Source organism: Pholcus phalangioides, unplaced genomic scaffold (assembly GCF_987345545.1).
Source record: "Pholcus phalangioides strain wild (caught in Gottingen) unplaced genomic scaffold, Ppha-v1.0 ptg000014l_1, whole genome shotgun sequence".
Lineage (NCBI taxonomy): Eukaryota > Metazoa > Arthropoda > Arachnida > Araneae > Pholcidae > Pholcus > Pholcus phalangioides.
In genome coordinates this window covers 21,993,551-22,219,350 of record NW_028301607.1, presented here as the reverse complement: position 1 = coordinate 22,219,350, position 225,800 = coordinate 21,993,551, and the positions used below count along the sequence as shown (strand labels likewise).

General features: G+C 35.4%; 8 protein-coding genes across 17 annotated transcripts in view; 2 read left to right on the top strand and 6 right to left on the bottom strand.

Moving 5' to 3' along the window:
• Nucleotides 1-5,007: 5,007 nt before the first annotated feature.
• LOC149078279 (BLOC-2 complex member HPS3) lies at nucleotides 5,008-33,419 on the bottom strand. 2 transcript variants are annotated; one of them, XM_089241915.1, is made up of 22 exons: nucleotides 33,308-33,419; nucleotides 32,237-32,500; nucleotides 28,929-29,807; nucleotides 26,558-26,886; nucleotides 26,157-26,287; nucleotides 23,809-23,881; nucleotides 22,873-23,042; nucleotides 22,544-22,646; nucleotides 20,783-20,878; nucleotides 19,205-19,301; nucleotides 18,965-19,010; nucleotides 14,301-14,409; nucleotides 13,196-13,270; nucleotides 12,950-13,048; nucleotides 12,040-12,109; nucleotides 11,641-11,678; nucleotides 7,633-7,704; nucleotides 7,146-7,206; nucleotides 6,267-6,376; nucleotides 5,862-6,059; nucleotides 5,622-5,712; nucleotides 5,008-5,268 (listed from the first exon to the last, which is right to left on the bottom strand). In XM_089241915.1, the coding sequence occupies exons 2-22, from the start codon at nucleotides 32,445-32,447 to the stop codon at nucleotides 5,093-5,095; spliced, it is 3,234 nt and encodes a 1,077-aa protein (XP_089098041.1). In that variant the 5' UTR covers nucleotides 32,448-32,500; nucleotides 33,308-33,419; the 3' UTR covers nucleotides 5,008-5,092. The 2 variants fall into 2 exon arrangements, with proteins under 2 accessions (XP_089098041.1, XP_089098042.1); XM_089241916.1 differs by having other exon boundaries at nucleotides 33,174-33,391.
• Nucleotides 33,420-38,378: 4,959 nt separating this feature from the next.
• LOC149078278 (tumor protein p63-regulated gene 1-like protein) lies at nucleotides 38,379-53,402 on the bottom strand. 2 transcript variants are annotated; one of them, XM_089241913.1, is made up of 6 exons: nucleotides 53,121-53,386; nucleotides 50,238-50,350; nucleotides 48,680-48,771; nucleotides 48,227-48,403; nucleotides 44,726-44,854; nucleotides 38,379-43,090 (listed from the first exon to the last, which is right to left on the bottom strand). In XM_089241913.1, the coding sequence occupies exons 1-6, from the start codon at nucleotides 53,311-53,313 to the stop codon at nucleotides 42,715-42,717; spliced, it is 1,080 nt and encodes a 359-aa protein (XP_089098039.1). In that variant the 5' UTR covers nucleotides 53,314-53,386; the 3' UTR covers nucleotides 38,379-42,714. The 2 variants fall into 2 exon arrangements, with proteins under 2 accessions (XP_089098039.1, XP_089098040.1); XM_089241914.1 differs by lacking the exon at nucleotides 44,726-44,854 and having other exon boundaries at nucleotides 53,121-53,402.
• Nucleotides 53,403-55,134: 1,732 nt separating this feature from the next.
• On the bottom strand, nucleotides 55,135-94,801 carry Ack-like (activated Cdc42 kinase-like). Of its 3 annotated transcripts, none has more exons than XM_089241912.1 (17): nucleotides 94,554-94,801; nucleotides 75,961-76,203; nucleotides 75,081-75,278; nucleotides 69,575-69,724; nucleotides 69,262-69,453; nucleotides 68,997-69,094; nucleotides 68,599-68,725; nucleotides 67,541-67,690; nucleotides 67,316-67,437; nucleotides 66,997-67,167; nucleotides 66,701-66,840; nucleotides 65,885-66,010; nucleotides 65,512-65,696; nucleotides 62,983-64,292; nucleotides 59,097-59,249; nucleotides 57,548-57,617; nucleotides 55,135-57,087 (listed from the first exon to the last, which is right to left on the bottom strand). In XM_089241912.1, exons 2-17 carry the CDS (start codon nucleotides 76,189-76,191, stop codon nucleotides 56,869-56,871), a joined length of 3,642 nt encoding a protein of 1,213 aa, XP_089098038.1. In that variant the 5' UTR covers nucleotides 76,192-76,203; nucleotides 94,554-94,801; the 3' UTR covers nucleotides 55,135-56,868. The 3 variants fall into 3 exon arrangements, with proteins under 3 accessions (XP_089098038.1, XP_089098037.1, XP_089098036.1); XM_089241911.1 differs by lacking the exon at nucleotides 94,554-94,801 and adding an exon at nucleotides 80,224-80,330; XM_089241910.1 differs by lacking the exon at nucleotides 94,554-94,801 and adding an exon at nucleotides 76,856-77,075.
• A 2,004-nt stretch (nucleotides 94,802-96,805) lies between these two features.
• LOC149078276 (cytidine deaminase-like) lies at nucleotides 96,806-104,579 on the bottom strand. 2 transcript variants are annotated; one of them, XM_089241908.1, is made up of 4 exons: nucleotides 104,392-104,579; nucleotides 100,385-100,496; nucleotides 99,529-99,586; nucleotides 96,806-97,045 (listed from the first exon to the last, which is right to left on the bottom strand). In XM_089241908.1, exons 1-4 carry the CDS (start codon nucleotides 104,513-104,515, stop codon nucleotides 96,932-96,934), a joined length of 408 nt encoding a protein of 135 aa, XP_089098034.1. In that variant the 5' UTR covers nucleotides 104,516-104,579; the 3' UTR covers nucleotides 96,806-96,931. The 2 variants fall into 2 exon arrangements, with proteins under 2 accessions (XP_089098034.1, XP_089098035.1); XM_089241909.1 differs by lacking the exon at nucleotides 104,392-104,579 and adding an exon at nucleotides 100,634-101,320.
• Nucleotides 104,580-106,315: 1,736 nt separating this feature from the next.
• Nucleotides 106,316-164,702, bottom strand: mTor (serine/threonine-protein kinase Tor). The gene is made up of 58 exons (XM_089241907.1): nucleotides 164,582-164,702; nucleotides 156,485-156,710; nucleotides 154,273-154,508; nucleotides 154,024-154,125; nucleotides 152,250-152,348; nucleotides 151,895-152,029; nucleotides 151,364-151,654; nucleotides 150,733-150,845; nucleotides 150,320-150,499; nucleotides 149,906-150,031; nucleotides 149,636-149,802; nucleotides 149,056-149,139; nucleotides 147,574-147,692; nucleotides 146,412-146,505; nucleotides 145,685-145,890; nucleotides 144,217-144,339; nucleotides 143,988-144,071; nucleotides 143,726-143,818; nucleotides 143,430-143,564; nucleotides 142,943-143,075; nucleotides 141,905-142,149; nucleotides 140,038-140,124; nucleotides 139,309-139,476; nucleotides 135,174-135,286; nucleotides 134,726-134,840; nucleotides 134,030-134,170; nucleotides 133,250-133,399; nucleotides 132,955-133,097; nucleotides 132,581-132,743; nucleotides 130,407-130,540; nucleotides 129,836-129,914; nucleotides 127,528-127,667; nucleotides 127,294-127,394; nucleotides 127,051-127,166; nucleotides 126,863-126,940; nucleotides 126,467-126,574; nucleotides 126,024-126,149; nucleotides 125,667-125,798; nucleotides 124,659-124,765; nucleotides 124,206-124,323; nucleotides 123,473-123,628; nucleotides 120,451-120,548; nucleotides 119,992-120,088; nucleotides 119,110-119,331; nucleotides 118,292-118,474; nucleotides 116,650-116,784; nucleotides 115,845-116,019; nucleotides 115,071-115,206; nucleotides 114,621-114,768; nucleotides 114,399-114,521; nucleotides 111,579-111,661; nucleotides 111,119-111,266; nucleotides 110,808-110,943; nucleotides 107,965-108,030; nucleotides 107,587-107,658; nucleotides 107,407-107,484; nucleotides 106,733-106,838; nucleotides 106,316-106,575 (listed from the first exon to the last, which is right to left on the bottom strand). The coding sequence occupies exons 2-58, from the start codon at nucleotides 156,708-156,710 to the stop codon at nucleotides 106,560-106,562; spliced, it is 7,488 nt and encodes a 2,495-aa protein (XP_089098033.1). The 5' UTR covers nucleotides 164,582-164,702; the 3' UTR covers nucleotides 106,316-106,559.
• Nucleotides 164,703-172,371: 7,669 nt separating this feature from the next.
• Nucleotides 172,372-195,601, bottom strand: Nurf-38 (Inorganic pyrophosphatase Nurf-38). Of its 3 annotated transcripts, none has more exons than XM_089241905.1 (11): nucleotides 195,378-195,601; nucleotides 193,790-193,905; nucleotides 192,458-192,577; nucleotides 192,051-192,137; nucleotides 190,752-190,815; nucleotides 190,592-190,654; nucleotides 190,022-190,062; nucleotides 187,976-188,062; nucleotides 179,889-180,038; nucleotides 176,626-176,711; nucleotides 172,372-172,594 (listed from the first exon to the last, which is right to left on the bottom strand). In XM_089241905.1, exons 1-11 carry the CDS (start codon nucleotides 195,544-195,546, stop codon nucleotides 172,453-172,455), a joined length of 1,125 nt encoding a protein of 374 aa, XP_089098031.1. In that variant the 5' UTR covers nucleotides 195,547-195,601; the 3' UTR covers nucleotides 172,372-172,452. The 3 variants fall into 3 exon arrangements, with proteins under 3 accessions (XP_089098031.1, XP_089098030.1, XP_089098032.1); XM_089241904.1 differs by having other exon boundaries at nucleotides 179,889-179,942; nucleotides 195,378-195,560; XM_089241906.1 differs by lacking the exon at nucleotides 179,889-180,038 and having other exon boundaries at nucleotides 195,378-195,578.
• Nucleotides 195,602-199,372: 3,771 nt separating this feature from the next.
• On the top strand, nucleotides 199,373-211,044 carry LOC149078273 (uncharacterized). 3 transcript variants are annotated; one of them, XM_089241903.1, is made up of 6 exons: nucleotides 199,373-199,580; nucleotides 203,516-203,677; nucleotides 205,645-205,865; nucleotides 206,098-206,297; nucleotides 208,667-208,779; nucleotides 210,821-211,044. In XM_089241903.1, the coding sequence occupies exons 1-6, from the start codon at nucleotides 199,461-199,463 to the stop codon at nucleotides 210,896-210,898; spliced, it is 894 nt and encodes a 297-aa protein (XP_089098029.1). In that variant the 5' UTR covers nucleotides 199,373-199,460; the 3' UTR covers nucleotides 210,899-211,044. The 3 variants fall into 3 exon arrangements, with proteins under 3 accessions (XP_089098029.1, XP_089098028.1, XP_089098027.1); XM_089241902.1 differs by lacking the exon at nucleotides 203,516-203,677; XM_089241901.1 differs by lacking the exon at nucleotides 208,667-208,779.
• A 4,616-nt stretch (nucleotides 211,045-215,660) lies between these two features.
• Nucleotides 215,661-225,800, top strand: part of LOC149078272 (TELO2-interacting protein 2-like) — a 14,089-nt gene continuing 3,949 nt past the window's right edge. Inside the window, exons 1-6 of the mRNA XM_089241900.1 lie at nucleotides 215,661-215,910; nucleotides 217,094-217,241; nucleotides 219,346-219,552; nucleotides 222,038-222,228; nucleotides 224,156-224,278; nucleotides 225,065-225,232. Of these exons, the coding sequence (XP_089098026.1) occupies nucleotides 215,848-215,910; nucleotides 217,094-217,241; nucleotides 219,346-219,552; nucleotides 222,038-222,228; nucleotides 224,156-224,278; nucleotides 225,065-225,232 (900 nt within the window). The 5' untranslated portion in view covers nucleotides 215,661-215,847. The remainder of the gene's footprint in view (nucleotides 215,911-217,093; nucleotides 217,242-219,345; nucleotides 219,553-222,037; nucleotides 222,229-224,155; nucleotides 224,279-225,064; nucleotides 225,233-225,800) is intronic.

Here is a 225,800-nt window from a genome sequence, read left to right as displayed (position 1 = left end):
GGAACGTTATTTTGATTGTCTGTACTCAATGTATGTGTATTGTATTCTAAAGCATGATTGTTGTAGCCTTAACTATAACTTAAAAATCAGTCTTAGGACTTAGAGAGACTTATTTGTGATGTTCATCCCTCTTACTGTGTGGCTGAATGGATCTAAATGAGTTTACTAAATTTAGCAGCTTTATCAACATTGGACAATGTGTACTGTTCGTGCCATGATAACAAATAATAACAAAAAAAAACCTATATTTCCCCCTCTCTTTTCCCATTGAGTTGAGAGAGGGCCTAAATTAACGATGGTTATAATAATAAATAAAGATGGTTTTAATCTCTGTAAACATTGGTTTCCCATTTTGATGTGTTGTTGTTATCGTCCCTTTTTCATGACCGTTATTATATCAGTGTGCCATAGAAAATTTGTTGGTTTGTTTTCACTGCACCTTCGTACGTAGTCCCCTCCTCGAGTATTCTTATGGTGAGGACCAGGGAACCAATGTTCACAGACATGAGTGCATTGTAAAAGTTATGTAAATGAGAGAACGAAAGAAAAGAAAAACATTTTTTTTTCTTATTCACTGCATTTTTTTTTCTCAATGTGTGTCATTTATGCGTTTATGTATACACCAGTATACTTTGATACATTCCATTGTTTTCCAGTGGTTTACTGTTGTTGGGGTTCATAGTCATCTGTTAATCGGTGCTGGGAAGCGCGTGATTTAAAGTAAGGATACTAAAAGAAAGAAAGTGATATTTTGCCAGCAGGAATGCCCATGCACAAATGTGCACAAGCGGTATGAAAGATGCTTTTGACTGTTAATATAGTATTGTGTAACAATGAGAGAGCAACAATGTTATACACAGCAAACTACTGTTGTAGTCTTTCCAGAGATATTATAACTAACATGTGAAATTTTTTTTTATGTTGTGTTCATGTAAATTGCAATAAAATCTGTTTTACCCCAAAAATGAGTTCATTTCAATGTGTCGCACATCACTTTGACTGTTTTCCCATCTTTTGACCTTTTTCGAATCTTCTTGCTCCGTTTCCATAATAAACCAGATTACTCAGAATAGTGAAATTTCATGATTTTTCCTAAAAATACTGGAACATTATGCTGTCCAACTATCATCAGGTTGAAAAAAAAATTGGGGTAGGCTGTGTTGTAGACACAACCGCAAGTGTTGACGTGAATACGTTCTTTGTACCTCAAATCACATGGTATATTATGACATAATGAAATTAGTATCATCAGATTTGTCTTTGGAATAGGTAGCAGACGTTGTCTATTTGCATTGCAAACTTCTCAAGATATAGAGTAAAACAATTTTGTTACAAATTCAGGCTGCGTTCTTGGGACCCCGACTGGAAGAAATATTTAAACCAGAGTGGCATCATTAGAGATTTGACACAAAACTGCCTATCAGCTAATACCATTGGCTTCTGATTGCGTTGTGAACCTCTCGAGATAGCGCTTAAAATAATTTCATTACGAAAGCGGGACATGAACCTGATGCCCAGATCGGAAGAGGTATTAAAATCAGAGTCATATCATTGGATTTAAATTAATGAGATCTACCCACAAACATCAAAAACAGTGATGTATTCTGAATAGGCTACTTCCTGAGACATGAGCGTTTAAAGAATATCATCCTGTAACTTTTTGCAAATCCTTCCAGTATCATCAGATGATTAAAAAAATGTATTCATATCAAAAAATTGGCTGTGATATTTTTAGCTTTTACCTAGAAGGACTATGACCAATTAATTTTGCTGGGTAACGTTATAGACACTTTCATTGCACGCACAGCAAATATTTTGTCTAATCGTGACGTAAAATTTCCTCTAATATCGATGTTCTCTCTTCTTCAAATTAAAAGCATCCACACTGACCGACAAATGGATGAAATGAAAATACTAATTTAGCTACAAAAATGTAGTAAAATTCACTGGATCTCATATAAAAGCTAGCAGAAATGAAACCACTTGTTGACTGTTTCACTTCACTGATACTTGGTGAAAACTGAAGCAGAATGAAATGCTACCTTGGTATGTATGGAAAGAAATTTCACAAGAACCTTTTCATATGAAACATGTTGGGGCGCAGTAGCCCAGGTTGATAAGATACTTGCCTAAAGTACCAAAGGATGTTTAGAGGTGTCATGATTTTGGTCGTGTTTCATTCTTGTCAGAAAACTTTCCTGACAGGGGTATAACAGAAACTGCAACATGATCACAGAAAAAATTGCTACCGCAGGGTGTCCCCCATCAAGGGATTAGTGCACCAGCCTCTCGATGAATATAAAAACAAGCTTGTCGTTCGGAATCAGCAATAAATTGTAGTCCCGGTCTAAAATTAGCCCTCATGTGCAGAAAATAATAGTGGTGCGACAAAAATGATCAAATGATACATGTTTGATAACACATGAAGTGGGTGGAATAGAATTTTTTCCAGGGCCAGAAAAGGGAAAATGTTCTTCTAACAAGTTCAGTGCATTGGAATGTATGTCCCCAAAGTGAGGAAAGAAGTCCTGAAACAGTTGAGTTATAAAACAAAGCAAAGTAGATCAGATGGTTCAAAAGCAATTCATGCAAGTACCACTAATTTGCCAGGGTGCATTTCCCCCAGCATTCCACTTATCATTAATAAATGCTTGGTCAATTTGTAGGGAATAAAACCGGGAAGGTTATTTCCTTCTTGTTGCACAATTGGCTTTTAAACAGCTTAGAGAACCTTATTTGTTCAGAAACCAGAAAATCTAAAAACTTATTAAGAAGACACCAACAAATGAGGAAAATACACGAAAAACACAAAACATCCTAATGCATTTCAACACCAATGGGTGTCGTCTTCAGGGGAAAAATATTTAATCATGTTGACCAAGTTTACCACTTGGGGCTAATACCAAATCTTAACGCTTGGTTGCTCAGCAGAAAAAGCATGTCTATTCACTTCAAAAGTCTTTGCTGACCACAACGTTTGAAGTGAACAGACATACTTTTTCCACTGAGCAACCAAACGTTAAGATTTGGTATTAGACCCAAGTGGTAAACTCGGTCAACATGATTAAATATTTTTCCCCTGAAGACGACACCCATTGGTGTTGAAATGCATTAGGATGTTTTGTGTTTTTCATGTATTAGCCTTATTTGTTGGTGTCTTCTTAATATTCTTAGGCAAAGTTGATAAACTCCTCCAAATCTAAAAACAACAACAAACACCACTGTATTAGGAAAAAGACAACTATATCAGATCAATAACGAAATAACTGATAAATTTTTACAAAGTAAGAAATCTATGAGCGGAAAAAATTCATTCAAATGTAACAAAGGTTTTGAAAAATGTAAAAAGTGTGATGTGTAAATGATTATGTAAAATGTTCAGAATATCAATATTTTTCATTAACTATGCTTCAAGAAATTTTTTGGAATTCAAAGTGAAATTGAATTATGTAATTTTATTCAAAAGAATCGCATATATATATATATAAAATTCCTGGTTTTTTTACTTTCCTATACTCATATGTAATATAATAAAACGTAAGAAAATCAATAATTTATAGTGAGAATCAACCTCCGGTCTCATTTTGACCAATATTGGTCCTTCTAGTATTAAAGCTTGGAAACAAATTTGATATAATGTGTAAAATTTAAATTTTTTTTTTTCAACCTTCGACTAATTTTCAAATTTTGCAAATACAGAAACTTGTCTAAGATGAACATTGTATGAGGTGGAAACCTGTCTGAGCAAAAAAAATAGTGTTATTGATGATTAGTGCTTTGATGTGCACCTTTATAAAAAAAGAAATTTGTCTAAAGGGAAATACTGTTATACTTATGTCAAGTCCTATGGCATTCTGTTTCATTCAGGTTCCACTATATAAGGGTTCAAATTGGACGTCTAGCATCTTCACAAAGTTTCTGGTCACTTGTTCAAACACTGACCACTGCTATAAGTGACCAACCAGTTGCTGGCCACTTCACCGACACTAGATTTCTTAATAGACTATAACATATGCATGAAACTGTTGCTGACTCTTACCAATGTACTTGAACACTATTTTTAAATAATGACGAGACTTGCGGGAAATGTCAACTATGGTCTGACAATGACAGAAACTTTTTGACTTCACAGTGGTTCTCTTTCTTTTTAGCCCTCTGTCAGTAATGACGATATATCTTGCTAAAAACCTGATGCATTTATGAAACACATCTCTTTCTTCCTTGAAATATAGGCAATGATGAGCTCAGACGTTTGGTAAAGCGAATTTGTGAAAAGATGTGACATTTTACAATACATCATTAGCAATTACATTTTTAAATGATTCCCACTATGCAATTCTGCCAGTCTGTGAAATGCATTGCGCTACAGGGAATGATTTATGTTTAAAACTCATTTACAAGTGAATATTTTATGAATTTTTACTGTCACTTTTAAACCAAACAGTAACTATTCTACACTTGGTGAAGGAGAAAAATTCTTGAGTTTTTCATGCTCGTTAATCAGGATTAGAAACCTTATTGAGAGTCATTGCGTTCAAAGCTTAGACTATGCGCAAGGGCCTGATTAACACATGTGGAAGTCTGAATGAACAAATGCCAGGGCTCTGCCGCTAGGCTTATCCTATTGCCGAGACCTTTTCCAGCCCAGCTTTGTGACAAAGTATGGAATAGCACTTGGAAGTCTAGGTGCCAAATGATCAGAAAGCAGCTAAAAATGATTTTTCCTAGTGACTTCGAAAATCATGGAAATGAAAAATGTAAAATATTTGACAAAACTTGGGGGGGGAAAGAAACTCGAAAACCCATTGGCAGATTACGATTTTGAATTATAGTTCTTTTTTAAGGAGTTTAGATCAGGAAAATGGCACAGACCCTGAAACCCTGTTTTATATGAAAGGCTCATGCTGGCAATACTTTTTCTGTCTCTTTCCCAATAATAGATATTTTATAGCAATAATTCTTTTCCACGCAATATTGTAAAAGTCATTGAGTAAAAAACTGGTTGGGTTATGCTAGAAACACTCACAGTTTAATACATGCTTTTTACACACAGTTGTGCCTGAAATTTACATTATTTTAAATATAAGATAAACTACATCATAGCTTTAATTTCATTTCCAAGAGCAACAATTTTGTTCTTCAATTGTTGAGACTGGTGCCTTTCACAGCATCGTTTCACATACCGGGCATATGTTTTGCTCTCTCCTGGTGGCAAAATCGATATGAAACTAGAAACACTCAGGCATTCTGCCATATTCATCAGAATACCTTCAAAAAAGGAAACAAGGGTAGACCTAATCAATTCCATTTGCAAAAGTAGAAAAGTACCATAAGCTATATTAAAACTAGAGCTTACAATTTTGAATAAGATAATAATCAGGATAATTTACAGTGCCCAGTAAAAATTATCTGCTTTCACAATAATTATAGCGATAAAAATAACTAAGCAAGCCTTTAAAAAAATGTAGAAGTTCAAGGGCTGCGATTAAATTAATCCGAAACTTTAGTGAATATAAACTTAATTCTTGTTTTATGGGATTCAGCAGAAATCGTTAATGAAATACCAACTAACCATTAATCTAGAATTAATATTGATTATTGTAATCGAGGTTCTCTCTTACCATCAAAGATTTCTGAATACATCTCGTGAATTGTGTCACCTTCTGAGACTTGCTGTAGCTTCCTCTGCACTGCTAGGAATGATTTTCGCCACTATGAGGAAAGATATAATCAAATATACATATTTGCATGCATATATATAAAAAATATATGGTTTAATAACAACCAAGTTATCATGTTCGATGGAAGAAGTGAACAAAATAATTTTTATCAATTTTAGTTGATGATATAGAGAAAAAAACCTTCTCTCCATCGTTGCCAAAAGTTTCTTTAGCATACAGCAGGAAGGCTTTTGGACAACCCTCTAGAAGTTTATTCACAGCTTTGTCTTGTGATAAGCAGAGTACTTTCAAGCTGAGGTATTCTGAAACAGTGGATGATATAGACCTCAAGACAGTCTGCTTCAAATCTTCAGATGCTTCTTTCTGACTTAGGATACTCTGTTGAAGAACAAAGAAAGAACAAAATTTTAATTAATGTGAGTCTCAAGTCAAAAACATTCAAACCATGGTAGCTAAAAACTTATATAATTTTCAGACCAAAAATGTTTTAAAAAAGGGTAGATAAGTATTTATATTATGTTAATGTTGAAATGCTTTCGATATAAATATTTTATGTATATATTTGGGGGAAAAATAATCTCTCACCTGAAGTTTCACTAAACATTCATTGCAGCTCCAACACAAACAATTACTATGCGTTGAATCTCTCTCGCTCTTGTTATTTACAAGTGTACATTGAGATGATGGAGACTGACCTGGAAAAACAAAATTCATCGATTCTGGTTAATTACATGGATGTCGTTGAAAGCTTTTGTTTTCAATGTTTTGTTTGTATGATGCTTGCTTTTTTTACGTCAAACAGGGAAAAGATGCATGTACAAACTTGGTTCCCGCCAGAGCCATATTTTAGAAATCCCCCTCCCCCATTGTAAAGGAAAATTTCTGGCTACAGGACCGCACATGTACCTAATTTTCTGAATGGTCTCTACAATATTTACAAGTGTCTGAAGTGAGCATGTTATGTTGGAAGTGCTGCCATCGACCTACCTAATTAGAAGTGTAAATGACAGGCATGTGAAATTTTGTGATTACAAAGATATTTGTGTTTGTGGGTTTTTCTGCAGAGAATTTATTGCATGCAAGCTTTGTACATTTCAAGATCAGGCTATTCATCATACAGATCAATATGTTACTTTGAAAGAGATACCTTTTACCAGGGACACACAACCTCTCCAGTCTGTGGACCACATATGTGATATGGCTACCACTTGTGGGACACAAACTGATATAATTATCATGTTGGTGGGATCGAAACTATCTAAACTTCTCATGGGCTGGATGGAGCTCTTTTGTGGGGCGCCTTCGGCATGTGGATCAGAGGTTGTGCTTCCCTGTATATATACACCATTTACAAACTTAAGCAGAACAAACATACATGAATTGTTAAAATTTAGTAACAAAAAACCAGAAAACTTGAAACTAACATGTCTAGAAAAAAATCTAATTAAATCACAATAGCATTACCGTTGAACGGTGGCATTTCATTGAGCCAAACAGATCTTCCTCCATATGCAAATGCTCTGACCTAAAAATAAATTATTAACATAATATTGTTATGATAAACCTGTATGAGAATGTGAAGAATCAAACAATCGAGAGTGTGAATAATACAAAGCTCACAATATACATGTAGGACTTGATCTCAAATTTCTGTTTATTAATTTAAAATTAAATTATTAGATTAAATTAATGGGGGCTTCTAATTCTAAAAAATATCACATTCATTTTTTAATAAACAAGCTTTAAAATAGGCACATTACAAACCAATCAATGCTAGCAGTGCATGGCAACAAGGCCATATACTGGCCATATTTTTGTTTGATTTGTACAGATGAATCAGCTCTTCACATTTTAATGTTTTTGAGCATTTTACAATGAAAAAAAACAATAAATTCTCATTATCTTTATACACAATGCATTTTAAAATTGGAAACAAGTCTAAATCACTCACAGCACTGACATTAGCACCACCACATTTTGAGGACTCTTGAAGTGAACACAGAAGAATTTTCCCCAACAACATCTAAAACACATTTGCAATAATTTAAAAAAAAAAACTATGTAATCAAATAAATATCGTAATTTGGAATATCATGATAATAAAAAATTTAAAACTGTCTATAGCTAAAATTGTGTATGCTTTAACACTAGAACGACAGATGCTGACAGTTCGACAGCAATGCTACTTTGGCATGCAATTACATCCAAACAGTTTAACTCGGAATATTGAAACTTCCCAACTTTCCTCAACTTTAAGGCATTTAAACTTCTATACTCTGTTCGTTGTAACTTGGGTCCTGATGTAAATAAAAGCATGTGTGCGATGCCCAAAATGATTGGTTGAAGAACATTTCACCTTTTCTTACTGTGCAACACCGCCAAAAATATAGTCCTTTGTCGTTTGCTCCTCATACCATAAAATACCTCATAATTTTTATTTTTTTTTAATATTTATTCCATATTATTTCAAAGTTATCTGGAAGACACGGGAAGCGAAGCGTTTTTGCTGCTATGTCTTCAGGGTGGGTGTTGACAGGATACGCCTTTCTCACTCAAACATTACCATCCCCTTTTTAAATGGAAGTTTCATTTTATCATTATTACTCCTATTCGCAAACAGATTTGATATACACTTGTATATGCTTCTTCAAGAGTTTCTTGCAAAAAAAAGAGCTTTCTTCTTTATCTTTTGATGACATAAATGAAATATGCGTGTCTATTTTGTTTGGCAGAGCCATTTGAAAATGCATTTCTTTGCAGCTGCTCTGGACTACTATAAACAAAAAAAGTTTCTGTCAACATGATTTTTTTTCTCACCCACACACTTTGACGTACACTGAACGGGGGGGGGGGGGGTCACTTATCGCTCATGGTGAATATACACATTTCAAAATAATTCTCACTTCTGCTTGAGCAGCTTGTTGGCAGGAAGTAATATTGGTTTCGTCGAAGGCGGCGAGCCGAAGAAGTCTGAGGATTATCACGTAGACGTGAAGGTAACGTTTTGAAACTCTGGTTCGAAAGAGTAATGCTCATTTTTGATTCAGTTAGCCTCATTATGACAGACACTATATATCCGGTGAGAAAGCCTGGCCTGGGGGCCCATTAAAGATCCCAGTCCCTGCTGCTGGATGTTGGGGTCATGGCTCGCACAGATAAAAAACCGAAATTGTCTTGACAAAAAACAGGATATCAACAACAGGTTGAAGTAAAGAAACGAAATAATGTGGATGACTCTCTCATCAAATTGGAACTTCTACAGCCCGTGGATTATCATGAAATATTTAATTATGCAGACCCGCAAGAAAAATAAAAAGCGGCAACACAACGGTAAGTTGCTCATAATTTGTTTCACGTTATAATTGGTAGTATATCCGGCCCAGGAAAATCATACCGCGTAAATTAGCTCAGAAATAAAATTGTAAAATTCTGAAGAAAAAAAGTAATAAAATGAGGAGTTTGCCATGATAATGATAGAATACCTTATCGAATTATTATTTTTTTTTTGGGAGATATATACCTCTTTGTATTTTAATTAATGTTATCAACAGTTTTTATTTCAACAAAATTTGGAGAACAGTGAAAAAAAAAAAATTTCCAGGAAAATTCTTCATAACGAATTTACAATCTCGCGTTTCAGGAAAAAACACACGTGTTCGGAACACGTAATGAAGGGGCGGGTAAAATTACAACCAATAGAGATAAAGGATGCGGAGTGATATCAAAAATTGGTACAGCGGTTTATTTACATCAGGACCCAAGTTAGAGCGAACAGAGTATAGAATATAAACTTTCTATGTTTCTTAGCTTAGGGATAAAACAAAGTTCTACCTATAATGGCAGTAGTGGTTGACCACTACAAAGATTGCCCCCTCATATGATCACAAAAATATTCTAAAATGGACTTTTTTTTTCTTATGTGATCACAAATGTGGCGAGAATAAATATTTTATCGTGTTTGCAGACTTTTTGGTATACATTTTGTACCATCCAAGCTGCACCTATGTTGCTATACATTATTCAATCAATATGGCATCTCTATGAAATTTGCTGCTTTTATTGCATTAATATGAGTGTCAGGAGCTTTGCATTCTTCTAGGGATGTAAAAAAGGCATTCACACAATGTAGAGTATATTCATTTTTTATGGTTTTATTATTCATCGACTAACTTTCTACTATGCTAACCCATATAATCAGGGCTACAACTGGGGAGAGCAGGTTGGTGTGATGCCCCGGGCACCAGACTAAAGAGGCACAAATTTCATCCTTTAATCTCTCCTTCAGCATTACAAGGGTGGCGTCAAACTGTGTGATTAACCTAGCTAACCAAGCATCTAGTTGCAGTCCTGCATATAATGCGCTTCTGAGCTACTACCCTCTTTTGTTTGGAGATCATAGGTTTTTTCAACAACATCAAACCTGATAGACATGCCATATAATGCATGTTGCTAGTTATTCAGTACAGTGTGTAATCTGGGAGAAATTTGCTGAAATACTTGTCTGCTGCTGATTTTAAAATCACATCAGATTCCACATTTCAGGTAAGTAGAGAAAATTTATGTTTTGAGTATCAGTCACAGATGAGTTCAAACCACAGACAATGCAAATAATTATGACCCTATTGTGCATGTTGTAGATGTTTTCAACCAAATAAATTGCTTGCGCACTATTCGCTTGGCATTGAAAAAAACTGTCTAATGTATATGTATATTTTACAATGTTTATGATTTGACAGCTATTTACGATTTTTTTATCTTGTAAATCCAATCTCTTTGCAAATTTCTCACTTGTATGATACTTCAAACCTTGTTATAGAACTGCCAAGTAAAAATAAAATCATTAACAACGAGAGCTCAAAGAATCACAATGAAAACTCATTTTTCGGTAACAAAACAAAAGACTAGCCTTTGCCATAACAAGCTGTCCAAAATTAAAAAGAAAATTGGTACATGAACAAGGATTTATTGCAGAAATAAAGTTAAGAGAATGGATAGATGCTGCTTTAAGAAGTTTAGTAAATAAAAATAACTTATGTGAAATTTTTCTTCTAGTGGTCAAAATGACCGCTTCCATCATTCTAGGTAGTTTGAAATTCCCCTCGTTCTTGTGTTAAGTATAATTGAAAATATAAAATTATTCTACTCCATTACAACATACAGTCAGACATATTGTAAGCGGATAATGCTTCTTTTAGCTCTGTCCCATTCCCATACATTAATAAAACAAAAATCAGTAAGTGTATTAGTGTTTTAGTAGACAAAATCACTTCTAAACGTTTATTTTCAGTCAGACTGTAAAAAACACTCCCTATATGGACATTAAATTTCTCTATCATTTTCACTTGTCTGTTTGTGCAAAACACACATGAAGGGTGTTTTCAGTAGAAATTCCCATGCCCAGATTTAATGGAATTTATTTGCATAATTTATTATTTTTGTTAACCTTTAATGAAAAATTGTTTCTGAGGCTGAATAAGTGGATATTTGCTAATCTGATATTGTGGGAACATTATTTGATTATTTTTATCACATCATAATCATTTTGTGCATGGTTTAATTAGACCTGAGCCTACAGTTTATAGCCAGTTGCGAATGGGTGCGTGTCTCTTAAGGTGTATCCTCACTATTAATGCTCAGGCTTGTCCTTGAGTGATTTGCTGAGCTCAAGCATAGCATCAATGGGAAGTCACATAACAAGATTAATAACAAGTCATTCGTTTGTAAGGATCTACCTGGTGTTGATACATAAAACGAGGCTTGAGCCATGCCTCTTAAATTGTGTGTGGCAGAAAGCTGTGACATTGCTATCACAATTTTGGTTTGTACATTAGTGAAGAGTAAACACAAAGGACAGACATGTCTTTTGACGAACACAAGATCCAAGCACAGATAATTTGGACTCATCTTTAGACTGTGCACGTCATTTGTACAGTTATAAAAAGAAGTCTAAAAGACTTACTTCACAGTTCTGGTTGGTATAAAACAGCTTCCTGTTACCTAAAAAATAATTAATCAACTTTGAATATTAATATAGTTATCAGCCTAAGCTCTTGATTGAATATTAATATCGTCGAATATTAACTAATATTATAATTACGAATATATTAATTATATAACAAATATTAATATCATTATCAGACTAAGCTCTGGATTACATCATTTTCACTTTCACTAATTGGTAAAAAGTACAATCAGAGGCATATTTATGGGAGAGGGGGCTGAGTGAGCTATAGTCCGGGGCAACAGTTGTGAGGGGTTGAAGGACAAGTTACTTGCAGTCTAAAGTTTATGCAATATAAAAAAAAACATACAACATAACAGATTAATTATAATCCTAAATAAAAGATGAAAAACTTACAGATCCATAATCGCTCTAGAAACTCCTTCAAGACCGGGACCTTCTCAGGACATGCATTAGGATCGTCTTTCTAAAAAGAAAAGAAATAACTTTACATCAGAGGTCAGCAGCTGTCAGTTGATCATGTTCAACTTGCAGATTGCTAGCCCTATTTCAGTTAATATTGGGGGGGGACTATTTTTCTTTGGAAATCCTTTCAATTTATAAACGCATAGATTATACAGGCATACATCATTGAACTTGAAAAGGTTGTAATTTCATAAAAAACAAATTCAATTTTCAGGTTGGTATCGGAATAATATATGTCACAAAATTGCATTAGTCAAGTTACATTTATTTCTCAGCTTACCTGCCACTGTGCTCTCTTTTTAAGAATATAATTTTGAAGGCTTGTATCACTTGCACTGATGTTATGTCATATGTTACCTATGTTAATATCTGTGGTGTTTAGTCAGAACATGATATCTCCAAAAAATGACTTTTCGATCTAAAAGTAAATCTTGCTAATTATAACTAATTAGAAGTGAGATAAACGCACAAAATACATGTGTAAACAATATGCTAATGTACGATATTTTCATTTGCATTTGTGTGTATGCTTTATTTTGGATTTTTAAATGATAATGAAAATGCTTATATCTCAAAACTGTGATTTTGGAGTGATCATGTTCTGACCAAACACCACAGAATTTTTTATTTTAAAAACAAAATCTTCAAGAAATTGAATATGAAAATTGTATTATAGCATTCAAATATCAATTGAATGGTGTAGTGATGCAAAGATGCGCAATAGGCCAAGAACTATCATTACTCAGAGGAAAATTATTTTCCATACGAAAATAAAATACACTTTCTTGTTTCTTCCCCAATATTAAAAAATATTTTTATGAAATCATAAATAAAATAATACCTGCAACACATCTATCACTTCCAAAATCTTAAGTTTCCTGTTATCAACCATGTGATACATAAACTCGATGAAAGCATCAAGAAAGACCCTCTTGACAAACTAGATAAATAAATGTTAATGAACAAAATATCACCTTAGTGAATAACAGTGAAAATGATTTTTAAATAAACTTTTGACTGAGAAAGAAATTGTCATACAATTTCTAAGGAGCGTGTCTCACAAAAAATAAATAAATTCAGCGCTCACCTTTCCAAGAGAAGTCAAGCATCCATGCTCCAGTACTAAAACAGGTACAGCATCAAGAACTGACACTAATTCACTCTAAAAACAAGGAAAAAAATTCTAAACACCTGTACAGAATTTCAAGCATCATTATATGTTAATAGGCATAAGAGAGAGAATTATGTAAGGATAGAAAGATTGACACATGAATTATGTTTCTTATTATGTATATTATCTCGCCCAAAAGGTAATTTATTTCTATCATTATACGTGTATTCATTTTTGTGACACCATAGTCATTTTATGCACATACTAACAAATTAGACTAGAACTCATGGTTCTGAAGCTGAATAAGTATTTTCCATGTAAGTATGATATTCAAATTGAAGCCTGTCCAATCAGAAGTTGTCAAACACCTCCGAACAACTCAAAACATTTTATTTCTACTGTCTTATGAAAATTCCACATGAAAAAAAAACCCTTTGTGAAAAGAAGAAATGAAGCAGTAAAGAAATAAGAAAAGCATGAAGAATGCCCACACAAATGACACATTATTTTTATACAAGTGTGTGCCAGAATGGCATAATTAATCATTGCTACAGTGTGTGTGTGGTTCTTATTCATAAAATACTATGATTTCCGATAAATCAAAATCCCTAAAGCCGGCTTGCTCTACAACAAACACTTAGCTGACTGAAAATGTTCTGCAGTGAAAATTTCCATAATAGTGTTTTATACACAAAAAAAAAGTTTTTTTCCATTTTTTCTTAACATTTTTCCTGAGATTATTCTAGAGCAGAACTGATTGTTCTGCAATACATGTCACAGTGTTTGGTACATTGTGCTTTGGGGGGGGGGGGGAATTGAAGCACTATGGTCCTTAAAATGTCATATACCTTTCCAAGCTGTTCTGTTGACAGATTGTGTTACTATAGATTGCTTGCTCTTTCGTAAGGAATTTATAAATTTGGACTCTAATCATTCTGGGATAACCTGTACCTTGGTGTGCGTGTGTTTTTATACTTGCATTGTGATTCATAACAATTTTTTTTATTAAAAACAAGCACACCAAATTTTCAATAAATATCTTGCACAAGTTTGAAAAGAAAGAAATTTCTCCAAGTTTTACTTTTGGTAAGGACAGCAGCATGGTTTGAGCAGCTTCATTGTTCCCTTTCCTCAAGAGCAAGCTAACAATTGCAATAGTATCAGCAGCTATACCTGCAGATGTTGCCATGCTGCAATAGAAAATTTTGAAAAATATATGAATTTCATAGCATATGTATAAGAATCACACAGAAAGAATCAAAGAAAAGGTTTTTTACTTGAAATAACTAGCGAACAAAAAGAGCAGCAGTTATGCAACTTAGATAGGAGCATATGTATATACTTAGATGAGATAGCCATAAGTATGGGCAGTATGTACATTTATATTTTATCATAACTCTTGGTTTTTTATTGCTCTTATTGGGTTGCTGCATTTTTGATATAGTTTAGATATGTATTTGACATCCATATTTTTTATGGGCATCTTTTTTTTTAGCCACCTCCTTGGGCATTTTGCCTGTTGTGGTATTTGTATAGTAGAGTGTCATTTGAAAAATTCTTTCTGCAGAGAGCAGGTGATCTTCAACAAGATAATTATAACATGGGAATTCAAGCATTCACCATCTTCACTTAAAATTATGGAAGACAGATGACAGCACCAGCAAGAACACAAGCAAGCACAACTCTGACAACATAAATGTTAGGGCCATGCATTATATACACATACACAACACGTCCCTGCAAGTAATCATTAGAAATTCTGCAGGGCCGCCCTTACCAGACGTGGAGCCCGGTGCAAGAATAATAGTGGAGCCAGAGGAGTCTTAATTTCAGAGGCCCTTAGCCCGATTTTATATATTCTGTGAGAAAGGGGGGATTGCCACATTCAAAAAAATAAAATAACATAACATTATAACAAAATGTCCAGGAGTGCTGAAAAACTTCCATAAAAAAATATAGACACAATTGACTTTTAATTAACAAAACAATTTAATGAGAATTTCTTCAGAAAAAAAATTTTAATTGATGAAAGAAATAATTTAAAAACCAATTAAAAAATTGGGACTTGATAAAAAAAATTGTCTGAGCACTAATGGAAATTCAGAATCGATAAATCAAAAATGAGAAAAATCCCAGCACATACACACACATCCATGAAAATTCAGAACAAATGAAGGAAAAGGAAATAATTCTGAACCTGATGAAAATTTAGAATTAATGAAAGAAATAATTGCTGATTTTCATAACTGATGAAAATTCAGAACTGAAGAAAATTCCAAATAAACAGAATAAATGAAAGGAACACTTCTAGAATTGATGAAACTTCTGAATACACTCATGTCCATAAATTAAGGATAATGCCAGCTCCGGCAAATAAAGGTTCAGAAACAAAACAAACGTTACTTATTCATAAAGCCCATTTATTAAACAAAAGATAAAGAACAAAAACGATGGTGTATGTATGATACCATTCATAAAAACTACGATTTTTGCTCCCTGGAGCAATTGTAAAAAAATATCTCCTTTAAAAAAACTTACGATTACATGGTTGGTATGATGGTTAATACATTGCATCCCATGCCATGAAATACAGTCCGTACAACGCCTAGGCATGCTGAGTATCAAATTATCTATCTGATCTTGGGGAAGATCACTCCACTCAGCAAGCAATGCTCTCCGAAGTTCCGGTACACATGTAGGAGGTGGTTGACGGGCTGCAACTCGTCAAGCATGTCCCACACATGCTCTATCGGATTCAAGTCAGGTGAGAATGCTGGCCATTCCATACGGGTTATATCCTCAGATTCAAGGCATTCGTTTACGATGTTTGCTCGGTGAGGACGGGCGTTGTCATCCATAAACACAAATTCTGCGCCCATGGCACCCCTAAACAAACGTACATGTTGTTTCAGAATGATGTCCCTATAAATTTAGGCTTTCATGGTTCCGGTTTGAACATGCAGATCTGTTCTGGAACCCAGTATAATTCCACCCCAAACGAGCAATGCTGCACCACCGTAATGGTGTCGTTCAATGATGTTGTCTTGGTGGTAACGGGTACCTGGCGTTCCCCATATGAAGGTCCGACGTGAATCAGACTGCAAGCTAAACCTGGACTCGTCGGAAAACATCACACAAGCCCACTGTGACGATGTCCACATTGCATGTTCTCTACTCCAGGCTAATCACTGCCGACAGTGAGTTGCCGTGAGCGGAACACATCTGACTGCATATAGACATATATCTCCCAAACGTCTGTACACGGTTTGCCTTGAAACTGTGGTACCCGTGGCTGCAGATAGCTGACGAGACAGGTCGGATGTTGTGCTCCGTCTGCTTCTTTTGGCAGTTACTGCCAAATACCGGTCTTCATTCAGCGTTGTAACTCGGGGCCGACCTGTACTGTAGCACCTACTGACATTTCCGTTATCTTGGAATCGTTGCCAAAACCTAGAGATGGCACTTTGAACAATTCCAAGTTCCTCGGATACTTCCATCTGAGTACGCCCACATTCCAGGCGGCCGATAATTCTACCACGTAAAAAATCATCCACATGCATCCTCTGTGTCATAACTATTCGCTTATGGCACTGAGCGCCTCACAGAACTCTTGTGAACAATTTCACTTCTTTGCCACCATTCCTTATATACCCCCCCCCCTCTTACACTCTCGTCATTGTGGCGTACTATCGACATTATCTGGTGGCTTCCTGAAATTTGCATATCATTCTTGCAGATGTGTGTGATAATTCTACAGGTGAAATTTTCACTTTAGATTTCGATTTCCGTGTGATTCTGAATTATCCAGAGAAATAATTCCAGACCTGAATTTTCATCATTTTGATTTGATTGATTTTCAATTATTTTCATCATTTTTGTCCTGAATTTCTTTCATTTATTGCTAATAAATGAAATAAATACTTCCAAAATTGATGAAATTGCAGAATTCCATAACTCTGCAATATAATTGATTGCAATTCACAATTCCAAAATTTATGAAAGAAATTATCATTACCGTAAGTGTAGGCCTAACCCCCAAAAACGTGGGGCCCAGCATGACCGCACCTGTCGCACACCCCCTTAAGGGCGGCTCTGGGAATGTGTACAAGGTGCATGTTACAGTTAAGAAATAATAGTAGTTTACAGTGGAATGACTACTACTACTAAGCCAGACATTGCACCTCGTCCATATTCCTGCTATGGAACTTCTAACGAATTGGTACAAGTTGGAATGTATGCGTATGTATATTGAACCTTCCACGAAGTTTCTTTCTGTGTGATGCTTGTTATGCATAGTGCTGCCATCTGCAATCAATTTTTTAAACTATAAGTTTTTCCTCAACTGATAGTGCGTGAAAAACTCATAGTGGAGTGACTATGTGTAACTGTGCAGTCATGTGGTCATCATTACAGACTGACATCTCAAGGACCCAGGTTTGTACTATACTGGCAGCACATTGGTGGTCAGCTGAAGTTGGTTTTCTGTAGTCCCCAATGTTCAGGTGCAAATGCGAGCTGATCTTTCAAATATATAAAAAGTCTTGTGACAGAGAGCAACAGGTTTACAACGGTATAAATATTCAATAACTGCGTCATAGTTTGAAAAATAGATGGCAGCACTGAAATTCAAGGAAAACACTACATATGTAGCGAGGCTGTTGGTGCACATGTACACTTCCTGCCCAACTCATTCGGTATTAAATTCCCATCATGATAGACCAGAGCTGTGCTCAGTTTGAAAGAAAGAATGACCACGTCCAATCAGATTCAATAAACAACAATGTGTGAGATAAGAGTGGGGGTGTGGGGGGGATATAACAACAAAAATTTATATAGTCTTCAATCTAAATATTTTTGATTAGGAAAATTTGAGTCTCTCTATTATAGAAAAAGAAATGTACTCCATAACATGATAATGAAAATTCACTAACATATCAGTAATTGAAATTCTCAATTTTCGCAACTTTTTAAGCTATTTTTTAAAAGCACTTAAAAAGTAGTTTTGGAACAACTTTCATTATCTCCCTGTAGAAATCTTTTACGATTTCATCAGGGGAAAAAACGTTCATGAAGGAATTCCAAAACATAAAAAGTGGCGAAAAGAAGAGCTGATGGTCAAATCCTGTGAAGTCAAATCTTCGGATTGTGGTTTTCAGTGATGAAGCATAAGAAAACAAAAGTAAGGACTGTTAAAAAAAAATTCAGTATGTTGAGGGTTTTTACTTGTAAAATAGGGGGTTTCACCTTCATTTTCATCCGAATTTCCAAAATAAATTCACTGAATTGAAGTTTGTTACATCAGGGTTTGGCTGTATAACCATTTTATAGCATGTGAGAGTGAAACAAACAAATTTCAGGAAAAATGGAAATAAAATGAATGCTGCTGCATCGAATGCAAATATGCATATTTTCCGAGATTTTTCATAAATACCAAATTTTTTTGGTACATATAAATATATAATGTATGTAACTAATAATGTATGAAGTGCTTTTTTGCTTGCAAAGAATGGTTTTTTTCCTCCCTTCATTTTTTAAGGAAAAAAATCATTTATTCATCAATTAAAAAATTTCATCTCCATTTTGTATGAAAGTAGTATTGAGCATGGAATGATTAAGCAAAATACATAAATAAAATATTTTCCACTGTTTTCTTCAAAAGCCAATCGGTTAAAAAAGATTCTGATCAGAAAAATGAAATAAAGAAACTAAATTAAAGAGATAGGAAAATATTTTGTTTATACTCACTGACGTTTACTTGTGATCCTTCGTTTCAGTAATAGCATAGCTTTTTCTGAAATATAAAACAATAGTTCATGTTCTCATAAAATACAATTCATTAATCAATTCGATAAGAAACAAGTATTCTCCTCCAATGTACAATTTCACATCTCAATAAGCAAGTGACACAAGCATAAATTGTAATAGTAATTGTAAGTATTACAATTTACAGTAAGCGTAAATTGTAAAGCAAAGTAATAACTCTACCTATTTTGTAACCTTGTAATCCTGAGCACATGATAATCCTCCACAAGTTTTCTGGTGAACACTCCATGAAGACATCCAGAATTATTTCTGCAACAGACTAATTATAACAACATTTTACAAATATCAACAAAGCAGATCTGGAAACATTTATAACAATTTCAAAATTAAACTAGAACTGTGTCTAAGAGTAAACCAAAAACATAGCTGCTGAAAATGTCATAAAACCAAAGGGCCACTGAGTCAATAGAATTACAGATTCATTTTCAGAAGAAAGTACTTCAATAATAGTTTTACTTGCTTTTAAAAACGAGCGCTGAATCTCATTCTTTCTCACAATTTCAGTTTTACATACATATTCAATCCAAAAAAGTTGGAGAATGCATTTTTCTTATTTATGCAGTGAAAATATATTTTTCAATTTTGAATAGAATAGTTCTATGAGAACTATCTCATAAATCTCCCAAATAGTTACATATGCCATAGTTCCAAGAGAACAGTGTACTTTGCTATAAAATTATCGTTATCGCTGACCTTTGCCCAAAAGTATTTCATATGCATACAATTATAAACAATCAAATTTGGTTTTGACACCCTTAGTTATGTCATAGCCTTCATTATAATGTTAATAAATACAGTGGTACCTTGGCTAAAGAAGACAATTTGTTACAGAATCACATTCCTTAGCCGAAATACAATTTTAACGAAATTAATTTCCCATAAGTTTCTGTAGAAAACAATTTAATTCATTCCAGATAGACCAAAATTTAAAGTTGTTTTTGTGAAACAACAAGGAGCATAAAAAAATAGATAAAACCAGACTGAAGGCTAAAATGAACCGCTTCAAAATTGGATAAATGGGAATTTACAGGAAGATGAGATTCTGAGATATTTTTATTTTGCACTATGTACACAGCCAACATCAGCTCTATTCAGCCTGCCAAAGCTGGTGTTGACACAACCCAGTGGAGTTTGTAGGCATCCCCATCCATTTGTGTTTTAGTCAATCATTTATGTGTTTGATACATGCAGATGGAAAAGATAAGCTCTTAGATTACCCAGAATGTTCAGAGTCTTACACTGAAAGAACACATGCTCTAAAAATATATATAGGCTCATTTCTTTTTCAATGAATTTTGTATTAGCTAAAAATCTTCCATTTTACATCAAATAATTCAAAGTATTTCAGAAAGAGAAATTGGAGGTACACCTGAAAAAGAATTCAGAGGTGGACATGAGATATCAAGCTCGAGTGACGAAAATTCTGATGATGATTTATGCTAAAATTAGCTCACAATGTATCACCACAAACATTCGTTAACCGGATCCAAATTAGTGGCGGCAGAAAAATCATGAAAAAAAATCTTTGTCAGCCGAAAAATTCGTCAGCTGAGGCATTCCTTACCCGTGGTATCACTGTAATGTCAATGAACCTTTCTTATAGTTTCAATGAAAATATACCATAATTGCCTATACCGAACAACAATGTTTAAGAAACTTTTGTAACACAAATTGTTTTTCATTTTGTTTGTATATGTATATAATATTCAGAAGAAACAGAGAAAATTGAAAGAAACTTACCTTCGTAACAACCCGCTCTTCAACAGACGATTCATCCAACAAGACCGAACTCAAATAAAGCATTAAAGCTCTGCTCACACCACTCCCATGTTTCATCTATGACACACATAAGATCTTTGAACTTAGAAGTAGAAATCAGTGACACACAAATTTTATGTTTATTTTCTACAACACACTAGAATAAATGATGGTTAAAAGAAAACTTGAATCTCCGCAAGAACTTCAATATTACCAGTCAAAGCTGATCACATTTATTCTGATATTTAACATTTATATTCCTTTTACATTAACTTGATAGAATAATCAGGATAAAAACTCAAGGGGAATTAGGATAGTTGCTCGGTACAGCGCTCTTGAGGAGACTGCAAATTTAGGCCAAACATAAAACACTGTTATAAAACCATTTACGTTTACAATGGAGGAGGTGGAAAAATTATGTTTAAAATGTATGTTATATAAAACAACTTCCTGTGCATATTTTTTACACTCAATCAAATACCTAGCACTAGTGTCTAATGGCAGAGGGCTTCAACCTTTTTCTAGTCGTAAGAACTGCCTGTACTCCTCATCAAAAAAAGAGCACCCGTTATAGCAAATTTGATATACAAATGCATAAAATCGGGGTAATTTTAATCCTTGAATATAATTTGTACAAGGTGTTCAATTGGGAGGATGATTAAGTGCTCGCGAGCACAAAATTATACATGAGCATAGAGTACTATAGATGCTTCAGGGAGCACTGTGGTGTTTGCAAGCAACAGGTTGAAGATGCCTGGTCTAAGGAAACATTTTCTGGATGTTATGCCTAGGTGAACTCTGAAAGAAAAATTCACCTGGTCTCTGCCAATACTTAAACCCAGGCTCTCTTACAAACTGGGCAAGCATGCTACCATCTACACCAGTGTTTCCCAAAGTGGGCAATATCGCCCCCTGGTGGGCGATGAAATGGTCCGGGGGGGGGGGCGATAGAACCTACTTATTCAACATAGGATTCTATGGGTTTACTTAAGTAGGGGGGCGATGAGAGGAAAAAATTTATGAAGAAGGGGGCGATGGAACAAAAAGTTTGGAGACCATGATCTACACTATTAGCTGAAGTGAAGAGAGGCTACTAATGCCTCTAGAATAAGGAAGGCAGGGTTGTGTCTCCAGTGGTGTAGATGGTAGCATGCTTGCCCAGTTTTGCAAGAGGGCCTGGGTTTGAGTTCCAGCGGAGATCAGATGACTTTTCCAAGTTCACCTCGGCATAACATCCAGAAAATACCTGTTTCCTTAATATCTTGGGCAGAGAAAAAAGCTGTCTTTCTCTCGCTAGTGTCTAAGTCAGGACCATAATTAAGAGGCAGTGTCATTGTCAGGGAAAGAAGCAATTGTAAATTTTCCATCCCCCCCCCCTAACTTATGAAAGTTAATAATTTTATAATGGTATTTTTGTTTTTTGTAATATATACTGCCTGCTTTTTCAAGACTGCTTTCTGATCAACTGCCCCAGTTCCCTCCCTAGTTTGGATCTTGTCCCTGTCCATCTAAGCCACTCCCTATTTTCATATATAAAAAACAAAGAATCTTATTCGCTGGCAAATACATTAATTTCACATTCACATGAAAACAGGGCAACTCAGCAACACACAGTAGAGCGTCGATAGCTTGACACCTCAAAGGTATCTATGTGTATGTGAGAATAATAAATGTCATGTTATCTGAGTAGTCGAGTTACCGCGCTTCTACTGTAGCAAAGAAATATTTTTAAAAAATCTATACCTGGTTCTGAAAGCCATGTAAACGCTCAACAACTTCTACAAAAGGCAATGCAGATAAATGATAATATGGGCCAGCAAGACGCTTATCTCCAACATTAGATGAGCTAAAAATATTTTAAGTATTTTTAAATCTCATCATAACTCATTCCAAAACATTGTGAAATTTGGGTAAGTATTTAATTTGCCAAGCATGCAGAAATTCAATATCATACATGCACACACACACACACACACAAATCTTCACACACACACACACACACACACACACACACACACACACATACAAGTTAAATATGACTTAATGCCAAATGAGATAAACTTCAAGTTTACCATGCAAAGTAATCTCCCAATAAAATGCAAGACTTTCTGAACAGAGCATCAATATCAGGATCTGGGTTAGGATTAAGCAATAAATTAGTACGCAAAATCATGTGGCCTTCACTTAGAACAAACTGGTAGGTAGAAGGGCTCGAAGACTTATACATGCTACATATTTCGATCTGGAAAGAAAAATGAATTATATGTAGTTAATTATTCTTCTATCACATCAAAATGAAACATATTTACAATCTATGCTCAATTTCACAAACCTCCAATTCAGAAACCAACACATTTTTATGAACTTTGGCCGCAATCAATATGGCATTTCCTTGAGAACGTTTCTGCCATTCAAGCACTTTCAATTGTAGGAACTGCTTAAGTCTGTAGAGTTCATAAAAATGAGCATCAACAGTAGCTACTTGTAACTTATATTGGTAAAACTCAGGAGTTCAATTTATTCCTGAACATTGCAGATAGCTTGAAAAACATACTTCAAAGTAAACTTCTCCATTTAAAATATTGGAGATTTCTATTTGTTCTGCATCCCTACAGCATTATCACTTAGTACAGTAAGACAACTGTGTTGTCTACTTTTACTTGTTCGAACTACCCAAGTTTTCGCATGTTAAATGATATTTTTCTTATATATTTTAAGGTTGTGAGTCAAACATTTGCATGCAAGTGAAGACCAGAGTCACAGACATGAAGAAAACATTGAGGGGGATGAAAATCCCCATTTGTCCCGTATATACAGATAGCAGTAAGTCCATATGCAAGAGGCGTACTAGTGCATGTTCAATTGTATATTCATTAATTTAGGGAGGGGCTGAAATGGTCTCAGACCCCAGGTTCCGGCGCCTATAGTCAAGACACTAATAACTTGAGGTATGAACGCACAGTAGAGAATACTATTAGAAGTCAAATTAAAATGGACTACATACTAACCAAATCAGTAAAAACCTGCTGCGGAGATGGTTTCTTCAAAACATATACAGTACTGTTTTTGGATTCTGGAGCCCTGAAAATTCACATTATAATTAGGAAAAAATAATAATTTGCATAATAATTAAAATTAAAATATACTATACAGAAGCGTCTTTAAAAATAAACAAAAAATTCTTAACACGGAATCAACGTCTGAACTAACTGTCAACACAGACTAAATTGACAAGTAATTCAGAAAAAAAAATAAAATAGCAAAAATAATCTTTTGACACATTTCATACATTGAACAATGTTGAAATGGTAATAACCATTTTCATTTCTCTCAAGTTTCTCCTAGTAAAAATAAAAAAGGTATCAGAGAAGGGGATGATTACAAATTTTTAAACATTTTGCAACCAAATTAAACTGAAATGATCAAAAAGGGCAGAGTAGAATGGTGAAAACTAGAATAACAAACATATCTGGGTCATTATCATGAAATAAGACAAAAAAAATATTAAAAAAAGTCAACCAAAAAAATCCAAACAAAATTCTTAGGGGCACTTCTTTACCTGATAATAATTGAAATACAGTCAGCAATGAAGTTTGTTAAAAATTCATGATGAAAAAATTAATTTAAATTTAACCCCGTTAAGAGATAGGCAAATCTGACGAGCCTATTTCAACACTTAACTTGATATTTACACTCGACACTCGCAACATGCTCCATATATTTTGGTATTTTATTTTCAATTTGGACAAGCACTGATACCCCTTAATAATTATTGTTGTCAATTGAATTTTTTTTTTTTTTCACTCTTTTTCAACAATTTTATTGGGGACAACAGATTTCTAATTTGTCTCTGTTTTGCTACAGCCCGAGTTGCATTCTCAAAACAAAGTCTTTCGATGAAACATTATCGCAGCTTGATGTTGCCCCCAAGAAATTTCGATTTTTTTTACTTCCTTCCCCTCCCCAACTTATGATCAAACCGTTCTTCTGGTTACCTAATGCTAAGAGAAAAACATATTCACATGTTTTGCAACCCTGATCAAAAACTAAGCATGTTAAAAACATGTACTTGTGAGAAATATTAGATATCTCTGGACTGAAACACATGGTAAAAAGTGAAAATAATTTTCAATTATATATTTCTCACAAAAAAAATAGCCAGGTGAAAAAATTCTCACCTCTTTTTTTCTGAATAAACCTAGTTTGTGAATTAATTTATAATTGTAATTGATTTAAAAGGAAGTTCAAGAGCTACATTCTTCTTAACATTGTTGCCATAAAATTTGATAGGTGGCAACTGGTGCTGTAGGACTTGAACCAATGTTTTCCAAATGTGACAAATGGAAAAAAAAAGCTGGAGAAAATTTTCATTTGGCTATAAATTACTGATAAAACATATTTAAAATTATGAAAAGAGGAAATATGAAACTAGCCCCTAAAAATATATATATTATTGATAAAAAGAATATATTTTCTTGTCTTAGGATAGAAAATTATAATTTTAAAATTTAAAAAAATGGGCTTGGGAAAGCCAGGAGAAGGACATTTCATTAACAAATGAAAATTTGTTCAAGCAAATTTTAAAAACTATTGAAGAAAAAATTAAAAACAGACTGGCAAATTTTTAGAAACTGGAATATAAATAGAAAATGATGAAAAAAAAATTTCAGTGTCAAATATTTTAATGTAAAGTGCTGGGGACACAATTTAGGCCAATTTCGTGAGAGCCACCCATCTGTCAATCTGAAACTTCTAGGATGAAATGCCTATTGCGATTCCCATGTTTCATAGTATTTGGTGGTCATCTTGATTACCTAATCAAGGCTGTCATCTTGCCTGCATAATTGAGGACTTCATAATTCTTTCGCAGAACTATAAAGTAGCCTACTATGTAGTTTCGTAGAACTATGATTTTATTAATCATGCAGTTATGCACAACTATGGCCAGTCACTTAGCTTCATACAACTATGAAATGTCAAATCATGCAGCAAAATTAGATTAACTAAGATGACAAACACATATTATATACCATAGACATTGCAACGGCCGTTTCATCCTAGAAGTTTAAACTTGACAGAAATGTCATTCTAGCTTCAACATTGGATTAGTACTCATGAGCACTGATATGTGTTAGGTACTTTGTTACTCTGATTATTTGTATTAAAGCATATTTAATTTCATTTTTTAGTGTAATAGACAAAAATTGAGTATAATGAAAGAAAATAACTGTAGCTCCTCAGCCATGAAAATATTCAACTTAGACGCAACATTGAAACCAAGCAATATTCCAGCAGAAAAATTAACCTACAGAATCCTTCAAATGAAAAAAAATAAAAAGTGGACTACATGACTTACTCTGCATTCATATCAGCATCTTCAAAGGAAGATATCAATACTAGATAATTTTCTGATGTCAGAATCTGGCTAACACCAAGGAATGGACGTAAACCAAGCAGGCAGATGGGAGACATCTTTTCTGGAGAGATCTAAATAGATTTTTTCCATATGCATTAATTCAATTTAGCAATAAACATTAAAAAACAAGAAATGGCGATATACCCAGAAAGACAAAAATAAAATGAAAAATACATTCAATATGTTTTTAGTGTGTCCTCTAAAGGTTACATTTATTAGTTAACCATGCAAAATTTCTTTTGTTTCCTTATGTAAACTGATTAATTAATGTTCATTCCAATAATAATCTATCATACAAGATACAGAAGACTGACTAACTCATTCAATAACAATGGCATTACATTTTTATTGCCTTCCAGTTTCTCGAACCGATGGATTGCACTATGAGGTAGATGAGATGTGTATGTTTCTAGTCCCGCTTCAGTCAGTGCGTGAAGGAATGAAGTATCTACTACAGCATTTTTCAAGTTTGCAGTGTAGTGATAGGTTGAAATGAGCTGTACTTCTCGAGTGACGTCATACATGAAACCTTCTTTCTGAGTAGAGAAGAAGCAGCCAAGAGCCTTCAATCGGGAAGAATACTGGGAAACCAGAGGTGACCAGGGTTGTGAGAACAGGCTATTCTCTGATGCTATGGCTGCGTGCAATGGATCAAGTTTCGCTGTGCTATCTACAAAAAGAAAATAGAAAAGTTAACTTGAATATATAGTTACCAGCAGGAACATAGTACCAAGTTAATTTTGCAAATAAAATCAGTCATCTTAAAGTCAAAGCCTTTATACAGTACAGTAGGACCCTAATTATCTGAGTTAAAGTGGACTGAACTTACATTGGTTAACCAAATCAACAAATAATACAGACCACACAAAACTTTGACATTAAGCAAAATAAATAAAACCATAAATGGAGGAGACTCTGTTTGGGTGAAAATTAATTTAAATACTACTACACACACACAACTTAACTGTACATTGCAACCCGTACACATTCCTTTGCAGAATTTTTAAACGAATCGGTGATGCCAGAATGTGTGATCTCAGTGTATGCCTTAATGCCATGGTCCCACAAGGGTGGGGATGACAACAGACCTTCAGGCCTGGGACGATTCTCATCATTTTTTTGTTTTTTCATGATATAAATTCATCATAAAGGGGCCCATGAAAGTCTGGTCTGGGGAGGCGCAAAAGATATCGGCCTAGGGTCTGTGTTCCAGGATGTGGGGGCCATGCTTAATGCATTTATGTTGTCAGCACTGTGCTTGTTTCATGTTCTTGCTGGTGTTTGATATACATCGTTCTTCTTTTGAAGTGAAGATGATAAATGCTTGAGTTTCATGTTATGTAAGTATCATATGTTTTAAACCACCCTGCTCTCAGCAGAAAGACGTTTTCAAATGAGAGACCGGCTTGCATTTGCACCTTGAGAGTCCAGCATGATTCCAAAATGACTGCACAATAGCCAATTTTAAATACTGTATAGTGCAGTAAAATAATTACATAAATATAATATATATTATATTTATGTAATTATTTTACATAGGTTACATAAAATATACTGTAACATATTTACAGTTTACAACGTTTTGAAAATTCCACACATTATTTTGAAAAATAGTCTCTCTTTGACCCTAGAATACTTACTCTATGTCTCAGAGACATAGAGAGATGTTATCCTCTACATCTCTATGACATAGAGGTATAGGCAGTTAACATGAAGTTTTAATCAGCTTCTTTTTAGTTAGTATTCTAGGTTTAAATGCCTTCTATATTAGTGGTTTTTTATTCTTTAGGGTGCTCATGGAGCAACCATGGTGCTCATATGCAACAGGTTTAAGATGAACATTTAATCAAAAGTCTTCTAAACATATTTTTCCCATCAATCCCCAAATCGAAAAAAATAAATTCCTATCAGCCAACCCACAAAATCTTATCTAAGCAATCCTGTTGTATCTGTATAGCTAGCATCCCCCGATCCGTTCCATCAACATCTTCATTCCCTCTCAAAGGGTGATACCAAACATTTTTGAAAACACTGTTTCAATCTTCATAGCTTGTGTTACATGCAGCAGCATTCTGCAAATGAGTTTGTCATGATACTAAGCCTTTAGCACATCATTTAACTGACCGTGATTTTTAAAATTAATTTACAAAAAGTACCTTGAGGTTCAGATAATTTGGTTCCTACTGGATATCTAAGACAGTGGATGCTTTTGTAGTGATTAATTTTAGGGATTTTTCAGATTTTAATAAAATTATGGCATGTACATGTATGTGTGTGTAAAACCTCTAAAATATGGAATGTCTGTACTGAATACAGATGTCTGAGAACCCTGATAGTTTGCAACTAACAAATCAAAACCATTGACCAAATTGTTGCTACGATTTGGGTCATTTTTATCACACAGGAATTATTTTAACAATTTTTGTCTACCACAAGGCAATAGGTAGTTTTCATAAACACTACTCGTTTCTTACACAGTAAAACCCCTCTTTTTTGTAGACACTGATGGGACAAAAAAATTTGTCCATAAAAAGAGGGGGTGGTTTCATCTGCAGGGCGATTGTTATGAGGGGTTAATTTCTATTAAAAAATTTTGATCATATAAATATTGTAGTAAAATACAAAAGTATTTCAGTTCTAAAAAAATCATATGCTGTATATCTTGCACATTATTTCAAATTTTCACACACATTAATTAAAACTTCTGATCACCTGAGCTGAATAATGGCGTAAGCTGCAAGCATTTGAGTTTGCCTTGATCCTCTGTAAGTTCAAATTGACGAAATAGAAACGTCACACAGTCTATATTTGTTGACGCTAGTGAAGGCCACAGCTCAAAAAACCTGGAGTTGAGTTTAACTTTTATTTTGTGGCCTAAAGTTGTCAGCACAGGTCCTATAATTTCACAATTCTGAGTAGAAAACTCAGATTTCTGGTTGAACTTCTCAATGAATGGGAAAGTTACAGTGACCGGGAATGAAGACTGATGCAATTTCTTCTTAAGAGTATTCTCCCATTCGGTATCAGTAGCACTGTCAGTTGTACAAGATTCAAACTTCCACTCAATGAAGTGTTCATCCAAGTTCTTATCTTGATTCACAATCGTATCAACTGCATGACTGTCAGACTTCTCATGAGTAAGTAAAGTCTGGTTATTTTCTCTTTCTATCGTGACTTTGAAGACTTGAACTTGCTTGTCGGACAAGCAAGCAAAATACCCTTCGCAAATGTCAAGTTCTTTCACAGTTATATTGAGTTCCATATCAATAAAAAGACTGAAATCGTGTTGCTTTGGTTTCGCATTGTCAGATCTCAAACAGTATGAGTATACCAGAACTTTTTTACCTACACTAATACCTATAACCGCTGTGGTCTTACAACATGCGATACACAGAGCTTCTTCATTTAATGGGAGCTCCACCGCTTCCGGCTGATTTATGGAAGCTGTTAACATTGGTATGGATGATCCCGCAACGTGAATCTTCACAGACTGGGACCTTGTTTCCATCCACCAGTTGAAGTACACCCTCACACAAGTGGCTAGCTTTGGATGCTTGGCCGGTCTTTTCTCCAACGTAACTATGAAATTTCCTAGAAATACAGAATTCAAAAGTAAAAAAAAAAGTTGTGGGAATTAAGTACTAAATGAAAGCAGAATACTTCAAAATACAGAAATTTTGAAGTATTTTAGAAGAATTTGTATGGACCTCGCATGACCTATACATTTTTCATACTTTGTCCTAACAAATTTCATACTTCATCTCTCAATGCACACAACCTAGTCGAATTCATGAGTGCCCCCCCCCCCCCCATGTGATATGGTCAGCTCATTTCTCTATCACATACATGCTGATAAACTTTTAAAGCAGGCATCTTCAACCTATCAGACTTTGTGCGTCAAAACAAAATTTCACGAAGCCTGTGGGCCAACAAATCATACTGTGGTATTTAGATTCAATGGACCAAGGGCTCTGATTCAATATGGGGACCCTACATTATTGGAAACTTATATTTATTATTTATCCTTAAATTATTTTTTCATCAAAAATTATATATATACAGTCGATGCACGTTATACGACACCCCCCCCCCATCCTCCCGTCAAAAATAGACGTTATATTGGAAGATATTCATATCATAAGAAATAACATATAGGTAGGTTATTCGTAATATGAAAACATTTGGGAGTTATCCTATATCCTAACGGCCATTGTGATGGAATGGTTGCTGTAACGTGAGGTTGTTATAACAAGAGTCGACTGTATAAGGAATAACCTATATGTTTTTTCCTAACCATATAATGATCTTCATATATTACATCCATTTTTGACAAGACGATGGGAGTCATTATAACATGCATCAACTGTGTATATATATATATATATATTTCATTAATTCTGGGAAATTATTTTTTCATATAATATGAATTTTCATTGGTCTTGGAATATATTTTGATTTTAAAATATTAATTTCCATCAATTCTGGAAATATTTTTCATTAATCATGAATTCTCATGAATTTCAAAATAACTGTTCAAACCAATTCTGTAATTAATTATTTCTATAGAGATTTATATATGAAATAATTTCTCATTAATTGTGAAATCATTTCCCTCATTAGTTTTAAAATTTTTTCTTGAAGTAATTTTGAAATTACTTCTTTGACCATTTCTGTTGAGGTTGTTTTCCAGCATTTCTATAAATTCTGTAACTATTGTGAGCGTTTTTGTCAGCAAGCCACTGCAAAAAGCTTCGAGGTCCAAAATTTGGCCTGCGGAACATGCTTTTTAGACCCCTGTTCTAGAATTTCCAGGCCATTCAGTGTCGGGTTAAAAGTCTTAGCATGAGCATTCAAATTTTTCAGGTCTATGCAGTTTTTTTCCCTTCTTTTAATTTTTTTGGCGTAGTCTTTGATTTTGCATGAAAAAAATTCTGGGGATTTTGACGGCTATTGGTGAATGCATGTGAAAAAAAAAAGACACAAAAACATTCATACCAATATAGAAATGTGTGTTTCAAAGTGGAGAAAAAAAATTCCCCCCAGAAAAAAGAAAAATAATTTCGGAAACCTGAAAAAGAGGGCAAAAAGGAAAATTTTCCGAAACATAGGAGAATGCTTGAAATGACATCAAAAAGGAGATAGTGTCCTCCTAAAGGAGGATGGTTGGTAACCCTATCTATGAAGAGACTTTTTAACAGGGATATCGACTGATTAGGGCTTTCTTTCTTTCAAGCCGAGCACAAATCTGGTCTCTCGCCATGGGCAATTTACTACTGAGTTGTGTCAGAAGTGTACCTAACAGTCTGAGTATGTATATAGTGTAGTGTCTGATTTTTCAATGCTATATTTCAGAAGTGAAGTCAGTGAAATGTAATTATTGTTGTTGCTCTCTGTGGTGAGACTTTTTAATGGGGAGATTAGCTCGCATTCACACCTTGAAGTAGGGACAAGCCACAGCAACCCAACTTCATCTGACCACCACTGTGGTGGTTTTCACACCCAGAATTTTTTCTGTTTGGAGTTTCGAAAAATTATCGTTGTGCCGGTTTTATTGATCGGAACAGTGGCGCCATGTATTGAAAAAAATTAAAATAACTGATGCCACTAAGGGTGCATGTACATGCATCCTCCTTTCTCAGTTTCTGAATCTGGTAACCCTATCCATGGGCCTGGAATAGTACAATTATTTGATCATTACACTTTACTCACAATTTTAAAAATATATAGCAGCACTAAAAAATTCACACGACACTAAATACCCATTCAGACTGTTAGGTACACATGCACACTTCTGGCACTACTAATTTGGTAGAAAATTGCCCATAGCGATACACCAGAGTTATGCTAGGTTTAAAAGAAAGAAGCCCTAACATATTTATGTTGTTAGACTTATGCATGGTTTGTGTTCTGGTGGTGCTGATAATTTTTCTGTATAACTTGATAAGATGCAAACTACGGTAAAAAAATAAGTGAGATCAAGATAAGGCACAAAATGATAACAGAAATAATTTCATGCTCACCAACATCACAGTATATCATTTGCTCTACTTTGTCGACGGAAGAAAATGAATTCAATATGCTTCCTCTGGAGTCGAGACTGTGTATATTGATCACATTCTGACATGTTGCCATCATTATTTTACCCTGAGCACAGCAGAAAGTATAAGGCTCTTGCTTCGACACAAAAACATCTTGAGACACAAAATGATGACAAGGCACAACATGAACCATCTTGCCCGGAATTAAACGAAGAACTTTTTTTTACAGCATGCTATGCTCCACACCTACAAATGCATAAAAAAATTAATGAATCGCACTTTCAATGAACAGCTTTGTTTGGTTTAGTTTGCCTCAGAATTTTAACAGTCGCTGTTTGTGTATTGTGTTGCAAATGATATGAGTGAATTCTGCATAGAGCTCTTCATGGCTTTTTACGATTGTCATTATCTTTGTCTTTATCCAGAAACCATATGATTATGATGTGGATCCTCTTCTATCACAATCACGAAAAGCCAAGGAGAGCCACTTTGCGGATTTTACGCTTTCTATTTTACAGTGTACAAACAACCATCATTAGAATTTTGAGTCAAACTTAATAATTTAACTAATATTATTGCTCATAAAACGGTTATTTCATTATTATTATTATTATTAGAACATATTGATTTTTTTTTCATGCAGTACATTAATCGGTCACACATTTCAATCAAAGAATTATAACAGTTGTGTTTCTGATTTGGTAGGTGGCAGTAGGGACTACAGTTGATGGATGTTCCAGATTCTGCCACGAAGCTGGGCTGGAAGAGGTCTGGCGTTTATTCATTCACTGGTCTAAGAACATTGGAAGAATAAGGGGAGGGTTTTGTTTTTTTAATAAATATGCAAAACAAACAAATGTCATTTCAAATGCCTTGAGTGAATAAAAATATATAGATATTTAGTTTTAAACAGCTCAACCTTTACACAAGAATCATTGTAAGGACCTCTAGTGATGAAAGTATCAAATGATATAAAGAGGAAAAAATTCGACTTTGAAAAAACAACCACTGTTTGAATGGAATTATAAATAATAGTGGCGAGATTCACTTTACATCAATTTGAAACCCAAGGAAATTGATCTGATCACTGCCCCGTGTAGTTGGTGGTACTCTTTATTTATTTATTTTTTTTACTATGAAAACGAAACATAGGAAGATTCGAGAGATGGAGGAGGAAGACGCAACAACTGATTCGACCGGATGACCCGAGTAGAATAACCATATTCGAAAACAGAGAAAGAAGGACGTTTGCCGGTGCGCACAATTCACTTTTTCCTCGAAAGATGAAGCCACTATAAAATCTCCTCGATGTATAAAAAACCCTCTGCCACAATAATTTTTCCAACTGAAATAGAACCTCTAAAAAAACGAAAACAAAAAGAACAAATACCGATCCGTCTCCCCCCCCTCGCTTTTTTGATTAATTATTAACAGAGTCTGGTTATTTTTATTATCTTACCTGGAGCAAGCCGAAAGGTTTTCTTTCTCCACCCTCAAAATTTTTTATTTTTATTTTGGAAGTGTTGCTTCATCAGCATCAGTTTGAAGGACAAGCACAGGATGATCCCCATAGAAATCAATGTTAAAATTGTCTATTATGCCGTAGAAATGCGGAAAATTAGTGAGGTTTTCAACCACATCAATAATTTAAATAATTTAATAAAATAATTTTAATAATTTTATCAATAACTTTAAAAATTGAATTTAATTCTCGATTATATTGAGTTCGCTTACAGATTAGTACAGAAAATTAAATATGAATTAGCCGGACCTACTTTGGAGTTGGATATCCATGCAATAACATTGATTTCAACTTTTTATTCATATCTTCTCAAGCACGAAAATGAAAATTAATGTCTCCGTATTGTCTTAAAATATATCATCATCTGCATCAATCCATATAGTTTAGGATGTTTTGAAACTAATTATGGGCCATTTTGTGCATCCTATTTTCTTCATTTGTAAATGAAACACCCCTTTCTCTCCAGTTCATGGCATTGTTGTTGTTGTTTTTTTTTTTTTTTTTTGCTTTGTTGCTGTGGTGGTCGAGTGGTCATAGTGACTGACTCGCATCCCGAGGACCCGGGTTCGAACCTCACCGATCCACAGTGGTGGTCAACTGAAGTTGGTTTTCTGTGGTTCCCAACTTCGAGGTGCAAATGCGAGCCGATCTCCCCGTTAAATTCCTCGCCACAGAGAGTCTTGCGATTCGCAAACGCAAGGTGTAGCAGGGGTTCTTGACCTTTTTTCAGCCGCGACCGAAAATCAACAATACCATCAAGTTCGAGACCCATGGACCTAAACTACAAAATGCTCTTTAATTTTTCTTATTATTTGGCTGACCATATTTCATTGAGAAAAAACACGAGACATCACCGATTCCCACCCGAAAAAACCGCCAAACATAGGAAAAATTACAAATGGGTGGAAAATAAAGAGTTACCTCAAATCACGGCGGGGAGAAAATTTAACTCTTTCTATCAATTTGAATTCCTCGTACAAAAAAAGCTGGACATAACACATATCTGAGATGAATATTCAGATCTATGGGGGTAATCATCATAGCATAATTTATACGCTATGAAAATAGTCTTCATTCTTGATTTCGGTAAAGAATATAAAACAAAAATCAAGTAAGCTTAATTGCGAAATGTGCCAGATTTATTTGACAATTGAGAAGGCATACATTTTAATACATTCAAATACGGGTCATATAATCACCCTACTAGTTTTAATCGTTTTAACATTGTTCACAGCGCAGAAACTCTATTCCTAGGAAAACTAGTAAAAGTTTACAGTTACACTGTAAAAGTTTTGAAAAAGTTTAATGAAACTTGATAATGCAATAGATGCTCTTATAGGGTGACCCGGGACAGTCCTGGTATTTTCGGTTTTTTTGGCTGTCCCGGTTTTTCCGCATTTTACACGAAGCCTACTTGAATATTTATTCTTTATTGAAGTCAAAAATTGAAATTATTTTTCAACTCATAAATTATGTTATGATAATTACAACTATAAATGAGAATATTAATCTCCCACATTTGTCTTGGTGAACGTTTTTATTTCGTGGAATTCATTTTAATTCACTGCAATTTGCAGTAATGCTTCATTTTCCGTAATTGTGATTTTTTAGTAACTTCAGAATATTTGACAACTTTGTTCGGTTTTGGCGTCATTTTTGGCGATAATTGCCGAAGTCCTATATTTGGAATCCTAATTTCCCGCATTTCTCTCGAGGAAATATGATCAGCCTATTATTGGTTGTATTTTCAAGTTTTATAAAATAACTTTTATCAAACTTCTGTAGTGTAATCTCGGTCTTAGATTAGTTAATTCTGAAATATAAAATTTCATTTAATGCTGTTTTTTTACCTCTATTTGATATCGAGTAATATATACTTTTAGGGACGGGGCATCAGAACCATTCAAGTGCTTAGGGCCTTCAAACTTGAGAATTAACGAAAGAAAAAATTCTAAAATTAATGAGAGATAATTGCAAAATTGAGATAATTGCAAAATCAATGAAAGATAATTTCCAGTATTGAAAGACAAATCGCCGCCTGACAGTCGAGTGAGAGGAAGCTAGCCTCTCACTGTGCAGGTCTGGGTTCGAATCCCGGTTCAAGCATGGATGTCTACTAACTATTGGCGTATGCAAAGGGAGGAGAGATTTGGGGTTCCAACCAAAGCCTCCTAGAAGTAGTATCTAGGAGGCTTTGTTCCAACCCCCTCGAGCCGAGATTATAGTGTCATTTTGCAGGAAAAAATGTAAACCCCACTTTGAGAAAATTCTGCATACGCTTATTGCTACTAAAGGCCCGTATACACTAGCGCGCGGATCATGCAATGAAAGCATTCGCAATTGGTTGTTCGGTAATTTGTACGGTGTTGCGAACGATTCTTGAGCTGTTTTCACCGGACCCACCTAGAATCGGTTTTTTCAACGAACACAAAGGAAGTTTGTGTACCCACGAGCGGATTAGAACCGCTGCAGGGGGTCGTGCGTTGCAAGCATAGACTTAAGATATAAATAGTATTATTACTCTGTGGTTGCAAGATCTGCGCGCTAGTTTATACGCGCCTTAACACTAACAAATTCCCTGGACGGATCATGCTAATCCCTTGGGAATACATAACAGTACTTGGGATCATATGTATTATTAACGAAAGATAATTCCAGAAATAAGGGGGGAAAAAAATAAGAGATAATTCCAATATTAAAGAAAAAATTCTAGAATTAATTGGGAAGATAATTCCAGCATTAAGGAAAGAAATGATTCCAGTATTAATGAAATAACTAATTTAATCTTTTTTTATTTTTAGATGAGCTCTCTATCCTTTTTTTAAATCTTTAAAATGCAATAATTAGAGACTGAACAGTACGTTTGTATGGGGGAAATTGCCAGGCAGGAACTGTTTTCCATCCAACCGAGTCACGTGATTTCATTGCATTCGATGCTCCCTCCAGCTGAATGAGCATAGGTCGTTTTTCTTGAATGGTCGCTATAACGAACGTCGACTGTACCATATAGAGAGAATAGAACAACTGGGGCCTTAAATCAGTTTCTCAACCGCTGGGCCCCGACGAGCCATATGATTTCACATGCATGTAATATCTTTTTTTATCTCCTCCAGGTATAGCAAACCAACCCCTCGGCATGGCCCCCACAAGGGCAGGGCTGACAAGGCTCTAGCCGTGGGGCCCGGGACAATTTTCATTTTTTGCTTTTCCAGCTATAAATTAACTATAGAAGGGCCCGTGAAAAGTCTACTGAGGGGACAGCAAAAGATTCCAACCTAGGGGCCATGCCCCTCGGTTCCTTGAATTTGTTGTACTGGATGTGATTTGAAACCAGCTAGTCTTTATAATGAAGTTTTCTACTGAACTCTTTCTTTCTTGAGCTATGCATTCATAACCCTTACAGCAGCTATATGACGAGATATCTAGCCCAACTTGCCCTTTATTTCGGCAATTCAAGTTTTACCTGGTGTTCTCAAAATAGTCTTATTTCGAAAAATGCTGAGCCCACACTTGTAAATACCTTCCCTCCTCCAACCTATCAGATCAACTGCCAGTGGGCGGAGTCAGCTTTTAAGTTTGAAAACAGAAGATTGGGGAAAAAATTATTCTACTTAAAAAAGCAGGTGGCATTTTGCAGAAAGTTGTGATTTCCACTCTGTGGCAGTTTCAATGCAGATCAGGGAAATTTAAAAAACTGTTTAAAGGGGGGGGGGGAAGTAAAACCTTCATTTTTAATATGAAAAAATATTTAACTTTTTATACAACTTTTTTTATAAAATGACTTGAAAATTCAAGGGATTCAATTATTTTCAATTTATTACCAATTCCATTTAAAGCACACTGACTGCTAAAACTGAACCAAACCTTGATGTATTGATGATGTAATGAAACTTTGGAAAGGTGATTTCTGCTCAAGGTCAACTTTATTTTACTCAAAAAAAAAAGAAAAAGATATCAAAATAATATATAGAAATTATGAAATCTCCCTTCTCCATCAACTACCAACATCTCCTCGAACAAAAGTAACTCCACTCATATTTGTGAAAACAAACCATATCTTTAATTACCAACGGAGAGAACAAGAAAACCACATTCTCTCTCTCTCTCGAGCACACACATCATATTTTTCCATGAAAAATCCTCCGGCCTTTGTCACCAGAGATGCACCCCCCCCCCTACATCTCTTCTTTTCTTCCGTTCCTCCGGGCCCCCCAACAAGAATTCACTCCCCCGCAGTCTCTTTTCTCTCGATCAGTTCTTTCCTGTAAGACCCCTAGGCATGACAGAAATATTTAGTTCAGCATTTCTGCCTTAAAAATTTCTACTGGGGGTGAGGAAATTTCATCAGTGTTAAATCTATGTTCATCCAGATCCATTTCTGATCATCACATGCCAATCTGCTTCAACCATTTGTTTGGTGCTGACTTGCTTATATACATTTCATTTTTCAACCCTAAAACAACCAACTCTGATCTAAATGGTTTGAATTTCTAATGTCTGAATGAACATAATGTCTCTCAGACTTATTTTACATAATTGGTACAATAAGGTGTTCATAAAATAAGAAAATAAGCTCAAAATAAAAAAAAAGTTTTTCAAACAAAAAGAAAAGAATGTTTTATTCAGACAAAACAATTTCAAAATCATGATTTCATGCACTCATTCAATACTTGAAAATTCCACTTTCAATCCTCTGACTAGAATCCAAAAACAGCTCAAATCAATGCAAGATTTTAATTCAAACATCATATATGTTAGTGCACTAATCAACTTTTCCATTGAATACATAGTTTGAAAACAACCAAATCATAATTATTACAGCAATCACAAAAGAAAAAAAAAAACTCAACTATTTTGCCATACGTGAAAACTGAAAAGCTAAATAAAAAAACAAATGACTAATAAATACACATTATAATTTGGTTTATGTGTTGGTCCATAACACAGGGGGGAAAAAACAAAAAAAACAATTTTTTCAGAAAATATAAGTCATGTAAAATGATCAAATAAAGCTTGATAAGTCATGTTTGGGCCGATAAGCTATAACCTTCAGGATAAAATTCAAATTTAGTGATACAAAAGTTTTGAAAGTTGTGTCCAAACTTGTTACACGGTCAAATCCCATTTTAACGAATACTGTTATAGTGAAAAAAAATCTTGTTTTAACAAACACTTTCATAATCCTCCCCCAGATAAACTTACATAGGAACAATGCAAAAACTTAGAATTTCTTTGTAACAAAATTTTGTCATAACGAAGTGATTTCTCCAGTTTCTTGGAGTTTGTTATAATCGGGGAATCAACTGTATATTTAAATACTTTCCATAAAAACCAGTTAGAATCTGGTAAACTTAAGGATAAATGGAATAAACATGGGCAATTCAAAGGTTTGGCAGTTTATCAGCAAGTTGTTACTTTGTAGTTTACAAAACATCAACAGTTGATATTTCTAAACTTCACAACAAAAAACAGTGAACCTATTTAGAGATACTCGTTTGGCAAGGGAAGTTATACCAGTACAAACAAGTAGGAAAATTAAAAACATTATCATTTCTTGACTCCACATTCACATGAATGAAAAAAAGAACTTTCTCCACTCTACATATATCATTGTCAATGTTTTAACATCAAGAAATATAAAGGAGACTACAATGGTCCATTACTGATATTTAATGACTGGGATCCCCACCTTCACCACCCATTCATTTGAGACATTGCAATCTTACATAAAATTTCAATTTTATAGGAATTAGAGCCTTTGACTAGTATATGAAGACTAGTACCGGGAATAAAATGGAGATGTATGCTAATGTTTTCTAAACATGGCATATTAATTTGACTTCAGGTTTCCTTGAAAAATGTCAAGATCAAGTGCAGCATTTGCAACTGCTGTTCATTGCTTAAAAACATTCACAATTCTCTCAAAAACTATAATATAGAGTAATCTTCTTGTTTTTCCTTACGGTAATGCCAGTGAGCAGAGAAAAGAAAGAAGAAAACTATTTCATGATTAATAATTGAACATTCAAATAACCCAAACACATATTAAAAATTATTCTGTATGTTGTGTTTGCTTATAAACCTCTGAAAGGTCTCTAAAAACCATTGTGAATTAATTACATTAATTTCACACTTATATGCAGGTACACATACACAAGGGTATATTAATCCATACATGTACAAACATATTTAATTGAAAAAGAAAAAAAAACCAATAATCTTTACAGTTATTTACATAATAGCTCAAAATGAGACAAAATTAAATCTGATATTTTTCAAGTAAAACAAAGTGTAAATACAGTCAAACCCTGCTATAACAAACTTCAAAGGGACCAAATAATTATGTGTACCCTCAATTCAATGGACCTGGATTCTATGGTGTTTGGATTTAACAAATAAAATTCTGTGGCTATTATTTTCATTGTTTTGACTTCCTCAAATAAAATCCTAAATAGATATATCCATAAAACTTATTATATAATTGTTATTTTTACCAAACCATTAACAGCTCTAACATAGCTACTATCCAGATGTATAACAAAGTTCACATAAAAAGAAATTTTTCAAAAAGTTGCAATGATTATATTAGAACACAAAATGTATTAAGGTGACGTAAAAGGAGTCAAGGTGCTGGGAAATCTGTGCAGATCAAAATAGTCTACCATCTTTAATTTTATTGATGCATGGGAAAAGGAAAACAAAACAATGACTATTCCTAATAGAAAAATTGACTTGGCAATGGACAAAATTGATACAATATTACAAAATCTGAAGAGAAATTCTTCAACTTTAATTCCAAAGGTTTCAAGACAATCATGAAGATAACAATGGGGATTTCGGTGAAAATGGTGTTGAATAATTGTTACAGACCAGTGTCACGCAAAAGTTGAAAAAAAAACCATTTTATATTAATAAATTTTTATTCATCTGAAAATGCTGTGTGTGTGTGTGTAAATCCTCTATTTAATTTTTAAGTAATTGTGTTCAAATGAAATTACTGATTTAACACCACCCCCTCAGTCTTATTAGTTTAATAAATAATAAAGCAAGGATTTATAGTGTTTTCTAAAGTTGATCAACAAAAATACATATATATATAGGTTTTAAGACACCTGAATAGTGATATATGGCAAATATTCTGTATTTCTCCAATATTCTGCGCAGCTGTAAGCTTGAGCAATTGACCTAATCCATTTTGAATGGGAATACATAGTTTTCACATTTATTTGCCATTTTGTACAGAAGTTTAAAAAAACTTGCTTTATTTTTCTACGTTTTTGTTTGATTTCTTATCAGGTTCTGTCATTACTCAATTTCAATTTGTTAATCATAACATGTGCAGTTTTGTACGCACATGTACTGTTTACAACAGCATCAACTTTAATTTGGATTGGCTTAGACGTTTGACTGTAATGCAGGTTTGTTTGGAATAGGTTTATGATTTTTGACAGATTTTTTTTTTCTTTTGCAGCCATATTGCTATTTTTGCTGTGCATGCACGAATATTAACAGAATTTATACAGAAGCAATTTCAGGAAAAATTGTTGAAGCTTAGCATGGCTGTATTACCGTTGGTTACTTTTGTAAAAAATATTAAAATAAAGTATATATACACACACAGTAGTCATGATAGAAAGAAAAACGTGCATGGGGTGATTGATGGACATCTTGTACAGTGTCCCAAAAAAGAAAAACTGCTAGCAGGAATTTAAATAATCTGCATTCTAGTATGAAAAATGCACAAGACACCTTATAAAAACCCCCACATGAGGCACTGAAGCATATAATATGAGTGCCTTAATTGATGTAAGAAACTCAATTCAGTATTTGAGTCAAAAAACGTCTGTGAGACTGTGTCAAAATGATGTTTTTCCCAGAACATATATTGTTACATTATCCAGGTTTATTTTCAGAACAATAAATTGTTTAAAGAAGTTAGAAGACTGGTCTTGTGAGAAGTTTGATGAACCAGAGCGAACAAGCCAACTCAATAATCAACTAAAGAGTTGAGAAGTTTTCATAATGATCACATAATGTTCTGAAAGGTAGACAAAAGACAAAAAGCTGTTGTTACCCCCTAGGAATTCAGGGAAGAGAGTTTGAACATTTATTGTAGTTTATAATCAAATAAATAAGTTTTTCGAATTTGATTGCAAATTTTCAAAAATCCACCAGTTTTTTTGGACACCCTGTATTTACATGACTCAAGGATGTGCGCAAGAGGAAGAGAGCCTTGGGTGCATTGTGTGTCCATGAATGGGGGAAGAGTAAACACCAATAAACATTGCGATATCCAATTTTCATGCTTTTTGAAGTTTGCTAAAACCATTTAAAATAGCATTATTGTATGCATGAGGAAACCTGACTGATAATGAAAACCTTGTTATATACATATGTATGGAGATTTGCAACAACAAGGTTTGATTGAATTTACTGCATTTTACAATACTTGCAAAATTAATTCCATACGAGCCTTCATTAAAAATACTAATTCACAAACAGGTCTGGCACGATGCATCAATTAAATATGTTTTTGAAGATGCAATGCAGACAAATGCTCCATTCTGCTCTCTCTGCATTTGATATATTTTACTAAACATCAACAGAGATGAGAAATCATGAATGCTCAATCACAATACTTTCATGTCCATATATATATATAATTAGCATAAACTGGCGATAAAATATAGATATGTTGCAACATTAATATAATACTTAGAAAAGGTTAGAAATACAAAGACAGATGAAAATGCCATGGCAATACTATGCTAAACACATTTACAAAACCTTGACATGGGGGTAAAGACCCACAAAAATGATAAATATATTTTCATTTATATATTATGCACCAAAAATACGATAAATCAATTGCTTTTTCATCATCCAATTTCAACCGTATTGGTAAGTTATAAGTAAAGATAGAGAATGGAAAACGCTTTCAAAAACTCACTTTGCCACGTGATTTGAAAAATCCAAGTTCGTTAGCATTATGGAGCGCTGCAACCAAACCTGCATAGCTCTCAATGATTATAGGTTGGTACAATATGTTGCAAGGACCGGGAATGATGGAGTCTTCGGTAGGAGACGAAGGCGTTGCTGCTGCTGGTCTTTCTACGCTATCCATGACTTCTATCAATTTCTTAGAGAAATCCTCGATGTCATAGTTGTTGCTGGAACCAGTCTCTGTTTTAAGCAGTGGGTGAGATGTATATGTGACCCATGGGATGTCTCTACTCCATGGATTCCACCTTTTCAAAACTGGTATGGGATGCACTTGGCTCCATGAGCATTGCACGCCAAGTTGATTTCTGGTGCTATGGGTGTAGGGAATAACAATTTTGCAGTATAATATTAGCAAAGCAAAAAAATCAACTTTATAGTGCTAGATTAAGAAATTCTTATGCCATAAAAACTACACTACTTTAGATTGAAATATTTTTTATCAAAATCATTCAAATTAAATTTCAGCTAAATGAGCTCACAGGGTTTAAAAAATAGTTTGATCTCAAGAAATCATTTGTTTTGAGACCAAAATTCCTTATATTAGTGGTTTCTAAACTGTGCTCAGTGGAAAGATAAGAAAAGGAGGGAACTTTATTGTACATTCAAGGCTCAATAAACAATGAAAATAGCTAATTTAAAATTTTTATTTAAATCCTTTTGTACATTTCGACACACAACAGGTGTCATCTTCAGAGAAAAAAAGAAAACGTTTGCAAAAAACAGCTATAAAATCTCAATGATCTGGGGTTCTCATCACAACTAGCCTGACACTGTTCCACGGTTTGCTCACAGGATCATGTCTGTCTGGGTCACCAATTGTTGTAGAAGGAATGTGGCGGTTGAAGACAAACACTTTCTTCTACAATTCAAAGATATAATTAACATTTATTATACAATTAAATTTACAGAATCTACAAGAACGACCATGTGACTGTCTCATTTGAGCAGCACAACCCAAGTTCAGTCGCACCATCACACAGGTGTGCTCTTTTTCCTTTACGCAGACAACGCCATCCAGTGGTGGGCGCTGCCGCCACAATTGATAGCACATCCAACCAAATAAGATGCTAAGATCTTTTTCCTCAGAAGATGGCACCCATTGTGTGTTGAAAAAAATGTAAAGATTTAAAGTTAAAAAACTATATTTGCAATTTTTGTTGTTTAATTGAGCTTTGAACATTATTCAAGCATTTATATTTGAACGTATAACGTTCTGTGACACTCCAGTGGCTGTACTTGAAAAGAACCAATCTTGTGTACATGTTTCATTCAAGAGATTGGTTCAATTACTTTGTGCAATGTTTAATGCATTTCTTCTGCTGACATTATACCAAGGAAAGCATAAACTTGATGATTTCACACTACGGATGCAGATCAATTGAATTTTGCCCTTGTGTGCATCATACAAGCTTTCATAGTCATTCAGAATGAATGATAAGATACATGATAGAATGAGAAGACTTACCTGACTGAAAATAAGTTGCTTAAAGTAAGTAGGTGCCTTTTGGCAATAATTGATTAGTAAATAGATTTGATTTGGATGACACGATATTAGAAAAATTTAGACAAGGAATTAAGAAACTATTTGCAATGACAAGGTTGAAAAATATAAAAATGAAAATGTTTATATGTTATAACTACCATTGAAATTAAAGCATTCATAAATTTATGCAGAAAAACTGGGATGAAAATTGTGTGGCCAGTCAGGAGCATGCAGCAAACTAATAAAAACTGAGCACACAAAGTAAAAGAAATAAAAGTGAGGTGGCATCACAAAGCTAAATGATCATAAGATAATTTCCAAAAGTGATACAAGCATTTCCTATAGTCTAAGATAAACACATGCTTGTATAATATGAAGAATCCAAATGCAAAACAGAAATGGGGAATAGGGTGGAAAAAGAAACTAAAAAGTTGAACACACACACACGTATAAGAAATCTGACCTCAATCTGCCACTAACAACAGTAAGTTTCTGAGGCCGGTTGTTGTTAGCTGATGGTCGGGTATTTTTTCCTTGGATAATTTTTTGCACAATTCTCTGCTTAACAAAATCCACGGCTCCATTTATTTTCCTATACATGTACAAAAAGCAGCCTTTTTGAAAAGCATTACATGCAAAGTAATGCAATCGCTCGATATACGTCAGGGTTTCCCACTGCCAATCCATCACCGAACTAAATAGTGAGTGTCTGCCAAACAGTGCATCAATTTTGTTAATGTTTTCCTCCTTTTTGACTAGTTTTTTTTTCATTTTTTGTGGGATTCACAAAACTGCTATGTATAATATAAAAAATATAGTGGGAACCCTGATGTACATCATACAAATTAGTGTTATCTAAGTCATGCAAAACAACATTCCTCCACACACAATTTGTTTCCACACATGGTACTATAATTTACAAATGTTTCAGCTTGCGAGTAATCAAAAAAAAAAAAATCATTTGCTTTGAACAAGTCAAACACGACAGAAATGAGTTAATTTGCTAACTCAATTTTAATGCGAGTAACAATATTGTGGATGCATGAAATGAATTAATTGGGGTATCTCCATTATATTTCATTAGTTTTATATGAAATTTGCTTCAAGATGTCTTTCACCAACAGATAAATTTTGTAAATCGACATACCATTACATATGATTCAAGTCAAAAAATAAGATTAAAATTTTTAGAATATTGAGGAAAGAGACTTTCTGGATATTATGCCAAGGCAAACTTTGGCAAGCAAATTTATTTGTGTCCCATCAAGAATGAAACCTAGGCCTTGCAAGCCAGGAAAGTATGCTAATCAATACACTATTTGTAGATGCACCAACAAGGAGAAAACATTGGGACTCCTCCTAACCAAATCATGGCCTGCCACTCTGCGTCAATGAAGAGATTTTAGCAGGTGGTGGAAGAAGATCTGGTCCATTGCTGAAGGCTGTGCATGTATGTGTTGTAAACTTAACGTGAAGTCTGTTTATGTGTAATGCTTGTTGTGTAGTGCTGCCATCTCCCTTCAATTTCTCTTACTATAAGGGAAGTGTAATGATTGAATGATTGTATCATTGTACACTGGACTCTAATTTACCTGGGTCCCGAGTTATTTGAAAAATCTGAGTCCCTTTTGAGTGAAAGTGGGTCTCTCTCAAAAAACATTTATCTTGAAAAAAGTTATGCCCCCCCCCGCCCCCCTACATAATTCACTGGTATCTCTATGAATTTTCTTCCAGTATAACCCAGGTTTTTGATCACCTGCTTATATTTCTTTGTTGAGACTGAGTGGTGGGTCATGTTCCGGGTAAGAGAAGAAGGTATCTGTGAATCAAGTATAAAATTCATTTCTAAAAACATGTTCTATCCAAAGGTTCATTTACTTTCATCGTCTACTAGTAGGAAAAACTTGCAAAAAGAAGCTCATAAGCACTGAGAATTTAATGTATGGAATTTTTATGACAGTTTTTGTGAAAAACATTATAAGCAGGATCAACTTTAATTAACAGTTAAAGACACACATTTATATATTTACTATTAATCAATGTATAAATTCCCTTCTGATTGATTTTACATTTTTTTAAAAATATCTTAGCATTTTCAATATCTTCTGATCAAATTTAAAGCAAATTAGATTCTCTCTCAGACACTTATCTTCTGATTCCCTATTCATACTTTGGCTTTCCTGGTAAAATGATTTTATTTTCCTTCCCTGATGGTCCACCATTCTGATCTGTCGCCATTTAACTGTCACATATTTTACATGGCCTTGGCATCAGCTACTCTGCATCTACATCCTCCAGTTTGAAGGGAAGCGAAAGAAAACATGAGAGAGAATGAAGAGGACATCTGCAAAATGCGCAGCGCACGACGCATTTGACTCCTCCAGAAGCAGTGGACCAATCATGCCCGACGTAAAGCGCTGTTGTGAGGCGTATTGCGCTCTGTGGGAAAACAGTCATGCTGCTTTTCTTATCAGTGAGTGGACGGCGCGTCGTGCTGGGTGAATTAAGTTGCGCGCAGAACAGGAAACTGGCTCCTAGGAAAACCCGACTTTATTCTTCAACAGCCCGCTTGTATATCAATACAGTACAGTGAACAAAGCAGTAAAACCAGTTTTTCAAGGATGCGCGATCATGATACACGTTAAAAGAAGAAAAAAAAGAAAAGGAAAAAGTTGGGGAGGTTTTTCTTTCTACTTTTTTCTTAGAACTAGGAAAGAACGCATCTGGATGACGCGTCAAATACTTGGAGTTTCTAGGGCATTATACGCGTCAATGGCATATCTGATTGTAGGCCTGTTGCTTTCTGTGGTGAGACTTTTCAACAGAGATCAGCTCGAAATTCACACCTTGAAGTTGGGAACCATAGAAAACCCAACTTCAGCCAACCACCAGCACTGTGGCAACAGTGGGATTCGAACCAGAGTCCTCGCAATACAAGTTTATCACTATGACCACAGCACAATAGTGGAGTCCTGTATATACGGGGTGACCTGGAATTTCAGTTAGGAAATTCAGGATTTTGGATTCGAATTCAGGATTTCAGTTATATTCATTAATTATAATTAATGAATATACAATGAAACATGCCCTCTCAATAATTATTGGGGGAGTCCATACAATATTTATTGAAGGGGCTCAAATACCTGAGTCCCCAGGTTCTAGTGCCAGCAGAGACACAACTTTCCTTTCCCCATAACAAATATACTAGTGTGATGTACTGCATAGAGACAGCCTTCCCTTGACTTCAATGGCTGTCCCAGGTAGCAATAGTTCAAAAAGAAAGATTTTTTTAGCAAATACATCTGGGAAAAAACTTTCTAGATACCATGCCGAGGCAAACATTTGTACAAGGTTTTCATTATTAGAATACTTTAAAGAAATCTCTTGCAGAACACTGAGATAATAAAATTTGGAATAAAAATAACAAACGAGCTTGAGATTTTGTCAATCCTCAGTAATAATTCACAACAGTCATATACAATGAATCTTTCTGATAATTATTCTTATTGAGATGTTAAGTGTATTATTCTAAATACACTGAATGGGTAAAACAATTATAATATCTAAAAAAACATCTGTTTAACAGCTTCTCTGATGTGGACAAGTTAATTCACTCTAATCAAGTTGGAGAAAAGACATTCAAGCTGATTTCTGCAATTATCATAGGATTTAGTCAGGAAACAAATTTTTGTTCTCCTGCCAGTTATCATTGTTCTTATTTTCATAGAGAGAGAGAGAGAGAGAGAGAGAGAGAGAAAGACCACGTTTTCTAAGTAAATTATGCAAAAGTGATAAAGAAAGGCTGGCAAATATTCAAACAGGAATGTTGAGTGGTAACAACAGGCCAAACACCCTCACCCAATGCTAAGATACAAATATTTTTGGCGTTTGTATTGGCATATATTAAATTTCAATTATAACACAGACACATAAATCTAAATACAGAAAAGAAATTGATACATACGGCATTAATGATTTATCAGGATACTTCAGTTCGCCAATGACTATCTGCTTGAATTGGGAAAGAGGCAAGCGCTTATAGTCGAGTAAACGAAGGGTAATGAAATCATACTTCAATGAAATCAGGCTATTTTCAGTAAGGAATATCATACGTTCTTTTTCAGTATCCCAATGATCTATCCTGCTCAAAGGAAGCAAAAAAAAAAAAAATTATAAGAAAGGTTAAGTACCTTAGTAAAATATATGTCTGAGTTTAAGTGAAAAACCAAGTAAAACATAGAACATATGCAGTTGAAGCTCATTACTGCAGAAACAAAGGGTCATTATTTTGTATTAACTAAATTTCATGCTACACTATACATTAAAAAACATTCTCTAATTGTTCTAAACCAACTTTGGAAGAAAATTCAATTGAACAAAAAAAAAACTAATAAATAAATAAAAATAAAAAACTTACTCAGTAAGGAGCCAGATACCCCGCAAATTACCATCAAGATTTTCTAGCATCACTGGTTGACATTGTTCTGCTGCTTTCTGAAGTGCACCTTCCTGCGCATTATGAAATTAACTATTCAGAAAAGTTACAAAAGTATTTGACAAAGAATCTGGGGAAAAATTTTCACACCCTGGACGTTTTTAGATATTCCCCGAACTCTAATAACTTAATTTAAAGTAATGAAAATTTCAGCAGCTTCCTCCTTATAACACACATATTCCAATATTGTGCAACTTTTATTAGAACCACTGTTAAAAATTTAATTGGCATTAAACCCGAGATAAAGTCATCAGGTGGTAGTGCAATGCTTTCAGTAATATCATGTTTTTAATCTCTGTGTATTAACATGCATGATATAAAAAGGGATTATGACAGGATTTTGATTGTTAAACTGGTTGTACCTGCAAACAAATTAAGTGGCTGTCCAGGTGCACATCTAAAGGCCTATTCACACACATCGGTCGCAGCCCATCTTTGCTCAAAGAGATCAGTTTCACCTTAGTAAAATATATACAGTCTAACCCTGTTGTAGCGCCAACCCAGCTTACTGCCCCCCCCCCCTAACTTTCAGTGAATAAATCTTCCATATAGGGATTATAATGTGAAAAACCTGGTTTTAGCACCAACTCCACATCATTTTGCCTTTTTTTTTCCAACGGAAATGAGGATTAATCTTTTTCATTACACAGTAATTATCGGTCAACATAACAACAGTTTAGAGCAAAAGACTTAAAAAATAAAAAACGGTGTGGTTGAAGGGAGGGGGGACATGAATACCTGAACCTGTATAGGGACCTTACAGCCAAACAACCAACCTATTCAAAGAAAGCCAGCACAAACTATGTCATTCATGGAAATGAAAATAATCTTATGGGACTCCTTACAAAGTATTCTCAGAACCCCAAGAGTCTGTGTACCACAGGTCCAAAAACACTGCAATAAAGTATTCCTTCACACCCAAGAAGGATAACAAAATTCTACACATTCAACAATCATGGAAATAATATATTCTTTTATTCAAGTTATAAATTAAAATAAATGATAGTCCTCAAACGATGAGAAAGGACATGTCACCGGATATCCTACACATTACCATTCTATATTTACAATAGTTTAGGAAAAGCAGTCTAGGAAACAAGGGCGCTCACTTAAGTTTAATGCAGGGTTTGACAAATCAAGAAAAAAATCTAGGTGTCAACCAAATATTTTTGGACAAAAGAGTATTTCTTTTGCCTGGGCTAGTAATCACACAGAGAAAATTTTAGGCGCCAATATCAATCTTTTAGTTGCCATGGCAACCTGGCATCTCAGATTTGTCAAGCCCTTGTTTATTTTGATTTAAAGAGAACTATAAAAATTTTAAATCACATTCAGCTTCTTTGAAAAATTGAATAAACATTTTTGTACAGGTGATGTACTGATGCAAAACATATAAAACATTCAAAAACTCAATGAAAACTTATGAATTAAATAATAAAAACAAATATTTATTTTTCCCAAAGCATATTTTGATACTGACTCTGACAGCAAAGAACTCTTGAACTTCACTTCGGTGTGGCATTCTCAAAGAAGCAGATCGTTGTCTATTAGCACCATCAGAATTTGCACCCTCTGCAACATTGGCATTGACATCTTCATGCAAAAATAAAACAGATTGTGTTACACACAAAAGAGAAACAACAAATTCAAGTCAATAATAATAATGTGATGCAATCAGTGGCGTATTTACAGGGGGCTATAGCTCAGTATGTCAAGTTGAAAGGGGCAGCAAATTTGAGAAATTGGTGGCCAAGAAAATTAGTAGAATGGGAGAAAGGCGACAAACTTTGTTTAACCCTAAATAAATCTGCTTCTGCCGAGACAGTAAGGGACTAGGTCAGTGAGTGACCAAAAGAGTGGGCAAGTGAATGAACAAAAGTGTGATCGAGACAGTTTGAAAGCATATGAATGTCCAAAAAATAGCATAGAGCATGTGTAAAACTATAAATGATCAAAAGGGTGACATAGAGTGACTATTTTCAAAGTTAAAATTTTCCAAAGAGCTGCACAGTTGTGTGATCCAGGTCAATTACTACCAAAGGTTTTGTCCATATTTGTGACAGTAATTTCTGAACAGCTGAGTAGATAGCATACTATAAAGATCAATACAAGTTGAAGAAAAATTTAGGAGCCAAGCATGACTTTGTTCACAAGAAAAATGATCCTAAATAATGTTTTCTCAACTTTTCCGAGAATATCTTTTTTATGTTAAAAGATGGACTGTCATGAAATCAGAAAACTTTTCATCATTCTACTGTAAATTGTAAAACTCCAATTTACCACCAGTAATGTTTCTGTAGTGGAAAGAACGTTACTTTTCACAATTTTTTTTCTTGCCTCCACACTTCTTCCCCCTTAAGTCACCTCATAGTGTATTATCTGTAGGGCTCGGATTTCTATGTCTTTTTGCATATTTTTTTATTTTTTACATATTTCACTATTTTTACATATAGAGCATATTTTCAAAATTTTAAGGCACATTTTGCATATTTCATGGTTTTTTTTTTAATAAAAAGTAAATTTCTTCCTCACTATTCCCATCCTGCTTCAGACTAGTTTTTGCGGTTCCTGCCTCTGACAAGAGCTCTTAGGGCTAGGATTTTTATGAACTAAAAATGGAACGTCGTTGCTGATTGGTAAAAAATCATGAAATTTGAGTTTTTCAACCAATTAGCAATGACATTGAATTTTTGGAGCATAAAAATACTAGCCCTTCCATGACACTGGCGTGTGGCTGTAAAGAGACTAATCATCTGAATCAGTGAGGTAACTTGTGCGAAAAATTGATAAATGGGAGGAATTTTTAACGTTTGTGGGAAATTTTGAGTTTTTACCAAATAAGAAAATTATTTATTTATGTCCGACATAAAGCGCTGACATAAAGCATCTTGTGTCCTGTAGGAAAAGTTATGCTTTTTCTATTGGTGAGTGAAAGGCATGCAATGCTGGGCGATTCACATTGTATGCAGTGCAGAAAACCTACTCCTAGAAAACAAAGCTTAATCAATATATTGGGAATTTAATGTCAGGTATTGTCTACACTGAGTAGAGCCACACATAAATTTAACAAACCTTTTGATACTACACACTTTGTAGTAAATTATCCATGGCAATAAACTGGAGTTGTGCTAGATTTGAATAAAATATTTTGTATTAATTAATAATCTTGGTATAAAAAATAAAGCCCGGACTATATTTTACATAATAAACCGATCGGGGCATAAAAGTGATAACAACAAATGATAACAAATAGAACAATACCTGTCAACAGGAGAAGAAAATAATCCAGGCAATGGGGGGGGGGAGACAAAATAGAATGGCAGCTGTTTCAAATAGAAGCCCTTGAAACATAAGGAGCCTGTTTGGCGGAACTAGTGCCACATGGAAACAGCAATTCTAGAAAAATGTAGAAAATATTTGGCAACCCAGTACCATTATGTCGGCCTTGGCAACTTATTGTCAGAAAAAAGTTTGATAAGGGAAGTGACCAACAACCCAAAGCTGTTCCCGCAACATCATTTCTGACGAGTTTAGTTTTATTTGACTTTTATGTTTTGACAAACATATAAAGTCTCATTAATTGTTTTTCATACATTACGACCCCACTTTGTTCAAACTGAGCACAACTCTGGGTTTATCCCCATGGGGAAATTTACTACTGAATGCATTGGGTTTGAAGTGTGCATGTTTACATAGTGCAGTCTGAGTGCTGCATGTAGAATTTTTAGTGCTGCCACCTAGGCCTATACTATAAACACGACTTGAGAAAAACCCCATCGTAGGGAACTTGTTGCAAAATGTAGGCGGTGAGGCCTGGGTGGGTCCATGCCCTAAAGAAGGACCTGGTTTTATGGGTGGTTTTGTTGGATTCTCTTTCTCACTGTAAGTGTTAGTCACTAATATAAAATCTTTATTTCTTCACACCTTAATTTTTCTTCTCAGCTCTTCAAACCACCTGTCATGGCCCCTTTCTCCGTTTTCTTCCGTGGCCCCCCTTGAAGTATCCTAGTACCCCCGGTTGAGAACCACTGCTATAAATCACCGGTTCTAAGTCATTTTTGACTCGCGGAGCTCTTTTTAGAGTATAATTTTCATGGCGGAGCTCCGCAGGACTCGTTTTATTATTTACTTATAAAGTTTACCGATTCATTTTATTTTCCTCGAGAGGCCGCGGAGCACCAAGGGAAACGCTGCTTTAAATGATGAGTGAAATATTGAAAAGTTGCAGCTCCATTCGGTGATTTTTCTCCCATTTCCCACGCTTCTCCTAAAACAGCGTGGAAATCCAATGCATTGCGGAACCAAATACAAAACCCTCAAGTATTTGTATGTCATAGAATTCTTTCATAGAAGAAATACGAACCATTGGCGGCGGTGACGATGTTCGGGCTGGGTTCGAAAGAAGGCGAAGTCTCTTGGGACAGCGATAACGTAGCGCCCCTGAATTCGGCCTCGCTGCAGTCTTCCAGACGATCGAAATCGCTGCTCGCGGTGCTACTCGCTGCTTGATTGTCGTTGTTACTCAATCTTATGTCTCGCATATTATTTTCGGCCATTATCAAAACCAGACGACTGCGATTGCTCCCACAAAAACACCACGGATTGTAAACAAATGAAACTATTTCTTGCTCTTCTTACCGGACCTCGGTAATTACGTTGGTCTTCCTGCCTGGTTTCCCGAAATTTTTCAATGAATCCTTTGCGGTAGACTGACCATATTTTCTAGAGAGAAATACGGGACATCGATAATTATTGCCAAAAATGACGCCAAAAGTAAACAAAGTTGCCAAATATTGCCGAAATTACGGGAAAATCACAATGTCGGGAAATGAAGCATTCTGCAAATTGCAGTGGATTAAAATGAATTCCGTGAAATCATTTTAATCCCCTTGGTATAACGTTCACCATGACAAATGCGAGAGATTAATACTTATATATAGCTGTAATTATAATATTGTATGGTCACCCTACTTTGTGGTGTACTCGCAGGGTAGGCCACCATTTTAACTTTCTCGGGGGGGGGCAAAGAACATATACTCATGCATGTATATATATATATACAGTATATATTTCATCTTGTTTCTCTCCCCCCCCCCAAAAGACGGACCTGGTGCAGGGGCGGCTCGAGAAAATCTCCACCCATGTGGAACCTATTTTTGGTACTCCCCAGGCCCGTAGCCAGAAATTTCGTTCTGGGGGTGACAGGTGGGTCTGGTAACAACTTTATAATTGGGCTTCGGGCACACGGAGATAAGAGTAAAAATTAAATTTTTTCATTTTAAGAACTATACAACCCTTCGCACCATAAAAGGTATATACATATATATCTGACTTCTACGCATCAATTGGACACTTTTTCTAATTGGAAGTACGCCTCTGGAATCAACGGTTCGCCAGTAAAATACCATACACCAGGGGCGTAGCCAGAAATTTCGTTCGGGGGGGGGGGGACCAAAGTGACAGAACAATGGTTTTGGCCATCTTTTTCCCTTTTTTCGGTCATTTTCTTACATTTCGGGGGGGGGGGACCAGACCCCCAAGTCCCCCCCCCCCTCGCTACGCCCTTGCCATACACTGTTACCTATACACCCAGTATCAGGCCCGTAGCCAGAAATTTCGTTCGGGAGACCAGTAACAAAACAATAGATGTGGCCATCTTTTCCCCTTTTTACGGTCACTCACATTTCGGGGGGGGGGAAAGAAACCAGACAACCAAGTTCCCCCCCCCCCCCTTCGGCCTTGCCCAGTGTATATATATTTTTTTATTTACTAGTTTAGGATCCAGTCAGTAATTATCTTCCTGCGGACTAAAAAGGTCGTGTTTCTGCTGCTCCAGAAGAACCTCCCAAACTTATTTGGCAACTGACCTTTAATCGAAACCGCGAAAGAAAATGCCCTCCTTCACTTCAAACAATAGCGGGTGGGGTAATTAACTCCTCTCCACTTTTTTTCTCATGGAGTTTGTGATCTTCTCCGAAATGGTAGATAAAGATAATTTGCGTAGGAGTAAATTAGGGTCCCAAATGGCCCCCCCCCCACTTCCAACTAAATTCATTCAATAGTTTTATTGCATTGTGTATAGTAATTTAAAATGGTTTTTGTTTAACATGATTTTCACCATTCATGCCTTTATTTATCTGAAGTAGGGACAGGTCTACATTAGCTCAGATAATTAAGACAAGGCCATAAGTAGGAATTTTACCATCCCCACAACTTCAAAATTCGATAGCTTTGTAATAGTGTTCTTTGTTCTCACGTAAAACTGCCACCCCCTGAATTTTTTCGCCAGGTACAGTTGTCCCCATTCTGCCTCCCTTTAGTTATGGCTCTGATTAAGAGTCCTACTACAGTAATAAAAAGCAAAATATAAACGCAGCTGAAGTTTTGCCACTTTATTGAATTTTAAAACATAAAACCAAATTTTTTAAAACATCAAATAACCAAAGCAAAAAGCACATCTAAAATCATATTTCATAGCATCTGATTAGAAAGAAAAAGTCTATGATGCATAAATATAAATAATTTCATTAAAAAAAACCAAGCTATGAGAGAAAATGCTTGAAATATTAAGATATAAATATAATAAACAAGAAAAAAATTCTTGTGTGAAATAGGGAATTGCTCTACAAAGAAAAGTTTCCAAATAAATACTTAAAAAAAAAATCACATTCGCTGCTTTCATAATTACATTCTGTCGTGCTAAAGCATTCAGCTTACTCGATAATCCAATTCCAAAAACTATTTGAAAATTGTAAAAAAATATTATATCTGATCTAAATTATCTGGAGTACATTGAAGCTCTGATATCCCTCCACTGTCATTGTCTATATTTGCATTTCAAAAATATATATTTCTAGGAGGCAATTAAGGCGTAAGATTTCTATTTGATTGAAGAATATGATGTATCCACAATTTTTTTGTTGCGTACGAAGGCACTTTGAATTAAGTTCTGAAGCTTAGCATAAATAAGTTATCAAAATTGCATAGCAGCATATAATTTTGAGCAGTTTTTTTCAATATATGCCACAAACATTTCTCAATCACGAAAAAAATATCGCAATAATAGTGTGTCTATATATATGTAATATAGAAAATTGAAAAAATAAAACTATGTGCACATAATGCTTCTCTAAAAAGATTGGGGGGATGCACAGACAAATTTCTCTCTTTTCCTGAAGAGTAACATTATTTCTCAATTGATAAAGCAATATATACAACTATGTAACAATTCTCGAAAATTATCTTCAAAGATCACATTCAACATACCAAAGTATCAAATAAATGGAAGTATTTCAGCAGCCGGATTTTTTATATCCAATGAAGTATTTAATATCGATGCATTTTAAATGTCGATGAATACTCATTTCATTATCAGTAATAACGAAACTGAAAAAAAAAGTTGTGTACGATTAATTTTCAATACATTTCAATTTTCTATAAGTTTTTCTCCTTAGCAAATAAAGAAAATTGACTAGTAGGAAAATTTAATTGTTTCTGATTTACTCATTCCATAGTTTATGATACATAGACTGTGTTTATTTTATTCTAGAGTCATATGATACCTTTTATTAAATAAATAATGGGAGAATTCATTAACTACCGACAAAGATTATTTCAGCGGGAGATTAATGAAAAATTACTAGCATGCTGAGCAAGATGATAATGTCATTTCAATATTACATAGCATGTTATCGTTATGTGTGAGCTATTTACAAACGCAAAAGCGATCGACAATATATACATGATTGATGAAATATTTCAAGAAAATAATTTACTTGCACCAAGATTAACAAAAAAAAAACATTTTCCCTTCAAAATCAGTCTTTGAGTGAATCATATATTACTGTGATCATATATGCTTGGATTTCTAATTAATCTTTACAAGATTGAGTAATAAAAAATTATAATGAATGATGATTGATCACAAAAAAAACATTAAATGAAAAGCCAATGGGGTATGAACAAATGTTTTAAATGCAAAACAGAAAATAATTCTGTTCCGAAGATAAATGCAGTTCACTGGTATGAAACTAATAAGCAGTTTCAGATAATAAGACTAAGCACACAAAATGGAGGGTGTATAATTCTTTTTTACAAGTGGGAAAAATTTTTCACACTTCAGTGGTGTCTTCCATAACATTATGAACAGCGACTAAATAATTGGCAGCTTGTTGTACATTCCAATTACATTTCTCTAGCGCTTGTTTGCTATTCTCAGCCGATAATGATTGTAATGTCGTCATTAACTGCAATTTCTGGCACTTGATAGCTTTGTGAACATCCCAATCAGTCTCATTGAGAGCAACAAGACATTGTTCAGGAGTGATATTCTGAAAAAAAAAAATCAGTACATAATTTATTGCATTTGCTCAGACATTGCATACAAACAGCTATTAACATGATTAAACTAGTGCTTGGCAAATCAAAAAAAAAAAAAAAAAGTGGGGCATCAGCCAAAATTTTTAAACGCCAAGAATTGGAAAAAAAAAGAAAGAGGTCCAAAATAATCACATTTTAGACTTTTCTGGGACATGGTGACTCCTTTCTAAGAAAAGAAACATGCTGATATAAATTCAGAAAATTTTGTGTTGCCTGCAGACTACTGTATAGTGATCACACAAATTTTTAGGAAAAAGAAAAACCAATGCTAATTTTCAGTTGCCATGGAGACCTGATGCCTCTGATTTGTCAAGCCTTGGATTAAAAAGTAATTCAATAAAATGTTACAGAAACAAAATCACATGGAATAAGGAATGGAAAATTTTTAGATACCAAATTCTGATAACATACTTCATTCGCCAAAACTTTTTGCATTATTCGCACTTCATCAGAATCAATACCTCTAGCACGACCTTGAGTCCTATACCAATAATTGAATACACATATAATAAATACATTGGAAATCATTATGTATTTATATAAAAAAAAATTATGGGTATAATAAACTAGAATTTATTAAGAGGCAATCCAGAACCTTTGATGTTTTATTTTAAGTCAAGGATTTAGATCCAAGTCGAGTGGTTAGGGAACTAGCTTCTCACTGTGCAGGTCTGGGTTCGAATCACGGTTCGGGCTTGGATGTCTACTAACACTAACAAATTCCCTGGACGGATCATGCTGATCCCTTTGGGAATATGTGAAGATCACATTATTAAAAACAATAATATAAGAAAAATAATAAGAATGTAATAAAAAAAATTATTTTTTTACCTTGCCATCAGAGGCGTTTATGGGAGAGGGGGGGGGGGTGAAAAGGAACCTGTACCCTCAAAAATCAAAAAATATCTTAAAAATTCAAACACAAGCTAGTTTTTAGATCCTCTCTTCTGCATACAAAAAAATTTCAACCTGAGCAAATGGAAAATCAGTGAGGCTGCATTTAATTTCATATTTAACAATTTTTGAAGATTATACCCATACTATAGTTATTTGAACAATTTCTATTCCATCATCTACAAATACACAATTTTTTTAAATCTGTAATTCTCTTCCTCCTATCCAAATCACAGCCCACTGCTTTGTTTCAATGAAGAGATTTTATCAGGTGATCGAAGGTGGTCATGCTGGAAAATGTGTGAGTATGTGTTGTGAACCTAACGTGAAGTTTGTTTCTGTGCAATGCTTATTATAGTGCTACCATCAATTTTTCAAACTATGAGTGAAGTGTTTGTTGTCTGTAATTCTGAGAACAATTCTGAGTAATGTGAAAAGAACCATATTTTAATGGCTACTTAACTGCGCATGCACCTTGTAAGCATTCCCCTGAGAAACCTCTAAAGAAATAGAGCATGTTGGAATATGATGAGTAAATGCTGTGTACCTAATGTGAAGTTTGTTTCTAAGGAATGCCCTTTATGTGTTCAAGAAATGATATCATATGTCTTCCAAATTTGGATCCTGTTTAGATATACTTGGCTTTCATAGTCCTCAGATCAAGTTTTTAGGTTTCAAACAGCAGAAAGTTTGGGGAAAACTTTAACCCTAGGTGTGAGGAAGAATCTTGGATAAGTCATAAAATTATTTTTAACAATAATAGACAATTTCTAAAAATTAGTTGTGATAACACAGTGCAAATCATAGTCATCACAGAAGGTTCACTACACATACACACATTCCTTAAGATAGATTGAGCAATTGTGTCAAGTCAGAAAGGATTTTCCTCAGCATAAGCAATGCAAGTTCTAAAACTACTCGTTTATAAAGCGTAATTATAAAGGAACTGTCGAAGAGAAAAATTTATGCACAAAATAGTTTTGGTAAATCTGAAATTCTCTATAAAAAAAACCCACCATATCTTGTACTCAGAAGGAGAAGTTTTAAAAATTGGAAAATCATTTACCTGTGTGCATTAGGTTTATCAAGAGCGAATTCGAGCAAATCCTCACAGCTCACATGATCACCTCCTTTGTACATAAACTGAGATTCCTCTTCATTGTCATTTTGCAAATTGTCCAGTTCAGCTTGAATCTGTTGCTCCAATGAGTCATCAGTACTGAAAAAAAAGTATATACACATTATTCATTTTTAATATGAAAAACATTTGTGTTATTTCCAAAGTCCAGCCATCCTATGCATAAGAAAGTTTATGGAGCGGAGTGACCAGTTCCTGACCACTTTACAAAGAGCTTAGATTTCTGATATAGGCTACAACATATACATTATAAACTGATGGAGTGCTTCCATTTCCAAATGTGTCACAATCAAATAACAGAAAATAGAATACAAGGGGATGAGAGAACACCACCCAACCCCAGCAATTGAACAATCTACCCCATTTTTTAAAAGCTTCTAATCCTCGTCACAGTTTTGCAAGCAATGAGTATACCTCGACTTGATTACAATCAGGAGATGCCCAACATATAGCAACTTATGTGTTTAAGGTATTTAAACTAAAAAAATTTCAATGAATTTCAGGAAAAAAATATATTAAATTACTTAAAATTTTTTTTTTTGTTTTATATAATTTTTATTGTATAAGTAAGAAAGTTTCTGCTAATTTTTTAAGAGACCTGTACTATGCATTGTTTTATTCACTTATAAATTATGGTACAATTATAAGGGGTGGTGCTATTTTATTGAATTTATTTTCAATCAAAAAAAAAAAAAAAAGTTCAAAATTTTGAGTATGCGGTCAGTCTCATCCTTCTACAATTTTTAGAAATCTTAATCTACTTCCTTCGTGTCATAATGCTCTTTTTTTTCATTACTCTTTTCTTAAACCGTAATAAAGGCTTATGAAATTTAAAAGATAATGTATTAGAATGAAGATCTCAATATGATAAACGGTATTCCTACTTTCAGGAAAGAAGTTTTTCATAAACATCTTTATTATTTAGCTCCGAAATTATATAATTCATTACCACTAGAAATACAGAATTTACCCACACAAGTTATTAATTTCAATAGACAATGTAGACTCTTATTTTGCTCTTTAGAAGGAGTAATAATATTTTATCTAAAATATAGCTTTGCCACTTTAATTATATATATATATATAAAATAATTTTCCTTCTTATTTTATTTATTTATTTATTTTTAATTCAAAACCTTACTCTTGTTTGTGTTGTGTGTAAGTACCGTATATACTCGTGTATAAGCCGACTCGTATATAAGCTGACCCCCACACTTCAGGGCCACCAAAACAGCAATAAATTGAAAACCCGTGTATAAACCGACCCCGAAAAAATCCGTGCGTTTTAGAGAAAAAAATGATTATGTTTTCACGTTTTACATGAAAAATGAATAGCTTGCGGAAATTTACAATAGAAAATATGATTCAAACTTTTTAATCTGTTTCTTTTAAGTCTCTAAGCTCATGGTAATCCATCAAATCATCATAGGGGTGCAGCATCTTTGTTTTCATCTTCATCTGGGTTGTCATTGCTATTTTCACTTCAAAAAAGATATCATCTTCAGTTCCGTCCATCGCATTGCTGATGCAACACTTTTTGAACGATTGGATGATAATTTCGGCGGAAACAGAATTCTACGCTTCATGTACCCATTGGCACACTTGGCCAATGTCAGGTTTCTTCAAGGCACCACTTTTTGTAGTTTCTTTAACATCGGAACTCATCCATTCGACCAGACCAGAATCAGAGTTTTTCTCCCATGCCCAGCTCAAAAAAGGCTGATTGTGGGACTACGAACAGGCCCAAGAGGGGCCTATGAAGGAGAGAAAAAAGTGTTTGTCAGTAAATGTGTGCATGTAAGTGAAAAAAAGAGAAAATTTTGTCAAAGCCGAGAAAGTAGGTCTAAATTTTTGGTCAGGAGAGGAAAATGCCACCAATAGCGCTTCTATCCATTCGATCCACAAATTCCTCAATTAGTCTTTGAGAGGCTTGTTGATGCTCACATCTAAAGGCTGTACAATCAGCGTTAGCCACCACTAGCCAATGATACTTTCGATTTCTTTGCCTCAGCTTTGACATTATCAGTTCTGCGGGGTTTGAACATATCCCATACCAATAATGTCGGTTTCTCAAACACTGCTACAAAAATGACTACTGATTGCGGGGGTCGATATTTTCTCATCAAAAACTGACCCGAGTATAAGCCGACCCCCCCACTTGGGGAACAAATTTTTCCACAAAAAAAACTCGGTTAATACACGAGTATATACAGTAAGTTTCATTTTTCCCTCACATATTATTTTTTCTATTTATTGTTTTGTTTATTTTAAATTTTTCTCCGCCTACATTAATTTTATATTTTTGTGTTGTGTGTGTGTTTTTATTTGTTTACTTTCATCATTGTGTTCTTCATTTTATATTTATAATTTTGTCTTTTTCATGTTGCATATGTCTTTTTTTTGTTTATGTTCATGTCTTATTTTTTTATATATTCTATTCATTAATTTCCACTTAAGTTTTTAATCATCCATACAGGCATCATTGCTTCTGGATGGTAAATATGTTTTACAAAAATTAATTTCTAAATCTTTATGCATGTGTGAAAATGAGATTTGATGATAATTAATAGCAGAACTTGATAAATCTCAGGCTCTAGGTTGCCATGGCAACTAGAAAATTGATATTGGCACCTAAAATGTTCTGAATGCGATTGCTGAATTGGACAAATTTTTCTGATCCCAGAAAAGTTTAAAAACAAAAAAAAACAACATTACTAGGACTGATTTTTCTTGAGCAAAAACCATGCTTGGCGCCTAAGAAATTTGGGTAACATATAAATATTTTTTTGATTCATCAAGCCCTGACTAATAAAGTGACTATATTTCTTCTATGTGAAACTTTTCCATCAATATATATGATGAAAAATTCCAGATTTATAGAAACATTAAAGTAATCTTTCTTAAAAAAATGAACAGTTTTACCAAAATGACATGTTCAAATGACATTTTTAAAGAAAGCTCCGTGTGTGCCCGACGTAAAATATGGTCACTTTAATTGTCACTCATTATTGAGAAATATGTGACATTAATTTAATTTTAGTTTGTCTAGCCTTTTTGAATTCACGAAATTAAAATTAAACATAACTTTTTAAATAACACTGACCCTTAAAACATGTGCCAGTGCATCATTAGTCAAAAGTGTTGAACTATATAAGAATACTTAACATTCACAACAAGCCATTATCCCAACTAGGTGGCTGTATAAAAAAAATGTTTCCATATCTTTCTAAGTTTTAAAACTTCTCAAAGCTTTTTGCCTTTTTCCATAGGTGTCTTGAGATCGATTGACTGATAATCTATCACCTTAGATAGCAAGCGATCCCAATCGCTGACCACCTTGTTTGAGGAAAATCTCCCAATGGCAATCAACATCAGTGCAATCTTTCATTAGTTGTAACTAATGTTCCCTTGTTTGTATGAAAATATTTTATGGGCCTTCCTGTCAATTCAAAATTTTGAGTGTTTCTATTATGTCCCTGAGATTCCACTTTTCTTCTAAGGAAAACATGCCACCAATTTCTTTAGTCTTTACTCTAACATGCACATCTCAATGAAATCATCATACAGTTTTATATACCATCGATCAAGTGAATATGACGTTGTAGATAGGGCATACAAAACTGCACTGCACATTCCAAGTAAATAACTAAAACCTTAAAAGACAATTTTTGGTGTCGTGGGAAAACTGTTTATAAAATGATACCCAAACATCCAATATGTGATGAAATATATAATGAATACAAAGAAAATATTTTAAAATATGAAAAAGATTGGAGAGCTTTCGCTGCCGATTTCAACAGAGTAAAACACTTACTTGTAAGTTCTTGCAGGTTTTGGTGGAGGTTGAGGTAGAGAGCTTCTTAAAACTTTAGAGCTACATAATGGACTAGATGTTACAGATGAATTGGGTGTTGTAGAGGTACTTGCTTCGACTGACAGAGAAGTAAGGGCAGAGCCTCCTTCACTGGCTCGCCTTTCTATTGGAAGTACAGAAGGTGGTGAAATGGTCTGTGAAGGCACATCTGGACACGAGGCTTGCTTCATAAGGCTATGCGAAGATGCATCTGATGCCGAAGAGCTACTACTAGATATTGAACCAGGAATGAGCAGTGGATATTTTCTCTGATGATGCTTAAGGTGTGGAAGAGGTTTTGTTCGATCCCTTGGTGGCAAAGGAAGTGGATTAGACTGATTGTCTGAACAGTTTTCACTGCAGCTCACACTTGTGTTTGTACTAGATGTATCACTCAATTCATCAGTTCTTGAATCAGATCCTGAATGGGGCAAACTTTCCTTTAATGAGGATTTTGCACTGGTATTACTTGGAACACTAGAAGCTGAATAAGATGATGCAGAATTCAATGAATCCGAGGCGGCCATGGCAGCAATTCTCGCAACAGTTGCCGTTCGAGGTGTTGCAGCTCTCCCACTTCCTGGAATGCCATGTCTATTTCCCCGAAATTTAGGTTTCACGGGTAATCCATTCCTGAGCATTCGAAGAGGGCTTGAATCAGAGGCTTCCCATTCTGGATCAGGGACATCCATTTGCTGCTGCGCCGGAAGTGGTTGGCTGGCTTTTCGAACAGCATTTCGTGCTGTAACAGCCGTTGATACAGGCATAAGAGTAATGGGTAGAGATGTACTCTGAGTGAGCACTTCCCCTTTTTGTACTAGGGTATTGTAAGCTTCTTTTGCTTCTTCTGTTATAATGTCTTGAATGTCTGGTATTGCCTCAGCTTCTTCAGAGAAATTTCTTCTGTCATTTTTTGGACTAGTTTTAAACTTGAAAGAGAACTTTTGTTTTAAAGGAGAATTTGGAGTTTTTGGACTCTCTGTGGGTGTTTCATTATCAGATTTGGAATCTAACTCCAACATACTTTTGCTGGCTAATTCCTTTGCCATCGCAATAGCAGAATCCAAAGTTTGCTGGTCTGCTGCAGAAATAGGTTTGACGATTGCATGTTTTTTCTTGAAGCTATCTTTGGTTGACTTTGAGCTTTCTTTCGACTCAATTTTTGTAGCGATTTCATTTGCTCTGTGATCAACAACATCTACTGCATCTGGTTTAGGTGAACTCAAAGCCATTAAAACTTCATCCACTAATGATGGTCCAAAATCCAAGCACTGAAATCAGTTGTATTCAAAATTATGAAAATGAATTTTAACATGCTCATATCAAAAATTGATAAATAATCATTGATTGCATTAAAAGGTACAGTGTAACTTGTCTAAGACACACTACATGAACCTGTCTTAGAAGGATTCTGGTCGATGAAGACAGAATTAAAGGATAGTTTCATCAATGATTAATGCTTTAATATACATTTCTATAAAACAGAAAGCTGTCGAAAATTGAATAGCATTTCAGTCTCTTGACGTCCTATTTTATATAGGTATATAGTTTCACTGTATATAGAAAATGAAATTCTGAAAGAACTTGGCTTATATATCATTTTTTGCAAGCATCCCAAGCATGCTTAATACTTTTCTTATAACACATTGACATTTGTAAGCTAAAATACTCAAACAAATAAAAAAAAGTCTCCTTCAAAGTCTGACTGATATTAAGTTAATGATAAGAGGAGAACAAAAACACTATTTAAGATATCAAAATTAAGATACTGTTGCCAGTGTGATATTCCAAGTCGATAAGGCACTTGTCTACAGTACTAAAAGATGTCCAGAGGTATCATGACTTTGCAAGCAAGTCTTTGTTCTACATACTGAAGCATAACAGACAGCACGAAAAGATAACCGTGTGGAGCACATTTCTACTGCAGGAAGCACCTCCCTCCCAGTGGGGTCAGGTTACAAGTTTTTCAACAAGAAGCAAGAAAAAAAAACCCCTGAATGATGCGGTTTCAAATTGTCTATAAACTGTTGGTCCTGGTCTAATTAGCCCTTGTCTGCAGCAAATGGTCATGGTGTGGCAAAAATGATCACACTGTTACAAGAAAACTTTTCTAAAATCATAAAAAAATCATTTAAAAAGGTTGTAATCATTTTATAAATGAATTCATTTTAGGCTGGAAATTATTTTTCCCACTTCTTACCTCGAATGAACATGCAGCAACTCTGAATTGCTTAAAGAGTCTGAATTTGTTTCTTGTAGATAACACAACAAAAATAATTAATTTAGAGCTCTTTTCAGTGGTCAGTAAAGTTTGCTTACTCTATTGAAATTTTTTTTTTCATAGACATACTTCTACAGGATCAAAAACAAATATTTTACATCCAAAAAGACTGCTAGTTAATATTGTAATTTTTTTAACTCATACATAAAGATAAAGTGAGTCTTGAACATGAAAAGTTCAGTTAAGAAGCTTCAAGATAACAAAACTACCTCAAACTTTGTCCCGTCAAGTAAATTGAAGTCATCATCATCCTCGTTCTCATTGATCTCATGGTATTCATGATCAGGGTTTCCATTTCTTCGGGTTGGATCAGTTTTGTGACCCTTATATGGTTTATCAGATAAAAATGAAGTTCTCTCACCCTCCTTGTCATAAAATACATCAGGCCAGTTATCTAAAAAAAAGTATACAACACATATAAAAGACTGCATTTAACAATTGCAAAATACTTTCAACTCCAAAAGCATCAATTCTACTTTGTGACTACTACTCTAAAAATTACCAATTCTGTTCAGGACGACAGTATAGTGGACATATAAAATCAAAGTACTGTAGTGTGCATAATCAATATAATTGTCTTACCTGCTGCTAGCTCTGCATTGCTGTTGGCAGAGCTGTTAATGCTTATCAACAATGGAGTCTTGTCAGACGAATCTGATCCACTGGTTAGAGTTGGGCTTACGTTTTCTTTATCATCTTGTGGCTTATCTATAAAATACACAAATAGAATATGAAATACTTGAAGAGCTTATAACACTACAATATTTTGAAGTTTTTTTCATGAGCAAAATTCATTTAAATGACATTACATAATATATACAAAAAATACTGGCTTGGATGATTATGAGTGAGTATTACTTTCATACACTGAGTGAGTATTACTTTACATATTAGATGATGTAGTAAAAAAACAATGTTTAGAAAAGAGAAATAATCAGAGAAAATAAATTATCCAACATATTTTAGCACTCCTGGATGCCATTAGCAATCTTAAACCTGTACAACAATGAAACATCTTTTCTCATATTATGCCCACAGTTAGGGGTTGTTCCGATCATCTCTAATCAGATTAACAAATTATTCGCAAGAAATTACGGTACTTAAATTTGAAGGTTTCCAGTGAGTCCTCACTGAATTCTTTCCATCATTTTGTGTACATTCAAATCAAAAAGTTAATAGCATTTTTGTTTCATACATGTTAATTACCCAGAGCAATCTCATTGCAATACTATAGAGACTTTTTCCATTTGCAAAATAAAAGAACTTTTCCATGTGTGGATTGTATAGGCAGGAAAGTATGAAAACAATTATTTTTTTTAACGCTTTTATGAATAATGTAATTATGGAAAAAAAATTATATAGTTAATGAATTCGAAATGGAAAATACCAAATACTTACAAGGTGCTACAACTTGCTTAGGCAACTGCAAATATTTGTCTCCTAAGCATGATATGTCACCAAAGAATGCTCCATCCAATCCCACATGGCCAGTGTGTTTGAAATCACCTTGCGGTCTTGATATCATGTCCGTTCGAAGCCTTGATGTTGCAAAATATGAGGAACATATCAAAAAATGTTCATAAAGCCAACCATAACAATCATCAATGATACTTATAACAACTTAAAAATAAAAAAATTAATCACACTGGAAGAATCTAATGTGAACTGTTAATAGAAAGCATTGACCCTTTTACCTCCTTTTGCTTCCATAAAATCCTTTCACATCTATTCTAGAAAAGCTGGGAGCACGAGTGGTAGTAGGTAAATTATGCCCTAAATATGAAACAGTTTGCGCTGGGTTGAACAAGCCTGTTTTACCATTGCCAAGAACTCCTTTCCATAGATTTGGAACATCAGTGCATGGTCTGGAATGGAAAATAATAATAAATGTTTAATATTTAAAAAACAATTTAACTAAAGCACCACAGAAATTTTAAACTTTAAGCTATCCACAGCTTTAAATAAAAATGAATTTTGTTGATTGGTATAAAATTTTATAGTATGTGTTTTTACTTTTTATCTAAAACTGCAATGACATCACTATTGCGATATCTCAACCAATCTTTTTTAGGCGGCTTTGAATTGCAAGGTGATTCAATAAAATCTTGAATGGCCTGAACTTGTATAGGCTTGTACTGAAATATAATACAAGCATTAAGAAAAACAAAGAGTAAAATGCAATGGCTATATGAATTCTACGCTGTTATACTCTCTCTCTGAAGCATACTGTATACATACTTCTGGCAAGAGCTCTAATATGTCAGAAAACTTTGGCCTTTTATTCGCATCATGCTGCCAGCATTTCAACATTAGCATGTAGTATTCTCTTGGACAACATTCTGGCTGTTCTAGTCTTTGAAAATTAGGTTCATCTATTGCTTCCAAAATCTGGATAAAAAAATTAAAAGTGTTTTTCTCTTAGTTTTATATTTAACTAAGTTTTGATTGGTTCAAGTCAACATTTTAGCTGAGTATTGGCTGTTTTTGTAACAGTATATTTGACTTTTATTTAATCTCAAAGGTAACTAGTCGATTCCTGTTTTAACAAATAATGTTACAACGAAAAAAATCTCATTTTAACGAAAACTTTTATAATACCCCAGACAAGTTTACACAGAAAGAATGTAAAAATCTGGAATTAATTTATAACGAAATTTCGTAATAACGAAGTGATTTCTCCGGTCTCTTGGAGTTCGTTATAGCAGAATTCGACTGTACTAAATTCTAAAGCTATTACAATCGAGTCTATTCATATGAAAACCACAATGATATTCTGTTATGGGATATGGAACATAATGAGTATTGTTCTTTGACTAGTAATAATAAAAAATGCCCACACATAAAGTCAGCAACTTACACTGTAAATAAATCTGCACATTAGTTTTTGTCAAATATTTCAAAATATGACAATAGGCAACATTCCTTTAGATATTGAAAATTTAACATTAAAAATCATGCTTTGTTTTCTATAAAAAACAAGAATGGTAAATGGAACATAAATTAATGTATACATATTTCATTATTTCATTCCATGAATTATTCAGTATAAATGTAGTAAAGAAAGAATCCCATTTATTTTCAAATTCCCGTTTCATCTGCACAGATCCATTTAGTACAAAATGATGTGAATATGATCACAAACTGGCAGACATATATATTAATGCAAAATAAGAAGCAGCATATTTTAAAAGTGATGTTCCTGAGTATAATTTTACATGGATGTTCATAAGCAAGAAAGACAGAATAAATAAGAAAGGTAGTGATGTGTAACATATCTCACTAATGACTGAACATACCTGTTGTCCAGTGAGAGCAGCCCATGGTTGAAAGCCATAACTAAACATTTCCCATAAAGTTACACCGTAGGCCCATACATCACTCGCTGAAGTAAAACGCATAAAATTTATGCTTTCAGGAGCACACCTACAGAGAAAAAATGTAAAGGAAATGAATTTGCAATTCAAAAACAAAATAATATATATTTTCTTTCTTTTTTTTTAAACGTAATTGCAACTTAGTCAAACCAACAATATGCTTGTAACTTACTCATAGTAAGTCAGTTACTGTCAGTGGCTGAGGTGTTTGAGCATTTTACAAAACAAGGCAGAGCATTCCTACGTCTAAAACATTTCTAACACCCTGTACACTGTTTGTCACCATTATGAAATAGGAACATCTTTCATATGAAACTTACCAAGCAATAGGTAGCTTCAGATTGACATTGAAATTTGTTTGATAATAGTCCTTGCCAACCCCCAAAGCTCTGGACAATCCAAAATCACTAATTTTAACCTGCAATGAATTCAGTTTGAAATAACAGAAAAATGTAGTTGATGTATAATAGTTTCATATAACTATCCACATTATGAATAGTAATTCCCATTTTTACATTTCATAAAATTTGTGATCATTTAACTATCAGAAATGTAAATTATGCACATTATAATTTTTTTCTTTACCTTGTTCTTTCCAAATACCAATATGTTCCTCGCTGCCAAGTCTCTGTGTATCAGTTTTTTACTCTCCAAATACTGCATTCCATCACAAATTTGATATGCAAAATCACACAGCGATATCACGGGAAAACTTTGCCTTAAAGCAGGTTCCTTCAGACATTCCAGAAGGGAACGCAATGGAGCCAGTTCTGTCACCTGCCAATCAAAAAAAAAAATCACACAAATTCAAAAAATTCATAGAATAAATTTGTGATAACTTATAAACAACACTTAAATTAGAATGCATACTTTCAAAAAGAAAAAAAAAAATAGTCACCAGCATTAAGGCATTAGTTTCAAGCACTACACCATATAGATGGACAATATTTTCATGATCAACAGAATGCATTATGGCAGCTTCCTTGAGAAATTCCATGTGGTTTTTCTGCATCATTTCTTCCCTCAGACATTTGATAGCAACCTGAATCTGAAGTGATGAATGAAAAATATGAACAATTAAAAAATAAAACCACATAACTTTTTTTAAAGTTCAATTTGATTCTCAGTCTCCTTCATTTGTGATGTCTTTTCTGCATCTCTGTTGTTCATCTTGTATGTGTGCATAGAATATTAAACTCTCATTTAAAAAAATGATATTATATTAAAAAGCTTGAGGAAGGTGGGAAGTTGGTTGACCTTGAAAAGGAATATGCCCCTGCGCACCCTAGTTTTAAACTCTAATGGAATAATACAGTTACCATGTATAATTGTTTTTCTTTGTTACAAAAAAAAAATGTACAGATTCATTATGCATACTCATTTCATTAAATTCATGAGACAACATTTATAAGACTTACATACATTACAATTCATATCTGAAGTTGAGTTAATTTTTGGCTTAATATGGTGTTTTGTTAATAAAAATCTGGTGTACAGCAATGAATGACCTTCCAGTAATCAGACGTGTTTGATAATCTGGTGTACCCCTGGTCTGATATGTGCTAGATTACCGAGTGTTTACTGTAATCAGGGTTGTGTTGGTCTTGTTCAGGGGTGGTTAAAGCTGGTTTAAACCGGCCTGGTCAATATAAGTTTCAGCCAGTTTCGACTACTTCAAGTGGTCAAAAAACTGAAACTTCAAAATTTTTCTCATTAATTTTTAAAAAGTAGTTACATGACACTGCCTTAATAACTCAAATTAATGACTGAAAAAATGAAGCATGAATATTTAAATTAAGATTATTTATATCTGTGAGGGTTGACATTTTTATCAGGGCATTGGCTAAAAGTGGTTTTAGCCATTTAGATGTATTCAAATATGGTCTTGAAACTGATTTAGTTTAATCATTTTTGTCACACCACGATCATTTTCTGCACATGAAGGCTAATTAGACCGGAACCTACAATTTATTGCCGATTCCGAACGGCAGGCTTTTTTTATACTTATAGAGAGATTGGTGCGCTAATCCCTTGATGGGGGACTCCCTGCGGTATTCTGATTTAGTAATAATTTTTAATGTTTCTCCTATTAGTTTTATTTCATTAAAATAATCAATAAATAATAAGATAATTAAGTGAATTTAAATAGGTCAGTAGTTGTAGAACCTGCTGCCAGAGCTGCAACTAGAAATAAAAATTTTCTCTTTCACCATGGGCCAGAGTCAATTTTGGCACCCCTCCCACTTCCTGTAATTTTGAATGAAAAAACAGTAAACTGCCCTTTCTGATCCAGTGTCCGAGGCTCCAGATCCCCCACTCTCTACTAGTTGTGGCTTTGCCTGCTGTGAGAAGAGAGTGGCATTATACTATGGCAGTTCTACGAGAAACTACTCATTCAAATATTAATTGAAAAATTGGTTGCTGTTTCTTTCGACCATTTGAAGTCTGTAGTAGTAAACCGGTCAAAAATGATATCAACCAGGATGGTTGAAACAGGTTTTCTGCATGGTTAAAACCACACTTGGTCAAAGTGAATGCTACTCTGTTTTTTATAAAACATTGATTCTTGTTAAAAGTAAAAAATGATCTTAATTTTAAATTTAATATGAAAAAAATACCAATTAAAACCAATACTATATCAGTTCAAGACCATTTCAATGTAGTTCAATAGTTTTAACCAGTTTTGATCATTTTTAGCAGGTTAAAACCATTTTTAGCCAGTGGCCGGGTCAAAATCAATTTTTAACAGCTAAAATTACAACCCTGGCTGTAATTGAAGAGAAAAAATTCATCCAGATGGTGATCTCTATTCAACAAAAGCAAGTTTGAGAAAGAAAAAAAAAATTAACACACATTATTTGTATGTACAATTAGACTAGCACTGATGTCATATTTTCAGTGTCAGGTGTGAATGCACTTCATACTGTAGCATACAACACAAATCACAAGCAATAGTCTAAGTACTAGTTCACTTGTGTTGCTATGCAATTTAGAAAACGAAACAAAAAAACTGACAATGAAAAGGTAATACATTTTGCAAATAAACAAACAAATAATGCAGTAAGAAAATTCCTTATCTTTTTCAGATGACATTTAAGAAAATGATGACTTCAAATAATTTTTAAAGCATTAAAACAAAAACAATCAAACAATAAATCTGAAAATCATTGTGTAAATAATACACTCATTAAAAAATCACATTCAAAAACTTCTATAGTGAATATAGAACAATGCTGTGCAATGCAAAGCAAGCCATAATTGATACTCAATACCCTTGCATTTCACAAGAATTCATCATATGAAGGGAAGATAGAGTTGAAGATTCTAAAGCAGTTGATGCAAAAAAAAAGCGTGAGAATCTTGCATAATAGAACTGAAACTTGCAAATGAAATTAGGAATGAAGGTGGCCTGATAAACAATGACACAAATCATTTTTGTAGTACCTCAAATAAGATCTATCAAGACTTAAAATTTTGAAAAGTTTTGAATGTCACGTGAGTATGTGAACGGCTTACAAATCCCACAAAATAATTTTCTACAGCGATTATAGTGTAGAACCCCTTCAGGGTGAGACACCTTCCACTATTTTGGATTCTGAAGCAGTGAAATGATGCAAACAGATTTTCTACTCAGTGCATGGATTGCGAATCCACTGCCATCGACATGCTACTGATGAAAGGTAGACACTACACCACTACAGTATCCCATGTGCTTACAACGATTCATTATTATCAGAGACTTGTGTTGTAGATGCTGATTTTTCCCGAAACAGATTCACTCCACCATGGTTGAGGAAGTTTCACTTAAAAAAAAAGCAGTAAGATGCAAAATTTACCAACCACTAACACAACTAAGTGAAATCAACTTAGTGATCAGTTCAGAGAGTGTGAAAATGTGTGTATAATATAATTTTATTGCTCAATTTCCTATGGCAAATCCCTGATGATACCTTTAACATAAGACTACACTGACAAAATGCCAAATACAAGAGTCATAACTTTTTGCATTTGTTATTTCTAACTTATCAATATTCAATCTATCTATACACAGGGTGTCCATAATTAAAAGACCTTATTTTAAAGTAGCTACAGGCAAAACCAGTCATCAGAAAATTGTGAAATTTTGTGGAGGACTTCATAAAGTAACATTTCTTTCAGGGGGGATAATTAGTTGCACATGTCATCACCGAAGGCGTTTTATTAAGAAATTACACATTTAGACAAACGTTTACAATTTTAACAATTGTTAAACTTTTAAAATTGTTACTGCAACAAAACATGTTCCACATGATGGCCATCATTTTCAGATGCCATGTGAAATCGAAATATGGCATGTTCCACAGCTGACCGAAGTGTGTGTGGGGAAATGTTCAGCATGAAATGCTGCCTTTAAGGTCAGGTAAAGTTTTTGGATCGTCATGACTTACCAGACATTTCAAATGCCCCCAAAGTCAAAAATCGCATGGATTAATGTCCAGGGAAGTCATGGATTAGGGAAGTGCTGGCTGATGACACGCTCTTCTGTAAAATGTGTTTTAAAAACATTCTCAACACACACTGTGATGTGTGGAGGAGCTCCGTCGTGCATAAAGATTGTTTCTGCAAAGCAGTGCTGCGCTTGCAGAGCCGGAACAATTTCGTTCTGTAACAGCAATGCATATCGCTTCCCGGTGATCGAACATGCCACTCTCTGGACCTGTAAAACATAACTCCTCACAGAAGTAGGGACCGAGAATAAATGATGCAGTAAATCCACACCCTACCGTCACTTTTAGCGAATGCAACAGAATCTCTAAGATAGTATGGATTTTCTGGTTCCCAAATTCGGCAGTTGTGAGTATTGACTGCACCATCAAAGTAAAAATGAGCTTCGTCTGTCCAGATGATATTCCAAGGCCATTCTGAATCAACCTCAACACGAGCTAGAAACTGCAGTGAGAACAGGAATCGAGCGTCATAATTATGTGGAAGCAACCGCTGCACAAGTGAAAGTTTGTATGGATAACATCAGGACATTCTGCATGATCTTATGGACAGTTGAACATAGCCTATCCAATGCCTGTGCTAAACGCCTGACACTAGTGCTAAACGCCTGACACTAGTGCTAAACGCCTGACACTAGTGCTACCACGAGAATTTGAAGCTCTGTCCTCTTCCAGCTGAAGCGGAACCTCCTGTACTGTGTCTATAAAAATGGGGTTTCTTCCTCTTCCAGGACGAACAGCCAACGATCCTGTGGTTTCAAATTTCGTTATCATACTCTGACGGTTTTTAACATTCATTGGACCTTTTTGAATCCTCTTCCAAGTCTGATATTTCTGTAGAGCAGTTACAGCGGAATTGCTGTTTTGGTAAAGCAATTTGACCAAGAAAGTAAACTTACGTCTTGTAAACTTATCGTCATTGTGAGCAGTAAACACATTGAGAAACAAGATCTCTGCAAATGTTTCCAGGTTTTATAACAGCTGCTGCGTGACATCACATAAATTTCACATTTTTACTACAGGTATTCAAAGTGAAATGCCATCTGGTGGCGACATGTGCAACTCATGTTTTTCACCAAAATAAATTCCCATCACTTCATGAAGTCCTCCACAAAATTTCACACTTTCTGATGACTGGTTCTGCCTGTAGGCTGCTTTAAAATAGGGTCTTTTGATTATGGATGCCCTGTATATAAAATAACATGCCCTGACTGACTGATTCATCATCACAGAGTCGAAACTGCTGAAGCTATAAACATGAAATTTGATCAATGGTTTTATTTCATGGCGTAAAGACTCACTGAGAAGGGAGTTTTTGAAATTCAACCCCTAAGGGGGTTATAAGAATATTCAAAGGTTACATAGAGAGCCGAAACTGCTTAAGTAAAAAATATGAAATTTGGTCAGTATTTTCATATTTAATGTAGAGACTTGCTTCAAAATTCAACTCCTAAGCAGGTTCAAAAGTTACATTGTGCAATCTCTTCGCTGAAGCTATGAATATGAAATTTAGTCAGTTGTTTTAATTTATGACTCACTAAGAAGAGACTTTTAAAATTTCAACCTCTAAGGGCAGCAACCTCTGTAATAAGGCAGTCAAAAGGTTATATGGAGCAATCATGGCAACATGCTAAAATCGCTGAAGCTATAAATATGAAATTTGGTTAATATTATATTTAATAATGTAGACACCCACTATAAGACACGATTTCTGAAAATTTAACTCCCAAGGGATCAGGATAGTTCCGAATGTTGTATGGGGAATCATTGCTGAAATCATAATTTTCAGATTATGCAAATCCACACGAAGAAGCTGCGGGTAACAGCTTGTCGTACATATAATAAACATTCAATTTAAATCAAGAAATTTTCATACCCATGTTAGAAAATAAAATTACAGAGAATATCACTCATACTCACTCGTTCACCTTCTTCATTTGTCCATACACCTTGCTGAACCACTCCGAATTCTCCAACACCCAACTGCTTGTTGATCACAATGTTTTCAAATGGAATTATGTGTTTGCTAGGCACTTTGACATTTCCCCTGTCCACAGTGTGCTCAGAAACATAGATGGAACTTCTGTCACTATCCTTCTTCAGTTTTGGCTTTATAATCTAATAAAAATATCATCATGAATGATAGCAATCATTCACAAATATGTGTATAATGTATAATTGATTACATGAATTCAAAGAAATTCACGAGTTTCATAAAATTCTCAAAAACTAAAATTATATTTTTTATTGGGTTTTTACCATAATTTGGAAAACATTTGTGGCTCATATATTATTTCATGATGAAAAATATGAACAGAAGGTTTTAATAAAACTATAAAGATAAATTGTGAACAAAATTCAACATCAAAATAAACTCAAGCATGTTTTAATTATTTCGGCCTTTCAGACTGCTCTTTGCAAAAAAATTCAGCATTCAAATCAAATACTTTTTTTTCATATTAGCAAGATTTGCTCCAAACTTTTCATCAAGCACAATTAAGTATTAGATGCCAATAAAATTGTATAACTTGTCGTTATTTGAAGTTTTTGTGTATTCAACTTCTTTGTATTTTTCTAAGCTAGATAACTCTCAATAATCATCAATCAATAAATTGAAAAAAGTATTTCTCTACTGAAAGATTTGATAGGGTATTTGGAAAATATTTAACTGCTTTCAGATCCTCAATTATTTCAAATGTGATGAATCAGTTAATTTTCTAAATGATAGTTGCTTGTATTATTGTAAGTAATAGTATCATAAACATCCTTGAGCAGGCACTGATAGGAAGCAAGCACTTACATTTTTTATTTTCTTCAGGTACGTTTGTGGGCAATATTTTTGGAAATGCTTCCACAGCCTTCTTTGTTCAGGTTTTGTCATTCCCAATTGACTAAGATCATCTTGCTCAACATATTTGAGCTGAGCAACGTTACTAATCTTTAAATCATTCTTTAAAGGATTCAAATAGTGAGCCAACTCTGCTTCCATCAAAAAGTCACACAGAGTTGGACCCTGAGTGACTGCTGCCATCTCTGAAGGTGCCTAAAATGTTTAAAAAAATATTCAACCATTAAACATAATCTGATAACTTGATCTTGAGCCTGAGAAATCAACTTCATATGCACAAGGTTTTCTACTGATGGAAAAACAACAAAAAATTGTAAACAATTTAAGAAATTAAATCTTAGTAAAACTAAGATTGTGCAATTTAACATATTATATGAATCCATCCATTTAAAAAAATGCTGAGGTTACTTAGTATACACAGAGAAGCCTTTCTGATTGGAACCACTCTAATTTTCTCAGAAACAGATCCTTCAGGAAAGTGGTCCCCTAAATAGAGGTGAACTAAGAAAATATGAAAAATCTTAAACCCGGAAAAATGGTCCTGTTGAGAAGTGGCCCATCAGAGATGCTCAGGGTGATTCGGAGTGCTGGACCAGGAAGGGCACGCGGAATCAGCAGTTCACAATTGCAGGAAGGAGGAACAACAATTGATACTTGTCCCTGGAGAGTTTTTTTTTTGGTGGCCTTGGAGAAGTTTAACTGCACATTTATATCAGTGTGAATAGCTCTGAAACTAAAGCACCCAGAAGGAAATGCAAAAATCTGGCCGTGGAAGAAAAGCACAGGCAGGAACACCAAAGGATTTCAGAGATGCTGTGGAACCATGATAATTTTGAATCATATTTACCAGACGCAATTGGGACCATAGGAGGGAGAAAGAGGAGGCAGCAGAAGTTAAACGGGAATTCAAAGCAATCAAAGCAGCAGCACCACCACCGCCACTCATCCTCCTGCTATTATTACTACTACTACTACTATTGATGCAATGCTGTTGCTCCATCCTCATCAAATAGTTTGAAGAGAGGGAAGAAAAATGTAAAGGGACTGCAATCTCCGTTGAAAGAAATTTGATACAGATTTGAGCCTCCCACAATCAGTTCTCAACAGCGCTGTGTGTAGACGAAGGGCGATGACAGCCCGCCATAATGACGTCATTTCCGCATATATCCCGCCACCCCCAACTTCAACTTACATTTTTTACATGGCGCGGCAGCGACGAAAGAAAGAGTGGCTCTGACGTTCATGGGCTTCTGCTTTTTTTCATAGTAGAAGCCTTTCTTTTCATCTCCGCACAACAAACAATTTACCATAATTACAATATATCCTATGTAGATTATGTTTACAATAAAAAATTTTTACGCCCAGCAAGCTACTCAAGCATGATGATTCCGTCCGGAGCTAGAAGTGAAGAAATATACCAGTCATGTATATACCTATTGCTTTTCTTTCTGTATATTTTCCTGAATGGAGTGCGAAACTCTCAACTGCACTGAAACCAAAACTAGCTGAACATTCTAATTGTTTTTATAACCCAATGAGAATAATAAAAATGCGAATTTCCGCACCAGTTTAGCATATAAGTAAACTATCATAACGTCAAATCAGAATAAACTTGACAGTACAAGGGAAAAGAACTAAAAATACTTCAATAGATTAGCACTCAAAATTTTTTGGCAATGGGGGAAAAACTCTCGGGTCCTTGGAATCGTACCTCACCAAACATTCCTCAGAAAATAAACAATAGGGAGAGACAATAACAATAAGCATACACAGGAGATTTGATATCCAATATCAGAATAAATAAAATCACCAAGGTCTCCGCGCTTGCTTAGGAAAAAAAAGCCAGCAATTTTCTACGAGCTACTCCGCCTGGTCAATAATGGAATTAAAAAACAAAACAGTCAATATATCCCCCACAATTTACACACAACAATGACAATAACGTGACATTGCCGTAATTCCTACCTCACAATGCGCGCTCTCAGAAAAAGGAAAAAAAACGAAAGCAGCGTTTTCTTGGGTTTTAAGTAGTGGCAGGAATTTAAAAGAATGTAATGTTTGATCAACCAAGGCTACAGCAACCACTCTGGAGTGTGTGTATGTGTGTGTGGGGGTTTACTTGCACCCATACTAACAATATGGATGGTGTTGAATCGATGGTCTGTCAGTTTTGTAAATAAGAATGCGGCGGTTTTATGCAACGCAATATCAATGGACTACCATCGCATAAAAGTTCAATACCAGGTGAAAACGATGTTTTGTGTGTGTATTATTTTTATATACCGTAAAACCTCCCTTTTGCGGACACCGTCGGGACAGAAAATTTTTTCCGTAAAAAAGAGGTGGCTGTTAATCAGAGGTTTGAAATATATACGTTCATTGTACAAGGGAAATTATTAATTTATATTAATTCATTATTTAATTGGGAGGTGGCCGTTAAGAAGGGTTTCACTGTAATGTGAAGAAAAAAAGTAAATAAACTATTCTCAGCGTTGTTATGTTGGTGAATTAGTTAGGAAGTCAGCATCAAGGACAAAATAATTTGTATAAGATAAGGCTATCGCGAATGTTATCTGAAGAACCTTTGATTAGACTTCATGCTATCGCTGGAAAAGATTTTACGGAACGATAACGGAACGTGGAAGAAAAATGCTAATACAATGACGAATTCAAACTCAAGAAGGATATACCTTCCATCTCTCTTCTAACATGTTTTAACCCTTTATCTGTCACATTATGAAAAGTAAAGTAGGAAGAAAATTATAACAAAAATAATATTTTAATAATAAAGTAGTTATCATATAAATTTTTTGGTAGGTCTTATTAAAGACAAAAAAAATACAGTTCCTCAAACAACTGATTAGTTACATAACGAATTATCAAACCTTGTACTTTAAAACACTGCGTTGGATACAGGGTTAAGTAACTGTTTTAACGAAACCAACAATTTAGAATATAATGTAAACAGTAAACTATTTATAGCTCACTCAGATGTCAGTATTAAAAATAACCCCATATTGCATTACAATGAAAAAAACAACTCAATAAGCATTCTATGTGTGTGCGTAAAATATAAATAACTTTTAAACTTTCTCCTGTGTGTGTGAAAACTTTTCATACATACAAAAGTGCAATTTTTACAAAATAATTTTGTGGTCTATGGCGAACAAAAAAAAGGCAAGAATCCTCACAATATCATAAACCCGTGTTACCAGTCTTTAAATTGACGATTGACCAGAAAATATTAATTTAACGGCAACTAGAAAAAATCAGAGCGAAACGAATAAACGCTCGAATAACATCATTTTTTTCGCGCGCACACACATCTGAAGTAAAAAGTACAAATACACTACATAAGGCGGAGGGAGGGGTTCACTCACCTTCGCTCAAAACAGAATCTTAACATATAGAAACTACCGGCGATCAGTTTCTTATAGATTGGACATCGAAGTGCTCTTTATTCTAGAGGGTGGGGGAAAAAGTCGAGGAAAAACATTCATCAGACTAAATGCAGTAGCTAGCGACTCAAGAAAAAATGTAATGTGCCCCCCCCCCCTTTTTAAATTGGACGACTAAGTACTACGATAAGATACCACGAGGTCAGAATAAAAAAAAGAGGTCAAAGGAGATAGCATAAACGAATGGTGCGCAACAAAAAGAGTGTTAAAAAATTCACTGCATCTTGAAGGATAAAAACAATCTCTCTTCACAAATCAACCAACCACTTCATGAATTTTTGAGGACAGCAGGGCTGATGAAAGTTTCTGCGTAATTTTGATTGTATTTCCTAGAGACCTTCGAATTCCTTCAATAATGAATTTTTTATAGTGCAACATAGCCTATGTGTAAAAAAATCAACATTGAAATCCTTACACAGAAAGAAAAAAGAAAATATGCACAATCAATTCTGTTTGTATCAGGACATGACAAATCCGAGGAGCCATGGCGACAAGAAAGACAGCATTGGCACCTAAAATCTTCTACATGCGATTGCTAAATTGGGAGTCAAAGGATGACACAAAATTTTCTGATTTCATTGCATCGTCTTTTAACATGAGAAAGAATTATTAAGTCCCGGAAAAAAAGTTTGAAAAAAAACAAGCATTATTTAGAACTATTGTTTTTGAGAAAAAAACCATGCTTGGAGCCTAAATATTTTTTAGATTTGTCAAGCCCTGGCTCGTATTCTGTACCATCGACCTTTATCGAACTTACCGTTTGCGGAGACAAATTTTCCATATCCTTGTCATTTTCATGAATGCAACTCCCACATGCCAACATGATACCAACATTTAGTGGGGAGCTGACACCTCTATTGTGATTATATTCCCCGTAATTTTTTAAGTAAAATCACTCAATTAAGTACGCCAACGAAATTAATAGGACGGAATTTCTTAAAATATCACATCAATTATCCTATCAAAATGATATCCGACGTCGCTAGACGTTAAATGAAATGGGAAACCAGCCTCAGTAAATATGCGTATGAAATATTCGGCCTTTTTTGACACTTCTTCATGTGGCCTTCTCCCCCAACTCACTCTAGTAGCTTTTATATTTTGTTCTTTTCTTTGTCTTTTTTCCAGGCTATCCTCAGCATTATTTACTGCTGGAAAGAATTCTAAGTGTAATAATCAATGCAAGTGGCCGCTGCGACTTGCCACTACTTATACTTTACAGAGCACCAAACGCATTTAGGCAAACCCCTCTCCCCCTCTTGTCAACAACGGCAAAGAAAGTCGTTCAATCGTGACGAAACGTTTTAACTGCGTCGTCATCGTCATCACGAAACTTCAAGGACAATGATCTTGTTGAGTCTCTCTCTTCTCTCACACCAACATGTAATACATACACAATTTTTCTCTTGGAATCCGCCCTCCAACGGTAATAAAACAGCCTCTCTGTGTGCATGCATAAAATACACAAGAAAACCCTACAGAAAAACCAGCCACAGAGAAATGTAGAAACATCCATCAAAAAACAGCACTAAAAATAGCAATGTTTTGACAACCATATTGGTCAGGAACTTTCAAGAAGTTTTCTCAGTAAGGAAAAACTTCTCTCTTCTCACAATAGGAAGAGAGTCATTTTAAAGCAACTGTATATACTGGGGAACAAAATCGCTAACTTCAGATAACATGAAATCCATGGATAGATATCATAATTCTGTAAAAAGAAAATACCAAGATTACGGAAAAAATTGATAATGAAATAGATTAAAGAAATCGATTAGATTTACATATAATAAAGACTGGCCTTATAGCATCGACTTCACACTAAATTGTTCCGTACCGCTTTTTGACATCTCCTCGAGGAAAACGAAACCGAGGGGGGAGGGGGGGAAACACCTCATGCGAGAACCAAACGATTCAAGAATCATTATTCCATTTACTAATCTCAAAATGTCATGCAAAAATAAGAAATTACTCGGATAATCCTATCAAATGGTACAATGACTATAAATTGACTGACTTGCGTTGAAAAGACAATGCCCGCATTTTACAATTCTTATTTTTATCTCCCTCACTATTTCATTTAGAAGAGAGTGAGGGAAAACCGAAAGGAATACACTTGATACTTGAAACTACTGTTTACATTGTCGCAGAAATCCGTTATGCGTTCTAATAGGCTCTTTCGGCCCTGCCATTTATATGCCACTGGTTACGGTAGCGAATTCATGATTCAGCAATTTTAAAGTTGCTAGTTTTTTCAAAAAAAATCTTGACAAAATTGAAATTGTTACCAAAACCAGGGGATAGTGAAATAATTATGCAAGATATATAAAATTGATTTTGTGTGTGTTCTCTATCACACATATTTTGAATAATGATACCAACTCTAGTTCCAAGCAAATTGAACACGGGTAATGCACAGTAAATTTAGGCAGGTAAATTTAGATACATAAACCATAAAATTATATTTTATATGTCCTAGACTCTTTTTATGTTGAAAAATTCTAAATTGCAAATTATAACTGATATTTTGATTTAATTATTGAAATAAATTAATGTTAAAAAATAAAACATTGTAATATGAAAAAAATGTGTTCAAAACTTTATCCAAAAACATTCAAGCTGAAAAAAATAATCCTTAACGACCGAAACTCCACCCTTTGTCAAATTTGTGACAGTCACACCAGATCATCTTCCGCACCGAGACCTACAGTTTAGAGCAGATTCCGAATGGCTGGACGTAAACGACGACCATGCGCATCTGGGATTTGAACCCCCATACCTACACCCATCCAGGAAAAATGTTTTCAGGATTCACGCTTTTTGTATTGTTCAACTCAAAATCTTGGGAACATCTGCACATTTGAAAATGGCGTTTGGCTTCAGGGGCGGCTCGAGCTTATCTGCTGCGAAGTCTCTTGTGCTGCCCTATAAAGGTGACCCTGGCGGGAGGCTGACAGTGCTCTAGTCTAGGGGACCTCGAGATAAACATGATTTTTTTCCGGAGAAAGCTACATCATTGTTTACCGAGAAAATAGATCGTGACCATACGTCCCGCTTAAGACAAAAAACAAATCCCGATTTCTTGGCATGGGCTTCTATTACTCTTCGAATTTTTTTGGTCCAGAATTATTTTATTGTTCTCAATGATGCCAGATCACAGTCGCCCTTAGGGGTGTGCGACAGGTGCGGTCGCACCGAGCCCCGCGGTTTGGGGGTCCGCACTTCCGATAATAGAAGTGAAAAAATATACATAAAATCAAATACATTTTTTTCAGTAAACAAGGTGCCTAAGCTTCAACAGATTTGATTCTGGAGTTTTCATCAATGTTGGAATTATTTCTCTAAATTCTGAATTTCCACCAATTCTGCGATTTTTTTTTCTCTCATTAACTCTGAATTTTCATCATTTCTGGTTTTTTTTTTCTTTTCCCCATTTCGGGTGAATTCTGAATTTTTATTGGTGAATAGATATTTCTTAACATTCCTGTATATTCTGTGAAAATGCATGAATCTAGGCGCCGATATTCCTCTTCACAAAATATATAAAATCGGAGCTAAGGAGCCCCAAAATTATTTTCGCATCGGGCCTCACGTTTGATAAGGGCTGCCCTGTGCGAGATTACTTAATCTTCAAAACAGTAGGCCTACTTATTGAGGAGACGTCATCACTTAAACATACCTTGTAAAGATGATATACTAGGTGACTTTTATTCAGAAATTTATTTCAAAGGTGTTTCTGGTGCTCCAGGACCGGACAAGTAAGAAGCCGAATTTTTCTTTGCCTTCATTTTAACTGGTTTGGAAAAAAATGTTAGGTGAGATTGAATTAAAATGCACATTCCCCTCCCCAATGGCTTCTCACATCCCGTCAGTACTCCCAGCCAGATTTTTCATATGACCCCTTCTACAGTTAATTTATAGTGTGAAAAAGGTTAGTTTCGGGACCCCGGGCTTGGAGCCCTGGCAGCCCTACCCTTGTAGAGGCCTGCCCTTCCCCTCACAACTTATCCTAATAATTCCTAACAAAAAAACCCTTTTTTTCTCAATTTTTATATTGCCATTTCATCTCAGATCTGGCGTCCTTCCAGAGCGAACAGAAATCATTTTCTTTGTCAATGAAACTTTTTCACCCATTCATATCGGATTTATCACCTCTCTTTAGCACCACTCTGTCCGACCACAATGGGTCACATGGCCCAAGAGCCGCCCCTGCACTCTATCACAAGGGCCGTCCTTTCTGGAGACACGCCAGATCCGAGATGAAAGGGCGATATAAAAATTGAGAAAAAAAGGTTTTCGTTAGGAATTATTGGGATCAGTTGCGAGGGAAGGGCCCTTACAAGGGTGGGGCTAACAGCCCGGGGTCCCGAAACTATCATTTTTTACACTGTAAATTAACTGTAGAAGGGGTCCTATGAAAAATCTGGCTTGGGGGCAATGACGGGATGTGGGAGGCCATGGGGAGGAGACAGGCAGGAAGCACAAAAATAAGTCCCACACGAGTAGAGATTGTCTGGATTTGCTCCTTATGTATCCTTTACATTCTTGTTTCTGGTATCTCCTCAAGTTTTCTGAATATCACCATCGTTGAAATTATGGATCAAAAGCGTCATGTCATGTGAATTTTTACTGTGTGAAATATTTTAAAAATTTTCAGTTTAACTGAAGTCTAGGCTGCCGCCCCTTACAACCTGTGGCCCGGGTGCTACGCACTCCTCGTTTAAGCCGCACCTGTTGGGCTTCATCATGTACATTTGCACAAAACAACCTAGTAAGCCTACTATCCATACTTGTCTTGAAGCTCGCCTTTATTCTAGAGCAGCGGTTCTCAACCTTTTTTGACTCGCGGAGCCCCGTAGTCCAATTTTTTAATTCAAAGTTAATGATTTTTTTTATTTTTACTATTTAAAAATATAATTAATTTTTTTTTTTTTAATTTTACTGTTTTTTTTATTTTCCTCGAGCGGTCGCGGAGCCACTGGAGAATGCACAACGAGCCCCAAAGGCTCCACGGAGCACCGGTTGAGAACCGCTGTTCTAGAGTGATGAATGTTCTTTGAGGCACCCCCCCCCCCACTTCATCCAAAACGATCCAGTTTGATCCAGCTGGAATGATCTAGTTTCATCAGCCTTAAACACTTGAAGTGCAAAACCCTTTCCTTATCTCAAAGTCTTGGGAAATTCACAAGCTGCCTGTTGGTGGACAGAGACTTGATCTCCAGTAATATTTACATTACTTAAGAGAAGTCTATGTACGAATACCTGAAACTATGAAACCACCCTCTGCTAGCATGAAACACCTACTATTACTACACCGTACATGCACCTCATAAACATTCCTCTAGGGAATTCCTAACGAATTGGTGCATGTCAGAAAGTGTTGTGTGTAGTGTATAAATGAGTAATATGTGTGTCCCGAATAAATTTATGGTGTCAGATTTTTCTGAAATTGGCGATGCCCAACAGCATCTAGCCTTACAGAAACAGACGCTTCGCCAGTCTTGTCCTTTATAGTACAGTGTTTTTACCTTTTCTGTCATCTCAGAATCAACATTTTCGCTCCCAAGGGTGTAACTACAACAACAGCTGTTCAAGTTCCAATTTTTTTTTTTTGATATATCGCACCAGGGTTCCCAGCAAAATCTGCTTGATCATTTTCTGAGCAGAACTCCTGAAGAAAGAAACATTATTCAAAATCGTAACCTTCTAAATTTCGGTTTTTCGAGTTTTTTTCCTAACAGAAATTTTTCTAATTTTATCAAATATTTTACATTTTCCTGCCCGTTTTTCATTTCCCTGACTTTCAGGTCGCTAGTAGTAACCCAGTACACTGCAGATTCATTTATTGATGCCGTGATGACGAGCAACCGCGGCGATCGACTTTATTTCATTAAGTATAGTCAATGTTTAGAATTTTTGTTTTGACAAGTTTCCCACACGGCCACCGCCGCAGTCCATTCATTATACCGAAACCTAAAATTTCCAGCCGATTCCAAACGGCTATTCTTCCACGTCTTTCACCGGAATTTAAACCCTGACCTGTAAAAACCGAAGGTCGATGCACTAACCACTCGGCAATCTGACGGCGAAATTACATTCTTACACATGAAATTTGCTTCCACTCAATCCGATGTTGGATTACAATTTCCCGCGGGTTTTATTTCATATTATTTATCTTTGGGCCACGCCATCAGTAACGAGAGTTAAATCAAAGCAAGTGTCGGGGTACAACGTATTTCCCACGAAAAATAATTGTAAACGTCTGGAGATAGATTTCACATTTTCCCTTTTTTAATACTAATGAGCTGCATTCCATTCCACACCAGATTCGTAAATAAATAATAACTTCGACAGCATTTTCTTTTTTCCCTGCATCGGCGACGACGAAAAAAAACCGCAGACAAAGATGATGTGCTACAGAAATGCATCCTAACATAGCACACCGCATAAGCGTGAGGTTATCTTAATTGAGTTGCATTTCGTTTACGTAGCGACATGTACGCAAACAGCAGAAACGTCTGTCTCGGAAGGTCTAGGATTTTCCAAGAAATTAATAGTTTCGGATTTCAAATTGTCTTTTTTCCTTTCGTAATAAAATAATGGACAGTATGACACACACGCAGATACAAACAGTTGAACCCATCTACTGCGGAAGAAACCGTACCAATTGTAACGAATATATGCTTGGCAACCGGGATACGGTTCAAATTTCTTAATTATGTTTGGAAATAAAAACAAAAAATTTAATTATAAAAAACGATTAGAATATTTCAGACTTAATTAACGTGCAAATTTCTTAATTTTAGTTCTCGGTCCGCAATAGCAACGTTTGAAAAATGCGAATGTTTTATTTATCTATTTTTTCAGGGAAAAAAGTATGAGAAAAGCATTTCGCTGTATAAATACGCATTTTTACACGAAACCAACCGGTGGTACCAGTTTCTCTAGTCGTCAATTTATGAGTTCGAGGCTTATTTCGACGAACTTTCAAATCCCCCCCCCCTCTTTTTTTGCTTTTTTAATCCAACCACCCAAAATGTTTGGGAGAGAAAACCATTAGATACAATGATCTCAATAGAAACGTTTGAACAGTTTAAAAACTTTCAGGATGGTAAAAAATCGTAGTGTTACTTGAATAACACGTTCATTTCCCTGGCACCCTCAAACAATTTGGTAAATTCAATAGCATCTCACATTCTACGAAGTTTGCATAGGTGATACATAGATCAAACAATCCCTCCATGAAAGGGATGCGTCCTTAAGCCACAAGTTTTCAAAGTTCGTTAATTTCTACTGAAGGACTGGGTAGGTTCGTATCACCTCAAAACTAATATGGGCGGCGATTAAAAATTGATTATTTGATCATTTTTATCGCATCACGGTCATTTTCTGTACACGTGAGATAACTAGACCGGACCCACAATCTATTTACGATTCCGAACAGCAGCGTTCGAGATTTTGCCGCCTTCTTATGCTCATGAAGAGGTTGGTGTGCTGACCCCTGGATGTCGAACTCCCGGAGGTAGCAATCATCATCTGCGATCGTGCTATCGTCGTTTCTGTTGTATTCCCCACCCCGTGTCAGGAAATTTTCCTGTCAAGGACGAATCGGGTAGCGAACTCACGACACCTCTAAATATCCTTTAGTACTTTAGGCGAGTATCTTATCGAGCTGGGCTACCACGCCCTAAAAAATTGATAAAAACAATAAAAAAATTATACGAAATAAAATGGCATGTGTGTGCGAACGTGCTTTCAAATTTAATTTTACTCATATCCTAACACCAAAACCAATTTCTAATTCATAGGTTAATCATGAAATTATTGATTTGAATAAAGAATCATATAAGAATGGACAATGGAGAGAACAATTTGTTATTAAAGCGTGAGTATATGATATCCCCCGCAAATAAGTAATTCTTTCAAAAAACCCATTTTGGAACAAAAAACTGTGCATAGAGATAATGTGCACACAAGCTACTATTATTAATTTATTTTCATTGAATAGGGCAGAACGATAAAGAATTTTTATCACTATTCTTTCATTCAGCAACGGAAATGTCTGAAACTTAGGTACTTTGTTTTTTTAGAAGCACATATACTTACGTATGTATTATTAACCATTTTCGAGGTTTTGTAAATTTCCCTTTCCCTGTTCATGGTTCATTTGCGGCTCTCCAGAATAGTATAGTAAATATTGTGCATAAAATACTACGTCAAGGCATAAATAAAGACACGCACGTCAATATTTCCATCTCAACGCTACGCCCCTGGCAAAAGGTTGGCGACCACCCTAGGAGCCGTAACACGTACTTTGGGAACACTGTCCTATACGCAGGTATATTCCTATACCACCACAAAGGGAAGCAGGGAGAAAGTATATTTCAAACACTGTTTCTCTGCTTCTGGTATAAAAATTTTAACAAAAGCTGATTCCATCCACTTGCAACTGATCTGACAGGCTGGCGGAGTGGAAAACATTTTACGGAGAAGATGAATAAACAAGGCTCTTTGGTTTATCATTGTCAAAATAAGAGGGATTTTCAAGGAGGCGAAATATCGCGTAATGGCCAAAATACAAAGCATCAAGTTAGGCGAGATATCTTGTGAATATCATTGAGGAGAAGGTTAATTGAATGAAATTTTGTTTCGAGAAGATTTTTGTTAAACAAAAATATTTTGTAATGTTTTAAACCAAGAATCTTCAACCTGGTGCTCACTGAAGCATTTAAGAGTGATCCGTGCATGTACTCAATTTTGTTCTTACTAGCGGTCTTGAATACTACTTGGAAGTAGTATTCAAGACCGCTAGCATGAATGAATGAACACCAGGGTCTCTGCCACCGGACTTATCCCGTTGCCGAGACCGCTAGCAAGAATAATACTGCTTCCAAGCATTAAGCCAGTCTTAGTCTGAACATCTATCAATCTTGGCTCACGACATTTTCTGTGACTGACATGCAATGCTGGATGCATTAGACTGGAATTCAAAGTTTAAGGACCATTCTCATCCAAACCGGACTGTTAGCACGATAGGGCTCTCTCTGAGCTTTGCCCCATGTAAGCTAAATGAATGCGGGAAAAAAAATCAATATCAGAGCTTTTGCATGAAAATAAACGTTAAATAATATTGCCCGTGAAAGATTGTTTTTGAGTGTTTCATGTTATAATATAATATATACAGTGAAAGTACGATGGCGTGAGAAAAAAAGCATTCTGAATTTTTTTTTGAACTTGAATAATTTTTTTAAATTTTAGACTAAGATTTCTTGTGGAATTTGCAAGAAAATCTGTTTTAAAAAGTTGTATGTGGGAGAGGGGCAGCAACATCTGGATAAGCAATCCTCTGATGCTGGACAAAAATTATGCTTGCAAAGAGGACTGAAATTTCTGAGGAAAAATGAAGAGGACTCGCAATTTTATATTTAACAAAAAATCAAATACATCAGATTTTTTCGCAAAAATGCGTGCAGGACGTACGAAACGAGTAGATATCCATCCATCAATCAATCATTAACCTTTTCAGCATTTGCGAAAGCTTTTCTCCCCATTTTGGAGCCATTGAAGTATTACGTCAGCAAATTTTCAGTCATTTTTGACCCCTTGTCAGCAAAATTTCGTCAGTTCTGCCCCACTTCCTATCGGATATTGGTGAGATCAGAAACGTACCGGCAGGGGGGGGGGGAGCATAGGGGCACTCGTGCCACCGCCCCCCCCAGATGATCAAAAATTTATTTTTTTAACGCAAAAATTATTTTAAAAAATTAAAATTTCGAAATAAAATACCTATATTTGTTATTATAATCAATTTCTGTTAATTTCAATGCTATTTGAAGGCTAAGAACTCAAAATTTCTTTTTAAGAAATTCATTGCGACCAACCCTCCAAGCCATAAATGGTATGGTAAACCCTTGGCCCGAGGACCAAATGTGGCCTTGGAGGGTTATCTGATGTGTCTCCCAAACCTAATTTTGTAAAAATGAACTAAGCAGCACATTTATAAATTGCTTGTGATCCGTGGCACATTTCCAGATCACTTGGATCCGCGAAACATTTAAAGGTCACTAAAGTGACTCTGTAGAAGACTTATCAATAGGGAGAGTGTTAGTTCAAGTGCCCACACACTAGCGAAAGGTTTTTCGTTTTTGGTGCACCGAGTAAGATGCCATTCAAGAATATTTCATATTTTAATAAAGGTTGGTTGATGAGGTACGCATCATTCAAACCATCCTCTTTCCCCCCTTCCCCGCCAGCAAAAGTCAGCAAATCGGAAGCCTCCTCCCATCGATGCTGACGTAATACTTGAATGACCCCAATTAGCCTTTTTGCTAAAGGGATTTTTTATCTAGCTTAAACCCTGCCGCACATGTACCTTGTACATATTATTCTGCAGAGCTTAGCATGATGCACTGCAAAATATTCAAAATCACTCAAAGATTTTTATCGAACTTTCGAAAAGTGCTTTTAAAACATTTTCACAGCAAAGTTTATAATAGGAGTCTTAAAAAAGCTCCCTAATGAGCTTTTTATCAAGTTTCAACATCCCAAGCTTGCGTGAACATAAAATATTCATTTACACTTCTCAATAAGAGGTGTGTAACTGCTCTTCATCTAGCCTATGCGGTGCAATGAGAAACTAAAATGGAGGAATAACCACATAGTAGTAAATAGATAATCGTTTCAGTACTCGAGGGTACTGTTTTAAGACACATTTTAATTACCTGTTAAGCCAAACATCTAGCAACTGCGGGAAAAAATATCACCAGTGTGCTTCTTATTGCACTTCATTCAGGATACAAATCTTTTCTTTTATCAACCTAAATCAGAGCTTGACAAAGAGAAAAAATTTAGGAGCCAGGCACATCTTTTTTGTCATCCAAAATGTTTTCCCTACTTTTCCCAGGGCTTATTGACCATCTTTCTATGTTGGCAAACAAACCAACATAATTTTTGAAATCTTTATGCGGTCCTCGGCTCCCAATTTAGTAATTCCACACATAAAATAATAGTGCCTATTATTTACAATGCCAATTTTTCAATAGTCATGGCAAGCCGGTGACTGGGATTTGCCAAGTCCTGCCCAAGTGTGTTAATACCCAGATATAAAGATAAAAGACAGAGGTACAAATTTACATGGTAACACTAAAGGTTGGGTCTTTTGAGCAAAAAAAAAACCCCTAGGATCAGACCCGTCATTTGGGGCCGTTGCCCAGCTGGTTTTTGAAAATACACTAAAAATTGTGTATATATATATACATACATACATTGAGTACATGTGCTTTGCCCTCCCTCCCCCCCCCCCCGGAAAAAGTTGAAATGACGGCCCTGCCTAGGATAAATAATTGCTAAATGGTTCACTCAGGAAGTCTATGTGTACTTCTTAATTTTATGGCAAAAACATTCAAAAGTCGTCAGCAACTGTTCCTAAAAAAACTGCATGCATACACAGCTGTTTTTTTTTTGCACCATGAAGATGTTTCTGTACACACCAAATCCGAAATCATACTATAAATATACTATAAATTGTACAGCATATATTGCCATTCCACACAGATCAAACAGGTCTGTGAATATAACAAAAATTAGAAGGAATGTTGATAAGCACAATAATTTCCACTAGAGAACTTCTCTCACCTGAAATGACGAATGAAAAGGGACTAAACTATTTTCAGATGAGAAGTAATGAGATGTGAGTATACTGAGTTGTTACTAGATATCTTAGAAGAGCCACAAAAAAAAGCTAAAACAAAGAGAATCTGAAGCTATCAATATTTGAAAATGAAGCTATCAACATTGGTTGGAAAAATGTCACTGGTTTTATTCATAGAAATTGGTTTGAATCTAAGAAAGTTGACTAAAAAATTGGTATTGGCGCTTAAAATTCTGTTTCTCTGATTTCTAAATTGGAGTCTATGAATGACACGAAATTTTCTGATTTTATGACAGTGTCTTCTAACATAGGAAGGGGGATATAAAAAGTATAGAGTCGAAAAAACATTATTTGGGACTGTTTTCCTTCAGAACAAAATCATGGTTGACTCCTAAGAAATTTTGCCGGGTCTTGTCGCCTTGAAGGGAAACAAAAAATATTTTCTTTCTTTGTCATCAGACTTTGAAAAAAGCTGATTACGCCCACTACTTTACAGCACACTAACTCATATATCGCCATGCCGCCATGCAGCAATTCCCAACCACTGGAGTTGGGTAGGAAGTGAAAGTGCCACATACCAGTGGTCACCCCTAGGCTTGATAGATAAAGAACTTGTTTCAGATGCTCCTTATCTGGATTCGAACCCATTGACCTTGACGGCAACCTTCATAGTGGAAGACGAGCATCTTACCACTGCACCACTTGGATGCTTGACTACGCACACTGGCAATTGATTGACAGAGTGGAGGAAAATTTTTTGACTGTGAAAGCAACTTCAACACAGTAGCTGGGCTCAGCATTGCCAAAATGAGAGAGTTAAGGAGGCGAGCTATCTTGTCATTGCTGCTGAAAGGATAAAACATATCCCCTGAAACAGGAGCCAGGTCAAAGAAATAATAAAAAGTGTGCAATGACCACATCATTCAATTCAGACTCAAAAAGAAGCTAATTGTCTTGCGTCCCTCCCAGGCAGGGGCGATTGGCTAAGGGAAAAATATACCTGTCAAATACAGGATGATACTATGAATAATCTACATAACTAAACGGCCCCAACTGTCATGTAACTATGCCCCCACCTCCGCCTGCACTCTCTCTTCCAAGGAATTTTTTTTCCTCAGCTAAAGGACATCTTTATGTTAAGGGGTCTCCAAAAATGTACAGTTCTCCAAAAATTTACACGTCCAATGTAACTTAAAATAAAACATGCCTAGATCAGTATTTTAAATGCCAGTATTTCAAATGTGGTTGAGAAAATACATGCCCAGCCCTGGTACGCAGCACTTGACACACAGGGAAAAAGATTTACGTGCCAGCCAAATTTGTTTAGGAGCCAACACATATTTTTTTCTCCTTTTCCAGGACTTCCAGGATCCCTTTTCTATGTCGATACACATGCTAACCAAAATGCAAATACTTTATCTCATACAAACTCCGGTCATATTGCCATACACAAATTTACTACTGATCGAGTTGGGTCTGAGATAAAGGCACCATCTACAGTTTCATTGAAAATAAGCCTTAGCACGATATTCCAATATAAGCCCAAACCATAAAATAAGTCCAAGTTAAAATCGTCAGCCTGGCATTTTTACCCATTGAGATCATGGGTAAAAATGCATTCCTCGTACATTTCTACAAATTCTATGTTCTATAATTCCTACTATAATTGTTACGACCTATAGGCCTATTCAATGAATGCATTGAATTTAAATTTAAATAATTGTATTAATTAAATTTTATATTACTTTGTTACCATTTGTTTATTAAATTTATACTTAAAGTAAACGACAATATTAATCAAATAACTCTGTAAATACTCAAATGGACACCTTAGACGAGAGGCAAACACCTCCACAATAAGGATTCACACAGGAATGACTGAATTTCGAGATTTGTAATATTGTAGATACTGTACATTAAACAAGCAGGGTTGCCTTAACGCATGGAGCCTACCCAGGGATCACATTAGAGACAACTTTATTGACAATGCACTAAGAGCAGACCCGATAGACAAGAAATGGTTATTTTAAGAGAGCTCTCTTGCTGGACATAGAGATAAAAGCCAATAGTTCTCGGTAAATGTAGTAGTAAGAAATTTAAGCTAAAATTCATAGATGTTAGCAGGTAATCAATGTATAACTCATTTTCGTTAATCAGAAAAATAGGACATAACTCAAAAATAAGTTCTAAGGCATCTTTCAAAGCAAAAATTGATATAGGCCTAAGATGGATCTTATTTTCGGAGAAGCAGGATATCTGTGGTCGCCTCAGATTCGGTGAGGAAAGAACTTGTTATCCTTTTCAGAATCGAACCCACAAAGATGACTGCCATGGGTAAGATAGGCACTAGAGCATCATAGCCCCTCCCCCCAGGTGTTCCAGACTGAAAATACCTGCCTACCAATTTACATGAATTGCTTGATGACTCCTATTTTATCCAGATCTCATCATAAGGATCCCTCTGCACTTGAGGCCCCCTGCCTTTGCCTGGGTGGGCTTATGCATTAAGGCGGCACTGGACACCAATTTAACCCTTCAAGTGGCAATTAGAAATCACTAAACTCCACTTGAAAATGCCATATATTTTTAATGAAGTAGGCTTTCTTTGGATTTTCAGCAGGTGCAAACTAAGGGGCTTTCTATAAAGGTGAGATATCTTGTCACTGCTGCTTAAAGGGTTAATAATCACACCAAGGGCGTAGCGAGGGAGGGGGGTTGGTTCCCCCCCCCCCCAAAATGTGAGAAAATGACTAAAAAAAGGGAAAAAGATGGCCAAATCTATTGTTCTATCATTTTGGTTCCCCCGAGCGAAATTTCTGGTTACGCCCCTGAATCACACACAGAAAAGTTTAGGCACCAATAGTTTTTCCTAGCCCAGGCATTGCTACCTGGCACCCAAATAAAATTAATAGGCAGGTACTTCCAGCTAGTCCCAGACCATCACTTTGCCCTGAGGTGATGTGCACACTCAGGTGTACCTCATAGTGCTTAAGCCCTTGCTCAGGTGCCACCCTCCCCCCTTATGCTAAGCCAATAGGATCACATATTGTACCTACATAGCTTCTTCCCCCAAAGGAAATATAGCCTATGTTAGAAAAATCCAATTTCAACTAGCACAGCAATGGGAAAAAAATTGCGCACATTTATTGTATTTTACATAGGCTCTGCCAATTTCTATGTGTACAATCGTTAATTCAAAGCACCATTTCATTTCCCGAATAAGTTTGCGTCACGGTCTTGTCAAAACTGTTGAGAGAGTTTTGTTTAAACAAAAGCCTACCCCAAAGACATCAACATGCCAACAACACTGTACAGATTTCTGACGCACGAAAGAAGGTAAACAACCGGAGGAGAATCGATCATCGCCAAAAAAAACAATTGTATTCGACATTTATAAGGCCGATGATTGAATTTCAGAGAAAAAACAAAACAAAGCTTACGTGTAACTGCTCTTCAAACGACTCTCTTTCTCATCGCAGACATCCCAAGGAGATGAATACAAATACAAAACTCTATCAGCTAAATTTCGGGCCCAGGAAAGAGGGAGGACGTGCACCATCGAGATAATGATGATACTGATGATGATGTCTGACACAACAGTATAATAACCCAGTTTTTTTTGTTGAGCCGAACGACATACTCTGGTCACCCACTGGGAATCCACTCAATTCTGTATCTGGGTTCGAGGATGGAGAATCGTCTGCTCTTTCTTTCATTGGAGCGTTTGTTTACATTTGTCTTTTCTTTTTTTGTTGGATTCGCCATTAGGTCAGCGAAGTGGAGATTTATTCATCCGTTTCTGCGGGCTTCATTTTATTCGTCTGCTTTCTGCGATGTTGATATTTCTTTCAAGACATTCCGATAAATGGGGCTCGAGTCCGATAAATTCACGCGCGTAAATTCGTTGATTTACAACTACTCCCGTGATTTACACCATCATTGAGACATGAATAAAATCGTTCTCTTGGATAGCCCTTTTCATATGTATCTTCTGAATTCAGCCTTTTCTTTTTCTTCATTTTTATTTCCTCTTTCAGAGGAAATAAAAATGATAGGGTTTATATATATATATAAATGTTTGCGTGAAAAGGAAATAAATGACGATTTTTTTGTTTTTTTTGTGTCAAGATTAGTCAATAGGTGAAAAAAGAGACAAATAATAAAATTTTATTTATTCTATGTAGCGATATCTCCCTTTTTCTTTACTCAGGGGTAAAAATAACATTTGATGAATTCAACCGCTGCATATGGAAAAGAGAAAAAGAACCGAGTTCATGCTTTCTCAAAGGAGGAACCAGCATGGGGTTCAGGCCAAACAGGAGGCCTCCCAATCATTAGAGTTTTTGTTAATGCTCAGTGGTATGAAATTTTTTTTGCCATAGCAAGTGACAGACCAGCAACATTGAAATCTCATAGATGAACAAAGAGAGAATTTGAGATTTCAACATTGAAATCTCAAATAATCATAGATGAAAAAAAAAATCATTCGATGACAGCTTCTCATTTCCAATTTGCCAGAAAGATGGCAGCACTTGAACACATGCGACATGCAGGGTACTTACATACATGCAATTCAATTCCCATAAATACAAAATACACTATTTCAGCCATCTTCAGAGGTAAATTAGCTCTATGCATGGGTGTCAAAAGTGGAGTTGACTAATCTAATGTACATGTGTGTATATATGAACTGACATCATCATGCCCCACCCCCAGACTTTCAAGTCTATGCAGTGATGTCTTAATGCATGTCTTAATGATGTCTTAAAACCCAAAGGGGGCCTCACAAAAATGAGACATAGTTGACATTTTTAAGGAGTATGCATATAAATTTGCCTGGTAGGGCCTCAGAAAATCATTTGGTCATTCGTGATAATAATTCGGCCCTGGCTCTATGGCAATTGTCCAGTTTTATGTGTAATTAATCAAACCTGTCTTCGTTACCATCTTATTACAATTATTAATTAAACCTGAATGACATTGTCCCATTTCATGATTGGAATAAGTCTACAAAGACTTATCCAGCTCAAACATTTTAATAGTCAGGATCCAGTTTAGACGATATAATCTTAATATCGTGAGTATACAGAAGTAAATGAATCAGTAAAAAAACAGCACTAGTTCCCCCCCACCAAACTCTCAATTTGCTGATAATTAAGTTTTTAACTTTCAAAATTTTTCTGGCTACAACCTGTTTTGACTTTCTTAACTTTACCAAAATGAATGGAGACTGGTATAGTACTGCTCTTACACTAAATGTTTAGATCTGCATTTTCAAACCAATTCATAAAAAATAAGTGCAAATTTGGACCTGCACACTGTTCTCACCAATTCAAGTAGTTGCCGCTAAAGAAGAGATAACAAACATGAAAACAATTATTTCCCATATTGGTGATTTCTCCCTCCAGGAGATAGTGTATCAGACTAGAGGGAGTCACATCATAGGATATGGCCTATATGGGTGTCTTTAAAAGGGGGAGAGGCATAGGGAAACTTTTTCATGACAAGAGGGATTGTAAGACCAATGAACTAGAAAAAAAAAGGTTTTTTTTTTAAACAACTACAACCCATTGGTATCTTTTTTAAACAATTTAAGGGGGAAAAAAACTATCATACTGAATAAAACTGAACTGATAACACTCTTACATTTATAAAATCTGCAGCCATTTTTGATAGTAAAGGTATTCGCTCGTCCAAACAAAAGGATTTTTATTCCATCACAAAAAGTATTACAAAAAAGCAACAAGTTTTTCAACATATCTAACAACAATCAAAAGATGAATGTGCGTATAAAAATATAATTCTTTTTTCATCTCAATTACTTATAGTTTAAACATTCTGGTGTGAATGTCTTTGGAAGCAATTCTTTCAGTGATGATTTCTCATAGGTGTAATCTGGCTTTACTGAATAAACTTCTGAATCGACTCCAAACTGAAAAAAAAATACATAAAACCTATCACTAAAATTATATTATTAATTTGATTAGATAAAGCACTACAGACATAACACTCTAACATCTAATTCTTGCCTGAAACAAATGGGAATAACAGAAGCACTCGATAATATGCCCATATAACTACATTAGTATTATGCATTAATTTAATATTAGGTTATTGTGAATTGGAGCATATGCCAGCTTGGACTCATGTCACTTCCCGTCATCAATAAAGCACAGCCAGCTGTGGGATCCATCCCAAGCTGCATAGGTTTGGTAGAACGGGAATAACACCTGAAATATGTGTTTTTCAAAAAGAAATCCTTTGCAATCCAGCAAAATGAATTTGCTAGGACCAACAATTTAGCGACCAGTTGTTAAATTATTTAAATCTTCCTGATAATTACTGCCAATATTTTGTAGCATATCACTAGGTGACTTTATTCTGGGTGTAGTTACTAGTAGTAGTAATATTATTCTAATAATCAAATATCCCACTACAAGAGAGGAGAATACCAATAACCCCTCAATTCAAAAAATATGCGGTTTGTCATGTGATGAAACATTTCACTGCCAAAGAAAGCATGTCATACATAAAAGGAAAAATTTGAGATTTTTCAGGGTGACCATGTGACCCGTTTTTCCCAGGACATTCTCATATTTTTCTGTAATACAGTCAAATCCGGTTTTAACAAATACTGTTATAGAGAAAATCTTGTTTTAACAAACACTTTCCTAATCCCCCCAAATAAGTTTACATAGAAACAATGCAAAAAACTGGGATTCCTTTATAAAGTAAATTTTGCTATAACAAAGTGATTTCTCCCCCTCCGGTTACAGCCCTGTTTTATTCTTCACTGAAATAAAGTGGATTATTATGACTGACTATTCATTCATCATATATAAATATCCATTTTGTCATGTTAAATTTTGTTTTTCTCGTGGAATTCACTTTTATCCATTGGTTTCCAGTAGCACTTCATTACCCACCATTGGGAATTGTTTGAGTTTTTAGCAATAATTGGAAACTTTGCTCAGTTTTATTATCATATTTGGTAATATAAATCGACAAATTCCACATATTTTTCATGAGAAAACATGGTTACTTGGTTATGGAGATCAAAAAAACTGAGTGGTTTTCTCTAGATAGTTTTAATTTCTGTGAAGCAAAGAATTTCAAGACTTTTTAGGGAATTCCCAATAAAGAATCAGAATAATCTGTTTTCAGAATGGAAGATTTTGATAAGGCTAAAAAATTGGAAGCATCTCTTTTTTTTAACAGGTTCACTGGTTGGAGTTTTTGAGCCACTAGCCTTGGCACTGTTTGGCCCACAGTAAAGAGAAAAAAATATTCTTTTGTGGACAATGACCAATTGTTCTTTTGTCAATCATTATATCTCCCACCACACTGTTTGTTGAATACCTTTTCTTCAAAGTGGCCCACCACAGTTTGAATTTCTTATAAAATAGCCTGATCGGAAGCATTGGCACCTATGCTCTCTGCTTATTCAGTTCACTTTTTTCTCCAGCCACACTCATATGAAGGTTAATTAGCCAGATATTTAAACCAAGTATTGAATTTTTTGACTTCTAAACATTTCATACTTCAAAGAAATGTCTAAGTATCTGGGAAATGTTTCCCTGCATGCTTGTTTTTGTCCCCTTTTTTTAGATTTTTAAAGAACAAATAAAGTGACGCAGAAAATTTGAGATGGTAAAGATGCATGTAGTCAGGGCGATCTTAAGAATGCCATGGGCCCCCGGGCTAATTGATTTTGCTGAGGCCCTACCAAACAAATTCTCGAAAATTTCAACCAGATCTCATCTCAGGCCGCTCTTCGCTTGAGGCCCCCGGGCCACCCCATGCCTTAAGACGGTACTGCATGTAGTTCCCCCAAATAAATCATTAGTATGTCATTTGATTACTGTCAGTGACAAAAAGAAGTCTCAGGCATAAACTACCTTGGTACTGGGAAATTATTAAAAGCTTGTTCATTGCAGTTGTGCTATCTGTTTGCAGAGATAAGCAAATCCTAATCACATTTGCATGATCACGTATATAAGCAGATGCTGCCATCTATCTTTCAAGTTAACAACCTACGGAGAAAGAGGTGTCCCATTATTTAAATCTTTCGATACTAGCAACTGCAGCTGAGCTGTACTCCAACTTTCAGGTTGCTAAATTATTTTGGTGACCTTCCCTTCCAAATGTCTGCAATGAAATGCGTTACAGTTACATAAGGATTAAGGTGGTTATGATCACAGGCCATTTTATAAGAAATTCAAACTGGTAGGCCACTTTGAAGAAAAGGCATCCAACAGTATGGTGGGGGGGGGGGGAAAGGGGTCATAATAATTGACAAAAAACAGGTCATTGCCCACAAGTGAATGCTTTTTCTATTTACTGGTGGGCCAAAAACTCCCACAGGTTAACTTGTTAAAAAAAGGCCTGTATGATTGATGGATACAAAATACTCACTTCAGCTATGACTTGCCTGCAAGCACCACATGGCCACAAAAACTCATTTTCAACAGCGCTATATGCAAAAACATGAGAAAAAATAAATTGAACATAAGAATGATCACATCTACAAACAGAAACCAAATATATTAAAAAGCTGAATAACAATAATCATTGAATTTAGATTTAATTTCTATTCTGCCTCTGGGAATAAGACAAGTAAAGCTGGGTCTTCCTAGGAGCAGGTTTTCTACGCTGAGTGCAACATGAACTGCTCAGTGTAACATGCCGTTCATTCACCAATAGGGAAACCGGTATGAGTTTTTCTACAGAGCAAATGTATTGTATGCCTCACGTTGCACCAATCTTCTCTTCACTTTGGTTTTGTTTTCTCTATCCCCTTTTATATATCCTTTATATCTCCCCCTTTATATTATGCAAAATGGCAAAACATATATGTGAATATGAAGACGATAGAACAGATGATGTGCTAAGCTAGGAAAACACAAATGCATAATGTGATAAAATTACACATTTCTGAAGACACGAAATGGTCCTATACGATTTATGCAGCGTGAAAAAAGCTGCTCCTAGGAAAACTCTGCTTAAGTCTATGCTAAAAATCTGGTATAGATGAGCCATGGCCTTCCGTTTTTTTTTCTTTCACGATTTGAAGTATAACCTGTTTTGTCCTATCCTTTATAAATACTAACAGAATTTACAACATTTTGGGAACTTGTGCATTTTCAGAGAATTGCTCAAAACATCTTACCAGGTTACGAGTAGTGAAACTCCAATATTTTTCAATTCGTTAAAAATTTAATCAACAAAAATTGAAATGTTTTTTTTTCATAACAAAAAAATATTTTGATACCATGAAACAGCAATCGCTTTGAACTTTTTATAGCCTTCTGAAACTGCTTTGAATATCGCTGTCCGCTCTGCACATGCACCAAGGCCGTATGACGCATTCTCTATATTGCAACCTGAAAAAGAAGAGAAATTATTTTCATGAAGATTTTCTGTTTTCACCAACTATAGTGAAAAAATCTGATATACCAATACCCTCTACATAGATAATCATCTATATAATGATATTATTCTCTGGTCCTGATGTACTTACCATGGTACTGATATATTCCATCCATAGTGATAACTCCTTTAACTATCCCTCCTAACGATAAACTTCCCCGGTCCCTTGAATGTCGTTATAATATAACGACATATAGACAATGACCTCTATATTATAGAGGTAGGTCATTCTCACGAAATTGGACAAAAGTGGTTAAAAAAGTTCTTGGGGACACTTCTACACCTGCTAATAAATGAAATATGGTCAGCAATGAAGTTTGTTAAAAATTCACGATGAAAAGAATTAATTTAGATTTAACCATGTTAAGAGATAGCAAAATCCAACAAGGAATTTGACATGTTTCAGCACTTAATTTGATATTAATGCCGGACAATCGCAACATGCTTGCTCTCTCTATTTTGGTAGATCAGTTTCAACTTGGACAGTCATTGATACTCTGGACAAATTTTTTGTCAATTGTATTTTTTTTTATTTCTTTCTTGCTTTTTTTCCCCATCGACTTTATAGGGAGCAACAGATTTCTCATTTGCCCTTTTTTTTGCTAGAGCATAAGACGCAACAAAGTCTTTAGATGGAACATTGCTGCAGCTTGATGTCGCGCAAAAGAAATTTGGATTTTTTTACTTCCACAACACTTATATAAATACAAATACAAATACAACGCCACAACAGGCAAATTGCCCAACGAGGTGGCTGACTTAAGAACATCATGGATCCCCGAGCCCCTACCTACTACTGCTACACCACACATGCACCCCCCCCCCCAGCGAAACCCCCCAACGAATCGGTAGATGCGGGAATGTGCGTGTACGTGTAGTGCAGCCCAGCCTGACGTAAAGTTTGTTTCTGTGTAATGCTTGTTATGTGTAGAGCTGTCATCTGCCCCCAGTTTTACTAACTATGAGTGAAGTGTTATGGTTGAATGATTTACCGTTGTAGGACTGTTGCTCTCTGTGGCGAGACTTTTTAACGGGGAGATCGGCTCGCATTTGCGCCTTGAAGTTGGGAACTACAGAAAACCAACTTCAGCCAACCACCACTGTGGGGTTCGAACCCGGATTCTCGCGCCGCATCACGAGTCCGGCACTATAACCACTCGACCACCACAGCGGCAAACCTTCATGATCAAACCTTCCTTCTGGTTAGCTAATGCCAGGAGAGAGAGACATTTTTACATGTTTTGCAACTGACTAAGCATGTTGAAAACATATGTTTTACAGAAATAATAGATGTCACTGAACTGAAACATTTGGTAAAGTGAAAATAATTTTCAATTATATATTTTGCCTCAAAAAATATCCAGGAGAAGAACATTCAATAAAAATGCTCACCTCTTTTTTTCCTGAATAAACCTAGTTTGTGAATTAATTTATAATTGTAATTGATTTAAAAGGAGGTTCAAGAGTGACGGCTGCATTCTTGTTAACCTTGTCACCACAAAACTTGATAGGTGGCAACTGCTGTTGTAGGACTTGAGCCAGTTTTCCGAATGTCCCGAATGAAAAAAAGAAGATAGGGAAAATTTTCATTTTGCTATAAACTAGAGATGTAAAATTCTCTAGAGAGAATATATAATATCTTTATTATTTATTTCTTTTTCAAAAGTAATCTCTGGAAGGACTACTTTTTACAAATTACTGGGAATATTCTTATCGAAAATAATAAGAATCATCAGAGAATATTCTTCAGTTAGGCTATTTATAATAGTAGTCCTTCCAGATATTATTCTCAAGAATATTTGCAATAGCATGCATTATAATAAATAATGTCTATCAACAACTAGAGAATAATTGTTATTATTTTACGATAAGAATATTCTCTGGTAATTATAATTTAATATTAGTAGTCCTTTGAGAGAATAATTCTCACAAATATTCTGTCCCCCCCATGTCTCTTCCCATCAAGAAGACAGGTAATATTGAAGTTTGTAGGCTACAATATTAAAGTTTAAAAGCAATAAAATGAAACCAACATGGCTGAACTGCATAACTTGCAAAGAAATTGCAACTTGAAAAAAAAAAAAGGAATGGTGTTCTGATAAGTAGGGGGGAGAGCAATAGTGTGTTCGCTTACAAAAATGCATGTTGAAAAATTCCAACATCAAAATTTCCCTTCAGAATAAATTTAGATGCCTTTGCATTCTTTTGAGTGCCCCTTCAACATGAGAAAATGGGGCACTAAAATGAATGCTTGTCCTGGCTAACCCTAATGATGTGCAGTTCTTTTTTTTTTTCTTACCTGTACCCAGCTCTGACATCACTGGTTGCAGCCCTGATATCCCCTGGAGGACAGAGCAAGGGTCACGGTTGGTCTGGAGGTTGGGGGCCCTGAGTGTAAACATTAGACTTCATTCACTAGGTATCATTGAAGCAAACAGAAATTATCTTATTTGATTGCTTTAATCCCACTATGGTCATTTTCTATGCTAAAGGGCCAAGGGGACTGGGACCTACAGTTTAGGAGCTGATTTTGAATATATTTTTTGTGCAAAGTAGGCGGAAATAGACTTGGAAGTCTGGAGGGGGGGGGGGGGGACACGATGATGTCAATCCATATATGCATATATACATTAGATCAGTAGACCTCACTGCTGGGGGACAATGCCGCCCCCCCCCGTATCTCCACCCATGTTTGCACAAGACTTTCATTGAGAGGTTGGTGAGTCAACGTTTTGGTGTGAAATTTACCTATGGTAGTTGTGTCAAAAACATTTCTATTGTATCTTCGTGTATTGGGAAAATTCCAAAAATACTCTTCTTTTTTTTTTGTACAGTAAATGTCCCGAGGATCTGGGTTCAAACCCCATCGTCGCCATAGTGGTCGTTGGCTGAAGTTGGTTTCTTGTGGTTCCCAACTTCAAGGCGCAAATGCGAGTCGATCTCCCCATTAAAAAGTCTTGCCACAGAGAGCAACAGGCCTACAATGATATTATTCAATTATTACACTTCACTCGTAGTTAGAAAAAATGGTGGCAGATGGCAGCACCACACATAACAAGCATTACACAGAAACAAACTTCACGCCAGGTTTCACCACACGTACACGCACATTCCAACATGTACCAATTCCCTAGAGGAGGATATGGACGAGGTGCATGTCTGGTTTAGTAGTAGTACAGTAAATGTGTGACTTATTAACCTGGGTCGTCACGTCCATGCTACAGTAAAACTCCTCTTTTTTGGACACCCCGGGACAAAAAAATTTGTCCATAAACAAGTGGGGTGGTTGTTATTCAGGGGTTTGAAATGCATACTTTTATTACAAAAGGGAAATTATTATTTTGAGATAGAGAGATACATAAAAGAGAGGGGGTGACCATTAAGAAGTGTTCTACTGTAGTTATATAGACCTATGTATAATAGATGCTTCATTTTTATAAACAAAACAAATGAAGATATAATATTATTGGTATGGAGAGGGAAATATGATAATAAGATTAAATTGCGGAAAGCCAGAATAACTGCAAAGAAAATTAGAGCGATAAAGAATGAGGAGAAAGAAATGGAGCAATGACAAAAATAATGGCACCCAGATCATACTTTTGCCAAATTAACAAAAGTAAATTTTTTCAACAATGACATTTTCATAATTCCGTGTCATCTCGGCCAAAAAAAGATAATTGCTAAGAATGAAAACATTTTCTCCACACTCGGTAATTGAAAAAAAAAAAGGATGAGAAAAAAGAATTGCTCGATATGCACTCAAGTTTCACTTTCAGACGATTTGCAAAAATGCCGTCTGTCCATATTCAGGTAATGAAAAAAAAAAACGGGGAAAAAGAAAAATACCTGCGAAAATCGTGCCGTCTTCGCACAGAACAGCGGCTCCCACAGGAAAATTGCTGTATGGACAATATGATTTCTTTAGCATGTCTTTGCTTTTTTTAAACAGCTCCATAATTTGCGCGTCCATCCTTATCAAAACACCATTCCAATTAAAAGATCAAAGAACGTGTTTTTCAGCTGCTTTTCTTCGATGACGTCACAGTGACGCCATCGTCAGACTTTTGACGTCGTCCCTTCCCCTTGCGCTATTATGACCATATTTCATAAAGAAAAATACAGGACACTTTTCATGTATTCCAGTAGCATGACCATATGACTTGCAGGAAATTCCAGTATTTTAGCAGTTCTGACTAACGGGGTCCGGATTTTCCCACTAAATGAGTCTAAATATAACTAAATAATTACCCTGAGTATAATAGATTCGTTTCGCATATTAGTTTTATTAGACAATTTTTATTCTGGAGAAAAAGCACTGGAATTTTCAGTAGTGTTTTTAACAACCGGCAACTTCACTCGCTCTTTGGGCGACAATTTTCCTTATTTTCCTCCGGAAAAAAATTGTCAACCCTCCCTATCAGTGCCGTCTTAAGGCATGGGCCTACCCGGGCCTCAAGAGAAAAGGGGCCTCACAAAAATGAAATCTGGTTGAAATTTTCAAGAATTTGCCTTGTAGGGCCTCAGAAAAATCACTTGACCCGGGGGCCCATGATGCTCTTAAGGCGGCCCTGCTCCCTATTTGTATATAAAACACAGGTATCCTTCGCCAAAATGCGATTTTGAAAAGTTGATTTTTGAAATCCCAACCTGTAAAATTTGGCCTGGAGTTCGATGATAATCTTGAAAATGGGCTAGTAACAAAGATATAACGTAGTTAAAGTGACATCTGTTCGATTTTATGACAGGTGAGACAGCTATGCGACAAACGTTCACAAATCCTATTCACCACATTTCACTAACCAACTTCTTTTGATAAAGTTGACAATGCTAGCAGAATTTTTATCAAAGATCCTAAGGAAACTAGAACTATCGTAATTGCCAGGGATATTCAGCATTCTCTTGCTACCGAAGTTTTCATAAAGAGAAGAATGGTGCTTGTCAGCTGAATGTGTGTGTGAATCTATACTTTTCATGGAAACAATTATTAGCCCATCCCACCAGGCTCTAGAAAGAAAACATCCACACAAGAATCATTTGGAAGTATTAAAGACAGAAGTAAAAACATCAATAAATTCACTCACCAATTCACAAGATTTATTTAAAACTTTGAATAATCAAGTCATTCAGAAGAAAAATTATTTTTCTGCTCGAAAGTGGGTTTATTTTCTTCATCCTTTTTGCAGAAACCCCTTTCCTCCCTATCTTACACATATTATAAATTCAACTCACTTTACGGGATTCCGTCTCACACGATTATTTTGCGGCACCAATTAATCGTGTAAAGTGAGGGATGCCTGTAAAAGGCACCTGGAACTCCTGCTACTATTATTCAAAAGATCTTCAACAGTTTCCAAACTTGTTGATAGATCGCAACACATTTAGTTGTCGGCTTTTGTTTTTATATAATATCATCCTCCTCATGCTGGAAACATGAATGTGCAAAAATGTCACTTTTTTTTATCAGATGATTGGATCCCTTTATATAGCTATAGCTAAGTTTTACCAAAAACTCCAATGCACATCCCTATTGAAACATATTACAAAACATTTTAGGTTCATTTACATTCTCCCCCCCCCCCCCTTAAAAATTTGCACATTCATGCTTCTGGCGCGAGTGGAGGAGGGATATATTCACAAGGTGACAATGTCATCTGTTTTTTTTTCCAAGAAAATGTAGAAAATGCACCCCCAAGAATAGAAAAATCAAAAATAACTAGGACTTGAAAAAACTTTCTTTTTGTTTCAAAAATTTAAAATGAAAAACGCAGTATAACCATATAAAGACTGCATTTACTTAAATTGGTTGGTTTTATACATTCAATGCAAATTGCACCACATTTAATTACAATATATTACATAATGAACATTCAAATATACATATAATACAAAAGGAAAACAGGAAACTTTACAAGCAAGGAGTATTTGAACTCCTGTCAAAAATTTAGATGGTTCATGAAGTTCAAAAGCACACTTTTCGCCACTCGAGCACCATTTTTATTGACATTATTGCGCAATCACCAGAATGGGCACCTACAAAATTGAAAGTGAAAAAAAAAAATTAGACACTTAAGGTCAAGTATTGTTAATCAGTATATGATCTTGCAAAATAGGCAAACACACTTATAAATGAAAAACGATCAAATTGAAAAATTAAAAAAACCTGTTAAAAAGTTAACTAGTGACTCACCAGCCAATGTAACTCTGACAGAGGTTTTCATGTGAAGTGGCTTGTTCAATGAGCAAGTCCACTTGTTGTGCTACCTCCAAAGTTTTTTCTGGATCAAAATCTTTTCCTGAAATAAAAAAAATGAATTGAATATAGCGTGAGAATTTTAGAGAAGGCATTGCCTGTGTGTGAAGAAAGATCAATACCCCAAAAAGTCTATTCTTGAGAATCCAGGGGAACAGCTTCTTTCTTCACATATACACTAAAAATCTTAGCTCAAAGGTAGAGAGTGAAACTTTACAAGAGTGAAGCCACCAAAAATTCTCCATATCATGAGATAAAAATTGAGCAACATCTCTATAATTTGTGAGTAGTTGCAAACTAATTTGTTTTGGGTGACAAATTTTTTTCATCTATCAAAATAGTTCTATCTTCTGTTTGGCCAGTTACCTCACCAGATAACCCCATTTTAGCAAAAGTGGCAGACACCGGGAGGTTCCATTGTGTGTGTTCCACTAATGCACAAGATGCATCATATATTTAGGTATTTTAAAAATAGACACTGAAAAAATATATATTGGCAGGTTTTAGAATTATAAATGTGATTCAATAATCAAGAAAGTAACAAATATTGAAGCAAAATAAATTTTTCACAACAACGCAAATAAAATAGAATCACTAATAAATAATAGTACCTGTGAGTTTGTCCCTTACTCTGGTAATTACCATTAGCGCTTTTTCATTGAGAGCTTCAGGTTGGTTCAAAGCTGAATCTGAAAGGCAAAGAAAAAAAATACAATTTAGGAAACTGAAAATGAACACAAAAATAAATTGAATACAGTAATTCTGTCCCAGAAATATTGCTCAGAACTTACCAGTGGCAGGAGTGACTGTGCTACCAATTTTAGATTCGGCATGAGACTTGACATCTACTGACTCCAAAATATCTGCATAGAAAAAAAAAAACACTTAATGATATCAATCACATATTTATAGCACTCCAAAACTAGCTCTTGAATTTTTATCTCCAATATACTTCGGCCACCTCAAGTCCAAATTTTGCATGTCCTCAATGTGAAACCTCATGATTGATAGAATTGATTGATAGATTGATAGAAATTAACAATAATAACAGCACTAAGACAATGTGTTATCATCTAATTTCATTACACATTTAGAATGATCTCTTGAGTTGCTTCAACTATATTAGTAGAAAAGCAATCAAATCAAGAAAAATAAAAACACAGACATACCAGGCTGCTCACTTATAGATGCATTTGACTCACTGCGACTTTTGGAGTTTTTATTTTTTGGCTGAGCTAGAAAAATAAAAGAAATGGTAAAAAAAGTTTAATTTCCAAGTTAGAAATCCCAATTTTCAAATTATATGAAAAAACCAAATTTTATGAAAATTTTTCAGCTTAGAAATGCAAAAGAAAAATGTATTATTTCATAACTACAAAATAAAATTTAAATATAAAGTATTATTAAAAAAACAAGGATTTCAGATAATAAAATTATGTTTGGTGACTGAACAAACGTGAAGATGGAAAAAAAATTTCGTATCAACTAGAAGGCTTATGGGACAAAAAGATTTCCCCAATTTTCCAGTGTATCTTTTTTTAATTTACAAACAAATTCTAATCAAAATTATTTATAAATTATTATTTTACAAAAATATACATTTTCACAGGGCCAGATCAATTTATATGAAGGTCCTAAGCATTTTGGTGCTCCTACCATTTGTCGCTTAGCCTTGGGGGTCTCATGACAATTTGATCTGTTTACAATTTTCGAGAGTAACTGTGTAAAGTGGTAAGCAGGTATTTTTAGGAAGGGGGATAAGTTTAGAAAAATAATTTTGCCCAGGGCCTATGATGCTATGGATCAGTAGTCTCAAGTGCCAGCAGGGAGGCATCATGAAAATTTGATCTGGTTATAATTTTGGAGAGAGGGAGTGAGTGCACAAGTTGGTAGGCAGGTATTTATAGCTAGGTTGGGGGGGGGGGGAGAGGGAAAATTTGTTTTAGCCTGGGGGCCTATGATGCTGTTGAAATGACTCTGGGCTCACTTTATGGAAATTGAGCGAAATCTCAATCCAAAAATTGAGCATTAATGTGAGCTCTTGTTTGCAATTAACTTAGTTTCTTTACTTTTGTGGCCCATCAGTGGCGCAACTAAAAAGGAAAATTTACTTTTTTTGCTTGGGGGAGGGGGGGAGCGGTCGGCATCTACTTTGGCACCCCTTCCTTGTAATTTTTAATGGAAAAATCGGTGCCCTCAGCGGGTCCGGAGCCAGCAGCACCACATCCTTTTACAGTTCCACACTCCCTCGGTTGTCAACTTTTTGATAAAGATCTTCAACTATATACAATAAAGTGCTCTTAAAATTTTAGTATGTTCTACTAGATGGTTGATGCTGGGGGAAAATATGTATTTTAAAAAATACAATTTCATCATTCTTTGTGGTGCCCCTTTTCTCTTGATGCCCCAAACATGTACTTATTTTGCTTAATGGTTAGTCCGGCTCCGAGTGTTCACCACACATAAAACTGCTTATATTGTTTTTAACACATACAGTAGAATAAGGTTAATTTAAATTTTTGGATGATTTCAAGTTTTCTGAACTTCTTTTGAGTTTTCTAATTTAATGTTGAAATTACCAATTTTTTTTTTCAAATGTTTGGATAATTATTTCAAAGTTTGCTGGAAGAAAGAATCAAGTTTTAGTGCAAGTGAATATGGGTGGTACGAGCAACTTTTTAAGCAATGCTAGACTTTGCTGCAACCAAGTTGTTCTACAATAAAAAAAACAAGTGAGAAAATTGTTTTTTCCGGTCTCAGGTTGTATTTACCTACATGAGCGGCTTGACCTACACTATTGTTTTGCGATTGGTCAGTTGATTCTATGGCTGGCAGCGTATTGAAAACAGTTGTTATGCTGGTAGAACCTGATTGGCCGAGAGATGTGGAGTTATCTGATTGACTGTTGTCGTCATTCTGTTGCTGGATCTTGAAGGGGAAGGTTCTTATTCTTCTGATTCTGGTTCTGTCCAGGATCTGCTCAATTTCAAAGTTTCTTCTCTTCTATTATGGCTGTTTTTGTCCTTGTATATTTCAATAGCCTCTCTGTCGATTCGTGGAAAGAAGTGGTCAACATTAGCTATTACCTGTGTTTTGCTGAACTGTACACTGTGGTTGTTGTTAAGCGTATGCTCTGCCACCGCTGACTTTCCTGTTTGGCCCATTCTGCAGCATCATTTGTGCTCTTTTATTTTCGTGGCCACAGATCTTTTTGTGGTTCCAATATATACCTGACCACAGGTGCACGGCATTCGTTCATCTCTCAAAGATCATTTTTAAGTGTTACAGTACTCCTTTAACACATTTGCTATTTAAATTAAATTATTTTGGTATATTTAAAAAGCATAACTTGTAAAAAGGTCTTTATACATTGTGTCTCAATATAATACGGGAAAAACTCTAGCGATCCAAAAATATCAAATTAAGAGAAATTTTTCTTAGGCACATTACCAGCATGAACATAAAATTCTCATGCTTGATAAATTTGGTTGAGCAGAATACATTCATGCACTCAGTAAAAAAAGTGGAAATATCACGTGTATATATATTGTTAAAGTTCCATTTTAAGTTCCTGGCACATTTAATCTTAAAAAAAAAAAAATCACAACAATAATCTAGCTGATTTCCTTGACTTAAAAATAAACATTGCTAAAAATATGGTCTTAACTGGTATCCACCTCAACAGAAAAGACTTTAATTTCAAATTCAATTTTCTAACCAATCACAATTCAAATATAAGCAAAAAAATTTTCAAAAATATTGTAATTTTTTATTTGAAATTTTCATTGTTCATATATTTTGCTTTCTCTTTCCAGTTTACATAATTTGTTTTTAGTTTTTCATATGTAAAAAATGGAACTTTAACAATGTTTTTTCACTACACTGCATATTACAGCTGCCTATGGCGCTGGTATTGGTGAGTTTCGACAAAAATTAAATTTTCATAATGTACATTTATATATATGTATATATATATATATATATAATTAAATTAGATGAATAAAATACCAACCATCCATCAGACGCCAATTCAAGAGGGGATCATAGACAAATGCCTCCAAAACTGCCATGAGACTGTCTTTGTTTTCTCTAAGGACTTTCATAACTTTCTGACAAGTCATCTTATATGTTCCTTCAATACCGGTCACCTGGAAGTAAATTGGAAAATGGAAGATGTGTATAACTGTGAACTGTAAAATTTTTAAATTTCCAAGAGTTTTTATTGTGAAATTGTCAATTATCCCTTTAACCACTCACTACATCAAAATTACAGAGGATTTTGTTTATTAACACAAATTCTAAAAAACAAAAAAAATTTCTTACCTCCATGGCATTAATAAGCATCCTAGTCAAGCGGAAAGGGATTTTTTCTGGGAACTTTTCCCTGGTCATGGCAACTTCGAAGCAGTCTCCAAAATCAATATGAAGGATTTTTCCGCTAAGTCTGTCTAACATAAGATTTGACGGATGCCTGTTGGAAAACAGAAAATGAAGTTTAAAAAAAAAATCACCTGGTACTGTTTTTTACTTTTCAGTGAAAAACTACCAGAAGATTTATCATTTAGAGGTAAAAACTGATAATAAACAGTCAAATGCAGAGCCGCAACTAGAAGAAAAATTCTTCCACCTCCTCCTGATATTGCTTAACAAACAAATAAAACAAATAAATAAAGGCAAAGGGTGAATTTAGCACTGCCCCTGGTCTTGCACTACACTCTGCAGTAATATTAACAATTAATTTATTATTTACAAAATGTTTATTTTAATATCTATCACACGTTACCTGTCTCCTAGACCAAGGACATATCCAACCATAGACATAACAGCTAAGGATCTAGTGTAATTTGTTCTGCGATCAAACCACACCTATAAGTATAAAAATATATATCTTGTCTCATTGATTGAAAATGTGAAATACGTTATTGAAATGAAAACATCGGATAAAAAAGAATGAGCTTGCATGCATTTCAGTTATCAGAACCTATTATTTGCCGTGTACCTATGACTTATCAGATCTGAAATGCATAGGAAAATTTATATTTTATGAGATTTTTTAAATCATAGCTTTTGCTGTCAGAGCAAAAATCAATTTATAATTTAAAAAATTACCAAAAGCTTCATGAGGTTTGAAATGAAATAAAAACATAAAAAATAAAAAAAAACCATTAGATGCAGAAAAAATTCCATAGGAAAAACGTTTGTCACGAAAAATTATTTGTGGCATTTTTTATTACATAATAAACCGAATAAATTTTTTCCCAACCCCATAAAATACTATATGTAATGATTATATATATATATATATATAATTGATTTTCTGCCTGTCTGGGTGTATGTTCTCTTTAGAGATCAACAATTTTAGACAACCGTCGCCAAATTTTGCATAAATACGAAACAGGTACCAGATTGAACAATAGGCTACTTTAAAAGTTCTTCAGAGCTGGGCAAAAAACTGTCAGGCAAACAATGGTTCCTAGGCCTCAACACTCCCTTTCAGAATGTTTACTTTGGTTAGCATGGTTCTCTAGCAATGCATTTCAGACATGTATATGCCTTTACAATGGTTTGTCACTTCTTTAATACTGTTAGTATTATGTATGATAGTTTATGCCTTTATAATGGTTTGAAACTTTTTCAATCGTCCCAGTAATTAAAGAAAACCTGAGCAGTGCCAGGTATTATAGCTAGTCTTGTATATGGGCCATTCTCACTAAATTGGACAAAAAAGTCAACCAAAAAAAGAAAGAAAAATTCTTGGGGACACTTCTTTAACTCAAGGATGACGTCACTCTCCGCTACCATACAAAGGTTTTAAAAACTGGCTGTTGCGAAGATATATTTTGGAAAGAGAGAAAATTCAGCGGCCCCTGCGGGGAATCGAACCCACGTCCTTTCACTTTCCGGGTGAACGCCCTAGACCACTAAACTACAGAGGCACAGAATCTCTCGATCTTTCCTTGGAGCTCTTGTACACTGAAAGGGACCGTACATGGACGGCCGGACCAGACTCAGGCCAAGCTCACAACTGCTGACGCTGCCACCAGATGGCGACTTACACAAGGATGATGTCACTCTCTGCTACCATACGATGGTTTTAACAACTGGCTGTTGTGAAGATATATTTAATATATCTTCGCAACAGCGAGTTTTTAAAACCTTCGCACTTCTTTAACTGCTAATAAATGAAATATAGTCAGAAATGAAGTTTGTTAAAAATTCATGATGAAAAAAAATTAATTTAAATTTAACCATGTTAAAAGAGATAAGCAAATCTGACAAAGAATTTTGCCTGTTTCAGCACTTAATTCGATATATTAATGCTGTACATGTCCCTCTATTGTCTCGCAACATGTTCCCTCTACTATGGTAGCTCATTTTCAACTTGGACAATTACTGCTACTCTGAACAATTTTTTTGTCAATTACATTTTTTATTTCTTTCTCGCTCCTTTTTTTGTCAATTTTATAGGGGGCAACAGATTTCTCATTTGTCCCTGTTTTACTACAGCATAAGATGCAACAAAGTCTTTAGATGAAACATTACTGAAGCAACCCAGAAATTCAGATTTTTTACTTCCCTTTATTTTTGATCAAACCTTCCTTCTGGTTACCTAATGCCAGGAAAGAAACATTTTTACATGTGTTGCAACACTGATCAAAAACTGAGCATGTTGAAAACATGTCCTTTTCAGAAATAATAGATGTCTCTGAACTGAAACATGTGGTAAAGTGAAAATAATTGTTAATTATATATCTCACAGAAAATAGCCAGAAGGAGGACTCTTTAGAAAAACACTAGCCTCTTTTTTCCCAAATAAACCTGGTTTGTGAATAAATTTATAATTCTGATTTAAAAGGAAGTTCAAGTGATAGCTACATTCTTCATAACCTTCTAAATACAAATTTGATAGGTGGCAACTAGTGTTGTAGGATTTGAGCTAATGTTTTTTAAATGTCACAAATGGCAAAAAAAGTTGGGAAAAATTTTCATTTGGCCATAAACTATTGATAAAAATATTTAAAATTATGAAAAAGATAAAATATGAAAGTATATTGGTCCTAAAAATATATATTATCAGAAAAAAGAATATATTTTTAAGATAGGCAGTTATCATTTTGAAATTTTAAAAATGCGTAGGAACAGCCAGGAGAACATTTCCTTAACAAATGACAATTTGTTCAAGGAAATCAAAAATATCTATTGATGAAAAAATTAAAAACAGAGTGGGGACTTTTCAGAAACTGGAATATAAATAGAAAGTGACGAAAGGAAAAGCTCTGTGTCAAATATATTTAATGTAAACTGCAGGGGACACAATTTAGGCCAATTTTGTGAGAATCACTCATATAACAATGTTGTTTTTGGTCTTCATAGTGTTGACTGAAATCTAAAGTGAATTCTACACACAACAATAACTCCTGTATAAAGATAAGTTTTCCCGTCTTGAAATTGTTATATCAACTTACCGCCTGTATATGTTTTAGAAATAATATTTTATTAATTTTATACTGAAGCTGAGCAATTTGCCATATTTTAGGACAATTTTTCATACTTAAACATGTTTGTCCAAAAAAAAAAAAAAAAAAATTTAAAAATTGCTCACTTCTGAACTTGGACTCTTTAGCCACAATAGTTTTGCTAAATCATCCCCGTTTGTGTTTTTCAGAGCATGCTCAAAGACCTCGACTTTTTGTATCAAAGTCAGATGATCATAATCAGGTGCCATCTGTAAAACAAAATAATGCAAATATGGATGAGTAAAAAAAAATCCAATAGTCATAAAAATATCATATAACATATACGATCTACATGAAGAACATCATACCCTCAACATTATGCGATGCTCTATGTTTAAGAGAATCTTTTTCTTCTCTCTGTAATCCCTGATCAATGCATGCAAGGTATCACAATGGGGAACCCAACCAATGAGCCCACTGTTAGTAGACAATGGTATCACAGAGTAGCGCTGAATTCTGAAAATTAGACACAGTAAAAAATTTATCACAGCACATGATGAAAATTATTTGAAACAAGTAAATTTTAAATATACTAAGGAAAAGTTTAAAAAGATTAAACAAACTTTGTAGTTGCACAAATATATTACAATTGCAGAACCCTACTAATCCATACTAATTTAGATTGGGACTTATTTTGAGATTAGCAAAAAATTAGATTAACTAGCCATCTGGCATGGCTAAACCATGATTATATTTTAAAATAAATATTTACACAATCATATAAATAGAGCAACCTTAAAAAAAATATTTGTTTTTACGTTATGTTTCTACGAGATGTCTCAGGATCATTTATAAGTAAAGTATTGACTAATCCAAACAGCTGCATGACTCTTTCATCTTGCCGTAAATCTTCGTGGCCTTTTAGCAGAAACATGAAATCTTTTCCATTACTACCTGAAAAATTCAATTTTGAATAAACATTTAATAGAGCATACAAAGGTTTTAACAACTGGCTGTTGCAAAAATAAATTTTTTGGAAAGAAAGAAAATTCAATTGCCTTTGCGGGGAATCGAACCCACATCCTTTCACTTTACGGGCAAATGCCCTGGATCACTAAACTACGAAGGCAACAAATTTCTTATCTCTGGCCAAGCTCACAATTGCTGACCAGCCGTGCCTGGTCAGCAGTTGTGAGCTAGGCCCATGTCAGGTCCAGCCATCCATGTTTAGTCCCTTTTAGTGCACATGATTTCCAAGGAAAGATTGAGAAATTCATTGCCTTTGTAGTCTAGTGGTCTAGGGTGTTCACCCGGAAAATGAAAGGATGTAGGTTCAATTCCCCCTGAAAGGCAGTTGAATTTTCTCTCTTTCTAAAAAAATAATCTTTGCAACAGCCAGTTGTTAAAAAACTTTGTATGGATAGCAGAGAATGATGTCATCCTTTCATTTAATAAATCATCAAAATTTAAAAGAATAATATCATTCAATCTAAATTTTTTGGAATGAAAATACCATCACAAAGCAGGATAGTGTTAAGCATTACAAATTGCAACAGAGAGAAATTAAAAAAAAAAAACAAAAGAAATCTCACCTCTAATGGTAAGTTTTCTGGGACGCTGTTTGCTTGTTATGACTTGAAGGGAGCTTTCTACTTTTGATATGTATATTATTTCTTGATTTGGATTATAGGTTCCAGGAACAGCAAGTTCTAAATCGTGACACATTAAAAGCTTCGGAGAAACATACTGCAGTTCAAGTGATGTCAACTACAGAATTTAAAAAAAAAAAAAATTAACAAAAAATCCCTACTATTTAATGATTTGAAAGAAAAACAATTTCCATAATCAGGTTCGGAACTTTTTCACAGCAATGTTTCATTCAGCATCAACAATACAGTAACCCTGTTTTTTGCTTGGGCTGGGCGTACTAATTATTATACAGTATTATATGATATTTCTTGTTATATATTACATTAAAAAAATTTATAAAACAAAAAAAAAAGACTATTATATAGTGGAAACTGTATTAAAAATATTTAGATTTTACTATTAATAAGTTAACACATAAGACTTTTTTATAGCTTAATTATGGCCTTGATCATATTCTATTCTCATGTTTTTACAAAAGAACTAGCCCCCCCCCCCACTAAAAAAAAAAAAAACTATCATAACAATTACTTCTGAATTTTCATAGCAAAAAACTGAAACAAATTCTATAGTCTGAAATCACATGCTGAATAATATATATATAGATATATATTTGCAAAAGTCTTTTTTAAGAAGTAAAATGAGGAATAGTATAATGAATACCATGAAAACTGCAGTGAAATATAGTTTTTCTACAGTGAAAAATATTTCATAGTTTTTTACACATATTAATACAGAAAAAAAACTAACTTGTGGTAACTGTTTGGCAACTCTTCTGAAAACTTGATAATATACATCCCAGGCCTGAGTCAGATCTTTAACATTATTTGATCTCTGATATTTTCTACACCATTCTAGAGCTTCAGAAAGTTCCCGTCCATATGCCTGTTGAAAGTATTTATTTATAAGCTAAGTTTCATACATCAAATTTTTAGGAAAAAAATGAACCAAAACGCAATACGATTTCTACATGTTATTGAGTTTTCAGGACTCTCACTCAAAAAATTAGAAAAAGTAGGAAAAGGCAGGACTAAAAAGTAAGATGGGAGGGCGCTTCCCCCCCCCCCCAAGACAACATAATCATAGCATAACAAACAAAAAATCCTAATTTTTTTTTTTTAAAGCATTATTTCAGTATCCTATAAGATTGACTTAAGTCAAAGCCAAATGACAGAAATGACTTGGGTACAAAAACAATTTTTGGCCAAAACAGAGCACTAGTAACCCCAGATAATTCTTTTCTGTGTTCTCACAATATAAATTATATTTTTTTAGAGTCTTCCACAGTCGAATCTGTCAACTCTCTTCAGCACACAGCAAATTATGAAGGCATGTAAGATTTTTAAGAATGACACTCCTTTGAGACCACTTTCAAAAAAGCAGTGAAAAATATGTAAATTACAAGCAATGATGTAAATAAGTCAAGGTGAACCAGATGGTTGGTTTTACTGCATTGTCTATCGCTTTTAAAAAGGATTTGTTTAAATTTTAGTGGTCCATGCCAGTGTAATCATTTTTGATAAATGAAGCACTTTTATTTCTAGCTCTTTACTTGAGCATTGTAAATATTGTTTGTGCCTCTGCATGCCCTAAAAATACAGAGGAAAATTGAATGCTATTAGGTATCATCAGTCACAAAACCTAGAATAGGTCTATGTATCCAACTGCTTTGTAATGCAAACTGTTGTTTCACCTATACACAAAATGTGCACCATCATTTTGAATGATGACTGCTAGTTACTGTCCAAGACCATGAAAAGTAAATACAAAATTATTTTTTCCATCCAGACAGCAGTTTTTAATGACTACTCTACTTGTTGAACCCTCAAACTAAACAAATGAAAAATTAATAAACAAAATGGTCTGCATACACCCTCTAAATAACTTTGAAAATGATAAAATTTCTGCTTTGGCAGAATCAATAATTGCAATCTACAACATTTGTACTATTTGGTAATATATCGATGATTCCCTGCTCAATTAAAACTAATTACACAAAGTTTGTAGATATGATTTGGTGAAAAAATAAGGCAAAAACTAGAAAGTAGGACAAAACCGAGAAAGTAGGGCAAAAGTAGGAGTGGAAGCCCTGAGTTTTTAATCAGTTTACAAAGCTGATTTTTTTTTTGTTACTAAATAAATTTATTATAACAGAAAAGTTCTAATATAACTTTTATGCTAAATAATGATAATGAATTTTTTTTATACAGGTAAAAAAAAAAGATAAAAAATTCCCAAATTCCTCTTTACGGCTTGATATTCTCTTTCTCTGTACTTGGCTACTTCACATCTCCTGATAAACTTAATTTTTTCAGCAAAAGCACTATACAAACACTAACTATACTAACAAATTCCAACAAATTTTAGAATGGAAAACCTTAAAAAAACTCACTTGAACGAAGGAGGATTCCTTCATAGTTTGCGGCCCTCTTTCCATCATTGCGTGTAGTGGCTCCAAAGCATTAAACATACCTTTCACATTTCGTTCCCCAAAGTATAGACGAGAAGCTTCTTCTAAGCCTTCGTGCCACAATTCATGCCACAAAATGGCAACACGTATCAACTCTTCACTAACCTGGAAAAAAAAATTTAATTTAATTTTTTTTTTCATAGAAGCATAAGCATGACCTGAATATACTGTTCCTATTCAAAAAAAAAAAAAAAATTCTAAACATATATATTGCACATGCAGTAGAACATTTTATAATGGCCACTTTTTAATCCCATGGCATAGAGCTTTGATGTGTTTCATTACATTTTTACAGACACTTCCCGTTAGAGGATGTAATTTTCTGTATTTCCAATAGTGTCTATAATAAAGAGGTTCCACTGCATGTTTGTTTAAAAATTATATGTTTACATACTTTTTATATTATTCAGGGCTGGACAAATCTCAGGCGCCAAATTGCAATGGCAATTAAAAAACTGGTATTGGTGGCAAAACTGGTTTATCGCCTAAAATTTTCTTTGTGTAGCTACTAAATCGTAGGCTGAGAGCAAGCAGCCCAAAATGTTTGGAATTTATAGCAGCATATCTGCCAACATGAAAGAGGGTGACTATGCCCTGAAAAGTCAAAAGAAGCATTTTTCCTAGACACCTTTTCGTTAAGTAAACATTTTTTTGGCACCAAGATTTTTTTGCAATTTGTCCAGCCCTGATATTATAATAAAAATACTTTCTCTTTCATACAAAAAAATATATATATTCACCATTTTTGCTTGCTCAACCAACTTTCGACTGTGTTCGTTCATACTTTCCAGAATTTTATTAGCAGCATTGTGCCTGGAAGGAGTTGTTGATTTTGATGCCACTGTGAGAGGATAAATAAGAGCCTGAGGATGATGTTTCCCAATGTCAATGAGTAAGTGGTGAATAGCTTCTCCAACAAGTTGACGATTTGTGTCTATTCTGGCTATGAGTTGAGGAATCACCTGAAGGTGAAATAAATAGGAATTCATGTTAAATTCTGTTTCAGAAAATTATTATTTTAACATTAACCAACAAAAGTCCGTTTTTTTAGAAATTTTTAAATGTTGGAGCTGTAATAGATGCCGTGTGACTCAACACGGTTAATTCCAGAGTTTAATTTTAGCAGCTGCACAGCATTTTCTAACCAATGTTGGTGTCTTCTGCAGTTTTTTAACCTCTAAGTGGTGCACTGACAAGATACCTTGCCTTCTTGAAAGTATCTTAGTATTGATAAGTTCAAATATTTTATATATAAAGAATTTCTCAATGGAACTTTTTTTATATCCCTTAGTTTGCACCTGCCAAAAGTTGCAGGGAAGCCTACTCAATTGAAAGGGTATAGCATTTTGGGGGGGGGGGGGGAGGTTTAGTAATTTTTCTATGCCGCTTAAAGGGTTAACTTTGATGCAAAAATGTGAAAGTCTTTTCACTTATGAAAAATAAGCTGAAATTTCTTCAGAAATTATGATATTAAACATAACAAGGATTCATTTAAAAATTAGTGAAGTTTGTCTGTTAGATATTTTCAATAAATAAACTCTCCAATAAACATGAAAGTAAGTATTGGTTAATAGAAATAGATGTTTATCATCAGTTGACAATAGTAATTAAGTCATCCGAACCTGTAGCCAGGTTTCTACAGATACAGTCTGTAATCCTTCGACAATGGCCTCATTTACTTCTTGAAAATGCCCATAGTCAAACCATAAAGTCAACAATCTATAGAAAGAAATCATGATAATCTAAATAGTGGTAATGCCAAAATTAGCAGTGACTGTATAGACTTCAAGTTACTATAATTGATATATGATTTCATGGCCATTAATTGATAGAGAGTTTCTTAGATCAAAGGGCTGTTGTTAGCATGTGGTCAAAAAAAAAGTTCGCTTCTCTTCACAACATTTCTCTAAGGCTAGTGGTTGGCATCAGCAGACGGTGTCATTAGATGTTAAGGTGACAGAAGTTTCATTAACTAATGCAGAAATGCAACTTAGGCACTTCACTTGTACAGATGACAGCCCTTTGTTCCCAAGAAATTCTTTTTTTTTTCAAGTAACATAATTTTGAAAAACAAAACTTGCCTTAGAGTATCTTGCAGTGAGCTACCGTGTGAAAGAGCAATAGACTGAAAGAAACCCTTTACTGCTGGAGCAGCATAAATCTTAACGTAATCATTAGGCTGAAATAATAAAAATGAAAAAAATTAGTATATATATGTTTATTTATGACCCCCCCCCCCCTACCTTGGGAAATTCATAACGAAAAACGTTTAACACTAATTGTGCATATCATTAACTACACCATAAACACAAATGTTTTTTAAAATAGCCTGTTTCCATTGACCTAATTACCACAAAAAGGTTCTTGGAAATTGCAATAATTTTATATCACAGAAGTTATAAAATACTACAAAAATAAAAACCACATAACACATAAAAATCATGACAATTACCATATTCCGCCACATTAGCTAGCATGCCAGGAAACAGTGAGGGTCCATCACATACTTCCACCGGGAATACCCTTATTTTCATGCAAGCCGGAAAAAATTTTGAAAAATTCTTAAATATCATTATCCTGAAAATCCATTAAATTGACTGGATACGTACTGTGATCCTTAATAAGGATTTCACTTTTCTCGGCATGCCGCAAATGGACCAGACCTTAACACTCAAAAAGCTGGTGCTCCTTGAGTTTTGTGCCATGCCAGCTGATGCAGGGAAATATGGTAATTATCAAGGTTGTTAATAATTTTTTTGAATCAATCTACAGTTATTGGTTTAAGTCAGTTTGAAAATGTAACTTGGTTAATAGACACCTCAGTTGCTACAGGCTTGGTTAAATGATCATTTGATCATTTTTGTTGCATCATGTCATTTTTTTCACGAGGGCTAATTAGACCGGAACCTACAATTTATTGCCAATTCCGAACGGCAGACTTGTTTTTATACTCATCAAGAGGTTGGTGCAGTAACCCTTGATGGGGGACTCTCTGCGGTAGCAATCTTTTTCTGCGGTCATATCGCCGTTTCTGGTTAAACAAGATTCTCTCAATTGATTCTACACTTCTAGATATATCATGCTTCTTCTTTGTCTCCCGAAAATTGCGATATCACGAGGGGTTACCATAATATATTAAGCTTAATTTATAAATCATGATTAAAATCAGTTTTCCCCAGATACCACATTTGAAAATAATTTGACGATAATCATATGCTGCCTATATAGTCTATATAAGAATAGACTAGAATTGATTTGGATTATTATAATTTAGGACACAATAGTAAATTTTACACATTTCAAGAGCTGTTATAGAAAAAAAATTGTTTTGTTCATGTACATTAAGTTTGTGTGTGTTGCCTCAAAACTGGATCAATTAAAAAAAATTGTATGGGAATGCACATTAAAAAACATACAGTGATAACTCGATTTTCGTCGATAATTTGTTCGAAAATGATTGCCAAAATCCGAAACTGACAAAAACTGAAAATTATTTTTTGGTTTCCTTATTTCAGAGGCAATTATTTCCGTATAAATTAATGCAAATCCAAATAATTTGTTCTAGATTCTCCAAAATAATAAAAAAAAAACACATTTTATAGAGGAAAATAATAAGAAATTATTACTTTTAATATTTTAATAAAAATGAATATAAAAAACTAATGTAAAGAATAAATGGAAATTTAACATGGAATTTACATTTTTGTTCTTTAGTTTTTCTGAAGACTCTTCTAGGCATATGAAAGACTGCGAAAGGGGGGAGAGAAAGGTGCAAATATTATTGTTAGGAAGGGAGAATCCCCCTCCATAAAGACCTTAGGTATCAAGGCACTATCTAGGGTCACTTCCTGGGGCATTATCAGAGTTCACTTGAATTTGGACACAAAATTTTTGGCCCAGACTTGTTCAAACTCACACCTGCGTCATGCCTAGTATCACTGCACATGCCAGTGCACCTTTCGAATTTTTTGAACCAGCCTCTGCTGGCCTTAAAATAGGTAAGTACACTAGCACTCATATGAGCAACAGGCCTACAAAAGTAAAATCCTCAATCATTACACTTCACTCACAGTTCGAAAAATAGGAGGCAGATGGCAGCACTATAACAAACATTACACAGAAACAAGCTTCACATTAGGTTCACAACATGGATACACACATTCTAACATCTACCAATTTGTTAGAAGTTCCGCAGAGGAATATGGATGAGGTGCATGTATGGTTTAGTAGAACTCGTACAAGGCATATTTTAATGAGATCGGCATACAACAGTTTGGCCTTTTCATACATGATGGCCTTCGAAACGGAATTTTCATCTAACTATTTGTGATTGATCCAAATTAGTAATAACTGTTCGACATCTTCAATCACTTGCAATCCCTATTTTGTTAGCACATGCAAACCTTCTGCTACATTAGCCTTCTTCATTGCTCCTTTTTTTGCCATTATAGAGCCTATCATGGATGGCGACATTCCATACATGCTTCCGATTAGAGAAATCTTAATGCCCACTCTTGTATTTTTCAATGATTTCCTTCTTCAATTCAATCATGTTCTTGGCCTTCCTCTTCGAAGGGCTGCTGGCTCTGGAAATTTTCTTTAGTTCCATGGAATTGTTTGACTAGATGCAGAAGGTGATGCTCACACAATGAGAAACAACACCACACTGAGCAGGATAACGAAAACTAGCAGCGAGGTCAAGTGGGCACATAGATGAAATCCGAGGCAACAGACGAAAACTGAGACAAATTTTTCACAGAAAAAATCAATGAAAACCGAAACTGACGATAATCGAAGTCATCAAAAACCGAGATATTACTGCACATCTATTATTACATGAGAAAAAAGTTTTCTCCCCAGCAAATACATGCTTTTCTGCAATTAACCCTCAAAATACCTCTTTATTAGTTATTCAGAACAAATCCCCATCATACCTAGTGGAAAATACACATAGTGGACAAAACTTTAAAAACACTTTTTCAAGACTTTTTTTCTTCTCAAAACTAAATATAGTGTTCAATTCTGGTTAACCTAAAAAGCCAAATGTGATCAATTTTGATTTTCTGCAGTTTTTAAATTGATTTTGGGTGTTTAAAGACTTACATAGCTCTGTTTATTAGCAGGGGCAGAAGCAGCAAACTGAAGCTCTTTTCCGTAGCTCAAGTCTGGATTTACTTGGCTCTCCTGATATGTTTTAAGCTGACCATGCTTGTAAAACAATGCAGCTTCATAGTTCATGTAAGCCCAAGCATGTGTTACCTGTATTTAAAAGAAATAAAAATAAATTGATCACTTTTACAAAAGATAATTAAGTAACACCTTAACCTTAATGCTATCAGCCCTAAATAGCAGAAACGGGTGGGGGGTGTTTTGGTTACGTGTTCTTTGGGACAAAATCTTTCCCTTCACTTTCATCGCACAAAGCATGGCAGTTTTGTCTTGCCACAGATATTCTTTTTTTTTTATCTTAGTGAGTTCAGACCTGACTTCAAGGATTATGGTGTTTCACTGTTGAAAAAGTCAGGACCGAACTCCCTCAGGTTAAAAAAAACTATACTGTCTAGAATTGCAGAAACTTATAACATCCCACTGTATATATTTTGTAAATAAATAGTCTGTATTTGAACACTCAGGTTAAAAAAACAACCATATTGTCTAGAATTAGAGCCAAACTACATTAACTACAACCAGAACAAGGAACCCCCACACATGTATGCATACCAAGTCTGAAAGGGTTATAACAGCACTGGTATGAAAAAAAACCCCAAAACTATTGAAAGTTATTTTCATGAAATAAAATTAAAAACTGACAATATAAGAAATTAAATTTCTTTACCTGGTAAGAGTTTTTGTTTTTTTCCAGAGCAGTTGAATAGAACTGCAAAATTTGGGGAATTGATTTTTCTGTCAAGCCATCCAAATTTTCTTTCCATTCACCAAGTTTCAGATAACATCTAAATAATGGGTATGTGTCAGTGGAATCTACATATATACTTCAAAATATGTACAAATTCATCCACATGTAAATTTATATCAACTACTAATACAACATGTACCTTGCACACATTCCTCTGGAAAATTTGTAATGAATTGGTGCATGTCAGGAAGTGCTGTGTGTGCCTAGACCCAATGTACTTATGATGTCAGAGAAATAATGTTTTCACAGAAATAACAAGATCAGGTGAAAATTTTTCATCTTCATAAGGAAAAAATACAATAAGCAGAGAAACATTCACAGTATTCATTTATAATGATAATAAAAAAAGAGCATAAGTATAATTGGAATTACTTAGAAATGAGCTTCAAGAATTCAGCACTTTGTTCCCCATTGCCTTTCAAATCAACAGACGCTAAAGACACATTAATAAAATGTAGCAGTTTATTGAAAGCTTGCTCCTAAGAAATGAAAAATAAAAAAGGTATTTTGAAAGACAACAGACTAAAAACATAGAAAACAGATAATGAAAAATTCTAGACAGTATATATCAGGGGTTTTAGATAATGAAATATATGGCAGTCATTGTCATAGTATTTTATTTATTTTTGTTTTCGCAGTACAATAAATTTCAAAAATGCACAATAAAAATGAAAAACAAAGTAGTTTTTGGACGATCATTGGTACAGTATAGGTTTGGTATACTGCAGCTTCCCATGTTCCATTCCAGATCATTCTCTCAAGGTGTGATATTTAATAAACATGATATAAAACATCAAAAACAAAAACTCAAATTGACTGACTAAATGAATTACTCATTACCTAAATAAAAATAAGAGCTATGATCACAGAAAAACTATTTAGATAAAACTATTATTAACTTTTAAATTTTCACTTTTTGGGTTTACCAGTTGGTTGAATAACTTATTTTGTAATCTAATTCTGCCGGAAACGTGAATGTTCATCCCCATTTGAAAAACATGTTACAAAATATTTTAGGAAAATTACATTCATAGAGTAACATGGGTAACATTAAAGTGTCATTTCCCAATTTCCTGAAATTTGCATATTCATGCTTCTGGACGATATTACGGGTGTCAGGGGGAAAGACATGGTTTACTTCACTTACGATTCAACCACGGTCTAATGGGAGCTATGAAAGCAGATTGCAGTGAAATAAAAGAATAATGACGCTTGTGATACATAGTTTTCAGTATACCACATACAGTATAACAGGTTGTTTCTCTGTAATGTTCTACAAATGCATATAGGAGTTGCTAGCATACATAAATTTTTTTAAAGAAAATGTTTATTTTACTTCTGAAGTAAAAACTTATGAAAAAAAAAAAAAAGGTTGCAAACCTTCTGATTGTTTTTCCACATGTGTTTAATGTATGCAAAGGTCACTTGAGGATGTGTAGATGGTAGGTGCAAATCAGGATATTTGGATGGATCAGTACCCAGCAACATGACAAGTGTTCTGTGAGACAGAGCCTGAAATGGCACAAAAAATTAAAGAACTACCCAAAAAATTTTAATTCATCTATGTTTACAATTTGATAAAATAGACATGCACATGTAAAAATGCAGAAAAAGATTTGTATGGAATTTGAATCACTTGAAATTGATTTGTAATAGAGATCGAATCTTTGCCTCAACTGCAAAAACTTTAAAATAAAATCCTGCACAATCCAAATGAAATGAATGCTTAGTACTTACTAAACGATTAGCTCTACGACAAAGGCTGGCATATTTCAACCACGACTTCATATCCTCCATAGGAGTAATAACAAGAGAATGCAGCTGCAATATTTTCTGCCAGTCTTCAACAATTCTTTGACATCCCTAAAAATACAATTTGAAATAAAAACAGTTCAAATGAGTAACATTCACCACAGCATGCATTACTCTATTTTAGAGAAAGAATATCATTGGACCATAACTCTTCTTGTTCGTTCATAATACCCATTCACCTGTTCAACTCCTGGTGAATAGATTAAAATTTTTTTCCTTCCAGATTGATTCTGAGCAGGGCCGTCATTTCAACTTTTTCCGGGGGGGGGGGGGGGGGGAGAGAACGGCCCTCCTGCCCCCCCCCCCCTAAATGAAATTAAAAGTGCCAAGATTTCCCAAAAACATTTACAAGACAATGATGAACTTACAAGTAGTCTATCCCACCATTTTTGCTTTATTAGTTCTCTTCTTTCTGGTATTAATTTGTATTGGATAACTTCTTCAAGTTCAGATATCATTTGAGCGTGAACCATAGCCTAAAAGGAAAATTCATGATTTTATTTTTAGGAGTACGGATATTTCAAGAACTATGTAAATGGAAAACAAAAGTGCCACAAAATATATATATTTTAATATTCAGCAGTGAAAGTTTTAATACTTTGCTTAATGAAAATTAATGCACATTGATAAAAATATTTTTATAAAATTAATAATCAATGAAAGTAGTAATAAATCAATATTGGCATCAAGTCACAAAACATATAGTGATAGTAATCGATATTGGAAATAGGATGAACACAATAAAATAATTTAAAAAATCTTACACCATATGCTCTACTGTAACTTTCGCCAGCCATAGCAGTAAGTTCTACATCAAGAAGGTCACGAGCTTTATCTATATACTGAAATCAAACATGAAATGAGAACCAAAAAATAGAAATATGTACAATTGCAAATATTATTTTTATGGAGGCTATAAAGAAATCAGCAGGGATTAATAATATAAATTCACCATTTGAGCAGCAATAAAATCTCCATAGTGAATTGCAAGGACTCCTTGATAAAATGGACTGTCCGTGGTATCAGATGGAATCACTTTGGTGTACTCTGCCATAGTTTCCCATTCACCTACATAAATGAAGGCCAAAATAATTGCATGCATAATCACATTCACAATGTATCATAGTCATATTCATTTATATCTGATTACAGAAATACAAGAAGCACAGAAAATTTCAAAAAAATATAGACTCACCCAATCCCCAAGCTGAAGCAGCGGCAATTCGTGCCATTTTTTGTTGTTGGATTTCTTCCGCTTTCACCCATGATTCACTGCACAGTTGATACAACTGATTCCTAAAATGGAGATAATGTCAAGTCATAAGCAATGCCAAAAAAAAAAAAAAAAAAAAAATTAAAAAAATGAATGATAAAGATATAGTGTTATCTTCATTTTTAAGTTTTGCACAACAAATATAGAGAAGCTCACCATTCACCCAGCACTTCAAGACATCTCATTTGCCCCATAATTAGTTCCATGTCGTCTGGGTTCTGTACTCTAGTTTGTTGATAAGCAGCCAATGCTCGATCCCACTCATGTAGCTTTTCATACCACCTTTCCTTTATTTTCTAATAAATAAAATTTTCAAAAATTATGTAAGCACATGAAAATGGGAAAACTGCAGAAGTATTCACTCAATTAAACATCGATGAGTGTGTATACAGTAAAACCTCTCTTTTGCGGATAAAAAAAAAATCCTTCATAAAAGAGGAATAATTGTGAAGCGGAGGGGTGGTTCAAAATACATACTTTGATGAGACAAGGGCAAGTTTGGCCCTAAAATGAGTGGCCATATTTTAGGGGTTACTATTAAGAGGGGTTTTACAGTAAATTTGTAGCTTGTGATGTTGAATCATTAACTACAAAAAATACCTATCTCAAGACTGAATTTCAAAAATTGAACATGTGAAGGAAATAGTGGTCTCCATGGAAGACTTACTAAAATGGTGCTACCCCCACCCCCAAGACGTAAGAAATACATTATAATTGAAAATTTAAATCCTGTTTCAATAATTTAAAAGATTCCAATAGATTTTTTTAGAGAAACTATGAAGATAAAACTTGGATGGAATCAACCTTGTTAATGAGAAACATTGCTACAATGCTTCTAACAGATTTCATAGTGCCATTGAATAAATTTGCATAATACAAATACAAATACAAATACAAATACAACGCCACAACAGGCAAATTGCCCAACGAGGTGGCTGACTAAGAACATCATGGATCCCCGAGCCCCTACCTACTACTGCTGCACCACACATGTACCCCCCCCCCCCCCCGCGGACCCCCCCCAACGAATCGGTACATGCGGGAATGTGCGTGTACGTGTAGTGCAACCTGACGTAAAGTTTGTTTATGTGTAATGCTTGTTATGTGTAGTGCTGTCATCTGCCCCCAGTTTTACTAACTATGAGTGCAGTGTTATGGTTGAATGATTTACCGTTGTAGGACTGTTGCTCTCTGTGGCGAGACTTTTTAACGGGGAGATCGGCTCGCATTTGCGCCTTGAAGTTGGGAACCACAGAAAACCAACTTCAGCCGACCACCACTGTGGGGTTCGAACCCGGATCCTCGCATCACGAGTCCGGTACTATAACCACTCGACCACCACAGCGGCAACTCGCCGCTGTGGTGGCGAGTTGCCGCTCGCTGATATAATAATAAACTGAATTTTGCAAACAAGGCACATTTTTATTCATTATGAGAGAATTCTCCAATTTTTCAGCTGCAAATTTAAGTTCCAATCAGTAATTCAATTTAAAATCATATATTTACTTGAAGAAACTTCATTCACAGACGTGCCAACTTTTGGAATCCAGAAATCCGGAGATTCTCCCGAGGGGGGTACCCCCTCCCCAGCATTCATAGACTCGATCAAAAAAAAAAAAAAAAATCACAAAAAAATAATTGATGAAAAAAAAATTTCGAAGTTAAGAAAAAGTTCCATTCCTTCCTCCCCCCAAAGCGGGTTCTGCATTGCCCCTGAGCAGAATATAATTCCATATCAGTCTTTTTCCATGCAGAATAGAGAAATCACATCTACATACTGTTCATATAACATAAGTGTTTCCTTTCGTGGATGCTATGTGATTGATAATCTTGCATATATGAACTTAAAAGCTTTATATTTAGCTTTATACAGCTTAAATTTTTATACTTCCTTTCTGAAGACATATTTAATTGGAGGAAACAATTAAAAAACTTCAAAATACAAAGCTGCTGATGAAAAAACTTGTGTTTACAGTACGGCTATTAATGGGATACAATAACGATTATACAAGAATTTCGGCAACCAAGGTCATGCCCCTGATAAATGATTGCCAATAAACGCTACATAAACAAAGTCACGTCTTTGCCAGTTGCTTAAATGTGGTCACCAACACCAAGACTTTTTTACGGCTGCTCGATGGAAATGACCACGGATGTCCTCCATGGGTGTTTTCCCTAACGACGACGACGACAGTCATTGACGTCACGACAACGTGAGATCACATGAAATCTAATTCTCTGCCAAAATCCAAAGACATTTTAACAAATCTGGAGAGCAGGAGGAAGGATGAAAAATCTGGAGTCTCCTGCCTAAATCCGGAGAGTTGGCAGGTCTGCATTCAAGTGAAATCTTATTGGAAAAAAAAAGAAGAAAATTATTATATATGAAATTGAATTTGAATTATTATAGAATCTGAACGATGAAATTTTATTAATTCACTTATAACAAATTTAATAAACTTACTAAATTAGTACCATGATTTTTCATGGCATATTCCAGAACGCCAGCAGCAGCTTCAGGTTGATGAAGCTTGTTGTTAATGCTGAAAAATTTAAAACCAACACTATAAAAAATGATGAACTTAACCAACCCATTCTACATGACGAGCTGTACAACATCTCATGAGGAATGAGATGCAATTTAAATATGATATGAATTAACTTCAGTGAAAACAAATGAAAAATATCAAAACTATGTGTATCACAGAATAAAAAATTATATCAATCTTATTTATATAATCTTATAATTTATTATAATCTTATTATTAATTATAATAATTATATAATATTTTATAATCTTATTATTAACTATAATAATTATATAATCTTTTATAATCTTATTATTAACTATAATAATTATATAATCTTTTATAATCTCATTATTAAAGTTATGACACATGATAGATGATTTTGTATTGATATGAAAGTACAAACCAGTATGAAAGTTTCGATATTTCTATGAAAGAAACAAGTGACAAAAAACTTAGGCTATATTTTCATGCATACAATTAAGTCATACATAATCGTTTCATCACCTAATTAATGTTTCTAAAATTTCACTGGTTGGCCCTTTATGAAACTCATCTTCTTTATAATGTAATGCTTTTGCATAAGCTCTGCATTTCATAGCTTTCTCTCCAAGCAATACAGTATCCAAAGGAAGTGGACCCTTGAAGAAGAAAAGAAACAATGATTTGAAAACTAGTCAATGCAATCTTCTGTTACCTCCAAAAATTTGTAAATTACTGTTTAACCCCTTAATGTACAGGCTTTTGACAACAAATTTAGACATCATGCAGTTGAACGAGCAGAGATAAATCTAAAAAAATATATATATTGTTGCTGACATGTAGGAAATGAAAGGAAAAAGATGAAAACAGGTTTTACGCTTTCTCCCCCGTCCAAGCCACCTTTTCCCAATGTATGTAACACATTTTTTTTACTAATCAAAATGTAGCAAAGACGAAAAAAGTTTACTGCTGAGGTAAAAGAAAGAAAAAAAATTCTTTTACAGGGTTACCAATGAAGAGTCTTGAGAGAAGAGAAAGAGGACGAGTGTATGTCTTCCATATACACAGGGAGGAGATATCTCAAACATTACGGGTCTAAATCCGCAGTTCTCAACCGGGGTTCCGTGGCCACTTGAGAAAAAAAACCAGTGAATTTAAAAAAAATTATTAATATTTTAAAATAATAAATATAAATTGGTAACTTTTGATGAATAAATTAAAAATTGGCTTATTGGGCTCCGTAAAAATTATATACCAAAAAAGGCTTCCATGAGTCAAAAAAGGTTGAGAACCACTGGTCTAAATGTCTAAGGAAATTTAAATAATAATTGCAGTAAATTGATGAACCCATATTGAATGAGAACAGATGAATTGAAAAAAAAAATGAAAAAATACACAGAGAAATGAAAACTGAGAAGCTCTCATGAAAATTTGAAAGTTCATACCTGAAAACAAAGACACATACCCAGTCCACGTCACTTAATGTGATCATGTCGGGACTCAGGGTTTCTGATAACAATAACTGAATGATAACTATATTAAAAAAAATCCCATTTGCAATCACTGTGACCATACATCCTGTTTAGTCAAATGGGACCTATGGTAAATGGATATTAGTGAAATGTGACAACTCTGTTTTTCTTTGGTACATGGTTGCAAAATCACCCCCCCCCCCCAGCATCAAAAGCGGGCGGCTTGATCTAATATGTATATATATTTACAAACATCATAATCATCATGCCCCTTCCAATTTTATCTCCGTCTACACATTAGAATGAAACTGTATATCATGAATTAGTTTTTTAATGTACAATATTACAATATGCTTCATAGATCCCTTGAGAAAGTTTGTGGAAAAAAGAAATTTGAATGTAGTCAACTAGAAGAAACTGATCAAAATCTGAAGGAAAGAGATTTTTTTGGTTGTACATTTGCCTTCACTATAGGAAAGCCATTGCAAAAGCAGCTTCACGCATGCACCTATCCATATTCCTCTGCGGAACTTCTAATGAATTGGTACATGTTGGAATGCGCGTGTCCATGTTATGAACCTAATGTGAAGCTTGTTTTGGTGTAATACTTAATTGTTATAGTGCTGCCATCTGACACCTATTATTCGAGCTATGAGTGAAGTGTAATGTGAATGAAGATTTTACAGTTGTAGGCCTCTGTAGCGAGCTTTTTTAATGGGGAGATCGGCTTGCATTCACACTTCGAAGTTAGAAATCACATAAAACCAACTTTAGCCAACCACCACTGTAGCGGTGGTGGGTTTTGAACCCAGGTCCTCCCAATGTGAGTCGACCACTTGACCACCACAGCGGCAAGTTAGTTGGTTGTAAATCATTACAGGATGATCCGGCTGTAAACCATGCAGGGGCTCTGGCTGGTCATTGGTTGGTACTGAAAGTTAATATTTATTATTGCTTTTCCTTGCATCTACATTATTTTCATAAGCTTGCTCAATATATACTAGATTTTTTTCCCCCCATCCAATGTGGTGCTTGCATTTTTAAAAATATATTTTTAGTGCCACAGATACATATTCATGGTTGCTTGTGCTAAAAAAAAATTTCAATCTGACATATCCACGTGCCAGTAGGCCAAGAAACACTTTAATTTCATTTCTCCTGCATGCACAGATAAAGCAGCACAACAAGTGGAAAATCAAGCAAAGCATATATCGTATACAAACAAACCTTCTCGCAATGTTCCATAAATTCAGCAAGATTCAGAAGGGTCTGAGTGATTTCAGGAATATCCTGAGTTTCCAAAGCTTTTCTTAAGCTGTCAATTAATTCATTTTGTTGTTGCTCATTAAGTTCAGACCAGCATGAGAGAAAAGCAGCATTGAAAAGATCCCTGAAAACCATTTTTTTTCAATGATAAGTCAGTTTTAATTTACATCAATAATATACACATGACAATTTATTTGAATTAGATCTTTTAAGATACCTAATCATAAGGAAAAGAACCAAGAAGAATATTCTGCTGAATTAGGTAACAACAAAATTAATACTTTGTGTCAGTTATTTTATAGAACCACATTATATATGAAAAATATCTACATTACCTAGGTAACTGGTTATATGATTGAGCATGTGCCCAGCATGACCTTAATGCAGGTGATGGAGATTCTTTCAATAGCTCAATACTCATCCGTTTTAACCATTCTAACCAATCATCGCCAGAAATTCGGTGAGCTGATGCCCAAGCCTGAAAGCAGATACTGAATCAAAATGAAAAGCATAGTTTTGTCTAACACTGATAGGCATTTCATAAGCAGAATCTCAATGTTTACGTTCCACCAGCATGTTTTGCTTATTCACTGAATCCTGCGTAGTCAAATAACAACTTTTCTCTCATACTTTTTGCAGATTTCCAGTGCTTATATGAAGTTTCTTGATAGCAACTGCATCTCCAGATGGGGAATTCAAGTCTTGATCATGAGATTTAACTGTCACTTTCCTCTTAGCATACATCAGGGGATCGTCATTCTCCTCAGCAAGTGTTGTACCCTAAATCAAATTTATAGTGTAAACATATTAAAACATATGGTGCTTGAAAGCAAAATTATTTGCTGAATGACAGCCATTTTGAAGATGATTTAGAGTGAAAATTCAGCTCGCAAAACATAACATGTATTTATTGTAGAATTTGTTAACCAAATCTGTACAAACTGTGAAAAAACTTTCATAAGCCAAAAAATTAGCCAAGGTATCACTGTACTTTTATTGAGATACTTAACCAATTTCATACAGAAATGAACATTGAATTTATATCACACTTATATAACACTTATTAACACTTGAATATAATTAAATTAAGGGATCATATGCAAAAATATCAAGAGTAATTAATAAACAGATGACTTAAGAATCACTTTTTCAATATTTAACCTTTTAGATGTGACTTGCTGATGAAGAAAACTTTACCAAGACAAAAAATTTTTGTATCAATAGATGATTTTTTTAAATTTTGAACTTAAGACCAATTTCAATGACTAGTTTCTGAAATCCCATTTTCACATTCCTCTTGATATGAAAAATGCAATAATTACATTATTATGGTACAGGACCTACTATTCAAAAGTGAGAGTTTATAAAATCGTGAAAAAAAAAACAAATAAAGAGTGTAATTGAACATACTTTCACAATACGACTGACTAGGACATCATATCTCTGATGGTTTATGTGATGTTTTGATAAGACTTTATGCACCATGGGAATGAATATTTGATATTTTTTCCCCAGTTGCACTACAACAGCACAAAGCGTGTCCATGGCAATCTATAGCAAATCAAAACAATTTATTAGTTATTATTGATCAACTGCTATTCACTGATTATACCTTATTTGAAAATAGTAACATCCTTCTCATCTGAGTTTGTGTTTCCACAATGTGAGTTTATATACACAATTTTCTGGTTTGAATTTTAGTGTATGATCAACTGATGTTGATTATAATACTGAGCTCTTTTCAATAAGTACATCTCTGCATCATATATATCTATCTCTAGATTGAAATACAAAAAAGATCTGCCTTTCGTTGCCCAAAAGTTACTAAACAGTTTATTTATGACCATGGGCTATCGCAAGTTCTCTATATAGCTCCTTGAAATGCCAGACTGACCTATTGACATCTTGTTCCCTGCAGTGCTGCTGCTTACAGCTACTGCTGTGTAAAAAAAATTCCCTTTAAAAATACTCTATCCTTTATAGGAGCCTTAGTTATGCGAATATGATTTTAATTAATAAATTGTTTCGACACAAACACTGACATGGGGGAAAACTACAAAATGTGAATGAATGCTAATCAAAGATCAACTAAAATATCAGAATTACCGGCCTCAGTTCTGGCACATGGTCCAAACACCGAACAAGTGGATGTAATATACGAGAAGCAAATTCTGTGAAGTCCAAGCTTTCAGATAAGTGATCAATAGTTTCCAAAGCACACCTACATGTGAATAAAAATAAAGTGATTATCCAAACGAAATTTTCATAATTTAAAGATAAATATAAGTATATAAGCATGTAAAACCCTATTTTAATTCTTTTGTATATTTTATGAGATACATTCGTTTTTACTATTTTTAAAAGGGTACGTTTTCTCTACATTTCTGAAATCAAATTAAATAAGAAAATTGCACAACTTAATCCATCTAATTGAATATAAATGAGAAATTTTTGAAAATCAATGAAATGGAAAGAAGTAACAAACACAATGGATACCAATGGTCCACAAGAAGAGATATTAGAATATATAAACATCTTATTTCGAATATTCTACCTCTGAGCTTGAATTGAAATATCTGATGAATCAAATAGTTTCACAATTGGTGGAAGAACAAGGTGAAGATAGTCATCCAGGTTATTTCCAAATTTTTGCAATGCCAGTAGTAGCTGCAAAATACAAGATAATTTTATTCATTTAATCAAAATACAGATAAAAAATTTTGGGGCTAAGCTGTCTTGTGAGCCCCGAAAAGTAATAATCATTATACACATCCTTTTCAAAAATTAGAATTAACCAGAAATTTATGAGATTAGTTCAGGAAAAGCTGAAGCTGGAAAAGGCCAAATTAAGAGTAGGGTTGTAATTTGTATTTTCATCTTCTAAGAAGTTCTTCTTAAGTATATCGGCAGCAAAAAATTTCCACAAAGTAGATTGAAGATGAAAAATGCAGATTTGATCAAAAATTTGGCAATGTCCATCAAACATCATTGATGCTTTTTTAAAGTGTCAAATTACTTTTTCCTTCTTTGTTTCAAAAAATTAAAACATCTGACATAACAGATTATTACATGCATATTTTTATGCAAATTTACATCAACTCAATCAAATAAGTGTTGTATGTCTTTACTGGTTATGTATGTAAACCTAGAATCATTCAATCTTTGTAATACAAGTAGGAAAATGGGACATTTCTGCAAACACAAAATTACATGTGCATTTGGTAGGACAGTATGAGGAAGCCATGTGCTGATATAATACAAATACATTCTACTGTGGCCATCTTTGGCCTTGACCACAGATTTTATGGATTAAGACATTGAATTTATAATTCTCCAGCATAGATCTGGATCAGACCTCAATCCTGAATCCCATCCTTGCTATTTTGCAGCCGATGGTAGTTAGTTTGCGATTATCATTTTTGTTTAGCACGACTCCATAATTTCTTGGTAGCATCAGCATCAAATATCACAAAACCACCAAAATATCGATGTTTGATACACATTTCCAAATTCTTGATATCCAATCTCCATTTTCCATCTTTAAATGAAGTTTTTAGCTGCTGCAACCAAAAAATAGAGACCAATGAATCAAAAGACTTCTCTGGACTAAGGTGTATATTAGGATTACTCTCTATTAGGATTCCAGAAGATTTTTATGGATGTAAATTTCATTTGTCATCATGGTTTTGACTGTCTAAGAAGCTATGTTGATGCTGTAGTGATTCACATATGTGAAATCTTGAGGGTAATTAAATCTCCTTTTCCACACAAGTCTTCAATTTCTGAAATCAAAAGGTAGAGAGCCTAATGCACACCTCCATCTAGAGAAGCCTTTTTGATTCAATTGCCTCTATTTTTTGGTTCCAGCAGCTGAAGACTTCGTCTGAAGATGGAAAATACAGATTTGATCAAAAGTTTGGCAATGTCCATCAAACATCATTGATACTTTGGTAGTTCCGTGATATCTTTCTTTCAAACTGAGCACAACTCAGGTCTATCACCATCTATGGGCAATTTACTACCTAGTGAGTTGTGCTGGAAGTATAACTGTGAAGGAAGGTACACCGGAAGTGTACCTAACAGTAGTGTGCAACAGACGTTTTAAAGGGGAGATCGGCTCACATTCGTGCATGTGCTCACATTCCCACTGTGGCGACAGTGGGGTTCAAACCCGGGTCATTTCTGTGATATCTGATGATTGTATCTGATGTTGATCCTACCATGAGATTATGTAATCCAGCTAAAAAACAAAAAACTAATCAATTGCAAACCAGTTGCTATCGACTCTATCATAGCGAAGATTCACGGTTCCGGTCTGATCCAGATCTGTGCTGGATACTTATAAATTGAATGTCTTGATCCATAAAATTCATAATCGAAGCCAAATATGGCCATAGTATAATGTACTCGCACAATATCAGCATGCATTTCCTCATACTGTCCCATCAAATACACATATAATTTTGCGTTTGCAAAGATGTCCAGTTTTTCTACCTGTATTGTCAAGATTGAAAAATTCTGGATTTACATACATAACGAGGAAAGACATGAAATAAGAATTAGATCAAGTTGATGTAAATTTGCATAAAAATATTCATGTAAACTGTTGATTGTTTTAAGTCAGATGTTCTAATTTTTTGAAACAACTTTTGGGGTGTTCTAATTTTTTGAAACAAAGAAGAAAAAAGTAATTTGGCACTTTAAGAAACATTCAATCTACTTTTTTGCAAACTTTTTGCCGCTGATATGCTCAAGATGAACCTCTTAGAAGATAAAAATACAAATTACAACTGTACCCTTAATTTGGGCTTTCCAGCTTGAACATTTCATGAACTGCTCACAAATTTCTGGGGTGTTATGATTTTTTGAAAAAAACGTGCATCTATGCTGGAATGAAAGATGAATGAAAAAAAATTCACACATATATAATACAAAGAAATAAATTGCAAGAGAATTGGAGTTAATTAATCAAAGAAATCAGCATTTAGTGATGCATGTAAGATGCAAGGGACATGCTTGCTCTATGCTGTTCTTTCTCTTATTTTCAGTGATTTCTGACTTCAAATATCTTGGCTAATATTACACTTAGGAACATGGATTGACTCAGAGACAAGGCAACAACTTTTTAATTGAAAGTTAAGGAGGCCATAAAAAAATTAAATTCTGTACATATCAGAACATATGCAGTCTCTAGTAAAATAAATTACAACTCTAAAATGGACACAATATTTGAATACTTTTACTAATTGAAAGTATGTTTCTAAACGAATAGAAAAACAAACCGAAACAGACTCCAGTTTTCACTCTGTATATATACCATAGATTTTTGTTGAGGGAGGGAGGGGGGGGGGGAGTTCAAAAATTTTTTTCTTCTGAAGGGGAGGGGTGTGAAGTTTTTTCCTGCAAAATAACACGATAATCTCTGCTTACAGGGGGAAGGGGATTAGGACCCCTCTTTGTTTGCATACACCAATTTTAAAGAACAATGTAAAATATTGTAATGTGATGAAGAAGCATAAGTAACTCGACCCAAATTTAGGTGAAACACATAAACAGGGGTGGGAAGTGACAAAGTCCATTTCGGAGCAGCAAAATTCAGGATTTTGAGCAGTTTTGGAACAGCAAAATATAGAATTCGGGGCAGATCTGTATAGATTGGAGCAGCAAAATTGACAAGAATATTTTTGTTAACCCTCACCCCTTTTCAAAATAAAACAACTACACTTTTGTTATCAAACATTGTTTCATCAGCTTGTTTTTTGTTTTTGGTGTTTCAGGCACCTTGTTTGAAAGAGCGGCTGTGATAAAATCGTTCGCACCAGTCTATTTAAGATGATTTTTGCTTACTCAGTGCACCTTTTGCTGTCTGGAACAGCAGCACTTCAAATGGGCTACAAATTTTCTATAAGTTTTCACTTTTTTTTATACTCGGAAAGAAATTGTTGCGAAATGGGAGAGAATTTCAGAAGAATCAACACAATGTTTTGCGATTCAGCACTCATTATTTGGCGAGATTGGCTATCTGACACTCGTTATTTGACGATTGGACACTCGTTATTTGGCAATATTAGCAACTTAACACTCATTATTCGGCAAAGTTTCTAAATTAGCATTCGTAATTCAGCAGACATGTGCTTTTTACTTCCGGAATGAAAAATATTTTCACGAAACATCTGGATTTGACACGATGACAATCGACTACAGTAATTTCTGTTCCTTCCAGTGTTTTTTTTTTTTTTTTTTGAAAACAGAAACTGACTTACATTTGTAGTTTAAAGCTGAAAAACCATTGCAAACCATCTTCAGTTGCATGATCACAGGTATTATCAGGTTTTGCGATGGAAAGTCTGATGAGGGGCAGATAGTTTAAAAGTACACAGTGGAATATAAAACACGCTCTTCTCAGAAAGAATCGTTTCACGGCAAGAAGGAACAAAAATGTTTTGTCGTCTTTTCCAAAATTCCAGGCATACTGAAGCAAAATTCGCTGTTTGGTGCAGAAAAATATGAAAATATACTATTGGAGCAGGATGGCGCAAGATGTTAATTTTGGCGCAGTGCGGTGCAATTGGCGCGGAGTTCCCACCCCTGCATAAAAATTCAAATCTTTTAAGGTATGATAATTACCTCCCAAAAAACAAGAAAAATTAATTCAAAATGATGATAATTCGTGAGAAATTCAAACTTACTTTAATTGTTACTTTCTTTTCTGGATGTGTGTCATGCATGAATACTCTTAAAATATGTGGAATGAGATGAGGAAGGTAAACCTTAAATTCAGCACCCAAAGCAACAACCAAATGCTCAACAAGCATTATTATTGTACCTTGCATTGTACTTCCAGCTATCCAGAAATCCTGCAAAATCATGTACATATTGAACCTTCAGTAATTAGAGAGAAAATAACCATTGTTATTTTTTCTATTATTCTTTGTTGATCACATTTTAATCACAATGGATTTATGAAAATTATTGCCTGATCAGAGTTTTTCAAATTTTATAATTTTTTTAAATTGTACTTAAATTTCCATCACAATAGTTTTATTTAATTCATGGAAAAAAGTGGGAAAAGTAACGAATTCTAATGTGAAAATGGAGTACCTCTCATTTAATATATATTTATGATGAAGAATTCATTAAAAGAAAAAGCACCACAACCTTCTATTGTGTTTCCCAAAGTGGGCAATATTACCCTCGGATGGGCAATAGAATGGTCTTGGGGTGAGGGTAGAAGCTAAGGACATAAAATAGGACGTTACAAGTGAGTGGGATTCACTGTAAATATTTTTCAAGTACATTTTGATAGCTGTTTTTATATAACCTTTGAGATGGTCAATCAAGAGATGAATTTTTCATGATTTATTTTAATTTTTAAAATATAATATTAGCTTTATATTTATGAAAGCAGCTACACCTACCTTCAAAAGACTAAATATGTTATCCAGATAATTTCTAATATGCTGTTTCACCAGGCTGATAATTTGACAGAGTTGTTGAAAAGAAAACTGAAAAAAAGATCATAGAATGAAATTATTATTTTCAAAGTGTTGACTTCCACTGAACATGTTTACTACTGCTCATGATATTTCATAAATTCTGATTTCCGAATTTCATGAATAATATATACTAGGTGATACCCGGCGACGTTACCCGCCCCGTAAAAAAATTATATATGTATAGCTTAAAAGCTATAAGAAAAAATTACTTTTATTTTTAAATATTTTAATTAAAAACTTCAGGCAATCGCTTGTAGATACACAATATTTCTTGTTTTTCCATCTGGTGTGTAGATGTACAAATTTTTGGGATTACCAACACGCAAACAGGTGACGTAAAGCTGTCCTTGTGAAAAATAGGGCTCAAGTAGGTTGATACCTGCCACTGCTAACGACTGGCCTTGCGCTTTGTTGATGGTCATGGTAAAAGTTAAACGAATCAGGAACTGTAATCGCACTTTAAAGTGAATGGCATTTTTTCAGTGATAATTGGGATACACGGAATGAAGACGTCTTCTCCTTTGGCACATCCAGTTAGAATCAGTGCTTGGATGATGTAATTGTGCAATTTCTTCACGCAGAGTCTGCTGCCATTGCAGAGTCTCTGTGTCTCCAAATTTCTTAAAAGCATTATAGGTGCTCCGACTTTGAGGGTCAAATTGTGTGGTGGCACACCCGGAATATCCAAAGAGTTCAGAAATTCTGCAGGATACAGAACTGTCTGCACGGTGTCTGTGACAGTGTCAACCGATTTGTAAGATGTGGAGTCTCCCGGAATAATTTTTAGGATTTTTTCGTTGATCTTGTTCACACTGTCATTTTGCGATGCCGGAATCGCTCTCTCACAAAGCCACTCATGGTTTCGGTGATTTTGTTTAATGTTTGGGAAGACTTTGCCTGCAAGTTCTTGAACTGAGTTTAACAACTGTCAAAATCCATTTGAGAACGTAATGAGTCCAGTGCTTGGGTCTCTACGGGAATTCTTCCATTGCCAAGTTTGATCAACTGATGTGAAAATGTTAGCAGTGCTGAGTCATTTTGCAGTTGAACTCGCATGTTAGTGGATAATGATAATTTTTTAACTTCTTGCCAGAGTGTTGATGATTTGAGGCAAGCATTGAGTTTGTCAGCTGGCGTTAAACATTTTGATTCCGAATTTTGTCGTCGTAGTTGTTGTCCTCTGTTGTTAGCGACGTCATACTTCCAGATTGTGCAGCGAATATTATGAAAACGCCTTTTAAGCATTTTTTAAATTGAACCTCTACGATGGGCTGTTGATGAGATAAAGGCAGCATTAGCACTTACAGGACACCCTGTGTATAGGCTAGCAGAAATAAACGGCGCTCTTGCCAGGTTTTCTTCAATTACTGGGAGGATTGGAAAAGTGACAAACCGTTATAAAGGAATAAACTGTTAGAATAACAGAATTAAAGGTGTGACAAGCCATTGTAAAGACATACATATACGTCTGAAACCCATTGTTGGAAACCACGGTAACCAAAATAAACGTTCCGAAAGTGATTGTTGAGGCCCCAAAATTATTGTTGCCCGACAGTTTTTCGCCCATTTGGGGCATTTGCCCAGCTCTGACGAACTTTTAAAGTAGCCTACTGTTCAATCCCGGTCCTGTTTGGTATATATGCAAAATCTGGCGACGATCGGTCTAAAACTGTAGATTTGTATAAAGAACAGACATAGATACATACATACAGACAGACATACTTTCACATTTATATATAAGATGCCAATCTTATACACAAACTTTAAAGGGTACTAATTGGAGACCTACCTCACGAAATGAGTTTTCTGAAGATCGAATAACACTGATAAAAGATGGCATCACTTGAGGTAAATAAGGAACGGCTCGAATCCCTAAACAATTGAATATGAATGTAATGGCGTGAACCACCATTGTATGATATTGCTGCAATGAGGGATCACGAAGAATTTTCATCAGTGTTGATATGGCAATAGATGAGTAGAATTCTTCCAGAGATCCTGTCATATTCACCAGCATTTCACTAGCACTCAGCTCTAAAAGTGAATAAAAAACCAAGTACTGATTGTTGGGAAAAACTTCAAGAAAATTTACATCTAGTAGATGATTCAAAATGGCAAAAGAGTTCTGCATAAAAAAAAATTTATAGTGACCTGTTTATCAAACTGAATATGTGTGAAAGGATAACCCAAACTTTTACAAACTCGTGAAACTGGGAAAAAAAATTAAACTACTACTATTTAACAGTACATGCACCTCGTACACATTCCTCCACAAAATTTCTAACAAATTGGTACATGCAGAAATAATCATTCTGAGTGTATGTGTGGCCCCCCAGCATATTTATGTTAGAGTTGTGCTTGTTTCGTGTTCTAGCTGGTGCTACCATCTGTCATCCATATTTTGAAGTAAAGATTGTAAATTCTCAAATTTTCATGTTACAAAGAATTAAACTGCACATCAGTTCAAAAGTAAAGCTTTTATAACAACCAAAATTTAAGAAAACTAATTTTTATAAAATTATGATATGCATTCATAATTATCACAAAATTATATTCAATACATACAATAAACCTAATAATTTCATAAATATTGCTGCATAAAAAATACTGAAATCAAATACAGTTGGACTTCCGAACACAGATATTACAAAATAAACATATATCACATAGTTTTTCCATTTTTCATGTGACTTTCGTATTACTTATCTACACCTATGACACTGGTAAGACTATAATGAAGTTCGCGGATAACAAATATTTTAGGTGTTTTTTCTGACTTAGTTATGAGCCGGTCTGACTGCATTGGAAAAAAATTAAGAACATATACCTTGCAAATCAGCTGAAGAACTTCCTACACTGATCAAGACACCCGAGGATTCCTGCAAATGGTCGATAACACCAGTATTTATTTTGTGCTTGAAAGGATCCAATGCTCCCAGTAAGCCCAAAACCCTCACAGCCTGCCAAAGAAAAATATTAGACCGAATTGAAAGAAAGAGCCACAAAGAAACAGATCTTCAAATTTTTTTCCAGAGTTTAGTTCAAAAACAATTTCAACCATTATTTAAAAAAAAAGTCAGTCTTAAAGTACAGTGAAACCTTGCTCCAATGATACTTCATACAACAATAAATCCTTCTACAACTATACTTTTTCAAGTCTTGTTTGGAAATGTCAATACTCTAATATTAAAACAGATGCCTCTCTAATAATCCCTCTACAACAATATCCTTTCTTAGTCTGCAGAGTATCATTATATCAAGATTTCACTGCACACATAAAGCTAAGAATAATTTTCAATACTAAAATTTATTACCTCTCTGCGAATAATCAATGAATGTTCTGTCCTTAGGAAATTCAGCAATACATCTAACAAGGTCGGATATTTCTTATAGGGTTCGATGACATAACCTGTGCTCTCAATTATTTGGCCCAAAGTCCATATAGCAACCTAGATCAAGATTTAATTCATAATTTGTCTAAAAAAATACCATATAGCTATTATATATTTGTCAAAATTATATATACCTATTTGTGAAAGATACTCATTTGTTTCAGAAATAAATAATCATAGTATGGATATGTCAATCATATACAGAAATCTATTAGTACCTCTCTTTTAGGCACAGAAGAAGAATCTTGCATCATTTCCAGTATTATGGGAACAAGATCATCAGTCCACTTCTTCATTTCTATACCACTAACCTGGAAGCACAAAAAAGTACGAATCAAATTTTCTCTAAATTCTCAAATTCTTAGAAAATTTTAATTTGTCATAGACGTCTATGAAATAAAAATTCTCATAACATAAAATACAAAGTTCAAATAGCTTCTCACAAAAAAAAAAAAAAAAAATTAACAGAAAAACACATGCCTGTGCTTGCTCTCCCACAGCAGCGAGAACTGAAATAGTTACACCAGGATGTGGATCAGGATCTTTCAGTTTGGGAATGAGTACCTAGAATTTTGTGAATAGTGATGGAGTTGATGAAATATAATATATAAATAAGTTTTAATTTGAAACCTGAAATGCATTAAAAATTTCCCAGTTTTTGATTTTACAGTAACTACATGTTGCTCTAAAAAAAATAAATCAAAGAAACCTTTAAAACAGGTTCCATGTATGGTCTGATAAGGCGAGGTGCATTTGATCCAAGATGACCCAGCATTTTCGCGCTCTGCTCTTTATTTCTCCCTATTCCTGAATGCTCCAATTCTGTCAGAATCTAACAATTAAAATTAAAAAATAAATAAAAAATAGGTCAATATTTACATGATAATAATCAAATTAAAACTGTAAATTAAATCAAAGGTATAAGCTCAAAAAATTCTTTCTTTTTTGAATCAACTGTTTAAAACAGTGGTTCTCAACCGGGGGCTATATGGCCCCCTTGTGGTACTGGGATACTTCAAGGGGGCCACGGAAGAAAATGGAGAAAGGGGCCATGACAGGTGGTTTGGAGAGCTGAGAAGAAAAATTAAGGTGTGGAGAAACAAAGATTTTATATTAGTGACTAACACTTGCACAGTGAGAGAGAGAATCCAACAAAACCACCCATGTAACTAGGGCCTTCTTTAGGGCATGGACCCACCCAGGCTTCACCACCTACATTTTGCAACAAGTTCCCTAGGATGGGGTTTTTCTCAAGTCCCCGGCTAAATTTTTCAGACCCCCTTCTCTATATGAAATTTATTGTATGAAAAAAAAAAAATGTAAACCATATTAGGCCCCGGGCTGAGCTCTGTCAGTCCCACTCTTATGAAGGGTCATGTCCAGGGGCCTCATTCCCATAAGTGACCCCACCTTATGATATTTTGTATAGTACAATATTAATTTTGAAAATAGGTAGGAAATATGTAGGCTGTTTATTTCCAGCTAAAGTATGGGACTACCATGGCATCACTTTGCCTAAGGTGGAGGCCCCATGATGTTGAGACGGTCCTGATAGAACTCGGACTAGCGTGGAGATCAATAAATTCCAGGCTAGTGGTCTGGAGGCCAATTTTTTTGTGAAATTTTCGTTCAGTACAAATTCACTGAAAAAATCATTTCAATACGTATACAGTGTCTTGCTTCTAGATGAGAGTTGAAAACTCTGGGTAAGACAGGAGGGATGCGGGGGGCTCTCCCGAGGCCACTGCTGCATGAAGGAATCTTTCCCTTATAGGATGCCAAATGATGATGATGATGACAGGGGAGCCACGAGAAAAAAATATGGTTCAGGGGGGGGGGGGGGCCCACGGGCAAAAAAGGTTAAGAAACACTGGTTTAAAAATCAAATATTCATGAGATTCACAGCTTAATTCATAATCCAAATTAATACATAGATCAATTACCTAAAAAAACATTCAATTTGAAGATCTTTTGAAACAGTTCAACAAATAAGAAAATTTTGAAAAAAAAACACAATTGCTGCATAATCTTATACTTTGCAAATTGCAACTTGAAACTCATATTTCTCCTCCAGAAGAAACCTTTATTCAAATATTTTGCATTAACTTATGAAGGATACTAATAATTTAATTTTCAAATAAAAAGTAACAAATCTTGCTTTTTTTTAAAAATTTTACCTGAATCAACACTTTTCTTAATGATGGCATGACATAGGCAGGATTCACACTGCTCAAGCGACCAATAGTGCATAGAGCAAGCTCTCTGATTTCAAATATCTCATCATTTAGGGCCACAAATAATGCATTCAAATTCTCTGCTTGTGCTAAGTGAGTGTCAAATTTTTCATCCAAGTTTGCCAATACACAGTAACGTACATGAGCATCTAAAATGGTAATGTCATACAAAATATCAATGTACACGAATTAGTGCAAGGGAAAATACAGAGAGTTTGAAAGTCAATTAAATTCTGTGATTCTTTTTACAACCTTTTGACCATATTTTCCACTATATAATCCATGGATTATATGTTAAAAATAAACATCAGACCTTCTTAGTGCAGTATGTACTGCTATACATTATCTACAGCTTTTTTTTTTTTCTGAGAGCTTAAACTAAGGACAAACGTTCTTAAATTCTAATTTGTAAAAAGTAATTTTTTTAAAGATGTATAGTCAAAAAATCTATTTGTTTTTACAGAAATGGAACCAACAACCTCAAGATTTCATTACTTGTGAAAAAAAAATTGCATCTGGGGATTATACACACAAAATTACTGATTTGTTTTTTTTTGTGAATTACTGTACAAAAAAAGTAAAAAATCAACAACTTTGATGTAGTTGAAATCTTTTAAGTTGATTGAATGTGACAAAAATAATAATTGCAAAACTGAACTATATTGGTTACCTGCATCAGTTATTCCAACCATCAACAATTTCCCAAGTACATCTTGCACAGTAGTCATTAAAGACGGAATTAACCTTCCAGTAGCTCTCATGTTCTACACATAAAAAAATAAAAAAAACCACATACCTCTAAATTTAAAACTATTCAAATGATAATCAATGTTTAATGATTGGGAAAACATAATCACCCATAAATGTATCTTGCATGCATCCCTTCTCAATGTCAAACTGGTCCAATTATTGATTGCAACTGGTTTTATGATTATGATTTTATACTTAGATTATGATTTTATACTTAAATTATGATTTTATACTTAGATTATGATTTTATAGTTGTTGTGATTGTAATGTATATTTTATAATGTATGCTTTTTATGAATAAATTGCCAGAGGTATCCAGTCTGTGAGGACAATGAGCCGATATTGCCATATGGCGATGTGGCCTGGGTATCTTTCGGTATGACGGTCCAATTATTGAACACATTTTTTACTACATGCAAAATAGAATCTAGTAAAAAATATAATTTTGCATGAAATAAATCAACAAGAGCCATGCAGATGTGTTTCTCAATCTCAAGTCAAGAGAAATGTTTTAGCAACAGAACTTTTTTTTAAAGAAACTTTTGACAAATGTACTATGATAATGCAATAAAAGTTTATCTTAGTCACTAGCAGTTTTTTTTTTTTGGTTAGAATCTAGCCCACCTTGAGAAAATCCTGTATATGCTACTAATCTTAGTTAGGTCTTTTGAGAGCTATACAGGTTTCTAATTTGATGTTGTATATCAAGACATTACTCTAAAAACTTTTGTATATAGCAAAACTTTGATTAACCCTCATAAGCCTAGTAAAAAAGCTGCACACAGCTCATAACAGCAGCTTTAATTATAGAACCTTGTGTATTAAGGTTATTAAAATTTATAAAAGTGAAAAGCAATGTGTGGATCCTGCAGATAATCCGTAATGCACATAAATCCCCTGTGGATACTGTACCTTGAAATTTTGATTTGCAGACTTGGGCTTAGTCCTAATTTCTCAGAATGGGGAAAAATCATGAATAGTGCAAAAATTCTTCTTACGAAAGTTATGCAAGTAAACTTAGTCTTTAAACTGATTTAGCACATCTATTTCTAATTAATCAAAAATAGATTCAATATTCAAACCTCAACAGCTGGATATAGCAGCCTGCAGCATGTTCTGACAGCTTCTAGCCTTATCTCTTTGTGCTCACTTGACAAATAATTGTCAGCACAACTTCTAACAAAAAGCATTGGTGTACGGCCTAAAAAAATTGATAATGGATATTTTAAAAATACAGATGCTGTACGTAAAACTTGTAAATGAACAAACATTTCATTAGTTATTATTGTATAGAAATATTATATATATGTACAGGGTGTCCTGTAAGCACTAGCACAGCCTTTATCTCATCAACCATCTGTCGTAGAGCTATGATTCCAATTTAAAAAATGCTCAAAGAGTATTCACTAATTACCCTGTATCAGTTTCGAGAGTGAAAACATAGTGTAAAATAAAATCTAAATTTTTATAAGGTTCCCTCCTGTGCTATAACTTCCAATTACAAAGTTGATGCCCTGTCTCTCCTGATTCCAATTAAAAAAAAATGTTTCTAAGTGCAATATTCAGAGAAATATACAAATTCGGAAATTTGAATATCTCTTTGAAATTGTACTTAGAAACATGGAATTTTTTTTTCTTGTTGCCATCAGGAGAGACAGGGCAACAACTTTCTAATTAGAAGTTAAAGCACAGGGGGGACTACAAAAAATTTAGATTTTTTATTTTATTACACACTGTATTTTCACTCTTAAAATTGGTACAGGGTAATTTTTGAATGCCTGTTAAGCATTTTTTAAATTGGAATCATACCTCTATGACGGATGGTTGATGAGATAAAGGCTGTGCTAGCACTTACAGGACACCCTGTATATTATAGTATATATAATATTATAATACACAGGGTGCATAGCTACCAGCACACATCACATTTTACTGGAAAATCTTTGATTCTAGAGGCGTACTTTAGATCAGAAAAAATATCCAAATATGTTGTAGAACTTGAATACATCATTCATGTTGCAAGGGGTTGTAGTTATTGAAATAAAAAAAAAATTAACATTTTATGTGGACACCCTGTGCTCGAAAACCCAATGAGAAAGCTGTTGCTCTGTCTCTCCTGAGGCCAACAAAAAACAAAATTCCCACGTTTCCAACTGCAATATTCAATACAATATTTCAATTTAAAAAAAAAAATTTGGAAAAAAAACAGGATCAATGGTATGCACACATTATTTGGATTATTCTAATTGGAAGTACTCCTCTATAGGATCAACAGTTCACCAGTAAAATGTGGTGCATGCTGTTTGCTATGCACCCTGCACATTATAATATTATATTATTAGTTATATTGTATAGAAATATTTTGAATGTAAATTTGCTCAAGTTTGAATAGATATCTGTTGCCATACAAATACATAAATTAAACAAAGAAAAAAATTAATAATTCATATTACTTATAGAAATGAATCTGAAGGTGCAGAGCAATATGTACAAAAGTTTTTCATTTTTACAAATTCAATATCATAGCATTTATTTGTGAAAAAAATGTTTTAAAAAAATGCAACCTTGAAAATCAAAGCTTCCAAGAGTTCTAAGAGCCAAAGTTATGCTAGCCACATCATTGACATCCATCAAACTAGAATAGAAGGCTGTAAAGGAAAAAAAAAAAAGATTCAAAAGTGAATATAAAAAATATTTTTTTTCTTTCATTTAACATTCTTAAGCAAATATTTAATCTGCATAAACTTCTGGTTGAAAAATAAGACATACAGATTTGAATTAAGTACTTTAAAAAAACTGCAGATTCATTTAATTTTGAACTTCACGTCAAATATTCAAAATTCAAATATATCAAAATTCACATCAATCAAGAATGCAATAATATAAAACAAATCAACCTGTAACTTTATCTTTGAAAAAAATCGTGACTGGTGTGAGGAAGACACGTTAGCCACAATTCAGTTTTTGAATGAATTACACACACACATCTGGGTTTCCATTATTTCTTATGAGAAAGTTCGCTTTGATATACAAGCATGATTTACAGAACAAATTATATTAAATTAGCAACCAAAGTACAGCTTAATTTGTTTCACATAAATGTACAAAACTAACTTTTTAAAAATAAAATTAAGTAATTTTTACCAGTCGTTGGAGGTGGCGGCTGACTAATATTTTTTGGCATTCCAGGGTGGCGTAAAGAACGATGCATCAAAACATAGGACAAAATTTTCAGGAGACCATCTTGTATGTCTTTCTTGAGTTGAGGTATTTCTGTAGCCAAATCTCTGAGAGCAACAGTCAATGTTGGGCTGTAATTTTTATTAGAGAAAAAATGATTCAATGACAATTTGATTTGAGATAAATGAAATGCCAAAATCATTTTATTATAAATTTAAATAAATTGAGATTTACCTTAACCCTGTAGCTAACATAGGCTCCAGCAAGTCTTTGATATCATCTTTAATATCAGGACCAACAGCTCTCCCAAGCATACTGATGCAGGTGAAAACTGCAGGTTCAATTTGTGGTCCTTTTCTCCTGAATCACAGAATGTTTGATAGGAGGCATTAGTCAGTATTTTTATACTGTAAATAATATAGTTTAATATCTCAGCTTACGCTGAAACATTCATTTTTGAAACTTGGATTAAGTTCCTGCTTTCGAGAACGGATCTATCATTCATGCAAAGTTGAAAAAATGGAGTGAGAATTTCATCGATGAGGTTTGTGACTATTCCACGTACTTAAATTCAACATGAGCAATCTTTGTATATCACAATGAAATTATTTAAATTAAAGCATTACTAGAAATCACAGAAAAGCTCACTTTAATGACAGATCTTTTGCAGGTAGCGATGTGCGTATAACTTCCATGATTTTAGGGATATAACTTTTGATTTCAGACTTGACGCCTACAGCTAATAAACCCATGGCAATGAAGGCAGTGTAACGCTCTCTCTCTCGACGCAAACAGCCAAGAATATACTGTACAGCTTCTGCTAAAAAGCTTGAAGAATATTCTTAAATGAGCATTTACATTGATGAAAAATCATAAATAAAAAAACCATAATTAATAAAACTCAATTATTTCATTAGAACACCTCTAAATTTTTAAGCATAAATCATTTCATAATTTTTAAAAATTAAATACACCAGTACCTCGATACTGGTCATAATGCTTTTTAAATCTGAACTGTCCACTCATAAGATTGCTCATAGAAAATGAAATTTATCACATACCTTTTGACAAATTTTTGTGTTTGAAATGCAGCTAATCTGGGGATAATATTCAGAAGTGACTGCTGTATCTGACCACTTTTGACAGTTTTGAAACACAGAACTTGCTGACAAATCTAAAAATGTATATAAATACAGCACATTCAGACAGCACTACTTTCTAGTTGTTAGCACAACTTGGAATCTAATATATATAAACTTCGATAAAATGTAGGTTATATGAAACACAAATAACTTTTTTTGCATTAGTTGAAAACAACAAGTTGAACTCACAAGTTGATGCAAAGCTATTTTTTGAAAAATTACTTTTGTTTTCCACACATTTTGGATTACTTGCACAAGTGGAGATACTCTAACGTGGAAGAAACTATTACACAAATATTTTTTTACTACTGTATATACATATTTTTGTATAAGATAATCTGATCAAACCCCTACTTCAGACCATCAGAACAATAATCTTGTGTGTGTGTGAAGTGGTTTTTCTTCTCAAAACTGACCCATATATAAGCCAACCAATATATGATGGAAAAAATATAACATTATCCAAATTTAATAATAAAAAAATATAATTAGCATAATTCTAATGTTCATAGATACCAGAACTACCAGACAGAAAGACCAGAAAAATTACCAGATCAAAATTTTCAATCATGAGCTGTTTACAAGTGCTGCTTTCATAAAGCTGTACTCTTTTGGAATGAGGAACAGTACCAGGATATGTGCCTAGAGTCTTATGGTACTTGACCAGGGCAGATAGACCAGCTTCTTTCTGGTTGCCTGGGTGATGATGCAGCTGGTGAAGAGCTCGAAAGCTTCTCGTTAGTGAGCCTGTTCCAATCTCTTTCAAGAAGTTATATCGCTGCGAACTGGCATCATGACTTGCCTGCTGTTGGATGACCTCTTCCAATTCCTGTCGAATTTTCTGTTTGAGAAAAGAAACGGAAAAAATTAGAGAGCAAAAATAATTAGTTTGGAATAATTATCATAAAAATTAAATTGATTTTATAAATCAACCTATCAATCAAAAGAACACCTAAGAATAGTTCAATCTTTTGAATCACTCATTTTCTTTTTTGAGAAAAATGTCGAAAAAATAAACTTATTTATGTGAACTAAGTAGTTAAAAAAGGTGAAATTAAAATAAAAGGATGAAAATTCTTACCTCACCATCTACATTACTACATCTCAAAAGTTCATTAATGACTAGAAGAGACCCATGGATTCTATCATCTCGATTCACCCCCTTCTCTCGAACAACAGCTTCATCAAAGCCTTTCAGGGCTTCTTCAAAGCATTGCTTGATGGCAAAAAAAAAATAAAAAATAATATATACATTTCTTTCAAATACATAAATATGAATATAAACACACAGCTGATTAATGTGAGCTGCTCACATTAATATTAATGTATAACCAAAGGTTATAACCAGAAAAAGGTTTTTTAGTCTGGGAAGGGCCAAAGCTAAACGGAAGGGGCATTAAGGAATATGAAAATAATGTACATAAAATGAAACATACTTTGTAATATTGGGGTTTCTGAGTTTCTTTGGTCTCTCTCTGAGCTGTCACGACCAAGGCGGCCCTTAATGCAGCCACAGCAGCTTCTCTGATGGATGGCTAAGTAAAAACAGTATGAACATATTATTCATGCAACTTAAAGTAATTCTAATCAATTATAAATTATTTATTTACTATAACAGAGGTAAGGAAAAAACTGGGCTGCTTTACCACTAATAAGACCCAGAATGCATAATATTTAACAAAAGTGATCCTTAAAGAAATAATGTTCGAATCTGTCTTTTCCTTATCCTATTGCAACAGTGAATCTCAATTTCTTACTGCTGCTAGGTAACTGAGCTGCAGAAAGGCAGCTATCAACAGGAATGATGATTAATCTCACCATTAGGGGGTGACCAGATTTTATACTCACATAGTATGGACACCCAGACAATTATTGCCGAGTGGCTACCAGAAATTACAACCGAGCAGTTTATCTCAGGTACTTGAAATTTCATGACTTTTCTCATCTTGTTGAGACTCTTTAATTCTTAAAGTATGAATATTCCAAGTTTCTTAGTTTGAATGTAAAATGAAGTTCTACCTAGAACAATAGTAACACTAATTTCAACCTCTGCAGAGATATTTAACTAATATGATTGCAAATTATGTTGAAATGGACAGTCTTCTTATGCGAACATTAGTACTGAGAGAACAGATGTTCTATCATGATGTTTGCTTTTTCTCAGTACCCATTATGTACCATTTAAAGGTTTGAAAAAGCTCAACTTGATATTTTTTTTTGATACATTATTCAATTCATTTAGCGTTTTTATGGATCTTTGAGCTTCTATTGTATTGCATTCGCTGGTACAATGTCTCACAATGAAAAGAATCATTATTTTATCCTATTTTAACCATGGACAGGGCCTCAGCCCAGAGGCAATGACAATTTTTATCTTTTGTTTCTTCAGACTATAAATTCAATATAGAGGGGCCCCCCACCAAAGATCCTAACCTAAGGCCTGCTGGATCATGTGTGAAACCATTATTTTACATCATACTTTTGACTGAGCAAAAATTCTACAGTTAGAAACATCTATAGTTCTTAAGTATTATGCACACAAAATTCAAACTGCGAACAATGGAAATTTCTGCTGGAAATTATGAAATTTTATTACCTACTAATGAGTTTTGACAAAATGAATTCATTCCGTGCACAAAAGCGATCAGCATTGAAAAGCTGTCTTACGTATGCATTCAAAATTGCTCATGACTTGACGGCTATTCACATTTTTTCATTCTGCAATCTCTTCGCAAATTTCTTAAGCGTTTTATGCTTCAAACATTGTTAATGGACTGCAAAGTGAAAATGAAGCCACAAGTTACAAGAGCTGAAAAAATCATAGCCAAACCTTTTTTCAAAGTAACACATGGGATTAATCTTCGTCATAATAAGCCCTTTTGTCCAAAAATCCAAAAAACTGGTACATGAATATAAGGGTTCATAGCAAAAATAAGTCAAAGAGACTGAATAGATATTGTTTTAACAAGTTTCAGAAAATATTTTTCTAGAGAAAAATAATTTTTGTAGATTATTTTTCCCATAGCGGTCAAAATGAGTGCTACCGTCATTCTAGGTAGTTCGAAATTACTGTTGTTCTGGTCAAATATTGAACTTCTGGATCGCCTCTTGAAATTCTTTACTATTAAATTGTTTTCTTAGCTCAAAAGTTAAAATATAGAAATTGAAGCTCAGTGCAACAAATAATAAAAGTAGTAAAATAAACTTTACCTTTGGATCCCGTATGGCATTAAAAATGCAGTCGAAAAATTGCTGGACTTGTTGAAAGAAGAACGTGGGTGTAGAAACTGCAAGTTCTCTCAAGACCAGAACCTGTAATATAATTTTTTTCTTTAATAAAACAATCATGGTGATTAAATGTAAGTAAATATTAGAGCAAAAATAACAATATTCATAGCCCACCAATCTAAAATCATATACAATTAAGTACTATAAGAAAAGCAAATGTAGAAATCTTACAGCAGCATGACGCTTGGCTTCCTGTCGATCGCCACTCAACCATTCAAAAGCCCTCGTAGCTTCGAACTCAACATACTTTTCGGTGAATGTCCCACTTACAAGTGCCAACCTACCAACTGCATATGCTGCTAGTTCCATTACTGATGAGTCAGTTGATGGTAAGAGGTTCCTAAGGTAATTGACAAAACGACTCGTCCTTGTCCCAGTGTTTCCAACATCAATTCCCAAAAGATTCACTTAAAGTGAAAACAAAAATTGATAGTCAACAACAGCCAAAATTATAAGTATCTTGTAATGATCACAAATTTTATTTGGTCACAAAAAACTATACAATATTTAGAGGAATTACATTCAGCTTATGAGAAATAAGTAGTACAGTAATTTTTTCAGTTTAGTATAATTCATGCTTAATACTAATATTATCTACATTTAAGTTGGAAATTTGGCAAGAGTAGATTATCTTCCAATTTTGATTACAGGTAGGGATGCCTCAATTAAATGCAATTTTGTTGGTGCAAAAATATTCATCATAACTGGAAAAACTAAAAAAAACCTTCAGCAATAAGATGTAATATTAATAAGTTGTTTAATTAAAAAACAAAGGACACATGAGTATGAGAGTATTTGATGATAAAGACACAATAAGGTATGTGATGAGGTTGGGAGAATATGCCATTGGGCAAAGACAGCATTTAATAAGTATATCAAAAACAACGATAAATTAATATTTTTTAAGGTAGAAGGAACTCACTTTTATCTTTAGCTGAGGACTAAAAGAAAAGATTAACCTGCAAGCACTCACACTAACCTGACAAACAGGGAAGCAATCTGATGAACGGGCCTTATAGGCCTGTTCATCAGATTGCTTGAATTCAGTCAGGTCAAATTGAATGCTTGCAGGTTAAGGGCTGAATTCTTGTAGAGAAGAAGTTGGTATATACAGAGATGCTTTTAAACTGTGAGGTTTTCATTGAAGAGGCACCAGTTTCCTGTGGAAATTGGTTTCATGTTTGAATTTTTAAAATTAACCATTAAAAAGCTTTTCTTTAAGCATCACCTAACTTGAAATATAGCATGGGATAGCGAGAAGCTCAAGATTTTCAAAGCTCTGTGGTCTTAAAGCAAAAAGTTTGAAATTTTCTTTTTTAAATTTAGGATGTTGTCTCTAGTCAGATGAGCAGAAATGAATACCTTTTTCTAATGTGTTGAAAATGTTTCCTGGATTAACATATTTCACTAATTTCTCTTCAAAATTATTTAACTCAATTTCATTTCATTCAATGTAACAACTAAGAAGCATGATTAAAGAAACAATAAGTACAGTAGAACCTTTCTAATCCAGACACTGTAGCTGAGAATTTTTTTTCTCAACTGGGGATTTTGACTTTTTTTTTTACTCAAAATTCTGTTTCAGCTTTTTTCTTTTACATTGCCATTTTCTATATTTTTTGTACCAGTTTTCCAATTCATTGTTCACGTCTACTGTGGTTTTCTGGCTTCTGGGAAATGGAAAACAATGATGGCACATTTATGTGATCAATGAATGCAATTAGTCAGACATGCCAGCTTTGGTCAAAATAATATTTTTCCTTCTTCATTTCATTTCTCTGCACTGCAGGCTATAGTTAACCTTAGTGTTTTAGAGCTTGTCCAGCGCTGTATTATTTTCTGTGATTAACCAAGTGAATTTTCAAACATGCCAAAAACATTGAGTGGTGTGGCAGATACATGCTACAAATGGAAACATAATGCTTCAAGTATATGTGAGAAAGTTGAACTGAAAAAGCCACCGTACATGGAACATCAGAACGCCAATACGAACGTTTGCATGAAGAATGTAAAAGGGTAGATTTTTCTGATTCCATAATCTTCAGAATAAAAAAATTTGGATCTGCATAGTGTGTATACAAAATATGTTTAAAGAATACGAAAAGGAGTCTTTTTACTAGTAGCATCATATAATTTAGAAATTATGATTTAAAATTAAATTATCTATCATGTGCATTATGTGCATATATATATATATGGAGAGAGATTGTTTTATTTTCTTTTAAAGGAAAATATGAATCAAAATGCTCCAAGAGACACATCACTGCTATAAATACAAAAACTTGGGAAATAAACAAAATTTGATTCATAATCCGGAATCACCTGTGTCCTGAGAAGTCTGGATTAGAGAGGTTCTACTATATTTGAAAAAGTCAAGAATTACCAATGGCTAGAATGCCTCCTTTCTTATCATTAATGTCAGAACTTGACACCATTTCAAAAATATGACGATTGAATTCATCCATGAAACCTGATACATTTTCTATGGACATCTCTTGTAGTTCTGTTGTGACATACTGGTGCAGCTCTTTTGCAGTCTTTTGTCGAATATCTTCATTCCGACTTTTCAACCCACTTATGAAGTGGCTCATGTTTGATGGAACAGCCATCTTCAGAGATACAAATAAAAAAAAATTAATAATTTAATCAAGGAACACTAAAACTACATATTTTGAAGCAAAACATTTAAAAAAAAATGCTAACAAGATCTTATGAAGATCAAGTTTCAATTATTGAAGATAAGACATGTGAGGGTTGGTTTTTTTTAATAGTGACACTGCTGAAGAGATGCCAGGCAATGTAGTTAGCAGTGTTATTCGAAAAGGAAAAAAAAAAATTATGACAAGTAATTTCAATCCTCTCCCAAATTTTGAGGGGTATTTTTGTAAATTTGAAAAGTTATTTAGTGCATTAATTGACAAATGAATAAAGGCATGTAAAAACCCATTACTTTTACGAAGACTCTTTTTGTTGATTTTTAAAATGCATTAATACTTGCTGGGGTCAAAATGACCCCACAACCCCAGTTACGCACAGAATTTTCACAATGCCAGTTAAGGATTAAGAGCCAGTTCAAAATCCATATCATAGTGAATTCCTTCATCAGTGACAGTGAAAGGAGGGCCTTTGCATGGTAATATTATTAGGATGTCCAGATGGTCATCACCAAGTTCAGTCCTCTTTTTTGATTTTATATGATTTAATGTCGCAAAACCACATTCACATGATGCTGTTGTTCATGTGAACGAACAGCATCATATGAACAGTCAAAGTTAAGGCAATTATGATCAACTTTCTATATTCTTAATACATAAAAGGCATGCTATCACCACCCAGTGCCGTCTTAAGGCACGGCCCAGGGCCCTCAAGCAAAGAGGGGCCTCACAAAAATGAGATCTGGTTGAAATTTTCGAGAATTTATTTGGTAGGGCCTCTGAAAAATCAATAGGCCCGGGGGCCATGATACTCTTAAGACAGCCCTGTCACCACCTTCTCTGCACCCACTGATATACAGTTGAATCCTGTTATAACAAACTTCAAAAGACCGAAGAAATCACTTCCCTACAATGAAATTTTGTTATAAAGGAATTTCAGGTTTTTACATTGTTCCTATGAAAATCTGGAGGATTAGAAAAATGTTCGTTAAAACGAGATTTTTTTTGCTATAATGGTATTCGTTAAAACGGGGGATTTCACTGTACTTGCAAAATTCTGTCATTTTCATTCCTTTATATTTTTAATGTAATAGTTCTACAAAAACCATTCTTCCTTAAGTGGCGCTTCTTTAGGAAGTATATTTTCTTCTTTACACAAGGTATTTTCATTTCCTTTCCAATAGAGACAAATTAAACTGTCTATTGCTTCATCAGAACTTGGGCTGTAATTCGTTTTTGAACCATTATACAGAGTATGGTTTTTTATCATTGGACTCAAAAGTTTTTGCACATGTTATGTCATTCATAGGATTCAAAACTGCGTCAAAGTCAATAAAAATGTTCATTGTACTTTCTTCAAACCTGTTGTCCGGGTTTTGAACCAGATGGTCTAAAAACTGTTTTTTGCTTTCATAGAATTTTGATATAAATTGAACATTTTTAATTTCTATTTGCCTGTAATACTCTTCTTTTTTTTTTTGAATTGTGAAGTGAAGTATTTCAAACATATTCCAGGGTTGTTATGAAATTTTTCTATTCAAAATTTTGTGAATTACCACCTTTCAATAACAGTTGAAAAACTAAGGTTGTCTGCTTGAAAAGCAACACATAGTTTGTCAACCAAAACATCTTTTAAGAGTTTTAAGAGACCAATGATTGCAACAAAGTTGAACTCAGATACTGCCTCTAAAATGCTGGAGGATTTGGTGTCAGCCCCCCCCCCTTTTTTTAAAAATAAAAGTAGGTAACAAGCATTATATAGGGATCAGAAATAAGTTACAAATAACTGCTTTAGCTGGTGTTGGCTGACCTCTGGTATACTATTCACTTTATGTTTATTGTCTTGTACATACATTTTCAAAAAAAGAAAAAATCAACCTAAATTTTGAGTATTTTCACCCCCTAAGAAAATTTTGAGGGGTGAAATACACATCTAGATGTGTATTGGCGAATGCTGGTAGTTAGTAATAAACCTACCTCACCTCAAAGCAAATGAACCCTCCCTTCTCATCATTTGAATATACAAAACACTAGTGGCAAAATCAGGATGGTGGCACCCTTTTCCCACAATATATTAGTAAATACACGATTGCCGCATGCACTATTTCCCCCCCCCCTTCTTAGGAGTTTTTATATGCAGGACATCTGGTAACACTATTACATTTCCTGGCAATGGGAAGCAATGTTCAGGCACGTCTGTCCCACTTCTTCAGTGTATTCAAGTCCAGTATGTCCCAATATTACCAGAAGCATGGTATAATATTTTACAGCCAGGACCCTAGGCTGGGATCATGGGCAGGATTCCCTTAAGCCAGAATTTTTCGTAGGTCCCTCCATGGAAAATTTATAGTGAAAAAAATGTAAATTTAAAAACTAAAAGTACAAGTAAGATTCAACCTGAGCTGGAGTCAGACCGCTACATCCCCCCCCCCACACGTAGAATGGAGGGAGGGGACCTGAAGTATGTTAAGCTCACAGCTTTACAAATCTAGGCGGCATCAAATTTTTTAGGAGCAAAACATTTTTTTTTCTACTTTTCTAGGACTTGCGAACTCTTTTTTTATGATGGTATTCAAATTTCATATTGTCTGCATTCCTAATCATAATTTAATAACCACACATAGAGAATTGCAGGTGTTAATGCTGTGTTTTAGTCATCATGGCCCCCCTGGGATTTGTGACGCTCTTGTTAAGCTAAAACGAAGGCATTAAAATTTATTGGAGAGTGATAATAAATACATATGTGAAGAGTGACAAATTTACAAAACAACATGTCCTGGAGCATGTGCGGCTACTTGAAAAAAATACCCCAGATTTCTATTCCACTTGTCAACTTAACGACTAACTTATTCACTTTCAACTTGCTACTTAATACACTCTTTACATGTTTGAACTAAGAATTGTCAAAATGTAGTTGACTACTAAATTACTTAAACCATGCAAATGAGCTGTTAAATAAAGGGATCACTTTGTGTCATTCACTTCGGGAGAGTCATAGACATGCTTTAGGCATTACAAGTAACCAATGATAAAGATTGGTTTCTTCAATATGCAGAAAAAAGTGATTATAATTATCCTTCTTCAGAGGATAAATATAATCAGCAGGGCTTGAGAAATCAAAAACAACAAACAAAAATTTCTGAAGACAAGCATATTCTTTTATTTTCCCAAGCTAGTAATCATACGTGGAAAATATTATGTGCAAATACCAATTTTTTTTTGTTGCCATGGTGAACTGGCACACATTTGTCATGCCCTGATAATCACTATTGTGTAGAATCCCACTGGGAATCCCACTTTGGTTGGAAACCAAATAACACCTGGTTATAAGAAGGATAGTGGTTATTTTCATCCTGTGAAGACAGAACCCATAGTGTATGGAAATGTATTGGTGATGCAGGGCTTTTTTTACGTTATTTGCCTTTACCATCAGCTCCAACTGTGATTCGATTACTAGAAGCATATCTTTTGAGCCATGTACAATGTGAAACAGCCAGCACGACAAGCCATTAATCCACCAATCAATTGAAAAGCAACATGACCTACAGAGAGCAAGTCACCTCACACCAGCAGTTATGGATCCAGGACGATGTAGGGGGGGGAGGGGGTAAATTATGTAAGTTCATATGATTGTCCCATATTCTATGGGACAGACAAATTTTCCCATATTATTTCCCTCTTGAGAGGGCAGTCATTTCCATTGCCCCCTCTGGATCCATACCTGAGAGAAGTCAGACATCTTCAACTGGGAATGGAGTGGAGGCAGGCAGATCCAGGGTGATGCATCAGAGAAGTGGCTTATTGTGTTGGTACATTGGATCATCCCATATTTTATATATGGGCCAGACAAAATTTTCCCCAATTAGGGCTCTTGAGAGGAACGATCTCCTCCATCGCCCCCCCCCCCCGAATCTGTGCTTTCATCAGCACATCAAGTCGAGCATTATTGGCCAACTGGTTTTGGAGGAGTCAAAGGCTGTCTTGTGTCATGCGTTTTGCGAATCTCTACATTTTTGTTGTGTTCTCACAGAAATCAAATGCTTGAATGGGGGACGACCGGGATTATGACTACAAGCTGATGCACAGAGGTAGGAAGAAATAAACGCGTAGCATTGATAAACTTATTTGTCTCTGCCAACAAAAAATGGACCAATTCGTGAACCAGTGCCAAAAAATCGCTCCAAGGAAATCATGGCTTTAGGATTATTACTTATCCACTGGGTGACTCTCTTCACATCATTAATAGATAATAGTGTGAGCAATATTTGAGGGTTTCTCATATTTCATTCAATGCTTAATATTATATGAGGACAATTATACTTCAAAACATGCATGTGTCATGTGTGTCTGGCAAATAAATAATTGTCTGTGGTAAAAAACCTCTTTTCGTATGTTTCAAGCTGCGACATGAATTCTTAGATAGGTTTTCATACCTCTATTTTTTCATCACTGTATTGGAGAATAACTGGCACGTACATTATGTGCACGGACCAGGACAGTAACTAGGTACTTTGTCAGCCACTGTAGTGGTAGAGTGGTCGTAGTAACCAACTTGCATTGTGAGGAATTGGGTTCAAACAATATCAGTGTGGTGGTCGGCTTAGATGCGAGCCGACCTCCCCCATTAAAAAGTCTCACCACAGCAAGCAACGGTACAAATATTTAATCATTACACTTCACTCATAGTTTGAAATATTGGTGGTAACACTGTGACATGTATCACACAGAAACAAACTTCATGTTAGGTTCCCAACACATATATGCGCAGCTTCCAGCATGGCCCAGGTCTTATTCTACCACCTGCTTATATCTCACCACCTAGTCCTAGTCCACCTTGGTGACTTTTCTTTCAGATGGCTTGATGATTTGCTATTTCCTTTCCTGCTTTCTAGAATGTTCAATATATGAATGAATGAACGTCAGAACTTTTCCACTGGACTTATCCCATTGCAGAGATCTTTTTTGCCTTCTGTTTTTAGTGTGGTCAAGAAATATCAGGATATTATTTCCAATGACAAATTGAAATTTTCCTTAAGTGGCATAAAATGCATATTATTATCATATTATTATTTGTTGTCACATCAGTTTATTTAAAAGAGAGTCTGGTTTCATTTTCTTGTACAGAGAATATTTATACAACCGGAAGGACAGTTGTTCATTTAAAGGAGTCGATACCCAGAGAGATATTATGCCCTGATCAGTTTATCATTTAACCCTTTATATCCTGAATTAATTTGCCAGTAACTTTTTAATTGTATTTTTGCATCATTAGGTAAGTTTTGGTGCAGAATAACCCTAGGAAAGAGTAAAATACTTTTTAGTGTTTTAGTGATCAAATCCAACTGTGAAATTTCTCCCTGTATATATTATAAATGACATAGGCATTGGCGTATGTCATTTCAAGCATCACGAAGAACAATCTGTGCTACAATTTCTGTGACTTTCTGTCCCTGTCATATAGTGGGCGCAGCATATCTGCCTTGTCCACTCCACAACGAACATCATAGGTGCTACAATGGCTTTTTTTGCCATATCTTGATCTCGACTACTTAATGTAGGTGTCTCAGTCAAAATCATCTCCCATTATTGATTTAATGGGTTTATTTGGTTTCCACAAAAAATTACTCCCATTACCTGACGGTACTTTAAAGTACTGGCATACATTTTTGACCTTATGACAGAAAATAAAATAATAATTTGCAAATAAAATGTAGAGAATGCTTACCTGTACAGTATAGAAGATAATAAAAAATAATAGCACCAATAAATTGGTAACTGGTCATTAAATTCACTCAAAAAAACAACACGCAAATCAACTCTACTGCAAAACTTTTTCTTAATGCTGCATGGCAAAGATAATATGCCCACAGCAAAAAAGAAAAATGATTTTTGCTTTTAGCTGTAGTCTACTGCCTGCTGTCGAAACTACACTCATCGTGTGTCCTTGTAGATATTGTCAGTAAAAGTACTCATATTACAAAGATATAAACATTTGATTAAAGTGATACTTTCAAGTACCGTCAGAATATAAAGGGTTAAGAGAGAGTCCGGGTTTTATTTTTTTATATACTGAGAACCTTTATTCATACTATTATTTATAATATTATTGTTCGGTTCCACTTTTATGTTTCTTATGCTGGTGATTTGTATTTTTTTTTTGCATCCGTAGCGTAGCTTTGGTCTCTGCAACTTCCGTCGGGCCATCAGGCACAATTGGTCCCGAAAAAAATTGTCAATCTCTGGATTATATGGCATCTGTTCTGCTGTTTTTATTACTTTTTTGCATACTAACCATTATATCTGGAGTTTTACTCCAGCCTGTTTTAATTGAGGGAACCCAGAGACTTTTATTACCCTCATCAGTTTATTATATAAAAGAGAGTTGGGTTTTTTTATTTTTTGATACAGAGAATATTTATTTATACAACAGAAAGGACAACTGTTTATTTAAAAGTCTGGATTTTTATTTTTTTAAATTATAGAGTACAGCCACCGCCCGTATTCGCTGGAGTTGCTGTTCCGGGAATGACCGCGAATACGGGAAATCCACAAATAACCAAAACCATAGGGTTTTTTTGTGTACCTCGTTTATTGAACAGCATAAGAAGAGCAAGGGGATGCAAAGGTAGAATGGAATGTAAAAGAGGGTGCAGCGATTGTTGGTGATGTTTTCTGAAAGAACATTGTGACTTCAGTTTGCCATTTCTTCTGTTCTTCATACCATCAAGTATGTTGGAGTATGATGACAAAGCTTCCTCTACCAATTTTTCTACATGTGAAGAACATACCATAGAGGGATCTATGTCATGAAAACAATCTATTGTTGATTTAAACTTGCGAAGCCCTTTTGCTATGTTACTCATGATGAACTTGTCTTCTTCTTCATCTGGTACCGCTTCAGTTTCAGGAACAGTCAACTGCATTATTTCCTCCTTGGTCAATGCCTCGTTCAACTTCTATATCCATACAATTGAACCCTTCTTCACGCACCTGTTTCGCTAACGCGACAATGCCTTTTCCTAAACATGCGCAACTCAAATTTTGTAAACAAAACACATGAATGATGATTTCTGAGTGTTGCGGAAAAAAAATACGTGAATATGGGGGGGGGGCGACTATATATATTTTTTCCAAGAGAAGGGGCGATTTCATTAAGCTATATTGTTGCGTTACTATTGTTTATATGTTTAATTTTTAATCTGGATCTCTTAGGATGTTATGTTGATGCTTAGTCTAGAAAGTGGTATTTATTATATTATGCTGGGAACAGATGCTGGTTGGTTTCTATGCTGGCGATTTTTTTTTTCAGAGTCCTTGGCGTCAATTAGAGCGACTTGTCTTCGAAAGTGTTTGGCGCTAAAAGAAAAAGTTGCCAGCTGCGGATTATACAATAGCTGTTCGGCATTTCGTCGCTCCCTTTCAATGTAATAAGAGAAGCAGTGAAAGGGTGAATTCGGCACTCGCCCTTAGTCCAGCACCAGAACTCCCCCCCCCCCCCCCGAGTTGCGGTACTGGCCCTTTTATGATTCCTTATGCACTTGCAAATAAATCTCACGTGCACCGGAAAGAGACACGAATTATTTACTGTTGATGGCGTACAAAAAATTTTCGCGAATTCCGATTTTGTTTGAAAGTTCGGAATTCGTGTTAAAATTGCCGAGCACAGCCCTCAAGTAAACCCCCCCCCCCAAAAAAAAAAGCTTTTATTTGTTTATACACTATATTTTAAACAAATAAATAAAATATATTTCGCACACAAAAAAATGTATGGGATTTGCAAAATGTTGAACAAGATTTATTTCTATCGCAAATTGTTGTTTACTTACTTTTTCTTTTCGAGTTGATTTTGTTTACATATCAAGCACCATCATAACTGTTGACCAATCAAAGGGCACTTACAGTTACAGTTACAGTTACAGTTGAATTAAGCAGGGCTATCGGCTGCAGAGACCATTCCCTGGCTGGGAGAGAGAAGTGTGAAGTAGGTAATAAAATAAAGAAAATTGAAAATTCAAAACAACAACAGTAGTAGATTACTACAAAAACAAAAAGAATGGAAATGGGATGATATGAAAAAGAAAATCTTCAGATCTAGGGGACGATGCTAGATCACTTTTGTGAGTTATGAGATGTAGTCCCAGGATGAGTGTGTGTTTAGGTTGGAAAGGACCTCAAAACCAGAAAGAAATGTTAAATAAATCTTTTACTTAACGAAATGAATTTTTCGAAATGACCAATCGATATACGGAGGTTGGACGCCATGAAGGTAGGCCAAGATTTAATGGGAGGAGAGGACGCAAAAAAGGATGGAATGCGATGACGCATGAAGCGGGAGCAGTTGAAAAGAAAATGGGTCGCAGTTTCCGGAAGTTGGCAGTGTGAACAGAGAGGGCTGTTAACTTTTTTGATGAAAAACAAGTAAGCATTAAGAGGCGCTCTATTACAGATTAACTTGTAAAAGAGGCGTTCAAATTTTGAATTAGAGAAGAGATGAGAAATCTGATTACAACAGTTGAAGAAAATTTGAAAGTCAGGAATAGTGGAATTAAGCGAATCAGATGTATATTGACGAAATGAGAGTCGTAACATAGATCGTAGGTCCTCTGGATAAAGAGCCGGCGTTACGTAAGGACTGGGAGAGGAGGAAAGCGAACGAACATAGCTGTCAATAGACTCGTTCAAATCTATCCCAGAATGTGCAGGGACCCAAATTAAAGAGATATGGCAGGTATAAGAACAAACCATTAGAAGTTGGGAATAAAGGAGGTGGATGACTGTGGGAGAGTGATTGGAGAATTCATTAATCGCATGAAGAACTGATTTAGCATCCGAAAAAAGGACCACGGGTTGGCCCCTGGTGGGGATAAATGATCTCAAGCCCATAGTGATAGCTAGAGCTTCTCCTGTAAATATAGAGGAGTGAGAGTGAATCCACCATGCTCTCATACTATTCGTAGAGGGGCAAAAAGCACCGCAGACAACATTAGAATTTTTAGACGCATCAGTAGCGATGATGATCGTTGAACGGTCTAAAGATTTCAAGAAATTTTGAAAGAGGATGTTGATTATATTCTTATGTCTATGTTGTTGAAAATCCAGGTCATCAGTGACAACCGAAATTTTGTTCGAAATCCAAGGATAGAAAGAGTAGATTGGTCTGAGAGTTTGGGAGAACGAGAAATTAAGGAAACTGAAAAATTGGGAAAGTCTGATTTTCAGTTTGGGAGCAATATGTGAAAAAATTGAATTGAAGTTATCAGCACAGCCTTGAGTAGGAGAAGCAGCAGCCTGAATACATGCAATTCCATTTCTAAGAAGAAGAATTTCCTCCAGAGTGGGGAGTGCTAAAATGGTACGCATCTTGAGTATTCTAGTAGAAAGTGGTAGGCCCAAGGTAGCTCTCATTGCAGAATGATACATAGTATCCAATTTCGAACGGTTAGTTTTAGCTGCATTTAACCATACTATGGAACCATATCCTAAAAGAGCTGAAATGATGTTAATGAAAATAGGTTTCACAATAGAACAAGGAATATTTCTGGAAAAATGGTGAAGAGAACGACAAATATTGAGAGTGAAAGTGCAACGAGATCTGAGATGATTAATTTGTTTTTTCCAGATTAAAGAACGGTCTAAATAAATACCTAGGACTTTAAGGTAGGGATCAAACGGGATACTATTTCCATTGATTTGGAAATTCGGAACATATGAAGTGGGATTCCGAGATAAAATCGTAAAACGAGATTTCGAAAGCGAGATGGACAGACCACTGTCCTCCGCCCACCTAAGGATACAATTAATTGCAGACATCATACGAGCCTCCATATAGGCTTCACAGTTAGATTTATACATGATGAAAATATCATCTGCATACACAAAAAGTTTAATGTCGGGCGGTAAGTAGGTGACAATATCAAGAGTGAAGAGAGAAAATAAGATAGGAGACAATGTTGAGCCCTGTAATAATCCTGAACAAGGTGAAAACTTATTGGACGGGCAACCACGCCAGTGAATGAAATGATCCCGTCCACCCAAATAATTAGATAACCAAAGTAAAAAGCGACCATTCAAACCCATTCTCGCCAGTTTATGTAACAAAAAGGAGTGTTGGGTTGAATCATATGCTTTATTGATATCAAAAGCAAGAAGATAACAGGTCTTAGATTGGCGGAAGGCATCTGAGGTATAAGAAACAATATCTCTGAGACAGGCCTCGGCAGAGGTTTTTGGACGGAAGCCGTAGAAACAGTTTGGAAAAATTTTGAACCGTAGGCAAATCCAATTAAGACGAAACAGAATAATGCGTTCGAAAATTTTGTTTATGGAATTGATCAATGTGATAGGGCGAAAAGAACTCGGATGCGATGGGGATTTGCCAGGTTTTTGAATAAAAATAATTTTACCCTCTTTGAAAGAATATGGAATTATGGCAGAAGTCCAAATCCTATTGAAGGCGGGCAAAAATTCCAAGCCTTTAGCAGGGAGATATTTAAAAGCGTGAAGAGGAATGTGATCAGGACCAGGTGCAGTAGATTTTCCGGATCTTATGGCTCTGCGAAGTTCCTGAAAAGAGAAATCCGCATCTAGACATTGTTGAAAACAATGGTGGGGACCAGTGAATTGATTCGGAGGAGGGAGGGAAATGTTTGGAAAATGAAAATTTTTTAGAATTGAAATCTGGTCCTCTGGACCCGTGAAGTCTCTGTGAGCAATGGAAAAAACTAGTCGGGAAGTATCAAAAGATTTCGAAGCCACATACCGGTTTCGCCTCAAAATAGAATAAACAGCTGAAGGGGGAGAATGGGGCTTAACTTCAAAAGCCAGAAGTTTAAGACGAAGAGTACGCAGATGACGACGAAATTTAGCAGCACTCTGTTTGTACAAGATCCAGTTTGAATTAGATGGCGAAGAACGGAACTTTCGAAAGTTACGTTTTTTTTCAATGAGAAGAGATCGACCATCCCTATCCATTTTGATACGAGGGAATTTTTTACGAGGTTTAAGCGAAGTGTGCTTTGAAATAGAAGAGCGTAAAAAAGTATACAAGTCGTCAAAATTATCGGACGATGGGATATTTTCCAAGTCCGAGATAATTGAAGGCCAATGGGAATGACGAACCATTGATGAAGTATTACAGTTTATCGGAATAGAAAGCTTGATTGGAAGGTGGTCACTGTTCAGAAGACTGTCAGTCGGAGACCAGGTTAGAGTCCGATGAACATTTGGGGAGCTGAAACAAAAATCTAAAAATGAGTTGGTATTGGCACTATAGTAAGTAGGGCAGGTAGGAATGGTGAAGCAAATATTATTTTGAAGATACCAGTTGTGAAGGGCAATACCAGCTGAAGAATTTACATTGCCACAAAAGTTCACATTTTTAGAATTAAAGTCACCCAACATAATATAATCGCAAGTCATCAAAGATATCACGTGGTTCAAAGGATCAATGTCAAAAGGGCCATCAGGACGGTAAATATTTGCAAGGCATAATGGATGATTATTTATAAAAATTTTAACACAGAGAATTTCAAAAGATACATCATTAGTGTCCCAAATGAGTTGAGATGAAAAATCGGACCTGATAGCTGTAATTAAACCACCACCGGAAGAATATGTTCTATCAGAACGGTATATATGGAAACCCGGAATAAAAAAGGATTGGTAATTAGAATTGAGCCAACTTTCCTGGATGCAAATGATGTCAAATTGATGAATAATATTACGAAATAAATTAAATTTGGAACGAATGCCACGACAGTTCCACTGCAAAATATTTAATCTTTGACTTAAAGACATGAAAAATAAAAATAAAGGCAGGACCAGCTTGGAATTCTGACAACAAAAGGCAATAAAAAAAAAGTGGCATGCATATGAATAAGAAAACTAATTAGGTATTACCTTTGGGAGGATAAAAACCCCCTAGAGCTCCGCCTGTCAGAAGACTCGAGGAATAGGAAGAGGATGGATCATTTTTATTTTTTTTTCTCGGCAACGTCCTGTCGTCCACCGTGGGACGGAGAGAGTCAATAACAGTCTTGATTACATCAGGCATAAGAGCAGACAAACAGTTCGAGACTGTTTCTTGTAGTTGAATTGACATTTCATTCAACAAAGCTTCTTTGATCTTTGTGATCTCACTCTGGATTAAACTGTGAATTTCTAATTTCAAAGATGCCAAGTCAACAGGAATCGTGGACATACTAGCTTTACTAGCATATGATTGAGGATGGTTAGGACGACACGCAACCCTGGCCTCTTGAAGAGTGACATGATTATTTGCCTTAAATTCGAGCACTTTACATTCAAAGATATACGACACACATGATTTGTCCATTGGATCATGATCACCAGCACAGTTGACACATGATCTAGGATTTGAACAATCTGAGGAGCTATGAGCACCCCCACAGGATCGACAGACTGGACCAGAGGCCCGACAATGGACTTGTCGATGATTCAATTTGAAGCACCTGGAGCATTGAAATGGCCGGTCAATGAAAAGGTTCGGTCTATGTATGGTGAACCATATTTTGAGAACTGAAGGTAAATTCACTCCCAAAATAGTAGCAAGCACTGACGTGGACGCTTCACCATTTCTTGCAAATCTTCTTAGACTCAAAAGGGTGATGTTATTTTCGCGAATTTCCTCGGCCAAGTCCGCAAGAGTTTCAGAGGTAGGAATATTCCGCAGGAGGAATTTCGAGGTAATGTTATCAGTAAGCAAAATAGCTTTGACTGGAATATCTAGGATCCTAGGTATCGATAAGGCTTCGGTCGCCGCTTTTTGTGAAGAGGTCGCAATTATGAGTTCATTACCACGAGTGAAACGGACGTCTAAGATCTGGGAGGTGTCTGAAAAATAATTTAATAAGCTTTTTTTCAAGTCCCTCGGTCGAGATCTCGGAATAGCTTGAGCACCCGACAGCTTGACAGTGAAGCATTTAATTTCATTACACGCACAGGCTAATAAGTCTACATCACTAATATTTGAAGACCACGTGTTGACAGGCAGAGCCCTATTAGGGTTCGCAAAACCATTAGAGGGAGCATCATTATTAATTTCCATGTCGATATTGTTATCACTCAAGTTAGCTATAAGAGAGTTGGAACTACATACCAAATCCGCCGTCTCGACGATAAAACGAGGATTAAATAAATAACCAAAAAAACAACGAAAAAATTACCGTGACGAACAATATGAAGAAAGGGAAGGAGGGGAAAGAAAATTACAGAAAGGAAAGATTATCCTTTTTCTAACACAAACGCAAAAAACAAACTAGCGCTACAAAAGTCGACGCGGAAACCGGATTACGAAGAAGCAGCCGATCACCCCGCCACTCCAAAGGGCACTTTAAGCTCGTGTGGGTTTGGAGCTGCCTATTGTTGGATGTATCTATTTACCTGGACCTTATCATCCCAATTGGGGTGGGGGAAAGAAAACCTTTCCTTAATAACTTTGAAGATAGATGATGCTGCTTTCTTTGAACGATTTCTCACATGCTTAACATAAACGAAACTAAATATTTCAATGCATTTTTTATCACACAGTGCCGTAACTAGCGATTCCTGTGCAAGAATTTGCATTTAGGCCACCTTCCAAGTTGGTCCAGTTGTCAGGGCCGTCGACGGCCCAGGTGGAATAGAGACGATCTGGCCAGTTACCGGGGTTCGGCCAATTCTCCAGTTGGCCAGAAATAGTAGAACTTCTGGAACTTTTGTCATACGTGATGGACTGACCATATTCCCCAAAGAATACGGGACATGACCACAAGCAAGTAAAGTTGCTTATAAAATCGCTGAAAAATTGCGGATGGCGGGAAATGAAGCACTAATGCAAATGGTGGATTAATATGAATGATACGAAATAAAACGTTTAACATGACAAATGTACGAGAAGTGAATATTATTTATAATCGAAATTATATAATTTATGAGTAGAGAAGTTATGACCATCGTGGCCCAACCTGGAAAATTCTAGAAAAATTCAAATATTTCTTTTTTTTGAGGCCCCCCGAATTCAGAAGATTACATATAATATACAGGGTGTCCTTGAAGTGCTAGCACGGCTTTTACCACATCAGCCGTTTGTCTTACCAGTTTTGTGTGAAAATAGTGTCAAAAAAAAAAAATTTACAGTCCCCGTGTTTTAATTTTATTGGAATCAGGATAGACAGGGCAGCAACTTTCTAATTGGAAGTTAGAGCACAGGGGGACCGTAATAAAATTTAGATTTCATTTTACACATAGGCGGAGATAGACTTGGAAGCCCCCCCCCCCCCCGTATTTCCGCCCAAGATTTTACACTTTCACAACTGGTACAGGGTAATTTGTGAATACCTTTTGAGCATTTTTTAAATTGGAATCTTACCTCCACGGCAGACGGTTGATGAGATAAAGGCACTGCTTAGCACTTACACGACACCCCGTATAAAACATTTTAATCCACTGGTTTGTCATGAAGCAATGACATTACCAGTTGGATTACAACCTGCTTGGTGACTTGCACAGCGATTTTTCAGTAATTTTAGTGATTATTAGCAACTTTGCTTTTGGCAATTTTTCAAAAATTATTTAACGATAGCTGAGGATGTCTCATATTTAAGATTACAATTATTCCCGAAATTTTCGAGAATTTTATCTTCATTATAAATTTAAAAAATATATTCATCTCACATCTTCAGCGGTTTTTTTTCTCGTCATACATTTCAACTAGCTGAGATTTTCAGCAACTCTACATTTCCCGATTTTCCACTTATTGGAAATTTTTTCCCTTGTTTGGCAGTTTTCTAGTGACAATAGCGATGTTCTGTATCAAAGATCTGAAATTCCCATATTTTATCGATGGAATATGGTCAGCTTGTATTATATTTTCTCACAAAACAGCATGGATCTATGAACTAGAAAAGAACCATATGAACGCAAGAAACAAAGCGATAATTAATATTGCCCACAAAAAAAAGTATTCCGTTTGTTCACGCTAAGATCTAATTTTATTCATAAAATTAGAAAGTTAGTAGAAACTCAATACCATACCAAACTCATACCGGTAGAAACTGGTAGACTAGGGGTAATTTCTCTGGACGACAAATTTTAGATAAAAGCAGTTATAAGATCTACTTTTACAGGGTGTGGTGTGGCAGAAGAGAATTATACGTTAGCACCCCTACCCCTCCCTAGTTACGGCTGATGGTTTTCCATTCCAATTTTAAAAAATGTTTGCCGTCCAAACATTTTCTAAAATTGGCATTGGCTTATTTACAAATGTTTTTTTTTCTCCATAAGGAGGCACAGGTATTTTACTTTTGTTGCCCTTAAAAGGCTGAAGCTTCTTCATCGCTTATTTCGTTCACTCCTGAAAGTGAAACGTTATGCAATCTCTGTCTTGAATACATGAACCTTGTTTTTCCCAGATATAACATTATTTAACACAGTTCAATACAACAGAGCTTTCTGAAATAGAGCTTAAGAAACATTCTCTACAAAACAGCTGCCTTGAGTGAGGTCAATTCTGAACAGCAACAATACATAAATGAATCTTTATAATAATTATATAATTCAAATTTTCTGGTCATATCAGTTGTGAATGCAGATGGAAACAAAACTTTTGCGCACTGACTGCATAAGCAAGAAATAAATATTTATATTTTCGAATGAAAAGCATTAATGTTACACAATGTTCTCTTCTATAATATAATGTTTATTTCTCCAAGATAAAATGCCATTTATCCACCTCCGAATCAATAGGCTGCGCTGAAGTCGGTTCAGGAAACTGCTCTACAACTGATGAAGCTTCTGATGAGCCAATCTTGTGAGGGCTCTTTTCAACACTGACGCAAGAACTGAAAAAAAAAAGTTTTTATGCATATAAAAACTTATCAACTACTAAGAAACTAGATGCCAAAGTGGCATGGTGATAAGATGTTCGTCTACCCCCATGAAAGTTGCTATCATGGTCCCAGGTTCAAACCCGAGGGAGGATCTAGATATATATATATGATGTTTTCCCTAATAAACTTGAAGCGACCACCAATACATAGCGTCTTCATTTCCAACCAATATAATTAATGGCAGTAAATTGTAATATAGCGATATGGCCAGAGTTGGTGTTTGGTGAAGTACTAAGAAACTAAATAAGTAGACTCTTGTTAATCCTGAATATATTGGACCAGGGTATGACTGATTTTGCCAGATTACAGGAAGTTAGTGTTTTGAAAAAGACGAAAGACCATTTAAACAATATAAATTTCTGCACACAGACATGCAGTGACACGTTTTCCTCCTCTACAGCTTCAAAGTAAAAATGCTGGATTGCTGGACTAGCGAACAACCGGGTCATTGGGAGTAGAGCATAGCTGCCAACTTTTGAAAATGAAAATTCGGGAGATTTTCACGCACACCCGTATTTTATGCTAAAACCACTCCCTAATAAATACAATAGGAATTTTTCCAAATAAAATAGGGATTTTCCAAACATAAAAGTTAAAGCGTAGGGAATAAAATCCCTACTCAAAAACTGAAGTCAAATTAAAATAGGGATTTTACACACATGGAAGTTAAACCCTTGGGAATAAAATTCCTACGCAAAAAACAAGTGGAATTGGAGGTCAAAACTTCAATGATGTAAAAATAAATATTGTGTTCAATCAGAAACGCTGTGGACAAACATTCTGCGCGAATGACCCCAAAATCATCGGAAGATGAAGGAAAACACCGTCAATTTTTCAAGAACACTGACTTTTTGTGACACTTGCTTGATGTTTTTTTTTCACTTCACGACTGATGAACATCGGTCTTTCCATGACCGATGTTTATGTCCGTAACACAACTTGTACAAAAAGGAAAAGTCAGCCCTCTTCTGGAACGTTTGATGAAAGGAAATTCATCGGAATAAGTATCTTTAAAATTGATTAAATATGTTTTTGCTTATCATTATTCATGCTTTGTTATATCGCACGTACGTAACTTCAACAAAAGAAATTTTGACCACATGTGCATCACCATAATCTTCAATTATTATCCAGGACTATTGGCTGCTAAGCCATTTCCCTGCACGATAAGGCAAACAACTTTCTTGTTACCATCAGAGGGTTTGTAAAACTTCCTTAAAAAGGGAATTTCCCCATTTACGACGTGTGACGTCATTTCGAAAGGGAAAAAAAAGAGGCTTCATGCCCACAAGAAATTCCTTAGGGATTGTTTTCATAAGCGGGGATTTTTTTAATGAAGGCGGGAATTTTTAGGGACAATTAGGGATTTTTGTGATTTTCGTAAAAATTCGGGAGATTTAAGAACATTTCGGGAGATCGAGCGATGAAGATAAAATTCGGGAGATTCCCGAAAAATTCGGGAGACTTGGCAGCTATGGAGTAGAGTATTTCAAGTGAAAGGGAAAAATGAGGAATTATGAGAACACTCCTAATTGATCTGTATTCTTCTAGAATCATTCTTCAGTAAAAGAAATTAAAAGCTTAATGAACTAAGCAGAATCATACATATATATACATTCCATGCTCGAACCTCCAATTTACAAACATGCTCTTTTTTATGAATCCTCATTTTTATTAATTCATTTTATGAAATTTGCTTTTCTTCTATTTTATTGATCCAGCCACCTCTGAATTCACTGTAGTAAAAAGTACATAGTACACATAGTGGGGGCGTTTGATGTAGCAGAGAGTATAAATTGAAACTCGCAATTACAGCTTGGTTTTTTAAATTCAGGAATGCTTAAAAATTTCATAATTATAAAAATCATTGCTCAGACAACAGTTTAGAAATAATACTGTTGTGTGAATATCACTATTTTTAAATATAAACTACGGAAATATTCCTCATATTTTAGCTGCTTCCTCCCTAAAACTTTTCCCATGTGATTACTTGAGCGGGATCACTTCTCGAAAGATCAATAATATTTTCTATCAAATTTATGAGTAAAAGTTGAGAAAAATATCAAGTTTATCAAAGTCCCCCCACCCGTTTAAATTAAATTTGTATTATTAGCATAGGCAGAAGGGTAGAACTGGAAAATCCCCCCCAATAACTTTATTTGTAGAAATATTTGTTGGTTTCATTATTTAATTTTTTCACACAAAAAATGTAATTATCGACACACAAAAATCCAGCATAAAAACATACAGTACGCTTCCAGTATGGAAATATTGATGGTACACAAAAATAAACAAATAAAACTTGCCAATTTTTCATAGAAATATACATGATTTTTAATTCAGACTACTCAAATACATTTACCCACACACGGTGCATGATAAATTACCTTAAAACTCAAAATATAAATCATTTTCGGTTTGGTTACACATGTGCACACGAAAAAAATTTGACGGTAAATATATGAAAATTATATTCGGTACTTGCTGTTTTCATTTGATCGTATACACCATTTGGAAGTACATCAAGAACTTTAACATCAACAATTCTGGTGACATTTTTGACCTCACTGCTGCTTTTTAACAGCGAAAACAAGCCCTTCGATGGCCACCTTGAAGCTACACACAAGCGAGTAGAGCGGCGGAAACAATATATCTTGAATGTGCTGCTATCGTTTGTCGTGGAGTTCCCGCTCTGCTGCGGTGCGCGTCACTATACGTAGGCGCATTGGAATCAGTGTGGTTGATTTTGCTGCTCTGATCCCTTCTCCCATCATTGCTTTGCTCTCTGTTTCAATATGTGTTCAGCCTTACTCTGCAGTGCCCTAAGGGCTCTGTGTGCCCTTCCCAGGGGGAAAAAATAGATAAATTAAAAAAAAAAAAAAGACCTACAGGACTTTTATCATAGAAATTAGAGTAAAAATGGCTCTGCATGTCAAAAAAGTTTTGAGAGCTGCCATATTAGCTTGTTACACGGCCATTTATGAGTCTATCAAACTCTACTTTGGCCAACTGCTGTTGTCCACTTTCCTCTTCGTAAATAGCTATTATCGCACACAACATGTCGATTGAGCATTCTGCTCCAGAGTCATAGTCTTACGAGGTCTTTGCATTCCACGACTGTAAGCCAGTCTTTGGTGAGCCGCCGCACTCTGTCTACTTTCCTCTTTGCAAATTGCCATGTTAGCAAAATAAAAACAAAACTAAACATTTTTTTTTTGAAAGCTATCAAATAAATGTGGAAAACTAATTTTTTTATTTCCTTTATTTTTTTGTTCTCTCCCATTTACAAAACTCTTGATTTTACGGACCAGCCAATCCATACGAGTTCATAAAAATAACTGCCGACTGTACATAGGTAACAGTGAAACTTGTCTTTGGCAGTCACCGGCAAAACAAAAAAAATCTTCCTTAAAAGAGGGGTGACAGTAAATAAATGGTATGAAATGCATACTTTTATTATGTAAGGAGAAATTATTTGGCCATAAAAGAGGGATGGGGGAATCTGAGGGGCATTATTAAGAGGGGTTTTACTGTATATATTTCTTTTCTTTTCTTTTTAAAATCCTATTTTTTCCTAGTCTGCGTCCATAGACAATATAAATTTTTCCCTAATTAATAGAACAGTGGATATGCATGTCAAGTGGGTACAAGAGATCCTATCCTTAAAAAAGTGAACTCGTCTTCTTAACCCACATGAACTTCATTCCTTCAGCAATTGAGTTCAAAGTTGTTACCTGCATATCTGGAACCATCCTTGGTTTGTTGAGGCACCACAATCTTCATATAGTGCTGTTGAAGGCACAGGTTAAGGCATTTCAAGAAGTCATTTCCAAACAGAGTTATGATTTTTTTCCCTACATCCAAACATTTCCCACTTTGCAATTTATCAAGCACAAAAACTTGCCTAGTCTCAACAATTATGTGTTAAACAGAATCCTTGCAATCAGAATTTGTTCAGGTTAATTATCAAGCATAATTCTTACCATGAGAGGCCGCTTGCATTAGCTGGATTTGTCACAAGCTTCTCCCACTGAACATGAGTCTTTGCTATTAGTTTTTCAGCAAACTCCTAATTAAAAAAAATTAAACTGATTTGTTTCGGCTGAAAACCAAAGTTATTGAACACTTTCATACCTTATTCCACCACATTGGCTGGCAAATTAGAGTTAGAGGTTTGGGATATTTCTTAAATATCTGGACTAAAAAAAAATTGATTTGGATTAGAGATGTAAAATTCTTTAGAATAATATTCTTGACAATATTCTCATTGAGGAGAATATTCGAGAACATTCTCTTGAAATACTACTATTATAAATAATTTGAAAATATTCTCATTATTTACAATAATAGTGCTTTCTAAGGATATTCTCAAGAATATATATATAAAATTGATTTTCTGTGTGAGTTCTCTATACAAATCAACAATTTTAGATCTATTGTCACTACACACAAAATTTTGCATATATACCAAATGGGACCAAATGGACTTGAACGATAGGCTACTTTTGTCAAGCTGCCAAACTTACTTTTTACTGACTACTGTAAGTTTGTCAGAGCAGGGCAAATGCCTGAAATGAGCAAAACACTCTTGGACAACAATGGTTTCTGGGCCTCAACAATGACTTTTGGAATGTTTATTTTAATTACCATGGTTACCTAGTAATGCATTTCAGACATGTATATGCTTTTACAATGGTTTGTCACTCCTTCAATGCTGTCAGTATATGTATAATATTATCACAAAAAAATGAGTAACTTTGCCTGGTTTTAATTTACACAAAAATTGCCACGTTTTTAAGACAAATAAATCACACTGGTCGAATGGTCGACGCGTTTCGGCTCTTCAATGGAGAGCCGTCATCAGGACCTCGTGGTCAGAACTCACACGAATGAAGAGTGATGTTTACGTCTGGTCGTCCGAAGAGTTCGCCTTTGTATTTGCTGCGTCCGAGTGGTCTTTGGATGCGAATTGGGGAGCCATCTGTTGTAAAGTGTTGAAAGTTTTTTCACGACTGAGGTTAATAAAGCCTGTCCAAGCTGACGAAATAGGTGGTGTGTTTCTTCCATCATTAACGAGGAAATTCTGGCATGTTCTGATGAAATATCCCTCGAGAAAATTCAATTCCGAATTGTGTGTTGCTTTTTTAAAAACAAATGCTTTGTCAAAATCAAAATGATGTGAATGTTGCCAGCAGTGTTGGGCAATAGCCGAATTATCCGTCCGTCCCTTCTCAACATGCCTTCGGTGTTCGAGAACTCGAATATTTAGATTTCTTCTAGTTTGGCCAATATATCCATTTTCACAATTCTTGCATGGGATGAAGTAGATACCAGATTCTTTGGAGGGTGAGATAGGATCTTTCAGATGGGAAAAGGTGAGTATATTTGTTGGCTGGAATATTGTATGGAAGTCAAATTTCTTGAAGATAGAAGAGATCATGAAACTTGAAGAAACGAATGGAAGAACAACGGTATTAGAAAACTGTTTTGAGTCAGCTGGGAGCAGGTTCGTGGTGCATGTCTGGGTCATTTTTCTGAGGACCTTGTCGATGATAAAAGGTGAAAAACCCCGATTAGAAGCGATGTCACGAAGGATATTGAGTTCATTCTGGAGGGAGGCTGAATCACTGCAAAGTTTTTTTGCTCGATGAACAAAAGAAGAAAATGCCGAAAGTTTCTGATTGGGAGGATGAAAGGATTTTGCATGAGGTGGCATGGAGATAGCGAATGGCTTACGGTACACAGATGTATGAAATTCAGTGTCTGTCTTTTTAATGAGCACGTCGAGAAAAGGCAGTATATTATTTTTTTCCATTTCATAGGTGAATTCAATATGTGGGTCAATAGAATTCATAAAATTGAATAACTCAGTGACATTGACATCAGTCTCATCAACTAAAGTGAATGTGTCATCAACATACCTGATCCAAAGTTTGAAGTGGTGGGTTTCCAAAAGTTTTGTTTCGAAAAAATCCATATATATGTCACAGAGGATAGGCGAGAGTGGGTTGCCCATGGCAAGACCTTCTGTTTGGCGGTAAAACTTTCCAAACACTGAAAAATAATTGTGCGATACACAAAGTTGGGTGAGTTGACATATTTCTTCGATTTCAATCGAGGAGAAGTGGAATTCTTGCAGACGTTGTTTCAGGAAAGAAATTGCACCGCTGATGGGAATGTTAGTAAACATGGATTTGATATCGAAGGAAATCATTGTAGCGTTATCTGGTTGAATGCTGCGGATGATGGAAACGAATTCTGAGGAATTCTTTACTGTGAAACGATGTTTTTTGCAGAGAGGGGACAAAAGTTCAACGAGAAATTTAGCAAGTTGATGCGTAGGTGATCCAATGCAAGAAATTATAGGTCTTACTGAAAATGAAGGTTTGTGTATTTTTGGAAGAGCATAAAGTCTCCCGCAATTTGCGGCGGATGGAAAGATGCGTTTCTTGGTCGAAGAATGTAGAATGGGAGTCTGATTGATTTTCTTTTGAACCAGTTTTAGAAGGGTAGGAGCTGGATCCGTATTGAGACAAGTATATGGTCCATCGCTAATTAATTTTTCAACCGACTCTTGATACATGGATTTATCAAGTACAACAATTTGGCCACCTTTGTCAGCTTGAGTGATGAAAATATTGTTGTTTCTTTTAAGTTCTCGAATGGCAGAGATCTCAGATTTCTCAAATGGTGAAGAAATGGTTTTTCGATTGGCCGAAACTGAAGAGGAAACCAAGTGCCGAAGAGATTCTTTCTGATCAGGAGAAATTTTACTGTTGAGGAATGACCGTTCGATGGGCGCAAGAAGTTTTGTAGGACAAAAATGAGGCCTAGGTGATGCAAAATTAAGTCCGTATTCAAGTACTTTCAAATGGGCACCAGACAATGTTTCACTCGAAAGATTGACAACTTTTGGAGCATTCGAGAAGTCAGAAAATTTATGAGAACTTTTTTTCGAAGAACTTCTTGCAAGAAGCTGAGTGAACTTATTATCCAAAATTTCTTGATGTTGGCGATACACGTGAAGTGCCCGGTGGAACGATCTTGCGTCAAGCTGGGCGAAATCATCACGAGAATGTGCGAGAGAGAGATGCAGTTTGTACAAATCCAATTCAATTTTAGCAAGATTGCGACGGTGACCATGGATGATCGATCGCAAAATTGCAAGTCGACAATTGAAAAGGTTGCGTTTGATGCGAACGGAAACAGGCTGATTGGAAAAAACTTGTAAAAATTGTGGCATTACCTTGTGATCTCTGCAACGTTTCAGGAATGCAATCTTGTTAAGAATCCGGAGTTTCTTGATACGGAGGGCACAAAAATGGTTGATCGAGTTCATATTGGCGAAGTCCCAGGAATCAACGGACGTAGTATGAAAAAGAAAGCACACGTTGGGCTAAAATATTATCACAAAAAAATGAGTAACTTTGCCTGGTTTTAATTTACACAAAAATTGCCACGTTTTTAAGACAAATAAATCACACTGGTCGAATGGTCGACGCGTTTCGGCTCTTCAATGGAGAGCCGTCATCAGGACCTCGTGGTCAGAACTCACACGAATGAAGAGTGATGTTTACGTCTGGTCGTCCGAAGAGTTCGCCTTTGTATTTGCTGCGTCCGAGTGGTCTTTGGATGCGAATTGGGGAGCCATCTGTTGTAAAGTGTTGAAAGTTTTTTCACGACTGAGGTTAATAAAGCCTGTCCAAGCTGACGAAATAGGTGGTGTGTTTCTTCCATCATTAACGAGGAAATTCTGGCATGTTCTGATGAAATATCCCTCGAGAAAATTCAATTCCGAATTGTGTGTTGCTTTTTTAAAAACAAATGCTTTGTCAAAATCAAAATGATGTGAATGTTGCCAGCAGTGTTGGGCAATAGCCGAATTATCCGTCCGTCCCTTCTCAACATGCCTTCGGTGTTCGAGAACTCGAATATTTAGATTTCTTCTAGTTTGGCCAATATATCCATTTTCACAATTCTTGCATGGGATGAAGTAGATACCAGATTCTTTGGAGGGTGAGATAGGATCTTTCAGATGGGAAAAGGTGAGTATATTTGTTGGCTGGAATATTGTATGGAAGTCAAATTTCTTGAAGATAGAAGAGATCATGAAACTTGAAGAAACGAATGGAAGAACAACGGTATTAGAAAACTGTTTTGAGTCAGCTGGGAGCAGGTTCGTGGTGCATGTCTGGGTCATTTTTCTGAGGACCTTGTCGATGATAAAAGGTGAAAAACCCCGATTAGAAGCGATGTCACGAAGGATATTGAGTTCATTCTGGAGGGAGGCTGAATCACTGCAAAGTTTTTTTGCTCGATGAACAAAAGAAGAAAATGCCGAAAGTTTCTGATTGGGAGGATGAAAGGATTTTGCATGAGGTGGCATGGAGATAGCGAATGGCTTACGGTACACAGATGTATGAAATTCAGTGTCTGTCTTTTTAATGAGCACGTCGAGAAAAGGCAGTATATTATTTTTTTCCATTTCATAGGTGAATTCAATATGTGGGTCAATAGAATTCATAAAATTGAATAACTCAGTGACATTGACATCAGTCTCATCAACTAAAGTGAATGTGTCATCAACATACCTGATCCAAAGTTTGAAGTGGTGGGTTTCCAAAAGTTTTGTTTCGAAAAAATCCATATATATGTCACAGAGGATAGGCGAGAGTGGGTTGCCCATGGCAAGACCTTCTGTTTGGCGGTAAAACTTTCCAAACACTGAAAAATGAAATCGAAGAAATATGTCAACTCACCCAACTTTGTGTATCGCACAATTATTTTTCAGTGTTTGGAAAGTTTTACCGCCAAACAGAAGGTCTTGCCATGGGCAACCCACTCTCGCCTATCCTCTGTGACATATATATGGATTTTTTCGAAACAAAACTTTTTTTTGGACAGGCTTTATTAACCTCAGTCGTGAAAAAACTTTCAACACTTTACAACAGATGGCTCCCCAATTCGCATCCAAAGACCACTCGGACGCAGCAAATACAAAGGCGAACTCTTCGGACGACCAGACGTAAACATCACTCTTCATTCGTGTGAGTTCTGACCACGAGGTCCTGATGACGGCTCTCCATTGAAGAGCCGAAACGCGTCGACCATTCGACCAGTGTGATTTATTTGTCTTAAAAACGTGGCAATTTTTGTGTAAATTAAAACCAGGCAAAGTTACTCATTTTTTTGTGATAATATTTTAGCCCAACGTGTGCTTTCTTTTTCATACTACGTCCGTTGATTCCTGGGACTTCGCCAATATGAACTCGATCAACCATTTTTGTGCCCTCCGTATCAAGAAACTCCGGATTCTTAACAAGATTGCATTCCTGAAACGTTGCAGAGATCACAAGGTAATGCCACAATTTTTACAAGTTTTTTCCAATCAGCCTGTTTCCGTTCGCATCAAACGCAACCTTTTCAATTGTCGACTTGCAATTTTGCGATCGATCATCCATGGTCACCGTCGCAATCTTGCTAAAATTGAATTGGATTTGTACAAACTGCATCTCTCTCTCGCACATTCTCGTGATGATTTCGCCCAGCTTGACGCAAGATCGTTCCACCGGGCACTTCACGTGTATCGCCAACATCAAGAAATTTTGGATAATAAGTTCACTCAGCTTCTTGCAAGAAGTTCTTCGAAAAAAAGTTCTCATAAATTTTCTGACTTCTCGAATGCTCCAAAAGTTGTCAATCTTTCGAGTGAAACATTGTCTGGTGCCCATTTGAAAGTACTTGAATACGGACTTAATTTTGCATCACCTAGGCCTCATTTTTGTCCTACAAAACTTCTTGCGCCCATCGAACGGTCATTCCTCAACAGTAAAATTTCTCCTGATCAGAAAGAATCTCTTCGGCACTTGGTTTCCTCTTCAGTTTCGGCCAATCGAAAAACCATTTCTTCACCATTTGAGAAATCTGAGATCTCTGCCATTCGAGAACTTAAAAGAAACAACAATATTTTCATCACTCAAGCTGACAAAGGTGGCCAAATTGTTGTACTTGATAAATCCATGTATCAAGAGTCGGTTGAAAAATTAATTAGCGATGGACCATATACTTGTCTCAATACGGATCCAGCTCCTACCCTTCTAAAACTGGTTCAAAAGAAAATCAATCAGACTCCCATTCTACATTCTTCGACCAAGAAACGCATCTTTCCATCCGCCGCAAATTGCGGGAGACTTTATGCTCTTCCAAAAATACACAAACCTTCATTTTCAGTAAGACCTATAATTTCTTGCATTGGATCACCTACGCATCAACTTGCTAAATTTCTCGTTGAACTTTTGTCCCCTCTCTGCAAAAAACATCGTTTCACAGTAAAGAATTCCTCAGAATTCGTTTCCATCATCCGCAGCATTCAACCAGATAACGCTACAATGATTTCCTTCGATATCAAATCCATGTTTACTAACATTCCCATCAGCGGTGCAATTTCTTTCCTGAAACAACGTCTGCAAGAATTCCACTTCTCCTCGATTGAAATCGAAGAAATATGTCAACTCACCCAACTTTGTGTATCGCACAATTATTTTTCAGTGTTTGGAAAGTTTTACCGCCAAACAGAAGGTCTTGCCATGGGCAACCCACTCTCGCCTATCCTCTGTGACATATATATGGATTTTTTCGAAACAAAACTTTTGGAAACCCACCACTTCAAACTTTGGATCAGGTATGTTGATGACACATTCACTTTAGTTGATGAGACTGATGTCAATGTCACTGAGTTATTCAATTTTATGAATTCTATTGACCCACATATTGAATTCACCTATGAAATGGAAAAAAATAATATACTGCCTTTTCTCGACGTGCTCATTAAAAAGACAGACACTGAATTTCATACATCTGTGTACCGTAAGCCATTCGCTATCTCCATGCCACCTCATGCAAAATCCTTTCATCCTCCCAATCAGAAACTTTCGGCATTTTCTTCTTTTGTTCATCGAGCAAAAAAACTTTGCAGTGATTCAGCCTCCCTCCAGAATGAACTCAATATCCTTCGTGACATCGCTTCTAATCGGGGTTTTTCACCTTTTATCATCGACAAGGTCCTCAGAAAAATGACCCAGACATGCACCACGAACCTGCTCCCAGCTGACTCAAAACAGTTTTCTAATACCGTTGTTCTTCCATTCGTTTCTTCAAGTTTCATGATCTCTTCTATCTTCAAGAAATTTGACTTCCATACAATATTCCAGCCAACAAATATACTCACCTTTTCCCATCTGAAAGATCCTATCTCACCCTCCAAAGAATCTGGTATCTACTTCATCCCATGCAAGAATTGTGAAAATGGATATATTGGCCAAACTAGAAGAAATCTAAATATTCGAGTTCTCGAACACCGAAGGCATGTTGAGAAGGGACGGACGGATAATTCGGCTATTGCCCAACACTGCTGGCAACATTCACATCATTTTGATTTTGACAAAGCATTTGTTTTTAAAAAAGCAACACACAATTCGGAATTGAATTTTCTCGAGGGATATTTCATCAGAACATGCCAGAATTTCCTCGTTAATGATGGAAGAAACACACCACCTATTTCGTCAGCTTGGACAGGCTTTATTAACCTCAGTCGTGAAAAAACTTTCAACACTTTACAACAGATGGCTCCCCAATTCGCATCCAAAGACCACTCGGACGCAGCAAATACAAAGGCGAACTCTTCGGACGACCAGACGTAAACATCACTCTTCATTCGTGTGAGTTCTGACCACGAGGTCCTGATGACGGCTCTCCATTGAAGAGCCGAAACGCGTCGACCATTCGACCAGTGTGATTTATTTGTCTTAAAAACGTGGCAATTTTTGTGTAAATTAAAACCAGGCAAAGTTACTCATTTTTTTGTGATAATATTTTAGCCCAACGTGTGCTTTCTTTTTCATACTACGTCCGTTGATTCCTGGGACTTCGCCAATATGAACTCGATCAACCATTTTTGTGCCCTCCGTATCAAGAAACTCCGGATTCTTAACAAGATTGCATTCCTGAAACGTTGCAGAGATCACAAGGTAATGCCACAATTTTTACAAGTTTTTTCCAATCAGCCTGTTTCCGTTCGCATCAAACGCAACCTTTTCAATTGTCGACTTGCAATTTTGCGATCGATCATCCATGGTCACCGTCGCAATCTTGCTAAAATTGAATTGGATTTGTACAAACTGCATCTCTCTCTCGCACATTCTCGTGATGATTTCGCCCAGCTTGACGCAAGATCGTTCCACCGGGCACTTCACGTGTATCGCCAACATCAAGAAATTTTGGATAATAAGTTCACTCAGCTTCTTGCAAGAAGTTCTTCGAAAAAAAGTTCTCATAAATTTTCTGACTTCTCGAATGCTCCAAAAGTTGTCAATCTTTCGAGTGAAACATTGTCTGGTGCCCATTTGAAAGTACTTGAATACGGACTTAATTTTGCATCACCTAGGCCTCATTTTTGTCCTACAAAACTTCTTGCGCCCATCGAACGGTCATTCCTCAACAGTAAAATTTCTCCTGATCAGAAAGAATCTCTTCGGCACTTGGTTTCCTCTTCAGTTTCGGCCAATCGAAAAACCATTTCTTCACCATTTGAGAAATCTGAGATCTCTGCCATTCGAGAACTTAAAAGAAACAACAATATTTTCATCACTCAAGCTGACAAAGGTGGCCAAATTGTTGTACTTGATAAATCCATGTATCAAGAGTCGGTTGAAAAATTAATTAGCGATGGACCATATACTTGTCTCAATACGGATCCAGCTCCTACCCTTCTAAAACTGGTTCAAAAGAAAATCAATCAGACTCCCATTCTACATTCTTCGACCAAGAAACGCATCTTTCCATCCGCCGCAAATTGCGGGAGACTTTATGCTCTTCCAAAAATACACAAACCTTCATTTTCAGTAAGACCTATAATTTCTTGCATTGGATCACCTACGCATCAACTTGCTAAATTTCTCGTTGAACTTTTGTCCCCTCTCTGCAAAAAACATCGTTTCACAGTAAAGAATTCCTCAGAATTCGTTTCCATCATCCGCAGCATTCAACCAGATAACGCTACAATGATTTCCTTCGATATCAAATCCATGTTTACTAACATTCCCATCAGCGGTGCAATTTCTTTCCTGAAACAACGTCTGCAAGAATTCCACTTCTCCTCGATTGAAATCGAAGAAATATGTCAACTCACCCAACTTTGTGTATCGCACAATTATTTTTCAGTGTTTGGAAAGTTTTACCGCCAAACAGAAGGTCTTGCCATGGGCAACCCACTCTCGCCTATCCTCTGTGACATATATATGGATTTTTTCGAAACAAAACTTTTGGAAACCCACCACTTCAAACTTTGGATCAGGTATGTTGATGACACATTCACTTTAGTTGATGAGACTGATGTCAATGTCACTGAGTTATTCAATTTTATGAATTCTATTGACCCACATATTGAATTCACCTATGAAATGGAAAAAAATAATATACTGCCTTTTCTCGACGTGCTCATTAAAAAGACAGACACTGAATTTCATACATCTGTGTACCGTAAGCCATTCGCTATCTCCATGCCACCTCATGCAAAATCCTTTCATCCTCCCAATCAGAAACTTTCGGCATTTTCTTCTTTTGTTCATCGAGCAAAAAAACTTTGCAGTGATTCAGCCTCCCTCCAGAATGAACTCAATATCCTTCGTGACATCGCTTCTAATCGGGGTTTTTCACCTTTTATCATCGACAAGGTCCTCAGAAAAATGACCCAGACATGCACCACGAACCTGCTCCCAGCTGACTCAAAACAGTTTTCTAATACCGTTGTTCTTCCATTCGTTTCTTCAAGTTTCATGATCTCTTCTATCTTCAAGAAATTTGACTTCCATACAATATTCCAGCCAACAAATATACTCACCTTTTCCCATCTGAAAGATCCTATCTCACCCTCCAAAGAATCTGGTATCTACTTCATCCCATGCAAGAATTGTGAAAATGGATATATTGGCCAAACTAGAAGAAATCTAAATATTCGAGTTCTCGAACACCGAAGGCATGTTGAGAAGGGACGGACGGATAATTCGGCTATTGCCCAACACTGCTGGCAACATTCACATCATTTTGATTTTGACAAAGCATTTGTTTTTAAAAAAGCAACACACAATTCGGAATTGAATTTTCTCGAGGGATATTTCATCAGAACATGCCAGAATTTCCTCGTTAATGATGGAAGAAACACACCACCTATTTCGTCAGCTTGGACAGGCTTTATTAACCTCAGTCGTGAAAAAACTTTCAACACTTTACAACAGATGGCTCCCCAATTCGCATCCAAAGACCACTCGGACGCAGCAAATACAAAGGCGAACTCTTCGGACGACCAGACGTAAACATCACTCTTCATTCGTGTGAGTTCTGACCACGAGGTCCTGATGACGGCTCTCCATTGAAGAGCCGAAACGCGTCGACCATTCGACCAGTGTGATTTATTTGTCTTAAAAACGTGGCAATTTTTGTGTAAATATGTATAATAGTTCATGCCTTTATGAATGGTTTGTCCCATTTCCAATCCTCCCAGCAATGAGTCTTCTTTTAATAGACATCATCAGCATCACTTTGAGGGTCAGGCAAAGGATGATTCCCTCATAGAAATCAGTGTTAAGATTGCCAATTTTACTGTAGAAATACTGAAATTTAGTGGGGTTTTCTGCCACATCAATAATTTTAAAAATTCTATTAAATTCTCGATTTTTTAAATATTGAGTTTGCTTAACTATTGAGTTGCTGTTACAAAGGCCAGAAAATTAAATATGAAATAATTAGCCAGATCTACTTTTGAGTTATTTCAACTTTTTATTTATATCTGCTCAAGCATGAAAATCAATGTCTACGTATTGTCTTTTAATATTCAACTGCATAAATTAATATAGTTTAAAATGTTTTAAAATTAATTATGGGCCCATAAAGTACATCAGAGCATTTTTTGAAACAGGAACAGTCAGATGGGTAACTTGAAGTCTTTTTTTAACTTGAAGGGGGGGGGGGCCTTTTTTTAAATGAAAACTTTTTTAATCCCCCAGAAAAGTTTTATGAGAACAATGTAAAAATCTGGAATTCCTTTAAAACAAAATTCCGCTATTACAAAGTGGCTGTGGTCCAGTCTTTTGGAGTTTGTTATAATGGGATTCGACTGTATATCTAATCTAACTAAACTGAACTTATTGTATCAAAAAATATCAATTCATTATATTTAGGAATTTGGCTTCAATAGCATTTAAGGAATATTGTTTGTATGTTATAAAGATATTCATATGAAAAAAAAGGTGAATATGTATATATCACATTAAAACTCACTCTATCTTTCGGCTTGCTATCAAATGCAAACTTATTTTCTGGATTGCCAGCTGGTACTTTATAGAAACGAAACCACTCTACGGTTGCCTAAAAAAAATATGTATTTAATCACATATATACAATCAAACATGGTTAATTGAAAGTCGAAAGTTACTGGAAAAAAGTTCAAATTATCCAATCAATCTTTCTCTCATGGATCTGTAAAATGACTACAAATTGCAACTTAATCCTTACCATTCCCATAGCATAATAATTATCAATTATTAAAATTTCATCATCCGTTACGAAATTGTTTTCCAAATTTCATTAATAAAATTGTGTATGATCTTAGTTGCTACATTATTCCACTGCTCTGGAATCAGCATCACTGCAGAATATTTCTTGACCATGCTTAAATCCTGCTTTAAGGAAACAGTTCATGACCATTCTTTAAGTAACTGATTCCCAAATTTTGCTTATCCTTATACTATCAAGGAAACATACTTTCATTAACATATTACAAATCTGAACTTTCCGATACTTTCCATACTCTTAATGTCAAAAAGATTTTGATTTCAAATGTTACACCTTGATCTATAGGTTGAAAGCATAATCAGTATTAAGTGGTGGTAAACATTTTCTTTTTAATCCAGCTGGACAAAGTTAAAATGGGCATTAACTTGAAAAATAGAATTTTTCAAACTTTTAATAGTCTTTTCAAGATTTGATGATTTTTGTATGAGAGAATTTTTTACCCTCCAACTTTGAATTATCAAAAAAATTTTAAAAAGTTTGAATTTAACAAGAAATTATTACTAATAAATTAAATAGAAAACTCAAGGAGAATTTGTAAAAAGTTCAAATTATCCAAAATTAGAATTAACCAAGTTCTACTGTATATACCAGCATTTCTCAACTTATGGTTCGTGATGATGGCGTAGGTGGTCTACAGGCAGACTTGATAATTCAATTTTAACTGGATGGAAAATTAGTAAATTGTTGCAATTGATATTATAGTAATATCCAGATGGATTCACGAATAAAAATTGTACCTTCATACTTAGGTTCATTATACCTCATCAAGGAAAATGCAAGAAATTGCAATCCTAAATACGGGATATAACTAATTTGCAGCCCAAAAATGCAATTTACGACAAATTTGCTAATTCAAGGAAACAGTTATTTTCCGGATATTATGCTGAGGTGAGCTCGGAAAGAAAAGTCATCACGTCTCCGCCGGGACTCGAACCCAGGCCCTCTTGCATACCGGGCAAGCATGCTACCATCTACACCACTGGAGACACATGAATCTGCCTTCCAAATTTCACGCACTGTGTCGTGAGGCGCTGAAGTAGAGGCATTAGTAGCCTCTCTTAACTTCAGGAAATGGCCCCCGGGTGGGACGGTTTAGAGAGATATAGATGGCTTTTTTCTCAGCCAGAGATACCAAAGAAACAGTTATTTTCTGGATATTATGCTGAGGTGAGGATATTTTCCGGATATTTGCTAATTACTGCTAAAAAGGGGTAAAGGGTGGAGAAATAAAAGGGTACTACAAATCACAGTAAACGTTGCCATTATTCAGCAAAATATTCAATTTTAATTAAAATTGCTGAAAAATTAAGAAAAAAAGTTTAACTTGACAATGTGAGACAAATATTTGTATTTATACTCAAAATTATCATAATGTATAAAAATGCTGTTTCTTAACAATTTTAGTGAACATTATAAATTTAAAAAACATCATTGAAAAAACAGGACAGATGTATAAAAAGAAATTCAGAACACTCAAAATACAGAAATGTCAAATAATACAAAATGCAAGTGGTCCGTCAAATTGTTTCAGACATTTTACTGGTCCTTGGGTTTGCAAAGGTTGAGAAACGCTGGCATATTACTATGGTAGAAGCAAAAAAAAATAAATCTTGTTTCCCAAGCACAAAAAGAAAAATTCTCAATTCAGTCTTTAACTTATAAATGCCAAATTCATCTATTTAGATACCAAGCTATAAAACAGAGTTACTCATTGGTCTAAAATTTGGCATTTGGGTAAAAAATGTAAATTACCTGCAAGAGACCTGGCATGTGTTTATTAACATCTTCAATATCTAGCAGGAAAAAAGTTTAATTTAAACAAAATTTAGAAAAATGAAATGCAAAAATGTATGGCAGATATAAAAATACAAAGCACTAAATCAAATCATTTTAAATGTACAAAGTTATCATAATTGTTATAACTATCAATAATGCTTTCAGAAATATTAAATTTCTAACAAAACTTCTGACTGTATTATGAGGCTATTGGTAAATATTAGTGCGGCACATTAACCAGAGCCAAAAGTCTTGCTGACAAAAAATAATTTTGAATAAAACCGTTTTTACTTTGTTTTCAATTGCATTCTGAACATAATATAGTTGACACTTGTTATAACGATTGCCCCCCCCCTCTTCATTCAAAAACACATTATATATGGTGGTCATTATATTTAAAGGAAAACATAGGATGATAATTGCTGTACGAAAACATTTGAGACCTCTCATACTGGTCATTGTAATGGAATTATACAATCATTATAATGAGCATAGATTGTATTTTGTATTTTCAAATCTGAGAAAAATAGTTTTTATGTAAAATACCATTAAGTGAAGGTGCAAGAGGATCTTTGACATCTATTGCAATGATTTTCCAGTCAGTTTCACCTAAAAATATATATATCGTTAAAATTCTTATTTGAATTGATTGCAATAAAAGATACAACATGCAGTATATCAAATTCAAAGAAAATCAATCACACACCTTCATCAATAAGAGCAAAAACGCCAAGTACCTTGACCTGAACAACATCTCCTCGATTAGCAACCTATAACAAATTAGAAAATCTTGAGACAAAAAATTGGAACACCAAATATGTAAATTTAACTAATACTGAATGATGATACAAATAAAACACATTTTACATGAATAAAACTTTACCCAATGTTTCAAATTAACTTTTTAAGTTTTGGTAAAAAAAAAAGTAAAAGTACTTCCAATGCAAACTGAGAAAGTGAAAAAAACATCAAAAAATGTTATAGGACTAAAAGGTATTTGCCATAGCATTATCGAAACAAAAAGAAAATAAATCTCCAGTTAAAAGGTACCTGAAAAATACACATTGTATGCATGTTGTTAGGTTTCCTAAATATAGAGTAGAAATGGAGTCATTTTTTGTTTTAATTCTCAAAAATTACTATTTTCAAAAGTCAGCTACAAGCAGGGCTGTAACTAGGTGGGAGCAAAAAAGATTTTTCTGCACCCTCCAGTATCAGTGTTGCTTCCCATTGCCCTCCTCTCTAGTTCCGGCTTTGAATGTGCCTTTTATGCTTTGATTTTTATATAACTTTCTAGAATTGCTTATTATAGGTGCCCATTGCACTTTGATTTTCACCCGATTTTTCGATTTATGTAACATTTATTAACATTATGATCGTTTATACCATCCCCCCTCATGCCAGAAACATGAAGGAGTAAATTCTTGATAAAAAAGAACCAAGAGAAATGGTGTTTAAATATTTACTCTACTTGCATTACATCATGGAATTTTTTTTCCTAAAAGTCCTTCAGTACGTGTTTCAATTAGGGATACACATTCACATTTCTAGAAAAACAAAGGATCCAAACCAGTTGATAAAAAGTGAAAATTTGCACATTCATATTTCTGGCATAAGGGGGGACAATATTCAATTTTGGACATCTCAATAAATAATGGGTTTGCTGGAGATTCCCAGGTCCTCTGGGGACTTCTTGTGACAGAACCTGAATGTCTCCTGGTTTCTAATTTGGACCCTGGCTAATAATGTTATTTTTAAATAAAATGTTAGAAATCAGCTGCAAGCTTTGTTTTTATTAATCTTGTATTTAAAAACCTTTCTAGTCAAATTCACAACCTAACACAGGTAATAAATTTTAAAATTTCTTCAATCAAATGAGTATGAGGAAAACTTTCATTTAAAAAAAAAATTTTATGCATAAACTTTTTTCACTTATTTTTATGCATAAAATTTCTCAGTTACAATTCTTTATCTGTTGCCTGAAATCGCAGCAGAGCATACTTACTCTTTGACCAATTTCACAAATGTCTAATGGGTCATTATCGCCTTTGCACTCAGTGACATCATCAACATGGTTTGGATCCTCCCATGTCTAAAGAAATTTAAAAAAACTTAGTCATATGCATATCAAATTCACTCACTGTTTAAAACAATAGTTAACACAACAATTAACATAACCGTTAACATTTCATGGCATATCAAAAAATTAGACAATACAGTGGAGTCCAGATTAATTCTTTGGTCATATCTCATGACACAACTACATGTGCAGTATACTTCAAACACTGATATGCTGCCTAACCATTTCAAATGGTTGCCGAGATGTCAATTTTGGATAAGGGAGATTCCACTGTATAAAAGTGAAATATTAAAGATTCATTGTTTTACACGTGTGTAACTAAATTCAATTACTTGAGGAATTGCTCCATAGTTCCAAATGTAACCATGATGTGGAAACACGTTATGCACAAAGCGAAGTTTACCTTTCTTCACATCTTGTTTGATTGGATTCAAAGGCTCTTTCGTAGCGATCTGAAACACAAGAAAACAAAAGAATCATTTTAAAATACAATTTTTTTTGGCAGGTTTCATCCAGATTTTCATAATCCTCATAAATATATAAAAAAAATTATCAATAAAAATATGAAATAAATTTTGAAATTATTCATGATCATTAGGAAAAGCTACATTTTTCTTCTTTCAACAAACAATTGAAGAAATGTAAATACTCATCACAAATGACTATTAAACTAGACATGCACCTTGCCCATATTCCTCTGCGGAACTTCTAACGAATTGGTAAGAAATAAGGGGAATATATAGTGAACCTTTCGTGAAGTTTGTTTCTGTGTGATGCTTGTTATGTATAGTGCTGCCATCTACAATCAATTTTTAAAGAGTAACGAATAAATAATTATACCATTGTAGGCCTGTTGCTCTCTGCAGAGAGATTTTTTAACGGAGAGATCAGCTCGCATTCACGCCTCGAAGTTGGGAACTGCAGAAAACCAACTTCAGCCGATCACCACTGCGGCGGTGGTGGGGTATGAATCACAAATGACTGCAAACAATAATATCGTATATTCGGCATAATAATATCTAGGAATTATTTTTTAAAATGTAGTATATCGTTTGGTGCCAAGAGGACTAGTTCCTGAAATTGAGCCGAGACAATAGTTGCATTCTGTTCATGAAGCGAAATGGAAGCAAATTGACCTTCTAATTGAGAAAAAAATTATTTGAATGGATTGAAACATGAGATATTCAAATTAACTGCAACAGATGGTGTTAAAAAAAAACTATCATTTTAGCAACATTGTGAAAGACAAGGATTGCATTCGTAAATTGTGTTTAAAGAATTTCAGTAATGCCACCAAAAAAAAAAAAGAGACAAATAATGACAAAGATTCCTGCTTAACAAATACCAGATTGCCATAGCAATTAGAAAATCGGCATTGGCGTCTACATTTTTCATAAATTCTAAATCAGAGTCTAAGGATGCCAAAAGTGTTTTGATTTCATGATATTGCACCCCGTGTACATAGGAAGGGATTATTATAGTTTTGAAAATTAGAAAGAAACATTATTTCTAACAGTTTTTTTAGAGAAAACTATTCTTGGCTCGTATGGAATTTTGCAGGTGCCGAAATGTCTTTTTGATTTGTCAAGCCCTGATGTATAAAATTCAGCAATAATATTTGGAGCAAACTAAGAAATTCGGATATGACACACAAAAGCTTTCACCTCCATTTTTGCGTTGGTCCATCTTGGAACTTCAACTACCATATTATAAATTTTATCAGCTTCATTTGCCAGATATGGTATATCATGGAATGGTGAGATCATACCGTTTCCATCATCTACGAAACCAAAAAAAAAAAATATATATATATAAATTTCATAACAGAAATATAAATGACATATACCTTTTTCTTATTTTAAAAGTTATAAGAACATAATATCACTCGAGAAAGGAAACGTAATGTGAAAAGTATACAAACATAGCCCCCCCCCCCCCATCAAACACTGCCTATAACCTACATGTTTTGTATTATTTATTCTAGCCTGCTACAAGGCTGAATAAAAGTTATTTTTCTAGAGATCATGTCTCATGGAGAATAGGCCTACTAATCGAATCGAACAACAAGATAGCAGTGAGAAACATCACAATTCTTGAAAATAGGTGAAAATTTTTAGAATAATGAGTGATTTCCACTACGGCAGTTATAATGTGGATCAGGAAAATTTTAAAACCAGCTCAAAGGGTTAATATATATTTAACCCTCCAAATTAATATTTCATGCACATTCCACTTACGCTTATTACGATCATTACCACTTCTGGCACAATCCGTTGGGGGTGTCTCTAGGAACTCTGACTCAAGATATAGAAAGTTATAACAGTTTTCAAGAATCTTGATGTGACAATATGAAACAGCACAGCAATATGAAAAGAATAATAACCAGGGCTGTCTTAACATATGGGACCACCAAAGCAGGGCTCTTGGGTTTCAACTACATAGGGTGGGGGTTATTATAGCGAGATCTGATACTGCACTTTTCTATAGTAAATTGGTAGGCAGGTACTTTAAGCCCCTAAAAACATTACTTTGACTGGGGGGGTGGGAGTATGGCCCCCACATCCTGATGCGGGCCCCTAGGATGGGACCTTTGGCAGGCCCCCAGACCAGACTTTTTAGTGGGCTCCTTTATAGTGAATTTATGGAGTGAAAAAACAAAAAAATGATGAGAATGGTCGCGGGTGCTGTCAACCTCCCCCTTGTGGGGGCCATGATGCTATTAAGATGGCCCATAGGCGGAGATAGACTTGGAAGTCAGGGGGCGCAAGATGATGTCGATTCATCTATATATATATGCATTAGATCTGTCGACTTTACCTTTGATGCTGGGAGGGCAATGCCCCCCCCCACGCCCTCCCGATTCTCCGCCCATGAGAGGGCCTTGCCATCTCTATAAAGCCGACCCCCTACACTAGGGTTTTTTTTGGGGGGTCTCACATTGATTTTGTGCCGTAAAAACATTAATTAATCTAAAAGAAATCAATGATTGACCTACATGGTAGAGGCCATACCTGCCAGCACCCCCCCCCCCCATCCCACGAGAAGCGGTGTTGGGGGGGGGGAAGCCCACCATCATCTCAATATTTATAGTTTCAGAGTGCCAATAATGAAACGACAGCTCCAATGAAAACAATGTGTGGGGGGGGGGGGAGTGACGGAGAAAAAAAAAGTTAATTAGCATTAAATTCCGTTTCAAAACGAAATGAGGAAAGTCCTCATGACGGTTTCTAACGAGGTGCGAGAAATGCTTACTGAAGAAGACCCTGTAATCGGCGGAGAAAGGAGATCCTCGCTCGACGATACTGTACATCTTGCTAATTAAACTGCTGGTACAACGGGAATTTACTGGAAACAAACACGTGGAAATCACACGCCCGATCGCTCCAACGCTAGGTAGAAAGGACCGCACGGGCATCAACATCACCTTCTAGCCAACGCGATTCCGTTTGGGGACGCTTTTGGCTTTCCTTGGCGACGGTCTTTCGATTCGGGAACGAGGAAAAAAACGCCTCTTGCGTGTAAGCAGAAATCGCCCTCTCTTCTCGGTCGGGAAAGTGAAACCACTATACGTGTACAGTAAAACCTATATAGTTAACTCGTCACCCCGGTTAAGTCGTCATTTTTCTTCAGGCCCTTCCAACTCTCATAGACAACGATGTTATTAAACCCTCGTTTACTCGTCACTATGAAAAAGTTTGAGAAAGAGGAACAGACAATTTTTCTTGTTCCCATTAAAAATAGAGCTTGTGTTAACAGCATTGCCATATTCTTAAAAGTCACCATAAAATCCTATTTACCCAAACGGAACAGTTTAAGTAACGAAGTTCATTTGCTGACTACGGTTTTTGGAACATTGGGGACTGTTCAAGCTAGATCTCATTTCGGCCTGGGCTCCATTGGTGAAACTGGAGCTCGGGGGGGGGGGGGGCAGGGCATCTCCGGTAAAACCAAAATTTATTGATGTGTCAAAGATCACATATAGTGCAAGGAAATCCAAAATTATGTAAATCGAAGAATCAAATTAATCAAGTTAAAGTCAAAGTGCAACGGGTACGGATAATAAATAATCATAGAAAGCATGGACTCTACTAATTTGGGGCTTAAATTTAAACAAAATATCTTTGTTGAAAAAAATCAGACATTCTTTCCCAAGTTGAGGTCTTCTGTTTACTTTTCCCTGCCCAGGGCCCCTCCACCAAATCATAAGTGTTCGAGATTACTTTGTAGTTGCATCATGAACTACTGATGAAGAATTCAAACACTAAAATTAAATTTGATGTCTATGTAAAATTAATGTGCAATAGAGAGTTCTGTTATGAAGAAAAGCTACTTATTCAAACAGTTGCTCTGTTAGGCTATAAATTAAAAATTAAGTATAAATCAAAGTGTACGGTACATTTCACCACAATAATTTGAGTAATAAGAGATAAAAAAGATAAAAAATTGCAATCATTTTTTTTGTCGCAATTTATAAATTTTATTAATATTGTTATTTTGATTCATAAATGTCATATTACTTTAAATTTATACGATTTTCATAACATTGCACATTAAATCTGAGGGAACTCCGCTTAAGCCGTCATAACACTTTCATTTTGGGGAGGGGGGGAACCAAAGTGATAGAACAATAGATCATCTTGGCCATCTTTTTCCCTTTTTTCGGTCATTTCCTCACATTTCGGGGGAGGGGACCAGACCCCCAAGTCCCCCCCCCCCGCTACGCCCTTGACCTCAGCCACCCCCAGGTTCCGGCGCCTATGACTTCAGAGAGAGTAGTGTTCCTACCTTTTTTCCCCTCTTTTCTACATTCCGGAGCAATTTCATTTACTTTACCGCACACCCTTGGATAATTAGTTGCCTAATTTGCTAGAAAATTTATTTTAAATAAATTACGTTAATTATTTACTAATCAGTTGTTATGAAATTCTTGACTTATTAATTGCAAATTTAATTTTTCGAAGAAAAAATATCACACGCACATTATATCAAAGTAAAAAAAAGATTTGGCCTTTTTATTTATTTTTTGAAGCCTTTTCAAAACAGAAGTCAATTATTATTTGGCTTTTTTTTTTGAAACCGAGCACAACTCAGGTCTATCGCCATAGGCAATTTACTACCTAGTGAGTTGTGCCGGAAGTGTAAGTGTGTGTACCTAATAAATAGTCTGAGTGCGTATCTAGTGTTGTGTATGATTTTTCAGTGCTGCCATCTATATCTCAGAAGTAAAGTGAGTGATGTGTAGTGACTGAATATTTGTACTGTTTGTAGGACTGTTGCTCTCTTTGGCGAGACTTTTTAACGGGGAGATCGGCTCGCATTTGCGCCTCGAAGTTGGGAACCAAAGAAAACCAACTTCAGCCAGCCACAACTGTGGCGCTCGAACCCGGGTCCCCGCGATGCGAGTCCGTCACTATGACCACTCGACCACCACAGCGGCTTATTATTTGGCTGTGTGCTCAGGGTCGGAAGCGTGGATACTCGGCTCAAGTTTTATGTAGGAGATTTTTATTTCCGAATTAGTTCTGGGGTTGCTCGGCCCATAGACGGATTATATGGGGGTGTTCTCTCCTTCACTACACCAGTGGTTCTCAACCTTTGCGAGCCCGCGGCCCTGTTTCATTCATTTTTGTGAGTTGAAAGCCCAGTCAAACACACGCCCAACAGAAAATGAATGAGGAAGAAAGGAAACGGCTAATCACTCGCGGCCCGGTATGAATGTCAGGTCCCGGCGGTTGAGAAACACTACACTGCTATACTTAACCGTATATATAACTGGTAAACGTTCCTTTAGGACAGCGGTTCTCAAATATATTTTAGTCGTGATTGTCTGCTACGGACCCCCATTTACAGCAGCAGAAACTCTATACAGCCATTCATTGGCGAGAATATTTTTAAACAATGAAAGGCATTCTATCCAATACCAGTAAAAATGTTCTGCAAAAGAACCAACAGATCTAAAACAACGTTTCATACTCCTGTCGAGAGATGTCACCACAAGTACAATTTTTGTCAAATCACAGCAATATTGCAACTGCAGTCTACCAACGTTGCAGCGACAAGTTAATTTAATTAAAACTTTTCTTTTTAGATAATTCTTTTTCAACTTGGCATTTATTTTTTTTAATAATTCTACAATTGGGCCGTGGACCTCTGGGGGTCCAGAACTCCATTCGGGAACCACTGCGCTAGGTAATTTCTAACGAATTGGTACTTGTTTTAACAACTGTGTGTTGGGCGTAAATGCGTGTCCCCCAACGTATTTATATTGTCAGTGCTTGTTTCGTGTTATTCTGGTGCTGCCATTTGTCTTTCATATTTAGAAGTGAAAACGACAAATGCCTGAATATTTTTTAAATGCTATGTAAGTATCGTGTTGAACCTCCCATCATTAAAAAACTGTTCTAGCACAAGCGGAAAGGCGCAAGTGCTCTACATCATTCACTATACATACCCTCGGTATTCGCCCCCTTCACCTCCCTATTTAAAGAGCCTGTATGAGCATATGACTTCATTCCCATGCTGCAAAGTACTGTATATATATATATATAGGTGCTCGATCACCCCCTTCCCTGACTCCAACACCAATGAGTCTGCTGTGTACATAGATATGCGAGATGGCTATACAGTTCATGGATTTTCAGTTAATGGATTTCACTTAATTTTCCGACTACCCTGGGTAAAGTGTACGAGGTGATACGCAAGTCACATGCTCATTTCCAGGGCCGTAGCTAGCCATTTCTATGTCCTGTGCAAGAATTTGAATTTAGGCCCCTTCTGGCCCATTTAGGCCCCTTCTGGCCCATTTAGGCCCATTCTGTCCCCATTCCAAGTGGGCCCTGTGCGGGTGCACCTGCCTAGTTACGGCCCTGCTCACTTCCCTCGGTTACTCGAAGCACGAAAAGTGAGGAACTGGTCAAGGAAATATATACCTTCTAAATTTTTTCATCAACTGTATTCAATTAATTTTGTTATTTATAATACTAGATAAGAGTTTAATGGTAATTAATTAATAAACTTTTCCTTAATTATAACTGATTCGGCTAACTCAAGGTTTTTACGACATCTCACCCCAGAAATCAGATTTGAAAAGCAACGACCTTGCTTAGTAATTGAGCCAATAGCTTCATTAAGAGTTTTTTTTATCGATTACATAATATTTCTTCTTCGTCTTAGCCTTTCTGTCTGATCTAAGAGTGATAATATTCGTGAAATAAAAAGTCCAAAACAGCTGCTGCGTCGATACAGTCAGCGGAACATATTCATTCAGTCTTGGTATCTCGTTCCTCCCTCAACGTTTCAACCAATGAACTTTTATCAATTTCTGACCGATCGGTTATGAACAATTACACGGCTTATGTGGAATTTCAAGCAAATTCGAACGACGAAATAGAGGCTTCCGATCCACCTCAGGAATTTCTACAGTGTGAGTGTCGACGCTGTTTCTACAAATATCCAGTAAGTAGAAGCAATACTCTAGATCGGCGGTTCTCAACCGGTGCTCCGTGTGCACTTCCCAGGGGCTCCGCGATCACTCGAGGATAATAAAATAAATCCAGTTTTATTTTGATATTTTTATTTGATAAACAAACAAAAAAAAAAGTGTCCTAAAGGGTACCACCATATAAATAATATACTAAAAAGGGCTCCTCGAGTTAAACAGGGCTCTGCCATAGAAATTGCACACTGAAAAGGGCTCCGCTAGTCAGAAAAGTTTGAGAACTTGCTCTAGATGTATCGAAGCAGATGTTTTCGAACTTTATTGCCGTTACTGTTCCCCCGAACCTCCAAAATCGGTACGCATCGCTCCATAAGGTTCCCAAAGTGTGTGTTGTGACGTGACAGCGATATCGATGAGTATAGCCCGCATTATCTTTGAAAAAAAAGGGGGAGGGTTTGTTTGAGGCATATTTTTCAGATACATTCGCGAAGAATTCTATCATATATTTTTTAACAATCAGTGAAGGAATGAACGGGGAGGAGTTACGTGTGAGAAAAGTTTGAAAACCACTGCGCAAAATATCTAAGTAACTACATAAGATCATTAGATTTTTAGATCTTCTAAACGCGATGACAACATTGGAACCTTGATTTTTCTTTCATAAGCTGAGGATATCAAAGAGAGTAAGAGAGTTTTTTTTTTTTAAATTCGTTTTTTTAAAACAATTTGTATACTTCTGACTTTTCTCAATGCTGATGGTACATATATGTATATCTTGCTGTATATCTTGGGTTTTTTTCTTTCATACCTTGTACGTGTGTGCGCGTGTATTTTAAAATACACATATGCCATATTAGTGCATTTAACGGGTTTTTTCTTCTTTTTGTCAGCTTACAGTCAGTCTTTATTGTACAAAATACTCTCCCCCCCCCGCCCTCCAGGCCCTTTATTTCACTTGGTTTAATTATTCATTTATCTCCTAGTATTCATCTCTCTGTAATTTTTTCTTGCTTTTTTTTTCTTTTTTGATGTTGCCTTGATATGTACTTATTTGTAATTATCTGTACAAATTCTGGGGCTCCGGCCTTAATGAATAAATTATTATTATTACTATCAAGATAGCCCTAGCAAAAAGATTTTCCTGAGTTGCTTCAAAAAGTGCTCGTGCCTTCCCCCAGGTAAGTTTGGGGGCTTTGACAGAAGAAGCGCGTCTCATAATTCGGAAACCCTTGTATTAAATTATGTACAAAGGTGGATTTATGGCTTTGCCATCTGCGGGGTATCCAAATTTTTCCTCCGTTCTCCCCATTGTAATTAAATGTTCTTCACCACAGATTACTAAAATCTGCCTCCCCTCTGAACTCGCCGCCTTGGGCTATAGCTCACTTGGCTCCCCTGCAAATACGCCTGTGATTACGTGTGTGTTACGGTAAATTTCACAAAGCAGGTGGTTATCCATATTCGCCGTGTTATTGTACATAATCGCCAATCATATCGGTAAGTGATCGCATTTTTACACTTATCACTTTTACCGGTGATTATACACAATTCCCGAATTTGGTCGCGGTGTTGCTCGAACCAAAATGTTAGAAACCTCTATTGAAAAGAATCGCTTTTATCTGTTTTTGAGAAAAAAAAAGTCCCCTAGACCCGACTATACCTTTCAGACTTATTTCATTATCTTACAATTGAAATTATGTATCACACACACACAAGGGAAATTTCTCGCAGAAATTTTCGAACAAAAATAAAAAGCATTCAAGTACATTTAGTTACATTGGATGAACGTAGGTGTCGGGAGATATGATCGAAGTGTTCAAAATTTTCAACGGGATGGATAGGATGGACCATGATTTATTAGTACACCGTCAATCAACTGCTTTTACAAGGGGACACTAATATCAATTGGTAACGGACAATTCTAGGTTATGGTGTCACAGGGAATTTTTCTCTAATAGGGTTGTTAATAAATGGAATGGCTTTCACCCGGGAGTAGTAAATTCTAACACAATTGACACGTTTAAAAAGAAATACGATAAACATGTTGGGGTAAATCGAGAAGCTATACTATACTTAGAAAAAAAACAAGCATAAATACATTTTATGGGCATTGTGTGTATAATATTTTATCATGTATGCATATTGTTTGTAATTACATTTTTAATTGGGTTGCTGTATTTTTGAAATACATGACATCCATATTTGTTATGGACATCTTTTTCTCAGCCACCTCGCTGGGCATTTTGCCTGTTGTGGTGTTGTATTTGTATTTGTATAAATATTTGTTATCGATTTCTGTGAAGAATGCAAAGAGGAAGGAAAATGACAGAGAGAGAGAGAGAGAGAGAGAGAGAGAACGAATAGAAATGGATATACACACATAGTGTCTTCTTTTATTTCTGTAAGTAGAAGTGCGCGTTAGTATCAATAAGAATAAGTTATTCCATCGCAAGAGACTATATGAAAGAATCTTTTTTTTCCTGTTTGAAATATTTTTATTTTTCGCTAGTCAGTATGCAATGCAATTTTTTCCATTTGGTAGAAAACGCTAAGGGAAATGAAATGTCTATGTGTGCATGCAGTTATAAATCACCCTTGCTCGGCAAACGTGGTAGAAGTAGTACTCTATTATTATTATAATCGTAAATTCACTTTCTGAGAAACAGATTGTGGACGCTTATCTGCGAAAGTTAATCCTTAAATGGGGGAGAGATCTTCTCCTTTCATAAACGCGATAAGTTATAACTCACTGATTATGACAGGGAAGAAGAAAAAAGTGTTCATAAAAAATCATACTACAATATCTGTAATTTATTGATATGTACATGGTTTTGTTTTCTTCAGCAACAAAAAAAACTACTTCTAGAACCTAGATTTTTAATGATTAAGTACTTTCATAACACACGGAGAAAGAAACCTCTTCTCTGGAAACCATCTTACGAAAAGGGGTATATAAATCACATATGTTTTAAAAATGTATTACATTGAAACATGTATTGAAACTTCTCGAGGAGTTGATATTGTTTCTGTTTTATTGAGGATTTCTGGGTCTTTTTACTCTTTGGTGTTTTCTTTGCTCGAAGAGTTTCATAATTTCAACTTGTCACCCCACAATTCAATTCATTCACGCAATTCACCTCAGCAAATTTTTCATAGCGTTCAAAACATACTGTGTAACGTTTATTAACGACTGGTACAATATTAAAATTAATATTTAATAGAATTTGCTAACAATAGGCACTTTGGAAATAATATGACATGATTTAAGGGAAATTTTTATTCTTCCAAAATTTTAGAATTTAAAATTCATAAAAATTTGAATATAATATATGTAATATAAATTTGCGGGACCCCCCCCCCCCCAAAACATGGGGGGCTGGGCTGGTCAAATGCCCATGTTATCCATGCAGAAATCCTCTCTAGTTTACAGTTAATCATAAATACATCTACATTAAAAAGTAAGTTAATAACTGCATATTCGAATACTAAACCCTTATTTGAAAATTGGATAAGAACCAATAAGGATAAAAACTAATTAAGTGGATTTAAAGGGAAACACCATCATGCATATTATGTGCTGCAGTTGAAAATCATCGCGACCCGAATAAGAAATATTTTTGTCGAGTCGCGTAGTTTGTTTATACTGAAGGATAAAACAAGGACGGAAAATCGGAAACATTGAACATAAAATTGGTTACTTGGTGTTCTTTGACACGGATCGTCGGGTCGTTGATAATAACTGATAGTAGCTGTATATCGATTTCCCCGCCTGAGTTGATAAGTGTGTTACACCACTGCGCGTTTCTCTTATACGTGTTTTCTTTCATTTTACAGAAACTTGTTTCATTGGGACCCCATTAGATGGGATTTGACAGTAACACACACACACACACACACACACAAAGAAAAAAAATGCAATACTGTAACTGAATCCATCTTTTCTTTTTTGTAGGTGAAATTGTTCATCCCAATAAACAAGAAGCTCGAGTCCTCGTGTCGATGGGTTTACACGCTTGCCTTTGGAGGAGGGCACGTACAAGGCGATGACATATCAATCTTCGCTAGCGTTGGGGAACGATGTTGTGTGTTATGGACATCTCAGTCTTACACAAAAGTTTGTAATTCATGGAAAATGCTCTAAAATCCATATAGAAACACTGTCCAACAATGAAATGTCAGAAATTATTATAATTATTTTGCTCTAAGTTTCTTTTACTTCATTTCACTAGGATGTTCCAAAGTCTCATAGGTTTCCGATGGGACCGTATTTAACTATAGACATCCTGTCTATATTTCGCAGAGTTTATTCTTCCAATATTGGCGTCGTCTGTAGGAGACACCGGACAGAACTTTTAAAAAATTCCACTTACCTACCTAGCTAAATGAAATGCTCACAGAGATCTCAAAATTAGTTCCGGTTCTTATACACACTCGGCAGCAATGTTTTGTCTACAAAATTTAAATTTCGAAGAAAAATTCAGTTTCTTTTAGGACAGGATGTTATAGTAACGTACGTATTGAAAAAATCAGAGAGAGCAAAAATTCGAAAGATTGCATTTCTTCGAATCACTCCAACATATACTGCCGACGCTTGTTATAACGACTCCCTCATTTTTGCGACCCTTCCATTACAACGACCGGTAGGATGTCCATTTAACAACTTATAGATCTGTATGTTTTCCTTTCGATATAACGGCCACCCAATAGGTGTTACGTCCGTTTTTGACGGGACAATGAGGATCATTATAATAAACGTCGACTGTAGTTACGTTCTCATTAACCAAATATTTAAAATTAGTAAAAGGCAGAGGCGGAATAAATTTCACTTTTGCCCCACTGCCTTGATTGAATGAATATACAAACAAAATGGTTATGGTTTTAAATTGAAATTTAAAATGAGAAACGATACCATTATTTAATTCATCACTAGGTTTTCTTTATTAAGACCCTGCAAATGTGTGGGTTGCTTTTCTCATTGTAGCATTTTTTTTATTCTCCGGGAGTTAAAGCACTGGCTTATAGGATTGTTTAAGTTTTGAGTTAGTAATATGATGAATATAAACTTCTGAGGCTTTCATTAGAGAACAGCGCTTAAAGTTGAACTTTCAGGGGTTTTTTAAGATGGCTTCTACAAAAGAAACTTTCTCTGGGAAAAGTGTTATTGCATTAAAATTTAGCAATAAAATCCTGGAAAAAATTTGTATGTGAAGATGAATATATATACCCTGCATCATCTGAGCTGAGAAAGTTTGAACGAAATGAACTATTTCTTCACAAAAAAAAAAAAAAAGGTGCTGTAGCCCAGGTTGATAAGATACTTACCTAAAGCACCAAAGGATGTTTAGAGGTGTCGCGAGTTCGATACCCGGTTCGTCCTTGTCAGAGAACTTTCCTGACACAGGGGTACAACAAAAGCGGTGACATGACCGCAGAAAAAATTGCTACCGCAAGGAATCCCCCGTTGAGGGTTTAGCGCACCAACCTCTTGATGAGTATAAAAAACAATCCTGCCGTTCGGAATCGGCAATAAATTGTAGGTCCCGATCTAATTAGCCCTCGTGTGCAGAAAATGACCGTGGTGCGACAAAAATGATAAAAAAATTAAATTTGAAGAAATAAACATTTGATGACATTTATGTTTTTAATGCGTTTTTCGTGTCAAAAAAGCAAAAACGTCTTGAAAAATTCCAAAAAATGAATTGTCGGGTCTGAAAGGGATATCTGGAAACTTTCACGGCACGCTATATTTTCAGTCCTAAACCAAAACAGGGGCAAAAAAAGTATTTTTAATTGATTTGTGTTTATTGTATGCCGAAATCTCCCTTTAAAAGAAAATTCAATTAAAAAAAAATTAAATTAATTTATTTATTTCTGTCGATACCTTTACCATTTAGGTACACACATAGGCCTATATGTGTACTTCAGGTCTTGATAAAAGTCATTAAAAACATTTAAAACCGTTAAAATAGGGTAACGAAGAGGATAATGAACATTGTTATCAAGAAGCTCAGATATCTTGTTCCTTGGATCATAGAATTTATTGGACTAAAATTGTATATTTTCGTTTTTTTGATCCTTCAGGTTTATCATTGTCTGAATGACCGATGCACATCTGTTAGTATAGATTTCCGTGTAGCTGATAAAGCCTTGCTCAGCGTCGTGCCGTTTCCTCTGATGTGTTTCAAAAATTCCCGCTTCGATCAACGCCAGCAGATTCACATGGCCAGCACCTCGAATCTAATTTTTCTAGACTGGGCTGTCAGCGGTCGCCAACGGAGGCAAGAACATTGGAGTTTTTCTAGGTGAATGCTGATTTTCATTTTTGTGATAAGAGCCAAAAAGAAACAAAAAAAAAAAAGACAAAAAAACCCCCCAAAACAATAATAATAAATAAATAAATAAATAAACAAACTATATATAATGAGAAAATGATTTTTTTTACATAAATTATTTTCATGGGGAACACATTAATTACTTCTCTTACCCTCTTTCCTATACATGCCTTTTATATATAATGTTTACATATATTTGCAGTCTACGGAACTCCGTATCAGTGTATCAGGATGAAGAACTCTTGTACAAGGACACATACTCTATGAAAATCACACCATACTTGTCAATAGTTGAGAGTATGCAAAATTATAGCGTGCTTGGTTGCCTGCTAGTAATCGGACCGTACTTATCACCTTTATGGCAAGACACTCTGATGAAATTTGGAGCACGAGACAACATTGGTAATTTTGAAAAAAAAAAAGACGAACTTCTCACGTTCTATTAGTGTATGCAAAGCATAACGTATAGTAAAGTCTCGATAATGCGAAGTGAATGGGACCGAGACTACCTCGGATTACTGAAAACTCGGACTATCCGAAAAAACAATAGAAAACGATTTTTTGGAAGGGGCAGGGATCCCGAATCCCGATATATATTTATTTTATGTAATTAGCCGTTTAGGTAAATAAACCGTAAACGAGTATAGTGTGTGATGAAAAAAATTAAGAAAACAATAAAAGGTCCATTCCTGGGCCACAGGGATGATTGAAACTTATTTTGATCTGATGAAACTGTTCTAAATTATTTTCTTTGGACCTACAAACAGAAATACAAATGTCACAATAGGCAAAATGCTTAACGAGGTGGCGGCGTATGGGTACTTTTATCTTTTCAGTTCTTGATTCACCGGCTTAATTCATTATGTTAGGGATGCCAAAACCTATTTTCTGTTTTTAAAGGAGGCTGACGGGGGCTCCAGCCCTGAAGATCATTTATGAAAATGTGGTTTTTTTAAAAATATTGTAAATTTACTATAAGGGGGGAACCTGTGAAACATTCTGGCCAATCGGCACACCAAAGACCATAAAATGGGGTTAACGCCCCTTTTGTTTGGCAAAAGTTCTCTTCAAATTGAAATCACTGGCATTCGTAGGAAAAATGAAACAAAACGCATTCTTGGCAAAAAAAACAGAAAAAGTGAGGTTTTTGAGGGGGAATTTCGAAAAATTCCAGCACCTCGGATTAATTAACCGAAACCTCGAATTTTCGAGATTCGAATTAACGTGACTCCACTGCACCATGTTTACACGAATAATATTCTTTTTTTTGTGTTTTCGAATCATGTGTTCATATTGTTGGGCAGATACGTAAATTGCGATGTAGACTTGCATGCACTGGGTCTGACTCAAGGGAAGCTCTTAATAATTTTGGGAATCCAAATTCAGAAATAAATGTCGCTACATTAGGGTGCCCTTCCCTTATATATTCATTGACTAACTAAACATCTTCGATTATATTGGGTCCGTTAGGTATTACGTAAATAAGTATATGCAGTGCTGATTAAGACGACTGGAATAAGGATATATCTAGTGGTTATGGGGGAAGGAGGATTACGTAAGCTAGTGATGGGCAAACTACGGCCTTCGGACCAGATGCGAGGTTCTATTTCAGGTTTCAAAATAAGGGTATAGAAATTTCCAATTTAGTGTTATAAAATAATCCTTTTAAGGGAGGTGTTCCTTTTTTTTTGCATATGGAAAATATAGTTGTGAGAATTTAAATAGAAATTGATTTGAAAATTTCCGTGGATGCAAAAAAAAAACCAAAAAACAAACACATGCAAAAAATAAATATGCATAAGTTGTTAAAATACACTTATTTTTTCACAGGTGTAGAGGATGGACATCATTGTCTCTCTTTTGCAATGAAACCCTGGCAGTTTTCAAAGTATAAAACACAGTCTGCCTTTCCGTTTCTGAGCATAAAAATTCCAATTATGATTAAGGTTCGAATACATTCGGCCCGCTTTTCTATTTGTTTTTTTTGGTTCCTCCGCCCATGAGCCTCCTCGATACAGACCAGTACTAGCGTAGGTGGCTTTGGCCTATCTTACTGAATTTTAATGGGGGGGGGGGGGGTAGTAGAGGTTTGCTTTTTCCTGTTGTGGGGAAATCATAGGTTTGCTCATTTTTGTTGACGGGGATTCTGCTTATGTAATACTAGAACAGTCCCCTTAATACCTGCTTCGCCCAGCAACCCCTTCTCCCCCGTCGTGTTAAAGTCTCACCTTACGTGCGAATTTTTAAATAAGGGTTACTTTCTTTTTTTATTCCCAAATGATCATCAGGTCATCATTCGTCATCCACTGAAGCAAAAACTTCATTATAAATAACGCATAAATCTAGAATAGCATAAATCTATCTGTCACTAAAAGCTGTGCTGTACAGTCGATTCCCGTTTTAACGAATGCCGTTATAACAAAAATCTCGTTTTAACGAAAATTTTTCTAATCCCCAGAGAAGTGTACGTAGGAACAATGTATAACCTGGAATTTCTTTATGACGAAATTTCATTATTGCGAAGTAAAGGATATAATGAACCGCAAGAGACCGGAGAAATCTTGGAGTTCGTTATAACGGGATTCGACTGTATTCGTGAGTCGTGCAGCGTTGCGTGATCATCTTATTCTTTGGGAACTTCGTTTTCTTCTTTAAATGATATCACAAACGATAATGGGTATCTTCCTTTCTACTTTGATGACCTTGTTGTCTGGGAATAGTGAGAATACATAGCCTACTGATTTTTATTCCCTTTTCAACTTTTGTTCTAGGTCAAAAAAGGAAAACAGAAGTTCTTTTTGCTGTGAGTCCAATCAAGGATCGGAAAAATAAGACGGAAGTTATCGGATGTGTCTTGAAGTTCGTGTCCGAGTCCGTTTCATGTGTACGTACATTATGATGTAGCAATAACTGATTTAATTGTTTCTGTCACGGAAGAAGAAATTTACCAAATTTTGTTTCCACAGAATACGTATACAGTCGAATTCCAGTTATAACGAACTCCAAGAGACCAGAGAAATCACTTCGTTATAACGAAATTTCGTTATAAAGGAATTCCAGGTCTCGGCATTTTTCCTATGTAAACTTATTTGGGGGATTAGAAAAGAGTGTTCGTTAAAACGAGAATTTCCCTATAACGGTATTCGTTAAAACAGGATTTGACTGTATTACGTTCCTTTATACTCAAAAAAGTGAATCCGATCTAACTATAGAAAAGCCTCTTCATGTAGTAATACTGCTGCTACTACTTAACCGTACATGCACCTCGTATACATGCCTCTACGGAATTTCTAACGAATTGGTACATGCCGGAATGTGCGGGTATGTGTTGTGGACCTAACGTGAATTTTGCTCCTGTGTAGTGCTGCCATCTACCATCAATTTTGCTAACTATAAGTGAAGTGTAACGATTGTTAATTTGTAGTGGTATTGCGAAATAATCCAAGGATGATGTCACTCTTAACTATCCATACGAAGGTTTTCAACAACTGCCTGATGCGAAGATGAATTTGGGGAAAAAAGAAAATTCGACTCACGAAAATTCGATTTGAGCTCACCTCCTTCTAGTGGCAGTTGCAGCCAGGATCGGTCTTAGACTACGTTACGCCCTGTGAAAAACAAGGCGACCTCCTCCCCCCCAAGGTGGCGATCCAGGGTGATGTGTCAGAGGGGGAGATTCATTGCTGTCCCGTATTGTACGGGACAAATTCATTCTCCTATATTATATTATTGGGCTCTTGGGGGGGGGGGCAGTCGTCCTCATCGCCCTCCTCCGATTCCGTGCCTGCGCCGCCCATTCTTTCAAGTTAGCTTAAAGGAACGAAGAAGTTAGTTTCTTATAATGAAAAAGACGGGCTTCCTTCATGCGCCCCTTTTGCGGCCGCTACCTCACAAGAGCCTCCCAGGCTGAGGCTCCTTGGTAATATCTAGGAGGCTTTGACCTGCACCGTGTACAACTCTTTATGTGAGGTTCGGTAGAATTTTCCAGTTCACACACATACGTTGCACTCAGGGGCGGCTCGGGACAAAATCTTAAACAGTGCGGGACCCATTTTGGTGCCTTTCACCTCCCTGCAATTTGGAGGAAAAAACAAAAACATCTGTTTCAGTCTCTTCGTAGTGATGCGTTCACAGGAACAACAAGATTTTATGTCATAATTTTTTTTTCGCCCTTTCACGTCAGATTTGACGTCCCTTCTAGAGTAATTCTGGGGCGCCAAAGTGCATGAAACGCAAGGAAAAACTGGAACGACGGAGGGAGATTTCTTTCACTCTTTTTATTTTTCGCAGGACAAGAAAAGAAAAAGAAAGCTATCTAAATTCTCCTGGAAGGGTAAACCAAAAGAATTCAAGTGCATGTGTTTTATCGTGACCGAAATCGGCATATACTGTATGAATATAGGTGCACTGCTCACAGATTCTTCAACTGCATATATTCAAACTTTTAATATTTTTTTTCTATCTCCCGGTCATTTTACAGTATTTCGTACGGTAATCTTTTCAAAACACCAAAAAAAAGGTTATTTTTTACCAGTGCACGTCTAACTTTTCATCTTGTTTCGGCGCCTCCTATCATTTGGTCGCCTTGTGCAATTGCACAGGTCTCACTGCCCCAAGACCACCACTGGTGTCAGCAATTGTGAGTTTTGGCTTGAGTTAGGTCCGACCGTCCATGTACTGTCCCGTTCAGCACACACGAGCGCTAAGAATCGGAAAGTTCGTTACCTTTGTAGTCCAGTGGCCTAAGGCGCTCACCCGGCAAGTGAGAGGACGTGGGATATGAACACGCAATTTTCTTTCTTTCATAAATTCATCTTCGCATCAGCCAGCTGTTGGAAACCTTCTGCAAAATAATTTAATGCATGAAAAATAGTTATATTAGGTACTAGTGCTTTGATATATATCGCTATTTCTCTATCTTTCAGGTTCGCAAAGAAGTGGAAGAGATAGTGAGACCTTTGTCGAAAGTTTTTGGTGGGAATCCTTTAGAGACGATTTCTTGAATCTGAGTGAATCAACGCGTTCATATGGGAAGTGCGTTTCACCTGAAGGAAGCCTGCATTTGTTCGAGAACAAGTTATTCGATTGCTTGTAAATAACATCTACGTATTATTTGTATAATCACTAAATTATTAAAAAATTAAGAAGGGCATAGATTTTTTCCTTGAAAGTGTGCTCAGTAGCATTTGTGTGCGCGCAGTATTTTATCCAGGGGAGGGGGTGGAAATTCATAATTTCTTTCTTCCTCAGGAGGTATTTTGCGTTTCTTACTAAAAGAAAGGCACATCATTATTTTTATCATCATCAAGAGGGGTTGCTTAAGAGCACCCCCCCCCCCACTTAAGCATGTTAATTCGTAGACAGGCATTTCTAACCAAGTAGAGAGGGCATCAGAAAAACCAATTTTTCACGCTCCCCCCCTCCCCATGATGCTCTTAAAATGGCCCTAGATGGACCCATGCGTGGAGATAGTCCTGGCTTACTGGGTGTTATTGCTGGAACGTGAAAGAGCTCACATTTTCCCACCATATTTTTCTTAAAAGATTTTTATTTCCTCGCATCTGAATTTTTTCAAGCCTATCTATGACCTTCTTAGGTCCACGTGCGCACGCACAGAGAGAGAGAGAGAGAGAGAGAGAGAAAGAGAGGCGTGCACCAATACGTTAGAAATTCCCCAGAGGAATGTTTGCGAGTCGCATGTACGGTTACGTAGTAGTAATTTCGTATTGCATAACAATTTCATTGAAATCAATATCGGAAAATCACATTTTATAGGCTACTGAAACGAATTATTCAGTAGACGAAATACGAATCATTGTCGAATTTTCACATTTAAAATTATCACGGAAATAACAGCGTCCATTGAAAAGGCTGAAAGTGGACTCGCATACTAACGTGAATCGGAACGTGATCTCGATCTCCGAGGAGAAAGCTCTAGATGAACAGAGCGTTCCAAAACCATCTCATTCATACAATAGTGCTGAGTCGGACCTCTTTATCAGAAGCTTGAGAAGAAAACTCTCTCAATCAGTCATCCGCATTCAGGAATCAAGCACCAAGTAGTGATACCGATCATGGATCCGAAAGTCAAAACGCCCTCGCCCGGAGAAGCTCAGAAGCAGCAAGGTAACGTCGCCGCCGTCACTCCGAAGAAGATCGTGAAACCAGTCGCTAAACCCGCTGCTGCAAAGGTCCCGAAGGCCCAGGCCAAGGCGAAGGCTTCCGCCGCCAAGAAAAAGAAGAAGGCTTCCGCTAAGAAGTCCAAGAAGAAGACCAAGGCCAAGAAGAAAGCCAGCAAGAAGAAGAAAACGGCCTCCAAGAAGAAGAAGCCCGCCGTACCGGCCATGTGATTGGATGTCCTCCCACCTACATCTATTTCGATCGGACAGTTAGACATCGACCAAAAAAAATTTAGTATTAGAAATTCTCTCTCGCGTCGAGATTGATTCAGTAGTAATAGCGATACATCCGCCATCATTGAAGTTGATTTAAGATGATTTGTCGAGTGCAATAAAACTAGCTTTTGATTTCTTGATTATTTTGATTATCGTTGGTAGTACCAATTAGGTGAAGTAGCATAGCTCTGCCGTGAATGTATAGTTCTATAATATCCGGTGGCAACTTCAAAATCACAAGGCTTACCTTACCTATCCCATCCAAAAAAATATATCCACAGAGTAAGACAAAAGAATTCGGGATACGGGAAAAAGATTAGCATCAGGGCCATCTTAAGAGCACCATGGGGGCCACTCAGGGAGAAATGACTTTTCTGAGGGCCCTGGTACCTGACTATAAATATGACATGAATGTCGCTCTCCACTTGTTAATATAAGATATACAGAAGACTGGATGTTGTGAAGATATTTATTATTTGAGATGTTAATTTTTTAAGGAAGGAAAAAACTCATCTCTGCCTCTACCGGGAGTCGAACCTGGGTCCCTCGATTGCCGGACGAGTGCTCTGACCACTAAGCTACAGAGGAGATAGAGATTTTCCTTCGCAGAGCGTATATATGCCGAACTATAAATTCCTGCTTATCAATTTACATGCTTGATCCCGGAAATCTTAACCAGATCTCATTATATGATGGGCCCATGATTTGAATGGCCCTCATTAGCATACAACCTACTGCTTTCTTGACGTTTACTCGTCCTAATCCAGCTGTCTCTAGGTCAGAGGGTGTACGGGCTAAAGGTATATAAAAAGTAACGGGTTATTGCGAGAGAACCACATATTTATACTCATATAAATTCAAGTTGCATTGAAGAGGGCAGTCAAGTTCATTTGCAGGACATTATACAAGTACACAACACGTTCCTGCATGCACTAGTTCGTTAGAAATTCCACAGTGGAATGACAATAGGTACGACTCTGGGTTTAGTAGTACTGGTAATTACTTGATCGCAGTAGTACTTGATCGCGAATAAGTACTTGGTAGTACTTATTCGCAGCGTTTAAAACGCGTCACTGATTTAAATTTAGCTAGCTTAAGCACGCACTGAGCCTTATGTTGTGCGGTCCACATGCTTATACTACACATATTTTCTGCATTCCCCTTGCGGGACAGAGCCTGGGTCTCGTCTGATGCTATACTATAAGTAATTATGACTGCAGCTAGTATTCGTGTTTGGCACAGTGGACAGCACATGAGACAGAGGTTGAGGGTCAAGTCCGAGTCCTCAAATGTATCTGAAGTTTCTTCTTCTTTTTTTTTTCTCTCTCTCTCTTTAATTTTCGTTTCTTGATGATCTCAAATTTATTTTTCTTCATAGTAATTTTTTTAAAACATTGCACATGTTAAATACGGTTCATTTTTAATACTACTATGTAACCAAGTTTTACATTCATTTTTTCTCAAAGGTGCATAGGACTTAGGTAGAGTGCCTATATGAAGGTTTACAGATAGAACCCCTTCGTAAAGATAGTTTTTCCCTCTCTATTAGAAAATTCTGAAAAGAATAACAATAAATTTTCAATATATTAATTTTTTTTTATATTTCAGCACTGATCTCGAGGTGCACGGGGTTAGGATCTTGCTCCCAAACCTCGAATGTGGTGATGAGACAGTGAAAGGGGGCGGATAGTATGTAAGGCGTAGACTCCTTTCTTGGTTATTAGATTCATAATGAAAATAGATTCACTAGGAACGAAACGATATTGCATGTTAATATCATTATTTGCACAAGCCATCAAAACAAAATAGAATGCGAAATCATCCATCTCTCTTGAATTCTTAGCTTCATATCGAGAAAAACCCCACCGACCGAACATTCGGCAATAAGTCGCCATTTCATTGAAAAAAATTTGCCCCTTCAACTTTACGCATTGTCACAAATGTCTTGTGAGACTCTCGTATCAGAAAAACTATCCACCCCACAAGACCCAACGAAAAATCCCAGGATGTTCTAGACAAGATGAGCACAACTTACCTCCCATATGTAAAAAATGCCACTGACCGAATCGGTTCCATACTTTGGAAACACAACGTAAACTCGAGATCCTTTCTCATCGGTGGGAGTTTATAGGATTACCTGTTCACGCGAATCCGTCTACCTTAGCACGACTTGGCGCTCAATAAAAACTCTCCTCACCGAGCATCAATGCTACTGTCACCTGGAGCAAACGGAAAAATCTACTTTCACCGAACATGCCTTTTTCGAGGACCATTATATCCACTTCTAAGACATTGATATCCTCTCTGATTCAAATTTAAAGACTCCGATTCCCACGCACCCAATCAGAAGCCGCTACGTGATTTACTCGACGTTACAATGACGAGGTTGATCCTTTCGTGTCTTCAGCAAAAGCGTCAGTGGATAACGTCACGGCCCCTACATGGATGAGTGTGGCATGTTTTCAGCCCTGGAGTCCATGAATGAATGAATGCCAGAACTTTGCCACTGGACTTATCCCGTTGCCGAGATCTCTTCCAACCCAGCTTCGTGGCAGAGTCTGGAACAAACCCAGGACAATCAATATCATTTTCTGTTTTTTCACGCTGTAAATTCCCTATAGAAAGGCGTGCTAAAGATTCCAGCCTGGGGACCATGGATAAAAGCGCGTATACACTAACGCGCAGATCATGCAATGAAAGCATTCGCAATTGGTTGTTCAGTAATTTGTACGGTGTTGCGAACGATTCTTGAGCTGTTTTCACTGAACCCACCTGGAATCGGTTTTTTCAACGAACACAAGGGAAAGAAAGGGAACACAAATTCCCTTTGTGTTCCCACGAGTGGATTAGAACCGCTGCAGGGGGTCGTGCGTTGTAAGATCGGCGCGCTAGTGTATGTGTTACCTCTAAAGCTGGAAAGTCGTTAATGCCGCCATTACCTAGTTAATCTGCAGATTTACTGATTTGATACCTAGATAATCTGTAGAATAACTGATTTCTGCACTTTAGCGCTAACATATACGCGCCCTATTAATGTATATATCGGCGCGCTAGTGTATACGCGCTTTAAAGGTCATCCAAGACGGTCGTTTCGTCTCCTTGCTTATCGAAAACTGCACTGAAGATGCCACTGCAGTAATGGGCGAAACGTTTGCTTCAAAAAAGACCTCGAACAAGGCATAACAGCCCAAAAGGTATAAACAGTATTATAATTTTTTCCACGTTTGGCTTTTTTTTTGGGCAGAGATTCGAAGTCCGTGTTTACCTGTTCTTTTCTTTCCTTATTAGTTTTAAAATATGGTCAGCATGTTGATGCTTGAGCAAGTTTTTGTTGTTTTTTTTTCAACTGTCAACAATCATCATCACAACCACACGTGGTCGGCAAAAGCCGTCCGCATTAGTTTGATTTTTTCAAGTTTCAGGGATATTGTTTACCAATCGATCTGTATCTGTATGTGTTTACCATTGATGGCCCTGGCAGCTACAGCCCCGTGGAATTTTGAAGTTTACCATTGACTTTCAGCTGTTTATGGCGTGTGTTTCGTTGTGGGTCCAAAATGACGCTCTGCGAAACTTTCCCACAATGGAAGAGTATCTTTGACCTCACAAAACGTAGCAATGTGAGAGAATCCATTTCTTATATCATCTAATAGCTAGTGTTAGTTATGATAATGTTTATTGGGCTCGTGTCCGAGTTATGGAAAATCCGCTAATTTGGGGTAAAGTTGAGAAAAAAGGGGCTTGGAACAGCTATCATATAATACACGGTTTCCACTTGTCCTATTTTTACTACTTTTTGGTAAAATGCTCTGCTTTTGTCCTACTTTTCTACCAAATCCTATCTACAAAATTTGTGTAATTGGTTTTTAACTGAGCAGTAAATCATTGATATATTGCCAAATATTACAAATGTTGTATATTGCAATTAATCAAAGCTGAAAGTGTATAATTTTCAAGGTTATTTGGGGGAGTGTATGTGGACCATTTTGTTTATTAATTTTTCTTTTGCTTAGTTTGAGTGTTAAACAAGTAGAGTAGTTATTGAAAACTTATTTTATATACGAAATTTATGGCGTGAAAAAATACAGGCTGACAGGCTACAGCCCTGTCAGCCTCTTTCCCTGGCCCCCACAATGGGGGAGGCTGACAAGACCCTGGGGCCCGGGACGATTCTCATCATTTTTTTATTTTTTTACGCCATAAATTTACTATAAAGGGGCCCGTGAAACGTCTGGTCTGGAGGCCCACCAAAGGTCCTATCCTAGGGGCCCTGCTGGAGATGGTCGGCACACCTGGTATGTTTGAGAGCATCCAACAATTGTGGCTGTCAGCTGTGCACTGACCTTCACAGCCACAACTTTGAACAACTCCTGTAATCACTTCTCTTCGTCTACTTTCTGACCTTGAACTGTGCTGCACAGGCTGTATTATAATCATACTGTCAAGTAAATGGTTTTATACTTATTTATTTTTTTTTTACTCATTATTGTACTTTATTTTGTAGACCACAGGCTGTGTTGTAATCCTGCTATGAAATAAATGTTCTTTCCTATTTATTATTGGCCTTTTTATTTCACTTGACGTCACACCCTTCATAAATATTTTTGCAATTTTCACCGACTAAATGTGGATTGAGATACCATGTTTTATGGCAGTTTTGTTCCTCTTGATGCCTAATATCACCCCTTCAGAGTTTGTTGATAACTTCAATTGATAACTTGATAACTAGGTCTGTTTCAAGGAAACCTTTGTTAAGCAAATTTTTATTTAATGTTTTTTTATTTAATGTAATATATCTTACAGGTATCTATACAGGAGCTGGAAGAAAACATAAAAGAATTCCCGGTGATTTTGATATCAGAATCATATGAATATGAGCAGCTCAATGAGCTGGTCGAATTGATAGTATCTCAAGCTTTAGTTAAAGATTCGAGTAAAGAGGAGCATCAAGGTATGATTATTTTGAGTCACGTTAACAATACTTTTTCTCAGATTTTCTACTGATTTAAAATCTTGAATGACATTCAAAGTATGTGCATGAAATCTGTTATATTGTCCTCCTCTGTCCAAGAGGATTCACATTTTAAGAGAGGTAGGCCTACATATTTTTTGACCTTACAACATGTAAATACACTCATAACAACATTTATTCATTGCTAATTTCCAGTTTGAAAAATAGATTGCTGCACTGAAAATACACACCATGTATGAAAATTACGCAATTATGGCACTGTTAGGTTCTACAAAAAGCACATTTATATGGCATATCCCAGGGGTTGGAAAACTTTTTCACTCACGACGCCCCTTTCCCCTATTCAATGCTTATCCGCTAGGTCACAGGAATTTTTTTAAGAAAGGGAAAAAAAACTCAAAAACAGCCAATAGGTGATGCTGGTACGATTGACTTAGATGGAAATATGCAATGTAAATGACTCTGTTATAAGAACATGCGCTCCTAATCCACAACCAGTTCAGCGTTGTAAACCGTGTATGTGGACCTGCTGCACTCTGCCATTGCTGGATTTGTCTCTCCTGAAATGTGTTATCCCCTGTGGTGGTGGTCATGTGGAACACATGCTGTTGTAATAAACAATTTGGAGGCATTCTGTTTGTTATTTGCGTATCTTTTCCTTGACTTGTGTATGTCAGCGCCACCTATCGGCTGTTTTTTAGTTTTTTCTTTTTAAAAAAAATTCCAGTGATCTAGCGATGCTAATCCTGCAAACCATTATTTATTTTGGTTATTTTTCCTGTTTTTATGAATTTTTAAAATTTTTGCAGACTTTTTGCTCACCCTGTATATACATGTAAGAGCAAAAGAGACCAGCTTAAGTGAGATTGAAAAGAGAAATATTCTTCATATGTACTCTCTTATCAATTTCTCTATTATAATACTTTCCCCTTTCATTTTCCTTTTTCTGACATGCAGTTAGGTTGGGACGAGGTTACCATATTTATCGCAAATTTGTCAAATAGAGATCATCTGAATTTTTTACCAATAGCTTGTAAGCGAAGAGGTTAACAACTGCGTCGATGTGTTGGTTCTATATTCTTGAGAGTGTCAAAATCATTGTTTTATGTTGTCTATCTGCATTTCGTTAAATTTTTTTTTCAATTCTGTTACGTGTGCAAATAAAAATAAATAAGAAGCCATGATACAGGTTTTTTTTTTCATTAAATTTTTATCTAGTTGATCTTTCTCCTGCTTTTTGTATATCAAGGTTATGGCAGTGCATGCAAATGAACTAGCGCTACAAGCATTACTGAATTTGTCAGAAGACTTGAGCATGACTATTTAAGGCACATAAAAACATTTGAAAAAAGAGAAATGTCTATTGTGGTTGCAGTACTGCCTTGTTGGTGTCACACACCAACAAGGCTTGATTTATACAAATACAAGGCCACAGCTAGCAAAATGCCCAATGAGGCGGCTGAGAAAAAAAATGCCCATACAAATATAGATGTAATTCATGGTCCATCATATCCACCCTATTGAACATTTTGAACTTTTCAATCATATTCCCCCAACACCTGCATCCAATGTAAACATATTTGTCATGATACTTGTTGTCTATGTAAATTGGCTGTGTGAAATTAGTTTTTTGTGGTTCTCTAATTTTGACATGAAAATGTGTGTGATTGTCTTTTCTCTGGAAAAAATTCCCCTTCTATAATCCCAGGTGGTAGGTCACCATGGTGACTAAAAAATTGGTACTGGCACCTAAAATCTTTTATGTGTGGGTATAAATTGTGTGGAGTGAGAGGACAGCATAAAATTTGTAGAATTCATGTCATTGTCTCCTTCCTCCATCATGGAAATTCATGGTCCCAGATAAGTCACACAAAAAATTATTTCAGACCGTTTTTCTGAAAGAAAGTCTTGTATATGTATATAGCACATTAATTTTTTTTTTTTGACTTGTTAAGCTTTGCTGCATTTTCAATAGTTTATGTTTATCAATTTTGTTTAAATAGCATAGACATCCAAAATGTATAGTTCTTTGCTAATGCCATTACAAAGTTTCAAATCGAGAAAATAAAAATTACTTTTTCAGAATATGACTCCAGCGACTTTGTTGATGTATTGGAGCATGTTCCACTTTGTTTCAAGTGTTTGAAGGTTCTTCTTTCCAAACTGAAATTCAAATCACTCAGTCTCGTTCACATGAATGGATTTTTTCAACAAATCTTCATGCTTTGCGGGACTCATAATCAGAGTACTTTTCCATGGAGTAATGAGGAAGCAAAGTCATCGGTTTCTGGTAATTATCACTCAATTCTCATTCCCAATGATTCTTGTATTCTCATTTTTTTTCAACGCTGCTATCTATATTTCAGAAGTGAAATCTAGACTGGCCATGTAAATCTCGCAGCGTTGAAAAATCAGACACACAATACTATGTATGCACTCAGAGGTATGTACACTTACACTTCTAGCACAACTCATTTGGTAGTAAATTGCTCATGGCGATAGACCTGAATTGTGTTTGAAAGAAAGTCTAATGCAGTGGATCCTGCTTGATAAAAGTCCTTATTGAAATCATACACACACAAATTTATATCTGGTGAGAAAACCTTAAATGGGAAATGAATTCAATTTTTAACCCATTAAAGATGACGTTGGTTTTTAGAAAGAAAAAAACCACTGCGTGGAGCCACACTCCCACCATTTATTGGGAAAGAAAAAATTAAAATTTTGAATTAAAAATTTTCTTACCAACCAGCATCAATGGGTTGATGGGAAAATTTCTCAAAAGGGGAGGGGGAACGTATATCACATCCACCACTGGTTTCCTAATTTAGGTTTCTTCACCCTTCGGAGTGAGTTAAGAGAATTGCAACCCCCCAAACTAGAACTAAGTACATATACAATTATTTTCAATTAAATTCATCAAATCAAATGAAATCTTAAAATTTATCATCAAGTTAATTTAGTTAAAATTGTAATTAATTAATTTAATTACATTTTCAATGTGTCTTCTGAATTCTCAGGAGTAGCAAGGAATCCAATAGCTTTGGTAAAAAAACTCACTGGTGTCCACACTACAGATAGCTCTCAATATATTTTATACATAGGATTCAATAGATACAACTGATATATCATTTTTTGATAATTTTGGATTTGACTCTGAGCAAAGACCATGCGCAATTGAATTTGCATGTGGTGAAAACTGGGAATGAATCATAGCCAAACTCAAATGACTGGTTATTATTGCTGAAAGAAAGGGCCACTTGTGTCCGTCTGCCAGGAATCAAACCCTGTCCTCTTGCAATCCAGGCAATTGTGCTAACCATGGGAGACATAACTTTAATTTACTTATAAGGGTACAGTATCAGTAAAAAAAACTTGAACCCCCTCCCCCAGAGCTCCTGAATTTCATCACATTAGAATTTTTACTCATATAAAATTACATGAAACAAAGTTTTTGAGAACCTACAGTATTTAGAAATTAAAATATATTGCACTGTCTCATGGCACCTGGGTGTCACGCACATTCTTTGAGAATTGCTGGTTTATTTGGTGATACCCCGACTAGAGTTAAATAACAAAAGAGTTACTTGCATCATTAACATCTGTTATTTTGAATTAAATTTTGGTGTGTACAGTAGACTCTCACTAATCCGGCACATATCACACCAGGGTGGGCTGGATTATCAAAATTGCTGGAAGTTCGTTGAAAAAGCCCTTTTGATGCTTATAAGAATCATGGATAATGTTATTATTTGGATATTGTTATGACTTTTGCAAAGTACCGAACGAACCAATATCATAACATGGAAAAAGTTTGTTTATCAAGATTTTGGTTTATGTTATCAATTTTTTCTCCGTCGAAAGTTTTTTTTTTTGCGCATTTTGACTCTGAGGTTGAACATCAGATTTTATCATTTATTTTCTCAATAAATTATCATCCTTGCAAGTCTATGTAAGAGGTCAGAAGGTTGCCCTCTCCTTATCAACCAGGCCTGTCATTTAGGGGGGGGGGGCAGGGGGCTAGCTTTAAAAAATAAACTAAAAATGGGATATATGTATATATATATACATACATACATACATACATACATACATTGAGTACATGTGCTTTGCCCCGACTCCCCCCTGGAAAAAGTTGAAATGATGGCCCTGTTATCGACAATCATTTTCATACTCGGCTCATATTGCCCTATTTGGGTAGTACTAGTAGTAGCAACTATAATCCATGTTTGCATGAAATTTCTTTTGCAATCGACCACCTATAGTGGAGAAAAATGTGAAGTGAAAACGAAAATCCATCCATCGGGTTCTTGGTCAGTTTCACAGTTACTCAGCCGAAAGACTTTCTCAGGGGGGGGGGGTCTATGGAACGTACCGCGCATTAAAAAAATTATTGTAATTCGTAAAACACATCTGACAGTTCCATTCAAATTATACACAATGGCTAAATAATAATAATAAATGCATGATTTTAACTCAAAGCAAAAATATTCTGTTTCAGAACAATAAGGGGGAAAAAAACCATGTTGCAACCCCTTGCAACATGATTAGCATATCGGAACACTACATGTTATTTGGATAATTTTTCTAATTGAAAGTATGCCGCTAAGATCAATGGTTCACCAGTAGAATGTGAAACCCCCTGTTACCTATGCACCCTGTATATGTCCTATATATTTTTTTGTAATAACCATTATTTTTTGTCACATTTTAATATTATAAATAATTATATTGTTATGATAATAATCAATTTCTCAATCTTTTTATGTTTTAAGAGATCATTCAAAGTGTTCTTGGTCTCACTGGACATGAAAGTTTGGAGAAGTTGTTAGGTTCGAACATCAAAGGAACGTTGACTCTTTTCAAAAGCATTTTGTTGTCTATGAGGCCTTCTTTGATGGAAAATACTTGGATACTTAATCCAACCACCTGCCATATTTTCAAATGGCTACTTTCCTATGTTCAGGTAAAAATTAATTAATCATAATCCATGTTGTGATTATTGTTTTGTTTATGCAGTGTAAAAAATGGTGAAATCAAACTTGCATTTTGAATCCAAAACTAGTTTTTTTTTATTTCTGCAAAATGTTGATCCTTTGATAATTTTTATTGACTCTCTTTTGAAGGAACAATGGGGTTGGTGGTAATATAATTAATAACTCTCATGGTTCAACAACTCTTTTTTCTGGTCAATCGGACCGTAACCTACAGTTAGAAGCAAATTTTGAGCAACTTTTTTTTCATCCATGTTACCAAGAGGTTCTTGCTTCAGCCTTATGTTGCTGTTCTGGCTTGATTTTTCTTTACTCAAATGGAAAAGTATTTCTTTCTTTCCTCTGGTCAGGGAAGAACTGAGCAATGTTATGATGCCCCATTAGCCTGGATGAATAATTAACATTATTGAGCCTTATTCAATTTCTAAATAGGTGATTAATTGTTAATTCAAGAAATACATTTTATCAAAAAAAAATAAAAAATTGTGTTGTTAGCCATTGATATAAATTAGCAACTTTAGTGTCTTCTTTTTTCTTTTAAAAAATTTTACAATATCTATACTCCTATTGTTTAAAAAAAGCATCTTTTCCTTTACCCTTCATAGCCAATTATTAGGACCCTAAAGCATAGAACTGTAATTATGATGGCTAAATTTTCATCTTTTCTGACTTTAAAATGTCTGTAACTTATCAAAGAAAGAGATTCTCTGAATATTTGTACTGACATGAACTTTGATAATGAAATGTATTTATCTCCACCGAGAATTGAACCAGAGTCCTCTTGCATACCTGGCAAGTACGCTAACCAATACACTAGAAACAACTCCTCTTACTGAGTAAACACATATAGTAGTGTGATGAGCTGAATGGAAACGTTTCAGCCTTCCTTCAACTTCATATGGTGACAGTATAGAACTATGTTACTTTTTCAGCCTGCAACATATCAAAGAAAGAGAATCCACTGGGCAAGCTGTATTTCTTGCTTGGGAAAGTTGGCCACATGTTCAGAGCCCACAAATTTTTAGGTCCCCAAAATTAAATGCATTTTGGCATTTTGTATTTTAGGCATGGGCTACCTACCCTACACCCCCTCCCCCCATACACTATATATTGGGGGGGGGCGCCCAAAAATTGGTATTTGCGTAGGGTGCAAGCTTAAGAGGAACCGGTCCTTCCCTTGGATATTAGTGCCGAGATGGACTTCAGAAAGAAAAGTTATTTGTCTGTACTGGGAATCAAACCTGGGCAGTAACATGTTTCTCTATTATCATCTGGGGTGTATTTGCTGAACTTGAAGAGAGGCAACGTCGCCATTCATCTCAGCAGACTACTCGGTAAGAGGTGGTGTGTCTCTGGTGTATTGGCTAGCTTACTTGCCTGGTATGTAAGAGGATCCAGTAGAGACAAATAATTTTCCTTTCGGAAGTTCATTTTGGCACTAATATCCAGGGGGGATCTTTTCCTGATATGTTTTAGGTTGAAAAAGTAACATATTTTTTTTTAATGTCTGTAACTTTTTGTTATTAAAATTCAATCATCAACATCATATTTTAGTTTATTATACATATACTATTTCATAAAAAATACTTCGTTTTTTTATCCTCAATTCTTTGAAAAGTGTTCTCATGTTTGGCCAGGTGGGATGGATAGATAGATGGGCTATGGGAAGGTGTTGCTGCTTTTCCAATGGATACCCTTTACGTTAGAGGTTCTGCAAGGAATATTAATGTGGGTATCTGCCTGGTATGTTAAGCTCAAGTCATCAACATCAAGATGATTCAGAATATTGTCCATAAAATCGAGCGTTTTACTTCACTGCTTTCATTTTCTTGCATAAGTGTTTTTTACTGTGATTTAAATAGTATATATATATGTGTGTGTGTCATTAAATTATTTCAGCATCCCGATTTGGCAAATTATATTCCCGATGTGTTACCTCCACCTCTCATGTTTGTATCTCACTACTCAACATCCCTCAAAGTCCATGGTATTCAATGCTTACATCATATCATCAATAATGTGGTGAGTGTACTGAAAACATTTAATTACACATGGTGATCCTGTTAGCGCTAATGCGGCTTTTATCTCATCAACATTCTGTCTTAGAGGTATTATTCCAACTTGAAGAATGCGCAAAAGGCATTCAAAAATTACCCTGTACCAGTTTTGAGAGTGAAAATACAGTGTGTTGCAAAATAAAAAATCTAAATTTTTATGCGGCCCCTGTGTTCTTTAACTTCCAGTTAGAAAGTTGTTGGCTTGTCTCTCCTGATTCCAAAAGAAAAAAATTTCATGTTTTTAAGTTCAATATTCTCTAAGATATTTGAATTGATATATCAGAGAAAAGTTATGAAAGAACGGCAAAAATTAATGGGCAATGCTCCTTTTTCCCTGATTTGTGCTGTCCTTTTCCAACTTTTCTCCAATTTCTGAATTCAAATATCTCGGTGAATAACTTAACAATTAACAATTGGGAATTTTTTTGGTTAGGCCTTAAGAGAGACGGGGCAACAATTTTCTTATCGGAAGTTGGAGGACAAGGAGGACCGTATGAAAATTTATACTTTTTTATTTTGTTACACACTGTATTTTCACTCTCAAAATTGGTGCAGTAGTTTTTGAATGCCTTTTGAGCATTTTTTTAACTAAAACTATACCTCTACGATGGACGATCGATGAGGCCACATTAGCACTTACAGGGCACCTTGTATATGTATGCCCATAAAATGCTCAAAATTTCAGAATTGCTGTTTCTTTATTCAGTCTGTATGCCGATTATTATTAATGCAACCCTTCTAAAATTTGTAGCCCCCAACAGAATTAAAGTTATATGGAAGAGCTGATGTTGTTTATGATGCTTTGTTTAGACTCCTTTACCAAAAAGAGGTCGAAATAGTCATTGTTTTGTATCCCTGTTTATTGAAATTTCTCTCTGGACAAAACACGAGTCTTCATATTAGTCGGCAACCGAGGAAGGTTAGTATATTTTACTCATCTTTCAAATGAACCGACTCAATCTAGTATTTAATGGTGAAATAGTGATTGATGTAAAAAAATGTATTTTTCATTGATATTTACAAGCATGTTATCTAGTACTGTTTTTGAATAAAAACTTTTCTGCATTAAAAACTTTATGCAAACATAAATTAATAGCTACTTAGAGGTATGTGAGAAATTTTTCTTTATTGAATTTTCAAAGGTGTCAAGCCTCTTTTTAGGGGGCGAGAGAGGTCAGTTGTACTACTACTGTTAAATTCATATGCACCTCATGAACGTTCCTCTTTGGAATTTGATCAGTTATATGGTATACCATAGGCTTTTTCCTTTAAAGAAATAGGTCTTGCAAACAGAGCCCATTTTTTATAGCAGTAGTAAATGCTGTTTTCCAACTTTGAAAGGCGAATACAAGCTTCTCTTGTTTGAAAATGTCTCTTTGCACAGAGCAGGCAGACCTTCAACGCTATTCTTTCATAACATGAAAAATTCAGGCACTTCTTATTTTCACTTAATATGAAAATCAGGTGGCAGCACACGCACAGAAGCA

Coding starts and splice junctions, on each gene's coding strand:
- LOC149078279 (XM_089241915.1), bottom strand. CDS start 32,447: ATGGTTCATGTTGTGCCTTGTCATCATTTTGTGTCTCAAGATGTTTTT. Junction 29,808..32,236: donor AATGATATACTGTGATGTTG/GTGAGCATGAAA, acceptor CTGTATTTCTAG/GAAATTTCATAGTTACGTTG. Junction 11,679..12,039: donor TCTAGAGCGATTATGGATCT/GTAAGTTTTTCA, acceptor ATTATTTTTTAG/GTAACAGGAAGCTGTTTTAT.
- LOC149078278 (XM_089241913.1), bottom strand. CDS start 53,313: ATGGCCGAAAATAATATGCGAGACATAAGATTGAGTAACAACGACAAT. Junction 48,404..48,679: donor GGTATCTGGCTCCTTACTGA/GTAAGTTTTTTA, acceptor TCCTTTGAGCAG/GATAGATCATTGGGATACTG. Junction 44,855..48,226: donor CCTGATAAATCATTAATGCC/GTATGTATCAAT, acceptor GTACATGTATAG/GAAAATAAATGGAGCCGTGG.
- Ack-like (XM_089241910.1), bottom strand. CDS start 77,014: ATGAGGATGGAGCAACAGCATTGCATCAATAGTAGTAGTAGTAGTAAT. Junction 69,725..75,080: donor CAAATGAAGAAGGTGAACGA/GTGAGTATGAGT, acceptor TCATCACTTCAG/ATTCAGGTTGCTATCAAATG. Junction 69,454..69,574: donor AAACTAATGCCTTAATGCTG/GTGACTATTTTT, acceptor TTTGATTGGCAG/GTGACAGAACTGGCTCCATT.
- LOC149078276 (XM_089241908.1), bottom strand. CDS start 104,515: ATGGACGCGCAAATTATGGAGCTGTTTAAAAAAAGCAAAGACATGCTA. Junction 100,497..104,391: donor AGACGGCACGATTTTCGCAG/GTATTTTTCTTT, acceptor CTTCTTTTTCAG/GTTGCAATATAGAGAATGCG. Junction 99,587..100,384: donor AAAGCGATTGCTGTTTCATG/GTATCAAAATAT, acceptor TTTTGCATATAG/CGCTGTTGAAAATGAGTTTT.
- mTor (XM_089241907.1), bottom strand. CDS start 156,710: ATGGCTGTTCCATCAAACATGAGCCACTTCATAAGTGGGTTGAAAAGT. Junction 144,072..144,216: donor ACATGGAACCTGTTTTAAAG/GTTTCTTTGATT, acceptor ACAAAATTCTAG/GTACTCATTCCCAAACTGAA. Junction 119,332..119,991: donor CTGTAGAAACCTGGCTACAG/GTTCGGATGACT, acceptor TTTCACCTTCAG/GTGATTCCTCAACTCATAGC.
- Nurf-38 (XM_089241905.1), bottom strand. CDS start 195,546: ATGTTGATGCCCGTGCGGTCCTTTCTACCTAGCGTTGGAGCGATCGGG. Junction 193,906..195,377: donor CGATTACAGGGTCTTCTTCA/GTAAGCATTTCT, acceptor TTGGTTTCGTAG/ATGATGGAAACGGTATGATC. Junction 188,063..190,021: donor ACATGCCAGGTCTCTTGCAG/GTAATTTACATT, acceptor TATTTTTTTTAG/GCAACCGTAGAGTGGTTTCG.
- LOC149078273 (XM_089241903.1), top strand. CDS start 199,461: ATGAACAATTACACGGCTTATGTGGAATTTCAAGCAAATTCGAACGAC. Junction 206,298..208,666: donor TGGAGCACGAGACAACATTG/GTAATTTTGAAA, acceptor CTTTTGTTCTAG/GTCAAAAAAGGAAAACAGAA. Junction 208,780..210,820: donor TGTCCGAGTCCGTTTCATGT/GTACGTACATTA, acceptor TCTATCTTTCAG/GTTCGCAAAGAAGTGGAAGA.